The sequence below is a fragment of the Scyliorhinus torazame genome, chromosome 12 (genome assembly GCF_047496885.1).
Source record: "Scyliorhinus torazame isolate Kashiwa2021f chromosome 12, sScyTor2.1, whole genome shotgun sequence".
NCBI classification, from domain to species: Eukaryota; Metazoa; Chordata; class Chondrichthyes; order Carcharhiniformes; family Scyliorhinidae; genus Scyliorhinus; species Scyliorhinus torazame.
Genome location: NC_092718.1, coordinates 2,838,106 through 3,108,223, shown reverse-complemented (window position 1 = coordinate 3,108,223; position 270,118 = coordinate 2,838,106). Strand labels below are relative to the sequence as shown.

At 55.8% G+C, this 270,118-nt stretch overlaps 1 protein-coding gene across 1 annotated transcript; it reads right to left on the bottom strand.

The window, feature by feature from the left end:
- Window positions 1–48,614: 48,614 nt before the first annotated feature.
- On the bottom strand, window positions 48,615–255,347 carry hdc (histidine decarboxylase). Its single transcript, XM_072470285.1, has 12 exons — window positions 255,267–255,347; window positions 228,308–228,480; window positions 205,445–205,558; window positions 202,832–202,954; window positions 189,692–189,826; window positions 171,226–171,369; window positions 169,053–169,119; window positions 161,706–161,868; window positions 130,232–130,322; window positions 108,335–108,433; window positions 106,955–107,056; window positions 48,615–51,131 (listed from the first exon to the last, which is right to left on the bottom strand). Exons 1-12 carry the CDS (start codon window positions 255,334–255,336, stop codon window positions 50,667–50,669), a joined length of 1,746 nt encoding a protein of 581 aa, XP_072326386.1. The 5' UTR covers window positions 255,337–255,347; the 3' UTR covers window positions 48,615–50,666.
- Between the last annotated feature and the right edge of the window lie 14,771 nt (window positions 255,348–270,118).

Genomic DNA, 270,118 nt, shown 5'->3' with positions numbered 1-270,118 from the left:
GGGGTGGTGGGTCGCATGGTAGTAGGGGTTTACAAGGTCGGTACTGGGATTCCCTTAACACAGTGGCTATGCATCGATGTCAACTGTTAACTATTTACAATGCCGCTTTTACTGGGCCACTGAATTATTTACAGATCTTGCTTTGTCACGCAGATTCGATGAGTCGAGTGGGTGCCCTGGTCGTCCTTGCCGATCGTCTCAGCCCCGGTGGTGGTGCAGGCGCTGGCTCGGGCACTGTCGTCTCTGGGAGCGTTGCGATGTTTGTTCCTGTTTCACTACTCCTGGGCGGGCACGGGAGGAGGACCGATCCACCCGGGAAGGAAGCGGCTGTGGGGTGTGCCGGCGGGAGGGAGGGGGTGATTGGTGTTGGGGGGGTGTGGGGAGCTCTGGTGGGCGCAGGTCCCGCAGGGAGACCGTGTCCTGTCGGCCGTCGGGGTCCGCCACATTGGCATATTGAGGGTTCGCATGGAGAAGATGAACCCTCTCGACCAACGGGTCCGATTTGTGCGCCCGCACATGCTTTCGGAGCAGGATGGGTCCCGGGGCTGCCAGCCAGGTCAGAAGTGACGTTCCGGAGGAGGACTTCCGAGGGAAGACAAGGAGACGTTCGTGAGGCGTTTGATTAGTTGTGGTACACAGCAGCGACCGGATGGAGTGGAGGGCATCCGGGAGGACTTCCTGCCACCAGGAAACTGGGAGATTTCTGGACCGTAGGGCCAGTAGGACAGTCTTCCAGACCGTTCCGTTCTCCCGCTCTACCTGACCGTTCCCCCGGGGGTTGTAACTGGTCGTCCTGCTCGAGGCGATGCCCTTGCTGAGAAGGAATTGACGCAGTTCGTCGCTCATGAAGGAGGACCCCCCCATTGCTATGGATGTAGGCGGGGAAACCGAACAGTGTAAAGATGGTGCAGAGGGCTTTAATGACTGGCCGCGGTCATGTCCGGGCAGGGGATGGCGAAGGGGAAACGGGAGTACTCATCAACGACGTTTAGGAAGTATGCGTTGCGGTCGGTGGAGGGGAGGGGGCCTTTGAAGTCCAGACTGAGGCGTTCAAAGGGACTGGAAGCCTTTATCAGGTGCGTTCTATCTGGCCTGAAAAAGTGCAGCTTGCACTCTGCGCAGATTTTGCAGTTCCTGGTGGCGGTCCTGACCTCCTCGATGGAGTAGGGGAGGTTGCGGGTCTTCACAAAGTGGTAGAACCGAGTGACCCCCGGGTGGCAGAGGTCCTCGTGGAGGGCTTGGAGACGGTCCACTTGTGCGTTGGTACATGTGCCGCGGGATAGGGCATCGGACGGCTCGTTAAGCTTTCCGAGACGATACAAGATCTCATAATTATATGTGGAGAGTTCGATCCTCCACCGCAAGATCTTGTCGTTCTTGATCTTGCCCTGCTGTGCATTATCGAACATAAAGGCTACCGACCGTTGGTCAGTGAGGAGAGTGAATCTCATACCGGCCAGGTAATGCCTCCAATGTCGCACAGCTTCCACTATGGCTTGGGCTTCCTTTTCCACTGAGGGGTGGCGGATCTCTGAAGCATGGAGGGTTCGGGAGAAAAAGGCCACGGGTCTGCCCGCTTGGTTGAGGGTGGCCGCCAGAGCTACGTCGGATGCATCGCTCTCGACCTGGAAGGGGAGGGACTCGTCGATTGAGTGCATCGTGGCCTTTGTGATGTCCGCTTTGATGCGGCTGAAGGCCTGTCGGGCCTCTGTCGACAGGGGGAAGACAGTGGACTGAATTAGCGCACGGGCCTTGTCCGTCTAGTTGGGGACCCACTGGGCGTAATAAGAGAAAAAACCCAGGCAGCATTTCAGGGCTTTGGAACCGTGAGGAAGGGGGAACTCCATAAGGGGGTGCATGCGTTCGGGGTCTGGGCCTATCACTCCATTACGCACTACGTAGCCAAGGATGGCTAGACGGTCAGTGCTAAACACGCATTTTTCCTTGTTGTAGGTGAGGTTGAGGGCGTTAGCGGTCTGGAGGAATTTGCGGAGGTTGGCGTCGTGGTCCTGCTGGTAGTGGCCGCAGATGGTGACGTTGTTGAGGTACGGGAACGTGGCCCGCAAACCGTGCTGGTCAACCATTCGGTCCATCTCCCGTTGGAAGACCGAGACTCCGTTAGTGACGCTGAATGGAACCCTTAAAAAGTGGTAGAGCCGCCCGTCTGCTTCAAAGGCAGTGTACTTGCGGTCGCTCGGGCGGATGGGGAGCTGATGATATGCGGACTTAAGGTCCACGGTGGAGAAGATCTTGTACTGTGCAATCCGATTGACCATGTCGGATATGTGGGGGAGAGGGTACGCATCTAGCTGCGTGTACCTATTGATGGTTTGATAATAGTCTACAACCATCCTCTGCTTCTCCCTGGTCTTTACAACTACCACCTGGGCTCTCCAGGGACTATTGCTGGTCTGGATTATGCCTTCCTTCAGCAGCCGCTGGACTTCTGACCGGATAAATGTTCGGTCCTGGGCGCTGTACCGTCTGCTCCTAGTGGCGACGGGTTTGCAATCCGGGGTGAGGTTCACAAACAAGGAAGGCGGTTCAACCTTGAGGGTCGTGAGGCTGCAGATAGTGAGTGGGGGTATTGGGCCGCCGAATTGGAACGTTAAACTCTGAAGGTTACATTGAAAATCTAACCCTAGGAGAGTGGGAGCGCAGAGGTGGGGAAGGACATAAAGTCGGTAATTCTTAAACTCGCTCCCCTGCACCGTTAGGTTCGCGATGCAGAACCCTTTGATTTCTACGGAATGGGATCCCACTGCCAGAAAAATCTTTTGGGTACTCAGGTGAATTGAAAGAAAACAGCGTCTTACCGTATCCGGATGGATAAAACTTTCCGTGCTCCCAGAGTCGATCAGACATCGCGTTTCGGACCCGTTAACCAGCACCGTCGTCGTTGCCGTTTGGAGCATCCGGGGCCGCGACTGGTCCAGGGTCACCGAAGCCAGTCGCGGTTGCTGCATTGGGGCGTTTTCTTCAGGCCCCGTGGAGCGGTCCATGCTGGGGTCCTTGGCTGTCAGCCAAGATGGCGGCATCCACGGAACTCACGCGGTCGGGGGCGGACAAAATGGCCGGGCCCATGAGTTGCACATGGCCGGGGGGTCACAAGATGGCGGCACCCATCCCTCCCACATGGAGTCCGGGACCCAAAATGGCGGCGCCAGTTGGCCGCACATGGATCGTTGGGGGGGTTGAGTCTGTGGTCCCAGTTCTCCCCCGGAGATTGCGGCGACCCCCGGGGACTGGCACACCGCTGAATAGTGCCCTTTTTTACCGCAACCTTTACAGATGGCCGAGCAGGCCGGGCAGCGCTGCCGGGGGTGTTTCAACTGCCCGCAAAAATAGCAGCGGGGCCCCCCGGGTGGTCTGGTGCTCTGGCTGCGCAGGCTTGCGGGGGGATGGGGGTGCCGGAGAGTCGGTCACGGCGGGGGTCCACGGAGCCCAAGGGGCTGCCGCGCGGTCGGGGGCGTAAGCCAGGGCATTCTGCGAGGCCACATCGAGGGAGGCCGCAAGGGCCCGTGCCTCCATGTGCCCCAGTGAGTCTCTCTCCAGCAGTCGCTGGCGAATTTGGGATGAGGTCATACCTGCTACGAAAGCATCCCTGATTAGGAGTTCCATATGTTCGTTAGCCGTCACCGGTGGGCAGTTGCAGCTTCTTCCCAATATTAGCAGCGTGCTGTAGAACTCGTCCAGCGATTCCCCGGGGATTTGCCGTCTCATCACGAGTTGGTGGCGTGCGTAGACTTGGTTTACGGGCCGAATGTAGATTCCAGCATGGTGAGCGCCGTCGGGAAATTCTCCGCGTCTTCGATGAGTGTGTAGATCTCCGGACTCACCCTGGAATGCAGGACCTGCATTTTCTGGTCTTCTGTAGGTCTGCCGGGGGATGTTCGGAGGTATCCCTCAAAACACGCGAGCCAGCGTTTAAAAGTGGCCGCTGAGTTTGCTGCATGGGGGCTGATTCGCAGACACTCCGGGCGATCCGGAGCTCCATAGTCTTTTAAAGTGTGCGTAATAAATTGTAGCACAATCAATCACTCCCGAGGCGAGAAGAGATAAAGTCAATCAAAACCTTTATTACACAGACTTGTTCCCCAGCAGCTCGGTTACAGAATGCGGCTGCTGGGAGAACCTGGGTTCTTATACTCCGCCTTACTGGGTGGAGCCAGCAGGCAGCAGATCCAATCCGGATCCAGTGTCTGTCAACCAATAGCCTCTCGGCATCACTGGGTACCGTATCACGCCTAATACATACCACCACACCGTGTTTGTGAGTTTTATGGAGCAACGGAAGGAAATATCGGCTTTAATTTTGTAGAGAAACAACGATGGTGACCACAAGGTGAGGATAGCGATAGGGAATGGTGCACGGGCAGATGTCTGGAAGGAGTTTTTAAATCGATTTGGAGATATCCGTGTTTGTGAGTTTTATGGAGCAACGGAAGGAAATATCGGCTTTCTGAACTATGTGGGCAAAATCGGTGCATCAGGGCGAGTAACCGTCTTCTCCAGGGTAAGGAAAGCAATGTTACTGTACCTTTCTGGGTGTGAGAGAGAAAGAGGGATTGAGAACTGAATGTTATTTGGTCATCTTAGACTCGGCACGTGTACCTGGACGTGGAAACATGGTTTCAACTGGTTTAAATCGATGGTCCCGCTGTTGTATCCATTGTGGTTATGTAGAGGGCTGGACCACCAATCCAGGGGAGTCTCGTCACTCTCTGCTTGATGTAGTTTGACACAAACTCAGTTTAAAAATACTTTTATTTAAAAAAATCCAAGGACTTCCTGTAATTCCGGGGATAGGATGGGGGTGTGGGTCTAGGCAGGGTGCTGTTTCGTGGGATGGGTACAGGCTCGATGGGCTGAATGGCCTCCTCTGTGTCATAATCACTCTGAGATATATCAGTGTTCGCACTGGTTGTTGCCCTTTTACTTGTATCTATTCTCCGCTGACTGTGGCCTGTGGGTTAGAAAGTTCCGGATCCAGTCGCAGGAGCCAAGGCCGAGGCCACGGAGTTCGGAAATGGGTTTCGTGGAATGATGGTGTTGAAGGGGCTGGTTTAGCACAGGGCTAAAGAGCTGGCTTTTAAAGCAGACCAACGCAGGCCAGCAGCATGATTCAATTCCCCGAACAGGAGCCGGAATGTGGCGACTAGGGGTTTTTCACAGTAACTTCATCGAAGCCTACTCGTGACAATAAGCGATTTTCATTTTCATTTTCATTTCAAAGCTGAGCTGTAGTCGATAAATAGGAGTCTGACATAGGTGTCTTTGTTATCTCGGTGATCCAGGGTAGAGTGCAGGGCCATGGGGATGGCGTCTGCTGTGGACCTGTTGCAGCGGTAGGCGAACTGTAGTGGATCAAGGCAATCCGGGAGGCTGGAGTTGATTCGTGCCATGACTAACCTTTCGAAGCACTTCATGATGATGGATGTCAGAGCCACTGGACGATAGTCATTAAGGCCACGCTGCTTGACGTTTCTTTGGCACAGGGATGATGGTCGTCTTCTTGAAGCAGATACGGACCTCAAATTGTTGAAAAGAGAGTTTAAATATGTCTGTGAAAAAACCCCGCCAGCTGATCCGCGCAAGACCTGAGTGCCAGTAGCGGTGCAAGGGCCTGGTCCCGGTGCGAGGGCCCGGTCCCGGTGCGAGGGCCCGTTCCCGGTGCGAGACCCCGGCCCCGGTGCGAGGGCCCGGTCCCGGTGCGAGGGCCCGTTCCCGGTGCGAGAGCCTGGTCCCGGTGCGAGGGCCCGGCCCCGGTGCGAGGGCCCGTTCCCGATGCGAGGGCCCTGTCCCGGTGCGAGGGCCCGGTCCGCGTGCGAGGGCCTGGTCCTGGTGCGAGACCCCGGCCCCGGTGCGAGGGCCCGGCCCCGGTGCGAGGGCCCGGTCCCGGTGCGAGGGCCCTGTCCCGGTGCGAGGGCCCGGTCCGCGTGCGAGGGCCTGGTCCTGGTGCGAGACCCCGGCCCCGGTGCGAGACCCCGGCCCCGGTGCGAGGGCCCGGTCCCGGTGCGAGGGCCCGTTCCCGGTGCGAGAGCCTGGTCCCGGTGCGAGGGCCCGGCCCCGGTGCGAGGGCCCGTTCCCGGTGCGAGGGCCCGGCCCCGGGGCGAGAGCCTGGTCCCGGTGCGAGGGCCCGTTCCCGGTGCGACGGCCGTTCCCGGTGCGAGGGCCCGGCCCCGGTGCGAGGGCCCTGTCCCGGTGCGAGGGCCCGTTCCCGGTGCGACGGCCGTTCCCGGTGCGAGGGCCCGGTCCGCGTGCGAGGGCCCGGCCCCGGGGCGAGAGCCTGGTCCCGGTGCGAGGGCCCGTTCCCGGTGCGAGGGCCCGTTCCCGATGCGAGGGCCCGGCCCCGGTGCGAGGGCCCGTTCCCGGTGCGAGGGCCCTGTCCCGGTGCGAGGGCCCGTTCCCGGTGCGACGGCCGTTCCCGGTGCGAGGGCCTGGTCCCGGTGCGAGGGCCCGTTCCCGGTGCGAGAGCCTGGTCCCGGTGCGAGGGCCCTGGCCCGGTGCGAGGGCCCGGTCCCAGTGCGAGGGCCCGGTCCCGATGCGAGGGCCCGTTCCGGTGCGAGGGCCCTGTCCCGGTGCGAAGGCCCGTTCCCGGTGCGAGGGCCCGGTCCCGATGCGAGGGCCCGGTCCCGGTGCGAGGGCCCGGTCCCGGTGCGAGGGCCCGGCCCCGGTGCGAGGGCCCTGTCCCGGTGTGAAGGCCCATTCCCGGTGCGAGGGCCCGTTCCCGATGCGAGGGCCCGGCCCCGGTGCGAGGGCCCGGTCCCGGTGCGAGGGCCCGTTCCCGATGCGAGGGCCCGGTCCCGGTGCGAGGGCCCGGTCCCGGTGCGAGGGCCCGATCCCGGTGCGAGGGCCCGGTCCCGGTGCGAGGGCCCGGTCCCGGTGCGAGGGCCCGGTCCCGGTGCGAGGGCCCGGTCCCGATGCGAGGGCCCGGCCCCGGTGCGAGGGCCCGGTCCCGGTGCGAGGGCCCTGTCCCGGTGCGAGGGCCCGGTCCGCGTGCGAGGGCCTGGTCCTGGTGCGAGACCCCGGCCCCGGTGCGAGGGCCCGGTCCCGATGCAAGGGCCCGGCCCCGGTGCGAGGGCCCGTTCCCGGTGCGAGGGCCCGGTCCCGGTGCGAGGGCCCTGTCCCGGTGCGAGGGCCCGTTCCCGGTGCGAGGGCCCGGTCCCGATGCGAGGGACCGGCCCCGGTGCGAGGGCCCGTTCCCGGTGCGAGGGCCCGGTCCCGATGTGAGGGACCGGCCCCGGTGCGAGGGCCCGTTCCCGGTGCGAGGGCCCTGTCCCGGTGCGAGGGCCCGTTCCCGGTGCGACGGCCGTTCCCGGTGCGAGGGCCCGGCCCCGGTGCGAGGGCCCTGTCCCGGTGCGAGGGCCCGTTCCCGGTGCGACGGCCGTTCCCGGTGCGAGGGCCTGGTCCCGGTGCGAGGGCCCGTTCCCGGTGCGAGAGCCTGGTCCCGGTGCGAGGGCCCTGGCCCGGTGCGAGGGCCCGGTCCCAGTGCGAGGGCCCGGTCCCGATGCGAGGGCCCGGTCCCGGTGCGAGGGCCCTGTCCCGGTGCGAAGGCCCGTTCCCGGTGCGAGGGCCCGGTCCCGATGCGAGGGCCCGGTCCCGGTACGAGGGCCCGGTCCCGGTGCGAGGGCCCGTTCCCGGTGCGAGGGCCCGGTCCCGGTGCGAGGGCCCTGTCCCGGTGCGAGGGCCCGTTCCCGGTGCGAGGGCCCGGTCCCGATGCGAGGGACCGGCCCCGGTGCGAGGGCACGTTCCCGGTGCGAGGGCCCGGTCCCGATGTGAGGGACCGGCCCCGGTGCGAGGGCCCGGTCCCGGCGCGAGGGCCCTGTCCCGGTGCGAGGGCCCGGTCCCGATGCGAGGGCCCTGTCCCGGTGCGAGGGCCCTGTCCCGGTGCGAGGGCCCGGTCCCGGTGCGAGGGCCCTGTCCCGGTGCGAGGGCCCGGTCCCGGTGCGAGGGCCCGGTCCTGATGCGAGGGCCCTGTCCCGGTGCGAGGGCCCTGTCCCGGTGCGAGGGCCCGGTCCCGGTGCGAGGGCCCGTTCCCGGTGCGACGGCCGTTCCCGGTGCGAGGGCCCGGCCCCGGTGCGAGGGCCTGGTCCCGGTGCGACGGCCCGTTCCCGGTGCGACGGCCCTGTCCCGATGCGAGGGCCCTGTCCCGGTGCGAGGGCCCGTTCCCGGTGCGACGGCCGTTCCCGGTGCGAGGGCCTGGTCCCGGTGCGAGGGCCCGTTCCCGGTGCGAGAGCCTGGTCCCGGTGCGAGGGCCCTGGCCCGGTGCGAGGGCCCGGTCCCAGTGCGAGGGCCCGGTCCCGATGCGAGGGCCCGGTCCCGGTGCGAGGGCCCTGTCCCGGTGCGAAGGCCCGGTCCCGATGCGAGGGCCCGGTCCCGGTGCGAGGGCCCGGTCCCGGTGCGAGGGCCCGATCCCGGTGCGAGGGCCCGGTCCCGGTGCGAGGGCCCGGTCCCGATGCGAGGGCCCGGCCCCGGTGCGAGGGCCCGGTCCCGGTGCGAGGGCCCTGTCCCGGTGCGAGGGCCCGTTCCCGGTGCGACGGCCGTTCCCGGTGCGAGGGCCCGGCCCCGGTGCGAGGGCCTGGTCCCGGTGCGACGGCCCGTTCCCGGTGCGACGGCCCTGTCCCGATGCGAGGGCCCTGTCCCGGTGCGAGGGCCCGTTCCCGGTGCGACGGCCGTTCCCGGTGCGAGGGCCTGGTCCCGGTGCGAGGGCCCGTTCCCGGTGCGAGAGCCTGGTCCCGGTGCGAGGGCCCTGGCCCGGTGCGAGGGCCCGGTCCCAGTGCGAGGGCCCGGTCCCGATGCGAGGGCCCGGTCCCGGTGCGAGGGCCCTGTCCCGGTGCGAAGGCCCGGTCCCGATGCGAGGGCCCGGTCCCGGTGCGAGGGCCCGGTCCCGGTGCGAGGGCCCGATCCCGGTGCGAGGGCCCGGTCCCGGTGCGAGGGCCCGGTCCCGATGCGAGGGCCCGGCCCCGGTGCGAGGGCCCGGTCCCGGTGCGAGGGCCCTGTCCCGGTGCGAGGGCCCGGTCCGCGTGCGAGGGCCTGGTCCTGGTGCGAGACCCCGGCCCCGGTGCGAGGGCCCGGTCCCGATGCGAGGGCCCGGCCCCGGTGCGAGGGCCCGTTCCCGGTGCGAGGGCCCGGTCCCGGTGCGAGGGCCCTGTCCCGGTGCGAGGGCCCGTTCCCGGTGCGAGGGCCCGGTCCCGATGCGAGGGACCGGCCCCGGTGCGAGGGCCCGTTCCCGGTGCGAGGGCCCGGTCCCGATGTGAGGGACCGGCCCCGGTGCGAGGGCCCGTTCCCGGTGCGACGGCCGTTCCCGGTGCGAGGGCCCTGTCCCGGTGCGAGGGCCCGTTCCCGGTGCGAGGGCCCGTTCCCGGTGCGAGGGCCCGTTCCCGGTGCGAGGGCCCGGTCCGCGTGCGAGGGCCCGGCCCCGGGGCGAGATCCTGGTCCCAGTGCGATGCCCCGGTCCCTGTGCGCGGGCTTGGTCCGTGTGCGAGGGCTCGGTCCCGGTTCCGAGTGACCCCTACACAGTCCGTGTGACCCCTACAAAATCCGAGTGACCCCCTAAACAGTCCGAGTGACCCCTACAGAGTCCGAGTGACCCCCTAAACAGTCCGAGTGACCCCTACAGAGTCCGAGTGACCCCCTACACAGCCCGGGTGACCCCCTACACATTCCGAGTGACCCCCAATACAGTCCGAGTGACCCCCTACACAGTCCGAGTGACCCCCTACACAGTCCGAGAGAAGCTCACACAATCCGAGTGACCCCCCTACACAGTCCGAGTGACCCCCAACACAGTCCGAGTGACCACATACACAGTCTGAGAGACCCCCACACAATCCGAGTGACCCTCCTACACAGTCCGAGTGACCCCCCACACAGCCCGAGTGACCCCAAACACAGTCCGAGTGACCCCCTACAGAGACCAGAGTGACCCCTACACAGTCCAGAGTGACCCCCCTACAGAGTCTGATTGACCCCTACACAGTCCGAGTGACCCCTACACAGTCCGAGTGACCCCTACACAGTCCGAGTGACCACCCAACACAGTCCGAGTGACCCACTACACAGTCCGGGTGACCCCCAGGACAGTCCGTGTGACCCCCTACACAGTCCGAGTGACCCCCTACACAGTCCGAGTGACACCCAACACAGTCCGAGTGACCCCTACACAGTCCGAGTGACCCCCAACACAGTCCGAGTGACCCACTACACAGTCCGAGTGACCCCCCTACACAGTCCGGGTGACCCCCAGCACAGTCCGTGTGACCCCCTACACAGTCCGAGTGACCCCCTACACAGTCCGAGTGACACACAACACAGTCCGAGTGACCCCTACACAGTCCGAGTGACCCCCTACACAGTCCGAGTGCCCCCCTACACAGTCCGAGTGACCCCCCACACAGCCCGAGTGACCACCAACACAGTCCGAGTGACCCCCTACAGAGACCAGAGTGACCCCTACACAGTCCAGAGTGACCCCCCTACACAGTCCGAGTGACCCCTACACAGTCCAGAGTGACCCCTACACAGTCCAAGTGACCCCTACACACTCCGAGTGACCCCTACACACTCCGAGTGACCCCTACACACTCCGAGTGACCCCTACACACTCCGAGTGACCCCTACACAGTCCGAGTGACCGCTACACACTCCGAGTGACCGCTTACACAGTCCAGAGTGACCCCCCTACACAGTCTGATTGACCCCCTACACAGTCCAAGTGACCCCTACACAGTCCGAGTGACCCCCCTACACAGTCCGAGTGACCTCCTACACAGTCTGAGTGACCCCCTACACAGTCCGAGTGACCCCCTGACACAGGCCGAGTGACCCCACACAATCCGAGTGATCCCCTACACAGTCTGAGTGACCCCCTACACAGTCCGAGTGACCCCCTCCCTACACAGTCCGAGTGACCCCCTACACAGTCCGAGTGACCCCCAACACAGTCTGAGTGACCCCCTACACAGTCCGAGTGACCCCCCTACACAGTCCGAGAGACCCCCTACACAGCCCGAGTGACCCCCAACACAGTCCGAGTGACCCCCCCACAAAGCCCGAGTGACCCCCAACACAGTCCGAGTGACCCACTACACAGTCCGAGTGACCCCCTACAGAGACCAGAGTGACCCCTACACAGTCCAGAGTGACCCCCTACAGAGTCTGATTGACACCTACACAGTCCGAATGACCCCTACACAGTCCGAGTGACCACCCAACACAGTCCGAGTGACCCACTACACAGTCCGAGTGACCCCCTACACAGTCCGAGTGACCCCCCTACACAGTCCGAGTGACCCCCTACACAGTCCGAGTGACCCCTACACAGTCCGAGTGACCCCCAACACAGCCCGAGTGACCCCCAACACAGTCCGAGTGACCCCCCTACACAATCCAAGCGATCCCTACACAGTCCAGAGTGACCCCTACACAGTCCAAGTGACCCCTACACACTCCAAGTGACCCCTACACACTCTGAGTGACCCCTACACACTCCGTGTGACCCCTACACACTCCGAGTGACCCCTACACAGTCCGAGTGACCGCTACACACTCCGAGTGACCCCTTACACAGTCCAGAGTGACGCCTCTACACAGTCTGATTGACCCCCCACACAGTCCGAGTGACCCCTACACAGTCCGAGTGACACCCCTACACAGTCCGAGTGACCCCCCGACACAGGCCGAGTGACCCCCACACAATCTGAGTGATCCCCTACACAGTCGAAGTGACCCCCTACACAGTCCGAGTGACCCCCTACACAGTCCGAGTGAACCCCTACACAGTCCGAGTGACCCCCAACACAGTCTGAGTGACCGCCTACACAGTCCCAGTGACCCCCTACACATTCCGAGAGACCCCCTACACAGCCCGAGTGACCACCAACACAGTCCGAGTGACCCCCTACACAGTCCCAGTGACCCCCAACACAGTCCGAGTGACCCCCCCACACAGCCCGAGTGACCCCCAACACAGTCCGAGTGACACCCTACATAGTCCAAGTGACCCCCTACAGAGACCAGAGTGGCCCCCACACAATCCGAGTGACCCCTACACAGTCCAGAGTGACCCCTACACAGTCCGGAGTGAACCCGCTATACAGTCGAGAGTGACCCCCTACACAGTCCAAGTGACCCCCTACACAGTCCGAGTGACCCCCTACACAGTCCGAGTGACCCCCCTACACAGTCCGAGTGACCCGCTCCACAGTCCGAGTGACCGCCCTTCACAGTCCGAGTGACCCCCAACACAGTCTGAGTGACCCCCACACAATCCGAGTGACCCCCTACAGAGTCCGAGTGACCCCCCTACCCAGTCCGAGTGATGCCCTACACAGTCCGAGTGACCCCCCTACACAGTCCGAGTGACCCGCTCCACAGTCCGAGTGACCGCCCTACACAGTCCGAGTAACCCCCAACACAGTCTGAGTGACCCCCACACAATCCGAGTGACCCCCTACAGAGTCCGAGTGACCCCCCTACCCAGTCCGAGTGACCCCCTACACAGCCCGAGTGACCCCTACACAGTCCGGGTGACCCCCTACAGTGTCCGAGTGACCCCCCTACACTGTCCGAGTGACCCCCTACACAATCCGAGTGACCCCCCCCACACAGCCCGAGTGACCCCGAACACAGTCCGAGTGACCCCCTACACAGTCCGAGTGACCCCCTGCACAGTCCGAGAGACCCACTACACAGCCCGAGTGACCCCCAACACAGTCCGAGTGACCCCCAACATAGTCTGAGTGAACCCCCACACAGCCCGTGTGACCCCCAACACAGTCCGAGTGACCCCCTACACAGTCCGAGTGACCCCCTACAGAGACCAGAGTGACCCCCACACAATCCGAGTGACCCCTACACAGTCCAGAGTGACCCCTACACAGTCCGGAGTGACCCCCTACACAGTCCGAGTGACCCCTACACACTCCGAATGACCCCTACACACTCCGAGTGACCCCTACACAGTCCGAGTGACCCCTACACACTCCGAGTGACCCCTTACACAGTCCAGAGTGACCCCCCTACACAGTCTGGAGCGACCCCCTACACAGTCCGAGTGACCCCTACACAGTCCGAGTGACCACTACACAGTCCAGAGTGACCCCCCTACACAGTCCGGAGTGACCCCCCTACAGAGTCCGAGTGATCCCCTACACAGTCCGGAGCGACCCCCCTACACAGTCCGAGTGACCCCTACACACTCCGAGTGACCCCTACACAGTCCGAGTGACCCCCTACACAGTCCAGAGTGACCCCTACACAGTCCGAGCGACCCCCTACACAGTCCAGAGTGACCCCCCTACACAGTCCGGAGAGACCCCCCTACACAGTCCGAGTGACGCCCTAGAAATGCCGAGTGACCCCCACACAATCCGAGTGACCCCCTACACAGTCCGAGTGACCCCCCAACACAGGCCGAGTGACCCCCACACAATCCGAGTGACCCCCTACACAGTCCGAGCGACACATTGACAGTCCGAGTGACCCCTACACAGCCCGAGTGACCCCCTACACAGTCCGAGTGACCCCCCTACACAGTCCGAGTGACCCCCACACAATCCGAGTGACCCCTACACTGTCCGAGTGACCCCCTACACAGTCCAGAGTGACCCCTACACAGTCCGAGCGACCCCCTACACAGTCCAGAGTGACCCCCCTACACAGTCCGGAGTGACCCCCCTACACAGTCCGAGTGACGCCCTAGAAAGGCCGAGTGACCCCCACACAATCCGAGTGACCCCCTACACAGACTGAGTGACCCCCCAACACAGGCCGAGTGACCCCCACACAATCCGAGTGACCCCCTACACAGTCCGGGCGATCCCTTGACAGTCCGAGTGACCCCCTACACAGTCCGAGTGACCCCCCTACACAGTCCGAGTGACCCACTACACAGTCCGAGTGACCCCCCTACACAGTCCGAGTGACGCCCCGACACAGGCCGAGTGACCCCCACACAATCCGAGTGACCCCCTACACAGTCCGAGTGACCCCCTACACAGTCCGAGTGACCCCCAACACAGTCCGAGTGACCCCAACACAGTCTGAGTGACCCCCCTACACAGTCCGAGGGACCCCCCTACACAGTCCGAGTGACCCGCTCCACAGTCCGAGTGACCGCTCTACACAGTCCGAGTAACCCCCAACACAGTCTGAGTGACCCCCACACAATCCGAGTGACCCCCTACAGAGTCCGAGTGACCCCCCTACCCAGTCCGAGTGACCCCCTACACAGCCCGAGTGACCCCTACACAGTCCGGGTGACCCCCTACAGTGTCCGAGTGACCCCCCTACACTGTCCGAGTGACCCCCTACACAATCCGAGTGACCCCCCCCACACAGCCCGAGTGACCCCGAACACAGTCCGAGTGACCCCCTACACAGTCCGAGTGACCCCCTGCACAGTCCGAGAGACCCCCTACACAGCCCGAGTGACCCCCAACACAGTCCGAGTGACCCCCAACATAGTCTGAGTGAACCCCCACACAGCCCGTGTGACCCCCAACACAGTCCGAGTGACCCCCTACACAGTCCGAGTGACCCCCTACAGAGACCAGAGTGACCCCCACACAATCCGAGTGACCCCTACACAGTCCAGAGTGACCCCTACACAGTCCGGAGTGACCCCCTACACAGTCCGAGTGACCCCTACACACTCCGAATGACCCCTACACACTCCGAGTGACCCCTACACAGTCCGAGTGACCCCTACACACTCCGAGTGACCCCTTACACAGTCCAGAGTGACCCCCCTACACAGTCTGGAGCGACCCCCTACACAGTCCGAGTGACCCCTACACAGTCCGAGTGACCACTACACAGTCCAGAGTGACCCCCCTACACAGTCCGGAGTGACCCCCCTACAGAGTCCGAGTGATCCCCTACACAGTCCGGAGCGACCCCCCTACACAGTCCGAGTGACCCCTACACACTCCGAGTGACCCCTACACAGTCCGAGTGACCCCCTACACAGTCCAGAGTGACCCCTACACAGTCCGAGCGACCCCCTACACAGTCCAGAGTGACCCCCCTACACAGTCCGAGTGACGCCCTAGAAATGCCGAGTGACCCCCACACAATCCGAGTGACCCCCTACACAGTCCGAGTGACCCCCCAACACAGGCCGAGTGACCCCCACACAATCCGAGTGACCCCCTACACAGTCCGAGCGACACATTGACAGTCCGAGTGACCCCTACACAGCCCGAGTGACCCCCTACACAGTCCGAGTGACCCCCCTACACAGTCCGAGTGACCCCCACACAATCCGAGTGACCCCTACACTGTCCGAGTGACCCCCTACACAGTCCAGAGTGACCCCTACACAGTCCGAGCGACCCCCTACACAGTCCAGAGTGACCCCCCTACACAGTCCGGAGTGACCCCCCTACACAGTCCGAGTGACGCCCTAGAAAGGCCGAGTGACCCCCACACAATCCGAGTGACCCCCTACACAGACTGAGTGACCCCCCAACACAGGCCGAGTGACCCCCACACAATCCGAGTGACCCCCTACACAGTCCGGGCGATCCCTTGACAGTCCGAGTGACCCCCTACACAGTCCGAGTGACCCCCCTACACAGTCCGAGTGACCCACTACACAGTCCGAGTGACCCCCCTACACAGTCCGAGTGACGCCCCGACACAGGCCGAGTGACCCCCACACAATCCGAGTGACCCCCTACACAGTCCGAGTGACCCCCTACACAGTCCGAGTGACCCCCAACACAGTCCGAGTGACCCCAACACAGTCTGAGTGACCCCCCTACACAGTCCGAGGGACCCCCCTACACAGTACGAGTGACCCCCACACAATCCGAGTGATCCCCCCCACACAGCCCGAGTGACCCCCAACACAGTCCGAGTGACCCCCAACACAGTCCGAGTGACCCCCCACACAGCCCGAGTGACCCCCAACACAGTACGAGTGACCCCCTACAGAGACCAGAGTGACCCCTACACAGTCCAGAGTGACCCCCAACACAGTCTGATTGACCCCTACATAATCCGAGTGACCCCTACACAGTCCGAGTGACCCCCCTACACAGTCCGAGTGACCCCCCTACACAGTCCGAGTGACCCCCTACACAGTCCGAGTAACCCCCCTACACAGTCCGAGTGACACCCTACACAGACCGAGTGACCCCCTACACAGTCCGAGTGACCCCCAACACAGTCCGAGTGACCCCCACACAATCCGAGTGACCCCCCTACACAGCCCGAGTGGCCCCCAACAGAGTCCGAGTGACCCCCAACACAGTCCGAGTGACCCCCACACAGCCCGAGTGACCCCCTACACAGTCCGAGTGACCCCCTACAGAGACCAGAGTGACCCCTACACAGTCCAGAGTAACACCCAACACAGTCTGATTGACCCCTACATAATCCGAGTGACCCCTACACAGTCCGAGTGACCCCCCTACACAGTCCGAGTGACCCCCTACACAGTCCGAGTAACCCCTCTACACAGTCCGAGTGACCCCCTACACAGTCCGAGTGACCCCTACACAGTCCGAGTGACCCCCAACACAGTCCGAGTGACCCCCAACACAGTCTGATTGACCCCTACATAATCCGAGTGACCCCTACACAGTCCGAGTGACCCCCCTACACAGTCCGAGTGACCCACTACACAGTCCGAGTAACCCCTCTACACAGTCCGAGTGACCCCCTACACAGTCCGAGTGACCCCCTACACAGTCCGAGTGACCCCCAACACAGTCCGAGTGACCCCTACACAGTCCGAGTGACCCCCCTACACAGTCCGAGTGACCCCCTACAGAGACCAGAGTGACCCCCACACAATCCGAGTGACCCCTACACAGTCCAGAGTGACCCCTACACAGTCTGAGTGACCCCCTACACAGTCCGAGTGACCCCCAACACAGTCTGATTGACCCCCTACACAGTCCGAGTGACCCCTACACAGTCCGAGTGACCCCCAACACAGTCCGAGTGACCCCCAACACAGTCTGAGTGACCCCCTACACAGTCCGAGTGACCCCCATACACAGTCCGAATGATCCCCACACAATCCGTGTGACCCCCTACACAGTCCGAGTGACCCCCATACACAGTCCGAGTGACGCCCCTACACAATCCGAGTGACCCCCACACAATCCGATTGACCCCCAACACAGCCCGAGTGACCCACAACACAGCCCGAGTAACCCCCAACACAGTCCGAGTGACCCCCAACACAGTCCGAGTGACCCCCCCACACAGCCCGAGTGACCCCCAACACAGTCCGAGAGACCCGTACACAGCCCGAGTGACCCCCAACACAGTCCGAGTGACCCCCAACACAGTCCGAGTGACCCCCAACACAGTCCGAGTGACCCCCCCACACAGCCCGAGTGACCCCCTACAGAGACCAGAGTGGCCCCCACACAATCCGAGTGACCCCTACACAGTCCAGAGTGACTCCTGCACAGTCCGGAGTGAACCCGCTATACAGTCGAGAGTGACCCCCTACACAGTCCAAGTAACCCCCTACACAGTCCGAGTGACCCCCTACACAGTCCGAGTGACCCCCCTACACAGTCCGAGTGAACCGCTCCACAGTCCGAGTGACCGCCCTACACAGTCCGAGTGACCCCCAACACAGTCTGAGTGACCCCCACACAATCCGAGTGACCCCCTACAGAGTCCGAGTGCCCCCCTACCCAGTCCGAGTGACCCTCTACACAGTCCGAGTGACCCCCCGACACAGCCCGAGTGACCCCTACACAGTCCGAGTGACCCCCCTACAGAGTCCGAGTGACCCCCCTACACAGTCCGAGTGACCCCCCTACACAGTCCGAGTGACCCCCACACAATCCGAGTGACCCCTACACTGTCCGAGTGACCCCCTACACAGTCCAGAGTGACCCCTACACAGTCCGAGCGACCCCCTACACAGTCCAGAGTGACCCCCCTACACAGTCCGGAGTGACCCCCCTACACAGTCCGAGTGACGCCCTAGAAAGGCCGAGTGACCCCCACACAATCCGAGTGACCCCCTACACAGACTGAGTGACCCCCCAACACAGGCCGAGTGACCCCCACACAATCCGAGTGACCCCCTACACAGTCCGGGCGATCCCTTGACAGTCCGAGTGACCCCCTACACAGTCCGAGTGACCCCCCTACACAGTCCGAGTGACCCACTACACAGTCCGAGTGACCCCCCTACACAGTCCGAGTGACGCCCCGACACAGGCCGAGTGACCCCCACACAATCCGAGTGACCCCCTACACAGTCCGAGTGACCCCCTACACAGTCCGAGTGACCCCCAACACAGTCCGAGTGACCCCAACACAGTCTGAGTGACCCCCCTACACAGTCCGAGGGACCCCCCTACACAGTACGAGTGACCCCCACACAATCCGAGTGATCCCCCCCACACAGCCCGAGTGACCCCCAACACAGTCCGAGTGACCCCCAACACAGTCCGAGTGACCCCCCACACAGCCCGAGTGACCCCCAACACAGTACGAGTGACCCCCTACAGAGACCAGAGTGACCCCTACACAGTCCAGAGTGACCCCCAACACAGTCTGATTGACCCCTACATAATCCGAGTGACCCCTACACAGTCCGAGTGACCCCCCTACACAGTCCGAGTGACCCCCCTACACAGTCCGAGTGACCCCCTACACAGTCCGAGTAACCCCCCTACACAGTCCGAGTGACACCCTACACAGACCGAGTGACCCCCTACACAGTCCGAGTGACCCCCAACACAGTCCGAGTGACCCCCACACAATCCGAGTGACCCCCCTACACAGCCCGAGTGGCCCCCAACAGAGTCCGAGTGACCCCCAACACAGTCCGAGTGACCCCCACACAGCCCGAGTGACCCCCTACACAGTCCGAGTGACCCCCTACAGAGACCAGAGTGACCCCTACACAGTCCAGAGTAACACCCAACACAGTCTGATTGACCCCTACATAATCCGAGTGACCCCTACACAGTCCGAGTGACCCCCCTACACAGTCCGAGTGACCCCCTACACAGTCCGAGTAACCCCTCTACACAGTCCGAGTGACCCCCTACACAGTCCGAGTGACCCCTACACAGTCCGAGTGACCCCCAACACAGTCCGAGTGACCCCCAACACAGTCTGATTGACCCCTACATAATCCGAGTGACCCCTACACAGTCCGAGTGACCCCCCTACACAGTCCGAGTGACCCCCTACACAGTCCGAGTAACCCCTCTACACAGTCCGAGTGACCCCCTACACAGTCCGAGTGACCCCCTACACAGTCCGAGTGACCCCCAACACAGTCCGAGTGACCCCTACACAGTCCGAGTGACCCCCCTACACAGTCCGAGTGACCCCCTACAGAGACCAGAGTGACCCCCACACAATCCGAGTGACCCCTACACAGTCCAGAGTGACCCCTACACAGTCTGAGTGACCCCCTACACAGTCCGAGTGACCCCCAACACAGTCTGATTGACCCCCTACACAGTCCGAGTGACCCCTACACAGTCCGAGTGACCCCCAACACAGTCCGAGTGACCCCCAACACAGTCTGAGTGACCCCCTACACAGTCCGAGTGACCCCCATACACAGTCCGAATGATCCCCACACAATCCGTGTGACCCCCTACACAGTCCGAGTGACCCCCATACACAGTCCGAGTGACGCCCCTACACAATCCGAGTGACCCCCACACAATCCGATTGACCCCCAACACAGCCCGAGTGACCCACAACACAGCCCGAGTAACCCCCAACACAGTCCGAGTGACCCCCAACACAGTCCGAGTGACCCCCCCACACAGCCCGAGTGACCCCCAACACAGTCCGAGAGACCCGTACACAGCCCGAGTGACCCCCAACACAGTCCGAGTGACCCCCAACACAGTCCGAGTGACCCCCAACACAGTCCGAGTGACCCCCCCACACAGCCCGAGTGACCCCCTACAGAGACCAGAGTGGCCCCCACACAATCCGAGTGACCCCTACACAGTCCAGAGTGACTCCTGCACAGTCCGGAGTGAACCCGCTATACAGTCGAGAGTGACCCCCTACACAGTCCAAGTAACCCCCTACACAGTCCGAGTGACCCCCTACACAGTCCGAGTGACCCCCCTACACAGTCCGAGTGAACCGCTCCACAGTCCGAGTGACCGCCCTACACAGTCCGAGTGACCCCCAACACAGTCTGAGTGACCCCCACACAATCCGAGTGACCCCCTACAGAGTCCGAGTGCCCCCCTACCCAGTCCGAGTGACCCTCTACACAGTCCGAGTGACCCCCCTACACAGCCCGAGTGACCCCTACACAGTCCGAGTGACCCCCCTACAGAGTCCGAGTGACCCCCCTACACTGTCCGAGTGACCCCCTACACAATCCGAGTGACCCCCCCCACACAGCCCGAGTGACCCCGAACACAATCCGAGTGACCCCCTACACAGTCCGAGTGACCCCCTGCACAGTCCGAGAGACCCCCTACACACCCCGAGTGACCCCCAACACAGTCCGAGTGACCCCCAACATAGTCTGAGTGAACCCCCACACAGCTCGAGTGACCCCCAACACAGTCCGAGTGACCCCCTACAGAGACCAGAGTGACCCCCACACAATCCGAGTGACCCCTTACACAGTCTAGAGTGACCCCCCTACACAGTCTGGAGCGACCCCCCTACACAGTCCGAGTGACCCCTACACAGTCCGAGTGACCCCTACACAGTCCAGAGTGACCCCCCTACACAGTCCGGAGTGACCCCCCTACAGAGTCCGAGTGATCCCCTACACACTCCGAGTGACCCCTACACAGTCCGAGCGACCCCCTACACAGTCCAGAGTGACCCCCCTACACAGTCCAGAGTGACCCCCCTACACAGTCCGGAGCGACCCCCCTACACAGTCCGAGTGACCCCTACACACTCCGAGTGACCCCTACACAGTCCGAGTGACCCCCTACACAGTCCAGAGTGACCCCTACACAGTCCGAGCGACCCCCTACACAGTCCAGAGTGACCCCCCTACACAGTCCGGAGAGACCCCCCTACACAGACCGAGTGACGACCTAGAAATGCCGAGTGACCCCCACACAATCCGAGTGACCCCCTACACAGTCCGAGTGACCCCCCAACACAGGCCGAGTGACCCCACACACAATCCGAGTGACCCCCTACACAGTCCGAGCGACACATTGACAGTCCGAGTGACCCCCTACACAGCCCGAGTGACCCCCCTACACAGTCCGAGTGACCCGCTGCACAGTCCGAGTGACCCCTACACAGTCCGAGTGACCCCCCCTACACAGTCCGAGTGACCCCCTACACAGCCCGAGTGACCCCTATACAGTCCGAGTGACCCCCTACAGAGTCCGAGTGACCCCCCTACACTGTCCGAGTGACTCCCCTACACAATCCGAGTGACCCCCCCACACAGCCCGAGTGACCCCGAACACAGTCCGAGTGACCCCCTACACAGTCCGAGTGACCCCCTGCACAGTCCGAGAGACCCCCTACACAGTCCGAGTGACCCCCTACACAGCCCGAGTGACCCCTATACAGTCCGAGTGACCCCCTACAGAGTCCGAGTGACCGCCCTTCACAGTCCGAGTGACCCCCAACACAGTCTGAGTGACCCCCACACAATCCGAGTGACCCCCTACAGAGTCCGAGTGACCCCCCTACCCAGTCCGAGTGACCCCCTACACAGTCCGAGTGACCCCCCTACACAGTCCGAGTGACCCGCTCCACAGTCCGAGTGACCGCCCTACACAGTCCGAGTAACCCCCAACACAGTCTGAGTGACCCCCACACAATCCGAGTGACCCCCTACAGAGTCCGAGTGACCCCCCTACCCAGTCCGAGTGACCCCCTACACAGCCCGAGTGACCCCTACACAGTCCGGGTGACCCCCTACAGTGTCCGAGTGACCCCCCTACACTGTCCGAGTGACCCCGAACACAGTCCGAGTGACCCCCTACACAGTCCGAGTGACCCCCTGCACAGTCCGAGAGACCGCCTACACAGCCCGAGTGACCCCCAACACAGTCCGAGTGACCCCCAACATAGTCTGAGTGAACCCCCACACAGCCCGTGTGACCCCCAACACAGTCCGAGTGACCCCCTACACAGTCCGAGTGACCCCCTACAGAGACCAGAGTGACCCCCACACAATCCGAGTGACCCCTACACAGTCCAGAGTGACCCCTACACAGTCCGGAGTGACCCCCTACACAGTCCGAGTGACCCCTACACACTCCGAATGACCCCTACACACTCCGAGTGACCCCTACACAGTCCGAGTGACCCCTACACACTCCGAGTGACCCCTTACACAGTCCAGAGTGACCCCCCTACACAGTCTGGAGCGACCCCCTACACAGTCCGAGTGACCCCTACACAGTCCGAGTGACCACTACACAGTCCAGAGTGACCCCCCTACACAGTCCGGAGTGACCCCCCTACAGAGTCCGAGTGATCCCCTACACAGTCCGGAGCGACCCCCCTACACAGTCCGAGTGACCCCTACACACTCCGAGTGACCCCTACACAGTCCGAGTGACCCCCTACACAGTCCAGAGTGACCCCTACACAGTCCGAGCGACCCCCTACACAGTCCAGAGTGAACCCCCTACACAGTCCGGAGAGACCCCCCTACACAGTCCGAGTGACGCCCTAGAAATGCCGAGTGACCCCCACACAATCCGAGTGACCCCCTACACAGTCCGAGTGACCCCCCAACACAGGCCGAGTGACCCCCACACAATCCGAGTGACCCCCTACACAGTCCGAGCGACACATTGACAGTCCGAGTGACCCCTACACAGCCCGAGTGACCCCCTACACAGTCCGAGTGACCCCCCTACACAGTCCGAGTGACCCCCACACAATCCGAGTGACCCCTACACTGTCCGAGTGACCCCCTACACAGTCCAGAGTGACCCCTACACAGTCCGAGCGACCCCCTACACAGTCCAGAGTGACCCCCCTACACAGTCCGGAGTGACCCCCCTACACAGTCCGAGTGACGCCCTAGAAAGGCCGAGTGACCCCCACACAATCCGAGTGACCCCCTACACAGACTGAGTGACCCCCCAACACAGGCCGAGTGACCCCCACACAATCCGAGTGACCCCCTACACAGTCCGGGCGATCCCTTGACAGTCCGAGTGACCCCCTACACAGTCCGAGTGACCCCCCTACACAGTCCGAGTGACCCACTACACAGTCCGAGTGACCCCCCTACACAGTCCGAGTGACGCCCCGACACAGGCCGAGTGACCCCCACACAATCCGAGTGACCCCCTACACAGTCCGAGTGACCCCCTACACAGTCCGAGTGACCCCCAACACAGTCCGAGTGACCCCAACACAGTCTGAGTGACCCCCCTACACAGTCCGAGGGACCCCCCTACACAGTACGAGTGACCCCCACACAATCCGAGTGATCCCCCCCACACAGCCCGAGTGACCCCCAACACAGTCCGAGTGACCCCCAACACAGTCCGAGTGACCCCCCACACAGCCCGAGTGACCCCCAACACAGTACGAGTGACCCCCTACAGAGACCAGAGTGACCCCTACACAGTCCAGAGTGACCCCCAACACAGTCTGATTGACCCCTACATAATCCGAGTGACCCCTACACAGTCCGAGTGACCCCCCTACACAGTCCGAGTGACCCCCCTACACAGTCCGAGTGACCCCCTACACAGTCCGAGTAACCCCCCTACACAGTCCGAGTGACACCCTACACAGACCGAGTGACCCCCTACACAGTCCGAGTGACCCCCAACACAGTCCGAGTGACCCCCACACAATCCGAGTGACCCCCCTACACAGCCCGAGTGGCCCCCAACAGAGTCCGAGTGACCCCCAACACAGTCCGAGTGACCCCCACACAGCCCGAGTGACCCCCTACACAGTCCGAGTGACCCCCTACAGAGACCAGAGTGACCCCTACACAGTCCAGAGTAACACCCAACACAGTCTGATTGACCCCTACATAATCCGAGTGACCCCTACACAGTCCGAGTGACCCCCCTACACAGTCCGAGTGACCCCCTACACAGTCCGAGTAACCCCTCTACACAGTCCGAGTGACCCCCTACACAGTCCGAGTGACCCCTACACAGTCCGAGTGACCCCCAACACAGTCCGAGTGACCCCCAACACAGTCTGATTGACCCCTACATAATCCGAGTGACCCCTACACAGTCCGAGTGACCCCCCTACACAGTCCGAGTGACCCCCTACACAGTCCGAGTAACCCCTCTACACAGTCCGAGTGACCCCCTACACAGTCCGAGTGACCCCCTACACAGTCCGAGTGACCCCCAACACAGTCCGAGTGACCCCTACACAGTCCGAGTGACCCCCCTACACAGTCCGAGTGACCCCCTACAGAGACCAGAGTGACCCCCACACAATCCGAGTGACCCCTACACAGTCCAGAGTGACCCCTACACAGTCTGAGTGACCCCCTACACAGTCCGAGTGACCCCCAACACAGTCTGATTGACCCCCTACACAGTCCGAGTGACCCCTACACAATCCGAGTGACCCCCAACACAGTCCGAGTGACCCCCAACACAGTCTGAGTGACCCCCTACACAGTCCGAGTGACCCCCATACACAGTCCGAATGATCCCCACACAATCCGTGTGACCCCCTACACAGTCCGAGTGACCCCCATACACAGTCCGAGTGACGCCCCTACACAATCCGAGTGACCCCCACACAATCCGATTGACCCCCAACACAGCCCGAGTGACCCACAACACAGCCCGAGTAACCCCCAACACAGTCCGAGTGACCCCCAACACAGTCCGAGTGACCCCCCCACACAGCCCGAGTGACCCCCAACACAGTCCGAGAGACCCGTACTCAGCCCGAGTGACCCCCAACACAGTCCGAGTGACCCCCAACACAGTCCGAGTGACCCCCAACACAGTCCGAGTGACCCCCAACACAGTCCGAGTGACCCCCCCACACAGCCCGAGTGACCCCCTACAGAGACCAGAGTGGCCCCCACACAATCCGAGTGACCCCTACACAGTCCAGAGTGACTCCTGCACAGTCCGGAGTGAACCCGCTATACAGTCGAGAGTGACCCCCTACACAGTCCAAGTAACCCCCTACACAGTCCGAGTGACCCCCTACACAGTCCGAGTGACCCCCCTACACAGTCCGAGTGAACCGCTCCACAGTCCGAGTGACCGCCCTACACAGTCCGAGTGACCCCCAACACAGTCTGAGTGACCCCCACACAATCCGAGTGACCCCCTACAGAGTCCGAGTGCCCCCCTACCCAGTCCGAGTGACCCTCTACACAGTCCGAGTGACCCCCCTACACAGCCCGAGTGACCCCTACACAGTCCGAGTGACCCCCCTACAGAGTCCGAGTGACCCCCCTACACTGTCCGAGTGACCCCCTACACAATCCGAGTGACCCCCCCCACACAGCCCGAGTGACCCCGAACACAATCCGAGTGACCCCCTACACAGTCCGAGTGACCCCCTGCACAGTCCGAGAGACCCCCTACACACCCCGAGTGACCCCCAACACAGTCCGAGTGACCCCCAACATAGTCTGAGTGAACCCCCACACAGCTCGAGTGACCCCCAACACAGTCCGAGTGACCCCCTACAGAGACCAGAGTGACCCCCACACAATCCGAGTGACCCCTTACACAGTCTAGAGTGACCCCCCTACACAGTCTGGAGCGACCCCCCTACACAGTCCGAGTGACCCCTACACAGTCCGAGTGACCCCTACACAGTCCAGAGTGACCCCCCTACACAGTCCGGAGTGACCCCCCTACAGAGTCCGAGTGATCCCCTACACACTCCGAGTGACCCCTACACAGTCCGAGCGACCCCCTACACAGTCCAGAGTGACCCCCCTACACAGTCCAGAGTGACCCCCCTACACAGTCCGGAGCGACCCCCCTACACAGTCCGAGTGACCCCTACACACTCCGAGTGACCCCTACACAGTCCGAGTGACCCCCTACACAGTCCAGAGTGACCCCTACACAGTCCGAGCGACCCCCTACACAGTCCAGAGTGACCCCCCTACACAGTCCGGAGAGACCCCCCTACACAGACCGAGTGACGACCTAGAAATGCCGAGTGACCCCCACACAATCCGAGTGACCCCCTACACAGTCCGAGTGACCCCCCAACACAGGCCGAGTGACCCCACACACAATCCGAGTGACCCCCTACACAGTCCGAGCGACACATTGACAGTCCGAGTGACCCCCTACACAGCCCGAGTGACCCCCCTACACAGTCCGAGTGACCCGCTGCACAGTCCGAGTGACCCCTACACAGTCCGAGTGACCCCCCCTACACAGTCCGAGTGACCCCCTACACAGCCCGAGTGACCCCTATACAGTCCGAGTGACCCCCTACAGAGTCCGAGTGACCCCCCTACACTGTCCGAGTGACTCCCCTACACAATCCGAGTGACCCCCCCACACAGCCCGAGTGACCCCGAACACAGTCCGAGTGACCCCCTACACAGTCCGAGTGACCCCCTGCACAGTCCGAGAGACCCCCTACACAGTCCGAGTGACCCCCTACACAGCCCGAGTGACCCCTATACAGTCCGAGTGACCCCCTACAGAGTCCGAGTGACCCCCCTACACTGTCCGAGTGACCCCCCTACACAATCCGAGTGACCCCCCACACAGCCTGAGTGACCCCGAACACAGTCCGAGTGACCCCCTACACAGTCCGAGTGACCCCCTGCACAGTCCGAGAGACCCCCAACACAGCCCGAGTGACCCTCAACACAGTCCGAGTGACCTCCAACACAGTCTGAGTGACCCCCCACACAGCCCGAGTGACCCCCAACACAGTCCGAGTGACCCCCTACACAGTCCGAGTGACCCCCAACACAGTCCGAGTGACCTCCAACACAGTCTGAGTGACCCCCCATACAGCCCAAGTGACCCCCAACACAGTCCGAGTGACCCCCTACAGAGACCAGAGTGACCCCCACACAATCCGAGTGACCCCTACACAGTCCAGAGTGACCCCTACACAGTCCGGAGTGACCCCCTACACAGTCCGAGTGACCCCTACACACTCCGAGTGACCCCTACACACTCCGAGTGACCCCTTACATAGTCCAGAGTGACCCCCCTACACAGTCTGGAGCGACCCCCCTACACAGTCCGAGTGACCCCTACACAGTCCGAGTGACCCCTACAGAGTCCGAGTGACACCCTACACACTTCGAGTGACCCCTACACTGTCCGAGCGACCCCCTACACAGTCCAGAGTGACCCCCCTACACAGTCCAGAGTGACCCCCCTACACAGTCCGGAGTGAACCCCCTACGCAGTCCGAGTGACCCCTACACACTCCGAGTGACCCCTACACAGTCCAGAGTGACCCCTACACAGTCCGAGCGATGCCCTACACAGTCCAGAGTGACCCCCCTACACAGTCCGGAGTGACCCCCCTACACAGTCCGAGTGACGCCCTAGAAAGGCCGAGTGACCCCCACACTATCCGAGTGACCCCCTACACAGTCCGAGTGACCCCCCAACACAGGCCGAGTGACCCCCACACAATCCGAGTGACCCCCTACACAGTCCGAGCGACACCTTGACAGTCCAAGTGACCCCCTACACAGTCCGAGTGACCCCCTACACAGTCCGAGTGGCCCCCTACACAGTCCGAGTGACCCCCCGACAAAGGCCGAGTGACACCCACACAATCCGAGTGACCCCCTACACAGTCCGAGTGACCCCCTACACAGTCCGAGTGGCCCCCAACATAGTCCGAGTGACCTCCAACACAGTCTGAGTGACCCCCCTACACAGTCCGAGTGACCCCCCTACACAGTCCGAGTGAACCCCACACAATCCGAGTGACCCCCCACACAGCCCGAGTGACCCCTAACACAGTCCGAGTGACCCCTACTCAGTCCGAGTGACCCCCAACACAGTCCGAGTGACCCCCTACAGAGACCAGAGTGACCCCTACACAGTCCAGAGTGACCCCCCTACACAGTCTGATTGACCCCTACGCAGTCCGAGTGACCCCCTACACAGTCCAGAGTGACCCCTACACAGTCCGAGTGACCCCCTACACAGTCCGAGTGACCCCCAACACAGTCTGAGTGACCCCCTACACAGTCCGAGTGACCCCCTACACAGTCCGAGTGACCCCCAACACAGTCCGAGTGACCCCCAACACAGTCTGAGTGACCCCCTACACAGTCCGAGTGACCCCCCTACACAGTCCGAATGATCCCCACACAATCCGTGTGACCCCCTACACAGTCCGAGTGACCCCCCTACACAGTCCGAGTGACGCCCCTACACAGTCCGAGTGACCCCCACACAATCCGATTGACCCCCAACACAGCCCGAGTGACCCACAACAGAGCCCGAGTAACCCCCAACACAGTCCGAGTGACCCCCAACACAGTCCGAGTGACCCCCCACACAGCCCGAGTGACCCCCAACACAGTCCGAGAGACCCCTACACAGCCCGGGTGACCCCCTACACAGTCCGAGTGACCCCCAACACAGTCCGAGTGACGCCCCCCACACAGCCCGAGTGACCCCCAACATAGTCCGAGTGACCCCCTACCTAGTCCGAGTGACTTATACAGAGACCAGAGTGGCCCCCACACAATCCGAGTGACCCCTACACAGTCCAGAGTGACCCCTACACAGTCCGGAGTGAACCCGCTATACAGTCGAGAGTGACCCCCTACACAGTCCGAGTGACCTCCTACACAGTCCGAGTGACCCCCTACACAGTCCGAGTGACCCCCCTACACAGTCCGAGTGACCCGCTACACAGTCCGAGTGACCCCCCTACACAGTCCGAGTGACCCCCAACACAGTCTGAGTGACCCCCACACAATCCGAGTGACCCCCTACAGAGTCCGAGTTACCCCCCTACACTGTCCGAGTGACCCCCCTACACAATCCGAGTGACCCCCCCCACACAGCCCGAGTGACCCCGAACACAGTCCGAGTGACCCCCTACACAGTCCAAGTGACCCCCCGACACAGGCCGAGTGACCCCCAACACAGTCCGAGTGACCCCCCACACAGCCCGAGTGACCCCCAACACAGTCCGAGTGACCCCCTACAGAGACCAGAGTGACCCCCACACAATCCGAGTGACCCCTACACAGTCCAGAGTGAACGCTACACAGTCCGGAGTGACCCCCTATACAGTCCGAGTGACCCCTACACACTCCGAGTGACCCCTACACACTCCGAGTGACCCCTACACAGTCCGAGTGACCCCTACACACTCCGAGTGACCCCTTACACAGTCCAGAGTGACCCCCCTACACAGTCTGGAGCGACCCTGGGCGGAGAGATGGCAGATGGAGTTTAATCCGGACAAATGTGAGGTTATGCATTTTGGAAGGTCTAATGCAGGTAGGGAATATACAGTGAATGGTAGAACCCTCAAGAGTATTGAAAGTCAGAGAGATCTAGGAGTACAGGTCCACAGGTCATTGAAAGGGGCAACACAGGTGGAGAAGGTAGTCAAGAAGGCATACGGCATGCTTGCCTTCATTGGCCGGGGCATTGAGTATAAGAATTGGCAAGTCATGTTGCAGCTGTATAGAACCTTAGTTAGGCCACACTTGGAGTATAGTGTTCAATTCTGGTCGCCACACTACCAGAAGGATGTGGAGGCTTTAGAGAGGGTGCAGAAGAGATTTACCAGTATGTTGCCTGGTATGGAGGGCATAAGCTATGAGGAGCGGTTGAATAAACTCGGTTTGTTCTCACTGGAACGAAGGAGGTTGAGGGGCGACCTGATAGAGGTATACAAAATTATGAGGGGCATAGACAGAGTGGATAGTCAGAGGCTTTTCCCCAGGGTAGAGGGGTCAATTACTAGGGGGCATAGGTTTAAGGTGAGAGGGGCAAGGTTTAGAGTAGATGTACGAGGCAAGTTTTTTACGCAGAGGGTAGTGGGTACCTGGAACTCGCTACCGGAGGAGGTAGTGGAAGCAGGGACGATAGGGACATTTAAGGGGCATCTTGACAAATATATGAATAGGATGGGAATAGAAGGATACGGACCCAGGAAGTGTAGAAGATTGTAGTTTAGTCGGGCAGTATGGTCGGCACGGGCTTGGAGGGCCGAAGGGCCTGTTCCTGTGCTGTACATTTCTTTGTTCTTTGTTCTTTGTTCTTTGTTCTTTGACCCCCTTACACAGTCCGAGTGACCCCTACACAGTCCGAGTGACCCCTACACAGTCCAGAGCGACCCCCCTACACAGTCCGGAGTGACCCCCCTACAGAGTCCGAGTGACACCCTACACACTCTGAGTGACCCCTACACAGTCCGAGCGACCCCCTACACAGTCCAGAGTGACCCCCCTACACAGTCCAGAGTGACCCCCCTACACAGTCCGGAGTGACCCCCCTACACAGTCCGAGTGACCCCTACACACTCCGAGTGACCCCTACACAGTCCGAGTGACCCCCTACACAGTCCAGAGTGACCCCCTACACAGTCCGGAGTGACCCCCCTACACAGTCCGAGTGACCCCCTACACAGTCCGAGTGACCCCCCTACACAGTCCGAGTGACCCCCTACACAGTCCGAGTGACCCCCCGACACAGGCCGAGTGACCCCCACACAATCCGAGTGACCCCCTACACAGTCCGAGTGACCCCCTACACAGTCCAAGTGACCCCCAACACAGTCCGAGTGGCCTCCAACACAGTCTGAGTGACCCCCCTACACAGTCCGAGTGACCCCCCCTACACAGTCCGAGTGACCCCCACGCAATCCGAGTGAACCCCCACACAGCCCGAGTGACCCCCAACACAGTCCGAGTGACCCCCTACACAGTCCGAGAGACCCCCCTCCACAGCCCGAGTGACCCCCAACACAGTCCGAGTGACCCCCAACACAGTCCGAGTGACTCCCAACACAGCCCGAGTGACCCACAACACAGTCCGAGTGACCCCTACACACTCCGAGTGACCCCTACACACTCCGAGTGACCGCTACACAGTCCGAGTGACCCCTACACACTCCGTGTGACCCCTTACACAGTCCAGAGTGACCCCCCTACACAGTCTGGAGCGACCCCCTTTCACAGTCCGAGTGACCCCTACTCAGTCCGAGTGACCCCTACACAGTCCAGAGTGGCCCCCCTACACAGTCCGGAGTGACCCCCCTACAGAGTCCGAGTGACCCCCTACACACTCTGAGTGACCCCGACACAGTCCGAGCGACCCCCTACACAGTCCAGAGTGACCCCCCTACACAGTCCAGAGTGACCCCCCTACACAGTCCGGAGTGACCCCCCTACACAGTCCGAGTGACCCCTACACACTCCGAGTGACCCCTACACAGTCCGAGTGACCCCTACACAGTCCAGAGTGACCCCTACACAGTCCGAGCGACCCCCTACACAGTCCAGAGTGACCCCCCTACACAGTCCGAGTGACGCCCTAGAAAGGCCGAGTGACCCCCACACAATCCGAGTGACCCCCTACACAGTCCGAGTGACCCCGCAACACAGGCCGAGTGATCCCCACACAATCCGAGTGATCCCCTACACAGTCCGGGCGACCCCTTGACAGTCCGAGTGACCCCCTACACAGTCCGAGTGACCCCCCTACACAGTCCAAGTGACCCCCTACACAGTCCAAGTGACCCCCCGACACAGGCCGAGTGACCCCCACACAATCCGAGTGACCCCCTACACAGTCCGAGTAACCCCCAACACAGTCCGAGTGACCCCCAACACAGTCCGAGTGACCCCCCACACAGCCCGAGTGACCCCCAACACAGTCCGAGAGACCCCTACACAGCCCGGGTGACCCCCTACACAGTCCGAGTGACCCCCAACACAGTCCGAGTGACGCCCCCCACACAGCCCGAGTGACCCCCAACATAGTCCGAGTGACCCCCTACCTAGTCCGAGTGACTTATACAGAGACCAGAGTGGCCCCCACACAATCCGAGTGACCCCTACACAGTCCAGAGTGACCCCTACACAGTCCGGAGTGAACCCGCTATACAGTCGAGAGTGACCCCCTACACAGTCCGAGTGACCTCCTACACAGTCCGAGTGACCCCCTACACAGTCCGAGTGACCCCCCTACACAGTCCGAGTGACCCGCTACACAGTCCGAGTGACCCCCCTACACAGTCCGAGTGACCCCCAACACAGTCTGAGTGACCCCCACACAATCCGAGTGACCCCCTACAGAGTCCGAGTTACCCCCCTACACTGTCCGAGTGACCCCCCTACACAATCCGAGTGACCCCCCCCACACAGCCCGAGTGACCCCGAACACAGTCCGAGTGACCCCCTACACAGTCCAAGTGACCCCCCGACACAGGCCGAGTGACCCCCAACACAGTCCGAGTGACCCCCCACACAGCCCGAGTGACCCCCAACACAGTCCGAGTGACCCCCTACAGAGACCAGAGTGACCCCCACACAATCCGAGTGACCCCTACACAGTCCAGAGTGAACGCTACACAGTCCGGAGTGACCCCCTATACAGTCCGAGTGACCCCTACACACTCCGAGTGACCCCTACACACTCCGAGTGACCCCTACACAGTCCGAGTGACCCCTACACACTCCGAGTGACCCCTTACACAGTCCAGAGTGACCCCCCTACACAGTCTGGAGCGACCCTGGGCGGAGAGATGGCAGATGGAGTTTAATCCGGACAAATGTGAGGTTATGCATTTTGGAAGGTCTAATGCAGGTAGGGAATATACAGTGAATGGTAGAACCCTCAAGAGTATTGAAAGTCAGAGAGATCTAGGAGTACAGGTCCACAGGTCATTGAAAGGGGCAACACAGGTGGAGAAGGTAGTCAAGAAGGCATACGGCATGCTTGCCTTCATTGGCCGGGGCATTGAGTATAAGAATTGGCAAGTCATGTTGCAGCTGTATAGAACCTTAGTTAGGCCACACTTGGAGTATAGTGTTCAATTCTGGTCGCCACACTACCAGAAGGATGTGGAGGCTTTAGAGAGGGTGCAGAAGAGATTTACCAGTATGTTGCCTGGTATGGAGGGCATAAGCTATGAGGAGCGGTTGAATAAACTCGGTTTGTTCTCACTGGAACGAAGGAGGTTGAGGGGCGACCTGATAGAGGTATACAAAATTATGAGGGGCATAGACAGAGTGGATAGTCAGAGGCTTTTCCCCAGGGTAGAGGGGTCAATTACTAGGGGGCATAGGTTTAAGGTGAGAGGGGCAAGGTTTAGAGTAGATGTACGAGGCAAGTTTTTTACGCAGAGGGTAGTGGGTACCTGGAACTCGCTACCGGAGGAGGTAGTGGAAGCAGGGACGATAGGGACATTTAAGGGGCATCTTGACAAATATATGAATAGGATGGGAATAGAAGGATACGGACCCAGGAAGTGTAGAAGATTGTAGTTTAGTCGGGCAGTATGGTCGGCACGGGCTTGGAGGGCCGAAGGGCCTGTTCCTGTGCTGTACATTTCTTTGTTCTTTGTTCTTTGTTCTTTGTTCTTTGACCCCCTTACACAGTCCGAGTGACCCCTACACAGTCCGAGTGACCCCTACACAGTCCAGAGCGACCCCCCTACACAGTCCGGAGTGACCCCCCTACAGAGTCCGAGTGACACCCTACACACTCTGAGTGACCCCTACACAGTCCGAGCGACCCCCTACACAGTCCAGAGTGACCCCCCTACACAGTCCAGAGTGACCCCCCTACACAGTCCGGAGTGACCCCCCTACACAGTCCGAGTGACCCCTACACACTCCGAGTGACCCCTACACAGTCCGAGTGACCCCCTACACAGTCCAGAGTGACCCCCTACACAGTCCGGAGTGACCCCCCTACACAGTCCGAGTGACCCCCTACACAGTCCGAGTGACCCCCCTACACAGTCCGAGTGACCCCCTACACAGTCCGAGTGACCCCCCGACACAGGCCGAGTGACCCCCACACAATCCGAGTGACCCCCTACACAGTCCGAGTGACCCCCTACACAGTCCAAGTGACCCCCAACACAGTCCGAGTGGCCTCCAACACAGTCTGAGTGACCCCCCTACACAGTCCGAGTGACCCCCCCTACACAGTCCGAGTGACCCCCACGCAATCCGAGTGAACCCCCACACAGCCCGAGTGACCCCCAACACAGTCCGAGTGACCCCCTACACAGTCCGAGAGACCCCCCTCCACAGCCCGAGTGACCCCCAACACAGTCCGAGTGACCCCCAACACAGTCCGAGTGACTCCCAACACAGCCCGAGTGACCCACAACACAGTCCGAGTGACCCCTACACACTCCGAGTGACCCCTACACACTCCGAGTGACCGCTACACAGTCCGAGTGACCCCTACACACTCCGTGTGACCCCTTACACAGTCCAGAGTGACCCCCCTACACAGTCTGGAGCGACCCCCTTTCACAGTCCGAGTGACCCCTACTCAGTCCGAGTGACCCCTACACAGTCCAGAGTGGCCCCCCTACACAGTCCGGAGTGACCCCCCTACAGAGTCCGAGTGACCCCCTACACACTCTGAGTGACCCCGACACAGTCCGAGCGACCCCCTACACAGTCCAGAGTGACCCCCCTACACAGTCCAGAGTGACCCCCCTACACAGTCCGGAGTGACCCCCCTACACAGTCCGAGTGACCCCTACACACTCCGAGTGACCCCTACACAGTCCGAGTGACCCCTACACAGTCCAGAGTGACCCCTACACAGTCCGAGCGACCCCCTACACAGTCCAGAGTGACCCCCCTACACAGTCCGAGTGACGCCCTAGAAAGGCCGAGTGACCCCCACACAATCCGAGTGACCCCCTACACAGTCCGAGTGACCCCGCAACACAGGCCGAGTGATCCCCACACAATCCGAGTGATCCCCTACACAGTCCGGGCGACCCCTTGACAGTCCGAGTGACCCCCTACACAGTCCGAGTGACCCCCCTACACAGTCCAAGTGACCCCCTACACAGTCCAAGTGACCCCCCGACACAGGCCGAGTGACCCCCACACAATCCGAGTGACCCCCTACACAGTCCGAGTGACCCCCTACACAGTCCGAGTGACCCGCAACACAGTCCGAGTGACCTCCAACACAGTCTGAGTGGCCCCCCTACACAGTCCGAGAGACCCCCATACACAGCCCAAGTGACCCCCAACACAGTCCGAGTGACCCCCAACACAGTCCAAATGACCCCCCACACCAGCCCGAGTGACCCCCAACACAGTCCGAGTGACCCCCTACAGAGACCAGAGTGACCACTACACAGTCCAGAGTGACCTCCCTACACAGTCTGATTGACCCCTACACAGTCCGAGTGACTCCTACACAGTCCGAGTGACCCCCCTACACAGTCCGAGTGACCCCCCTACACAGTCCGAGTGACCCCCCTACACAGTCCGAGTGACCCCCTACACAGTCCGAGTGACCCCCTACACAGTCCGAGTGACCCCTACACACTCCGAGTGACCCCTACACAGTCCGAGTCACCCCTACACAGTCCAGAGTGACCCCTACACAGTCCGAGCGACCCCCTACACAGTCCAGAGTGACCCCCCTACACAGTCCGAGTGAAGCCCTAGAAAGGCCGAGTGACCCCTACACAATCCGAGTGACCCCCTACACAGTCCGAGTGACCCCCTACACAGTCCGAGTGACCCCCAACACTGTCCGAGTGACCCCCTACATAGTCCGAGTGACCCCCCTACACAGTCCGAGTGACCCCCCCCACACAGCCCAAGTGACCCCCAACACAGTCCGAGCGACCCCCTACAGAGACCAGAGTGACCCCTACACAGTCCAGAGTGACCCCTACACAATCCGAGTGACCCCTACACAGTCCAGAGTGACCCCTACACAGTCCGAGTGACCCCTACACACTCCGAGTGACCCCTACACACTCCGGGTGAACCCTACACACTCCGAGTGACCCCTACACACTCCGAGTGACCCCTACACAGTCCGAGTGACCCCTACACACTCCGAGTGACCCCTTACACAGTCCAGAGTGACCCCCCTACACAGTCTGACTGACCCCCTACACAGTCCGAGTGACCCCTACACAGTCCGAGTGACCCCCCTACACAGTCCGAGTGACACCCTACACAGTCCAAGTGATCCCCAACACAGTCCGAGTGACCCTCAACACAGTCTGAGTGACCCCCTACACACTCCGAGTGACCCCTACACACTCCGAGTGAACCCGACACACTCTGAGTGACCCCTACACACTCCGAGTGACCCCTACACAGTCTGAGTGACCCCTACACACTCCGAGTGACCCCTTACACAGTCCAGAGTGACCCCCCTACACAGTCCAGAGTGACCCCCCTACCCAGTCTGATTGACCCCTACACAGTCCGAGTGTCCCCTACACAGTCCGAGTGACCCCCTACACAGTCCGAGTGACCCCCCTACACAGTCCGAGTGACCCCCTACACAGTCCGAGTGACCCCCTACACAGTCCGAGTGACCCCCAACACAGTCCGAGTGACCACCTACACAGTCCGAGTGACCCCCCTACACAGTCCGAGTGACCCCCCCCACACAGCCCAAGTGACCCCAATACAGTCCGAGTGACCCCCTACAGAGACCAGAGTGACCCCTACACAGTCCAGAGTGACCCCCTGCACAATCCTAGTGACCCCTACACAGTCCAGAGTGTCCCCTACACAGTCCGAGTGACCCCTACACACTCCGAGTGAACCCTACACACTCCGAGTGACCCCTACACACTCCGAGTGACCCCTACACAGTCCGAGTGACCCCCTACCCAGTCCGAGTGACCCCCCTACACACTCCGAGTGACCCCCCCCACACAGCCCAAGTGACCCCAACACAGTCCGAGTGACCCCCTACACAGTCCGAGTGACCCCCTACACAGTCCGAGTGACCCCCAACACTGTCCGAGTGACCCCCTACACAGTCCGAGTGACCCCCCTGCACAGTCCGAGTGACCCCCCCCCCTCACAGCCCAAGTGACCCCCAACACAGTCCGAGTGACCCCCTACAGAGACCAGAGTGACCCCTACACAGTCCAGAGTGACCCCTACACAATCCGAGTGACCCCTACACAGTCCAGAGTGATCCCTACACAGTCCGAGTGCCCCCTACACACTCCGAGTGACCCCTACACACTCCGAGTGAACCCTACACACTCCGAGTGACCCCTACACACTCCGAGTGACCCCTACACAGTCCGAGTGACCCCTACACACTCCGAGTAACCCCTACACAGTCCGAGTGACCCCTACACACTCCGAGTGACCCCTTACACAGTCCAGAGTGACCCCCCTACACAGTCTGATTGACCCCCTACATAGTCCGAGTGACCCCTACACTGTTCGAGTGACCCCCCTACACATTCCGAGTGACACCCTACACAGTCCGAGTGACCCCCAACACAGTCCGAGTGACCCTCAACACCGTCTGAGTGACCCCCTACACACTCCGAGTGACCCCTACACACTCCGAGTGAACACTACACACTCTGAGTGACCCCTACACACTCCGAGTGACCCCTACACAGTCTGAGTGACCCCTACACACTCCGAGTGACCCCTTACACAGTCCAGAGTGACGCCCCTACACAGTCTGATTGACCCCCTACACAGTCCGAGTGACCCCTACACAGTCCGAGTGACCCCCCTACACAGTCCGAGTGACACCCTACACAGTCCGAGTGACCCCCAACACAGTCCGAGTGACCCCCAACACAGTCCGAGTGACCTCCAACACAGTCCGAGTGACCCCCTACACAGTCCGAGTGACCCCCTACACAGTCCGAGTGACCCCCAACACAGTCCGAGTGACCTCCAACACAGTCTGAGTGACCCCCCTACACAGTCCGAGTGACCCCCTCTACACAGTCCGAGTGACCCCCACACAATCCGAGTGACCCCACACACAGCCCGAGTGACCCCCAAAACAGTCCGAGTGACCGCCTACACAGTCCGAGAGACCCCCCTACACAGCCCGAGTGACCCCCAACACAGTCCGAGTGACCCCCAACACAGTCCGAGTGACCCCCCACACAGCCCGAGTGACCCCCAACACAGCCCGAGTGACCCCCTACAGAGACCAGAGTGTCCCCTACACAGTCCGAGTGACCCCCTACACAGTCCGAGTGACCCCCCTACACAGTCCGAGTGACCCCCTACACAGTCCGAGTGACCCCCTTCACAGTCCGAGTGACCCCCAACACAGTCCGAGTGACCCCCCCCACACAGCCCAAGTGACCCCAACACAGTCCGAGTGACCCCCTACAGAGACCAGAGTGACCCCTACACAGTCCAGAGTGACCCCCTGCACAATCCTAGTGACCCCTACACAGTCCAGAGTGTCCCCTACACACTCCGAGTGAACCCTACACACTCCGAGTGACCCCTACACACTCCGAGTGACCCCTACACAGTCCGAGTGACCCCCTACCCAGTCCGAGTGACCCCTACACACTCCGAGTGACCCCTGCACAGTCCAGAGTGACCCCTACACAGTCCGAGTGACCCCCTACACAGTCCGAGTGACCCGCTCCACAGTCCAAGTGACCCCCTGCACAGTCCGAGTGACCCCCCTACACAATCCGAGTGACCCCCCTACACAATCCGAGTGACCCACTACACAGTCCGGGTGACCCCCTCCACAGTCCAAGTGACCCCCTGCACAGTCCGAGTGACCCCCCTACACAATCCGAGTGACCCCCCTACACAATCCGAGTGACCCACTACACAGTCCGGGTGACCCCCCTACACAGTCCGAGTGACCCCCTACACAGTCCGAGTGACCCCCAACACAGTCCGAGTGACCCCCCACACAGCCCGAGTGACCCCCAACACAGCCCGAGTGACCCCCTACAGAGACCAGAGTGTCCCCTACACAGTCCGAGTGACCCCCTACACAGTCCGAGTGACCCCCCTACACAGTCCGAGTGACCCCCTACACAGTCCGAGTGACCCCCTTCACAGTCCGAGTGACCCCCTTCACAGTCCGAGTGACCCCCAACACAGTCCGAGTGACCCCCTACACAGTCCGAGTGACCCCCCCCCACACAGCCCAAGTGACCCCAACACAGTCCGAGTGACCCCCTACAGAGACCAGAGTGACCCCTACACAGTCCAGAGTGACCCCCTGCACAATCCTAGTGACCCCTACACAGTCCAGAGTGTCCCCTACACAGTCCGAGTGACCCCTACACACTCCGAGTGAACCCTACACACTCCGAGTGACCCCTACACACTCCGAGTGACCCCTACACAGTCCGAGTGACCCCCTACCCAGTCCGAGTGACCCCTACACACTCCGAGTGACCCCTGCACAGTCCAGAGTGACCCCTACACAGTCCGAGTGACCCCCTACACAGTCCGAGTGACCCCCTCCACAGTCCAAGTGACCCCCTGCACAGTCCGAGTGACCCCCCTACACAATCCGAGTGACCCCCCTACACAATCCGAGTGACCCACTACACAGTCCGGGTGACCCCCTCCACAGTCCAAGTGACCCCCTGCACAGTCCGAGTGACCCCCCTACACAATCCGAGTGACCCCCCTACACAATCCGAGTGACCCACTACACAGTCCGGGTGACCCCCCTACACAGTCCGAGTGACCCCCCTACACAGTCCGAGTGACCCCCTACACAGTCCGAGTGACCCCCTACACAGTCCGGGTGACCCACTACACAGTCCGGGTGACTCCCTACACAGTCCGAGTGACCCACTACACAGTCCGGGTGACCCCCTTCACAGCCCGAGTGACCCCCTACACAGTCCGAGTGACCCCCACACAGTCCGAGTGACCCCCTACACAGACCCCCTAAACTGGGAATATAAATCTATCAATCTGGGTATATCCATCTATCCTCCCTGTGACTTGGACAGTATTGAATTTGGGGCGAGATTCTGCGACCCCCCCGCCGGTCGGAGAATCGCCGGGGGCTGACGTGAATCCTGCCCCCCGCCGGTTGCCGAATTCTCCGGCACCGGATATTCGGCGGGGACGGGAATCGCGCCGCGCCGGTTGGCGTGCACCCCCCCACCCCCCGCGATTCTCCAGCCCGGATGGGCCGAAGTCCCGCTGCTAGAATGCCTGTCCCGCCGGCGTGGATTAAACTACCTCTCTTACCGGCGGCGCGGGCGGGCTCCGGGGTCCTGGGGGGGGCGCGGGGCGATCTGGCCCCGGGGGGTGCCCCCATGGTGGCCTGGCCCGCGATCGGGGCCCACCGATCCGCAAGCGGGCCTGTGCCGTGGGGGCACTCTTTTCCTTCCGCCTCCGCCACGGTCTCCACCATGGCGGAGGCGGAAGAGACTCCCTCCACTGCGCATGCGCGGGGATGCCGTGAGCGGCCGCTGACGCTCCCGCGCATGCGCCGCACGGCAAAGTCATTTCCGCGCCAGCTGGCGGGGCACCAAAGGCCTTTTCTGCCAGCTGGCGGGGCGGATATCAGTCCAGCGCGGGCCTCGCCCCTCAAGGTTAGGGCTCGGCCCCCCAAGATGCGGAGGATTCCGCACCTTTGGGGCGGCGCGATGCCGGACTGATTTGCGCCGTTTTTGGAGCCGGTCGGCGGACATCGCGCCAATACCGGAGAATTCCGCCTTTGATTTCAGTGCACAGAACACGAGGACATAAAGGGCAAGATTCTCCGGCCTCCCAACTGTGTGTTTCTCGGGGGCGGCGTTCACTGACGTCGGGAATCTCGGCTCCATCCGCTGTCACTGGGATATCCCGCTGTTGTCTCTCTATGCAGCCAGGATACACGCGGATGGGAGTGCGCCTCCGGACCCAGGGAACCCCCCACATCAGTGACAATCCCTCGCTGGCCAAGGTTAGCAACAGTCAAAGCTAGAATTGAGAATAATTGCCATTCTTGGCTAATGGAGGGAATGGGGAGATTGTGCTGCTGTCGGATTAATCCTCTGGGAAGCCAAGTGGGAAATTTACCGCCATGCCCTCTGGGAAGGCAGGGGGTGATTGTTTGATGAATACTGGCAGCGGAGTCCGGATGGCTGTTGGGCTGAGGTGATTCCACCTCTTTTCAATGTAGTGGTTGGAACCCAGAACGAGGGGCGGGATTCTCCAAACCCCCGCCGGGTCGGAGAATTGCCGGGGGCTGGCGTGAATCCCGCCCCCACCGTGTCCCGAAGTCTCCGCCACCAGAGATTCGGCGGGGGTGGGAATTGCCGGTCGGCGGGCCGTGATGGCCCGAAGTCCCGCTGCTGGAATGTCTGTCGTGCCAGCGTGGATTAAACCACCTGTTGAACGGCGGGACAAGGCGGCGTGGGCGGGCTCCGGGGTCCTGGGGGGGGGACGTGGGGCGATCTGGCCCCGGTGGGTGCCCCCACGGTGGCCTGGCCCGCGATCGGGGCCCACCGATCCGCAGGCGGGCCTGTGCCGTGGGGGCACTCTTTTCCTTCCGCCTTCGCCACGGTCTCCACCATGGCGGAGGCGGAAGAGACCCCCTCCACTGCGCATGCGCGGGGATGCTGTGAGCGGCCGCTGACGCTCCCGCGCATGCGCCGCCCGGCAATGTCATTTCCGCGCCAGCTGGCGGGGCACCAAAGGCCTTTCCCGCCAGCTGGCGGGGCGGAAATCAGTCCGTCGCGGGCCTAGCCCCTCAAGGTTAGGGCTCGGCCTCTCAAGATGCGGAGGATTCCGCACCTTTGGGGCGGCGCGATGCCGGACTGAATCCCGCCATTTTTGGCGCCGGTCGGCGGACATCGCGCCGATTACGGAGAATTCCGCCCCTGGAAAGGAATAATTTGATTAGAGATAGTCAACACGGTTTTGTGAAGGGTAGGTCGTGCCTCACAAACCTTATTGAGTTCTTTGAGAAGGTGACCAAACGGAACTTCCGGTTGCGGCAGGGATGAGCTAGCCGCACGTTTCGGCGGCTCCAGCTCCGATGGAACTTCGGGCTCTTTTAAGAGCCCCAACGGGGACTTTGACGGCCGAAAAAACCCGGTGCGAGGCGCGAGGGAAGGGAGTCCCCCCCCGAACGACGGAGGGAAAAACCGGCGGCGGCGGCTGCAGCCCGAAGAATCTGCAACCAGAGGGTCAGAGGGAGTGGAACAAAATGGCGGCGGAGAAACCACAGGTGACATGGGGGCCTGAGCAGGACGAGGTGGTGAGACGGTGCGTGGACCTGCTGAAGAAGGAGATAATGACCCCGTTGTTACAGGCAATTGAGGGGCTTAAGGAGACTTTAAAGGCCCAGGAGACTGAACTTTGCGTGGTGGAGCAGAAGGTGTCAGGTATTGAGGACGAGGTCCTGGGCCTGGCGGTCAAGACTCAGACGCACGAGGCACTTCATAAAAAGTGTGCTGACAGGATTGAGGCCCTTGAAAATGGAGCGCGAAGGAAGAACCTTAGGATACTAGGTCTCCCTGAGGGTGTGGAAGGAGTGGACTGTGGAGCGTACGCAAGTAAGATGCTGAGCTCACTGATGGGTGCTGAGGCCCCTGCGGGCCCCATGGAGGTGGAGTGGGCAAATCGGATCCCGGCGAGAAGACCAAAAGCGGGAGAACCACCGAGGGCGATAATCGTGCGATTCTACCGCCTTAAGGACAGAGAAGAGGTCCTGAGATGGGCTAAAAAGGTGCGGAGTAGCAGATGGGAGAATGCGGTGGTAAGGATCTATCAGGATTGGAGTGCGGAGGTGGCGAGAAGGAGGGCGAGCTTCAACCGAGCCAAAGAGGTTTTGCACAAAAGGAAGGTGAAGTTTGGGATGCTGCAGCCGGCAAGACTATGGGTCACGCATCAGGAGAGACACCATTATTTTGAGACGGCGGAGGAAGCATGGTCCTTCATCAATGAAGAGAAACTGGACCGGAACTGAGGGACTGATGCTGCAGGGAACTGTTATTGTTGTTATTATTGTTTTTGTTAATGGGATGGTGAAAGTTAATCGAGAAGTAAACAGGGAAGGGGGGGACACTGGGGAAATGTGGGCGCCGGTGAGGGGGGGAGAGGCGGGACATAGTCGGAGAATGGGGAAGGAGAGGGGGAGGGGAAAGGGAGCTGCGCCATAAGAGGCGGGTCAGGTAAAGGGATGTTCCCGCGCCAGAAAGAATAAGGCGGGAAAACAGGCGCAAGGCGGATGGGAGTTCCCTCACACCGAGGGGGTCGAGGAGTGAGCAGGAGTAGCCGGGGTCAGTTGAAGTCAGCTGACTTACGGAAGTGATATGGGGGGAGCAATCAAGCTAGATAGGGATCTAGCGGGGGTGGGGGGGGGGGGGGTGGGGGGGGGGGACAACTGGGTTGCTGCTGCGGAAATCCAAAAGGAAATGGCTAAAGAGAGGGTGGTCGGGGACGGAATGCGACGCTGGGGGAGCGAGCGGGAGCGCGGAGGCGGGATATGGGACTGGCCTAGAGAAGGTAATGGCTAGTCGACACGGGAGGGGGGCAGGTAGCCCCCCAGTGAGGCTGATCACGTGGAACGTGAGAGGCCTGAATGGACCGATAAAAAGGGCCCGAGCGCTCGCGCATTTGAAAGGACTAAGGGCAGACGTGGTTATGCTCCAAGAGACGCACCTAAAGGTGGCGGACCAAGTTAGGTTAAGGAAAGGATGGGTGGGACAGGTGTTCCACTCAGGACTGGACGCAAAGAACAGAGGGGTGGCCATTTTGGTGGGGAAACGGGTAGCATTTGAAGCAAAGAACATCGTAGCAGATAGTGGAGGTAGATATGTAATGGTGAGTGGCAGGCTGGAGGGAATGGAGGTCGTGTTGGTTAATGTGTATGCCCCAAATTGGGACGATGCGGGGTTCATGAGACGGATGCTGGGGCGTATTCCGGACCTGGAGGCAGGAAATTTGATTTTAGGAGGGGACTTCAATACGGTGCTGGGCCCGGGGCTAGATAGATCCAGCTCAAGGACTGGAAGAAGGCCGGCAGCGGCCAAGGTACTTAAGGGGTTTATGGACCAAATGGGGGGAGTGGATCCATGGCGATTTCTTAGACCCAGGGCTAGGGAGTATTCCTTCTTCTCCCACGTCCATAAAGTGTACTCCCGGATAGATTTTTTTGTTTTAGGAAGGTCGTTGATCTCTAGGGTGGAAGAAGCTGAATACTCAGCCATAGCGGTTTCGGATCATGCCCCACATTGGGTGGACCTGGAATTAGGAGAGGACAGGGAGCAGAGAACACTCTGGCGATTAGATGTGGGACTGATGGCGGATGAGGGAGTGTGTGCAAGAGTGAGGGGGTGTATCGAGAGATACCTGGAGGTCAATGACGACGGCGAGGTCCCTGTGGGAGTGGTCTGAGAAGCACTAAAAGCGGTGGTCAGAGGAGAGCTGATCTCTATTGGGGCCATAAAAGGAAAACAGAGGCCAAGGAAAGGGAAAGATTACTGGGGGAGATTTTAAGGGTGGACAGGGAATTTGCAGAGACCCCGGAGGAGGAGCTGTACAGGGAGAGGAGACGACTCCAGACCGAGTTTGACCTTCTGACCACCAGAAAGGTGGAGGTACTGTGGAGGAAGGCACAGGGGAGGAGGTATGAATATGGGGAAAAGGCTAGTCGCCTGTTGGCGCACCAACTGCGAAAGAGGGCAGCAGCGAGGGAGATCGGAGGAATTAGGGATGAAAGGGGAGACACTGTGCGAAGGGCAGGAAAGATAAATGAGGTGTTTAAGACCGTTTATGAAGAACTGTATAGGTCTCAGCCCCCAGAGGGAGAGGAGGGGATGCGGCAGTTCCTGGACCAGTTGAGGTTCCCGAAAGTGGAGGAGCAGGCGGTGGCAGGCCTGGGGGCACCGATTGAGGTGGACGAGGTTATTAAGGGACTGGGAAGCATGCAAGCAGGGAAGGCCCTGGGGCCGGACGGGTTCCCGGTTGAATTCTACAGAAAATATGTGGACTTGTTGGCCCCGTTGTTGGCGAGGATGTTCAATGAGGCCAGGGAAGGGGGGACACTACCCCCGACAATGTCGGAGGTGACGATATCGCTAATTTTGAAGAGGGACAAAGATCCGATGCAGTGTGGGTCCTATAGACCTATTTCACTATTGAACGTGGACGCCAAACTGCTAGCAAAGGTACTGGCATCGAGGATAGAGGACTGTGTCCCAGGGGTGGTGCACGAAGACCAGACAGGGTTCGTAAAAGGGAGACAATTGAATGTTAACGTGCGACGGCTATTAGGGGTGATAATGATGCCCTCAGTGGAGGGGGAGGCAGAGATAGTGGCGGCAATGGACGCAGAGAAGGCATTTGATAGGGTGGAGTGGGAGTATTTATGGGAAGTGTTAAGGAGGTTTGGGTTTGGGAATGGATTTATTCGCTGGGTTAGACCAGTTTATGGGGCACCAACGGCAAGCGTAGTTACAGGTCGACATAGATCGGAGTATTTCCGATTATATAGGGGAACAAGACAGGGATGCCCGCTGTCTCCATTGTTGTTTGCATTGGCAATTGAACCTCTGGCCATGGCGTTGAGAGACTCCAGGAAATGGAGAGGGGTGATTAGAGGGGGAGAAGAACACCGAGTCTCGTTATACGCGGATGACCTATTGTTATACGTGTCGGACCCAGCGGGGGGGATGACAGAGGTTATGCGAATCTTGAGGAGGTTCGGGGAATTTTCGGGGTATAGGTTAAACATGGGGAAGAGTGAATTATATGTGATACATCCAGGGGACCAGAGTAGAGAGATAGAAGGCTTACCGCTAAGGAAAGTGGAAAGAAACTTCCGATACTTGGGGATTCAGATCGCTAGGAGCTGGGGAACCTTGCACAGACTTAATCTGACACGGCTGGTAGAACAAATGGAGGAGGACTTTAAGAGGTGGGACATGCAGCCTTTATCGCTGGCGGGCAGGGTGCAAGCAATTAAGATGATGGTCCTCCCGAGGTTCTTATTTGTATTTCAATGTCTCCCTATTTTAATCACCAAGACCTTTTTTAATAAAATAGATAGGAGCATTACGAGCTTTGTGTGGGCAGGAAAAGTTCCGAGAGTAAGGAGGGGGTTCCTTCAGCGCAGTAGGGACAGAGGAGGACTGGCACTACCGAACTTGGGAGATTATTATTGGGCCGCCAATGTGGCAATGATACGTAGATGGATGATGGAGGGTGAGGGAGCGGCGTGGAAAAGGCTAGAGAGGTCCTGTAAAGGGACGAGTCTAGAGGCGCTGGTGACGGCGCCACTACCGTTCTCACCGATAAAGTACACCACGAACCCGGTGGTGGCGGCAACACTGAACATATGGGGACAGTGGAGGCGACAGAGAGGGGTGCGGGGAGCCCTGGTGGGGTCCCCTATCAGGAACAACCATAGGTTCGCCCCAGGAAGAATGGATGTAGGATTTCAGAGCTGGTACCAGTTGGGAATTAGGAAAGTGGGAGATTTATTCATAGATGGGACTTTTGCGAGCTTGGGAGCACTGGAGGAAAAGTATAAGTTACCCCAGGGGGAATTTCTTGAGATATATGCAGGTGAGGGCGTTTACTAGACAACAGGTGAGGGAATTTCCGCGGCTCCCGACACAGGGGATACAGGACAGGGTGCTTTCAGGGGTGTGGGTCGGAGAGGGCAAGGTGTCAGAGATTTATAGAGAGATGAGGGAAGAGGGGGAGGAGTCGGTGGGCGAACTAAAAAGAAAGTGGGAAGAAGAATTAGGGGAGGAGATAGAGGAGGGTATGTGGGCTGATGCCCTAAGCAGGGTAAATTCCTCTTCCTCATGCGCCAGGCTTCGCCTGATTCAATTTAAGGTGCTACATAGACCACACATAACGGGGGCAAGATTGAGCAGGTTCTTTGGAGTGGAGGACAAATGTGGGAGGTGTGGCGGGAGCCCAGCAAACCACGCACATATGTTTTGGGTGTGCCCGGCCCTGGAAGGGTATTGGAAGGGAGTGACGGGAGTGATTTCGCAGGTGGTGAAGGCCCGGGTCAAACCAGGCTGGGGGTTAGCTCTATTTGGAGTTGCGGAAGAGCCGGGAGTGCAGGAGGCGAAAGAGGCCGACGTTGTGGCCTTTGCGTCCCTAGTAGCCCGGCGCAGGATCCTACTCATGTGGAAGGAGGCGAAACCCCCCGGACTGGAGGCCTGGGTAAATGATATGGCGGGGTTCATTAAACTGGAGCAGATAAAGTTTGCCCTGAGAGGATCGGCTCAAGGGTTCACCAGGCGGTGGCAGCCATTTCTCGACTACCTAGGGGAACGTTAGAGGGAAGACAGATGACCAGCAGCAGCAACCCAGGGGAGGGGGGGGGAGGGGGGGTGGAGGCTTAGTTGAGTATAGGTCAATAGAGTACGAGGTTTTGTTACTTGTATATTATTATTATTATTATTATTGTTAAAAAGTTAAAACATTTCTGTTTTGTTATTGTTATCGTTTCGCTTGTTTTGTAAGCGGGAAAAATGTTGCTCAGGGAAAAAAAATTTCAATAAAATATATTTTTTTTTAAAAAGAGGTGACCAAACAGGTGGAGGAGGGTAAAGCAGTTGATGTGGTGTATATGGATTTCAGTAAAGTGTTTGATAAGGTTCCCCACGGTAGGCTATTGCAGAAAATACGGAGGCATGGGATTCAGGGTGATTTAGCAGTTTGGATCAGAAATTGGCTAGCTGGAAGAAGACAAAGGGTGGTGGTTGATGGGAAATGTTCCGACTGGAGTCCAGTTACTAGTGGTGTACCACAAGGATCTGTTTTGGGGCCACTGCTGTTTGTCATTTTTATAAATGACCTGGAGGAGGGCGTAGAAGGATGGGTGAGTAAATTTGCAGATGACACTAAAGTCGATGGAGTTGTGGACAGTGCGGAAGGATGTTACAAGTTACAGAGGGACATAGATAAGCTGCAGCACTGGGCTGAGAGGTGGCAAATGGAGTTTAATGCAGAAATGTGTGAGGTGATTCATTTTGGAAGGAATAATAGGAAGACTGAGTACTGGGCTAATGGTAAGATTCTTGGCAGTGTGGATGAGCAGAGAGATCTCGGTGTCCATGTACATAGATCCCTGAAAGTTGCCACCCAGGTTGAGAGGGTTGTTAAGAAGGCGTACGGTCTGTTAGCTTTTATTGGTAGAGGGATTGAGTTTCAGAGCCATGAGGTCATGTTGCAGCTGTACAAAACTCTGGTGTGGCCGCATTTGGAGTATTGCGTGCAACTCTGGTTGCCGCATTATAGGAAGGATGTGGAAGCATTGGAAAGGGTGCAGAGGAGATTTACCAGAATGTTGCCTGGTACGGAGGGAAGATCTTATGAGGAAAGGCTGAGGGACTTGGGGCTGTTTTCGTTAGAGAGAAGAAGGTTAAGAGGTGACTTAATTGAGGCATACAAGATGATCAGAGGATTGGATAGGGTGGACAGTGCGAGCCTTTTTCCTCGGATGGTGATGTGTAGCACGAGGGGACATAGCTGTAAATTGAGGGGAGATAGATATAGGACAGATGTCGGAGGTAGGTTCTTTACTCAGAGAGTAGTAAGGGCGTGGAATGCCCTGCCTGCAACAGTAGTGGACTCGCCAACACTAAGGGTATTCAAATGGTCATTGGATAGACATATGGACGATAAGGGAATAGTGTAGATGGGCTTTAGAGTGGTTTCACAGGTCGGCGCAACATCGAGGGCCGAAGGGCCTGTACTGCGCTGTAATGTTCTATGTTCTATAAGTTTATTAAATAAACTAACAGGCTGCAGCTTTCAGTTGACTGAAATTAAATTTTATTCTGATTTTTAAAACATGTTACTAAATGTAACTGTGAACCAAACTGACAAAATAAAAGTTTAATTGATGAAGTAAAGATTACAGCACTTTAACAATCAGAATTACAAAGAGTTCATTAAAAATGATTCTGAAATGTAGAGAAACCTGAACCTCATTATTATGAATGCGACAGTTCCAATAAAATCCACCCAGAGACAACAGAATGAAGCCATGAATTACTTAACAATAAAGCAGAAAGCCGGCTGGCTCTAAGAGATTTTTCCAACTTTTCTAGATGATATTTTGCAGTATTTTTCCTGGGAGAGCTAGGGACTGACTGCCTCTCTGCTCTCTGATGCCAAGGTAGCTTTGGTCTCAATGTTTTCTGGTCAGGGCTCAATGCCAGAAGTGAGCTCGAGGTTGCAGTTTCTTGAACAGCAGGTTTCCTGCTTGTCTTGCATTGCGAGGTAGCTGGGAGTATTGAGGGAGGGACTAATTTAGCTCTGGGTTTCAAATTGTAAAATCGTACAAATAGGAGATGCATTGGTGGTCATTTTCCAAAATTCTTTGGACTCTGGAATGGTTCCAACAGATTGGAGGGTAGAGAATGTAACCCCGCTATTCAAAAAGGGAGGCAGAGAGAAAACAGGGAACTATAGACCAGTGAGCCTAACGTCGGGAGTGGGAAGTTGCTGGAGTCCATTATCAAGGATTTCATAGCACAGCATTTGGAAAGCAGCGGTGTAATCAGACAGTCAGCATGAATTTACGCAAGGGAAATCATGCTTGACAAATCTATTGGAATTCTTTGAAGATGTAACTAGTCGAGTTGACCAGGGAGAACCGGTGGGTGTGGTTTGTTTAGACTTTCAGAAGGCCTTCGACAAGGTCTCACATAGCAGATTGATATGTAAAGTTAAAGTGCATTGGATTGTGGGTAGTGTCTTGAGATGGATAAAAACTGGTTCGCAGACAGGAGGCAAAATGTTGGAATAAATGGGTTGTTTTCTGATTGGCAGGCAGTGACCAGTGGGGTACCGCAGGGATCTGTGCCAGGACTCCAACTGCTCACATTATATATTCATGATTTGGACGAGGGAACAAAATGTATTGTCTCCAAATTTGCAGATGATACAAAGTTGGGTGGAGGGTGAACTGTGAGGAGGGTGAGCTGTGAGGAGGATGCAGAGATGCTTCAGCGGGATTTGGACAGGCTGAGTGAGTGGGTACACGCATGGCAGATGCAGTATAATGTGGATAAATGTGAGGTTATCTACCTCCGTAGCAAAAATAGGAAAGCAGATTATTATTTGATTGGGTGTAAATTGAGAGAGGCGGATACTCAGCGAGAGCTTGGTGTCCTCGTGCATCAGTCGCTGAAAGTAAGCGCGCAGGTACAGCCGGCAGGAAAGAAGGCAAATGGTATGTTGGCCTTCATAGCGAGAGGATTTGAGTCTAGGAATAGGGATGTTTTCATAATAAAATTAATATAGGGCATTGATGAGGCCACACCTGGAGTATTGTGGGCAGTTTTGGTGTCTCTATCTGAGGAAGGATGTTCTTGCTGTGGAGGGAGAGCAGCGAAGGTTTACCAGGCTGATTCCTGGGATGGCGGGACTGTCATATGAGGAGAGACTAAGTCGGTCAGGATTATATTCATTGGAGTTTAGAAGAGTGAGGGGGGATCTCATAGAAACTTACAAAATTCTAACAGGATTAAACAGGACAGATTCAGAAAGAATGTTCCTGATGGTGGGGGAGCCCAGAACTAGGGGTCGTAGTTTGAGGATAAGGGCTAAACCTTTTAGGACTGAGGTGAGGAGAAATTTCTTCACCCAGAGAGCGGTGAATCTGTGGAATTCGCTACCACAGAAAGTAGTTGAGGCCAAAACGTTGTGTAAGTTAAAGAAGCAAATTAGATTTAGCTCTTGGGGCTAAAGGAATCGAGGGATCTGGGGGGAAGGCGGGATCAGGGTATTGAACTTGATGATCAGCCATGATCATAATGAATGGAGGAGCAGACTCGAGGGGCCGAATGGCCTCCTCCTGTTTCTATTTTCGATGTATGTTTCTGTGTAAACCCTCAACATGAAATGTATCTTCAAAATGATCCACTGAATCCTCAGAGTTCGAGGGAGACCCCCGGCATCCAGCCTCACTTTGTGAAAGTGAAAGATCCGTCATAGCTTCAACTGGGAAACGTTGTTTATTTGGCCCAAGTTCAGAGATGCTGTTACCAGGAACCAGAATCTCAGCTTCAACACAATTACAGTTGGACAGGATTTTCTCTGCCACGCTGTTGAAGGGGCTGTTCTGCTTTTTTGAGCGATTGAGTAGAATTTTGGCTGCATTTTGCTGGATTATTTCCCAATCTCGCAGGATGTCCTCTTGCAGTGTGAACTGGGAGGTGACAGTGAAGCGAATGATGAACTCCTCACTGATGGTGGCCGGCACCAGGTACATGGTGCCGGATTGGTTGAGTTCTGCCAGGAGCTCTTCCGTCAAACTGTTTGTCCCCTGTTTATTTTAATGATGTGATTTTAGTTGAATAATCATTAATGAATTACATTTGACATTACACATTCAGGTTGCATTTTTGACATGATCTTTATGACTCAGCTCCCTTCACATCAATCCAGCTCACTTTAAACCATAAATTAATCTCCTTCCACATTGTCTGTTCCAAATCCATAATCATCAAGAGAAAGAACATCAAACCTCACTTTACCAATATAACATTTTATTCAATTCCTCACACATTATCTGTTACGGTGGCCTCGAAGGACATGGGGGAATCATCAATAGATCTCCCACAGGCTTCGTGGAGTTTGAACTTCCCCATTGAGCAGATGGGAGTTCGCCCAATGGGAAACAAGCAGCGGGAGTTTAAAACCTCCTGCTTCAACCCAGGCTGGTGTTCTGTTGGCCCTTGGACTTGTGGCCTGTAAACCGCAGTAAATAAAAAGGAATGATAAAGTAAAGTCGCCATAGTCCCAGATGACCAGAGGCTGCTTTCCCCTTTAAGGGGGAGAGCTGACTGGTGGCGATTTAACCTGAGGGTCACCACACCTCAGGCGAGGGGCAAGGTTGAGAGGCTGGGGTCTTCAAAAGGGTTTGCTGTCGGAAGTCTGACCTAGACAAGGTTATTACATTGGTGATGAGGAGTAACAAGTTTTTTTCTCCGAGCAACCTTCATTGTCGCGAAGAAGTGGCTTCTCCGGTAAATAAAAAGCCTCTCTTCGGCGAACTGGAACCCTGTGATGTAGGGGCAGAAGACTGGCCCAATACACAGAGCACCTTCTTCCAGGCGAATAATATTGAGGGAGATGAGAAACAGAAAGTAATATTACTGACAGCGTGCAGGGCTCCAACATTCAGTGTGATAACAGTCTGACCTATCCAGATGCCCCTAACTCGAAGACTTTTCGCAAGTTTGTAGAAACCACTGTAACCCAAAGCTCTGTTATACTCCAGACATACCGCTTTAACGCGGCTTTAACAATGCTTTAACACGGCTTTGACATGGCAGGGAGAATCTTAAGGGAACACGGAACTAGGTTCTTGGTCAGATTATGAAAATTGGCAGAACATTTGTGATTTCGGACCATCCCTGGTTGAAATGTTATGAGACAGACTGGTATGCGGAATAAACAACTTGTCAAACCCCAAAAAATTATTGGCAGAACCCAGCCTGGATTTTTAAAAAACTATCGATATCACTCTAACACTGGAAAATGCAGGAAAAGCGGCTCAGGAGCTATAAATGGGTGTCAGACAACAATGTCCACCGGTTAGGGGGAGGGGACCTGGTGTAAGAGTGACCATTCCTCAACTGAGGGTGTTTGTGCAAGTTCGATGTTAGATTGTCCATTACAGTCTCAGCGCTGAGCTCGCATCACCCGGTGGTTAAGGAAATCCAGTGACTGCCCAAGAATGTTAGGAACGTGTTCAGGAAGTTTGCAGATGTCAGACGATGGGCTGTTGCGATCACTGCCAAAGGGCACATCCAAGACACAGTTTCGGAATAGGACAAATGTGTGCTGTCCGGGGAGGAAGGCAAGCCCAGTACTGGCCAGCAGCCTGCAGGTTTACCCACTCCCAGAAACTAAACCACATCAATACAACCAAGGTGACCCTTGGGCAGCACGGTAGCACAGTGGTTAGCACTGTGGTTTCACAGCGCCAGGGTCCCAGGTTCGATTCCCCGCTGGGTCGGTGTGCGGAGTCTGCACGTTCTCCCCGTGTCCATAAGACCATAAGACATAGGAGCGGAAGTAAGGCCATTCGGCCCATCGAGTCCACTCCACCATTCAATCATGGCTGATTTCAACTCCATTTACCCGCTCTCTCTCCATAGCCCTTAATTACTCGAGAAATCAAGAATTTATCAACTTCTGTCTTAAAGACACTCAACGTCCCGGCCTCCACCGCCCTCTGTGGCAATGAATTCCACAGACCCACCACTCTCTGGCTGAAGAAATTTCTCCTCATCTCTGTTCTAAAATGACTCCCTTTTATTCTAAGGCTGTGCCCCCAGGTCCTAGTCTCCCCTGCTAATGGAAACAACTTCCCTACAACCACCCTATCTAAGCCATTCATTATCTTGTAAGTTTCTATTAGATCTCCCCTCAACCTTCTAAACTCCAATGAATATAATCCCAGGATCCTCAGACGTTCATCGTATGTTAGGCCTACCATTCCTGGGATCATCCGTGTGAATCTCCGCTGGACCCGCTCCAGTGCCAGTATGTCCTTCCTGAGGTGTGGGGCCCAAAATTGCTCACAGTATTCTAAATGGGGCCTAACTAATGCTTTATAAAGCTTCAGAAGTACATCCCTGCTTTTATATTCCAAGCCTCTTGAGATGAATGACAACATTGCATTTGCTTTCTTAATTACGGACTCAACCTGCAAGTTTACCTTTCGAGAATCCTGGACGAGGACTCCCAATTCCCTTTGCACTTCAGCATTATGAATTTTGTCACCGTTTAGAAAATAGTCCATGCCTCTATTCTTTTTTCCAAAGTGCAAGACCTTGCACTTGCCCACGTTGAATTTCATCAGCCATTTCTTGGACCACTCTCCTAAACCGTCTAAATCTTTCTGCAGTCTCCCCACCTCCTCAATACTACCTGCCCCTCCACCTATCTTTGTATCATCGGCAACTTAGCCAGAATGCCCTCAGTCCCGTCATCTAGATCGTTAATATATAAAGAGAACAGCTGTGGGCCCAACACTGAACCCTGCGGGACACCACTCGTCACCGGTTGCCATTCCGAAAAAGAACCTTTTATCCCAACTCTCTGCCTTCTGCCTGACAGCCAATCGTCAATCCATGTTAGTACCTTGCCTCGAATACCATGGGCCCTTATTTTACTCAGCAGTCTCCCGTGAGGCACCTTATCAAAGGCCTTTTGGAAGTCAAGATAGATAACATCCATTGGCTCTCCTTGGTCTAACCTATTTGTTATCTCTTCAAAGAACTCTAACAGGTTTGTCAGGCACGACCTCCCCTTACTAAATCCATGCTGACTTGTCCTAATCCGACCCTGCACTTCCAAGAATTTAGAAATCTCATCCTTAACAATGGATTCTAGAATCTTGCCAACAACCGAGGTTAGGCTAATTGGCCTATAATTTTCCATCTTTTTCCTTGTTCCCTTCTTGAACAGTGGGGTTACAACAGCGATTTTCCAATCCTCTGGGACTTTCCCTGACTCCAGTGACTTTTGAAAGATCATAACTAACGCCTCCACTATTTCTTCAGCTATCTCCTTTAGAACTCTAGGATGTAGCCAATCTGGGCCCGGGGATTTATCAATTTTCAGACCTCTTAGTTTCTCTCGCACTTTCTCCTTTGTGATGGCTACCATATTCAACTCTGCCCCCTGACTCTCCGGAATTGTTGGGATATTACTCATGTCTTCTCCTGTGAAGACTGACGCAAAGTACTTATTCAGTTCCTCGGCTATTTCCATGTCTCCCATCACAAAATTACCAGCGTCATTTTGGAGCGGCCCAATGTCAACTTTTGCCTCCCGTTTGTTTTTAATGTATTTTAATGAAACTTTTACTATCATTCCTAATGTTACTGGCTAGCCTACCTACAAATGTGATCCTCTCTTTCCTTATCTCTCTCTTTGTTATCCTCTGTTTGTTTTTGTAGTCTTCCCAATCTTCTGACTTCCCACTACTCTTTGCCACATTATAGGCTTTCTCTTTTGCTTTGATGCATTCCCTAACTTCCTTTGTCAGCCATGGCTGCCTAATCCCACCTCTGATAACCTTTCTTTTCTTAGGGATGAACCTCTGTACTGTGTCCTCAATTACTCCCAGAAATTCCTGCAATTGATGTTCTACTGTCTTTCCCACTAGGCTCTGCTCCCAGTCGATTTTCGTCAGTTCCTCCCTCATGCCCCTGTAGTTACCTTTATTTAACTGTAACACCTTTACATCTGATTCTACCTTCTTTCTTTCAAATTGGAGATTGAATTCGACCATATTATGATCACTGCCTCCTAAGTGCTCCCTTACTTTAAGATCTTTAATCAAGTCTGGCTCATTACATAACACTAAGTCCAGAATGGCCTGTTCCCTCGTGGGCTCCATCACAAGCTGTTCCAAAAAGCCCTCCTGTAAACAGTCAATGAATTCCCTTTCCTTGGGTCCACTGGCAGTATTACTTTCCCAGTCCACCTGCATATTAAAGTCCCCCATGATCACTGTGACCTTGCCTTTCTGACATGCACTTTCTATTTCGTGGTGCATTTTGTGCCTCTGGTCCTGACCACTGTTAGGAGGCCTGTACATAACTCCCATTATGGTTTTTTTGCCTTTGTGGTTCCTCAACTCTACCCACACAGACTCCACATCATCTGACCCTATGTCATTTAGTGCTATTGATTTAATTTAATTCCTAATTAACAAGGCAACCCCGCCCCCTCTGCCCACCTCTCTGTCTTTTCGATAGGTTGTGAATCCCTGGATGTTTAAATGCCAGTCCTGAACCCCCTGCAACCATGTCTCTGTGATGCCTACCACATCATACCTGCCAGTCACAATCTGGGCCACAAGCTCATCTACCTTGTTCCGTACACTGCGCGCATTTAAATATAGCACCTTTAATTCTCTATTGACCGTCCCTTTTTGTTTTCTTAGTGTGGTGGACCTTGGTTTACTGAGCCTTTCCATACACTGTCATATTTTATGGGATGGGGACAATCGTAACCACTCTTGAGTTTTGTCTGTTCGTGTTTTTTTATATTCCTAAGCAGCTACGCTCCCCGCTGATTACTTCACCTCTTGGTTCCCTGACTTTCCCTTCCCCCCCAATCTCTAGTTTAAAGTCCTATTGACCACCCTATTTACTCTTTTCGCCAGAACACTGGTCCCAGCTCGGTTCAGGTGGAGACCATCCCAACGGTATAGGTCCCCCCTGTCCCAAAACTGATGCCAGTGTCTGCGTGGGTTTCCTCCCTGAGATACCCTCAATTACAACTCGAGAGAGGAGATTGGTAATACAAAGGCTTTAATTAGCAGAGAACCAGACAGCTGCCGAGAAGTGTGCTCCCTGCACGCTGCCCACTGAACATAACCTTATATACGGCTCCCTGGGGGCGGAGCCGGAGGCGGAGTCCCCCAGGGTTCCAAGCCCTGTCTTAAAGGGATCATTACATTAAGGGTACAGTTATCATTCATCACACTCCCACAGTCCAAAGACATGCAGATTAGGTGGATTGGCCATGATAAATTGCCCTTAGTGACCAAAAAGGTTAGGAGGGGTTATTGGGTTACAGGTGCAGACTCGATGGGTCGAATGGCCTCCTTCTGCACTGTATGTTCTATATTAATCCAAATAATGGTGGAACTGCTGGAAACTGGTGCTCAACCCTTGAGCTTAGAGCATATAAAGACCAGACCAGTCACCGACATGGGGAATCATTCTGAATAGAGGGCATCACAATGGTTTTGGTGACTTACAGGCAGCGATCAGCCCGACTCCCACTCATCCTTATGTGGGGCAAGGGCCAGGCCTAATGGGGGAGAATAGCACCAGGGAATCCGGGTGAGAATCCCTCCCGAAGCCTAAATCTGACGTTGGTTTAAGAATCTCCACCCCCTCGAAACCGGCGTCGTTGCATTGTACGCTGCTGAAACGATGTTGGTGCGTCTTTGGAAGGCACTCCCCCCATGCTCCGCCCCGATGGGCTGAGTTCCCGACCGCGCGGTTAACGTGTCCATTGCCACCACACTCTGCCGGGCGCTGTGCTGCTGGCCAGAGGGGCCTCCGCGTGGGCTGGGGGTGTAGTGGGGGGTGACCAGGGCGTGTTCTGGGGGTGTCCTGGGGGGGCAGTATTTGCCAGGTCGGGTCCACGTACGGCCGGCGCCATGTTGTACGCCGCGACCGGGAGTTTCGCAGACTGGGCCGCACGGTTCGCGGACTGGGCCGCACGGTTCGCAGACTGGGCCGCACGGTTCGCAGAGTGGGCCGCACGGTTCGCGGAGAGGGCCGCACGGTTCGCGGAGCGGGCCGCACGGTTCGCAGACTGGGCCGCACGGTTCGCGGAGTGGGCCGCACGGTTCGCGGAGTGGGCCGCACGGTTCGCAGACTGGGCCGCACGGTTCGCGGAGTGGGCCGCACGGTTCGCAGACTGGGCCGCACGGTTCGCAGAGTGGGCCGCACGGTTCGCGGAGAGGGCCGCACGGTTCGCGCAGCGGGCCGCACGGTTCGCAGACTGGGCCGCACGGTTCGCGGAGTGGGCCGCACGGTTCGCGGAGTGGGCCGCACGGTTCGCAGACTGGGCCGCACGGTTCGCGGACTGGGCCGCACGGTTCGCGGAGTGGGCCGCACGGTTCGCAGACTGGGCCGCACGGTTCGCGGAGTGGGCCGCACGGTTCGCGGAGTGGGCCGCACGGTTCGCAGAGTGGGCCGCACGGTTCGCGGAGTGGGCCGCACGGTTCGCGGAGTGGGCCGCACGGTTCGCAGAGTGGGCCGCACGGTTCGCAGACTGGGCCGCACGGTTCGCGGACTGGGCCGCACGGTTCGCGGAGTGGGCCGCACGGTTCGCAGACTGGGCCGCACGGTTCGCGGAGTGGGCCGCACGGTTCGCGGAGTGGGCCGCACGGTTCGCTGAGTGGGCCGCACGGTTCGCAGACTGGGCCGCACGGTTCGCGGAGTGGGCCGCACGGTTCGCAGACTGGGCCGCACGGTTCGCGGAGTGGGCCGCACGGTTCTCAGAGTGGGCCGCACGGTTCGCGGAGTGGGCCGCACGGTTCGCGGAGTGGGCCGCACGGTTCGCTGACTGGGCCGCACGGTTCGCAGACTGGGCCGCACGGTTCGCAGACTGGGCCGCACGGTTCGCGGAGTGGGCCGCACGGTTCGCGGAGTGGGCCGCACGGTTCGCGGACTGGGCCGCACGGTTCGCAGACTGGGCCGCACGGTTCGCAGACTGGGCCGCACGGTTCGCTGAGTGGGCCGCACGGTTCGCGGAGTGGGCCGCACGGTTCGCGGAGTGGGCCGCACGGTTCGCTGACTGTGCCGCACGGTTCGCAGACTGGGCCGCACGGTTCGCAGACTGGGCCGCACGGTTCGCAGACTGGGCCGCACGGTTCGCGGAGTGGGCCGCACGGTTCGCTGACTGGGCCGCACGGTTCGCTGAGTGGGCCGCACGGTTCGCAGAGTGGGCCGCACGGTTCGCAGACTGGGCCGCACGGTTCGCAGAGTGGGCCGCACGGTTCGCAGACTGGGCCGCACGGTTCGCAGAGTAGGCCGCACGGTTCGCAGACTGGGCCGCACGGTTCGCAGACTGGGCCGCACGGTTCGCGGACTGGGCCGCACGGTTCGCGGAGTGGGCCGCACGGTTCGCGGAGTGGGCCGCACGGTTCGCAGACTGGGCCGCACGGTTCGCGGAGTGGGCCGCACGGTTCGCAGACTGGGCCGCACGGTTCGCAGACTGGGCCGCACGGTTCGCGGAGTGGGCCGCACGGTTCGCAGACTGGGCCGCACGGTTCGCGGAGTGGGCCGCACGGTTCGCAGACTGGGCCGCACGGTTCGCAGAGTGGGCCGCACGGCTCGCTGACTGGGCCGCACGGTTCGCAGACTGGGCCGCACGGTTCGCAGACTGGGCCGCACGGTTCGCGGAGTGGGCCGCACGGTTCGCGGAGTGGGCCGCACGGTTCGCTGACTGGGCCGCACGGTTCGCAGACTGGGCCGCACGGTTCGCAGACTGGGCCGCACGGTTCGCGGAGTGGGCCGCACGGTTCGCAGACTGGGCCGCACGGTTCGCAGACTGGGCCGCACGGTTCGCAGACTGGGCCGCACGGTTCGCGGAGTGGGCCGCACGGTTCGCGGAGTGGGCCGCACGGTTCGCGGAGTGGGCCGCACGGTTCGCTGACTGTGCCGCACGGTTCGCAGACTGGGCCGCACGGTTCGCAGACTGGGCCGCACGTTTCGCAGAGTGGGCCGCACGGTTCGCAGAGTGGGCCGTACGGTTCGCAGACTGGGCCGCACGGTTCTGAGAGTGGGCCACACGGTTCGCAGACTGGGCCGCACGGTTCGCAGAGTGGGCCGCACGGTTCTCAGAGTGGGCCGCACGGTTCGCAGACTGGGCCGCACGGTTCTCAGAGTGGGCAGCACGGTTCGCAGAGTGGGCCGCACGGTTCTCAGAGTGGGCAGCACGGTTCGCAGAGTGGGCCGCACGGTTCTCAGAGTGGGCCGCACGGTTCGCAGACTGGGCCGCACGGTTCGCAGACTGGGCCGCACGGTTCGCAGAGTGGGCCGCACGGTTCGCAGAGTGGGCCGCACGGTTCGCTGAGCGGGCCGCACGGTTCGCAGACTGGGCCGCACGGTTCGCGGAGTAGGCCGCACGGTTCTCAGAGTGGGCCGCACGGTTCGCAGACTGGGCCGCACGGTTCGCTGAGTGGGCCGCACGGTTCGCAGAGTGGGCCGCACGGTTCGCAGAGTGGGCCGCACGGTTCGCAGACTGGGCCGCACGGTTCGCAGAGTGGGCCGCACGGTTCGCAGACTGGGCCGCACGGTTCGCAGAGTGGGCCGCACGGTTCGCAGACTGGGCCGCACGGTTCGCAGAGTGGGCCGCACGGTTCGCAGAGTGGGCCGCACGGTTCGCAGACTGGGCCGCACGGTTCGCAGAGTGGGCCGCACGGTTCGCAGAGTGGGCCGCACGGTTCGCAGACTGGGCCGCACGGTTCGCAGACTGGGCCGCACGGTTCGCAGAGTGGGCCGCACGGTTCGCAGAGTGGGCCGCACGGTTCGCAGACTGGGCCGCACGGTTCTGAGAGTGGGCCGCACGGTTCGCAGACTGGGCCGCACGGTTCGCAGAGTGGGCCGCACGGTTCGCAGACTGGGCCGCACGGTTCGCAGACTGGGCCGCACGGTTCGCAGACTGGGCAGCACGGTTCGCAGAGTGGGCCGCACGGTTCTCAGAGTGGGCCGCACGGTTCGCAGACTGGGCCGCACGGTTCGCAGACTGGGCCGCACGGTTCGCAGAGTGGGCCGCACGGTTCGCAGAGTGGGCCGCACGGTTCGCTGAGTGGGCCGCACGGTTCGCAGACTGGGCCGCACGGTTCGCGGAGTAGGCCGCACGGTTCTCAGAGTGGGCCGCACGGTTCGCAGACTGGGCCGCACGGTTCGCTGAGTGGGCCGCACGGTTCGCAGAGTGGGCCGCACGGTTCGCAGACTGGGCCGCACGGTTCGCAGAGTGGGCCGCACGGTTCGCAGACTGGGCCGCACGGTTCGCAGAGTGGGCCGCACGGTTCGCAGACTGGGCCGCACGGTTCGCGGTGTGGGCCGCACGGTTCGCAGACTGGGCCGCACGGTTCGCAGACTGGGCCGCACGGTTCGCGGAGTGGGCCGCACGGTTCGCAGACTGGGCCGCACGGTTCGCGGAGTGGGCCGCACGATTCGCAGACTGGGCCGCACGGTTCGCGGAGTGGGCCGCACGGTTCGCTGACTGGGCCGCACGGTTCGCAGACTGGGCCGCACGGTTCGCAGACTGGGCCGCACGGTTCGCAGACTGGGCCGCACGGTTCGCGGAGTGGGCCGCACGGTTCGCGGAGAGGGCCGCACGGTTCGCAGAGTGGGCCGCACGGTTCGCTGACTGGGCCGCACGGTTCGCTGACTGGGCCGCACGGTTCGCAGACTGGGCCGCACGGTTCGCGGAGTGGGCCGCACGGTTCGCAGACTGGGCCGCACGGGTCGCAGAGTGGGCCGCACGGTTCGCGGAGTAGGCCGCACGTTTCGCGGTGTGGGCCGCACGGTTCGCAGAGTGGGCCGCACGGTTCGCGGAGTAGGCCGCACGTTTCGCGGTGTGGGCAGCACGGTTCGCCGACCGGGCCGCACGGTTCGCAGACTGGGCCGCACGGTTCGCGGAGTGGGCCGCACGTTTCGCAGAGTGGGCCGCACGGTTCGCAGACTGGGCCGCACGGTTCGCGGAGTGGGCCGCACGGTTCGCAGACTGGGCCGCACGGTTCGCGGAGTGGGCCGCACGGTTCGCGGAGAGGGCCGCACGGTTCGCAGAGTGGGCCGCACGGTTCGCTGACTGGGCCGCACGGTTCGCTGACTGGGCCGCACGGTTCGCAGACTGGGCCGCACGGTTCGCGGAGTGGGCCGCACGGTTCGCGGACTGGGCCGCACGGGTCGCAGAGTGGGCCGCACGGTTCGCGGAGTAGGCCGCACGTTTCGCGGTGTGGGCCGCACGGTTCGCAGAGTGGGCCGCACGGTTCGCGGAGTAGGCCGCACGTTTCGCGGTGTGGGCAGCACGGTTCGCCGACCGGGCCGCACGGTTCGCAGACCGGGCCGCACGGTTCGCAAACTGGGCCGCACGGTTCGCGGAGTGGGCCGCACGGTTCGCGGAGAGGGCCGCACGGTTCGCGGAGTGGGCCGCACGGTTCGCGGAGTGGGCAGCACGGTTCGCGGAGTGGGCCGCACGGTTCGCGGAGTGGGCCGCACGGTTCGCGGAGTGGGCCGCACGGTTCGCGGAGTGGGCCGCACGGTTCGCGGAGTGGGCCGCACGGTTCGCGGACTGGGTCGCACGGTTCGCAGAGTGGGCCGCACGGTTTGCAGAGTGGGCCGCACGGTTCGCAGACTGGGCCGCACGGTTCGCTGACTGGGCCGCACGGTTCGCAGAGTGGGCCGCACGTTTCGCAGAGTGGGCCACACGGTTCGCAGACTGGGCCGCACGGTTCGCGGAGTGGGCCGCACGGTTCGCAGACTGGGCCGCACGGTTCGCAGAGTGGGCCGCACGGTTCGCAGACTGGGCCGCACGGTTCTCAGAGTGGGCCGCACGGTTCGCAGAGTGGGCCGCACGGTTCGCAGACTGGGCCGCACGGTTCGCAGACTGGGCCGCACGGTTCTCAGAGTGGACCGCACGGTTCGCAGAGTGGGCCGCACGGTTCGCAGACTGGGCCGCACGGTTCTCAGAGTGGGCCGCACGGTTCGCAGAGTGCGCCGCACGGTTCTCAGAGTGGGCCGCACGGTTCGCGGAGTAGGCCGCACGTTTCGCGGTGTGGGCCGCACGGTTCGCAGAGTGGGCCGCACGGTTCGCGGAGTAGGCCGCACGTTTCGCGGTGTGGGCAGCACGGTTCGCCGACCGGGCCGCACGGTTCGCAGACCGGGCCGCACGGTTCGCAAACTGGGCCGCACGGTTCGCGGAGTGGGCCGCACGGTTCGCGGAGAGGGCCGCACGGTTCGCGGAGTGGGCCGCACGGTTCGCGGAGTGGGCAGCACGGTTCGCGGAGTGGGCCGCACGGTTCGCGGAGTGGGCCGCACGGTTCGCGGAGTGGGCCGCACGGTTCGCGGAGTGGGCCGCACGGTTCGCGGAGTGGGCCGCACGGTTCGCGGACTGGGTCGCACGGTTCGCAGAGTGGGCCGCACGGTTCGCAGAGTGGGCCGCACGGTTCGCAGACTGGGCCGCACGGTTCGCTGACTGGGCCGCACGGTTCGCAGAGTGGGCCGCACGTTTCGCAGAGTGGGCCACACGGTTCGCAGACTGGGCCGCACGGTTCGCGGAGTGGGCCGCACGGTTCGCAGACTGGGCCGCACGGTTCGCAGAGTGGGCCGCACGGTTCGCAGACTGGGCCGCACGGTTCTCAGAGTGGGCCGCACGGTTCGCAGAGTGGGCCGCACGGTTCGCAGACTGGGCCGCACGGTTCGCAGACTGGGCCGCACGGTTCTCAGAGTGGACCGCACGGTTCGCAGAGTGGGCCGCACGGTTCGCAGACTGGGCCGCACGGTTCTCAGAGTGGACCGCACGGTTCGCAGAGTGCGCCGCACGGTTCTCAGAGTGGACCGCACGGTTCGCAGACTGGGCCGCACGGTTCTCAGAGTGGACCGCACGGTTCGCAGAGTGGGCCGCACGGTTCGCAGACTGGGCCGCACGGTTCGCAGACTGGGCCGCACGGTTCGCGGAGTGGGCCGCACGGTTCGCAGACTGGGCCGCACGGTTCGCAGACTGGGCCGCACGGTTCGCAGACTGGGCCGCACGGTTCGCGGAGTGGGCCGCACGGTTCTCAGAGTGGGCCGCACGGTTCGCAGAGTAGGCCGCACGGTTCGCAGACTGGGCCGCACGGTTCGCAGACTGGGCCGCACGGTTCGCAGACTGGGCCGCACGGTTCGCGGAGTGGGCCGCACGGTTCTCGGAGTGGGCCGCACGGTTCGCAGAGTGGGCCGCACGGTTCGCAGACTGGGCCGCACGGTTCGCAGACTGGGCCGCACGGTTCGCAGACTGGGCCGCACGGTTCGCGGAGTGGGCCGCACGGTTCGCGGACTGGGCCGCACGGTTCGCTGAGTGGGCCGCACGGTTCGCAGAGTGGGCCGCACGGTTCGCAGAGTGGGCCGCACGGTTCGCGGAGTGGGCCGCACGGTTCGCGGACTGGGCCGCACGGTTCGCGGAGTGGGCCGCACGGTTCGCGGAGTGGGCCGCACGGTTCGCGGACTGGGCCGCACGGTTCGCGGACTGGGCCGCACGGTTCGCTGAGTGGGCCGCACGGTTCGCAGAGTGGGCCGCACGGTTCGCGGAGTGGGCCGCACGGTTCGCAGACTGGGCCGCACGGTTCGCAGACTGGGCCGCACGGTTCGCGGACTGGGCCGCACGGTTCGCTGAGTGGGCCGCACGGTTCGCGGAGTGGGCCGCACGGTTCGCGGACCGGGCAGCACGGTTCGCGGAGTGGGCCGCACGGTTCGCAGAGTGGGCCGCACGGTTCGCAGAGTGGGCCGCACGGTTCGCAGAGTGGGCCGCACGGTTCGCAGACTGGGCAGCACGGTTCGCAGAGAGGGCCGCACGGTTCGCGGAGCGGGCCGCACGGTTCGCGGAGTGGGCCGCACGGTTCGCGGAGTGGGCCGCACGGTTCGCTGAGTGGGCCGCACGGTTCGCGGAGTGGGCAGCACGGTTCGCAGAGTGGGCCGCACGGTTCGCGGAGTGGGCAGCACGGTTCGCAGAGTGGGCCGCACGGTTCGCGGAGTGGGCCGCACGGTTCGCGGAGTGGGCCGCACGGTTCGCTGACTGGGCCGCACGGTTCGCAGAGTGGGCCGCACGGTTCGCAGACTGGGCCGCACGGTTCGCAGAGTGGGCAGCACGGTTCGCGGAGTGGGCCGCACGGTTCGCAGACTGGGCCGCACGGTTCGCAGACTGGGCCGCACGGTTCGCAGACTGGGCCGCACGGTTCGCAGAGTGGGCAGCACGGTTCGCAGAGTGGGCCGCACGGTTCGCAGACTGGGCCGCACGGTTCGCAGAGTGGGCCGCACGGTTCGCAGAGTGGGCCGCACGGTTCTCAGAGTGGGCCGCACGGTTCGCAGACTGGGCCGCACGGTTCGCAGACTGGGCCGCACGGTTCGCAGATTGGGCCGCACGGTTCTCAGAGTGGGCCGCACGGTTCGCAGACTGGGCCGCACGGTTCGCTGACTGGGCCGCACGGTTCGCAGAGTGGGCCGCACGTTTCGCAGAGTGGGCCACACGGTTCGCAGACTGGGCCGCACGGTTCGCGGAGTGGGCCGCACGGTTCGCAGACTGGGCCGCACGGTTCGCAGAGTGGGCCGCACGGTTCGCAGACTGGGCCGCACGGTTCTCAGAGTGGACCGCACGGTTCGCAGACTGGGCCGCACGGTTCTCAGAGTGGACCGCACGGTTCGCAGAGTGGGCCGCACGGTTCGCAGACTGGGCCGCACGGTTCGCAGACTGGGCCGCACGGTTCGCGGAGTGGGCCGCACGGTTCGCAGACTGGGCCGCACGGTTCGCTGACTGGGCCGCACGGTTCGCAGAGTGGGCCGCACGTTTCGCAGATTGGGCCACACGGTTCGCAGACTGGGCCGCACGGTTCGCGGAGTGGGCCGCACGGTTCGCAGACTGGGCCGCACGGTTCGCAGAGTGGGCCGCACGGTTCGCAGACTGGGCCGCACGGTTCTCAGAGTGGACCGCACGGTTCGCAGACTGGGCCGCACGGTTCTCAGAGTGGACCGCACGGTTCGCAGAGTGGGCCGCACGGTTCGCAGACTGGGCCGCACGGTTCGCAGACTGGGCCGCACGGTTCGCGGAGTGGGCCGCACGGTTCGCAGACTGGGCCGCACGGTTCGCAGACTGGGCCGCACGGTTCGCAGACTGGGCCGCACGGTTCGCAGACTGGGCCGCACGGTTCGCGGAGTGGGCCGCACGGTTCTCAGAGTGGGCCGCACGGTTCGCAGAGTAGGCCGCACGGTTCGCAGACTGGGCCGCACGGTTCGCAGACTGGGCCGCACGGTTCGCAGACTGGGCCGCACGGTTCGCGGAGTGGGCCGCACGGTTCTCGGAGTGGGCCGCACGGTTCGCAGACTGGGCCGCACGGTTCGCAGACAGGGCCGCACGGTTCGCAGACTGGGCCGCACGGTTCGCAGACTGGGCCGCACGGTTCGCAGACTGGGCCGCACGGTTCGCAGACTGGGCCGCACGGTTCGCGGAGTGGGCCGCACGGTTCTCAGAGTGGGCAGCACGGTTCGCAGAGTAGGCCGCACGGTTCGCAGACTGGGCCGCACGGTTCGCAGACTGGGCCGCACGGTTCGCAGACTGGGCCGCACGGTTCGCGGAGTGGGCCGCACGGTTCTCGGAGTGGGCCGCACGGTTCGCGGAATGGGCCGCACGGTTCGCGGAGTGGGCCGCACGGTTCGCGGAGTGGGCAGCACGGTTCGCAGACTGGGCCGCACGGTTCTCAGAGTGGGCCGCACGGTTCGCAGACTGGGCCGCACGGTTCGCAGAGTGGGCCGCACGGTTCGCAGAGTGGGCCGCACGGTTCTCAGAGTGGGCCGCACGGTTCGCGGAGTGGGCAGCACGGTTCGCAGACTGGGCCGCACGGTTCGCAGACTGGGCCGCACGGTTCTCAGAGTGGGCCGCACGGTTCGCAGACTGGGCCGCACGGTTCGCAGAGTGGGCCGCACGGTTCGCAGACTGGGCCGCACGGTTCGCAGACTGGGCCGCACGGTTCGCAGACTGGGCCGCACGGTTCGCAGAGTGGGCCGCACGGTTCTCAGAGTGGGCCGCACGGTTCGCAGACTGGGCCGCACGGTTCGCAGACTGGGCCGCACGGTTCGCAGATTGGGCCGCACGGTTCTCAGAGTGGGCCGCACGGTTCGCAGACTGGGCCGCACGGTTCGCTGACTGGGCCGCACGGTTCGCAGAGTGGGCCGCACGTTTCGCAGAGTGGGCCGCACGGTTCGCAGACTGGGCCGCACGGTTCGCAGACTGGGCCGCACGGTTCGCAGACTGGGCGGCACGGTTCGCAGACTGGGCCGCACGGTTCTCAGAGTGGGCCGCACGGTTCGCAGAGTGGGCAGCACGGTTCGCGGAGTGGGCCGCACGGTTCGCGGACTGGGCCGCACGGTTCGCGGAGTGGGCCGCACGGTTCGCAGAGTGGGCAGCACGGTTCGCGGAGTGGGCCGCACGGTTCGCGGACTGGGCCGCACGGTTCGCGGAGTGGGCCGCACGGTTCGCAGAGTGGGCCGCACGGTTCGCAGACTGGGCCGCACGGTTCGCGGAGTGGGCCGCACGGTTCGCGGAGTGGGCCGCACGGTTCGCGGAGTGGGCAGCACGGTTCGCAGACTGGGCCGCACGGTTCTCAGAGTGGGCCGCACGGTTCGCAGACTGGGCCGCACGGTTCGCAGTGTGGGCCGCACGGTTCGCAGAGTGGGCCGCACGGTTCTCAGAGTGGGCCGCACGGTTCGCGGAGTGGGCAGCACGGTTCGCAGACTGGGCCGCACGGTTCGCAGACCGGGCCGCACGGTTCTCAGAGTGGGCCGCACGGTTCGCAGACTGGGCCGCACGGTTCGCAGAGTGGGCCGCACGGTTCGCAGACTGGGCCGCACGGTTCGCAGACTGGGCCGCACGGTTCGCAGACTGGGCCGCACGGTTCGCAGAGTGGGCCGCACGGTTCTCAGAGTGGGCCGCACGGTTCGCAGACTGGGCCGCACGGTTCGCAGACTGGGCCGCACGGTTCGCAGATTGGGCCGCACGGTTCTCAGAGTGGGCCGCACGGTTCGCAGACTGGGCCGCACGGTTCGCTGACTGGGCCGCACGGTTCGCAGAGTGGGCCGCACGTTTCGCAGAGTGGGCCACACGGTTCGCAGACTGGGCCGCACGGTTCGCGGAGTGGGCCGCACGGTTCGCTGACTGGGCCGCACGGTTCGCAGAGTGGGCCGCACGGTTCGCAGACTGGGCCGCACGGTTCTCAGAGTGGACCGCACGGTTCGCAGACTGGGCCGCACGGTTCTCAGAGTGGACCGCACGGTTCGCAGAGTGGGCCGCACGGTTCGCAGACTGGGCCGCACGGTTCGCAGACTGGGCCGCACGGTTCGCGGAGTGGGCCGCACGGTTCGCAGACTGGGCCGCACGGTTCGCTGACTGGGCCGCACGGTTCGCAGAGTGGGCCGCACGTTTCGCAGATTGGGCCACACGGTTCGCAGACTGGGCCGCACGGTTCGCGGAGTGGGCCGCACGGTTCGCAGACTGGGCCGCACGGTTCGCAGAGTGGGCCGCACGGTTCGCAGACTGGGCCGCACGGTTCTCAGAGTGGACCGCACGGTTCGCAGACTGGGCCGCACGGTTCTCAGAGTGGACCGCACGGTTCGCAGAGTGGGCCGCACGGTTCGCAGACTGGGCCGCACGGTTCGCAGACTGGGCCGCAGGGTTCGCGGAGTGGGCCGCACGGTTCGCAGACTGGGCCGCACGGTTCGCAGACTGGGCCGCACGGTTCGCAGACTGGGCCGCACGGTTCGCAGACTGGGCCGCACGGTTCGCGGAGTGGGCCACACGGTTCTCAGAGTGGGCCGCACGGTTCGCAGAGTAGGCCGCACGGTTCGCAGACTGGGCCGCACGGTTCGCAGACTGGGCCGCACGGTTCGCAGACTGGGCCGCACGGTTCGCGGAGTGGGCCGCACGGTTCTCGGAGTGGGCCGCACGGTTCGCAGACTGGGCCGCACGGTTCGCAGACAGGGCCGCACGGTTCGCAGACTGGGCCGCACGGTTCGCAGACTGGGCCGCACGGTTCGCAGACTGGGCCGCACGGTTCGCAGACTGGGCCGCACGGTTCGCGGAGTGGGCCGCACGGTTCTCAGAGTGGGCAGCACGGTTCGCAGAGTAGGCCGCACGGTTCGCAGACTGGGCCGCACGGTTCGCAGACTGGGCCGCACGGTTCGCAGACTGGGCCGCACGGTTCGCGGAGTGGGCCGCACGGTTCTCGGAGTGGGCCGCACGGTTCGCGGAATGGGCCGCACGGTTCGCGGAGTGGGCCGCACGGTTCGCGGAGTGGGCAGCACGGTTCGCAGACTGGGCCGCACGGTTCTCAGAGTGGGCCGCACGGTTCGCAGACTGGGCCGCACGGTTCGCAGAGTGGGCCGCACGGTTCGCAGAGTGGGCCGCACGGTTCTCAGAGTGGGCCGCACGGTTCGCGGAGTGGGCAGCACGGTTCGCAGACTGGGCCGCACGGTTCGCAGACTGGGCCGCACGGTTCTCAGAGTGGGCCGCACGGTTCGCAGACTGGGCCGCACGGTTCGCAGAGCGGGCCGCACGGTTCGCAGACTGGGCCGCACGGTTCGCAGACTGGGCCGCACGGTTCGCAGAGTGGGCCGCACGGTTCTCAGAGTGGGCCGCACGGTTCGCAGACTGGGCCGCACGGTTCGCAGACTGGGCCGCACGGTTCGCAGATTGGGCCGCACGGTTCTCAGAGTGGGCCGCACGGTTCGCAGACTGGGCCGCACGGTTCGCTGACTGGGCCGCACGGTTCGCAGAGTGGGCCGCACGTTTCGCAGAGTGGGCCACACGGTTCGCAGACTGGGCCGCACGGTTCGCGGAGTGGGCCGCACGGTTCGCAGACTGGGCCGCACGGTTCGCAGAGTGGGCCGCACGGTTCGCAGACTGGGCCGCACGGTTCTCAGAGTGGACCGCACGGTTCGCAGACTGGGCCGCACGGTTCTCAGAGTGGACCGCACGGTTCGCAGAGTGGGCCGCACGGTTCGCAGACTGGGCCGCACGGTTCGCAGACTGGGCCGCACGGTTCGCGGAGTGGGCCGCACGGTTCGCAGACTGGGCCGCACGGTTCGCAGACTGGGCCGCACGGTTCGCAGACTGGGCCGCACGGTTCGCAGACTGGGCCGCACGGTTCGCGGAGTGGGCCGCACGGTTCTCAGAGTGGGCCGCACGGTTCGCAGAGTAGGCCGCACGGTTCGCAGACTGGGCCGCACGGTTCGCAGACTGGGCCGCACGGTTCGCAGACTGGGCCGCACGGTTCGCGGAGTGGGCCGCACGGTTCGCAGACTGGGCCGCACGGTTCGCAGACAGGGCCGCACGGTTCGCAGACTGGGCCGCACGGTTCGCAGACTGGGCCGCACGGTTCGCAGACTGGGCCGCACGGTTCGCAGACTGGGCCGCACGGTTCGCGGAGTGGGCCGCACGGTTCTCAGAGTGGGCAGCACGGTTCGCAGAGTAGGCCGCACGGTTCGCAGACTGGGCCGCACGGTTCGCAGACTGGGCCGCACGGTTCGCAGACTGGGCCGCACGGTTCGCGGAGTGGGCCGCACGGTTCTCGGAGTGGGCCGCACGGTTCGCAGACTGGGCCGCACGGTTCGCAGACTGGGCCGCACGGTTCGCAGACTGGGCCGCACGGTTCGCAGACTGGGCCGCACGGTTCGCAGACTGGGCCGCACGGTTCGCAGACTGGGCCGCACGGTTCGCAGACTGGGCCGCACGGTTCGCGGAGTGGGCCGCACGGTTCTCAGAGTGGGCCGCACGGTTCGCTGAGTGGGCCGCACGGTTCGCAGACTGGGCCGCACGGTTCGCAGACTGGGCCGCACGGTTCGCGGAGTGGGCCGCACGGTTCTCAGAGTGGGCCGCACGGTTCGCAGAGTAGGCCGCACGGTTCGCAGACTGGGCCGCACGGTTCGCAGACTGGGCCGCACGGTTCGCAGACTGGGCCGCACGGTTCGCGGAGTGGGCCGCACGGTTCTCAGAGTGGGCCGCACGGTTCGCAGAGTGGGCCGCACGGTTCGCAGACTGGGCCGCACGGTTCGCAGACTGGGCCGCACGGTTCGCAGACTGGGCCGCACGGTTCGCGGAGTGGGCCGCACGGTTCGCAGACTGGGCCGCACGGTTCGCGGAGTGGGCCGCACGGTTCGCAGACTGGGCCGCACGGTTCGCAGACTGGGCCGCACGGTTCGCGGAGTGGGCCGCACGGTTCGCAGGCTGGGCCGCACGGTTCGCAGACTGGGCCGCACGGTTCGCAGACTGGGCCGCACGGTTCGCGGAGTGGGCCGCACGGTTCGCAGAGTGGGCCGCACGGTTCGCGGAGTGGGCCGCACGGTTCGCGGACTGGGCCGCACGGTTCGCGGAGTGGGCCGCACGGTTCGCGGAGTGGGCCGCACGGTTCGCGGACTGGGCCGCACGGTTCGCTGAGTGGGCCGCACGGTTCGCGGACTGGGCCGCACGGTTCGCTGACTGGGCCGCACGGTTCGCTGACTGGGCCGCACGGTTCGCAGACTGGGCCGCACGGTTCGCAGAGTGGGCCGCACGGTTCGCGGAGTGGGCCGCACGGTTCGCAGACTGGGCCGCACGGTTCGCGGAGTGGGCAGCACGGTTCGCTGACTGGGCCGCACGGTTCGCAGACTGGGCCGCACGGTTCGCTGAGTGGGCCGCAAGGTTCGCAGAGTGGGCCGCAAGGTTCGCAGACTGGGCCGCACGGTTCGCGGACTGGGCCGCACGGTTCGCAGAGTGGGCCGCACGGTTCGCGGAGTGGGCCGCACGGTTCGCGGAGTGGGCAGCACGGTTCGCGGAGTGGGGCGCACGGTTCGCGGAGTGGGCAGCACGGTTCGCGGAGTGGGCCGCACGGTTCGCGGAGTGGGCCGCACGGTTCGCGGAGTGGGCCGCACGGTTCGCGGAGTGGGCCGCACGGTTCGCGGAGCGGGCCGCACGGTTCGCGGAGTGGGCAGCACGGTTCGCAGACGGTTCGCGGAGTGGGCCGCACGGTTCGCGGAGTCGGCCGCAGGGTTCGCAGAGTGGGCCGCACGGTTCGCAGACTGGGCCGCACGGTTCGCGGACTGGGCCGCACGGTTCGCGGAGTGGGCTGCAGTGTTCGCGGATTGGGCCGCACGGTTCGCGGACTGGGCCGCACGGTTCGCGGAGTGGGCCGCACGGTTCGCGGAGTGGGCCGCACGGTTCGCGGAGTGGGCCGCACGGTTCGCGGAGTGGGCCGCACGGTTCGTGGAGTGGGCCGCACGGTTCCCGGACTGGGCCGCACGGTTCGAGGAGTGGGCCGCACGGTTCGCGGAGTGGGCCGCACGGTTCGCGGAGTGGGCCGCACGGTTCGCGGAGTGGGCCGCACGGTTCGCGGACTGGGCCGCACGGTTCGCAGAGTGGGCCGCACGGTTCGCGGAGTGGGCCGCACGGTTCGCGGACTGGGCCGCACGGTTCGCGGAGTGGGCCGCACGGTTCGCGGAGTGGGCCGCACGGTTCGCGGACTGGGCCGCACGGTTCGCTGAGTGGGCCGCACGGTTCGCAGAGTGGGCCGCACGGTTCGCGGAGTGGGCCGCACGGTTCGCGGAGTGGGCCGCACGGTTCGCGGAGTGGGCCGCACGGTTCGCTGACTGGGCCGCACGGTTCGCAGACTGGGCCGCACGGTTCGCGGAGTGGGCCGCACGGTTCGCGGAGTGGGCCGCACGGTTCGCGGAGTGGGCCGCACGGTTCGCTGAGTGGGCCGCACGGTTCGCAGAGTGGGCCGCACGGTTCGCGGAGTGGGCCGCACGGTTCGCGGAGTGGGCCGCACGGTTCGCGGAGTGGGCCGCACGGTTCGCGGAGTGGGCCGCACGGTTCGCTGAGTGGGCCGCACGGTTCGCGGAGTGGGCCGCACGGTTCGCGGAGTGGGCCGCACGGTTCGCTGAGTGGGCCGCACGGTTCGCGGAGTGGGCCGCACGGTTCGCGGAGTGGGCCGCACGGTTCGCGGACTGGGCCGCACGGTTCGCGGAGTGGGCCGCACGGTTCGCGGAGTGGGCCGCACGGTTCGCGGACTGGGCCGCACGGTTCGCTGAGTGGGCCGCACGGTTCGCAGAGTGGGCCGCACGGTTCGCGGACTGGGCCGCACGGTTCGCGGACTGAGCCGCACGGTTCGCAGAGTGGGCCGCACGGTTCGCGGACTGAGCCGCACGGTTCGCAGAGTGGGCCGCACGGTTCGCAGAGTGGGCCGCACGGTTCGCGGAGTGGGCCGCACGGTTCGCGGAGTGGGCCGCACGGTTCGCGGAGTGGGCCGCACGGTTCGCGGACTGGGCAGCACGGTTCGCAGAGTGGGCCGCACGGTTCGCAGAGTGGGCCGCACGGTTCGCAGAGTGGGCCGCACGGTTCGCAGAGTGGGCCGCACGGTTCGCAGACTGGGCAGCACGGTTCGCAGAGTGGGCCGCACGGTTCGCGGAGTGGGCCGCACGGTTCGCGGAGTGGGCAGCACGGTTCGCGGAGTGGGCCGCACGGTTCGCGGAGTGGGCAGCACGGTTCGCGGAGTGGGCCGCACGGTTCGCGGAGTGGGCAGCACGGTTCGCTGACTGGGCCGCACGGTTCGCAGACTGGGCCGCACGGTTCGCAGAGTGGGCCGCACGGTTCGCGGAGTGGGCCGCACGGTTCGCGGAGTGGGCCGCACGGTTCGCAGACTGGGCCGCACGGTTCGCAGACTGGGCCGCACGGTTCGCTGAGTGGGCCGCACGGTTCGCGGAGTGGGCAGCACGGTTCGCAGAGTGGGCCGCACGGTTCGCGGAGTGGGCAGCACGGTTCGCAGAGTGGGCCGCACGGTTCGCGGAGTGGGCCGCACGGTTCGCAGACTGGGCCGCACGGTTCGCAGACTGGGCCGCACGGTTCGCTGAGTGGGCCGCACGGTTCGCGGAGTGGGCAGCACGGTTCGCAGAGTGGGCCGCACGGTTCGCGGAGTGGGCAGCACGGTTCGCAGAGTGGGCCGCACGGTTCGCGGAGTGGGCCGCACGGTTCGCAGACTGGGCCGCACGGTACGCTGACTGGGCCGCACGGTTCGCAGAGTGGGCCGCACGGTTCGCAGACTGGGCCGCACGGTTCGCAGAGTGGGCAGCACGGTTCGCGGAGTGGGCCGCACGGTTCGCAGACTGGGCCGCACGGTTCGCAGACTGGGCCGCACGGTTCGCAGACTGGGCCGCACGGTTCGCAGAGTGGGCAGCACGGTTCGCTGACTGGGCCGCACGGTTCGCAGACTGGGCCGCACGGTTCGCAGACTGGGCGGCACGGTTCGCAGACTGGGCCGCACGATTCTCAGAGTGGGCCGCACGGTTCGCAGAGTGGGCAGCACGGTTCGCGGAGTGGGCCGCACGGTTCGCGGACTGGGCCGCACGGTTCGCGGAGTGGGCCGCACGGTTCGCGGAGTGGGCCGCACGGTTCGCGGAGTGGGCCGCACGGTTCGCGGAGTGGGCCGCACGGTTCGCGGAGTGGGCCGCACGGTTCTCAGAGTGGGCAGCACGGTTCGCAGACTGGGCCGCACGGTTCTCAGAGTGGGCCGCACGGTTCGCAGACTGGGCCGCACGGTTCGCAGAGTGGGCCGCACGGTTCTCAGAGTGGGCCGCACGGTTCGCAGACTGGGCCGCACGGTTCGCAGACTGGGCCGCACGGTTCGCAGACTGGGCCGCACGGTTCTCAGAGTGGGCCGCACGGTTCGCAGACTGGGCCGCACGGTTCGCAGACTGGGCCGCACGGTTCGCAGACTGGGCCGCACGGTTCGCAGACTGGGCCGCACGGTTCGCAGACTGGGCCGCACGGTTCGCAGAGTGGGCCGCACGGTTCGCAGAGTGGGCCGCACGGTTCTCAGAGTGGGCCGCACGGTTCGCAGACTGGGCCGCACGGTTCGCAGACTGGGCCGCACGGTTCGCAGACTGGGCCGCACGGTTCTCAGACTGGGCCGCACGGTTCGCAGACTGGGCCGCACGGTTCGCAGACTGGGCCGCTCGGTTCGCAGACTGGGCCGCTCGGTTCGCAGACTGGGCCGCACGGTTCTCAGACTGGGCCGCACGGTTCGCAGAGTGGGCCGCACGGTTCGCAGAGTGGGCCGCACGGTTCGCAGAGTGGGCCGCACGGTTCGCAGAGTGGGCCGCACGGTTCGCAGACCGGGCCGCACGGTTCGCCGACCGGGCCGCACGGTTCGCAGACTGGGCCGCACGGTTCTCAGACTGGGCCGCACGGTTCGCGGAGTGGGCCGCACGGTTCTCAGACTGGGCCGCACGGTTCGCAGAGTGGGCCGCACGGTTCGCAGAGTGGGCCGCACGGTTCGCAGAGTGGGCCGCACGGTTCGCAGACTGGGCCGCACGGTTCTCAGAGTGGGCCGCACGGTTCGCGGAGTGGGCCGCACGGTTCGCGGACTGGGCCGCACGGTTCTCAGACTGGGCCGCACGGTTCGCAGACTGGGCCGCACGGTTCGCAGACTGGGCCGCTCGGTTCGCAGACTGGGCCGCTCGGTTCGCAGACTGGGCCGCACGGTTCTCAGAGTGTGCCGCACGGTTCGCAGACTGGGCCGCACGGTTCGCAGACTGGGCCGCACGGTTCGCGGAGTGGGCCGCACGGTTCGCGGAGTGGGCCGCACGGTTCGCGGAGTGGGCCGCACGGTTCGCGGAGTGGGCCGCACGGTTCGCAGACTGGGCCGCACGGTTCGCGGAGTGGGCCGCACGGTTCGCGGAGTGGGCCGCACGGTTCGCAGACTGGGCCGCACGGTTCGCGGAGAGGGCCGCACGGTTCGCTGAGTGGGCCGCACGGTTCGCAGAGTGGGCCGCACGGTTCTCGGAGTGGGCCGCACGGTTCTCAGACTGGGCCGCTCGGTTCGCAGACTGGGCCGCTCGGTTCGCAGACTGGGCCGCACGGTTCTCAGAGTGGGCCGCACGGTTCGCGGAGTGGGCCGCACGGTTCTCAGAGTGGGCCGCACGGTTCGCGGAGTGGGCCGCACGGTTCTCAGAGTGGGCCGCACGGTTCGCAGAGTGGGCCGCACGGTTCGCAGACTGGGCCGCACGGTTCGCGGAGTGGGCCGCACGGTTCGCGGAGTGGGCCGCACGGTTCTCATACTGGGCCGCACGGTTCTCAGAGTGGGCCGCACGGTTCGCAGAGTGGGCCGCACGGTTCGCAGACTGGGCCGCACGGTTCGCAGACTGGGCCGCACGGTTCGCGGAGTGGGCCGCACGGTTCGCGGAGTGGGCCGCACGGTTCGCGGAGTGGGCCGCACGGTTCGCGGAGAGGGCCGCACGGTTCGCTGAGTGGGCCGCACGGTTCGCAGAGTGGGCCGCACGTTTCGCAGACTGGGCCGCACGGTTCGCGGAGAGGGCCGCACGGTTCGCTGAGTGGGCCGCACGGTTCGCAGACTGGGCCGCACGGTTCGCGGAGAGGGCCGCACGGTTCGCTGAGTGGGCCGCACGGTTCGCAGAGTGGGCCGCACGGTTCGCAGACTGGGCCGCACGGTTCGCGGAGAGGGCCGCACGGTTCGCTGAGTGGGCCGCACGGTTCGCAGACTGGGCCGCACGGTTCTCAGAGTGGGCCGCACGGTTCGCAGACTGGGCCGCACGGTTCGCAGACTGGGCCGCACGGTTCGCAGACTGGGCCGCACGGTTCGCAGACTGGGCCGCACGGTTCGCAGACTGGGCCGCACGGTTCGCGGAGTGGGCCGCACGGTTCGCGGAGTGGGCCGCACGGTTCTCAGAGTGGGCAGCACGGTTCGCAGACTGGGCCGCACGGTTCTCAGAGTGGGCCGCACGGTTCGCAGACTGGGCCGCACGGTTCGCAGAGTGGGCCGCACGGTTCTCAGAGTGGGCCGCACGGTTCGCAGACTGGGCCGCACGGTTCGCAGACTGGGCCGCACGGTTCGCAGACTGGGCCGCACGGTTCTCAGAGTGGGCCGCACGGTTCGCAGACTGGGCCGCACGGTTCGCAGACTGGGCCGCACGGTTCGCAGACTGGGCCGCACGGTTCGCAGACTGGGCCGCACGGTTCGCAGAGTGGGCCGCACGGTTCGCAGAGTGGGCCGCACGGTTCTCAGAGTGGGCCGCACGGTTCGCAGACTGGGCCGCACGGTTCGCAGACTGGGCCGCACGGTTCGCAGACTGGGCCGCACGGTTCTCAGACTGGGCCGCACGGTTCGCAGACTGGGCCGCACGGTTCGCAGACTGGGCCGCTCGGTTCGCAGACTGGGCCGCTCGGTTCGCAGACTGGGCCGCACGGTTCTCAGACTGGGCCGCACGGTTCGCAGAGTGGGCCGCACGGTTCGCAGAGTGGGCCGCACGGTTCGCAGAGTGGGCCGCACGGTTCGCAGACTGGGCCGCACGGTTCGCAGACCGGACCGCACGGTTCGCCGACCGGGCCGCACGGTTCGCAGACTGGGCCGCACGGTTCTCAGACTGGGCCGCACGGTTCTCAGACTGGGCCGCACGGTTCGCGGAGTGGGCCGCACGGTTCTCAGACTGGGCCGCACGGTTCGCAGAGTGGGCCGCACGGTTCGCAGAGTGGGCCGCACGGTTCGCAGAGTGGGCCGCACGGTTCGCAGACTGGGCCGCACGGTTCTCAGAGTGGGCCGCACGGTTCGCGGAGTGGGCCGCACGGTTCGCGGACTGGGCCGCACGGTTCTCAGACTGGGCCGCACGGTTCGCAGACTGGGCCGCACGGTTCGCAGACTGGGCCGCTCGGTTCGCAGACTGGGCCGCTCGGTTCGCAGACTGGGCCACACGGTTCTCAGAGTGTGCCGCACGGTTCGCAGACTGGGCCGCACGGTTCGCAGACTGGGCCGCACGGTTCGCGGAGTGGGCCGCACGGTTCGCGGAGTGGGCCGCACGGTTCGCGGAGTGGGCCGCACGGTTCGCGGAGTGGGCCGCACGGTTCGCAGACTGGGCCGCACGGTTCGCGGAGTGGGCCGCACGGTTCGCGGAGTGGGCCGCACGGTTCGCCGACTGGGCCGCACGGTTCGCGGAGAGGGCCGCACGGTTCGCTGAGTGGGCCGCACGGTTCGCAGAGTGGGCCGCACGGTTCTCGGAGTGGGCCGCACGGTTCTCAGACTGGGCCGCTCGGTTCGCAGACTGGGCCGCTCGGTTCGCAGACTGGGCCGCACGGTTCTCAGAGTGGGCCGCACGGTTCGCGGAGTGGGCCGCACGGTTCTCAGAGTGGGCCGCACGGTTCGCGGAGTGGGCCGCACGGTTCTCAGAGTGGGCCGCACGGTTCGCAGAGTGGGCCGCACGGTTCGCAGACTGGGCCGCACGGTTCGCGGAGTGGGCCGCACGGTTCGCGGAGTGGGCCGCACGGTTCTCATACTGGGCCGCACGGTTCTCAGAGTGGGCCGCACGGTTCGCAGAGTGGGCCGCACGGTTCGCAGACTGGGCCGCACGGTTCGCAGACTGGGCCGCACGGTTCGCGGAGTGGGCCGCACGGTTCGCGGAGTGGGCCGCACGGTTCGCGGAGTGGGCCGCACGGTTCGCGGAGAGGGCCGCACGGTTCGCTGAGTGGGCCGCACGGTTCGCAGAGTGGGCCGCACGGTTCGCAGACTGGGCCGCACGGTTCGCGGAGAGGGCCGCACGGTTCGCTGAGTGGGCCGCACGGTTCGCAGACTGGGCCGCACGGTTCGCGGAGAGGGCCGCACGGTTCGCTGAGTGGGCCGCACGGTTCGCAGAGTGGGCCGCACGGTTCGCAGACTGGGCCGCACGGTTCGCGGAGAGGGCCGCACGGTTCGCTGAGTGGGCCGCACGGTTCGCAGAGTGGGCCGCACGGTTCGCAGAGTGGGCCGCACGGTTCGCGGAGTGGGCCGCACGGTTCGCGGAGTGGGCCGCACGGTTCGCGGAGTGGGCCGCACGGTTCGCGGAGTGGGCCGCACGGTTCGCAGAGTGGGCCGCACGGTTCGCGGAGTGGGCCACACGGTTCGCAGAGTGGGCCGCACGGTTCGCGGAGTGGGCCACACGGTTCGCGGAGTGGGCAGCACGGTTCACGGAGTGGGCCGCACGGTTCGCAGACTGGGCCGCACGGTTCGCAGAGTGGGCCGCACGGTTCGCGGACTGGGCCGCACGGTTAGCAGACTGGGCCGCACGGTTCGCAGACTGGGCCGCACGGTTCGCTGAGTGGGCCGCACGGTTCGCGGAGTGGGCAGCACGGTTCGCAGAGTGGGCCGCACGGTTCGCGGAGTGGGCAGCACGGTTCGCAGAGTGGGCCGCACGGTTCGCGGAGTGGGCCGCACGGTTCGCAGACTGGGCCGCACGGTACGCTGACTGGGCCGCACGGTTCGCAGAGTGGGCCGCACGGTTCGCAGACTGGGCCGCACGGTTCGCAGAGTGGGCAGCACGGTTCGCGGAGTGGGCCGCACGGTTCGCAGACTGGGCCGCACGGTTCGCAGACTGGGCCGCACGGTTCGCAGACTGGGCCGCACGGTTCGCAGAGTGGGCAGCACGGTTCGCTGACTGGGCCGCACGGTTCGCAGACTGGGCCGCACGGTTCGCAGACTGGGCGGCACGGTTCGCAGACTGGGCCGCACGATTCTCAGAGTGGGCCGCACGGTTCGCAGAGTGGGCAGCACGGTTCGCGGAGTGGGCCGCACGGTTCGCGGACTGGGCCGCACGGTTCGCGGAGTGGGCCGCACGGTTCGCGGAGTGGGCAGCACGGTTCGCAGAGTGGGCCGCACGGTTCGCGGACTGGGCCGCACGGTTCGCGGAGTGGGCCGCACGGTTCGCGGAGTGGGCCGCACGGTTCGCGGAGTGGGCCGCACGGTTCGCGGAGTGGGCCGCACGGTTCGCGGAGTGGGCCGCACGGTTCTCAGAGTGGGCAGCACGGTTCGCAGACTGGGCCGCACGGTTCTCAGAGTGGGCCGCACGGTTCGCAGACTGGGCCGCACGGTTCGCAGAGTGGGCCGCACGGTTCTCAGAGTGGGCCGCACGGTTCGCAGACTGGGCCGCACGGTTCGCAGACTGGGCCGCACGGTTCGCAGACTGGGACGCACGGTTCTCAGAGTGGGCCGCACGGTTCGCAGACTGGGCCGCACGGTTCGCAGACTGGGCCGCACGGTTCGCAGACTGGGCCGCACGGTTCGCAGACTGGGCCGCACGGTTCGCAGACTGGGCCGCACGGTTCGCGGAGTGGGCCGCACGGTTCGCGGAGTGGGCCGCACGGTTCTCAGAGTGGGCAGCACGGTTCGCAGACTGGGCCGCACGGTTCTCAGAGTGGGCCGCACGGTTCGCAGACTGGGCCGCACGGTTCGCAGAGTGGGCCGCACGGTTCTCAGAGTGGGCCGCACGGTTCGCAGACTGGGCCGCACGGTTCGCAGACTGGGCCGCACGGTTCGCAGACTGGGCCGCACGGTTCTCAGAGTGGGCCGCACGGTTCGCAGACTGGGCCGCACGGTTCGCAGACTGGGCCGCACGGTTCGCAGACTGGGCCGCACGGTTCGCAGACTGGGCCGCACGGTTCGCAGACTGGGCCGCACGGTTCGCAGAGTGGGCCGCACGGTTCGCAGAGTGGGCCGCACGGTTCTCAGAGTGGGCCGCACGGTTCGCAGACTGGGCCGCACGGTTCGCAGACTGGGCCGCACGGTTCGCAGACTGGGCCGCACGGTTCTCAGACTGGGCCGCACGGTTCGCAGACTGGGCCGCACGGTTCGCAGACTGGGCCGCTCGGTTCGCAGACTGGGCCGCTCGGTTCGCAGACTGGGCCGCACGGTTCTCAGACTGGGCCGCACGGTTCGCAGAGTGGGCCGCACGGTTCGCAGAGTGGGCCGCACGGTTCGCAGAGTGGGCCGCACGGTTCGCAGAGTGGGCCGCACGGTTCGCAGACCGGGCCGCACGGTTCGCCGACCGGGCCGCACGGTTCGCAGACTGGGCCGCACGGTTCTCAGACTGGGCCGCACGGTTCGCGGAGTGGGCCGCACGGTTCTCAGACTGGGCCGCACGGTTCGCAGAGTGGGCCGCACGGTTCGCAGAGTGGGCCGCACGGTTCGCAGAGTGGGCCGCACGGTTCGCAGGCTGGGCCGCACGGTTCTCAGAGTGGGCCGCACGGTTCGCGGAGTGGGCCGCACGGTTCGCGGACTGGGCCGCACGGTTCTCAGACTGGGCCGCACGGTTCGCAGACTGGGCCGCACGGTTCGCAGACTGGGCCGCTCGGTTCGCAGACTGGGCCGCTCGGTTCGCAGACTGGGCCGCACGGTTCTCAGAGTGTGCCGCACGGTTCGCAGACTGGGCCGCACGGTTCGCAGACTGGGCCGCACGGTTCGCGGAGTGGGCCGCACGGTTCGCGGAGTGGGCCGCACGGTTCGCGGAGTGGGCCGCACGGTTCGCGGAGTGGGCCGCACGGTTCGCAGACTGGGCCGCACGGTTCGCGGAGTGGGCCGCACGGTTCGCGGAGTGGGCCGCACGGTTCGCAGACTGGGCCGCACGGTTCGCGGAGAGGGCCGCACGGTTCGCTGAGTGGGCCGCACGGTTCGCAGAGTGGGCCGCACGGTTCTCGGAGTGGGCCGCACGGTTCTCAGACTGGGCCGCTCGGTTCGCAGACTGGGCCGCTCGGTTCGCAGACTGGGCCGCACGGTTCTCAGAGTGGGCCGCACGGTTCGCGGAGTGGGCCGCACGGTTCTCAGAGTGGGCCGCACGGTTCGCAGAGTGGGCCGCACGGTTCGCAGACTGGGCCGCACGGTTCGCGGAGTGGGCCGCACGGTTCGCGGAGTGGGCCGCACGGTTCTCATACTGGGCCGCACGGTTCTCAGAGTGGGCCGCACGGTTCGCAGAGTGGGCCGCACGGTTCGCAGACTGGGCCGCACGGTTCGCAGACTGGGCCGCACGGTTCGCGGAGTGGGCCGCACGGTTCGCGGAGTGGGCCGCACGGTTCGCGGAGTGGGCCGCACGGTTCGCGGAGAGGGCCGCACGGTTCGCTGAGTGGGCCGCACGGTTCGCAGAGTGGGCCGCACGGTTCGCAGACTGGGCCGCACGGTTCGCGGAGAGGGCCGCACGGTTCGCTGAGTGGGCCGCACGGTTCGCAGACTGGGCCGCACGGTTCGCGGAGAGGGCCGCACGGTTCGCTGAGTGGGCCGCACGGTTCGCAGAGTGGGCCGCACGGTTCGCAGACTGGGCCGCACGGTTCGCGGAGAGGGCCGCACGGTTCGCTGAGTGGGCCGCACGGTTCGCAGACTGGGCCGCACGGTTCTCAGAGTGGGCCGCACGGTTCGCAGACTGGGCCGCACGGTTCGCAGACTGGGCCGCACGGTTCGCAGACTGGGCCGCACGGTTCGCAGACTGGGCCGCACGGTTCGCAGACTGGGCCGCACGGTTCGCGGAGTGGGCCGCACGGTTCGCGGAGTGGGCCGCACGGTTCTCAGAGTGGGCAGCACGGTTCGCAGACTGGGCCGCACGGTTCTCAGAGTGGGCCGCACGGTTCGCAGACTGGGCCGCACGGTTCGCAGAGTGGGCCGCACGGTTCTCAGAGTGGGCCGCACGGTTCGCAGACTGGGCCGCACGGTTCGCAGACTGGGCCGCACGGTTCGCAGACTGGGCCGCACGGTTCTCAGAGTGGGCCGCACGGTTCGCAGACTGGGCCGCACGGTTCGCAGACTGGGCCGCACGGTTCGCAGACTGGGCCGCACGGTTCGCAGACTGGGCCGCACGGTTCGCAGACTGGGCCGCACGGTTCGCAGAGTGGGCCGCACGGTTCGCAGAGTGGGCCGCACGGTTCTCAGAGTGGGCCGCACGGTTCGCAGACTGGGCCGCACGGTTCGCAGACTGGGCCGCACGGTTCGCAGACTGGGCCGCACGGTTCTCAGACTGGGCCGCACGGTTCGCAGACTGGGCCGCACGGTTCGCAGACTGGGCCGCTCGGTTCGCAGACTGGGCCGCTCGGTTCGCAGACTGGGCCGCACGGTTCTCAGACTGGGCCGCACGGTTCGCAGAGTGGGCCGCACGGTTCGCAGAGTGGGCCGCACGGTTCGCAGAGTGGGCCGCACGGTTCGCAGACTGGGCCGCACGGTTCGCAGACCGGACCGCACGGTTCGCCGACCGGGCCGCACGGTTCGCAGACTGGGCCGCACGGTTCTCAGACTGGGCCGCACGGTTCGCGGAGTGGGCCGCACGGTTCTCAGACTGGGCCGCACGGTTCGCAGAGTGGGCCGCACGGTTCGCAGAGTGGGCCGCACGGTTCGCAGAGTGGGCCGCACGGTTCGCAGACTGGGCCGCACGGTTCTCAGAGTGGGCCGCACGGTTCGCGGAGTGGGCCGCACGGTTCGCGGACTGGGCCGCACGGTTCTCAGACTGGGCCGCACGGTTCGCAGACTGGGCCGCACGGTTCGCAGACTGGGCCGCTCGGTTCGCAGACTGGGCCGCTCGGTTCGCAGACTGGGCCGCACGGTTCTCAGAGTGTGCCGCACGGTTCGCAGACTGGGCCGCACGGTTCGCAGACTGGGCCGCACGGTTCGCGGAGTGGGCCGCACGGTTCGCGGAGTGGGCCGCACGGTTCGCGGAGTGGGCCGCACGGTTCGCGGAGTGGGCCGCACGGTTCGCAGACTGGGCCGCACGGTTCGCGGAGTGGGCCGCACGGTTCGCGGAGTGGGCCGCACGGTTCGCAGACTGGGCCGCACGGTTCGCGGAGAGGGCCGCACGGTTCGCTGAGTGGGCCGCACGGTTCGCAGAGTGGGCCGCACGGTTCTCGGAGTGGGCCGCACGGTTCTCAGACTGGGCCGCTCGGTTCGCAGACTGGGCCGCTCGGTTCGCAGACTGGGCCGCACGGTTCTCAGAGTGGGCCGCACGGTTCGCGGAGTGGGCCGCACGGTTCTCAGAGTGGGCCGCACGGTTCGCGGAGTGGGCCGCACGGTTCTCAGAGTGGGCCGCACGGTTCGCAGAGTGGGCCGCACGGTTCGCAGACTGGGCCGCACGGTTCGCGGAGTGGGCCGCACGGTTCGCGGAGTGGGCCGCACGGTTCTCATACTGGGCCGCACGGTTCTCAGAGTGGGCCGCACGGTTCGCAGAGTGGGCCGCACGGTTCGCAGACTGGGCCGCACGGTTCGCAGACTGGGCCGCACGGTTCGCAGACTGGGCCGCACGGTTCGCGGAGTGGGCCGCACGGTTCGCGGAGTGGGCCGCACGGTTCGCGGAGTGGGCCGCACGGTTCGCGGAGAGGGCCGCACGGTTCGCTGAGTGGGCCGCACGGTTCGCAGAGTGGGCCGCACGGTTCGCAGACTGGGCCGCACGGTTCGCGGAGAGGGCCGCACGGTTCGCTGAGTGGGCCGCACGGTTCGCAGACTGGGCCGCACGGTTCGCGGAGAGGGCCGCACGGTTCGCTGAGTGGGCCGCACGGTTCGCAGAGTGGGCCGCACGGTTCGCAGACTGGGCCGCACGGTTCGCGGAGAGGGCCGCACGGTTCGCTGAGTGGGCCGCACGGTTCGCAGAGTGGGCCGCACGGTTCGCAGAGTGGGCCGCACGGTTCGCGGAGTGGGCCGCACGGTTCGCGGAGTGGGCCGCACGGTTCGCGGAGTGGGCCGCACGGTTCGCGGAGTGGGCCGCACGGTTCGCAGAGTGGGCCGCACGGTTCGCGGAGTGGGCCACACGGTTCGCAGAGTGGGCCGCACGGTTCGCGGAGTGGGCCACACGGTTCGCGGAGTGGGCAGCACGGTTCACGGAGTGGGCCGCACGGTTCGCAGACTGGGCCGCACGGTTCGCAGAGTGGGCCGCACGGTTCGCAGACTGGGCCGCACGGTTCGCAGAGTGGGCCGCACGGTTCGCAGAGTGGGCCGCACGGTTCTCAGAGTGGGCCGCACGGTTCGCAGACTGGGCCGCACGGTTCGCAGACTGGGCCGCACGGTTCGCAGACTGGGCCGCACGGTTCTCAGACTGGGCCGCACGGTTCGCAGACTGGGCCGCACGGTTCGCAGACTGGGCCGCTCGGTTCGCAGACTGGGCCGCTCGGTTCGCAGACTGGGCCGCACGGTTCTCAGACTGGGCCGCACGGTTCGCAGAGTGGGCCGCACGGTTCGCAGAGTGGGCCGCACGGTTCGCAGAGTGGGCCGCACGGTTCGCAGACTGGGCCGCACGGTTCGCAGACCGGACCGCACGGTTCGCCGACCGGGCCGCACGGTTCGCAGACTGGGCCGCACGGTTCTCAGACTGGGCCGCACGGTTCGCGGAGTGGGCCGCACGGTTCTCAGACTGGGCCGCACGGTTCGCAGAGTGGGCCGCACGGTTCGCAGAGTGGGCCGCACGGTTCGCAGAGTGGGCCGCACGGTTCGCAGACTGGGCCGCACGGTTCTCAGAGTGGGCCGCACGGTTCGCGGAGTGGGCCGCACGGTTCGCGGACTGGGCCGCACGGTTCTCAGACTGGGCCGCACGGTTCGCAGACTGGGCCGCACGGTTCGCAGACTGGGCCGCTCGGTTCGCAGACTGGGCCGCTCGGTTCGCAGACTGGGCCACACGGTTCTCAGAGTGTGCCGCACGGTTCGCAGACTGGGCCGCACGGTTCGCAGACTGGGCCGCACGGTTCGCGGAGTGGGCCGCACGGTTCGCGGAGTGGGCCGCACGGTTCGCGGAGTGGGCCGCACGGTTCGCGGAGTGGGCCGCACGGTTCGCAGACTGGGCCGCACGGTTCGCGGAGTGGGCCGCACGGTTCGCGGAGTGGGCCGCACGGTTCGCCGACTGGGCCGCACGGTTCGCGGAGAGGGCCGCACGGTTCGCTGAGTGGGCCGCACGGTTCGCAGAGTGGGCCGCACGGTTCTCGGAGTGGGCCGCACGGTTCTCAGACTGGGCCGCTCGGTTCGCAGACTGGGCCGCTCGGTTCGCAGACTGGGCCGCACGGTTCTCAGAGTGGGCCGCACGGTTCGCGGAGTGGGCCGCACGGTTCTCAGAGTGGGCCGCACGGTTCGCGGAGTGGGCCGCACGGTTCTCAGAGTGGGCCGCACGGTTCGCAGAGTGGGCCGCACGGTTCGCAGACTGGGCCGCACGGTTCGCGGAGTGGGCCGCACGGTTCGCGGAGTGGGCCGCACGGTTCTCATACTGGGCCGCACGGTTCTCAGAGTGGGCCGCACGGTTCGCAGAGTGGGCCGCACGGTTCGCAGACTGGGCCGCACGGTTCGCAGACTGGGCCGCACGGTTCGCGGAGTGGGCCGCACGGTTCGCGGAGTGGGCCGCACGGTTCGCGGAGTGGGCCGCACGGTTCGCGGAGAGGGCCGCACGGTTCGCTGAGTGGGCCGCACGGTTCGCAGAGTGGGCCGCACGGTTCGCAGACTGGGCCGCACGGTTCGCGGAGAGGGCCGCACGGTTCGCTGAGTGGGCCGCACGGTTCGCAGACTGGGCCGCACGGTTCGCGGAGAGGGCCGCACGGTTCGCTGAGTGGGCCGCACGGTTCGCAGAGTGGGCCGCACGGTTCGCAGACTGGGCCGCACGGTTCGCGGAGAGGGCCGCACGGTTCGCTGAGTAGGCCGCACGGTTCGCAGAGTGGGCCGCACGGTTCGCAGAGTGGGCCGCACGGTTCGCGGAGTGGGCCGCACGGTTCGCGGAGTGGGCCGCACGGTTCGCGGAGTGGGCCGCACGGTTCGCGGAGTGGGCCGCACGGTTCGCAGAGTGGGCCGCACGGTTCGCGGAGTGGGCCACACGGTTCGCAGAGTGGGCCGCACGGTTCGCGGAGTGGGCCACACGGTTCGCGGAGTGGGCAGCACGGTTCACGGAGTGGGCCGCACGGTTCGCAGACTGGGCCGCACGGTTCGCAGAGTGGGCCGCACGGTTCGCGGACTGGGCCGCACGGTTAGCAGACTGGGCCGCACGGTTCGCAGACTGGGCCGCACGGTTCGCTGAGTGGGCCGCACGGTTCGCGGAGTGGGCAGCACGGTTCGCAGAGTGGGCCGCACGGTTCGCGGAGTGGGCAGCACGGTTCGCAGAGTGGGCCGCACGGTTCGCGGAGTGGGCCGCACGGTTCGCAGACTGGGCCGCACGGTTCGCAGAGTGGGCAGCACGGTTCGCGGAGTGGGCCGCACGGTTCGCAGACTGGGCCGCACGGTTCGCAGACTGGGCCGCACGGTTCGCAGACTGGGCCGCACGGTTCGCAGAGTGGGCAGCACGGTTCGCTGACTGGGCCGCACGGTTCGCAGACTGGGCCGCACGGTTCGCAGACTGGGCGGCACGGTTCGCAGACTGGGCCGCACGATTCTCAGAGTGGGCCGCACGGTTCGCAGAGTGGGCAGCACGGTTCGCGGAGTGGGCCGCACGGTTCGCGGACTGGGCCGCACGGTTCGCGGAGTGGGCCGCACGGTTCGCGGAGTGGGCAGCACGGTTCGCAGAGTGGGCCGCACGGTTCGCGGACTGGGCCGCACGGTTCGCGGAGTGGGCCGCACGGTTCGCGGAGTGGGCCGCACGGTTCGCGGAGTGGGCCGCACGGTTCAGGGAGTGGGCCGCACGGTTCGCGGAGTGGGCCGCACGGTTCTCAGAGTGGGCAGCACGGTTCGCAGACTGGGCCGCACGGTTCTCAGAGTGGGCCGCACGGTTCGCAGACTGGGCCGCACGGTTCGCAGAGTGGGCCGCACGGTTCTCAGAGTGGGCCGCACGGTTCGCAGACTGGGCCGCACGGTTCGCAGACTGGGCCGCACGGTTCGCAGACTGGGACGCACGGTTCTCAGAGTGGGCCGCACGGTTCGCAGACTGGGCCGCACGGTTCGCAGACTGGGCCGCACGGTTCGCAGACTGGGCCGCACGGTTCGCAGACTGGGCCGCACGGTTCGCAGACTGGGCCGCACGGTTCGCGGAGTGGGCCGCACGGTTCGCGGAGCGGGCCGCACGGTTCTCAGAGTGGGCAGCACGGTTCGCAGACTGGGCCGCACGGTTCTCAGAGTGGGCCGCACGGTTCGCAGACTGGGCCGCACGGTTCGCAGAGTGGGCCGCACGGTTCTCAGAGTGGGCCGCACGGTTCGCAGACTGGGCCGCACGGTTCGCAGACTGGGCCGCACGGTTCGCAGACTGGGCCGCACGGTTCTCAGAGTGGGCCGCACGGTTCGCAGACTGGGCCGCACGGTTCGCAGACTGGGCCGCACGGTTCGCAGACTGGGCCGCACGGTTCGCAGACTGGGCCGCACGGTTCGCAGACTGGGCCGCACGGTTCGCAGAGTGGGCCGCACGGTTCGCAGAGTGGGCCGCACGGTTCTCAGAGTGGGCCGCACGGTTCGCAGACTGGGCCGCACGGTTCGCAGACTGGGCCGCACGGTTCGCAGACTGGGCCGCACGGTTCTCAGACTGGGCCGCACGGTTCGCAGACTGGGCCGCACGGTTCGCAGACTGGGCCGCTCGGTTCGCAGACTGGGCCGCTCGGTTCGCAGACTGGGCCGCACGGTTCTCAGACTGGGCCGCACGGTTCGCAGAGTGGGCCGCACGGTTCGCAGAGTGGGCCGCACGGTTCGCAGAGTGGGCCGCACGGTTCGCAGAGTGGGCCGCACGGTTCGCAGACCGGGCCGCACGGTTCGCCGACCGGGCCGCACGGTTCGCAGACTGGGCCGCACGGTTCTCAGACTGGGCCGCACGGTTCGCGGAGTGGGCCGCACGGTTCTCAGACTGGGCCGCACGGTTCGCAGAGTGGGCCGCACGGTTCGCAGAGTGGGCCGCACGGTTCGCAGAGTGGGCCGCACGGTTCGCAGGCTGGGCCGCACGGTTCTCAGAGTGGGCCGCACGGTTCGCGGAGTGGGCCGCACGGTTCGCGGACTGGGCCGCACGGTTCTCAGACTGGGCCGCACGGTTCGCAGACTGGGCCGCACGGTTCGCAGACTGGGCCGCTCGGTTCGCAGACTGGGCCGCTCGGTTCGCAGACTGGGCCGCACGGTTCTCAGAGTGTGCCGCACGGTTCGCAGACTGGGCCGCACGGTTCGCAGACTGGGCCGCACGGTTCGCGGAGTGGGCCGCACGGTTCGCGGAGTGGGCCGCACGGTTCGCGGAGTGGGCCGCACGGTTCGCGGAGTGGGCCGCACGGTTCGCAGACTGGGCCGCACGGTTCGCGGAGTGGGCCGCACGGTTCGCGGAGTGGGCCGCACGGTTCGCAGACTGGGCCGCACGGTTCGCGGAGAGGGCCGCACGGTTCGCTGAGTGGGCCGCACGGTTCGCAGAGTGGGCCGCACGGTTCTCGGAGTGGGCCGCACGGTTCTCAGACTGGGCCGCTCGGTTCGCAGACTGGGCCGCTCGGTTCGCAGACTGGGCCGCACGGTTCTCAGAGTGGGCCGCACGGTTCGCGGAGTGGGCCGCACGGTTCTCAGAGTGGGCCGCACGGTTCGCAGAGTGGGCCGCACGGTTCGCAGACTGGGCCGCACGGTTCGCGGAGTGGGCCGCACGGTTCGCGGAGTGGGCCGCACGGTTCTCATACTGGGCCGCACGGTTCTCAGAGTGGGCCGCACGGTTCGCAGAGTGGGCCGCACGGTTCGCAGACTGGGCCGCACGGTTCGCAGACTGGGCCGCACGGTTCGCGGAGTGGGCCGCACGGTTCGCGGAGTGGGCCGCACGGTTCGCGGAGTGGGCCGCACGGTTCGCGGAGAGGGCCGCACGGTTCGCTGAGTGGGCCGCACGGTTCGCAGAGTGGGCCGCACGGTTCGCAGACTGGGCCGCACGGTTCGCGGAGAGGGCCGCACGGTTCGCTGAGTGGGCCGCACGGTTCGCAGACTGGGCCGCACGGTTCGCGGAGAGGGCCGCACGGTTCGCTGAGTGGGCCGCACGGTTCGCAGAGTGGGCCGCACGGTTCGCAGACTGGGCCGCACGGTTCGCGGAGAGGGCCGCACGGTTCGCTGAGTGGGCCGCACGGTTCGCAGACTGGGCCGCACGGTTCTCAGAGTGGGCCGCACGGTTCGCAGACTGGGCCGCACGGTTCGCAGACTGGGCCGCACGGTTCGCAGACTGGGCCGCACGGTTCGCAGACTGGGCCGCACGGTTCGCAGACTGGGCCGCACGGTTCGCGGAGTGGGCCGCACGGTTCGCGGAGTGGGCCGCACGGTTCTCAGAGTGGGCAGCACGGTTCGCAGACTGGGCCGCACGGTTCTCAGAGTGGGCCGCACGGTTCGCAGACTGGGCCGCACGGTTCGCAGAGTGGGCCGCACGGTTCTCAGAGTGGGCCGCACGGTTCGCAGACTGGGCCGCACGGTTCGCAGACTGGGCCGCACGGTTCGCAGACTGGGCCGCACGGTTCTCAGAGTGGGCCGCACGGTTCGCAGACTGGGCCGCACGGTTCGCAGACTGGGCCGCACGGTTCGCAGACTGGGCCGCACGGTTCGCAGACTGGGCCGCACGGTTCGCAGACTGGGCCGCACGGTTCGCAGAGTGGGCCGCACGGTTCGCAGAGTGGGCCGCACGGTTCTCAGAGTGGGCCGCACGGTTCGCAGACTGGGCCGCACGGTTCGCAGACTGGGCCGCACGGTTCGCAGACTGGGCCGCACGGTTCTCAGACTGGGCCGCACGGTTCGCAGACTGGGCCGCACGGTTCGCAGACTGGGCCGCTCGGTTCGCAGACTGGGCCGCTCGGTTCGCAGACTGGGCCGCACGGTTCTCAGACTGGGCCGCACGGTTCGCAGAGTGGGCCGCACGGTTCGCAGAGTGGGCCGCACGGTTCGCAGAGTGGGCCGCACGGTTCGCAGACTGGGCCGCACGGTTCGCAGACCGGACCGCACGGTTCGCCGACCGGGCCGCACGGTTCGCAGACTGGGCCGCACGGTTCTCAGACTGGGCCGCACGGTTCGCGGAGTGGGCCGCACGGTTCTCAGACTGGGCCGCACGGTTCGCAGAGTGGGCCGCACGGTTCGCAGAGTGGGCCGCACGGTTCGCAGAGTGGGCCGCACGGTTCGCAGACTGGGCCGCACGGTTCTCAGAGTGGGCCGCACGGTTCGCGGAGTGGGCCGCACGGTTCGCGGACTGGGCCGCACGGTTCTCAGACTGGGCCGCACGGTTCGCAGACTGGGCCGCACGGTTCGCAGACTGGGCCGCTCGGTTCGCAGACTGGGCCGCTCGGTTCGCAGACTGGGCCGCACGGTTCTCAGAGTGTGCCGCACGGTTCGCAGACTGGGCCGCACGGTTCGCAGACTGGGCCGCACGGTTCGCGGAGTGGGCCGCACGGTTCGCGGAGTGGGCCGCACGGTTCGCGGAGTGGGCCGCACGGTTCGCGGAGTGGGCCGCACGGTTCGCAGACTGGGCCGCACGGTTCGCGGAGTGGGCCGCACGGTTCGCGGAGTGGGCCGCACGGTTCGCAGACTGGGCCGCACGGTTCGCGGAGAGGGCCGCACGGTTCGCTGAGTGGGCCGCACGGTTCGCAGAGTGGGCCGCACGGTTCTCGGAGTGGGCCGCACGGTTCTCAGACTGGGCCGCTCGGTTCGCAGACTGGGCCTCTCGGTTCGCAGACTGGGCCGCACGGTTCTCAGAGTGGGCCGCACGGTTCGCGGAGTGGGCCGCACGGTTCTCAGAGTGGGCCGCACGGTTCGCGGAGTGGGCCGCACGGTTCTCAGAGTGGGCCGCACGGTTCGCAGAGTGGGCCGCACGGTTCGCAGACTGGGCCGCACGGTTCGCGGAGTGGGCCGCACGGTTCGCGGAGTGGGCCGCACGGTTCTCATACTGGGCCGCACGGTTCTCAGAGTGGGCCGCACGGTTCGCAGAGTGGGCCGCACGGTTCGCAGACTGGGCCGCACGGTTCGCAGACTGGGCCGCACGGTTCGCGGAGTGGGCCGCACGGTTCGCGGAGTGGGCCGCACGGTTCGCGGAGTGGGCCGCACGGTTCGCGGAGAGGGCCGCACGGTTCGCTGAGTGGGCCGCACGGTTCGCAGAGTGGGCCGCACGGTTCGCAGACTGGGCCGCACGGTTCGCAGAGTGCGCTGCACCTGTAGGCCCATCCTTAAACCGGAGAAAGCACTCCGTCTCCATGGAAATTATAAACTCATGGTCAATCGGGTTTCCAAGCTGGACACCCAAGAGCTGGGCCTCAGCACTGGGGATATCCCCGTGACCAGAGGGTGAGTTTGTCCATCGGGGAGGGTACCTGAGCTCAGTCTCTCTGAAGTTCCTGAAATGGGTCTGGGGTCTGGGGCAGTGATTTTAAAACTTTATTGCCCGGGACCCATTTTTACCAACCGGCCATCCTTCGTGACCCAAGCCGGCCACGTTTGCGACCCAAATTTTCGCTTACCTTTCATGTGAGCGGTGAGCCTGTCCAGTCCTCACCATCTCACTTCCTTTGTTATTCAATGTTACATCTCCGCTGAAGACATCAGCTGACGGGTTTAAGATCTTAATGCATCCATTGAAAAAAATCAAGACGTTTGTCCTTGAACTCACCACGCCTTTGAAATTTTGAGGGTTTTAATCTTTCATTTGGCAGTACTTCCCTGCAGTAAACACACATGAGCTTTGCGTCCTGATTTGCAGAGAAACAATTAATAACCCACACCTCAAGTACTCATCTTTCTGCAGTTTTGTTCCTGATATTTTCAGCTTCTTCTCCACGGGTTGTTGACCAGCGGCCCTGGAGCTCACACCAGCACTGCTGGCAGCTGCAAAATGGAGGAATTGCAGGGGGGTGGGGAGGAGCAAACTGATTGTCGATCTCTCACCTTCGCCAATTCCTTATGGATGTAACAATATGGCTGGTGCAGTTTTGTTTTAAATTTAGAGAACCCAACTATTTTTTTTTCCAATTAAGGGGCAATTTTAGCGTGGCTGTGATGAATGGTTACTGTACCCTTAACACCATATAGGTGATGCCCCTTTAAGGCCGGGTTTGGAACCCCGTGGGACTCCGGCTCCGCCCACCAGGGAGCCGTATATAAGGTGACACCCTGTAGGCGGCACTCAGTGACCACACATCTCTGTAGCTGGTTAGTTCTCTGCTTATTAAAGCCTTCATTTACCATTCCACACTCTCGTGTCGTTATAGAGGGTGCTACAGTTTAATAAGCAGACTCCGTTAGGATGGACTCCGGTTTCAAGCTCAACCTGGAAGCAGGGACACCGGAGGCCAAAGAAATTTTTACATACTGTTTCCACTGCTTCGAGGCCTACCTGGAATCCTCGGCAGCTCCCATCGAAGGGCCTCGCAAGCTGCACCTACTCCACGCCCGGTTGAGCCATAGAATCTCCGCCATGATCGAGAAGGCGACTACATACGACGAGGCGATCGAAATCCTGCGAAAGCGTTTCGTCAAACCCATAAATGAGGTACATGCACGGCACCTGCTCTCGACCTGCCGGCAGCGCTCAGGGGAATCACTGGGCGAGTACGTGGAAAAGCTCACCGCGCTCGCCACGAACTGCAACCAGCAGGATGTGACGGGGGAAGTCCACATGAACCTGCACATCCGAGACGCCTTTGTGTCCGGCAGCCGTTCAACCTATATCAGGCAGCTACTCCTCGAAAATGGAGCTAAAGACCTTCAGGACCCGGTAACGCTCGCCACCTCACTGGAAGTGGCCCGCCACAACCTAGGCACGTACCCCGCGGACCCTGTGAGACCCCCTCGGACATCCCCAGACACGGCCACGCTACGGACCTGCGCCGCACGGCGACCCGCCCAGACCGCGGGCACACCGTGCTATTTCTGTGGGCAGGGCCAGCACCCACGCCCACGCTGCCCAGCCCGCTCCGCCACCTGCAGCGACTGCGGAAAGAAGGGGCATTTCGCGAGGGTCTGCCTGGCCAGGCCCAAGGCCCAGAAACAAAAAGCTCACCAGGCCCGAAAACTGAGCTCACAAGCCCGCAGGCCCCGTAACGTGGCTGCGCAACGGCTGGACACGCCCCTTTCTGACACGTCATCGGCCTCGTGCGAGTCATGGGGCGGCCATCTTGGCAGTGCCCATCGTCTAAACCCGCCACGTGCAACCGACGGCGGCGGCTATTTTGTGAATCCAACTCGGCTGAGGACTCAGACTACCCGCGAGTGGGAGCGATCACCCTCGACCAATCGCGGCCAAAGCACCTGCAGAACTCCATGATGCAGGTCCAGGTCAACGGGCGCGACACTGCATGTCCCTTCAACTCCTGCACTGGGCGGCAGTCCTCCTGCACTGGGCGGCAGTCCTCCTGCACTGGACGGCAGTCTCCTGCACTGGACGGCAGTCCTCCTGCACTGGACCGCAGTCCTCCTGCACTGGGCGGCAGCCTCCTGCACTGGGCGGCAGTCTCCTGCACTGGACGGCAGTCTCCTGCACTGGACGGCAGTCTCCTGCACTGGGCGGCAGTCTCCTGCACTGGACGGCAGTCTCCTGCACTGGACGGCAGTCCTCCTGCACTGGACGGCAGTCTCCTGCACTGGACGGCAGTCCTCCTGCACTGGACGGCAGTCTCCTGCACTGGGCGGCAGTCCTCCTGCACTGGGCGGCAGTCCACCTGCACTGGACGGCAGTCTCCTGCACTGGACGGCAGTCTCCTGCACTGGACGGCAGTCTCCTGCACTGGACGGCAGTCTCCTGCACTGGACGGCAGTCTCCTGCACTGGACGGCAGTCTCCTGCACTGGACGGCAGTCTCCTGCACTGGACGGCAGTCTCCTGCACTGGACGGCAGTCTCCTGCACTGGACGGCAGTCTCCTGCACTGGACGGCAGTCTCCTGCACTGGACGGCAGTCCTCCTGCACTGGACGGCAGTCTCCTGCACTGGACGGCAGTCCTCCTGCACTGGACGGCAGTCCTCCTGCACTGGACGGCAGTCTCCTGCACTGGGCGGCAGTCTCCTGCACTGGACGGCAGTCCTCCTGCACTGGACGGCAGTCTCCTGCACTGGACGGCAGTCTCCTGCACTGGACGGCAGTCCTCCTGCACTGGGCGGCAGTCTCCTGCACTGGGCGGCAGTCCTCCGGCACTGGGCGGCAGTCTCCTGCACTGGACGGCAGTCCTCCTGCACTGGACGGCAGTCTCCTGCACTGGACGGCAGTCTCCTGCACTGGACGGCAGTCCTCCTGCACTGGGCGGCAGTCTCCTGCACTGGGCGGCAGTCCTCCGGCACTGGACGGCAGTCCTCCTGCACTGGACGGCAGTCTCCTGCACTGGGCGGCAGTCTCCTGCACTGGGCGGCAGTCCTCCTGCACTGGGCGGCAGTCTCCTGCACTGGGCGGCAGTCCTCCTGCACTGGGCGGCAGTCCTCCTGCACTGGACGGCAGTCCTCCTGCACTGGGCGGCAGTCCTCCTGCACTGGACGGCAGTCCTCCTGCACTGGGCGGCAGTCCTCCTGCACTGGACGGCAGTCCTCCTGCACTGGACGGCAGTCCTCCTGCACTGGGCGGCAGTCCTCCTGCACTGGACGGCAGTCCTCCTGCACTGGGCGGCAGTCCTCCTGCACTGGGCGGCAGTCCTCCTGCACTGGACGGCAGTCCTCCTGCACTGGACGGCAGTCTCCTGCACTGGACGGCAGTCTCCTGCACTGGACGGCAGTCCTCCTGCACTGGACGGCAGTCCTCCTGCACTGGGCGGCAGTCCTCCTGCACTGGGCGGCAGTCTCCTGCACTGGACGGCAGTCTCCTGCACTGGGCGGCAGTCCTCCTGCTCTGGGCGGCAGTCTCCTGCAGTGGAAGGCAGTCCTTCTGCACTGGACGGCAGTCTCCTGCACTGGGCGGCAGTCTCCTGCACTGGACGGCAGTCCTCCTGCACTGGACGGCAGTCCTCCTGCACTGGACGGCAGTCTCCTGCACTGGACGGCAGTCCTCCTGCACTGGGCGGCAGTCTCCTGCACTGGACGGCAGTCCTCCTGCACTGGACGGCAGTCTCCTGCACTGGGCGGCAGTCCTCCTGCTCTGGACGGCAGTCCTCCTGCACTGGACGGCAGTCCTCCTGCACTGGACGGCAGTCCACCTGCACTGGACGGCAGTCCTCCTGCACTGGACGGCAGTCCACCTGCACTGGACGGCAGTCCTCCTGCACTGGACGGCAGTCCTCCTGCACTGGACGGCAGTCCACCTGGCCAGGCTGCCTGCACTGACCGTCGGTGCCAGTGCCTCCCAAATGGCATTGGTGATCCTGTGGCTGATCCACTGACTGCCTTGGGGGGACAGGGTATTCCCGTCTCGCCTCCGCGGCGTCCAGCAAACTGGCCAGGTCTGTCTCCACGAAGCGTGGAGCGGGTCTATGTGGTGGCAGGGCTGTGCGCTGACCGGAGTGTATTCTGAGGGAGTGTTTAGCCATTTAGTCACCCACAAACAAGACAGAATCAAGTTGGCCAAAAGGAAACTAGGTTTATTGCGAAGTAACTATATTTACAAACTACATCGGATCCCATTCGGGTCAGTGCGCTCGGGTCCAAACCCGGCCCACTTTACACAGATCTCACTCATGAATGTCCTCGAGCCCCCTCTCCCCCTTAGCGGGGCAGCTGCTATCCGGCGAGACTCACCGGGAGACTGACTGCCCCAACCCCGTAGGTCTCGTGCGGGTTATAACATCCCTCCACCCTCCCCCAATGTCCGAAGACTCTAATGACGACTGCAGAGTAGGAGGAGGCTGGAATCTCTCTGCCCGTGGCTGTGCTTCCTGCCTGTGCGGGGCTGCACCAGGCCGTGTAATTCTGTTGGGCAATTGGTGCTTCCATTTAGAATGTCGTTGTGGATCCCACCGACAGAGAATCCAGCCCAGGATCTCTGCACCATAACAGACGGTCGCGCCATTCAGATTACCAATTGTTTGAATATTTATGTGTCCAGAACTGGGGATTATGTGAGGCCTTTCATCACTCCATAAGCATGAGCTCCACAGGCGATCAGCATTATCACCGTCTGTCGGTCAACAGCTGTGATAGTGTTCACCCTGAAAAAGTAACCCATGCGTTCTTTGTTTTTAAAAATTTGTTCATGGGGCGTGGGTTTTGCCAGCTGTGCCAACATTTATTGTCCCATCTCTAATTGCCCTTGAGGAACAGTTAAGAGTCAACCACATTGCGTCATTTAAGATGTATCTGGAGTCACACGTAGGCCAGACCGGGTAAGGACGGCAGATTTCCTTCCCTAAAGGGCACTAGTGACCCAGATGGTTTTTTACGACAATCGACAATGATTTCATGGTCATCGTTCGACTTTTCATTCCAGATTTTTTTGATTGAGTGGTGAGATTCGAACACGTCCAATCTTCCAAACAAAGGTGATTTTGTAATAGGAATAAATGGGGGGCTGTCAGAGAATACAGCAGAATATAGATAGATTGGAGAGTTGGGCAGAGAATGGCAGATGGTGTTCAATCCAGGCAAATGTCAGGTGATGCATTTTGGAAGATCCAATTCAAGAGTGAACTATACGGTAAATAAAAAAGCCCTGGGGAAAATTGATGTACAGAGAGATCTGGGAGTTCAGGTCCATTGTACCCTGAAGGTGGCATCGCAGGTCGATAGAGTGGTCAAGAAGGCATACTTGCCTTCATCGGATGGGGTATTGAGTACAAGAGTCGGCAGGTCATGTTACAGTTGTTTGAGACTTTGGTTAGGCCACATTTGGAGTACTGCGTGCAGTTCTGGTCGCCACATTACCAGAAGGATGTGGATGCTTTGGAGAAAGTGCAGAGGAGGTTCACCAGGATGTTGTCTGGTACGGAGGGCACGAGCTATGAAGAGAGGTTGAGCAGATTAGGATTATTTTCATTAGAAAGACGGAGGTTGAGAGGGGACCTGATTGAGGTCTACAAAATCATGAGAGGTATGGACAGGGTGGATAGCAACAAGCTTTTTCCAAGAGTGGGGGTGTCAATTACAAGGGGTCACGAGTTCAAGGTGAGAGGGGAAAAGTTTAATGGAGATATGCGTGGAAAGTTCTTTACGCAGAGGGTGGTGGGTGCCTGGAACGCATTGCCGGCGGAGGTGGTAGAGGCGGGCACGATAGCGTCATTTAAGATGTATCTAGACAGATATATGAACGGGCGGGGAACAGAGGGATACAGATCCTTAGAAAATAGGCGACAGTTTTAGATAGAGGATCTGGATCGGCGCAGGCTGGGAGGGCCGAAGGGCCTGTTTCTGTGCTGTAATTTTTCTTTGTTCTTTGTCTGCAATCTCAGTCCAGCATTGAAAAGGAGGTGGCTGTTCCTCCCATGGGGTAGCAGTGTTGACAGTAATCCAGTTTTATCCTCATCGCCAGATATGTAGGCCAAAATGAGTCCGAACCGAGATCCCAGCCGTGTCTGTGCTCTCCATTCCCAGCCGTGTCCGTGCTCTCCATTCCCAGCCGTGTCCGTGCTCTCCATTCCCAGCCGTGTCCGTGCTCTCCATTCCCAGCCGTGTCCGTGCTCTCCATTCCCAGCCGTGTCCGTGCTCTCCATTCCCAGCCGTGTCTGTGCTCTCCATTCCCAGCGGCTCTGTCAGTTCCATATCTGGCTGACTTTATACATATCTCAGTCATGAAAGTCCTTGGGCACCCCATTCATATTCGACAGGACTCAGAGACTGTAGGTCTCGTGCGGGTCATAACAGGGCAGCTCCCCCCTGTTAGCGGGAGCTGCCGGGCGAGGTCTATGTGAATGAGCTGGTGGGACAGTTCTTTCTGCCATGAAGCTTGTCGGGGGTCAGTTCCGGCACTTTGTGCCGTTAAATACGGGTCACGGTCTCGCTGGCCCGGCTGTCAGGAAGCACCCAGGAAGTCGCAACTAGTGGGATTAGGGCTCTCCAGAAGTCTTCTATGGACTCACCAGGGAGCTGAGAGCGAGTGGCGAGTGCGTGCCTGGCGAAGAGCGTGTTCGTCCGCTGGGTGTAATTTTCTTTAAGTAGCGCCATGGCTTTGGCGTAGTTCGGCGCGTCCTGGATCAGCGGAAAGGCGTTGGAGCTCAACCTCGAGTACATTATCTGTATTTTCTGAGCCTCCGGAACAGGGTCTGGTGCAGACCTGATGTACGTCTCGAAACAAGCTAGCCAGTGTTGAAAGTCCTTTTTGGTGTCGCTTGATTGCGGATCCAGGTGCAGGCGGTCCGGTTTGATTCGGAGGTCCATCTTCTGAAAATCTTAGAGCAATAAATTGATGCACGATCAATTGGACAAAGACGAGATGGTTTCTCCAATTGATGGTGCAGGAGGGAGGGTTTCAAGATTTCTGGATAATTGGGGCTCATTCTGGGGTCGGTGGGACCTCTACAAACGGGATGGTCTACACCTGGACCAGTGGGGTACCAATATCCTGGGGGGGGGGAAATTTGCTAATGCTCTTCGGGAGGGTTTAAACTAGTTCAGCAGGGGCTTGGGAACCTGAATTGTAGCTCCAGTATACAGGAGGTTGAGAGTAGTGAGGTCATGAGTAAGGTTTCAAAGTTGCAGGAGTGTACCGGCAGGCAGGAAGGTGGTTTAAAGTGTGTCTTCTTCAATGCCAGGAGCATCCGGAATAAGGTGGGTGAACTTGCGGCATGGGTTGGTACCTGGGACTTCGATGTTGCAGCCATTTCGGAGACATGGATAGAGCAGGGACAGGAATGGTTGTTGCAGGTGCCGGGGTTTAGATATTTCAGTAAGCTCAGGGAAGGTAGTAAAAGAGGGGGAGGGGTGGCATTGTTAGTCAAGGACAGTATTACGGTGGCAGAAAGGACGTTTGATGAGGACTCATCTACTGAGGTAGTATGGGCTGAGGTTAGAAACAGGAAAGGAGGGTCACCCTGTTAGGGGTTTTCTATAGGCCTCCAAAAAGTTCCAGAGATGTAGAGGAAAGGATTGCAAAGATGTTTCTGGATAGGAGCGAAAGCAACAGGGTAGTGGTTATGGGGGCCTTTAACTTTCAAATATTGACTGGGAACGTTATAGTTTGAGTATTTTAGATGGGTCCGATTTTGTCCAATGTGTGCAGGAGGGTTTCCTGACACAGTATGTAGATAGGCCAATGAGAGGTGAGGCCATATTGGATTTGGTACCAGGGCAGGTGTTAGATTTGGAGGTAGGTGAGCACTTTGGTGATAGTGACCACAATTCAATTACGCTTTCTTTGGTGATGGAAAGGGATAGGTATATACCGCAGGGCAAGAGTTATATCTGGGGAAAAGGCAATTATGATGCGATGAGGCAAGACTTAGGATGCATCGGATGGAGAGGAAAACTACAGGAGATGGGCACAATGGAAATGTGGAGCTTGTTCAAGGAACAGCTACTGCGATAAGTATGTATCTGTCAGGCAGGGAGGAAGTGGTCGAGCGAGAAAACCGTGATTTACTAAAGCAGTCGAAGCACGTGTCAAAAGGAAGAAGGAGGCTTATGTAAAGATGAGACATGAAGGTTCAGTTAGGGCGCTCAAGAGTTACAAGTTAGCTAGGAAGGACCTAAAGAGAGAGCTAAGAAGAGCCAGGAGGGGACATGAGAAGTCTTTGGCAGGTAGGATCAAGGATAACCCTAAAGCTTTCTATAGATATGTCAGGAATAAAAGAATGACTAGGAGGAGAGTAGGGCCAGTCAAGGACAGTAGTGGGAAGTTGTGCTTGGAGTCCGAGGAGATTGGAGAGGTGCTAAATGAATATTTTTCGTCAGTATTCACACAGGAAAAAGACAATGTTGTCGAGGAGAATACTGAGATTCAGGCTACTAGACTAGAAGGGCTTGAGGTTCATAAGGAGGAGGTGTTAGCAATTCTGGAAAGTGTGAAAATAGATAAGTCCCCTGGCCGGATGGGATTTATCCTAGGATTCTCTGGGAAACTAGGGAGGAGGTTGCTGAGCCTTTGGCTTTGATCTTTAAGTCATCTTTGTCTACAGGAATAGTGCCAGAAGACTGGAGGATAGCAAATGTTGTCCCCCTTGTTCAAGAAGGGGAGTAGAGACAACCCCGGTAACTATAGACCAGTGAGCCTTACTTCTGTTGTGGGCAAAATCTTGGAAAGGTTTATAAGAGATAGGATGTATAATCATCTGGAAAGGAATAATTTGATTAGAGATAGTCAACACAATTTTGTGAAGGGTAGGTCGTGCCTCACAAACCTTATTGAGTTCTTTGAGAAGGTGACCAAACAGGTGGATGAGGGTAAAGCAGTTGATGTGGTGTGTATGGATTTCAGTAAAGCGTTTGATAAGGTTCCCCACGGTAGGCTACTGCAGAAAATACAGAGGCATGGGATTCAGGGTGATTTAGCAGTATGGATCAGAAATTGGCTAGCTGGAAGAAGACAAAGGATGGTGGTTGATGGGAAATGTTCAGACTGGAGTCCAGTTACTAGTGGTGTACCATAAGGATCTGTTTTGGGGCCACTGCTGTTTGTCATTTTTACAAATGACCTGGAGGAGGGCGGAGGAGGATGGGTGAGTAAATTTGCAGATGTCACTAAAGTCGGTGGAGTTGTGGACAGTGTGGAAGAATGTTACAAGTTACAGAGGGACATAGATAAGCTGCAGCGCTGGGCTGAGAGGTGGCAAATGGAGTTTAATGTAGAAAAGTGTGAGGTGATTCATTTTGGAAGGAATAACAGGTAGACGGAGTACTGGGCTAATGGTAAGATTCTTGGCAGTGTGGATGAGCAGAGAGATCTCGGTGTCCATGTACATAGATCCCTGAAAGTTGCCACTCTGGTTGAGAGGGTTGTTAAGAAGGCGTATGGTGTGTTAGCTTTTATTGGTAGAGGGATTGAGTTTCAGAGCCATGAGGTCATTTTGCAGCTGTACAAAACTCTGGTGCGGCCGCATTTGGAGTATTGCGTGCAATTCTGGTCACCGCATTATAGGAAGGATGTGGAAGCATTGGAAAGGGTGCAGAGGAGATTTACCAGAATGTTGCCTGGTATGGAGGGAAGATCTTATGAGGGAAGGCTGAGGGACTTGAGGCTGTTTTCGTTAGAGAGAAGTTTAAGAGGTGACTTAATTGAGGCATACAAGATGATCAGAGGATTAGATAGGGTGGACAGTGAGAGCCTTTTTCCTCGGATGGTGATGTCTCGCACGAGGGGACATACAGATGTCAGAGGTAGGTTCTTTACTCAGAGAATAGTAAGGGCGTGGAATGCCCTGCCTGCAACAGTAGTGGACTCGCCAACACTAAGGGCATTCAAATGGTCATTGGACAGACATATGGACAGTACGAAGTCTTACAACACCAGGTTAAAGTCCAACAGGTTTGTTTCGATGTCACTAGCTTTCGGAGCACTGCTCCTTCCTCAGGTGAATGAAGAGGTATGTTCCAGAAACACATATATAGACAGATTCAAAGATGCCAAACAATGCTTGGAATGCGAGCAGTAGCAGGTGATTAAATCTTTACAGATCCAGAGATGGGGTAACCCCAGGTTAAAGTGGTGTGAATTGTATCAAGCCAGGACAGTTGGTAGGATTTCGCAGGCCAGATGGTGGGGGATGAATGTAATGCGACATGAATCCCAGGTCCCGGTTGAGGCCGCACTCATGTGTGCGGAACTTGGCTATAAGTTTCTGCTCGGCGATTCTGCGTTGTCGCGCGTTCTGAAGGCCGCCTTGGAGAACGCTTACCCGGAGATCAGAGGCTGAATGCCCTTGACTGCTGAAGTGTTCCCCGACTGGAAGGGAACATTCCTGCCTGGTGATTGTTGCGCGATGGCCGTTCATTCGTTGTCGCAGCGTCTGCATGGTCTCGCCAATGTACCACGCTTCGGGATATCCTTTCCTGCAGCGTATGAGGTAGACAACATTGGCCGAGTCGCACGAGTATGTACCGCGTACCTGGTGGGTTGTGTTCTCACGTGTAATAGTGGTATCCATGTCGATGATCTGGCACGTCTTGCAGAGATTGCCATGGCAGGGTTGTGTGGTGTCGTGGTCACTGTTCTGAAGACTGGGTAGTTTGCTGCAAACAATGGTTTGTTTGAGGTTGCGCGGTTGTTTGAAGGCAAGTAGTGGGGGTGTGGGGATGACCTTGGCAAGATGTTCATCGTCATCAATGACGTGTTGAAGGCTGTGAAGAAGATGACGTAGTTTCTCCGCTCCGGGGAAGTACTGGACGACGAAGGGTATTCTGTCGGTTGTGTCCCATGTTTGTCTTCTGAGGAGGTCGGTCCGGTTTTTCGCTGTGGCGCGTTGGAACTGTCGCTCGATGAGTCGAGTGCCATATCCCGTTCGTACGAGGGCATCTTTCAACGTCTGTAGATGTCTGTTACGCTCCTCCTCGTCTGAGCAGATCCTGTGTATACGGAGCGCTTGTCCATAGGGGATGGCTTCTTTAATGTGTTTCGGGTGGAAGCTGGAGAAGTGGAGCATCATGAGGTTATCCGTGGGTTTGCGGTAAAGCGAAGTGCTGAGGTGACCGTCCTTGATGGAGACGAGTGTGTCCAAGAATGCAACTGATTTTGGAGAGTAGTCCATGGTGAGTCTGATGGTTGGATGGAACTTATTAATGTCATCGTGTAGTCGTTTCAGTGATTCTTCGCCGTGGGTCCAAAGGAAAAAAATGTCATCGATGTATCTGGTGTATAACGTCGGTTGAAGATCCTGTGCGGTGAGTAGGTCCTGTTCAAACTTGTGCATGAAGATGTTGGCGTATTGGGGTGCGAATTTGGTCCCCATGGCTGTTCTGTGCGTCTGGATGAAGAACTTGTTGTCGAAGGTGAAGACGTTGTGATCCAGAATGAAGCGGATGAGTTGCAGAATTGCGTCTGGAGATTGGCAGTTGTCGGTGTTGAGTACTGAGGCTGTTGCAGCAATGCCGTCGTCATGGGGGATGCTGGTGTAGAGTGCCGAGACGTCCATTGTGACGAGGAATGTTCCTGGTTCAACTGGTCCAGGGGTGCTGAGTTTCTGTAGGACGTCCGTCGTGTCGCGACAGAAGCTGGGTGTACCTTGTACGATGTGTTTCAAGATGCCCTCGATGTAGCCAGAGAGGTTCTCACACAGGGACATATGGACGATAAGGGAATAGTGTAGATGGGCTTTAGAGTGGTTTCACAGGTCGGCGCAACATCGAGGGCCGAAGGGCCTGTACTGCGTTGTGATGTTCTATGTTCTATGGATCGGCGCAGGCTTGGAGGGCCGAAGGGCCTGTTCCTGTGCTGTAATTTTTCTTTGTTCTTTCTTTGTTCTTTGAGAGTTGAATACGACTGAGACTTTATTGCTCTAAGATGTGTGGCCTCCCACAGCAGCTGGCAAAATGGCTGCTGCACAGAGGACACGCATATTTATACTCCGCCTACTGGTCGGAGCCAGCAGGCAGGGACTACCGCAGTACCTGTAGTACAGGTCCTACCGTACATCACCTAATATAGGTGCAACAGTGGTTTACCACAGTCGCGTCCGATACAGCACTTAGAACATCTCCCCTTAAACCGCGCCCTGTGCCTCAAATTGAAGAACTGTGCGCCAGGTTGGCAGGTGGCCAGGCGCTCACTAAGTTAGATAGGCCTGGTTCATATCTTCAACTTGAATGAGACACTGTTCCAATATACACGCACAAGGGCCTGTATGAGTCTTTATGAGTTTTCGTCAGTGTGTGTCATATTACAAGGGATCATGGAGAGCATGCTCCCAGGGTTACCCAAAGTGGTGTCGCACTTGGATGATGTCCAAGTCACGGGGACCTCAGAACTGACAAACCCGAGACAAAGTCTTGCGAAGAGTCTTGGCAGTTGGGGTACACCCGAAATGGGGGAAATATGTTTCTCATGAAAATGAAGTGACGCACTTGGGTTCTTGGCTTCACATCCAGCTGAGGACAAGGTCCAGGCCTCAAGGAGGCACCGACTCCGAAAACACCAGAGCTAAAACCTTTCCTGGAGTTAGTAAATTATTGCAGGAAACTTATCCCAAATTTGACCTCCTCCTGATCCCCTTACGTAACTTGGCAGCATAATCAAAGACCCCTCCCACCCGGCTCACTCACTCTTCCAACTTCTTCCATCGGGCAGGAGATACAGAAGTCTGAGAACACGCACGGACAGACTCAAAAACAGCTTCTTCCCCACTGTCACCAGACTCCTAAATGACCCTCTTATGGACTGACCTCATTAACACTACACCCTGTATGCTTCACTCGATGCCGGTGCTTATGTAGTTACATTGTATACCTTGTGTTGCCCTATTATGTATTTTCTTCTATTTTCTTCTCATGTACTTAATGATCTGTTGAGCTGCTCGCAGAAAAATACTTTTCACTGTCCCTCGGTACACGTGACAATAAACAAAATCCAAATCCAAATCCCTTCTACAGAAGTTCCAAAGATGGTTTTAGCAGGCAACATCGGTGGAGGTTTTCAATAAAGTTAAACAACACCTGCTGCATTCCAACTTCTTGGCCCACTTTGACCCTAAGGAGGAACTAGTTTTGACATTTAACACGGTTGTGGCATCCATACAGACCAAATTGGCATGATTTTTATTTGACTGCAGGATCACTCCTTACACAACAAGAGGAGGTGGTGTAACAACAACAACAATCTCTCCCTCAATGTCAGCAAAACTAAAGAGCTGGTAATTGACTTCAGGAAGCAAAGTACTGTTCACACCCCTGTCAGCATCAATGGGGCCGAGGTGGAGCTGGTTAGCAGCTTCAAATTCCATCGGGTACACATCACCAAAAATCTGTCCTGGTCCACCCACATCGACGCTACCACCAAGAAAGCACAACAGCGCCTATACTTCCTCAGGGGAAAGCGGGCAGCATAATCAAAGACCCCTCCTACCCGGCTTACTCACTCTTCCTTCGGGCAGGAGATACAAAAGTCTGAGAACACGCACAGATTCAAAAACAACTTATTTCCCGCTGCTACCAGACTCCTTCACGACCCTCTTATGAACTGATCTGATTAATCCTACACCCTGTATGCTTCACCCGATGCCGGGTTTATGTAGTTACATTGTGGACCTTGTGTTGCCCTATTATGTCATTTCTTTTCTTTTCATGTACAAAATGATCTGTTGAGCTGCTCGCAGAAAAATACTTTTCACTGTACCTCGGACACGTGACAATAAACAAATCCAATCCAATCAAATCCATCATCTTTGAAGGACTTCCATACGTGAATTCTGGAATACTTTGATCAGATCACCACTTAACATTCTAACTCTAGTGAAAACAGGTCTAATTTGTGAAATCTCTCCTCGTAACTCAACCCGTGTAATCCAGGTATAATTTTTGTAAACCTGCGTTGCTCTCCCTCCAAGGCTAAAATATCCTTCCTGATGTGGTGCCCAGAACTGCTGACAGTGACTCTGAGTGGGGTCTAACCAGGGGTTTGTAAAACTGCAGCATAACCCGTGTCTTTATTCTCCAATCCTCTGGATATAAAGGCCAGCATTCCATCAGCCTTTTTGATTATTTTCTGCACTTGTTCTTGGTATTTTAATTGCAGGGGGAGTAAGGGGGAGCAGCGGGGAGGGGGGGTGTTACTATCTTAGGGTGACAGCCCGCAAAATGCAAAAGCATTTGATTGCATGGGCAGCAGATTATTGGGATCGACTGACTAGTTAAAAAGCTCAATTGACCCTAATTGTTTATTTATTTATTTTTTAAAAAACATTTTATTAAGGCATTTATGGTTTTATAACAACAGAAGATACAGATACAAATGTAAACATCGTTCAGTGCGTAACACATCCCTCCATCTCCCACTGTTCCTGCTTAATCTAGACAAAAAAATAGTCTAATCCCCCCTACCCCCCGTTCTCCCTAAGCCCCCCCCCCCCCCCCCCCCTCTTATTGCCTCTGCTGACAGTTTAATTTTCTCCGAAGAAGTCGATAAACGGCTGCCACCTCCGGACGAACCCTAACGTTGATCCTCTCAGGGCAAACTTAATTTTCTCAAGCCTGAGAAAACCAGCCATGTCGCTAACCCATACCCCTGATTTCGGGGGCTTGGAGTCCCTCCACGTGAATAAGATCCGTCTCCGGGCTACCAAGCAGGCACAGGCCAAAAGATTCCGGGGTCTTCCGACGCTCCAAAAAATCCCCACCTCTGGACTCGGCGGCGCGCTCGTTTTTAGTACCGTGGACATGACATCCGCAAATCCCTGCCAGAATCCCGAGCTTCGGGCATGCCCAAAACATGTGGACATGATTTGCGGGCCCTCCTGCACACCTCACACATGTGTCCTCTACCCCAAAAAACCTGCTCATCCGGGCCATGTGAGCCCAGTGAACCACCTTGAATTGTATCAGGCTGAGCCTGGCACATGATGAGGACGTGTTAACTCTGCTCAAGGCCTCCTTCCACAGACCTGCCTTTAACCCCAACTCATCTTCCCATTTAAGTTTTATCTCACCTATCTGGGTTTCCTCCCACTCCATAAGTTCTTGATAGATTTCCGATAACTTCCCCTCCCCCTCCCCCACCCCAGTTCCGGAAACTATCTTGTGATGTGTCCCCTACATCAGTAGAAGCGGAAAGGTCGAAACCTGCCTTTGTACAAAATCCCTTACCCGTAGAAAACAAAACCCATTCCGTCCCGGCAATTCAAACTCCACTTCCAGATCATCCAAGCAGGGAAAGCTCCCATTAGCAAATAGATCTCCCAGCCTCTCAATCCCTGCTCTCTATCACCTCTGAAACCCCCCATCCAACCTCCCCGGGGCAAACCGGTGATTACCACAAATTGGAGCCCTCACCGACACTCCCATATGCTTCTGTCACTGTCCCCAAACTCAGGGCCGCCACTACCACCAGGCCTGTGGAGTACCGGGCCAGCGAGAATGGCCCCTAATTAGTTATTTAGGATATGCCTGGCAGGGGGGCTGCCAATTCTGGTGCCCACCCACACCTCATTATGGGGAGTGAGCTAGCGGGTGGCCTGTTTATTGTGCCAGATTTCTGAAAAGACACCAGATGGGTCCCCATCAAGTAAAGCCCCTGGTATCAATTACATTTTCACTCGCTGTACATCGCCAGGTCTGTCCTCGTGTCAATTACCTCGCAACAACCAATTTAAACCATGTGGAAAATGCACAGCCAATTGCCTGGATTAGAATCCTTTCCTGGCGTCGCGAGATGGTGTTCTACATTCTGTGGTTAAACCGCTGTGATAATTTCCTCACCTTCAAACGGAAGGTCACCAGTCCAAGATGTCTCTTTGCTGGGACTTCAAAATTACAATCACTTCGAACCAAGGACTCGAAAAACTTGGCCATCTCTGTCCCCTGTCCAATAAAACGTGCGCCAATCGAAGTTAGAGTTAAACAAGGCAATAAATAGCTGAAATGAGTTTACATTTGGAGGTGAAGGTGCTGGACATAAATCTCCAGCGTTAAGGACAGCGAACCCATGAATTTGGAAAGAGGAATGGAAGACACATTTAAAGAAAACAGTAGAATTTTAAAGAGGGTGCAGGTCACACAGTGAAGGTGACACGACAAGTTGAGAAAGCCTTTGTAAAAATATTTGATCCTGGGCTTTATGAATAGAGTTGTTGTTAAAAGCAAGGAAGTGAGAACAGCACGGTGACGCAGTGGTTAGCACTGATCCCCGAGGGTGGCACGGTGACGCAGTGGTTAGCACTGATCCCCGAGGGTGGCACGGTGACGCAGTGGTTAGCACTGATCCCCGAGGGTGGCACGGTGACGCAGTGGTTAGCACTGATCCCCGAGGGTGGCACGGTGATGCAGTGGTTAGCACTGATCCCCGAGGGTGGCACGGTGACACAGTGGTTAGCACTGCTGCCTCACGGTGCCGAGGACTGCGGTTTGATCCTGGCCCTGGGTCACTGTCCGTGTGGAGTTTGCACAATCTCCCCGTGTCTGTGTGTGTTTCACCCCCATGATCCAAAGATGTGCAGGGTAGTGGATTGGCCACGTTAAATTGCCCCTTAATTGGAAAAAAAGGAATTGGGTACTCCAAATTTAAAAAAAAAAGGTATGCTTAACCTTTAAAACATTATTTAGGCCTCAGCCATTGTGTGAAATTGGAGTATCATTCTTTAGTCCTGAGAGAGGGTCCAGAAAAGATTTCCTTGAATGACAACTGGGAAGAGAGACTTCAATGATCGAGAGGCACTGGAGAAGCCGGGAGGTTACCAGGAGGGTTGTTAGGGATGTCAAACATTCGGAACAGTTTGATATAGAGTGAATAAACAGACAGTTTCCAGTACTGGAGGGGGTGATAATGCAGAAAATCAGCTTTATGATGCAGAGGTTTTATAGATTTGAGTTTTTCTGATCTGTCTGAAAGGGTAACATTCAGTTGGGTGGAACGTGCAGGAGATTTGTTGAAGTGCAGCTTTTTTTGAAACGTTGCACCTTTGCACAGTTTAGAGAAAACTTTGCTTTGAAGGTGGATTTGACTCCAGGCCAGACTACTGGCGTGAAATGGGTTTTGATGTAAAATTATCTTTAGTCAATTGCAGTTCTGCTGGTTAATAATTGAACCTCTGCTTGTCAGACAGAAACTAGGCCAGAAACTGGCCTGGAGCAAATACTTACATGTCTGATGTGTGCCTGCAGTCCCTCCACACCGAAAGAGCGAATAACAAACCAGAGTTTTAAAGATCGAAACCTGCGGCTCAAAGGTATTTGCCAGTTCTGTGGGGAGAGAGATAATCCTTTCCTCAATAAAGTCACCTTCAAATAAATCCCTGCACTAAATCGCTGAAACGAAATTTCGCAAATTCTTTTTTTTTTTAGAAAACATTTTATTGAGGCATTTATAATTTTAATATTTCAACATATTAACATTCTAAATAACAGAGCGGTCCGACACACCCCACAGTAAAAACCACACAGTAACACACCCAGCTCCTCCCCGCCCTAACTCCTAGCTACCGATACCTTAGATTCCCCGCCCCTATTCTTCACTTTCATGCCTTCCCTGTCCCCCCCCATTCTCCGCCCTCCTGCTGACGGTCAGTTTTCCTTACACAAGTCGATGAAAGGCTGCCACCTCCGAGCGAATTCCTGTAATGAACCCCTTAAGGCAAACTGTAGTACCCTCAATAACGACACGAGAGTGTGGAATGGTAAATGAAGGCTTTAATAAGCAGAGAACTAACCAGCTACAGAGATGTGTGGTCACTGAGTGCCGCCTACAGGGCGCCACCTTATATACGGCTCCCTGGTGGGCGGAGTCCCCCAGGGTTCCAAACCCGGTCTTAAAGGGGCATCACCTACATGGTGTTAAGGGTACAGTAACCATTCATCACACAAACTTAATCATTTCTAGCCTGAGAAACCCGCCATGTCGCTGACCCACACACCCAACTTTGGAGGCTCCGAGTTCCTCCATCCCAGCAAAATCCGTCTCCAGGCCACCAGGGAGGCAAAGGCCAAAATGTTGGCCTTTCTCCCCCACTGGGCTCCCAGATCTTCCGACACTCCAAATATTGCCACCTCTGGACTCGGAGTCAGCCTCCCTTCCAGGGCCTCTGACATGACATCTGAGAATCCCTGCCAGAATCCCCTCAACCCGTTTTTGACATCACCTTATCCTGTAGTTCCCTTAGGGGGAGGCGAGAAAAGCTTGGAACCTGCCCCCGGACAAAGTCCACCTGTAGGTACCGAAACCCGTTCCCATCCGGCAACTCAAACTCCTCCTCTAAAGCCTCCGGGCTCGGGAAACCCTCCTCAATGAAGAGATCCCCAAATCTCTCAATCCCTGCCCGCTGGAACCTCCCAGCCCCCCGCTGCCACCTCCCAGTCCCCATCCAGCCCACCCCGCTGCCACCTCATAAAGCCCCCATCCAGCCCCCCCACTGCCACCGTCATAAAGCCCCCATCCACCACCCCCCGCTGCCACCTCCCAGTCCCCATCCAGCCCACCCCGCTGCCACCTCATAAAGCCCCCATCCAGCCCCCCCACTGCCACCTCAAAGCCCCCATCCACCCCCACCGCTGCCACCTCCTAAAGCCCCCATCCAGCCCCCCCCGCTGCCACCTCCTAAAGCCCCCATCCAGCCCCCCCCCGCTGCCACCTCCTAAAGCCCCCATCCAGCCCCCCCCGCTGCCACCTCATAAAGCCCCCATCCAGCCCCCCCGCTGCCACCTCCGAAAGCCCCCGTCCAGCCCCCCCCCCGCTGCCACCTCCTAAAGCCCCCATCCACCCCCGCCGCTGCCACCTCCTAAAGCCCCCATCCAGCCCCCCCCCGCTGCCACCTCCTAAAGCCCCCATCCAGCCCCCCCCGCTGCCACCTCCTAAAGCCCCCATCCAGCCCCCCCCCGCTGCCACCTCCTAAAGCCCCCACCCAGCCCCCCCCGCTGCCACCTCCTAAAGCCCCCATCCAGCCCCCCCCCGCTGCCACCTCCTAAAGCCCCCACCCAGCCCCCCCCGCTGCCACCTCCTAAAGCCCCCATCCAGCCCCCCCCCCGCTGCCACCTCCTAAAGCCCCCACCCAGCCCCCCCCGCTGCCACCTCCTAAAGCCCCCATCCAGCCCCCCCCCGCTGCCACCTCATAAAGCCCCCATCCAGCCCCCCCGCTGCCACCTCCGAAAGCCCCCGTCCAGCCCCCCCCCCGCTGCCACCTCCTAGTCCCCATCCAGCCCCCCACCGCTGCCACCTTCCAGTCCCGCGCTGCCACCTCCAAAAGCCCCCGTCCAGCCACCCCCCCTGCCACCTCCTAAAGCCCCCATCCACCCCCCCCCGCTGCCACCTCCCAGTCCCCATCCACCACCCCCCGCTGCCACCTCCTAAAGCCCCCATCCAGCCCCCCCCGCTGCCACCTCCTAAAGCCCCCATCCAGCCCCCCCCGCTGCCACCTCAAAGCCCCCATCCACCCCCACCGCTGCCACCTCCTAAAGCCCCCATCCAGCCCCCCCCGCTGCCACCTCAAAGCCCCCATCCACCCCCACCGCTGCCACCTCCTAAAGCCCCCACCCAGCCCCCCCCGCTGCCACCTCCTAAAGCCCCCATCCACCCCCACCGCTGCCACCTCCTAAAGCCCCCACCCAGCCCCCCCCGCTGCCACCTCCTAAAGCCCCCATCCACCCCCACCGCTGCCACCTCCTAAAGCCCCCACCCAGCCCCCCCCGCTGCCACCTCCTAAAGCCCCCACCCAGCCCCCCCCGCTGCCACCTCCTAAAGCCCCCATCCAGCCCCCCCCCGCTGCCACCTCCTAAAGCCCCCATCCAGCCCCCCCCCGCTGCCACCTCCTAAAGCCCCCATCCAGCCCCCCCCGCTGCCACCTCCTAAAGCCCCCACCCAGCCCCCCCCGCTGCCACCTCCTAAAGCCCCCACCCAGCCCCCCCCGCTGCCACCTCCTAAAGCCCCCATCCAGCCCCCCCCCGCTGCCACCTCCTAAAGCCCCCATCCAGCCCCCCCCCGCTGCCACCTCCTAAAGCCCCCATCCAGCCCCCCCCCGCTGCCACCTCCTAAAGCCCCCATCCAGCCCCCCCCGCTGCCACCTCCTAAAGCCCCCACCCAGCCCCCCCCGCTGCCACCTCCTAAAGCCCCCATCCACCCCCACCGCTGCCACCTCCTAAAGCCCCCACCCAGCCCCCCCCGCTGCCACCTCCTAAAGCCCCCATCCACCCCCACCGCTGCCACCTCCTAAAGCCCCCACCCAGCCCCCCCCGCTGCCACCTCCTAAAGCCCCCACCCAGCCCCCCCCGCTGCCACCTCCTAAAGCCCCCATCCAGCCCCCCCCCGCTGCCACCTCCTAAAGCCCCCATCCAGCCCCCCCCCGCTGCCACCTCATAAAGCCCCCATCCACCCCCCCCGCTGCCACCTCCTAAAGCCCCCATCCAGCCCCCCCCGCTGCCACCTCCTAAAGCCCCCATCCAGCCCCCCCCCCGCTGCCACCTCCTAAAGCCCCCATCCACCCCCCCCGCTGCCACCTCCTAAAGCCCCCACCCAGCCCCCCCCGCTGCCACCTCCTAAAGCCCCCATCCAGCCCCCCCCCGCTGCCACCTCCTAAAGCCCCCATCCAGCCCCCCCCGCTGCCACCTCCTAAAGCCCCCACCCAGCCCCCCCCGCTGCCACCTCCTAAAGCCCCCACCCAGCCCCCCCCGCTGCCACCTCCTAAAGCCCCCACCCAGCCCCCCCCCGCTGCCACCTCCTAAAGCCCCCATCCAGCCTCCACCGCTGCCACCTCCTAAAGCCCCCATCCACCCCCCCCGCTGCCACCTCCTAAAGCCCCCATCCAGCCCCCCCCGCTGCCACCTCCTAAAGCCCCCACCCAGCCCCCCCCGCTGCCACCTCCTAAAGCCCCCATCCATCCCCCCCGCTGCCACCTCCTAAAGCCCCCATCCAGCCCCCCCCCGCTGCCACCTCCTAAAGCCCCCATCCAGCCCCCCCCCGCTGCCACCTCCTAAAGCCCCCATCCACCCCCCCCCGCCCCCCCGCTGCCAGAGGAGCCATTAACAGAGCCTCCAGACTCATGCCCTAACAAGATGCCGCTTCTACCCCCTCCCACACCGACCCCTCCCCCACTACCCATTTCCTAACCAGTGAATTGTTAGCCGCCCAGTATTAGTTAATTAAGTTTGGAAGCTCCAAGCCTCCATCCCCGCGCCCCCGCTCAAGAAGGACCTTCTTCACCCCCGGGGCTTTCCCCGCCCATATAAAACCCCAGATCACCGCATTCACTTTCCTAAACAATCCTTGGGGATGAAGATTGGGAGACACTGAAACACAAACAGCAATCTCGGGAGGACTGTCATTTTCACAGTCTGTACCCTCCCCGCCAGTGACAGCGGGAGCACGGCCCACCTGCGGAGGTCCCCTTTCATTTGCTCAATCACCCTGCCCAAATTTAGTTTATGAAGGTGACCCCAATCCCTTGCCACCTGGATCCTCAGGTACCTAAAACTCCCTCCCACCCCTTTGAACGGCATCTCCCTCAGTCTCCTCTCCTGCCCCCTGACCTCGCTCTTGCTCATGTTTAATTTGTAGCCTGAGAACCGGCCAAGTTCCTCCAGTATTCCCATAATTCCTGCAATCCCCCCCAGTGGGTCTGTTATATACAGCAGCAAATTGTCCGCATAGAGCGAGACCCTATGTTCCACACTCACTATCCCCCGCCAAATGTTCGATGCCCTCAGCGCCATTGCCAAAGGCGCTATGGCCAGGGCAAACAGTAGTGGGGAGAGTGGGCACCCTGCCTTGTCCCCCTGCACAGACTAAAATACTCCGACCGAACCCGGTTGGTCCTTACATTCGCCACCGGTGCCTGATATAGCAACCGGACCCAATCCACGAATCCCTGCCCGAACCCCAACCTCCTCCACTCCACCCGATCAAAGGCCTTTTCTGTGTCCATGGCCACCACCACCTTGACCTCGCGCCCCTCCTCTGGCATCATTATTACATTTAGGAGCCGCCTAATGTTGGACGGCAGGTGTCGGCCCTTCACAATTCCCGTCTGGTCCTCCCCTATTACCCCCAGAACGCAATCCTCTACATGTGTGACCAGGATCTTTGCCGGCAATTTTGCATCCACATTAAACAGGGAGATCGGCCGATACGACCCACAGCTCTCCGGATCCTTATCCTGCTTCAAAATAAGGGAAATCGATGCCTGTGATAACGTTGGGGGGGGGGGGCACTCCCAGCTCCTTGAACTCATTAAAAACCTTAACCGGGAGCGGCCCCAGCAACCCAGAAAACTTTTTATAAAACACAACCGGGTATCAGTCTGGTCCTGGGGCTTTACCCGATTGCATCGCCCCCAACCCGTCTATAACCTCCCCAAGCCCAATAGGGGCTCCCAAATCCCCCACCAACTCCTCGTCTATCGTCAGGAACTCCAGCCCCCCCCCCCCACCCCCGAGGAATCACTTCATCCCCTCCTCCCCGGCTGGGGGTCCCGATTTGTACAAACTACTGTAAAACTCCCCTGCCCCCTCTCCTCTCCTGCCCCCTTACCTCGCTCTTGCTCATGTTTAATTTGTAGCCTGAGAACCGGCTAAGTTCCTCCAGTATTCCCATAATTCCTGCAATCCCCCCCAGTGGGTCTGTTATATACAGCAGCAAATTGTCCGCATAGAGCGAGACCCTATGTTCCACACTCACTATCCCCCGCCAAATGTTCGATGCCCTCAGCGCCATTGCCAAAGGCTCTATGGCATCCCTCACCCGCTCGCACACCTCCTCCTCCGCTAACATCCCCACATCCACCTTCCACTGTGGCCGCTGGGACTTTCCTTTGCTCACCTGCAAGGCCACCCAGTGCGGGGCGTGGTCTGACACCACAGTCCACACAGTGCGGGGCCTGGTCTGACACCACAGTCCACACAGTGCGGGGCCTGGTCTGACACCACTGTTGCTGAATATTCAGCATTCACCTCAGCCAGCAACGTTTTGTCCATGACAAATAAGTCTCTCCAGGAATACACCTTATGTGCACATGGGAGTAGAATGAAAACTCCTTACTCCTCGGCCTCCCAAATCTCCACGGATGCACCCCCCTGCCCCCCCCCCCCCCCCCATGCGCTTCATGAACCCACACAGCTCCTTTGCCATAGCTGATACCTTCCCAGACCTGGGACTCGACCGCTCCAGCCTCGGATCCAGGACCATGTTAAAGTCTCCCCACCTAATCTGTCAATGCGAGTCCAGGTCCAAAATCTTCCCGACCACCCTCCTAACAAAACTCAACATCATCCCAGTTCGGGGCATATATATTCTCCAATACCACGGCCAATCCCTCCAGCTTCCCACTAAGCAGAATGAATCTATCCCCCCCCCCCCCGGGTCCGCCTCCATCTTCCCCACCTAGAATGCACCCATTTATTGACCAGGATTGCCACCCTGATCACTATCAATTACGACGAGACGAGAGTAGAGAGTAATCAAGGCTTTATTAAGCAGAGATGTGTGGGCTCCTGCAGCTGCTGCCGAAATGGCTGCAGCTCGGTGAGCATACACATTTATACTCCACCTACTGGGCGGAGCCAGCAGGCAGGGATCTACCCCTGTACCTGTATTACAGGAGCCTTACCATATTACATCTCATATGTGATATATACAACAGTGGTGACTACCACCCCCCCCCCCTTATTTTAAAGTCTAATCCTAAGTGGAACACCTGCCCAACCCATCCCTTCCTCAGCCTGATCTGGTCCCCCATCTTCAGATGTGTCTCCTGCAACATGGCCACATCCGCCTTCAGTTGCCTCAAGTGTGTGAACACACGGGCCCTTTTGACCAGCGCATTCAGTTCACGAACGTTCCACGTGACCAGCCTAGTCAGGGGGGGGCACCCCGCAGCCCCTCCCCTGCCAATCAACCATAACCTCTCGCCAGGCCAGTCCTTGGCCCATCTCCCGCACCTCTCCTGGCCCGCCCCCAGGCAACCGCCACCATTAACCCTCCTCTTCCATCACCTTGAAAGTCCCCTCCCTGTCAGCAGTCAAGTCCCCCCCCCCACCTCTCCTCCCATTTCCCCCCCCCCTACATCGGTCTTCAGCTCACCCCCCACTTTGCTTCCGTGAACTAGCCCTCCCAGCTAGCCTGGCAGCCCCCGCCCCTGGCACCCAGCATCTTACCCCTCGCTGATTCCCCTTCCCCCCGATCTTAGTGCAATCAAAACAAAGGCAAGAAGCAAAAACAAACAAACAATCCCTCCCAAGGTCCAAGCACAAAGGCCCACCCCTTAACAAAGTACTAACCTAACCCCAACAAAACCGAAAAAACAAAAAGAAACAGAACCTCCGAAATAAGTCCGAACATCGCAAATCAGAAGTTAGCAGTTTTACAAAACATAGCTCAGTTCCCCGCAGTCAAAGTTCAAGGTACTCCTTCTCCCATCAGTTTATTCAGAACTGTGTCAGGCGAACATTCAGACGAGGGTGCCAGTAACCACAGAAACATCAGAACTTAATTTATGTCTTTCATTAGAATTTAACCTTTAATTTGTGCCAAATTCAATTTATTTATCCTCTGAACTTAAACCTGTTCCTGCCTTCCTTTCCCTCTCTCTGTCTGATCTTCCACGGAAAATGTTTCTCCATTCACGATTAATGCTGGTATCAGGCACCTTGTGGCTTGGTAATGACTCAATGCAGAGCTGGAAATATTTTTTCACAATAATGAATATTCTGATTGGATTAATTGTTGACTTGTCCACCATAAAATCGCGACACAACTTGTGTCACATTGATCAGTTACAGACACTGTGTTGACACAAAAACAGAAAATGCTGTAAATAATCAGCACATTAGGCAGTACAGAGTTAATGTTTCAGTTTAATGACCATAATCGTTGGGGACTTCAACTCCCTGATATCGATTGGAAAGTGACCACTGCGAGGAACACAGAGGGTGCAAAATTCTTGAACTGATCTGGGAATATTGCCTTCATTATCTGGGAATCCGGGTGGCCCACGATTGGGCCACACTCCATAAATTACATTAATACTAGTCTGACTGTCCTTGACATCAGGGAAGCATTTGACCGAGTGTGGCATCAAGGAGCCCGAGCTAAACTGGAGTCAGTGGGAATCAGGGGGGAAACTCTCTGCGTTGGAGTCAGACCCGGCACAAAGGAAGACGGTTGTGGTGGTTGGAGGTCAATCATCTCAGCTCCAGGACATCACTGCAGGAGTTCCTCAGTGTAATATACTAGGTTCAACCATCTTCAGCTGTTTCATCAATGACCTCCCTTCCATCAATAGGTCAGAAGTGGGGATGTTTGCGGATGACTGCACAATGTTCAGCACCATTCGCCACTCCTCAGATAATGAAGCCGTCCATGTCCAAATGCAACAAGACCTGGACAATATCCAGGCTCGGGGCTGACAAGTGGCAAGTTACATTCACGCCACACAAGTGCCAGGCAATGACCATCTCCTACAAGAGAGGATCTAACCTTCGCCCCTTGACATTCAATGGCGTTACCATCGCTGAATCCCCCACAATCAACAACTGGGGGTTACCATTGACCAGAAACTGAACTGGACCCAGCCACATTGATACTGTGGCTACCAGGGCAGGTCAAAGGCTAGGAATTCTACAGCGAGTAACTCAACTCCTGATCCCCAAAGCCTGTCCACCAGCCACAAGGCACAAGTCAGGAGTGTGATGGAAAACTCTCCACTTGCCTGGATGAGCGCAGCTTCAACAACACTCGGGAAGCTCGACGCCATCCAGGACAAAGCAGCCCACTTGATTGGCACCCCTTCCACAAACATCCACTCTCTCCATCATCGATGAACAGTGGCAGCCGTGTGTACCATCTACAAGATGCACTGCAGAAACTCACCAAGGTTCCTTAGACAGCACCTTCCAAACCCACAACCACCACCATCTAGAAGGACAAGAGCAGCAGATACCTGGGAACCCCAATACCTGGAGGTTCCCCTCCAAGTCACTCACCACCCTGACTTGGAAACATATCGCCGTTCCTTCACTGTCGCTGGGTCAAAATCCTGGAACTCCTTTCCGAACAGCACAGTGGGTGTACCTACACCTCAGAGACTGCAGCGGTTCAAGAAGGCAGCTCACCGCCACCTTCTCAAGGGCAATTAGGGATGGGCTGACCTACCCAGTGATGCCCACAATCTGTATATGAATTTAAAAATGATGAATGGGGTTAAATCTGATTTGCGGAAGTGGGATAGCCACCCCATGTCCTTGGCAGGCAGAGTGCATACGGTTAAAATGAATGTCCTCCCGAGGTTTTTATTTCTTTTCCAGTGTCTCTCCGATTTTCTCCCTAAATCTTTCTTTGTCAGAGTCAACAAATTGATAGCTTCCTTCATTTGGGCAGCAAAGACCCCAAGGATTCGCAGGGTGTTCTTCAGAGATGAGACAGTCGGGTGGCCTAGATTTACCCATTTTGTTATTTTATTACTGGGCGGCTAATGTTGAAAAGTACTCGGGGGGGGGGGGGGCTCAAGGAGCCAAAGTCCATAAGGGAGCAGACTGAGACGAGCGCTTGTCGTGGTTCTAGCCTGGGGGCTTTGGTAACTGTCTCGCTTCCGTTTTCTCGGCAAAATTTACCTCGAGTGGAACATAGGAACAGACAGTGCAAAAGGAGGCCATTCGGCCCATCGAGTCTGCACCGACCCATTTAAGCCCTCACTTCCACCCTATCCCCGTAACCCAATAACCCCTCCTAACCTTTTTTGGTCACTAAGGGCAATTTATCATGGTCAATCCATCTAACCTACACGTCTTTGGACTGTGGGAGGAAACCGGAGCACCCGGAGGAAACCCACGCACACACGGGGAGGATGTGCAGACTCCGCACAGACAGTGACCCAGCGGGGAATCGAACCTGGGACCCTGGCGTTGTGAAGCCACAGTGCTACCCACTTGTGCTACCATGCTGCCCCTAAAGTGGTCTGGTAGTGGTGTCCACGCTGAGGATTTGGAGGCAGTTTAAACAACATTTCAAGCTCAGCTCCATGTCGTTGTTAGTCCCTAATTGTAGAGTCATAAAGTCATAGAGGTTCATCGCATAGAAACAGGTGCTTCGATCCAACTTGTCCACGCCTCCCAGTTTTTACCACTAAGCTAGTCCCAATTGCCCACATTTGCCCCATATCCCTCTATGCCCACCCTGCCCATATAACTGTCTAAAAGCTTTTTAAAAGACAAAAATGCTTTTTAAAAGACAAAATTGTACCCGCCTCTACTACTGCCTCTGGCAGCTCGTTCCAGACACTCACCACCCTCTGTGAAATAATTGCCCCTCTGGACCCTTTTATATCTCTCCCCTCTTACCGTAAACCTATGCCCTCTAGTTTTACGGTAGCATGGTGGTTCGCACTGTTGCTTCACAGTGCTTCTCGATTCCCGGCTTGGGTCACTGTCTGTGCAGAGTCTGCACGTTCTCCCCATGTCTGCGTGAGTTTCCTCCGGGTGCTCCGGTTTCCTCCCACAAGTCCTGAAAGACGTGTTGTTAGGTGAATTGGACATTCTGAATTCTCCCTCTGTGTACCGCAACAGGCGCCGAATGTGGCGACGAGGGGATTTTCACAGTAACTTCATTGCAGCATTACTGTAAGCCTACTTGTGACAATAATAAAGATTATAATTATTATTCTCTTTAGAATCCCCTGGGCACGATTCTCCACTCCCGCGCCAAAGTGCCCACACCATCGTGAACGTCGTCAAGGTTCACGATGGCGCGAAACGGCCCCGATCCCGACCGATTCAGGCTAGGATCAGGGCCGCGAGAAACTCGGGGGGCGTGTCGCGAAGGCCGAGTCGTCACCGCGTGGCGCCCGAATGACGCGGCGCTGCGTCATAAATGGCGCGATCCGTGCACAGAGGACCCGGAGAAGAGAGGAGATGAGGAGATGGCTGAGCCCCGAAGAGCCGCACCGAGGTTCCGGGACACGGACCTGGACACCCTGGTGGATGAGGTGGAACAGAGAAGGGACACCCTCTGCCCAAGACGTGGGCATCGCCAGCCATCCAGCGCGGTGAGGCGCGGCTGACGGGAGGTGGGCACCACAGTCAGTGCTGTGGGGCAGACCCCCCGGATGGGGGAGCAGTGCCGCAAGAAGCTGCACAACCTAAGGGTAAGTGCCATGAGGGTGCCCCCAGGCCCCCCCCCCGGCACGGTGGGGGAAGTGGAGTGGGGGGGGGGGGGGAGTAGGTCAGGGGGTGTTGGGGGGATATCAGGGGCGGTGTTGGGGGGGTCAGTGGGGGTTGGGGGGGTCAGTGGAGGTTGGGAGTGTTGGGGGGATTGGGGCATCAGGGGCGGTGTTGGGGGGGTCAGTGGGGGTTAGGAGTGTTGGGGGGATTGGGGCATCAGGGCCGGTGGTGTGCAATCTTCCACACCTCGCCAGCTGGGCTGCATGGGATCCCTGTGTGCCCTGGTGGCGCTGCAGATACGCAGCCAGCCTAACACCTGGTCACTGTCTGCGCCCAACAGTCACTTCACACCGTACTGCTCACCGGTCTGCCCCTCGCCTGTGCCCATCAGCCACACGCACCCTGCGGCCGTGTCCTCGTCACCGTCCTGCCGTATCAGTGCGGCTGACATGTGGCATCCGCAGATGGACGATACCATCCACGCTCTCCCTCACCCCCCCACCTGCACACTCTCCCTCACCCCCCCCTCCCACCTGCACACTCTCCCTCACCCCCCGTCCCACCTGCACACTCTCCCACGCCCCCCCCCTTTGGCCGCAGCATTCTCGGGGAAGCCGCCCCGGTCTCCGGGCGCTGCGCTGCAGTCCGCTCACCTCCTCCCTGCTCAGCCTCAGCCAGCACGACTGGCTGTCCACTTTGAAAAGCAGGTGTGAACGGCGACGGCGTGAACTGGGGTCGCGCCGTCGGGACTTCGGCCCATCCGGGCCTGAGAATAGCAGGGGTGCCGGAGAATCGCCATTTTGGGTGTCTCGGGCGATTCTGTGGCCTGCGCCGCGCGGAACTCGACGGGGCCGTTCTCGCCGCTTGGGAGAATCGCGGGAGGGCGTCGGACTGGCGTCGCAGGAAATTTTGGCGGCCCAGGCGATTCTCCCAACCGGCGCGGGAGTGGAGACTCGCGCCCCCAAACTTTGGGAAAATATGTTGACTAGGAATCATCTTTTTGTGCCAGCGGGTTTAGACTTGAGGTTCGAGTCATGGGGGGAGGAGGATCTGGCGAGGTTTGGAGACCTGTTTGTGCAGGATAGGTGGTTGGATAAATTTCAACTCCCAAGGTCTAAGTTATTAAGGTATTTCCAGGTTTGCGATTTCTTGCATCAGGAGATCTGCTCATTTCCCTTGGCACCTTCGCCCTCCCTCTTGAATAGTGTCATGAGAATGTCACTTTAAGAATTGTTTGGCTGCTCAGGTCACTGCAGTATTGTCAGAGTGTGGGTGAAGCTCAGCTCTGGCTCTACTTTTTAGTTTCACTTTGAGAAAAGCTTGGGTGTGTCTGTCTTTTTGGTTTCATTTTCAGTGTTGGAGCTGAAGCCAGACAAAGCAGGTGCACTGATGTTCTCTCTGCCATGAAAAGACTATCTCTTGATCATTTGGTGAATTCAGAATTGTAAATGTTCCCAGGAATGACTTTAACCTGATGTGCTTCTGTTAAAGGTTATGTTTTTTGTAAGTCTTCTGGATGTTAAAGGTTGTGGGTCAGGTGAACTACATGATACACTTTGGGGTTCTCTAAACCCTGGCCCATAACAAATTGGGGGCTCGTCCGGGATAACAGTCTATCTATTGGATTGGCTTAGTGAACTTAAAGACAGTGAGGGGTGAGCATATTGTGGGTGCTTTTCAGGTGCGGTATTTTAGTTTAAGTAGGGAGTGCATTGTGGACAATGCTCTTTCAGAGGCGCAGAAGTCATTGGGGGTGGAGACAGTCACACGCAGTACCTTACGAACAGAGACTAAAAGCAGACTGTTAGATTTGGCAAAAACATTGCAGTTAACATTACCTGACAAAAAAACGAAAAGATGAGGTAATTTTGGCGGTGGCTAAACATTTAAATTTGCCTGAGATACAGTTTGACTCATTGGAAATGGCAAAAATTCAGTTACAAATTAAACAAATGGAACATGAGAAAGAATTAAAGCAGCTTGAATACAGAAGAGAGAGAGAGAGAGAGAGGAAAAAGAAAGAGAAAGGGAGATACAGATCAGGGAAAAAGATAAAGAGAGTTTGAACTTCAGAAAATGGCCATGAAACATGACAGTCAGTTAAAATTGGCAAGCGTAAAGGAAACGTACAGCTTGATGATAGTGATGAGGATAGTGAGGAAGAGCATCATAGTCGAAGGCTTGGTGGGGATCTATTTAAATATGTTTTGCTTTTAAAAAATACTTTTCCATTTCTGCTGTACCACACCTGTAGAGTGGGCCGTGTGCTCCCCATACCACAATCTAGTAAAAGTTGTGGGTCAGGTGAACTCCATGATACACTTTGGGGTTCTCTAAACCCTGGCCCATAACAATAGGATCTTATCACTGGCCAAGGTGGGCGAGGAAACAGTTTCAGACATTCGCGGCCAAATCCTGTTGACGGAGCAGGTTCTGTTGGATGAGATGAAGAGGGAGTGGGAGGGTGACCTGGGTCCGGATTTTGATGGGGGGGAGGGGGAGGCTCTTCACAAGGTCAACTCCACCTCCTCCTGTGCGAGGCTCAGCCTGATTCAATTGAAGGTGGTGCACAGAGCACATCTGACCAGGGCACAGATGAGTGTTTTTTTCTCGGGGGTGGAGGATAGGATTGGTGCGAACTAAGTTCACAGAAGGGCGCTGAATCATACCCACATGTTCCGGTCGTGTCCTAAACTTGTAAACTCCTGGGTCTCCTTTAACACCATGTCAGGGATTCTTGATATCGAGCTGGAGGTTTATCCGCTGGGGGCCATTTTGGGGGTATCAGACTTACCGGTGCTGCAGATCGGGGTGACGGCCGATGTCCTCTTTGCCTTGTTGATAGTCCGGAGGAGAGTTCTGCTGTGGTGGAGATCCCCCACTCCATCTAGTGCCTCGGCCTGGTTGGGTGAGTTAATGAAGTTCCTAAGGGGTGAATTCTCCACCTCCCCAGCCGGGTGTTCCTTGGCGTCGCACTGTCGCCGACAGCGAGATTCTCCTTTCCCGCCGCTGACCAATGGGATTTCCCATTGTAGCCCCATGCCATCAGCAAACCTGCAGGCGGGGCTGTGCTGCCGACGGAGAATTCACCCCACATCTAGAGGAGGTCAAATGCACATTAGAGGGTCTACTCGAGATGGCAGACACTCATTTCCTTTTTCAGAGAGTTGGTCAGCTTTCGGGGGGTTATTAGGTTTTGCGAATGTGCCACTAATGTTGAAGGATTAGGTGCATAGAACATACAGTGCAGAAGGAGGTCATTCGGCCCATCAAGTCTGCACCGACACACTTAAGCCCTCACTTCCATCCTATCCCTGTAACCCAATAACCCCTGCTAACATTTTTGGTCACTAAGGGCAATTTAGCATGGCCAATCCACCTAACCTGCACGTCTTTGGACAGTGGGAGGAAACCGGAGGAAACTCACGGGGAGAAGGTGCAGACTCCGCACAGACAGTGACCCAGCGGGGAATCAAACCTGGGACCCCGGCACTGTGAAGCCACAATGCTAACCACTGTGCTCCATGCTGCCCCCAAGGTTAGGTTTAGTGGGGTTGAAAATTCCAGATTGTGCTATTGTGTTGTTCCTTTACGTATCTGTTGTTTAGTGTGGATTTATTTTGTAATAATAAAATATTTCTGCAATAAAAGCATTTAAAAAAAAGATGGGACAGCAAAGCCGACTAAACAAAAATCACTAAGGTGGGAAAAATTAGAGAACGCGAGAAAGCTAGCCAGAAATATAAAAACAGACAGTAAGAATTTTTATAAATATTTAAAAATGAAAACAGTTAATAAACTGAGTGTTGGTGCTACAGAAAGTGAGCCTGCCGAATTGACAATGGAAAACAAGGAGATGGCGGATGAATTGAGGAGGTATTTTACATCAGTCTTCACTGATACAAGTAACATTCCAGGAAATGGAAGGGAGGGAGCAACTCAGGAAAATTACAGTCACCAGAGAAGTGATACTGAGGAAACATCTGGAGCTGCAGGTTGATAAGAGCCCAGGTCCTGATGGACGTCATCCTAGGGCCTTAAAAGATGTGTCCAGTGAGACAGTTGATGCAATGGTTTTCATCTTCCCCAAACTCCCTAGATTAGAGGAGGGTCCCGTTAGATTGTACAATAGCAGATGTAACTCTTTTATTAAAAAGGGAGAGAAACAGAAGGAAGGAAACTACAGACCGGTTGCTGAACATCAGTTGTGGGGAAAATATTAGAAGCTATTATCAAATAAGTTACAGCAGGACACTTGGATGAGCTGAAGGTGACTAGGCAGAGTCAACATGGTTTTGGGAAAGGAGAATCATGTTTAACCAATTTATTGCAGTTCTTTAAGGAGTAGCCTGTACTGTGGATAAAGGGGAACTGGTGGATGTGCTGTACTTAGATTTCCAGAAGGCATTTGATAAAGTGGCACATTAGAGATTATTGTGAAAAATAAAAGCTCATGTTTTAGGGGAGAACATATTGGCATGGATAGGAAATTGGCTAGCTAATACGAAGCAGAGAGTAGGTATAAATGGGTATTTTTCAGGTTGGCAAAATGTAACAAGTTCTGTGCCACAGGGATCAGCGGTGGGACTTCATTTGTTTACAATTTATATAAATTACTTGGATGAAGGGATTAAAGGGATGGTTTCTAAATTTACTATTAACACAAAGATTGTTTGGAAAAGTAGTGAAGAAGGTGTAAGGAGGCGACAAAAATATAGGTAGGTTCCAGTGTCAAGCGGGTGCTTGACTTGGGGGTTTGGGATCACGGGGTTGCTGGGGGGGGGGAATGGAATGCTGCTTGGCTGACAGAAAAGGTGCCAACTTGGAGGAACAGAGGGGGGGCCTCCAATGGGAGGGCTCTAATAAGCGGGGGACGCGGGCTCGTGGCTGGCCGAAAAAGGGAGATAGCTAGTCAGCAGGGGGGGGTCAGCCCCCCCATCCAGGCTGATCACGTGGAATGTGCAGGGCCTGAATGGGCCGGTCAAGAGGGCTCGCGTGTTCTTGCACCTAAAGGGGTTAAAAGGCAGACGTAGCCATGCTACAGGAGACTCACCTAAAACGTGCGGACCAAACAAGATTGAGAAAAGGGTGGGCGGGCCAGGTGTTCCATTCAGGGCTGGATTCAAAGACCAGAGGAGCAGCAATCCTGGTCAGCAAACGGGTGGCTTTTGAGGCAGGGAATATTGTGGCTGACAAGGGGGCAGATACATAATGGTTAGCGGGAAGCTGCAGGGGACTCAGGTGGTGCTAGTGAACATTTACGCCCCGAACTGGGACAACGTGGAATTTATGAGACGCAGGTTGGTTAAATTTCCAGACTTAGACTCACACAATCTGATTATGGGGGGTTACGTTAACACAGTTATAGACCCTGTACTGGACCGGTCAAACCCCAGGTTGGGAAAGCGACCAGCAGCGGCTAAAGAACTGAGGGGATTCATGGAACAGGTTGGGGGGGGGGGTAGACCCGTGGAGATTCGCCCGACCGAGGGCGAAGGTGTTCTCTTTCATTTCCCATGTCCACAAAGTCTACTCCCGTATAGATTTCTTTGTGATGAGCAGGGCGTTGATCTCTAGGGTGGAGGGGACAGAATACTCGGCCATTGCAGTCTCCGATCATGCGCCACACTGGGTGGATTTGCGGCTTGAGGAGGAGAGAGGTCAGCCCCCACTATGGAGGCGAGATGTGGGGCTGCTGGCAGATGACGAGGTTTGTGGGTGGATAAGGAGGAACATCAAAAAGTACCTGGAAACTAATGATACGGGGGAGGTAGCGGCGTCCACGGTGTGGGAGGCCCTGAAGGCAGTTATCAGAGGGGAGTTGATCTCTACCAGGTCCCACAGAGAGAAGAAAGAAAGAGTGGAGAGAGAAAGGCTAGTCGGGGAGATACTCAGAGTAGACAGGAGCTACACGGAGACCCCCGAGACGGGGCTACTGAAAGAGTGCCGGAGGTTGCAGGCGGAATTCGACCTGCTGACCACTGGGAAGGCGGTAGCACAGCTGAGGAAGGCCAAAGGGGCTGTCTACGAATACGGAGAGAAAGCGAGTAGAATGCTGGCGCACCAACTTCGCAAGAGGGAGGCGGCCAGGGAAATTGGGGAAGTACGGGTTAAGGAGGGCAACACGGTCATAGGCCCAGAGGGGGTGAACAAAGTCTTGAGGGCGTTTAACAGTAAATTGTATGAGTCAGAGCCCCCGTCAGGGGGGGGGGGGGGGGGGGTGTTGAAGCAATTCATGGACCAACTGAGGCTCCCAAAGGTGGAACAGGATCTGGTGGAGGGACTGGGGGCCCCGACAGAGCTGGAAGAGATGGTAAAGGCTTTAGGGAACATGCAGTCGGGCAAGGCCCCAGGGCCGGACGGCTACCCTGTAGAATTCTACAAGAAATCTTCGGAACTGCTGTGCCCACTCCTACTAAGGACCTTTAACGAGGCTAAAGAGAGAGGGACCCTCCCCCCAACAATGTCACAGGCTTCGATTTCACTCATCCTCAAACGAGAGAAAGATCCGCTAGAGTGTGGATCTTGTAGACCAATATCGCTCCTGAACGTAGACGGCAAACTGCTGGCCAAGATCTTAGCTGCTAGGATTGAGGACTGTGTCCCTGGGGTCATAGGGGAGGATCAGACAGGCTTCGTCAAGGGCAGGCAATTGAACTCCAATGTACGGAGGCTCCTAAACATCATCATGATGCCCTCAGAGGGAGGGGAGGCAGACGTGGTGGCGGCAATGGACGTGGAGAAAGCCTTTGACCGTGTGGAATGGGAATACCTGCGGGAAGCGCTAAGAAGGTTCGGATTCAGTGAGGGGTTCATAGGTTGGGTCCAGCTACTCTACCAGGCCCCCGTGGCAAGTGTGTGCACGAACATTTTGAGGTCGGAATACTTTAGGCTCCACCAGGGGACGAGGCAGGGGTGCCCCCTCTCCCCGTTATTATTCGCCCTTACGATAGAGCCTCTGGCTACAGTGCTGCGGACTTCAAAGAACTGGCGGGGGCTGGTTCGGAGGGGGGGGGGGGGGGGAGCATCGGGTCTCGCTTTATGCGGATGATCTGCTCCTGTATATTTCAGATCCACTAGAAAGGATGGCGGAGGTCATGCAGATTCTGAGGGATTTTGGCAATTTCTCGGATACACACTGAATGAGAAGAAAAGCGAGATGTTGGTGATCCAAGCTAAGGGGCAGGGAAAGGGACTGGGAGAGCTTCCGCTGAAGCTGGTCGTGAAGAGCTTTCGGTACCTAGGGATACAGGTGGCTCGAAAGTGGGATGCCCTCCACAAGCTTAATCTATCGCGGCTGGTAGAGCAGATGGAGGGGGACTTCAAAAGATGGGACATGCTCCCGCTATCTTTAGCGGGGAGGATGCAGACCGTGAAAATGACGGTTCTCCCCAGATTTCTGTTAGTCTTCCAGTGCCTTCCCATCTTCATCCCTAAGTCCTTCTTTAAGCGAGTGAACAAGATCATCTCGGGATTTGTATGGGCAAATAAGACCCCGTGAGTATAGAGACTGTATCCAGAGTGCAGTCAGGGAGGGGGTGGGATGGTGCTGCCAAACCTTTGCAGCTACTATTGGGCGGCTAACATAGCCATGCTTAGGGAATGGGTATTGGGGGAGGGGTCGACGTGGAAGCGGTTAGAGGCGGCATCATGCAAAGGTACCAGCCTAGGGGCACTCGTAACGGCACCTCTGCCGTTCTCGCCGGCCCGCTACTCCTCCAGTCCGGTGGTGGTGACGGCATTAAAGATCTGGGGGCAGTGGAGGAGACACAGGGGGGTGGAGGGAGCCTCAGTCTGGTCCCGATATGTAATAATCACAGATTTGTCCCAGGCAAGATAGACGGAGGGTTTCAAAGCTGGCATAGGGCAGGCATTAAAAGGATGGGGCACCTGTTCATAGACGGGACCTTTGCCAGCCTGAAAGCGCTGGAGGAGAAATTCAGTTTGCCCCCTGGAAACGCTTTCAGGTACCTTCAGGTACGCGCCTTTCTGAAAAAACAGGTGGTATCATTCCCGCTGCTACCCCCACGCAGGATACAGGATAGGGTGGTCTCCGGCACCTGGGTAGGGGAGGGGATCTACCGGGAACTTCAGGAGGCGGAGCAAGACCCAGTAGAGGAGCTTAAGGGCAAGTGGGAGGAGGAGCTAGGCGGGGAGCTGGATGCGGGCCTGTGGGCTGATGCCCTAAACAGGGTCAATTCCTCTTTATCATGTGCCAGGCTTAGCTTAATCCAGTTTAAGGTGGTCCACCGGGCACACATGACGACAACCAGGATGAGCAAGCTCTTTGGGGTTGAGGATAAATGTGCGAGGTGTGCGGGAAGCCCTGCAGATCATGTCCACATGTTCTGGGCATGCCCGGCTCTTAAGGGATTCTGGCAGGGATTTGCTAAGGCAATGTCCAAGATCTTAGACACGCGGGTGGTGCCGAGTCCAGAGATAGCGATCTTTGGTGTGTCAGACGACCCAGGAGCTCAGGAAGCGAAAGAGGCTGACGTCCTGGCCTTTGCCTCCCTGGTAGCCCAGAGACGGATCCTTTTAATGTGGAGGGGGGGGCCGACAATGGGAAACCCAATGAGAGTCCCGGGGCAGAAATGTGGCGGGGCGGAGAATCCCGCTCAGAATCTAAATGGTGAGAGGTTGCAGAGCTCTGAGATGTAGAGGGATCCGGGTGTCCTAGTGCATGAATCACAAAAGGCTGGCATACAGGTATAGCGAGTAAGTAGGAAAGTTAATAGAATGTTATTGTGAGGAACATTAATCACAAAAGTGGGGAGGGTATGCTTCAGTTACACAGGGCATCAGCAAGACTACACTTGCGTATTGTGTACAGCAGTGTTTTTCAAACTTTTTTCCCCAGGATCCACATTTGTCAACCGGTCGAACTTCACGACCCACGCCAGCCGACCTTCATGACCCTCCCCATCTTTGCTTACCTTTAATGCAAAAGGGGAGCCTGCTTGGTCCTCATGATCTCACTCCAATCAACTTCAAAGGAGGACTGGGCAACGTGCAGATCAGGTGCAGACTTCAACCGCTTCCTTTGTGCCGTCTTCATCTTTGTGAGAACGGAAAATCCAACCTCATGTGGGTCGATGTGAAGGGCAATAGCAACAAAATGCTTGTTTTACTCAGCACTGGATACTCCTTGGTGATGCTACTCCAGAATGCTGACTGCCTCGTGGGATTTTGCGTGTGCTTTTAATGTGCTGTCACAGGTCAGGTACAGCAGTTTAGTCTCTTCATTTGGAGTCAGCTGTAAATTAATCACTGACCCTGGGGTTTCAACCTCAAAGGAGTTTTCCACCCACCACTTCTCTTTCAAAATCTGAAACTTCTCTTCACTGTCAGTACTTCCCTGTATAACACACAGACATCTTTATTTGCATTGACACAATTGGCAGAACCATAACCTCGAGAAATCATCTTTATACTGCTTTGTTGCTGAGTTAAGTTTCTTCTTTGTAGATTGTTAACCAGAGGCCTTGGAGCTCTGGTACAGAGCTAACACTTGCACTGCTCTGTCCTGCCTTGGACTCTCCTAAGCAGCTTTCTCCAGCAGATTCAGATGAGAGACCCTGGTCAGTAGGTATTCTGTCTATGTGTGATGTGGAGATGCCGGCGTTGGACTGAGTGAGCACAGTAAGAAGTCTTACAACACCAGGTTAAAGTCCAACAGGTTTATTTGGAATCACGAGCTTTCGGAGCGTAGCTCCTTCCTCAGGTAAGAGAAGAGGTGGTTACACAAACGTTTGTATTTTAGATTTCCACAAGGTTTGGATTGTGCCAATAGCTTTTTGCTATTATTGCCCAGGTTTTGTCTTTGTGATCTTCCAGAAACATCCACAGATCCTGCCCCTGCCCCGATTAACCGCACAACTGGAATCTCAGCAACATTGTTGACCCAGACTGAGATCCCTTTACCACACCGGCATTGATCATAAACAAAGGAAAGTACAGCACAGGAACAGGCCCTTCGGCCCTCCAAACCTGTGCCAACCATGCTGCCCGACTAAACTACAATCTTCTACACTTCCGGGGTCCGTATCCCTCTATTCCCACCCTATTCATGTATTTGTCAAGATGCCCCTTAAATGTCACTATCGTCCCTGCTTCCACCACCTCCTCCGGCAGCGAGTTCCAGGCACCCACTACCCTCTGCGTAAAAAACTTGCCTCATACATCTACTCTAAACCTTTCACCTCGCACCTTAAACCTATGCCCTCTAGTTATTGACCCCTCTACCCTCGGAAAAAGTCTCTGACTATCCACTCTGTCTATGCCCCTCATAATTTTGTAGACCTCTATCAAGTCGCCCCTCAACCTCCTTCGACCCAGTGAGAACAAACCGAGTTTATTCAACCTCACCTCATAGCTAATGCCCTCCATACCAGGCAACATCCTGGTAAATCTCTTCTGCACCCTCTCTAAAGCTTCCACATCCTTTTGGTAGTGTGGCGACCAGAATTGAACATTATACTCCAAGTGTGGCCTAACTAAGGTTCTATACAGCTGCAACGTGATTTGCCAATTTTTATACTCAATGCCCCGGCCAATGAAGGCAAGCATGCCGTATGCCTTCTTGACTACCTTCTCCACCTGTGTTGCCCCTTTCAGTGACCTGTGGACCTGACCTCCTAGATCTCTGTGACTTTCAATACTCTTGAGGGTTCTACCATTCACTGTATATTCCCTACCTGCATTAGACTTTCCAAAATGCATTACCTCATATTTGTCCGGATTAAACTCCATCTGCCATCTCTCCGCCCAAATCTCCAAACAATCTAAATCCTGCTGTATCCTCTGACTGTCCTCATCGCTATCCGCAATTCCACCAACCTTTGTGTCGCCTGCAAACTTACTAATCAAAATTCTGATGAGATTTTTTAAAAAGCAAAATCTTACCATGAAGTCAATGACTGCTCCTGAGTTGGCATGTCGGAGATACACAGGGTTCACACTCAATGTTTGCTGGAGTTTCCACTTATCTTTCACCCTTTGAAAAAAGGAAATCCTGTCAGATAAATTGCAAAACATCCCTGGGAACTGAGCGAGGTGCAGATACAATAAACTGAATCAGGTTAAAGGACTGAATGGGGTCAGGCTGGAGGGTGCAGACATTCCTCAGTTTCAAAATCTTAGGAGGCGATTTCCGTCCACGCTGAGCCGGAAAAACAACTCACCGCCACGCAGCGTGGCCGGTGAAAGCCAGGAGACCCCGCTCCCGGGATCTACCCGGCTCACAATGCCTCGCAGGATTCAACACAATCCCGGGAGGCGTTCACGGGGAGTCCCGCTCACAATGGGTGGGATCAGTTTTGAGCAAATCTGCATATTAGAGCGAGACAGTTACCTTCACTCTAATGTGCAGATTCCCGAGGTACCCGAGGCTTTGGGATTCAATCCCTTTGCCTCGGGGACTTCGGGCGAATGCCGTTTGGTATTGGTCTCCACACACGGGGGCTGGATGGGACGGCGCTCGTGGGGGGTCTCCAAGGGGCACTGCTGGTGCCACCCGGGTGCCAACCTGGCACTGCCAAGGTGCCCAGATGGCACTGTAAGGGGCACTGTCAGGTTGGGCCAGGGTTGCCCACCGGGGGCGGGGTTGCTGGAGATCCTCCCATGGTGTGTTTGGGCTGGGGGGGTGGTTTGTGGGCTTCAGAGATCGGGACGCCTTTTTATCTCTCGCTACAATGGGGTGTTCAGCCAGCAGAGCTCCGTGTTGTCAAACACAGGGTTCACAGGGCTAGGTGCTGCCTCGGCGCACGTTCCATGCTCAGGCCCCTTATTCAAAGCGAGTTGTGTTGAATAGCCACGTGTTTCTTGGCATTGCGAGCGCCGGGGAACACACAGCTAAACGCACTCGCTCGTTGTTCAAGTTCCTCCTCTGGCTCTTTGAAGGGTCAGCAGCTGATTTGTCCGCCCACCCTCAGCTGGCTGGTTCGAAAGTCCCGGCACCATGTTTAAATACCAGTCCAGCGCACTCCTATCTCTCTCTCCTACCCACCACATCTGGAGTTTTGTGCATCCCCTTGCAGCAAATGATGTGGTGTCGCTCTGACCCTCTTTGTGAGCTTGTTGTGTTCTGCTATCTTGCTGTTGCAATGATGCTCACAGAACTGCTGATGAGTTACTCAGAATGCTGATTTATTAGTTAACACGTGGAAAAATAACTTACAGAATGCTGTACGGACTAGGTTGCTCTGGAACTACCCGATAGGCGACTGTCCTTGTGTACGCCTTACTGCCAACTGGCGAGTCTGCCACATCACGTGGTCAGGCTCTGACGCCACCAGCTGGTTGGAGGTTGCGTTGCTAACTGCATACAATCTTATTCTCAGAGATATCATCACAGGGTCTATCTTCCCTCCTCTCAGTCTTCCCTCTGCTTCCCATTATTCCTCTTCATCCATCACTTTGCTCCTCTACTCTATCATTGACCCCGCCATCCCTGTCTTTGTCCCGGCAGTGTGGTGACCAGTGCATCAGGAGCAGTGCAGCACGATGGACACATTGCAGGGTCTCTTGCCCGCTGAGGGCTGCCTTGTGCACAGCGATCTTGAGCAGTCGTGTTCAGACCAACGTAATTTCACACTGCATGATGCAAGATTGGAAAGCCGGATTGGCTGCGGCACGCAGCAGTTTTAATGAGAATTGATGAAATGTAAATGGTATTCATTAACATAAAATTTACAGTGCAGAAGGAGGCCATTCGGCCCATCGAGACTGCACCGGCTCTTGGAAAGAGCACCCCACCCAAGGTCAACACCTCCACCCGATCCACACAACCCAGCAACCCCACCCAACACTAAGGGCAATTTTGGGCACTGAGGGCAATTTAGCATGGCCAATCCACCTAACCTGCACATCTTTGGACTGTGGGAGGAAACCGGAGCACCCGGAGGAAACCCACGCACACACGGGGAGAACGTGTAGACTCCTCACAGACAGTGACCCAAGCCGGAATCGAACCTGGGACCCTGGAGCTGTGAAGCAATTGTGCTATCCACAATGCTACCGTGCTGCCCCTGATCGGCAGCAGCAGTGATTGGGAAGACCATCCCAACGCTGGGAGAATTGCAACATGATTCCACACCAGCGGCTTTTTGGCTACTGTCAGATTCTCCATTTCCACACCAGGGACGGAACGGGAAAATTCAGTCTGTAAATCCAGTTCAATTAAATTGTTTCAAGAAATGAATGCTCATCGTTGAGTATATTGAAGACAGATGTTGGTAGATTCGAGGATACTACAAGAATTAATGGACATAATGATGCCATGAGAAGGTGATACGAACATAGGAGCAGAAGGAGGCCATTCGGCCCCTCTAGTCTGCTCCATCATTCTACAAGACCATGGCTGATCGGATTGTGGCCTCTACTCCACACTCTGCCCACCCCCACGACAACCAATGGCTCCCTTATTGGTGGAGAATCGACCTACCTCAGGCTTCAAAATATTCAGTGACCCTGCCTCCACCTTCTCTGGCAAAGAGATTCTAAAGATTCATTTCCCTCAGAGAGAAAACAGATCTTCTCATCTCCATCTTTGTCACGTGTACCGAGGTACAGTGAAAAATATTGTTCCGGGTACAGATCACTTCACACATGGAACCGTAGAACATACATGAGGGTACATAATGAAAATACATAAACATAGACAGCGGGTGAAGTATACAGTATATGGTGCTACAAACGTAGAGAAGATGAGTAGGAAGATCAGTTTAGACCCTAAGGGGGTCATTCAGAGTCTGGTAACAGTGGGGAAGAAGCTGTTTTTGAATCTGTCAGTGCTTGTTCTCAGACTTGCTCCGGTTTCCTCCCACAGGTCCCAAAAGACGTGCTGTTAGGTAATTTGGACAGTCCGGTGAATTGAGAAGTTGTCAGGTTGTATGGCACAGCCGGTGAGGCGGGGGTGAGCCATGTCTCTGTGAAACAGAGCGCACAGCAGTCTCTTACTTCCCTCTGAGAGGTTAGTCGGGTGTCGTTCATCCAGCTTGTTTCCGATCGCTTGGACGTTTGCCAGGAGTGTGCTGGGGAGAGGGGTCTTGAAACCGCCGCATTTCCCTCGCTTCCTCGGTCAGCAGCTGCGGCTGGATGGTCTGACCTAGTGGAAGGTAAGTGGTTGCTTTTGGAGGGGTCATTGGTCCTACGATAAACCCCTCATTCCAGGAATCAGCCTGAAATGGGAGTTCCTGGGCGGTATTCTCCGGGGCCTCCGCGGTTCTCCACCTCCACTGGGGCGAATTACCAACGGCACGGTTCACTTGTGCTTTTACAAATTGAGACGCAGGTGCCGTGGCTGATGGGGGAGAGAGAGACATCTTTCTCGTACCCGACTGACCACCCACCTTGACCCCTGGTTCTGCCCCCATTCCCGCACCCCAGCCGGATAGGCGTCATCAGCCTTGATTGCAACAGATAACCCCTGTTATCGCAATCATAGAATTTCCAAACTTTAGCAATTATCACTGGGCGGCGAATATAGCCATGATTAGGTAGTGGATGGTCGGGGGGGTGGGGGGGGGGTTGGTAACGGCGCCCCTGCCGTTCCCGCTGGCACAGTTCTCCACCAGCCCTGTGGTGGTAGCGGCCCTGAGAGTCTGGGGGCAATGGAGGAGACATGTGGGAGCAGAGGGAGCATTGGTCTGGTCCCCAATTTGCAATAATCGCCGGTTTGCCCCGGGGAGGTTAGATGGAGGATTCCGGAGATGGCAGAGAGCAGGGATCGAGAGGATGGGAGATATGTTTATAGAGGGGAGCTTTCCTAACCTGAGGGAACTGGAGGTGAAATTTGAATTGACGGGAGGGAATGAGTTTAGGTATCTGCAGGCGCAAGAATTCCTACACAGGCAGGTCTCAACCTTCCCACTCCTATCGCCAAGGATGATACAGGACAGGGTAGTTTCCAGAGTGTGGGTGGGAGAAGAGAGAGTGTCGGGCATTTATGAGGAGCTTATGGGGGTCAGAGGAAACACAGATCGAGGAGCTGAAACACAAATGGGTAGAGGAGTTGGGAGGATAGAGAAGGGTCTCTGGGCGGATGCGTTGAGTAGAGTCAACGCGTCCACAACATGTTCATACTTGTGACAATAAGAGATTATTATTATTATTATGTGCCAGGCTCAGCCTGATACAATTCAAGGTCGTTCACCGGGCTCACATGACAGTGGCCCGGATGAGCAGGTTCTTTGGAGTGAAAGACAGGTGCGCAAGGTGTGCGGGAGGACAAGCGAACCATGTTCACATGTTCTGGACATGCCCGGAGCTTAGAAGATTCTGGCAGGGGTTTGCGGATGTCATGTCCAAAGTGTTGAAAACAAGGGTGGCACCGAGTCCAGAGGTGGCGATTTTCGGAGTGTCGGAAGACCCGGGAATCCAGGAGGAGAAAGAGGCAGACGTTCTTTTGCTTTTGACAAGGTGCCACACTAAAGATTGCTGCATAAGATAAAGATGCATGGCATTAAGGGTAAAGTAATAGTATGGATAGAGGATTGGTTGATTAATAGAAAGCAAAGAGTGGGGATTAATGGGTGTTTCTCTGGTTGGCAATCAGTAGCTAGTGGTGTCCCTCAGGGATCAGTGTTGGGCCCACAACTGTTCACAATTGACATAGATGATTTGGAGTTGGAGACTAAGGGCAATGTGTCCAAGTTTGCAGACGACACTAAGATGAGTGATAAAGCAAAAAGTGCAGAGGGATTTGGATAGGCTAAGTGAATGGGCTAGGGTCTGGCAGATGGAATACAATGTTGACAAATGTGAGGTTATCCATTTTGGTAGGAATAACAGCAAAAGGGATTATTATTTAAATGATAAAATGTTAAAACATGCCACTGTGCAGAGAGACCTGGGTGTGCTAGTGCACGAGTCGCAAAAAGGTGGTTTACAGGTGCAACAGGTGATTAAGAAGGCGAATGGAATTTTGTCCTTCATTGCTAGAGGGATGGAGTTTAAGACTAGGGAGATTATGCTGCAATTGTATAAGGTGTTAGTGAGGCCACACCTGGAGTATTGTGTTCAGTTTTGGTCTCCTTACCTGAGAAAGGACGTACTGGCACTGGAGGGTGTGCAGAGGAGATTCACTAGGTTAATCCCAGAGCTGAAGGGGTTGGATTACGAGGAGAGGTTGAGTAGACTGGGACTGTACTCGTTGGAATTTAGAAGGATGCGGCGCGGGGGGTGGGGGGTGGGGGGGGGGTCTTATAGAAACATATAAAATTATGAAGGGAATAGATAGGAAAGATGTGGGCAGGTTGTTTCCACTGGCGGGTGAAAGCAGAACTAGGGGGCATAGCCTCAAAATAAGGGGAAGTAGATTAAGGACGAACTTCTTCACCCAAAGGGTTGTGAATCTATGGAATTCCTTGCCCAGTGAAGCAGTTGAGGCTCTTTCATTAAATGTTTTTAAGGTAAAGATAGATAGTTTTTTGAAGAATAAAAGGAATAAGGGTTAAAGATCAGCCATGATCTCATTGAATGGCGGAGCAGGCTCGGGGAGCCAGGTGGCCGACTCCTGCTCCTAGTTCTTATTTTCTGATGTTCTGGCCTTTGCCTCCCTGGTACCCCGGAGACGGATACTATTAGCTTGGAGGGACTCAAAGCCCCCGAAGTCGGAGACCTGGCTATCGGACATGGCTAGCTTTCTCTGTCTGGAGAAAATCAAGTTCGCCTTGAGAGGGTCACTGTTAGGGTTCACCCGGAGGTGGCAACCGTTCGTCGATTTCTTTGGGGAAAATTAACCGTCAGCAGAAAGGGGAGGGGCTGTGGGGGTAGTGTAGTGTAGAGTAGGAGGCTAGAAAAGGTGGGACTTGTGAGGGAGGAAGACGCCTTTTGCACTATGTTCATAATTGTATGTACACTGTTTCTTCTGTTACTGTTATAAAATCATAAATACCTCAATCAAATGTTTCTATAAAAAGAAATCATGGAATTTACAGTGCAGAAGGAGGCGATTCGGCCCATCGAGTCCGCACCGGCAATTGGAAAGAGCACCTCACTTAAGCCCATACCTCCACCCTATCCCCGTAACCCAGTAACCCCACCTAACCCCTTTGGACAGGAAGGGCAATTTAGCATGGCCAATCCACCTAACCTGCACACCTTTGGACTGTAGGAGGAAACCGGAGCAGCCGGAGGAAACCCACACAGACACGGGGAGAACGTGCAGACTCCGTACAGGCAGTGATCCAAGCCGGGAATCGAACCTGGGACACTGGAGCTGTGAAGCAACTGTGCTAACCACTGTGCTATCATGCAGTTGACAGTATTCCAGATGTGGCCTCACCAACAACCTTTACAACTGTAGAAAAATGTCTCTACTTCTATATCCAATTCCCCTTGCTATAAACAATACCATTCCATTTGTCTTCCTAATCACTTGCTGTATCTGAATACTAACTTTTCCTGATTCCTGTACCAGGACACCCAGATCCCGCTGCACCTCATCCAGCAGAGGGCAGTAGAGCAGAGCTGCTGATTGGCTGTTGCGGGGAAATTTGCATACCTCCGTGTTGGTCACCCTAACTTGAAGATGTACCTGAGCAAGATACCCTAGCTGTTCACGTGAAGACAAGCATCCAGCAGAGGGCAGTGACGTCACAGCCTGCAGGTCAGGGATTGGCTGGTAGCTGGTAAGTAGTTTTTCTATTATTTTCCCTCAGGTGTTATCGTGCAGGGCACAGGAGGTTGCTGGATGAGTGCTTGCTGAGAAGGGGAGTGAAAACAGGTAAGCTCTTTCTTTCTTTTTCTTTTTTTTATCTAGAGGGGATGGCAGGGAAGGTAGTGCAATGTTCCTCCTGCAGAATGTGTGAGGTGAGGGACGCCGTCAGTGTCCCTGCTGATTTCACCTGTGGGAAGTGCACCCATCTCCAGCTCCTCCAAAACCACGTTAGGGAACTGGAGTTGGAGCAACTTCGGATCATTCGGGAGGCAGAGGTGGTCATAGATAGAAGCTTCAGGGATGCCGTTACTCCGAAGAATAAAGATAGATGGGTGACGGTGAGAGGGGCTGGGAGGAAGCAGTCAGTACAGGGATCCCCTGTGGTCATTCCCCTCAGTAACAAGTATACCGCTTTGCATACTGTTGGGGGAGGGGGACTTACCAGGGGTAAGCCAAAGGGGTACAGGTCTCTGGCACAGAGTCTGTCCCTGTTGCTCAGAAGGGAAGGGGGGAGAGGAGTAGAGCATTAGTCATTGGAGACTCCATAGTTAGGGGGATAGATAGGAGATTCTGTGGGAACGAGAGAGACTCGCGGTTGGTGTGTTGCCTCCCAGGTGCCAGGGTGCGTGATGTCTCGGATCGTGTTTTCGGGATCCTTAAGGGGGAGGGGGAGCAGCCCCAAGTCGTGGTCCACATAGGTACCAACGACATAGGTAGGAAAAGGGATAGGGATGTAAGGCAGGAATTCAGGGAGCTAGGGTGGAAACTTAGATCCAGGACAAACAGAGTTATTATCTCTGGGTTGTTACCCATGCCACATGATAGCGAGACGAGGAATAGGGAGAGAGAGGAGTTGAACATGTGGCTACAGGGATGGTGCAGGAGGGAGGGTTTCAGATTTCTGGATAATTGGGGCTCATTCTGGGGTCGGTGGGACCTCTACAAACGGGAAGGTCTACACCCAGACCAGAGGGGTACCAATATCCTGGGGGGGGGGGGGGGGGGGAATTTGCTCATGCTCTTCGGGGGGGGGGGGTTAAACTAGCTCAGCAGGGGCTTGGGAACCTGAATTGTAGCTCCAGTATACAGGAGGTTGAGAGTAGTGAGGTCATGAGTAGGGTTTCAAAGTTGCAGGAGTGTACCGGCAGGCAGGAAGGTGGGTTAAAGTGTGTCTTCTTCAATGCCAGGAGCATCAGAAATAAGGTGGGTGAACTTGCAGCATGGGTTGGTACCTGGGACTTTGATATTGTGGCCATTTCGGAGACATGGATAGAGCAGGGACAGGATGGTTGTTGCAGGTGCCAGGGTTTAGATATTTCAGTAAGCTCAGGGAAGGTGGTAAAAGAGGGGGAGGGGTGGCATTGTTAGTCAAGGACAGTATTACGGTGGCAGAAAGGACGTTTGATGAGGACTCGTCTACTGAGATAGTATGGGCGGAGGTTAGAAACAGGAAAGGAGAGGTTACCCTGTTAGGGGTTTTCTATAGGCCTCCGAAAAGTTCAAGAGATGTAGAGGAAAGGATTGCAAAGATGATTCTGGATAGGAGCGAAAGCAACAGGGTAGTTGTTATGGGGGACTTTAACTTTCCAAATATTGACTGGAAACGCTATAGTTAGAGTACATTAGATGGGTCCGTTTTTGTCCAATATGTGCAGGAGGGGTTCCTGACACAGTATGTAGATAGGCCAACGAGAGGCGAGGCCATATTGGATTTGGTACTGGGTAATGAACCAGGACAGGTGTTAGATTTGGAAGTAGGTGAGCACTTTGGTGATAGTGACCACAATTCGATTACGTTTATTTAGTGATGGAAAGGGATAGGTATATACCGTAGGGCAAAAGTTATATCTGGGGGAATGGCAATTATGATGCGATGAGGCAAGACTTAGGATGCATCGGATGGAGAGGAAAACTGCAGGGGATGGGCACAATGGAAATGTGGAGCTTGTTCAAGGAACAGCTACTGCGTGTCCTTGATAAGTATGTACCTGTCAGGCAGGGAGGAAGTGGTCGAGCAAGGGAACCGTGGTTTACTAAAGCAGTCAAAACACTTGTCAAGAGGAAGAACAACAAAGAACAAAGAACAAAGAAATGTACAGCACAGGAACAGGCCCTTCGGCCCTCCAAGCCCGTGCCGACCATACTGCCCGACTAAACTACAATCTTCTACACTTCCTGGGTCCGTATCCTTCTATTCCCATCCTATTCATATATTTGTCAAGATGCCCCTTAAATGTCCCTATCGTCCCTGCCTCCACTACCTCCTCCGGTAGTGAGTTCCAGGCACCCACTACCCTCTGCGTAAAAAACTTGCCTCGTACATCTACTCTAAACTTTGCCCCTCTCACCTTAAACCTATGCCCCCTAGTAATTGACCCCTCTACCCTGGGGAAAAGCCTCTGACTATCCACTCTGTCTATGCCCCTCATAATTTTGTATACCTCTATCAGGTCGCCCCTCAACCTCCTTCGTTCCAGTGAGAACAAACCGAGTTTATTCAATCGCTCCTCATAGCTTATGCCCTCCATACCAGGCAACATTCTGGTAAATCTCTTCTGCACCCTCTCTAAAGCCTCCACATCCTTCTGGTAGTGTGGCGACCAGAATTGAACACTATACTCCAAGTGTGGCCTAACTAAGGTTCTATACAGCTGCAACATGACTTGCCAATTCTTATACTCAATGCCCCGGCCAATGAAGGCAAGCATGCTGTATGCCTTCTTGACTACCTTCTCCACCTGTGTAGCCCCTTTCAGTGATCTGTGGACCTGTACTCCTAGATCTCTTTGACTTTCAATACTCTTGAGGGTTCTACCATTCACTGTATATTCCCTACCTGCATTAGCCCTTCCAAAATGCATTACCTCACATTTGTCCAGGTTAAACTCCATCTGCCATCTCTCCGCCCAAGTCTCCAGACAATCTAAATCCTGCTGTATCCTCAGACAGTCCTCATCGCTATCCGCAATTCCACCAACCTTTGTGTCGTCTGCAAACTTACTAATCAGACCAGTTACATTTTCCTCCAAATCATTTATATATACTACAAAGAGCAAAGGTCCCAGCACTGATCCCTGTGGAACACCACTGGTCACAGCCCTCCAATTAGAAAAGCATCCCTCCATTGCTACCCTCTGCCTTCTATGGCCTAGCCAGTTCTGTATCCACCTTGCCAGTTCACCCCTGATCCCGTGTGACTTCACCTTTTGTACTAGTCTACCATGAGGGACCTTGTCAAAGGCCTTACTGAAGTCCATATAGACAACATCTACTGCCCTACCTGCATCAATCATCTTAGTGACCTCCTCGAAAAACTCTATCAAGTTAGTGAGACACGACCTCCCCTTCACAAAACCGTGCTGCCTCTCACTAATACGTCCATTTGCTTCCAAATGGGAGTAGATCCTGTCTCGAAGAATTCTCTCCAGTAATTTCCCTACCACTGAAGTAAGGCTCACCGGCCTGTAGTTCCCGGGATTATCCCTGCCACCCTTCTTAAACAGAGGAACAACATTGGCTATTCTCCAGTCCTCCGGGACATCCCCTGAAGACAGCGAGGATCCAAAGATTTCTGTCAAGGCCTCAGCAATTTCCTCTCCAGCCTCCTTCAGTATTCTGGGGTAGATCCCATCCGGCCCTGGGGACTTATCTACCTTAATATTTTTTAAGACACCCAACACCTCGTCTTTTTGGATCACAATGTGACCCAGGCTATCTACACCCCCTTCTCCAGACTCAACATCTACCAATTCCTTCTCTTTGGTGAATACTGATGCAAAGTATTCATTTAGTACCTCGCCCATTTCCTCTGGCTCCACACATAGATTCCCTTGCCTATCCTTCAGTGGGCCAACCCTTTCCCTGGCTACCCTCTTGCTTTTTATGTAAGTGTAAAAAGCCTTGGGATTTTCCTTAACCCTATTTGCCAATGACTTTTCATGACCCCTTCTAGCCCTCCTGACTCCCTGCTTAAGTTCCTTCCTACTTTCCTTATATGCCACACAGGCTTCGTCTGTTCCCAGCCTTTTAGCCCTGACAAATGCCTCCTTTTTCTTTTTGACGAGGCCTACAATATCATTCGTCATCCAAGGTTCCCGAAAATTGCCGTATTTGTCTTTCTTCCTCACAGGAACATGCCTGTCCTGTATTCCTATCAACTGACACTTGAAAGCCTCCCACATGTCAGATGTTGATTTGCCCTCAAACATCCGCCCCCAATCTATGCTCTTCAGTTCCCGCCTAATATTGTTATAATTAGCCTTCCCCCAATTTAGCACATTCATCCTCGGACCACTCTTATCCTTGTCCACCAGTACTTTAAAACTTACTGAATTGTGGTCACTGTTACCGAAATGCTCCCCTACTGAAACATCTACCACCTGGCCGGGCTCATTCCCCAATACCAGGTCCAGTACCGCCTCTTCCCTAGTTGGACTGTTTACATATTGTTTTAAGAAGCCCTCCTGGATGCTCCTTACAAACTCTGCCCCGTCTAAGCCCCTGGCACTAAGTGAGTCCCAGTCAATATTGGGGAAGTTGAAGTCTCCCATCACCACAACCCTGTTGTTTTTACTCTTTTCCAAAATCTGTCTACCTATCTGCTCCTCTATCTCCCGCTGGCTGTTGGGAGGCCTGTAGTATACCCCCAACATTGTGACTGCACCCTTCTTATTCCTGATCTCTACCCATATAGCCTCACTGCCCTCTGAGGTGTCCTCTCGCTGTATAGCTGTGATACTCTCCTGAACAAGTAGCGCAACTCCGCCTCCCCTTTTACATCCCCCTCTATCCCGCCTGAAACATCTAAATCCTGGAACGTTTAGCTGCCAATCCTGCCCTTCCCTCAGCCAGGTCTCTGTAATGGCAACAACATCATAGTTCCAAGTACTAATCCAAGCTCTAAGTTCATCTGCCTTACCCGTAATGCTCCTTGCATTAAAACATATGCACTTCAGGCCACCAGACCCGCTGTGTTCAGCAACTTCTCCCCGTCTGCTCTGCCTCAGAGCCACACTGTCCATATTCCCTAGTTCTCCCTCAACGCTCTCACCTTCTGACCTATTGCTCCCGTGCCCACCCCCCTGCCATACTAGTTTAAACCCTCCCGTGTGACACTAGCAAATCTCGCGGCCAGGATATTTATGCCTCTCCGGTTTAGATGCAACCCGTCCATCTTATACAGGTCACACCTGCCCCGGAAGAGCTCCCAGTGGTCCAGATAACCGAAACCCTCCCTCCTACACCAGCTGTTTAGCCACGTGTTTGTCTGCTCTATCTTCCTATTTCTAGCCTCACTGGCACGTGGCACAGGGAGTAATCCCGAGATTACAACCCTCGAGGTCCTGTCTTTTAACTTTCTGCCTAGCTCCCTGAACTCCTGCTGCAGGACCTCATGCCTCTTCCTGCCTATGTCGTTAGTACCAATATGTACAACGACCTCTACCTGTTTGCCCTCCCCCTTCAGGATTCCCTCTACCCGTTCGGAGACATCCTGGACCCTGGCACCAGGGAGGCAACATACCATCCTGGAGTCTCTTTCACGTCCACAGAAGCGCCTATCTGTTCCCCTGACTATAGAGTCCCCTATAACTATTACTCTTCTGCGCTTTGACCCTCCCTTCTGAACATCAGAGCCAGCCGTGGTGCCACTGCTCTGGCTGCTGCTGTTTTCCCCTGATAGGCTATCCCCCCCGACAGTATCCAAAGGGGTATACCTGTTCGAGAGGGGGACAACCACAGGGGATTCCTGCACTGACTGCCTGCCCTTTCTGGTGGTCACCCATTTCTCTGCCTGCACCTTGGGTGTGACCACACTTACATAACTGCGATCTATGACGCTTTCCGCCACCTGCATGCTCCTAAGTGCATCCAATTGCTGCTCCAACCGAACCATGCGGTCTGTGAGGAGCTGCAGTTGGGTGCACTTTCTGCAGATGAAGCCATCCAGGACGCTGGAAGCCTCCCGGACCTGCCACATCTCACAGTCAGAGCACAGCACCCCTCTAACTGACATTGCGTCAATTAATTAAAATTAAAATTTGTCTTTTTTTTTATAAATACTTTTTTTTTTTAAATTACAAAGTTACTGTCAACTATCTGTTTCCTAGCACTAGATTTCTAATAGAAATGCGATAGCTAACTATAATATCCTCCGATCTCTGGCTTAGATATCCTCTAAATTATAATTAAGTTATTATGTTTAATTAGTTCCCAAATAGTCAAAAAAATTTAGGTTAGAATCCCAACCAGCCACTCAGGTCACCGCTTTTCTGTGTCCCCCCCGACACACACAATTTGAAAAAAGGTATAAAAGTAAAAATCACTTGCTTACCTTCTGAGATGTTCTCAGGTTCTCTCGCTGACAGAGACTGCTCCTCCACCTCCAATCCTTGGCCTGCACAATGCTAATAATATATAATATAATATGGCACTTACCTTCCACCAATGGGTCTTATTATTAGGTTAGAGGAGGAGGGTGGGTGGGAGACACTACACGTGTAGTGTCTCGGGTTTCCTCTCCACCAGAATTTATTGGGGGGGGGGGGGACTTGCCAGAGGTCGAACTTCCGGTTCCCGCCGAAATCCAAAGGGCTGCTCCTGTAAAGGTAAGTGCTTTTAAACTCACTACTCACCTCCCAGAAGGCCCCTGCGCACCGCTGCCGCCGAAATCCAAAGGGCTGCTCCTGTAAAGGTAAGTGCTTTTAAACTCACTACTCACCTCCCAGAAGGCCCCTGCGCACCGCTGCCGCCGAAATCCAAAGGGCTGCTCCTGTAAAGGTAAGTGCTTTTAAACTCACTACTCACCTCCAAGAAGGCCCCTGCGCACCGCTGCCGCCGAAATCCAAAGGGCTGCTCCTGTAAAGGTAAGTGCTTTTAAACTCACTACTCACCTCCAAGAAGGCCCCTGCGCACCGCTGCCGCCGAAATCCAAAGGGCTGCTCCTGTAAAGGTAAGTGCTTTTAAACTCACTACTCACCTCCAAGAAGGCCCCTGCGCACCGCTGCCGCCGAAATCCAAAGGGCTGCTCCTGTAAAGGTAAGTGCTTTTAAACTCACTACTCACCTCCAAGAAGGCCCCTGCGCACCGCTGCCGCCGAAATCCAATGGGCTGCTCCTGTAAAGGTAAGAGCTTTTAAACTAACTACTCACCTCCCAGAAGGCCCCTGCGCACCGCTGCCGCCGAAATCCAAAGGGCTGCTCCTGTAAAGGTAAGGTTTTTAAATACACTACTCACCTCCAAGAAGGCCCCTGCGCACCGCTGCCGCCGAAATCCAATGGGCTGCTCCTGTAAAGGTAAGAGCTTTTAAACTAACTACTCACCTCCCAGAAGGCCCCTGCGCACCGCTGCCGCCGAAATCCAAAGGAGGCTCATGTAAAGATGAGACATGAAGGTTCAGTTAGGGAGCTCGAGAGTTACAAGTTAGCTAGGAAGGACCTAAAGAGAGAGCTAAGAAGAGCCAGGAGGGGACATGAGAAGTCTTTGGCAGGTAGGATCAAGGATAACCCTAAAGCTTTCTATAGATATATCAGGAATAAAAGAATGACTAGGGTAAGAGTAGGGCCAGTCAAGGACAGTAATGGGAAGTTGTGCTTGGAGTCCGAGGAGATAGGAGAGGTGCTAAATGAATATTTTTCGTCAGTATTCATACAGGAAAAAGACAATGTTGTTGAGGAGAATACTGAGATTCAGGCTACTAGACTAGAAGGGCTTGAGGTTCAGAAGGAGGAGGTGTCAGCAATTCTGGAAAGTGTGAAAATAGATAAGTCCCCTGGGCCGGATGGGATTTATCCTAGGATTGTCTGGGAAGCTAGGGAGGAGATTGCTGAGCCTTTGGCTTTGATCTCTAAGTCATCTTTGTCTACAGGAATAGTGCCAGAAGACTGGAGGATAGCAAATGTTGTCCCCTTGTTCAAGAAGGGGAGAAGAGACAACCCTGGTAACAATAGACCAGTGAGCCTTACTTCTGTTGTGGGCATTCTGCAGGAGGATCATTGCACTACCTTCCCTGCCATCCCCTCTAGATAAAAAAAAGAAAAAGAAAGAGCTTACCTGTTTTCACTCCCCTTCTCAGCAAGCACTCACTCAGCAACCTCTGCACCCTGCACGATAACACCCGAGGGAAAATAAAAGGGGAAAACTACTTACCAGTCACCAGCCAATCCCTTACCTGCAGGCTGTGATGTCACGGTTCAACTTCTTTCTACTTCTACCTGCCCTCGAGCCTTCCTCTTGATCTTTACAGCGGTTGGGTTTTTTTGGTTAGAGGAGGGGGTAGGGAGGGAAACACTGAAGAAATGTTTCGGGTTTGAGTGTCACTTGACAACAGCTCCTCCACAAACTACTGTCAAGTTAGGGTGACCACAACGGAGGTATGCAAATCTCCCTCGCAACAGCCAATCAGCAGCTCCGCTCTACTGCCCTCTGATGGATCATGGATTCTTATTTTGTGAAGTAATCTTAGATGTGGCACCTTTTAAATGCCTTCAAGAAATCTAGTACACCGCATCCACAGGGTCCCCTTTATTCACATTTGTTACTTCAATAAATTAATCAAATATGATTTCCCTTTCACAAAAAATCATGTTGACTCTGCCTGATTGTATTGAGATTTAGGTATCCTGGTGTAACAACCCAGCTAGAACCTCCTTAACAATAGATCCAGCAATTTCCCAGTTAGCTAACTGGCCTGTAGTTTCCTGCTTTCTGTCTCCCTCCCATCTTGATTAGAGGAGGCACATTCACTACTTTCTAATCTGATTGGACCTTTCCAGAATCTGGGGAGTTTTGGAAAATTAAAACCACTGTAGCCACTATCTCAGCAGTTACTATCTCAGCAGCCACTGTCTCAGCAGCCACTGTCTCAGCAGTTACTATCTCAGCAGCCACTGTCTCAGCAGCCACTGTCTCAGCAGTTACTATCTCAGCAGCCACTATCTCAGCAGCCACTGTCTCAGCAGCCACTATCTCAGCAGCCACTATCTCAGCAGCCACTATCTCAGCAGCCACTATCTCAGCAGCCACTATCTCTGCAGTTACTGTCTCAGCAGTTACTATCTCAGCAGCCACTATCTCAGCAGCCACTATCTCAGCAGCCACTATCTCAGCAGCCACTATCTCAGCAGCCACTATCTCAGCAGCCACTATCTCAGCAGCCACTATCTCTGCAGTTACTGTCTCAGCAGTTACTATCTCAGCAGTTACTATCTCAGCAGTTACTATCTCAGCGGTTACTATCTCAGCAGCCACTGTCTCAGCAGCCACTATCTCAGCAGTTACTATCTCAGCAGCCACTGTCTCAGCAGTTACTGTCTCAGCAGCCACTGTCTCAGCAGCCACTATCTCAGCAGCCACTATCTCAGCAGCCACTATCTCAGCAGCCACTATCTCAGCAGTTACTGTCTCAGCAGTTACTATCTCAGCAGCCACTATCTCAGCAGTTACTGTCTCAGCAGTTACTGTCTCAGCAGCCACTGTCTCAGCAGCCACTATCTCAGCAGCCACTATCTCAGCAGCCACTATCTCAGCAGCCAATGTCTCAGCAGCCACTGTCTCAGCAGTTACTGTCTCAGCAGCCACTATCTCAGCAGCCACTATCTCAGCAGCCACTATCTCAGCAGTTACTGTCTCAGCAGCCACTATCTCAGCAGTTACTGTCTCAGCAGCCACTATCTCAGCAGCCACTGTCTCAGCAGCACTGTCTCAGCAGCCACTGTCTCAGCAGCCACTATCTCAGCAGTTACTATCTCAGCAGTTACTATCTCAGCAGTCACTATCTCAGCAGCCACTGTCTCAGCAGTTACTGTCTCAGCAGTTACTGTCTCAGCAGCCACTATCTCAGCAGCCACTGTCTCAGCAGTTACTGTCTCAGCAGTTACTGTCTCAGCAGCCACTGTCTCAGCAGCCACTATCTCAGCAGTTACTGTCTCAGCAGTTACTATCTCAGCAGCCACTATCTCAGCAGCCACTGTCTCAGCAGCCACTGTCTCAGCAGCCACTATCTCAGCAGCCACTGTCTCAGCAGCCACTGTCTCAGCAGCCACTATCTCAGCAGCCACTATCTCAGCAGCCACTATCTCAGCAGCCACTATCTCAGCAGCCACTATCTCAGCAGCCACTATCTCAGCAGTTACTGTCTCAGCAGCCACTATCTCAGCAGCCACTATCTCAGCAGCCACTATCTCAGCAGTTACTGTCTCAGCAGCCACTGTCTCAGCAGCCACTATCTCAGCAGCCACTATCTCAGCAGTTACTGTCTCAGCAGCCACTGTCTCAGCAGCCACTGTCTCAGCAGCCACTGTCTCAGCAGCCACTGTCTCAGCAGTTACTGTCTCAGCAGCCACTATCTCAGCAGCCACTATCTCAGCAGCCACTGTCTCAGCAGCCACTATCTCAGCAGCCACTATCTCAGCAGCCACTATCTCAGCAGCCACTATCTCAGCAGCCACTATCTCAGCAGCCACTATCTCAGCAGCCACTATCTCAGCAGCCACTATCTCAGCAGCCACTATCTCAGCAGCCACTATCTCAGCAGCCACTGTCTCAGCAGCCACTATCTCAGCAGCCACTATCTCAGCAGCCACTATCTCAGCAGCCACTATCTCAGCAGCCACTATCTCAGCAGTTACTATCTCAGCAGTTACTGTCTCAGCAGCCACTATCTCAGCAGCCACTGTCTCAGCAGCCACTGTCTCAGCAGCCACTGTCTCAGCAGCCACTATCTCAGCAGTTACTATCTCAGCAGCCACTGTCTCAGCAGCCACTGTCTCAGCAGCCACTATCTCAGCAGCCACTATCTCAGCAGTTACTGTCTCAGCAGCCACTATCTCAGCAGCCACTGTCTCAGCAGCCACTGTCTCAGCAGCCACTGTCTCAGCAGCCACTATCTCAGCAGCCACTATCTCAGCAGCCACTATCTCAGCAGTTACTGTCTCAGCAGTTACTATCTCAGCAGCCACTGTCTCAGCAGCCACTGTCTCAGCAGCCACTATCTCAGCAGCCACTATCTCAGCAGTTACTGTCTCAGCAGCCACTGTCTCAGCAGCCACTATCTCAGCAGCCACTATCTCAGCAGTTACTGTCTCAGCAGCCACTATCTCAGCAGCCACTATCTCAGCAGCCACTGTCTCAGCAGCCACTGTCTCAGCAGCCACTGTCTCAGCAGCCACTATCTCAGCAGCCACTATCTCAGCAGTTACTGTCTCAGCAGTTACTATCTCAGCAGCCACTATCTCAGCAGCCACTGTCTCAGCAGTTACTATCTCAGCAGTTACTGTCTCAGCAGCCACTGTCTCAGCAGCCACTATCTCAGCAGCCACTATCTCAGCAGCCACTATCTCAGCAGTTACTGTCTCAGCAGCCACTATCTCAGCAGCCACTATCTCAGCAGCCACTATCTCAGCAGCCACTATCTCAGCAGCCACTATCTCAGCAGCCACTAATTCAGCAGCCACTATCTCAGCAGCCACTATCTCAGCAGCCACTATCTCACAGCCACTATCTCAGCAGTTACTATCTCAGCAGCCACTATCTCAGCAGCCACTGTCTCAGCAGTTACTGTCTCAGCAGCCACTATCTCAGCAGCCACTATCTCAGCAGCCACTGTCTCAGCAGTTACTGTCTCAGCAGTTACTATCTCAGCAGCCACTATCTCAGCAGCCACTGTCTCAGCAGCCACTGTCTCAGCAGCCACTGTCTCATCAGTTACTGTCTCAGCAGCCACTATCTCAGCAGCCACTATCTCAGCAGCCACTATCTCAGCAGCCACTATCTCAGCAGCCACAGTCTCAGCAGTTACTGTCTCAGCAGCCACTGTCTCAGCAGCCACTATCTCAGCAGCCACTATCTCAGCAGCCACTGTCTCAGCAGCCACTATCTCAGCAGCCACTATCTCAGCAGCCACTATCTCAGCAGTTACTGTCTCAGCAGCCACTATCTCAGCAGCCACTATCTCAGCAGCCACTATCTCAGCAGCCACTATCTCAGCAGCCACTATCTCAGCAGCCACTATCTCAGCAGCCACTATCTCAGCAGCCACTATCTCAGCAGCCACTATCTCAGCAGCCACTGTCTCAGCAGTTACTGTCTCAGCAGCCACTATCTCAGCAGCCACTGTCTCAGCAGCCACTGTCTCAGCAGCCACTGTCTCAGCAGCCACTATCTCAGCAGCCACTATCTCAGCAGTTACTGTCTCAGCAGCCACTATCTCAGCAGCCACTATCTCAGCAGCCACTATCTCAGCAGCCACTATCTCAGCAGCCACTATCTCAGCAGCCACTATCTCAGCAGCCACTGTCTCAGCATTTACTGTCTCAGCAGCCACTATCTCAGCAGCCACTATCTCATCAGCCACTATCTCAGCAGCCACTGTCTCAGCAGCCACTGTCTCAGCAGCCACTATCTCAGCAGCCACTATCTCAGCAGCCACTATCTCAGCAGCCACTATCTCAGCAGCCACTATCTCAGCAGCCACTATCTCAGCAGCCGCTATCTCAGCAGCCACTGTCTCAGCAGCCACTATCTCAGCAGCCACTATCTCAGCAGCCACTGTCTCAGCAGCCACTATCTCAGCAGCCACTATCTCAGCAGCCACTATCTCAGCAGCCACTATCTCAGCAGTTACTATCTCAGCCGCCACTGTCTCAGCAGCCACTATCTCAGCAGCCACTATCTCAGCAGCCACTGTCTCAGCAGCCACTGTCTCAGCAGCCACTGTCTCAGCAGCCACTATCTCAGCAGCCACTGTCTCAGCAGCCACTATCTCAGCAGCCACTATCTCAGCAGCCACTATCTCAGCAGCCACTGTCTCAGCAGCCACTGTCTCAGCAGCCACTGTCTCAGCAGCCACTATCTCAGCAGCCACTATCTCAGCAGCCACTATCTCAGCAGCCACTATCTCAGCAGCCACTGTCTCAGCAGCCACTATCTCAGCAGCCACTATCTCAGCAGCCACTGTCTCAGCAGCCACTGTCTCAGCAGCCACTGTCTCAGCAGCCACTATCTCAGCAGCCACTATCTCAGCAGCCACTGTCTCAGCAGCCACTGTCTCAGCAGCCACTGTCTCAGCAGCCACTATCTCAGCAGCCACTGTCTCAGCAGCCACTATCTCAGCAGCCACTATCTCAGCAGCCACTATCTCAGCAGCCACTATCTCAGCAGCCACTATCTCAGCAGCCACTATCTCAGCAGCCACTGTCTCAGCAGCCACTGTCTCAGCAGCCACTGTCTCAGCAGCCACTGTCTCAGCAGCCACTGTCTCAGCAGCCACTATCTCAGCAGCCACTATCTCAGCAGCCACTATCTCAGCAGCCACTATCTCAGCAGCCACTGTCTCAGCAGCCACTGTCTCAGCAGCCACTATCTCAGCAGCCACTATCTCAGCAGCCACTATCTCAGCAGCCACTATCTCAGCAGCCACTATCTCAGCAGCCACTATCTCAGCAGCCACTGTCTCAGCAGTTACTGTCTCAGCAGCCACTATCTCAGCAGCCACTGTCTCAGCAGCCACTGTCTCAGCAGTTACTGTCTCAGCAGCCACTGTCTCAGCAGCCACTGTCTCAGCAGCCACTGTCTCAGCAGTTACTGTCTCAGCAGTTACTATCTCAGCAGCCACTATCTCAGCAGCCACTATCTCAGCAGCCACTGTCTCAGCAGCCACTGTCTCAGCAGCCACTGTCTCAGCAGCCACTGTCTCAGCAGCCACTGTCTCAGCAGTTACTGTCTCAGCAGCCACTGTCTCAGCAGCCACTATCTCAGCAGCCACTATCTCAGCAGCCACTATCTCAGCAGTTACTGTCTCAGCAGCCACTATCTCAGCAGCCACTATCTCAGCAGCCACTGTCTCAGCAGTTACTGTCTCAGCAGCCACTGTCTCAGCAGCCACTGTCTCAGCAGCCACTATCTCAGCAGCCACTATCTCAGCAGTTACTGTCTCAGCAGCCACTATCTCAGCAGCCACTATCTCAGCAGCCACTGTCTCAGCAGCCACTATCTCAGCAGCCACTGTCTCAGCAGCCACTGTCTCAGCAGCCACTATCTCAGCAGCCACTATCTCAGCAGTTACTGTCTCAGCAGTTACTGTCTCAGCAGCCACTATCTCAGCAGCCACTGTCTCAGCAGTTACTGTCTCAGCAGCCACTATCTCAGCAGCCACTATCTCAGCAGCCACTGTCTCAGCAGCCACTGTCTCAGCAGCCACTATCTCAGCAGTTACTGTCTCAGCAGCCACTATCTCAGCAGCCACTGTCTCAGCAGTTACTGTCTCAGCAGCCACTGTCTCAGCAGCCACTGTCTCAGCAGCCACTGTCTCAGCAGCCACTATCTCAGCAGTTACTGTCTCAGCAGCCACTATCTCAGCAGTTACTGTCTCAGCAGTTACTGTCTCAGCAGCCACTATCTCAGCAGTTACTATCTCAGCAGCCACTGTCTCAGCAGCCACTATCTCAGCAGCCACTGTCTCAGCAGTTACTGTCTCAGCAGCCACTGTCTCAGCAGTTACTATCTCAGCAGCCACTGTCTCAGCAGCCACTATCTCAGCAGCCACTATCTCAGCAGCCACTATCTCAGCAGCCACTATCTCAGCAGCCACTATCTCAGCAGCCACTATCTCAGCAGCCACTATCTCAGCAGCCACTATCTCAGCAGCCACTATCTCAGCAGCCACTATCTCAGCAGCCACTATCTCAGCAGTTACTATCTCAGCAGCCACTATCTCAGCAGCCACTATCTCAGCAGCCACTATCTCAGCAGCCACTATCTCAGCAGCCACTATCTCAGCAGCCACTATCTCAGCAGCCACTATCTCAGCAGCCACTATCTCAGCAGCCACTATCTCAGCAGCCACTATCTCAGCAGCCACTATCTCAGCAGCCACTATCTCAGCAGCCACTATCTCAGCAGCCACTATCTCAGCAGCCACTATCTCAGCAGCCACTATCTCAGCAGCCACTATCTCAGCAGCCACTATCTCAGCAGTTACTATCTCAGCAGCCACTATCTCAGCAGCCACTATCTCAGCAGCCACTATCTCAGCAGCCACTGTCTCAGCAGCCACTGTCTCAGCAGCCACTGTCTCAGCAGTTACTATCTCAGCAGCCACTGTCTCAGCAGCCACTGTCTCAGCAGCCACTGTCTCAGCAGCCACTATCTCAGCAGCCACTGTCTCAGCAGTTACTGTCTCAGCAGTTACTGTCTCAGCAGCCACTGTCTCAGCAGCCACTGTCTCAGCAGCCACTGTCTCAGCAGCCACTATCTCAGCAGCCACTATCTCAGCAGCCACTGTCTCAGCAGTTACTGTCTCAGCAGTTACTGTCTCAGCAGTTACTGTCTCAGCAGTTACTGTCTCAGCAGCCACTATCACAGCAGCCACTATCTCAGCAGCCATTGTCTCAGCAGTTACTGTCTCAGCAGCCACTATCTCAGCAGCCACTGTCTCAGCAGTTACTATCTCAGCAGCCACTGTCTCAGCAGCCACTGTCTCAGCAGCCACTGTCTCAGCAGCCACTGTCTCAGCAGCCACTGTCTCAGCAGCCACTGTCTCAGCAGCCACTGTCTCAGCAGCCACTATCTCAGCAGCCACTGTCTCAGCAGCCACTATCTCAGCAGTTACTATCTCAGCAGTTACTATCTCATCAGCCACTGTCTCAGCAGCCATTGTCTCAGCAGCCACTATCTCAGCAGCCACTATCTCAGCAGCCACTATCTCAGCAGCCACTATCTCAGCAGCCACTGTCTCAGCAGTTACTGTCTCAGCAGCCACTATCTCAGCAGCCACTGTCTCAGCAGTTACTGTCTCAGCAGCCACTGTCTCAGCAGCCACTATCTCAGCAGTTACTGTCTCAGCAGCCACTATCTCAGCAGCCACTATCTCAGCAGCCACTATCTCAGCAGCCACTATCTCAGCAGCCACTGTCTCAGCAGCCACTGTCTCAGCAGTTACTGTCTCAGCAGTTACTAGCTCAGCAGCCACTAGCTCAGCAGCCACTATCTCAGCAGCCACTATCTCAGCAGCCACTATCTCAGCAGTTACTGTCTCAGCAGCCACTATCTCAGCAGCCACTGTCTCAGCAGTTACTGTCTCAGCAGTTACTGTCTCAGCAGCCACTGTCTCAGCAGTTACTGTCTCAGCAGCCACTGTCTCAGCAGCCACTGTCTCAGCAGTTACTGTCTCAGCAGCCACTATCTCAGCAGCCACTATCTCAGCAGCCACTATCTCAGCAGCCACTATCTCAGCAGCCACTATCTCAGCAGCCACTATCTCAGCAGCCACTATCTCAGCAGCCACTATCTCAGCAGTTACTGTCTCAGCAGTTACTGTCTCAGCAGTTACTGTCTCAGCAGTTACTGTCTCAGCAGCCACTATCTCAGCAGCCACTGTCTCAGCAGTTACTGTCTCAGCAGCCACTATCTCAGCAGCCACTATCTCAGCAGCCACTATCTCAGCAGCCACTATCTCAGCAGTCACTATCTCAGCAGTCACTATCTCAGCAGCCACTGTCTCAGCAGCCACTATCTCAGCAGTTACTGTCTCAGCAGCCACTATCTCAGCAGCCACTATCTCAGCAGTTACTGTCTCAGCAGCCACTATCTCAGCAGCCACTGTCTCAGCAGCCACTATCTCAGCAGCCACTATCTCAGCAGCCACTATCTCAGCAGTTACTATCTCAGCAGTTACTATCTCAGCAGCCACTGTCTCAGCAGTTACTATCTCAGCAGCCACTATCTCAGCAGCCACTATCTCAGCAGCCACTATCTCAGCAGCCACTGTCTCAGCAGCCACTGTCTCAGCAGTTACTATCTCAGCAGTTACTGTCTCAGCAGTTACTATCTCAGCAGCCACTGTCTCAGCAGCCACTGTCTCAGCAGCCACTATCTCAGCAGCCACTATCTCAGCAGCCACTATCTCAGCAGTTACTGTCTCAGCAGCCACTATCTCAGCAGCTACTGTCTCAGCAGCCACTGTCTCAGCAGTTTCTGTCTCAGCAGTTACTGTCTCAGCAGCCACTATCTCAGCAGTTACTGTCTCAGCAGCCACTGTCTCAGCAGTTACTGTCTCAGCAGCCACTATCTCAGCAGCCACTATCTCAGCAGCCACTATCTCAGCAGCTACTGTCTCAGCAGTTACTATCTCAGCAGTTACTGTCTCAGCAGTTACTGTCTCAGCAGCCACTGTCTCAGCAGCCACTATCTCAGCAGCCACTGTCTCAGCAGCCACTGTCTCAGCAGCCACTGTCTCAGCAGCCACTATCTCAGCAGCCACTATCTCAGCAGCCACTATCTCAGCAGTTACTGTCTCAGCAGCCACTATCTCAGCAGCCACTATCTCAGCAGCCACTGTCTCAGCAGCCACTATCTCAGCAGCCACTATCTCAGCAGCCACTATCTCAGCAGCCACTATCTCAGCAGCCACTGTCTCAGCAGTTACTGTCTCAGCAGTTACTGTCTCAGCAGCCACTATCTCAGCAGCCACTGTCTCAGCAGCCACTGTCTCAGCAGTTACTGTCTCAGCAGCCACTGTCTCAGCAGCCACTATCTCAGCAGTTACTGTCTCAGCAGCCACTGTCTCAGCAGTTACTATCTCAGCAGCCACTGTCTCAGCAGCCACTATCTCAGCAGCCACTATCTCAGCAGCCACTATCTCAGCAGCCACTATCTCAGCAGTTACTATCTCAGCAGTTACTGTCTCAGCAGCCACTATCTCAGCAGCCACTGTCTCAGCAGCCACTGTCTCAGCAGCCACTGTGTCAGCAGCCACTGTGTCAGCAGCCACTATCTCAGCAGTTACTATCTCAGCAGCCACTGTCTCAGCAGCCACTGTCTCAGCAGCCACTATCTCAGCAGCCACTATCTCAGCAGTTACTGTCTCAGCAGCCACTATCTCAGCAGCCACTGTCTCAGCAGCCACTGTCTCAGCAGCCACTATCTCAGCAGCCACTATCTCAGCAGCCACTATCTCAGCAGTTACTGTCTCAGCAGTTACTATCTCAGCAGCCACTGTCTCAGCAGCCACTGTCTCAGCAGCCACTATCTCAGCAGCCACTATCTCAGCAGTTACTGTCTCAGCAGCCACTGTCTCAGCAGCCACTATCTCAGCAGCCACTATCTCAGCAGTTACTGTCTCAGCAGCCACTATCTCAGCAGCCACTATCTCAGCAGCCACTATCTCAGCAGCCACTGTCTCAGCAGCCACTGTCTCAGCAGCCACTATCTCAGCAGCCACTATCTCAGCAGCCACTATCTCAGCAGCCACTATCTCAGCAGTTACTATCTCAGCAGCCATTATCTCAGCAGCCACTATCTCAGCAGTTACTGTCTCAGCAGCCACTGTCTCAGCAGCCACTATCTCAGCAGCCACTATCTCAGCAGCCACTGTCTCAGCAGTTACTGTCTCAGCAGCCACTATCTCAGCAGCCACTATCTCAGCAGCCACTATCTCAGCAGCCACTATCTCAGCAGCCACTATCTCAGCAGCCACTATCTCAGCAGCCACTATCTCAGCAGCCACTATCTCAGCAGCCACTATCTCACAGCCACTATCTCAGCAGTTACTATCTCAGCAGCCACTATCTCAGCAGCCACTGTCTCAGCAGTTACTGTCTCAGCAGCCACTATCTCAGCAGCCACTATCTCAGCAGCCACTATCTCAGCAGCCACTATCTCAGCAGCCACTATCTCAGCAGCCACTATCTCAGCAGCCACTGTCTCAGCAGTTACTGTCTCAGCAGCCACTATCTCAGCAGCCACTGTCTCAGCAGCCACTGTCTCAGCAGCCACTGTCTCAGCAGCCACTATCTCAGCAGTTACTGTCTCAGCAGCCACTATCTCAGCAGCCACTATCTCAGCAGCCACTATCTCAGCAGCCACTATCTCAGCAGCCACTATCTCAGCAGCCACTGTCTCAGCAGTTACTGTCTCAGCAGCCACTATCTCAGCATCCACTATCTCAGCAGCCACTGTCTCAGCAGCCACTGTCTCAGCAGCCACTGTCTCAGCAGCCACTATCTCAGCAGCCACTATCTCAGCAGCCACTATCTCAGCAGCCACTATCTCAGCAGCCACTATCTCAGCAGCCACTATCTCAGCAGCCACTATCTCAGCAGCCACTATCTCAGCAGCCGCTATCTCAGCAGCCACTGTCTCAGCAGCCACTATCTCAGCAGCCACTGTCTCAGCAGCCACTATCTCAGCAGCCACTATCTCAGCAGCCACTGTCTCAGCAGCCACTGTCTCAGCAGCCACTGTCTCAGCAGCCACTATCTCAGCAGCCACTATCTCAGCAGCCACTATCTCAGCAGCCACTGTCTCAGCAGCCACTGTCTCAGCAGCCACTGTCTCAGCAGCCACTGTCTCAGCAGCCACTATCTCAGCAGCCACTATCTCAGCAGCCACTATCTCAGCAGCCACTATCTCAGCAGCCACTATCTCAGCAGCCACTGTCTCAGCAGCCACTGTCTCAGCAGCCACTGTCTCAGCAGCCACTGTCTCAGCAGCCACTGTCTCAGCAGCCACTGTCTCAGCAGCCACTATCTCAGCAGCCACTATCTCAGCAGCCACTATCTCAGCAGTTACTGTCTCAGCAGCCACTATCTCAGCAGCCACTATCTCAGCAGCCACTATCTCAGCAGCCACTGTCTCAGCAGCCACTATCTCAGCAGCCACTATCTCAGCAGCCACTATCTCAGCAGCCACTATCTCAGCAGCCACTATCTCAGCAGCCACTATCTCAGCAGCCACTGTCTCAGCAGTTACTGTCTCAGCAGTTACTGTCTCAGCACCCACTGTCTCAGCAGCCACTGTCTCAGCAGCCACTGTCTCAGCAGTTACTGTCTCAGCAGCCACTATCTCAGCAGCCACTATCTCAGCAGCCACTATCTCAGCAGCCACTATCTCAGCAGCCACTGTCTCAGCAGCCACTGTCTCAGCAGCCACTGTCTCAGCAGCCACTGTCTCAGCAGCCACTGTCTCAGCAGTTACTGTCTCAGCAGCCACTGTCTCAGCAGCCACTATCTCAGCAGCCACTATCTCAGCAGTTACTGTCTCAGCAGCCACTATCTCAGCAGCCACTATCTCAGCAGCCACTGTCTCAGCAGTTACTGTCTCAGCAGCCACTGTCTCAGCAGCCACTATCTCAGCAGCCACTGTCTCAGCAGCCACTGTCTCAGCAGCCACTATCTCAGCAGCCACTATCTTAGCAGTTACTGTCTCAGCAGTTACTGTCTCAGCAGCCACTATCTCAGCAGCCACTGTCTCAGCAGTTACTGTCTCAGCAGCCACTATCTCAGCAGCCACTATCTCAGCAGCCACTGTCTCAGCAGCCACTGTCTCAGCAGCCACTATCTCAGCAGTTACTGTCTCAGCAGCCACTATCTCAGCAGCCACTGTCTCAGCAGTTACTGTCTCAGCAGCCACTGTCTCAGCAGCCACTGTCTCAGCAGCCACTGTCTCAGCAGCCACTATCTCAGCAGTTACTGTCTCAGCAGCCACTGTCTCAGCAGTTACTGTCTCAGCAGTTACTGTCTCAGCAGCCACTATCTCAGCAGTTACTGTCTCAGCAGCCACTGTCTCAGCAGCCACTATCTCAGCAGCCACTATCTCAGCAGCCACTGTCTCAGCAGCCACTGTCTCAGCAGCCACTGTCTCAGCAGCCACTGTCTCAGCAGCCACTGTCTCAGCAGCCACTATCTCAGCAGCCACTATCTCAGCAGCCACTATCTCAGCAGTTACTGTCTCAGCAGCCACTATCTCAGCAGCCACTATCTCAGCAGCCACTGTCTCAGCAGCCACTATCTCAGCAGCCACTATCTCAGCAGCCACTATCTCAGCAGCCACTATCTCAGCAGCCACTGTCTCAGCAGTTACTGTCTCAGCAGTTACTGTCTCAGCACCCACTGTCTCAGCAGCCACTGTCTCAGCAGTTACTGTCTCAGCAGCCACTATCTCAGCAGCCACTATCTCAGCAGCCACTATCTCAGCAGCCACTGTCTCAGCAGCCACTGTCTCAGCAGCCACTGTCTCAGCAGCCACTGTCTCAGCAGCCACTGTCTCAGCAGTTACTGTCTCAGCAGCCACTGTCTCAGCAGCCACTATCTCAGCAGCCACTATCTCAGCAGTTACTGTCTCAGCAGCCACTATCTCAGCAGCCACTATCTCAGCAGCCACTATCTCAGCAGCCACTGTCTCAGCAGTTACTGTCTCAGCAGCCACTGTCTCAGCAGCCACTATCTCAGCAGCCACTGTCTCAGCAGCCACTGTCTCAGCAGCCACTATCTCAGCAGCCACTATCTCAGCAGTTACTGTCTCAGCAGCCACTATCTCAGCAGCCACTGTCTCAGCAGTTACTGTCTCAGCAGCCACTATCTCAGCAGCCACTATCTCAGCAGCCACTGTCTCAGCAGCCACTGTCTCAGCAGCCACTATCTCAGCAGTTACTGTCTCAGCAGCCACTATCTCAGCAGCCACTGTCTCAGCAGTTACTGTCTCAGCAGCCACTGTCTCAGCAGCCACTGTCTCAGCAGCCACTGTCTCAGCAGCCACTATCTCAGCAGTTACTGTCTCAGCAGCCACTGTCTCAGCAGTTACTGTCTCAGCAGTTACTGTCTCAGCAGCCACTATCTCAGCAGTTACTGTCTCAGCAGCCACTGTCTCAGCAGCCACTGTCTCAGCAGCCACTGTCTCAGCAGCCACTATCTCAGCAGCCACTATCTCAGCAGTTACTGTCTCAGCAGCCACTATCTCAGCAGCCACTATCTCAGCAGTTACTGTCTCAGCAGCCACTGTCTCAGCAGCCACTGTCTCAGCAGCCACTATCTCAGCAGCCACTGTCTCAGCAGTTACTATCTCAGCAGTTACTGTCTCAGCAGCCACTGTCTCAGCAGCCACTGTCTCAGCAGTTACTGTCTCAGCAGTTACTGTCTCAGCAGCCACTATCTCAGCAGTTACTATCTCAGCAGCCACTGTCTCAGCAGCCACTATCTCAGCAGCCACTGTCTCAGCAGCCACTGTCTCAGCAGCCACTGTCTCAGCAGCCACTATCTCAGCAGCCACTATCTCAGCAGCCACTATCTCAGCAGCCACTATCTCAGCAGCCACTATCTCAGCAGCCACTATCTCAGCAGCCACTATCTCAGCAGCCACTATCTCAGCAGCCACTATCTCAGCAGCCACTATCTCAGCAGCCACTATCTCAGCAGCCACTATCTCAGCAGCCACTATCTCAGCAGCCACTATCTCAGCAGCCACTATCTCAGCAGCCACTATCTCAGCAGCCACTATCTCAGCAGCCACTATCTCAGCAGTTACTATCTCAGCAGTTACTATCTCAGCAGCCACTATCTCAGCAGCCACTATCTCAGCAGCCACTATCTCAGCAGCCACTATCTCAGCAGCCACTGTCTCAGCAGCCACTGTCTCAGCAGCCACTGTCTCAGCAGCCACTGTCTCAGCAGTTACTATCTCAGCAGCCACTGTCTCAGCAGCCACTGTCTCAGCAGCCACTATCTCAGCAGCCACTGTCTCAGCAGTTACTGTCTCAGCAGTTACTGTCTCAGCAGCCACTGTCTCAGCAGCCACTGTCTCAGCAGCCACTATCTCAGCAGCCACTATCTCAGCAGCCACTATCTCAGCAGTTACTGTCTCAGCAGTTACTGTCTCAGCAGTTACTGTCTCAGCAGCCACTGTCTCAGCAGCCACTATCTCAGCAGCCACTATCTCAGCAGCCACTGTCTCAGCAGTTACTGTCTCAGCAGTTACTGTCTCAGCAGTTACTGTCTCAGCAGTTACTGTCTCAGCAGCCACTGTCTCAGCAGCCACTGTCTCAGCAGCCACTGTCTCAGCAGCCACTATCTCAGCAGTTACTGTCTCAGCAGCCACTGTCTCAGCAGTTACTGTCTCAGCAGCCACTATCTCAGCAGTTACTGTCTCAGCAGCCACTGTCTCAGCAGCCACTGTCTCAGCAGCCACTGTCTCAGCAGCCACTATCTCAGCAGCCACTATCTCAGCAGTTACTGTCTCAGCAGCCACTATCTCAGCAGCCACTATCTCAGCAGTTACTGTCTCAGCAGCCACTGTCTCAGCAGCCACTGTCTCAGCAGCCACTGTCTCAGCAGCCACTATCTCAGCAGCCACTGTCTCAGCAGTTACTATCTCAGCAGTTACTGTCTCAGCAGCCACTGTCTCAGCAGCCACTGTCTCAGCAGTTACTGTCTCAGCAGTTACTGTCTCAGCAGCCACTATCTCAGCAGTTACTATCTCAGCAGCCACTGTCTCAGCAGCCACTATCTCAGCAGCCACTGTCTCAGCAGCCACTGTCTCAGCAGCCACTATCTCAGCAGCCACTATCTCAGCAGCCACTATCTCAGCAGCCACTATCTCAGCAGCCACTATCTCAGCAGCCACTATCTCAGCAGCCACTATCTCAGCAGCCACTATCTCAGCAGCCACTATCTCAGCAGCCACTATCTCAGCAGCCACTATCTCAGCAGCCACTATCTCAGCAGTTACTATCTCAGCAGCCACTATCTCAGCAGCCACTATCTCAGCAGCCACTATCTCAGCAGCCACTATCTCAGCAGCCACTGTCTCAGCAGCCACTGTCTCAGCAGTTACTATCTCAGCAGCCACTGTCTCAGCAGCCACTGTCTCAGCAGCCACTATCTCAGCAGCCACTGTCTCAGCAGTTACTGTCTCAGCAGTTACTGTCTCAGCAGCCACTGTCTCAGCAGCCACTGTCTCAGCAGCCACTATCTCAGCAGCCACTATCTCAGCAGCCACTATCTCAGCAGCCACTGTCTCAGCAGTTACTGTCTCAGCAGTTACTGTCTCAGCAGCCACTGTCTCAGCAGCCACTATCTCAGCAGCCACTATCTCAGCAGCCACTATCTCAGCAGTTACTGTCTCAGCAGCCACTATCTCAGCAGCCACTGTCTCAGCAGCCACTATCTCAGCAGCCACTATCTCAGCAGCCACTGTCTCAGCAGTTACTGTCTCAGCAGTTACTGTCTCAGCAGTTACTGTCTCAGCAGCCACTATCTCAGCAGCCACTGTCTCAGCAGTTACTGTCTCAGCAGCCACTATCTCAGCAGCCACTATCTCAGCAGTTACTGTCTCAGCAGCCACTATCTCAGCAGCCACTATCTCAGCAGTTACTATCTCAGCAGCCACTATCTCAGCAGCCACTGTCTCAGCAGCCACTATCTCAGCAGCCACTATCTCAGCAGCCACTATCTCAGCAGCCACTATCTCAGCAGCCACTATCTCAGCAGCCACTGTCTCAGCAGTTACTGTCTCAGCAGTTACTGTCTCAGCAGCCACTATCTCAGCAGCCACTGTCTCAGCAGTTACTATCTCAGCAGCCAGTGTCTCAGCAGCCACTGTCTCAGCAGCCACTATCTCAGCAGCCACTGTCTCAGCAGTTACTGTCTCAGCAGTTACTATCTCAGCAGTTACTATCTCAGCAGCCACTATCTCAGCAGTTACTATCTCAGCAGTTACTATCTCAGCAGTTACTATCTCTGCAGCCACTGTCTCAGCAGTTACTATCTCTGCAGCCACTTCTTTCATCCGAGGGTGAAGTTCATCAGGACCTGGCGACTTGTCAGTTTTTAGTTCTAATAATTTTCTCAGTAACTTTCCCTGGTGATTGAAATGACCAATCAAAAATCTATGTAACACAGCACTGAATGAAGAATATTATTGAGATGGAATCTCGGTCTGAGTCACACTCACCAGAACGCTGTGCAGTCAAAGTGGACCATCATCCACTTCGAAGGATTAAAGGCAAAGGAATCGGAATATTCAACACCCTGCAGGAAATGTCGGAATTCAGGACACAAGAAGGCAGTTCCTGCGTAAGCTGCATCAATGTGAAGCCACATTCCCTCACTGGCACCTGGATAGTTAAAGCCACGGCAATAAAATAGTTTAGATCCATTCAGAAACCATCCAAAGTGTGTTGTACAACACCCAGAGTTCACTGCATTTTGTATTTCAGCCACCATCGAGTGTTCACTGAAGTGCTCAGGACTCTGGACAATGAACTTGTGAAGTCACCTTGATGTCTGACTATCAGACATTTCATATTCGAAAAACTCAAAATGTTCGGAACTCAAATAAACATCTCGAGCAAGAGCTTTGGTTAGAATTCACTCTTTTCACACACGTTTACATTTCTTTCTACCCATTAGGTCTAAACTCAGGATTCAGAGTCTTTCTCTGTTAAAATTCACCTGTCTTTCTAACTCTGAAAATAGCCGGATTTTAAAAAGTTATTTTTGGAATATTTACTCTCTGCAAAACAATGATTGAGCTCTTTGTGGTTAATGAAGACTGTGGTGTGAGGTTTGCTGGCCAACTCATTGTTAAATTTACAGTTAACCGGAGTGATACGGGGCAGAATTTTACACCCCCCCCGGGAAGGCAGACTGGGGGAGAGCATAAATTTAAACGGACAGGATTCCTTCCCGGACCCACCCACCCAAAACCCTGGCATAATTTCACGCTCGGGCAGGCAGGGCCCTTTACCATCTAATCTCACCCGCCCTCAATGTTTAGGCTGGTGGGAGCAGAGAGGCTGGGAAGTGACATTTACACTTTTCCCTATCTTGGGCAGGAAGGGGAGGGGGTGCCTCATTCTGAAGGCTCCCTCAGAATTGGGACACCATCCTCGCCAGGATGTTGGAGCTCTAGGACCCCCTTCCCCAACTCCGTGATCCCCCGCCTCCTGTTCCCAGGACCACTGGGACTTACCATTTTGAAGGTGCCAGGACCTAGCTGCACACAGAGCGCTGCAGTACCGCTTCTGGCCTCTGCAGTGCTGTGCCTGACTGGCTTCAAGAGTTGTTGGTCAATCTGATTGGTCAAGAGCTCTCCCGGGAGGGGGAAGAGACATCCTTCCAAGGGCAGATAGAAGTCCTGTCAACACTCAAGTTTTAACATTAAATGGCAATGGGAGATAGAGAGTTGGCGGCTGTATGTTAGGCCCTGATTTTAGTTGTCAATTGCTCGCCATCCTGAACATTCCACCACCATGTCTCTGTGAATATTAAGTCAGGGTCATTGTTCAAACACCAGGATTCAGGAGGGAGTGGTCAGAAGGTCACCTGGCTGGGTGGTAATGGTAGAGTGAGGGATGTCTCAGACCATGAGGCTGCGGATTGTGGTTGATACAATTCTGCTGCTGCTGATGGCCCACAGCGCCTCATGGATGCCCAGTCAGAGACTTCCGGGTGCGGCGATGACCAGCTGAGTCGCACGTTTCGGCAGCTCCCGGTGAAACGGACTTTTGGGCTCTTGATAGGAGCCCCAACGGCAATTTTGACGGCTAAAAACACTGTGCGGTAAACCAGAAGGGAATCCCCCCTGGATACGGATGAAAAAAGGAGGAGAAAGTGGCCGGATTGCAGTGGATCCTTGAGAACAGCGGCAAGGAAGGCAAGCAAAAACCAAGATGGCGTCGGAAGGTGGCAGTTTAACATGGGGCCCTGAACAACAAGAGTTCTTGAAATGCTGTGTGGAAGAGATCAAAAAGGAAATGAAGAAAGAGCTGTTGGCCCCGATACTACAGGCGATCGAAGGGCTAAAGGAGGAACAAAAGACCCAGGAACGGGAGCTTCGGGTCGTGAAGGCAAAGGCAGCCGAGAATGAGGACGACATACAGGGCCTGGTGGTGAAGACGGAGACGCAGGAGGCACATCAGAAACGATGTGTGGAAAGGTTGGAGGCACTGGAAAACAACGCAAGGAGGAACAACCTGAGGATTCTTGGTCTTCCTGAAGGTGTGGAGGCAGCGGACGTCGGGGCATATGTGAGCACGATGCTGCACTCGTTAATGGGAGCGGAGGCCCCGGCAGGTCCGTTGGAGGTGGAGGGAGCATACCGAGTGATGGCGCGAGGACCGAGAGCAGGAGAAATTCCCAGAGCCATAGTGGTGAGATTCCTCCGTTTTAAGGATAGAGAAATGGTCCTTAGATGGGCGAAGAAAACTCGGAGCAGTAAATGGGAGAACGCGGTGATCCGCGTTTATCAAGACTGGAGTGCGGAGGTGGCGAGAAGGAGGGCGAGCTTTAATCGGGCCAAGGCGGTGCTTCATAAAAAGAAGATAAAATTTGGAATGCTGCAACCGGCAAGACTGTGGGTCACATATCGAGGGAGGCACCACTACTTTGAGACGGCGGATGAAGCGTGGACTTTTATTGTGGAAGAAAAACTGGAATGAGCGGGTTATTAAAAAGAACGTTCGAACAAAGTGGTGGGGCGAATGTGGGGGGCAAAGAGGGGTTTTATGTACTAATCCTGCGATGTGGTAACTTTTCTCTCTCCCACAGGCGGTGATCGGGGGAGGAGGGGAGGTGGAGGAGATGGGGCGTTGGCCATTGGGGGCGGGGCCAAGGGAGAAGCGCGGGCTTGGTTCCCGCGCTATGATAATCATGGCGGGAATAGAGAAGCAGGAAGGAGGGGGCGTCGCACGGTGCGAGCCGAGGTCACGGGGGGAAGCCGAGGTCAGCCAGAGTTTGCTGACTCAATGATAATGGGGAGGTCCAGGTGGGAGTGGTCTGGGAGGCGTTGAAGGCGGTGGTTAGAGGGGAGCTGATATCAATAAGGGCACATAAAAGGAAGCAGGAGAGTAAGGAACGGGAGCGGTTGCTGCAAGAACTTTTGAGGGTGGACAGACAATATGCGGAAGCACCGGAGGAGGGACTGTACAGGGAAAGGCAAAGGCTACATGTAGAATTTGACTTGCTGACTACAGGCACTGCAGAGGCACAATGGAGGAAGGCACAGGGTGTACAGTACGAATATGGGGAGAAGGCGAGCAGGTTGCTGGCACACCAATTGAGGAAAAGGGGAGCAGCGAGGGAAATAGGGGGAGTGAGGGATGAGGAAGGAGAGATGGAGCGGGGAGCGGAGAGAGTGAATGGAGTGTTCAAGACATTTTATAAAAAATTATATGAAGCTCAACCCCCGGATGGGAGGGAGAGAATGATGGGCTTCTTGGATCGGCTGGAATTTCCCAAGGTGGAAGAGCAGGAAAGGGTGGGACTGGGAGCACAGATCGAGGTAGAAGAAGTGGTGAAAGGAATTAGGAGCATGCAGGCGGGAAAGGCCCCGGGACCGGATGGATTCCCAGTCGAATTCTATAGAAAATATGTGGACTTGCTCGCCCCGGTACTGACGAGGACCTTTAATGAGGCAAAGGAAAGGGGACAACTGCCCCCGACTATGTCTGAAGCAACGATATCGCTTCTCCTAAAGAAGGAAAAGGACCCGCTACAATGTGGGTCCTATAGACCCATTTCCCTCCTAAATGTAGATGCCAAGGTCCTGGCCAAGGTAATGGCAATGAGAATAGAGGAATGTGTCCCGGGGGTGGTCCACGAGGACCAAACTGGGTTTGTGAAGGGGAGACAGCTGAACACGAATATACGGAGGTTGTTAGGGGTAATGATGATGGCCCCACCAGAGGGAGAAATGGAGATAGTAGTGGCGATGGATGCCGAGAAAGCATTTGATAGAGTGGAGTGGGATTATTTGTGGGAGGTGTTGAGGAGATTTGGTTTTGGAGAGGGGTATGTTAGATGGGTGCAGCTGTTGTATAGGGCCCCAGTGGCGAGCGTGGTCACGAATGGACGGGGATCTGCATATTTTCGGCTCCATAGAGGGACAAGGCAGGGATGCCCTCTGTCCCCATTATTGTTTGCACTGGCGATTGAGCCCCTGGCGATAGCGTTGAGGGGTTCCAAGAAGTGGAGGGGAGTACTTAGGGGAGGAGAAGAACACCGGGTATCTTTGTATGCGGACGATTTGCTACTATATGTGGCGGACCCGGCGGAGGGGATGCCAGAAATAATGCGGATACTTGGGGAGTTTGGGGATTTTTCAGGGTATAAATTGAACATGGGGAAAAGTGAGTTGTTTGTGGTGCATCCAGGGGAGCAGAGTAGAGAAATAGAGGACCTACCGTTGAGGAAGGTAACAAGGGACTTTCGTTACCTGGGGATCCAGATAGCTAAGAATTGGGGCACATTGCATAGGTTAAATTTAACGCGGTTGGTGGAACAGATGGAGGAGGATTTCAAGAGATGGGATATGGTATCCCTGTCACTGGCAGGGAGGGTGCAGGCGGTTAAGATAGTGGTCCTCCCGAGATTCCTCTTTGTGTTTCAGTGCCTCCCGGTGGTGATTACGAAGGCTTTTTTTAAAAGGATTGAAAAGAGCATCATGGGTTTTGTGTGGGCCGGGAAGACCCCGAGAGTGAGGAAGGGATTCTTACAGCGTAGCAGGGATAGGGGGGGGCTGGCACTACCGAGCCTAAGTGAGTATTATTGGGCCGCTAATATTTCAATGGTGAGTAAGTGGATGGGAGAGGAGGAGGGAGCGGCGTGGAAGAGATTAGAGAGGGCGTCCTGTAGGGGGACTAGCCTACAGGCTATGGTGACAGCCCCATTGCCATTCTCACCGAGGAACTACACCACAAGCCCGGTGGTGGTGGCTACACTGAAGATTTGGGGACAGTGGAGACGGCATAGGGGAAAGACTGGAGCCTTGGGGGGGTCCCCGATAAGAAACAATCATAGGTTTGCCCTGGGGGGGGAATGGATGGGGGATATGGAATGTGGCAAAGAGCAGGAATAACGCAACTGAAAGATCTGTTTGTGGATGGGAAGTTCGCGAGTCTGGGAGCGCTGACCGAGAAATATGGGTTGCCCCAAGGGAATGCATTCAGGTATATGCAACTGAGGGCTTTTGCGAGGCAACAGGTGAGGGAATTCCCGCAGCTCCCGACACAAGAGGTGCAGGACAGAGTGATCTCAAAGACATGGGTGGGGGATGGTAAGGTGTCAGGTATATATAGGGAAATGAGGGACGAAGGGGAGAAGACTATGGTAGATGAACTAAAAGGGAAATGGGAAGAAGAGCTGGGGGAGGAGATCGAGGAGGGGCTGTGGGCAGATGCCCTAAGCAGGGTAAACTCGTCGTCCTCGTGTGCCAGGCTAAGCCTGATTCAGTTTAAGGTATTACACAGGGCACATATGACTGGAGCACGGCTCAGTAAATTTTTTGGGGTGGAGGATAGGTGTGCGAGGTGCTCAAGAAGCCCAGCGAATCATACCCATATGTTTTGGTCATGCCCAGCACTACAGGGGTTTTGGATGGGGGTGACAAAGGTGCTTTCAAAAGTAGTAGGAGTCCGGGTCGAACCAAGCTGGGGGTTGGCTATATTTGGGGTTGCACAAGAGCCGGGAGTGCAGGAGGCGAGAGAGGCCGATGTTTTGGCCTTTGCGTCCCTAGTAGCCCGGCGCAGGATATTGCTAATGTGGAAAGAAGCCAAGCCCCCGGGGGTGGAGACCTGGATAAATGACATGGCGGGGTTTATAAAGCTAGAGCGGATTAAGTTCGTCCTGAGGGGGTCGGCTCAAGGGTTCACCAGGCGGTGGCAACCGTTCGTCGAATACCTCGCAGAAAGATAGACGGAATGGGAAAAAGAAGGCAGCAGCAGCAGCCCAGGATCGGGGGGGGGGGGGGGGGTGGGGAGGAACCAGAAGGACTCTCAGGGTTGTTAATATATACTGTATAGTATGTATAGGTCGTTGCTACAGATAATTATATATTGGACTGTTAAATTATATTTTTGGAGAGTGTTACTTGTGACAAGGCAGTTGCCAATTAGGGCTAGTTTTCATTTTTGTTATTTATTATTTATTCATTTTTTGTTTATAAAATAGGTCATTGTTATTTGTGTTGTTATAATATTGTGTAAAGGATGCACAATGTACTGTGTTGGTTGACTAAAAATTTTCAATAAAATATTTAATTTTTAAAAAATGGATGCCCAGTCTGGAGTTGGTAGATCTGTTCAAAGTCTATCCCATTTAGCTCGGTGCTAGTGCCACACAACACGATGGAGGGTGTCCTCAATGTGAAGACAGGACTTTGTCTGCACAAGGACTGTGCGGTGGTCACTCTGACCGATACTGTCAGGGACAGATACATCTGCAGCAGGCCGGCTGGTGAGGATGAGGTCAAGTATGTTTTTCCCTCTTGTTGGTTCCCTCACCACCTGCTGCGGACTCAGTATAGATTTCACAGAATTTACACTGCAGAAGGAGGCCGTTTGGCCCACCAAATCTGCACCAGCCCTTGGAAAGAGCACCCTACTTAAGCCCACACCTGCACACTATCCCTGTAACCCAGTAAGCCCACCTAACCTTTATTTGGACACGAAGGGCAATTTAGCACGGCCAATCCGCCAAACCCACGCAGACACGGGGAGAACGTGCAGACTCCACAGACAGTGACCCAAGCCGGGAATTGAACCTGGGACCCTGGAGCTGTGAGGCAACAGTGCTAACCGTTGTGTCACCATGCCACCCATATAGCAGCTACTTCCTTTAGGACCCGGCCTGCTCAGTCTGTGGTGGTATCACCGAGCCACTCTTGATGATGGACATTGAAGTCCCCACCAAGAGCATGTTCTGCGCCCTTGCTGCCCTCAGTGCTTCCTCCAAGTGGTGTTCAACATGGAGGAGTAACTGATTCATCAGCTGATGGTGGACGGTACGTGGTAATCAGCAGGAGGTTTCCTTGCCCATGTTTAACCTGAAGCTCTGAGACTTCATGGGGCCCAGAGTCGATGTTGAGGACTCCCAGGGCAACTCCCTCCCGACTGTATCCCACTGTGCCGGCCCCTCTGCTGGGTCTGTCCTGCCGGTGAGACAGGACATACCCCGGAATGGTGAGAGTGGTGTCTGGGACAGTGTCTGTCAGGTGTGATTCTGTGAGTGTGACTATGTCAGGCTGTTGCTTAACCAGTCTGTGAGACAGCTTTCTGGCACAAGCCCCCAGATGTTAGTGAGGACTTTGCAGGGTCGGCAGGGCTGGGTTTGCTGTTGTCGATTCCGGTGCCTGGGTCGATGCCGGGTGGTCCGTCCGGTTTCATTCCTTTGTTTTCTTTCTGACGGTTTTGATACAGCCGAGTGTCTGGCTCGGCCATTTCACAGTCAACCACATTGCTGTGGATCTGGACTGTCCCAGGACACAGGCAGTATTCCAACAGAAATAACAATAGCTACTTACAAAGTGGTCCAAGCTCCGTCAAGCAATCAAAGGCGCACACAGCAGTGGTACCAAGTGTGGCACAGAGCTGAAAAACAAGAAAAGGATGGCATTAGGCAAGGAAAACTCCAAACTATAAACAAAGGTGCTGCGAGGGTATTTAAAGAAAAGCAGTGAACCATGAAGAGTGGAATACGCAATTTATTTCTTGTTGGTGTTTCCAGGACACAGCAGAGGAACTTTCTCTCGGAAAATCCCAGGCATTCTTTAATGTCTGTCCAAATCTGGTCTAATTACTGGGCCCTCTGTGCAGTGTCTCATCTGTACATGTTTGTCACATTATTACAAGTGAACTAAATGGGAACAAAGTCCCCTATTGAGCGGGTTTGCCGGGTGTTTCCGGTGCTCGCTGTGCCGAGAAACACCTGGCTATTCAACCCGACTGGCGTTGTACAAGGGGCCTGAATGGGGAACACGCAGCCAAGGCCACATGGCCCCTTTTTGTACAACGGGGAGCTCCGCTCGCCCCAGTGTAGAGACACATCAGGACCCATTTTTAAATCCCATTCTCCAAGGCCCCTGAAGCAATTCCCCCCCCCCCCGGCAAGACCTAAACACACTACGGGAGGGGCCCTCACCACACACCCACCATCATGGCAGGGCTCTATCGCACATGCACAAAACTGCCAACCTGGCAGTGCCCCTACCGCTTGCATTGCCACCAGGGCACATTGGCAGTGCCAGGCTGGCACCCAGGTGGCAGTGCCAGGGTGCCCCAGTGGCACCAGCAGTGCTAGGCCACCACCCTGCCCAAAGGCCATGCAGCTGGGGGTCCCTGATCCCACGGGAGACCCCCACGAGTGTCATTCCATCTGGTCCCCATCTGTTGGGGACCAATGCTGAACGGCGCTTGCCCGAAGTCCCCGAGGCAAAGGGGATGAATCCCAAAGCCTCAGGTACCTCGGGAATCTGCACATCAGTGTGAGGCTAGCTGTCTCGCTCCAATATGCAGATTTGCCAAAAGTGATCCCGCCCATTCACATCGCAACATCTAGCGAGATCCCATTAGATGTTGCAAAGCATTGTGAGCAGGGTCAATCCCGGGAGCGGAATCTCCCGGCTTCTATCAGATGCACTGCGCCGCGGCGAGCTGCTTTTAGAGCGCAGCTTGGCCACTGGATCCCAGCCAAACACTTGGTTTAGATGCTCTAATCCAGAGCCAGGAATTCTGCCAAAAACCAAAGCTACCACCCCAGTGATGCCCGGCACTCCTCCCAGCAGCTTTCTCTCGACACAATCATAGCTTCAAATTTATTATTTTCAAAAGATATTTTGCAAACATGTCAAAGAGTCATCCAGACTGGAAGCGTTAGCTCCGCTTTTTCTCCACATTCGCTCTCAGACCTGCTGAGATTGTCCAGTATTTTCTGCTTTTGTTTCAGATTCCAGCACCCGCAGTAATCGGCTTTTAATTTTTTTCAGTATTTGATAAACCTCAACTTTTAGTCACTAAACACTAACAAAATAACAATCGAAAATTCTGAAAATATTTAACAGGGCCAGACCATTATGGAAAGAGAAACAGAATTTACATTTCAGATCTGTGATCTTTCATCATGAACAATATTTAGGGCATGTCTTTGAGGCTAAAAAGTACAGAATCATCGAATTTACAGTGCAGAAGGAGGCCATTCGGCCCATCAAGTCTGCACCAGCTCTTGGAAAGAGCACCTTACCCAAGCCCACCCTCCCACCCTATCCCCATAATCCAGTAACCCCACCCAACACTAAAGGCAATTTTGGACACTAAGGGCAATTTATCATGGCCAATCCACCTAACCAGCACATCTTTGGACTGTGGGAGGAAACCGGAGCACCCGGAGGAAACCCACGCACACACGGGGAGAACGTGCAGACTCCGCACAGACAGTGACCCAGCGGGGAATCGAACCTGGGACCCTGGAGCTGTGAAGCAATTGTGCTAACCACTGTGCTACCGTATGCTTCTAACTAGGCAAAGATTTACTCAAAATGATGAAGACCATGACAAGATGTTAATGGGTGTCAGTTCTGACAGTTTTATTCCAGGTTAGAGAGGAGAGAGATTGTAGAAGAATAATCAATATCCTCAGACTCCACTGATAAAAGGACATTCAGAGACAGAATGAAAATCTTTGTCCATTTTAAGACTTACAAAGAATGGAACTAGTCCTAATCTTTGATCTTCTTCCAGAGCTTGGCTTAGAGTCTCGCCTCGCAGACAGAAATCCTCATCGGTCTCAAGGAATCGGATTTTCACGAAAGTGATCAGCCCAGCTTTCTCGATCGAGGAATGAGCCTGAAAAATAACATTCATAACAAGCAGGAGCTGGGGTAAGCCCTTCAGTTCTTTGTGTCTGTTCCACTATCCAACTGGATCATGGAGTGAATTCTCCGATCCCCCTGCCTATAATGGGATATCCCAGGAACCGGTAGCAGAATGGGACATCGCTGAGAATTCACCCCCGCCACTGATATCCTGCAACACCATTTTCTCACATCAGCCCCCATCCCTTGATGTTTTTAAGATGTAGAAATCTATCTCAGTCTTGAACATGCTCAATAACTCCGCCCCCACAGCCCGCTGGGACAGAGAATTCTAAAGATTCACCATCCTCTGAATGAAGAAATTCCTCCACATCCCAGTCCTAAATGGCCTTTTATTCTGAGCCAGTCCACTGATTCTAACCCCCCCCCCAAGCCCCAAACAACGGAAATATCCTTCCTGCACCTACCCTGTTCAGCCTGGGTAGTAATTTTTTATGTTTGAATGAGATCACTTCTCATTCTTCCGAACTGGAGAGACTAAAGGCCCAGTCTAGTTAATCTTTCCTCAGAGGACAATCCTTCCATTCCAAGAATTAATTTAGTGAACTCTCTCTGTGGCAAGTATATCTTCCTTTTGGTAAGGAGATCAAAACTGTCCACAGTGTTACAGTGGTTAGTACTGTGGCTTCACAACACCAGGGTCCCAGGTTCGATTCCCCGCTGGGTCACTGTCTGTGCAGAGTCTGCACGTTCTCCCCATGTCTGCAATTCAATCCTCTCGTGATAACGACCATCGTACAAAACAGTGATGCTAAGGTAGGGACGGCATCAAACAGCTACTTTGAGATGTATATAACAAGGATGCAACAGTAATCATGGTGACAGTTGAGGATCCAACTAGTGAACTTGCTATCCTAGATTTGGTATTCTGCAATGAGAATGGGTTCCAAAGAGGTGCAGGTTAGATGGATAGGTGGATTGGCCATGCCAACTTGCCCTTAGGTTAGATGTGGTTGTAGAGTTATGGGGTTAGGGTGGAGATGTGGGGTTAAGTGGGGTGCTCTTTCCAAGAGCCGGTGCAGACTCGATGGGCTGAATGGCCTCCTTCTGCACTGTAAGTTCTATGATTCTATAATCAATCTTATTCTGTGGGTTCCTTTAGGGAACAGAGACCATAACATGATAGAATTCTTGGAAAGTGAAGAAGTCTAACCTGAAACTAGAGTCCTCAGTCTAAGAAAACTATGATGGTATGAAGCGTGAGTTTGCTCAGATAGATTGGGGAACTTTATTAAAAGGTATGACTGAGGATAGGCAATGGCTAATATGTAATGAATGAATGTAGAAGTACACAGTTGGGGGAGGCAGTGGCGTAATGGTATTGTCACTAGACTAATAATCCAGAGACCAGGGTAATGATCTGGGGACCCGGGTTCCAATCCCACTGCGGCAGGTGATGGGATTTAAACTCAATAAAACATCTGGAATTAAAAGTCTAACGATGACCATGAAACCATTGTCGATTGTCGTAAAAACCCACCTGGTTCACTGATGTCCTTTGGGGAAGGAAATCTGCCGTCCTTACCCGGTCTGGCCTACATGTGACTCCAAACCCACAGCAATAAGGTTGACTCTTAACTGTCCACTCAAGGGCAAATAGAAATGTGCAATAAATGCAGGCACAGCCTGTGCCACCCATGACCCATGAACCAAAAAATAATAAATCCTTTCTGGTGCAAAAACACAAAAATGGTACAAAAGAAATTAAGGATAGTTTTAGATCCAAAGAGGAGTCCTACAAAGTAGCAAGCCTGAGGATTGGGAGATGTTCAGTATTCAGCAAAGGAGGATAAAGAGATGAAGAGGAAAAGAGGAGGGTGGGAGTAAACTTGCAGGTAACATAGAAGTGGACTGTAAAAGCTTCTGTGAGTATAGAAAAAGATTAGTGAAGGTGAATGTAGGTCCCTTACAGTCCAAAAGAGGAGAATTTATAATAGAGAACAAGAACATGGCAGAGGACTTCCGGGTGCGGCGATGACCAGCTGAGTCGCACATTTCAGCAGCTCCCTGTGAAACGGACTTTTGGGCTCTTGATAGGAGCCCCAACGGCAATTTTGACGGCTAAAAACACTGTGCGGTAAACCAGAAGGGAATCCCCCCTGGATACGGATGGAAAAAGGAGAGGGAAGTGGCCAGATTGCAGTGGATCCTTTAGAACAGCGGCAAGGAAGGCAAGCAAAAACCAAGATGGCGTCGGAAGTTGGCAGTTTAACATGGGGCCCTGAACAACAAGAGTTCTTGAAATGCTGTGTGGAAGAGATCAAAAAGGAAATGAAGAAAGAGCTGTTGGCCCCGATACTACAGGCGATCGAAGGGCTAAAGGAGGAACAAAAGACCCAGGAGCGGGAGCTTCGGGTCGTGAAGGCAAAGGCAGCCGAGAATGAGGACGACATACAGGGCCTGGTGGTGAAGACGGAGACGCAGGAGGCACATCAGAAACGATGTGTGGAAAGGTTGGAGGCACTGGAAAACAACGCAAGGAGGAACAACCTGAGGATTCTTGGTCTTCCTGAAGGTGTGGAGGGAGCGGACGTCGGGGCATATGTGAGCACGATGCTGCACTCGTTAATGGGAGCGGAGGCCCCGGCAGGTCCGTTGGAGGTGGAGGGAGCATACCGAGTGATGGCGCGAGGACCGAGAGCAGGAGAAATTCCCAGAGCCATAGTGGTGAGATTCCTCCGTTTTAAGGATAGAGAAATGGTCCTTAGATGGGCGAAGAAAACTCGGAGTAGTAAATGGGAGAACGCGGTGATCCGCGTTTATCAAGACTGGAGTGCGGAGGTGGCGAGAAGGAGGGCGAGCTTTAATCGGGCCAAGGCGGTGCTTCATAAAAAGAAGATAAAATTTGGAATGCTGCAACCGGCAAGACTGTGGGTCACATATCGAGAGAGGCACCACTACTTTGAGACGGCGGATGAAGCGTGGACTTTTATTGTGGAAGAAAAACTGGAATGAGCGGGTTATTAAAAAGAACGTTCGAACAAAGTAGTGGGGCGAATGTGGGGGGCAAAGAGGGGTTTTATGTACTAATCCTGCGATGCGGTAACTTTTCTCTCTCCCACAGGTGGTGATGGGGGGAGGAGGGGAGGTGGAGGAGATGGGGCGTTGGGCATTGGGGGCGGGGCCAAGGGAGAAGCGCGGGCTTGGTTCCCGCGCTATGATAATCATGGCGGGAATAGAGAAGCAGGAAGGAGGGGGCGTCGCACGGTGCGAGCCGAGGTCACGGGGGGAAGCCGAGGTCAGCCAGAGTTTGCTGACTTCTGGGAGCAACATGGGGGGAGTAATTACGCTAGCGGGGGATCTAGCGGGGGGGGTGGGAGGGGGGAATTACTGGGTTGCTGCTGCTGGGGAGAGGGGGGAGCTGGTATGGGAGAGGATGGGCGGGGGGGCACCGCCTGGGGGAGATACAGCTGCGTGGGAACCGGGTGAGGAGCTGGAAAAAGGTGATGGCTAATCGACAAGGGGGGGGGGGGGGGTAGGAAGCCCCCCAACTCGGCTGATCACGTGGAACGTGAGAGGGCTGAACGGGCTGATAAAGAGGGCACGGGTACTCGCACACCTTAACCACATCTGCCTTAAGTTTCTTATGTTACAGGAAACACACCTGAAACTGATAGACCAGGTTAGCCTACGCAAAGGATGGGTGGGGCAGGTGTTCCATTCGGGGCTAGATGCGAAAAACAGGGGGGCGGCTATATTAGTGGGGAAGCGGGTAATGTTCGAGGCAAAGACCATAGTGGCGGATAACGGGGGCAGATACGTGATGGTGAGTGGCAAACTACAGGGGGAGACGGTGGTTTTGGTAAACGTATATGCCCCAAACTGGGATGATGCCAATTTTATGAGGCGGATGCTAGGACGCATTCCGGACCTAGAGATGGGAAAGCTGATAATGGGGGGAGATTTTAATACGGTGTTGGAACCAGGGCTGGATAGGTCGAAGTCCAGGACTGGAAGGAGGCCGGCAGCAGCCAAGGTACTTAAAGATTTTATGGAGCAGATGGGAGGTGTAGACCCGTGGAGATTTAGCAGACCTAGGAGTAAGGAGTTCTCGTTTTTCTCCTATGTCCATAAAGTCTACTCGCGAATAGACTTTTTTGTGCTGGGTAGGGCATTGATCCCGAAGGTGAGGGGAACGGAGTATACGGCTATAGCCATTTCGGATCACGCCCCACACTGGGTGGACTTGGAGATGGGGGAGGAAACAGGAGGGCGCCCACCCTGGAGAATGGACATGGGACTAATGGCAGATGAGGGGGTGTGTCTAAGGGTGAGGGGGTGCATTGAAAAGTACTTGGAACTCAATGATAATGGGGAGGTCCAGGTGGGAGTGGTCTGGGAGGCGTTGAAGGCGGTGGTTAGAGGGGAGCTGATATCAATAAGGGCACATAAAGGGAAGCAGGAGAGTAAGGAACGGGAGCGGTTGCTGCAAGAACTTTTGAGGGTGGACAGACAATATGCGGAAGCACCGGAGGAGGGACTGTACAGGGAAAGGCAAAGGCTACATGTAGAATTTGACTTGCTGACTACAGGCACTGCAGAGGCACAATGGAGGAAGGCACAGGGTGTACAGTACGAATATGGGGAGAAGGCAAGCAGGTTGCTGGCACACCAATTGAGGAAAAGGGGAGCAGCGAGGGAAATAGGGGGAGTGAGGGATGAGGAAGGAGAGATGGAGCGGGGAGCGGAGAGAGTGAATGGAGTGTTCAAGACATTTTATAAAAAATTATATGAAGCTCAACCCCCGGATGGGAGGGAGAGAATGATGGGCTTCTTGGATCGGCTGGAATTTCCCAAGGTGGAAGAGCAGGAAAGGGTGGGACTGGGAGCACAGATCGAGGTAGAAGAAGTGGTGAAAGGAATTAGGAGCATGCAGGCGGGAAAGGCCCCGGGACCGGATGGATTCCCAGTCGAATTCTATAGAAAATATGTGGACTTGCTCGCCCCGGTACTGACGAGGACCTTTAATGAGGCAAAGGAAAGGGGACAACTGCCCCCGACTATGTCTGAAGCAACGATATCGCTTCTCTTAAAGAAGGAAAAGGACCCGCTACAATGTGGGTCCTATAGACCCATTTCCCTCCTAAATGTAGATGCCAAGGTCCTGGCCAAGGTAATGGCAATGAGAATAGAGGAATGTGTCCCGGGGGTGGTCCACGAGGACCAAACTGGGTTTGTGAAGGGGAGACAGCTGAACACGAATATACGGAGGTTGTTAGGGGTAATGATGATGGCCCCACCAGAGGGGGAAACGGAGATAGTAGTGGCGATGGATGCCGAGAAAGCATTTGATAGAGTGGAGTGGGATTATTTGTGGGAGGTGTTGAGGAGATTTGGTTTTGGAGAGGGGTATGTTAGATGGGTGCAGCTGTTGTATAGGGCCCCAGTGGCGAGCGTGGTCACGAATGGACGGGGATCTGCATATTTTCGGCTCCATAGAGGGACAAGGCAGGGATGCCCTCTGTCCCCATTATTGTTTGCACTGGCGATTGAGCCCCTGGCGATAGCGTTGAGGGGTTCCAAGAAGTGGAGGGGAGTACTTAGGGGAGGAGAAGAACACCGGGTATCTTTGTATGCGGACGATTTGCTACTATATGTGGCGGACCCGGCGGAGGGGATGCCAGAAATAATGCAGTTACTTGGGGAGTTTGGGGATTTTTCAGGGTATAAATTGAACATGGGGAAAAGTGAGTTGTTTGTGGTGCATCCAGGGGAGCAGAGTAGAGAAATAGAGGACCTACCGTTGAGGAAGGTAACAAGGGACTTTCGTTACCTGGGGATCCAGATAGCTAAGAATTGGGGCACATTGCATAGGTTAAATTTAACGCGGTTGGTGGAACAGATGGAGGAGGATTTCAAGAGATGGGATATGGTATCCCTGTCACTGGCAGGGAGGGTGCAGGCGGTTAAGATGGTGGTCCTCCCGAGATTCCTCTTTGTGTTTCAGTGCCTCCCGGTGGTGATTACGAAGGCTTTTTTTAAAAGGATTGAAAAGAGCATCATGGGTTTTGTGTGGGCCGGGAAGACCCCGAGAGTGAGGAAGGGATTCTTACAGCGTAGCAGGGATAGGGGGGGGCTGGCACTACCGAGCCTAAGTGAGTATTATTGGGCCGCTAATATTTCAATGGTGAGTAAGTGGATGGGAGAGGAGGAGGGAGCGGCGTGGAAGAGATTAGAGAGGGCGTCCTGTAGGGGGACTAGCCTACAGGCTATGGTGACAGCCCCATTGCCGTTCTCACCGAGGAACTACACCACAAGCCCGGTGGTGGTGGCTACACTGAAGATTTGGGGACAGTGGAGACGGCATAGGGGAAAGACTGGAGCCTTGGGGGGGTCCCCGATAAGAAACAACCATAGGTTTGCCCCAGGGGGAATGGATGGGGGATATGGAATGTGGCAAAGAGCAGGAATAACGCAACTGAAAGATCTGTTTGTGGATGGGAAATTCGCGAGTCTGGGAGCGCTGACCAAGAAATATGGGTTGCCCCAAGGGAATGCATTCAGGTATATGCAACTGAGGGCTTTTGCGAGGCAACAGGTGAGGGAATTCCCGCAGCTCCCGACACAAGAGGTGCAGGACAGAGTGATCTCAAAGACATGGGTGGGGGATGGTAAGGTGTCAGACATATATAGGGAAATGAGGGACGAAGGGGAGACTATGGTAGATGAACTAAAAGGGAAATGGGAAGAAGAGCTGGGGGAGGAGATCGAGGAGGGGCTGTGGGCAGATGCCCTAAGCAGGGTAAACTCGTCGTCCTCGTGTGCCAGGCTAAGCCTGATTCAGTTTAAGGTATTACACAGGGCACATATGACTGGAGCACGGCTCAGTAAATTTTTTGGGGTGGAGGATAGGTGTGCGAGGTGCTCGAGAATCCCAGCGAATCATACCCATATGTTTTGGTCATGCCCGGCACTACAGGGGTTTTGGATGGGGGTGACAAAGGTGCTTTCAAAAGTAGTAGGAGTCCGGGTCGAACCAAGCTGGGGGTTGGCTATATTTGGGGTTGCACAAGAGCCGGGAGTGCAGGAGGCGAAAGAGGCCGATGTTTTGGCCTTTGCGTCCCTAGTAGCCCGGCGCAGGATATTGCTAATGTGGAAAGAAGCCAAGCCCCCGGGGGTGGAGACCTGGATAAATGACATGGCGGGGTTTATAAAGCTAGAGCGGATTAAGTTCGTCCTAAGGGGGTCGGCTCAAGGGTTCACCAGGCGGTGGCAACCGTTCGTCGAATACCTCGCAGAAAGATAGACGGAATGGGAAAAAGAAGGCAGCAGCAGCAGCCCAGGATCGGGGGGGGGGGGGGGGGGGGGGAGGAGGAACCAGAAGGACTCTCAGGGTTGTTAATATATACTGTATAGTATGTATAGGTCGTTGCTACAGATAATTATATATTGGACTGTTAAATTATATTTTTGGAGAGTGTTACTTGTGACAAGGCAGTTGCCAATTAGGGTTAGTTTTCATTTTTGTTATTTATTATTTATTCATTTTTTGTTTATAAAATAGGTCATTGTTATTTGTGTTGTTATAATATTGTGTAAAGGACGCACAATGTACTGTGTTGGTTGACCAAAAATTTTCAATAAAATATTTATTAAAAAAAAAAGAACATGGCCGAGCAATTAAACAACTGTCTTCACTGAGGAAGACGCAATTAAGTTTCCAGAACTGCTAGGGAACTAACGCTCTAGTGAGAAAGAGGAATTGAAGGAAATTAGTATTCATAAAAAGTGTTGGAGAAATTAATGTGACTGAAAGTCGTTAAATCGCCAGGGCCTAATAATCTTCACCTCAGGATAGTGAAGGAGAGGCCATGGAAATAGTTGATGCGTTGGTTGTCATTTTCCAGAATTCTGTAGATTTCTGTAGATTCTGGAACAGTCCCGGCAGATTGGTGGGTGGTAAATGTAACCCCGATATTTAAAAAAGGAGGGAGGGAGAAAACAGGGAATTACAGGCCGGTTAGCCCAATATCAACAGCAGTGAAAATATTACAGTCTGTTACAAAGAATGTGACAATAGCACAATTGGAAAATATCAACAGCACAAGTGGCTGGGGGAGCAGGGAGGCGAGCGGGTGGTGAAGATCAAGGAGAAATGGGAAGCGGAGTTGGGAATGGAGATCAATTGGGGAGTATGGTGTGAGGCACTGCGAAGGGTAAACGGGACCTCCTCTTGTGCAAGGATGAGCCTGATACAGTTTAAGGTGGTGCACAGGGTGCATATGACTCGAGCGAGAATGAGTGGGTTCTTTCAGGGAGTAGCAGATGAGTGTAAGAGGTGTGGGCGGGGGCCAGCGAATCACACGCACATGTTTTGGGGTTGTGAAAAATTGGGAAGATTCTGGGCGGGAGTGTTCACGGTCTTAGCCAGGATAGTGGAGGAGGGAGTGGACCCGGACCCTTTGGTGGCGATATTTGGGGTTTCAGAGAAGTCGGAGCTCATGGAGAGGAGGAAGGTCGATGTCGTGGCCTTCGCCTCTCTGATTGCACAGCGGCAAATTTTACTGGAGTGGCGGTCGAATCATCACCGGGGGTAGCAGCTTGGTTGGGTGACCTGTACGACTTTCTGCTGTTGGAGAAGATAAAATATGAGTTATGGGGCTCTTCTGAGGGGATTGAGGAAAGGTGGGGGATGTTTGTGACCGTATTTGAGGAGCTGTTCGTCGCAGGTGGGGGAGGGGGAGAGTAAAAATGGGGGAAATTTTATACAGACTGTATAGTTGATTGCTGGGAAGTATGTTTCCCGGGGTGTTTATTTGCTGTAACCTGTTTTGATCCATGTTTGTAATAAAATACATTTGAAAAAAGAAAATATCAACGGGAATGGACAAAGTTAACATGGGTTTATGAAATGGAAATCATGTTTGACAAACCTACTGGAGCCTTTTGAGGATGTAACCGGTAGAATAGATATGGGTGAACCAGTGGATGTGGTGTATTTGGATTTTGAGAAAGCTTTTGATAAAGTTCCACATAAGAGGCTCGTGTGCAAAATTAAAGCGCATGGGACTGGGGGTAATATATTAGTATGGATTGAGAATTGGTTAGCAGACAGGAAATGGAAAGTAAGAATGAAATGAAAATCACTTATTGTCACAAGTAGGCTTCAAATGAAGTTACTGTGAAAAGCCCCTAGTCGCCACATTCCGGCGCCTGTTCAGGGAGGCTGGTACGGGGATTGAACCGTGCTGCTGGCCTTGTTCTGCTTTACAAGTCAGCTGGTTAGCCCACTGTGCTAAACCACTAGGAATAAATGAGTCTTTTCCAAACTGGCAGGCGGTGACTAGTGTGGTCCCACAGGGATCAGTGATTGGGCCCCAACTATTCACAATACACATCAATGATTTGGATGAGGGGACCAAATGTAATATTTTCAACTGATGATTTGAAAATAGATGAGAATGTGAGCGATGAGGAGGATGTTAAGACGTGTCAAGGTGATTTAGACAAGTTGAGTGAGTGGAAGAATACAAGGCAGGTGCAGTATAATGTGGATGAATGTTATAAAATCCCTACAGTGCAGAAGGAGGCCATTTGGCCCTTCGAGTCTACACTGATCCTCTGAAAGAGCATTCTATTTAAGCCCACACCCCGCCCTATCCCCATAACCCCACATAATTGTTTGGACACTAAGGGCAATTTATCATGGCCAATCCACCTAACCTGCACATCTTTGGACTTGTGGGAGGAAACCGGAGCACCCGGAGGAAACCCACGCACACACGGGGAGAACGTGCAGAATCCGCACAGACAGTGACCCAAGGTCGGAATCGAACCCGGGACCCTGGAGCTGTGAGGCAGCAGTGCTAACCACTGTGCCGCCTGTCAGTGGGTATAGGGAGAGGGTGCGGGTATGCTGTTGAGATAGAGGATCAACTGTGATCATATTGCCTCGCCCAGAATCAGGTACCTATCCCTGCACTGCCCCACAGCAACAGGTGAGGTCAAGATGTGGGATCCAAATTGGAAAAATCCCTGGAATCCTGAATCGCAGGTACTGGGCAGGAAGTAACAAAACTTCACAGAAGTGAGTCTCTGATTAGTCTGGGTTTACTCTGTCTTTACCTCTGCTGATGAGGTGAAGCTCTGCAGAGTTTAAACAGATTCAGGAGGAGGAAGACAGCAGACACTGCACAACCTGCCAGTCCCGCACCCAACCTGCCAGCCCCGCGCCCAACCTGCCAGCCCTGCACCCAACATGCCAGTCCCGAGCCCAAACTGCCAGTCCGGAGCCCAACCTGCCAGTCCGGAGCCCAACCTGCCAGCCCCGAGCCCAACCTGCCAGCCCCGACCCCAAGCTGCCAGTCCCGAGCCCAACCTGCCAGTCCCGAGCCCAACCTGCCAGTCCCGAGCACAACCTGCCAGTCCCGAGCACAACCTGCCAGTCCCGAGCCCAACCTGCCAGTCCCGAGCCCAACCTGCCAGTCCCGAGCCCAACCTGCCAGTCCCGAGCCCAACCTGCCAGTCCCGAGCCCAACCTGCCAGTCCCGAACCCAACCTGCCAGTCCCGAGCCCAACCTGCCTGTCCCGAGCCCAACCTGCCTGTCCCGAGCCCAACCTGCCAGTCCCGAGCCCAAACTGCCAGTCCCGAGCCCAAACTGCCAGTCCCGAGCCCAACCTGCCAGTCCCGAGCCCAACCTGCCAGTCCCGAGCCCAACCTGCCAGTTTTGAACCCAAGCTGCCAATACCGAGCCCAACCTGCCAATAGCGAGCCCAACCTGACAGTCCAGTGCCCAACCTGCCCATCCCGCACCCAACCTGCCAGCCCCGAGACAGCCTGCCAGCCCCGAGCCCAACCTGCCAGCCCCGAGCCCAACCAGCCAACCCCGAGCTAACCTGCCAGTCCCGCACCCAACCTGCCAGTCCCGCACCCAACCTGCCAGTCCCGCACCCAACCTGCCAGTCCCGCACCCAACCTGCCAGTCCCGCACCCAACCTGCCAGTCCCGCACCCAACCTGCCAGTCCCGAGCCAAACCTGCCAGTCCCGAGCCAAACCTGCCAGTCCCGAGCCCAACCTGCCAGTCCCGAGCCCAACCTGCCAGTCCCGAGCCCAACCTGCCAGTCCCGAGCCCAACCTGCCAGTCCCGAGCCCAACCTGCCAGTCCCGAGCCCAATATGCCAGTCACGAACCCAACCTGCCAGTCCCGAGCCCAACCCGCCAGTCCCGAGCCCAACCCGCCAGTCCCGCACCCAACCCGCCAGTCCCGAGCCCAACCTGCCAGTCCCGAACCCAACCTGCCAGTCCCGAACCCAACCTGCCAGTCCCGAGCCCAACCTGGCTGTCCCGCGCCCAACCTGCCAGTCCCGAGCCCAACCTGCCAGTCTCGAGCCCAACCTGCCAGTCCCGAACCCAACCTGCCAGTCCCGAGCCCAACCTGCCTGTCCCGAGCCCAAACTGCCAGTCCCGAGCCCAACCTGCCAGTCCCGAGCCCAACCTGCCAGTTTTGAACCCAAGCTGCCAATACCGAGCCCAACCTGCCAATAGCGAGCCCAACCTGCCAGTCCCGTGCCCAACCTGCCGATCCCGCACCCAACCTGCCAGCCCCGAGACAGCCTGCCAGCCCCGAGCCCAACCTGCCAGCCCCGAGCCCAACCAGCCAGCCCCGAGCTAACCTGCCAGTCCCACGCCCAACCTGCCAGTCCCGCGCCCAACCTGCCAGTCCCGCGCCCAACCTGCCAGCCCCGAGCCCAACCTGCCAGCCCCGAGCCCAACCTGCCAGCCCCGAACCCAACCTGTCAGCCCCGAGCCCAACCTGTCAGCCCCGAGCCCAACCTGCCAGTCCCGCACCCAGCCTGCCAGCCCCGCACCCAGCCTGCCAGCCCCGCACCCAGCCTGCCAGCCCCGCACCCAACCTGCCAGTCCCGAGCCCAACCTGCCAGTCCCGAGCCCAACCTGCCAGTCCCGAGCCCAACCTGCCAGTCCCGAGCCCAACCTGCCAGTCCCGAGCCCAACCTGCCAGTCCCGAACCCAACCTGCCAGTCCCGAGCCCAACCTGCCAGTCCCGAGCACAACCTGCCAGTCCCGAGCCCAAACTGCCAGTCCCGAGCCCAACCTGCCAGTCCCGAGCCCAACCTGCCAGTTTTGAACCCAAGCTGCCAATACCGAGCCCAACCTGCCAATAGTGAGCCCAACCTGACAGTCCCGTGACCAACCTGCCCATCCCGCACCCAACCTGCCAGCCCCGAGACAGCCTGCCAGCCCCGAGCCCAACCTGCCAGCCCCGAGCCCAACCAGCCAGCCCCGAGCTAACCTGCCAGTCCCACACCCAACCTGCCAGTCCCGCACCCAACCTGCCAGTCCCGCACCCAACCTGCCAGTCCCGCACCCAACCTGCCAGTCCCGAGCCAAACCTGCCAGTCCCGAGCCAAACCTGCCAGACCCGAGCCCAACCTGCCAGTCCCGAGCCCAACCTGCCAGTCCCGAGCCCAACCTGCCAGTCCCGAGCCCAACCTGCCAGTCCCGCATCCAACCTGCCAGTCCCGAGCCCAACCTGCCAGTCCCGAGCCCAACCTGCCAGTCCCGAGCCCAACGTGCCAGTCCCACGCCCAATCACCCAGTCCCGCGCTCAACCTGCCAGTCCCGAACCCAATCTGACAGCCCCGAGCCCAACCTGTCAGCCCCGAGCCCAACCTGCCAGCCCCGAGCCCAACCTGCCAGTCCCGCACCCAACCTGCCAGTCCCGAGCGCAACCTGCCAGTCTCGATCATAATCTGCCAGTCCCGAGCCCAACCTGTCAGCCCCGAGCCCAAACTGCCAGCCCCGAACCCAAACTGCCAATCCCGAGCCCAAACTGCCAGCCCCGAGCCCAAACTGCCAGCCCCGAGCCCAAACTGCCAGCCCCGAGCCCAACCTCCCACTCCCGAGCCCAACCTCCCACTCCCGAGCCCAACCTCCCACTCCCGAGCCCAACCTCCCACTCCCGAGCCCAACCTCCCACTCCCGAGCCCAACCTCCCACTCCCGAGCCCAACCTCCCACTCCCGAGCCCAACCTCCCAGTCCCGAGCCCAACCTCCCAGTCCCGAGCCCAACCTCCCAGTCCCGAGCCCAACCTCCCAGTCCCGAGCCCAACCTCCCAGTCCCGAGCCCAACCTCCCAGTCCCGAGCCCAACCTCCCAGTCCCGAGCCCAACCTGCCAGTCCCGAGCCCAACCTGCCAGTTTCGAACACAACCTGCCAATACCGAGCCCAACCTGCCAGTCCCGCACCCAGCCTGCCAGTTCTCGAGCCGAACCTGCCAGTCCCGTGCCCAACCTGCCAGTCCCGAGCCCAACCTGCCAGTCCCGAGCCCAACCTGCCAGGCCCGAGCCCAACCTGCCAGGCCCGAGCCCAACCTGCCAGTCCCGCACCCAACCTGCCAGTCCATAGCCCTACCTGCCAGTCCCGGACTCAACCTGCCTGTCCCGAGCCCAACCTGCCAGTCCCGAGCCCAACCTGCCAGTCCCGAGCCCAACCTACCAGTCCCACACCCAACCTGCCAGTCCCGCGCCCAACCTGCCAGTCCCGGGCCCAACCTTACCAGTCACGGGCCCAACCTGCCAGTCCCGGACCCAACCTGCCAGTCCCGAGCCCAACCTGCCAGTCCCGAGCCCAACCTGCCAGTCCCGAGCCCAACCTGCCAGTCCCGAGCCCAACCTGCCAGTCCCGAGCCCAACCTGCCAGTCCCGAGCCCAACCTGCCAGTCCCGAGCCCAACCTGCCAGTCCCGAGCCCAACCTGCCAGTCCCGAGCCCAACCTGCCAGTCCCGAGCCCAACCTGCCAGTCCCGAGCCCAACATGCCAGTCCTGAGCCCAACATGCCAGTCCTGAGCCCAACCTGCCAGTCCAGAGCCCAACCTGCCAGTCCAGAGCCCAACCTGCCAGTCCTGTGCCTAACCTGCCAGTCCCGCACACAACCTACCAGTCCCGCACCCAACCTGCCAGTCCTGAGCCCAACCTGCCAGCACCGAGCCCAACCTGCCAGCACCGAGCCCAACCTGCCAGCACCGAGCCCAACCTGCCAGCACCGAGCCCAACCTGCCAGTCCAGAGCCCAACCTGCCAGTCCTGTGCCTAACCTGCCAGTCCCGCACACAACCTACCAGTCCCGCACCCAACCTGCCAGTCCTGAGCCCAACCTGCCAGCACCGAGCCCAACCTGCCAGCACCGAGCCCAACCTGCCAGCACCGAGCCCAACCTGCCAGCACCGAGCCCAACCTGCCAGTCCCGAGCCCAACCTGCCAGTCCCGAGCCCAACCTGCCAGTCCCGCACCCAACCTGCCAGTCCCGCACCCAACCTGCCAGTCCCGAGCCCAACCTGCCAGTCCCGAGCCCAACCTGCCAGTCCCGAGCCCAACCTGCCAGTCCCGAGCCCAACCTGCCAGTCCCGAGCCCAACCTGCCAGTCCCGAGCCCAACCTGCCAGTCCCGAGCCCAACATGCCAGTCCTGAGCCCAACATGCCAGTCCTGAGCCCAACATACCAGTCCAGAGCCCAACCTGCCAGTCCCGAGCCCAACCTGCCAGTCCCGAGCCCAACCTGCCAGTCCCGAGCCCAACATGCCAGTCCTGAGCCCAACATGCCAGTCCTGAGCCCAACATACCAGTCCAGAGCCCAACCTGCCAGTCCCGAGCCCAACTGCCAGTCCCGAGCCCAACCTGCCAGTCCCGAGCCCAACCTGCCAGTCCCGAGCCCAACCTGCCAGTCCCGAGCCCAACCTGCCAGTCCCGAGCCCAACCTGCCAGTCCCGAGCCCAACACGCCAGTCCTGAGCCCAACCTGCCAGTCCCGCACACAACCTGCCAGTCCTGAGCCCAACCTGCTAATCCCGAGCCCAACCTGCCAGTCCCGAGCCCAACCTGCCAGTTTCAAACCCAACCTGCCAGTCCCGAGCCCAACCTGCCAGTCCCGAGCCCAACCTGCCAGTCCAGAGCCCAACCTGCCAGTCCTGGACACAACCTGCCAGTCCCGAGCCCAACCTGCCAGTCCCGTGCCCAACCTGCCAGTCCCACACCCAACCTGCCAGTCCCGAGCCCAACCTGCCAGTCGCGGGCCCAACCTTACCAGTCACGAGCCCAACCTGCCAGTCCCGAGCCCAACCTGCCAGTCCCGAGCCCAACCTGCCAGTCCCGGACCCAAACTGCCAGTCACGAGCCCAACCTGCCAGTGCCGAGCACAACCTGCCAGTGCCGAGCCCAACCTGCCAGTGCCGAGCCCAACCTGCCAGTCCCGAGCCCAACCTGCCAGTCCCGCGCCCAACCTGCCAGTCCCGCGCCCAACCTGCCAGTCCCGAGCCCAACCTGCCAGTTTCGAACCCAGCCTGCCAGTCCCGAGCCCAGCCTGCCAGTCCCGAGCCCAACCTGCCAGTCCCGAGCCCAACCTGCCAGTCCCGAGCCCAACCTGCCAGTGCCGAGCCCAACCTGCCAGTGCCGAGCCCAACCTGCCAGTGCCGAGCTCAACCTGCCAGTGCCGAGCCCAACCTGCCAGTGCCGAGCCCAACCTGCCAGTCCCAAACCCAACCTGCCAGTCCAGAGCCCAACCTGCCAGTCCCGCACACAACCTACCAGTCCCGCACCCAACCTGCCAGTCCCGAGCCCAACCTGCCAGTCCCGCACACAACCTGCCAGTCCCGAGCCCAACATGCCAGTCCCGAGCCCAACCTGCCAGTTTCGAACCCAACCTGCCAGTCCCGCACCCAACCTGCCAGTTTCGAACCCAACCTGCCAGTCCCGAGCCCAACCTGCCAGTCCCGAGCCCAACCTGCCAGTCCCGAGCCCAACCTGCCAGTTTCGAACCCAACCTGCCAGTCCCGCACCCAACCTGCCAGTTTCGAACCCAACCTGCCAGTCCCGAGCCCAACCTGCCAGTCCCGCACACAACCTACCAGTCCCGCACCCAACCTGCCAGTCCCGAGCCCAACCTGCCAGTCCCGCACACAACCTGCCAGTCCCGAGCCCAACATGCCAGTCCCGAGCCCAACCTGCCAGTCCCGAGCCCAACCTGCCAGTTTCGAACCCAACCTGCCAGTCCCGCACCCAACCTGCCAGTTTCGAACCCAACCTGCCAATCCCGAGCCCAACCTGCCAGTCCCGAGCCCAACCTGCCAGTCCCGAGCCCAACCTGCCAGTCCCGAGCCCAACCTGCCAGTCCCGAGCCCAACCTGCCAGTCCCGAGCCCAACCTGCCAGTCCCACACCCAACCTGCCAGTCCCGAGCCCAACCTGCCAGTCCCGAGCCCAACCTGCCAGTCCCGAGCCCAGCCTGCCAGTCCCGAGCCCAACCTGCCAGTCCCGAGCCCAACCTGCCAGTCCCGAGCCCAACCTGCCAGTCCCGAGCTGGAGTTTGAACTGGAAATGCTTCAGCCGCCACTGGAACTGATGGAGGAACAGCTCCACCTACTGGAGGACAGTATTGCAGCGACGAGGCAGCCTCGCCTGGGCAGAGCCTCTCCCTGCCCCACTCACCTGGTCAAAGGCCCCTCTGCCACCGCCCCGCCCCCCCCCCCCCCCACACCCCCACTCCCACTTTAGAACATAGAACATTACAGCGCAGTACAGGCCCTTCGGCCTTCGATGTTGCGCCGACCTGTGAAACCACTCTAAAGCCCATCTACACTATTCCCTTATCGTCCATATGTCTATCCAATGACCATTTGAATGCCCTTAGTGTTGGCGAGTCCACTACTGTTGCAGGCAGGGCATTCCACGCCCTTACTACTCTCTGAGTAAAGAACCTACCTCTGACATCTGTCTTATATCTATCTCCCCTCAATTTAAAGCTATGTCCCCTCGTGCTGGACATCACCATCCGAGGAAAAGGCTCTCACCGTCCACCCTATCCAATCCTCTGATCATCTTGTATGTCTCAATTAAGTCACCTCTTAACCTTCTTCTCTCTAACGAAAACAGCCTCAAGTCCCTCAGCCTTTCCTCATAAGATCTTCCCTCCATACAGGCAACATTCTGGTAAATCTCCTCTGCACCCTTTCCAATGCTTCCACATCCTTCCTATAATGCAGCGACCAGAATTGCACGCAATACTCCAAATGCGGCCGCACCAGAGTGTTGTATGGCTGCAACATGACCTCATGGCTCCGAAACTCAATCCCTCTACCAATAAAAGCTAACACACCATACGCGTTCTTAACAACCCTCTCAACCTGAGTGGCAACTTTCGGGGATCTATGTACATGGACACCGAGATCTCTCTGCTCATCCACACTGCCAAGAATATTACCATTAGCCCAGTACTCTGTCTTCCTGTAATTCCTTCCAAAATGTATCACCTCACACTTTTCTACATTAAACTCCATTTGCCACCTCTCAGCCCAGCGCTGCAGCTTATCTATGTCCCTCTGTAACTTGTAACATCCTTCCGCACTGTCCACAACTCCACCAACTTTAGTGTCATCTGCAAATTTACTCACCCATCCTTCTACGCCCTCCTCCAGGTCATTTATAAAAATGACAAACAGCAGTGGCCCCAAAACAGATCCTTGTGGTACACCACTAGTAACTGGACTCCAGTCTGAACATTTCCCATCAACCACCACCCTTTGTCTTCTTCCAGCTAGCCAATTTCTGATCCAAACTGCTAAATCACCCTGAATCCCATGCCTCCGTATTTTCTGCAGTAGCCTACCGTGGGGAACCTTATCAAACACTTTACTGAAATCCATATACACCACATCAACTGCTTTACCCTCGCCCACCTGTTTGGTCACCTTCTCAAAGAACTCAATAAGGTTTGTGAGGCACGACCTACCCTTCACAAAACCGTGTTGACTATCTCTAATCAAATTATTCCTTTCCAGATGATTATACATCCTATCTCTTATAAACCTTTCCAAGATTTTGCCCACAACAGAAGTAAGGCTCACTGGTCTATAGTTACTGGGGTTGTCTCTACTTCCTTTCTTGAACAAGGGGATAACATTTGCTATCCTCCAGTCGTCTGGTACTATTCCTGCAGACAAAGATGACTTAAAGATCAAAGCCAAAGGCTCAGCAATCTCCTCCCTAGCTTCCCAGAGAATCCTCGGAGAAATCCCATCCGGCCCAGGGGACTTAGCTATTTTCACACTTTCCAGAATTGCTAACACCTCCTCCTTATGAACCTCAAGCCCTTCTAGTCTAGTAGCCTGAATGTCAGTATTCTCCTCGACAACATTGTCTTTTTCCTGTGTGAATACTGACGAAAATATTCATTTAGCACCTCTCCAATCTCCTCGGACTCCAAGCACAACTTTCCACTACTGTCCTTGACTGGCCCTACTCTTTGTCAAAGGGCCCATTACCCCCCCACCACCCCTCCCCCTCACCTGGTCAGAAGCGTAAGCAACAAGTTGAGAGTTGATGACAGAATCGTCCAGTTTGCAATCAGTCGATTTCATCTCCATGATCTTGGATTTTCTTGCCGTTAACAATGCGATTAACGTAGATTCACTGACTGTACTCTGTAACATTACAATATCCAGGTCAAAACGTTCCGTCTAAATGGATATTTAGAACTGGATTCCAATAATTAGGTTTCAGGGAGCGATGAAATTCAGGATACTAAATTTGCTTTCTCTCAGTTTTGACATATTACTCTTTATAGAAAATCAAAATTATCACTGATCCAATTACAAACAATTTAGGATCATTATTGAAATGGACCAGATTTTGCAGTGAATCTTTCCAGAGAGTGTGCATGTATAGCGCCTCTGTGTAAAATGTAACAAATTCCTTCCTCACCAAACTGGATTGTTTAGTTACAGTCCATCAATCAGCTGTCAAAGAGACTGTTCTGCCCATGATTTAAGAGTGGCACCCAGTGACGGGCCTGGGCTCAGGGCACGGAGACCCAAGAGGTGGCAGGTCTCGGATTGAGACTGGATATGGTGCAGGCACCAGAGCTCAGATCCACAAAGTGGAGACAACAAGTTACTAAGCTTTGCTTTCTTTGCAAATATTATCATAATCCAAATGACGAGGAATCTCGTACGACTGAGGTCAGAGTTTGAGGTGAATTGTGGAGTGTGGAGCTGTGAGAGATTTGAATGCTCAAACCTGATAATTATCAGAATGAGAATTTTTTAAATCCCCCTAGAGTATTTGAACAGGACGAAGTGTTGTACTGACAATAACCCAAACCCTAACCCTCCTTAACCCAGTACCCATAACCCTAACCCTAACCCCAACCCTCCTCAACCCAATACCCCTAACCCTAACCCTCCATAACCCAATAACCATAACCGTAACCCTACTTAACCCACTACCCCTAACCCTAACCCTCCTTAACCCAGTACCCATAACCCTAACCCCAACCCACCTCAACCCAAGACCCCTAACCCTAACCCTCCTTAACCCAATAACCCTAACCGTAACCCTACTTAACCCACTACCCCTAACCCTAACCCTCCTTAACCCAGTACCCATAACCCTAACTCCAACCTACCTCAACCCAATACCCCTAACCCTAACCCTCCTTAACCCAATAACCCTAACCGTAACCCTACTTAACCCAATACCCCTAATCCTAACACTCCTTAACCCAATACCCCTAATCCTAACCCTAACCTTCCTTAACCCAATACCCCTAATCCTAACCCTCCTTAACCCAATACCCCTAACCCTAATGCTAACCCTAGCCCTAATACCACTAACACTAACCCCAACCCTCCTTAACCCAATACCCCTAACCCTAACCCTAATACCCCTAACCCTAACCCTCCTTAACCCAATACCCCTAACACTAACCCTAACTCTCCTTAACCCAATACCCCTAACCCTCCTTAACCCAATACCCTTAATCCTAACCCTCCTTAACCCAATACCCCTAACCCTAACCCTCTTTAACCTAATACCCCCAACACTAACCCTAACCCTCCTTAACACAATACCCCTAACCCTAACCCTCCTTAACCCAATACCCCTAATCCTAACTCTTCTTAACCCAATACCCCTAACACTAACCCTAACCCTCCTTAACCCAATACCCCTAACACTAACCCTCCTTAACCCAATAATACTAACACTAACCCTCCTTAACCCAATACCCCTAACACTAACCCTCACCCTCCTTAACCCAGTTCCCCTAACACTAACCCTAACCCTCCTTAACCCAGTACCCATAACCCTAACCCTAACCCCAACCCTCCTCAACCCAATACCCCTAACCCTAACCCTCCTTAACCCAATACCCCTAATCCTAACCCTCCTTAACCCAATACCCCTAATCCTAACCCTCCTTAACCCAATACCCCTAATCCGAACCCTAACCCTCCTTAACCCAATACCCCTAACCCTAACCCTCCTTAACCCAATACCCCTAATCCTAACCCTCCTTAACCCAATACCCCTAATCCTAACCTTCCTTAACCCAATACCCCTAACACTAACCCTAACCCATCTTAACCCAATACCCCTAACCCTCCTTAACCCAATACCCCTAATCCTAACCCTCCTTAACCCAATACCCCTCACACTAACCCTAACCCTCCTTAACCCAATACCCCTAATCCTAACCCTCCTTAGCCCTAATACCCCTAACACTAACTCCAACCCTCCTTAACCCAATACCCCTAACCCTAACCCGAATACCCCTAACCCTAACCCTCCTTAACACAATACCCCTAACACTAACCCTCCTTAACCCAATACCCCTAATCCAAACCCTCCTTAACCCAATACCCCTAACACTAACTCTAACCCTCCTTAACCCAATACCCCTAACACTAACCCTCCTTAACCCAATACCCCTAACACTAACCCTAACCCTCCTTAACCCAGTACCCCTAACACTAACCCTAACCATTAGCAGAAAATACGGAGGCATGGGATTCAGGGTGATTTAGCAGTTTGGATCAGAAATTGGCTAGCTGGAAGAAGATAAAGGGTGGTGGTTGATGGGAAATGGTCAGCCTGGAGTCCAGTTACTAGTGGTGTACCACAAGGATCTGTTTTGGGGCCACTGCTGTTTGCCATTTTTATAAATGACCTGGAGGAGAGCGTAGAAGGATGGGTGAGTAAATTTTACAGATGGCACTAAAGTCGGTGGAGTTGCGGACAGTGAGGAAGGATGTTACAAGCTACAGAGGGACATAGATAAGCTGCAGCACTGGACTGAGAGGTGGCAAATGGAGTTTAATGCAGAAAAGTGTGAGGTGATTCATTTTGGAAGGAATAACAGGATGACAGAGTACTGGGCTAATGGTAAGATTCTTGGCAGTGTGGAGGAGCAGAGAGATCTCGGTGTCCATGTACATACATCCCTGAAAGTTGCCACCCAGGTTGAGAGGGTTGTTAAGAAGGCGTACGGTGTGTTAGCTTTTATTGGTAGAGCGATTGAGTTTCGGAGCCATGAGGTCAAGACGCAGTTGTACAAAACTCTGGTGCGGCCACATTTGGATTTTTTTGCGTGCAATTCTGGTTGCCGCATTATAGGAAGGATGTGGAAGCATTGGAAAGGGTGCAGAGGAGATTTACCAGAATGTTGCCTGGTATGGAGGGAAGATCTTATGAGGGAAGGCTGAGGGACTTGAGGCTGTTTTCGTCAGAGAGGAGAAGGTTAAGAGGTGACTTAATTGAGGCATACAAGATGATCAGAGGATTAGATAGGGGGGACAGTGAGAGTCTTTTTCCTCGGATGGTGATGTCTAGCACGAGGGGACATAGCTTAAATTGAGGGGAGATAGATATAGGACAGATGTCAGAGGTAAGTTCTTTACTCAGAGAGTAGTAAGGGCGTGGAATGCCCTGCCTGCAACAGTAGTGGACTCGCCAACACTAAGGGCATTCAAATGGTCATTGGATAGACATATGGACGATAAGGGAATAATGTAGATGGGCTTTAGAGTTGTTTCACAGGTCAGCGCAACATTGAGGGCCGAAGGGCCTGTACTGCGCTGTAATGTTCTATGTTCTATCCTTAACCCAATAGCCCTATTCCCCAATACCCCTAACCTTAACCCTCCTTAACGCAATACCCCTAATCCTAACCCTAACCTTCCTAACTCAATACCCCTAACCCTAACCCGAACTCTAACCTGAACCTTAACCATCCTTAACCCAATACCCCTAACCATAACCATCCTTAACCCAGTACCCCTAACCTAACCCGAATCTTAACCCTAACCATGCTTAACCCATTATCCTTAACCCTCATAAACTTACAACAACCCAAACCCAATTTTGTTTTAATTCATTTACGGGACGTGGGTGTCGCTGGTTAGACCAGCATTTATTGCCCATCCCTAGTTGCCCTTCAGAGGGTGGTGGTGAGCTGCCTTCTTGAACCGCTGCTGTCCTGGAGGTGTAGGTATGCCCACTGTGCTGTTAGGGAGGGAGTTCCAGGATGTTGCCCCAGCGACCATAAGACATAGGAGCAGAATTAGGCCACTCGGCCAATCGAGTCTGCAAACGTAGCAACAGTGCCTTCAGTTCCTTCTTCCAGATCATTAATGTATATTGTGAAAAGTTGTGGTCCCAGCACCGACCCCTAAGCGACAGGGAAGGAATGGTGATATATTTCCAAGTCAGGGTGGTGAGTGACTCGGAGGGGAACCTCCAGGTGTTGGGGTCCCCAGGTATCTGCTGCTCTTGTCCTTCTAGATGGTAGAGGTTGTGGGTTTGGAAGGTGCTGTCTCAGGAACCTTGGTGAGTTACTGCAGTGAACCTTGTAGATGGTACACACGGCTGCCACTGTGCGTCGGTGGTGGAGGGTTTGAATGTTTAATGTTGGCAAAAAGTTGGTTGCAACAGGTGATTAAGAAAGCAAATGGAATTTTGTCCTTCACTGCTTAAGGCTAGGGAGGTTATGCTGCAATTGTATAAGGTGTTAGTGAGGCCACACCTGGAGTATGGTGTTCAGTTTTAGTCTCCTTACCTGAGAAAGGACGTACTGGCACTGGAGGGGGTGCAGAGGAGATTCACTAAATTAATCCCAGAGCTAAAGGGGTTGGATTACGAGGAGAGGTTTAGTAGACTGGGACTGTACTCGTTGGAATTTAGAAGGATGAGGGGGGATCTTATAGAAACATATAAGATTATGAAGGGAAAAGATAGGAAAGATGTGGGCAGGTTGTTTCCACTGGCGGGTGAAAGCAGAACTAGGGGGCATAGCCTCAAAATAAGGGGAAGTAGATTTAGGACTGAGTTTAGGAGGAACTTCTTCACCCAAAGGGTTGTGAATCTATGGAATTCCTTGCCCAGTGACGCAGTAGAGGCTCCTTTATTAAATGTTTTTAAGATAAAGATAGATAGTTTTTTGAAGAATAAAGGGAGTAAGGGTTATGGTGTTCGGGCCGGAAAGTGGAGCTGAGTCCACAAAAGATCAGCCATGATCTCATTGAATGGCGGAGCAGGCTCGAGGGGCCAGATGGCCTACTCCTGCTCCTAGTTCTTATGTTCTTAAAGGATTACTTAGTGTTGTATTCTTTGGAGGTTATCTTTGAATTCATGGTTACTAAGATGTTCACTGTTTGTTTTAAAAAGGTTAACTTGAGTTCATAGAATAAACATTGTTTTGTTTTAAAAAATACTGGTCCACTTCTGCTGTACCACACCTGTAGAGTGGGCCGTGTGCTGTGGGTCAGGTGAACTCCATGATACACTTTGAGATTCTCTAAACCCTGGCCCATAACAATTGGGGTCTCAAGGGGGATAAAAGTCTATCTATTGGATTGGCTTAGTGAACTTAAAGACAGTGAGGGGTGAGCATATTGTAGTTGCTTTTCAGGTGCGGTATTTTAGTTTAAGTGGGGAGTGTGTTGTGGACAATGGCTCTTTCAGAGGCTCGGAAGTTTTTGGGGATGGAGACGGTCACACACAGTACCTTACGGACAGAGACTAAAAGCAGACTGTCAGATTTGGCAAAAACATTTCAGTTAACATTACATGACAAAATGCGAAAAGATGAGGTAATTATGGTGGTGGTTAAGCATTTAAAGTTGCCTGAGATACAGTTTGACACATTGGAAATGGCAAAAATGCAGTTACAAATTAAACAAATGGAACATGAGAAAGAATTAAAGCAGCTTGAATATGAAAGAGATATACAGGAAAAAGAAAAGGAGAGGGAAGAAAGGAGGAAAGATAGAATAGCCCTAGCAGAACAAAAAGAAGAAGAAAGGGAGATACAGATCAGGGAAAAAGATAAAGAGAGAGAGTTTGAACTTCAGAAAATGGCCATGAAACATGACAGTCAGTTAAAATTAGCAGACGTAAAGGGAAACATACAGTTGGATGATAGTGATGGGGATAGTGAGAAAGAGCATCATAGTCGTTGGCATGGTGGGGATCTATTTAAATATGTCCAAGCATTGCCAAGGTTTGACGAGAAGGAGGTAGAAGCCTTTTTCATTTCATTTGAGAAGGTAGCTAAACAAATGAAATGGCCACAGTGAGTATTACTGATTCAAACAAAGCTGGTAGGTAGGGCTAGTGAAGTGTTTGCATCACTACCGGAGGAAGTACTGGGACGTATGAGGAGGTGAAAAAATCCATCTTAGGTGCATATGAACTAGTGCCTGAAGCTTACAGACAAAGGTTTAGAAATTTAAGGATAGAATTTGGTCAAACATACATGGAGTTTGAAAGGCTCAGAGTAATTTTGATAGGTGGATAAGGGCTTTGAAAATAGACCAAACGTATGAAGCTCTCAGAGAAATTATACTTTTGGAGGAGTTTAAAAATTCAATTCCTGATGTAGTGAGAACTCATGTGGAAGAACAGAGGGTTAAAACTGCGAGATTAGCAGCCGAAATGGCAGATGATTATGAATTAGTTCATAAACCAAAGCTTGGTTTCCAACCAGTTTCAGCCTGTCAGGGATAGAAACTGGGGATAGAGTGTGGGCGGAGCTGAGCTCTGGTTCTGCTTTTTAGTTTCACTTAGTTTCATAAAAGGAAGGGGGAGCAATCAAGCGGGGCTGCTTTGTCCTGGATGGTGTGGAGCTTCTCGAGTGTTGTTGGAGCTGCACTCATCCAGGCAAGTGGAGAATATTCCATCACACTCCGGACATGAGCCTTGTAGATGGTGGACAGGCTTTGGGGGGTCAGGAGGTGAGTTACTCGCCGCAGGATTCCCAGCCTTTGACCTGCTCTGGTAGCCACAGTAATAATGTGACTGGGTCCAGTTCAGTTTCTGATCAATGTTAACCCCCAGGATGTTGATTGTGGGGGTTCAGCGATGGTAATGCCGTTCAACGTCAAAGGCGGTGGTTAGATCCTCTCTTGTAGGAGATGGTCATTTCCTGGTACTTGTGTGGTGTGAATGTAACTTGACACTTGTCAGCCCAAGCCTGGATATTGTCCGGGTCTCGCTGCATTTGGACAGGGACTGCTTCATTATCTGAGGAGTTGGGAATGGTGCTGAACATTGTGCAGTCATCCGCAAACATCCCCACTTCTGACCTTATGATGGAAGGGAGGTCATTGATGAAGCAGCTGAAGATGGTTGGGGCCGAGGACACGACCCTGAGGAACTCCTGCAGTGATGTCCTGGAGCTGAGATGATTGACCTCCAACCGTCACAACCATCTTCCTTTGTGCCGGGTCTGACTCCAACCAGCGGAGAGTTTTCCCTGATTTCCACTGAAGTTAGGGCTCCTTGATGCCACACTCAGTCAAATGCAGTCTTGGTGTCAAGGCCAGTCACTCTCACCTCACCTCTGGCATTCAGCTCTTTTGTTCATGTTTGAACCAAGGCTGTATTGAGGTCAGGAGCAGCATGACCCTGGCAGAACCCAAACTGAGCACCCGTGAGCAGATTATTGGTTAGCACTGTTGCTTCACAACGCCAGGGTCCCAGGTTGGATTCCCGGCTTGGGTCACTGTCTGTGTGGAGTCTGCATGTTCTCCCAGTGTCTGTGTGGGTTTCCTCCGGGTGCTCCGGTTTCCTCCCACAAGGCCCGAAAGACGTGCTGTTAGGTGAATTGGATATTCTGAATTCTCCCTTTGTGTACCTGAACAGGTGCCGGAATGTGGCGATTGGCAGAAGGCAGAGTGGGGATAAAGGGGTCTTTTTCAGAATGGCAGCCGGTGACTAGTGGTGTGCCTCAGGGGTCTGTGCTGGGACCACAACTTTTCACAATATACATTAATGATCTGGACGAAATAACTGAAAGCACTGTTATTACGTTTGTAGATGATATAAAGATCTGTAGAGGGACAGGTAGTATTGAGGAAGCAAGGGGGCTGCAGAAGGACTTGGACAAGCTAGGAGAGTGGGCAAAGAAGTGGCAGATGGAATACAATGTGGAAAAGTGTGAGCTTATGCACTTTGGAAGGAGAAATGGAGGCATAGACTATTTTCTAAATGGGGAAATGCTTAGGAAATCAGAAGCACAAAGGGACTTGGGAATCCTTGTTCACGATTCTCTTAAGGTTAACGTGCAGGTTCAGTTGGCAGTTAAGAAGGCAAATGCAATGTTAGCATTCATGTCAAGAAGGCTAGAATACAAGACCAGGGATGTACTTCTGAGGCTGTATAAGGCTCTGGTCTGACCCCATTTGGAGTATTGTGAGCAGTTTTGGGCCCCGTATCTAAGGAAGGATGTTAGGGTTAGGGTCTTGGAAAGGGTCCAGAGGAGGTTCACAAGAATGATCCCTGGAATGAAGAACTTGTCGTGTGAGGAACAGTTGCGGACTCTGGGTCTGTCCTTGTTGGAGTTTAGAAGGATGAGGGAGGATCTTATTGAAACTTACAGGATACTGCGAGGCCTGGATAGAGTGGACGTGGAGAGGATGTTTCCACTTGTAGGAAAAACTAGAAGCAGAGGACACCATCTCAGACTAAAGGGATGATCCTTTAAAACAGAGATGAGGAGGAATTTCTTCAGCCAGAGGGTGGTGAATCTGTGGAACTCTTTGCCGCAGAAGGCTGTGGAGGCCAAATCACTGAGTGTCTTTAAGGCAGAGATCGACAGGTTCTTGATTAATAAGGGGATCAGGGGTTATGGGGAGAAGGCAGGAGAATGGAGATGAGAAAATATCAGCCATGATTGAATGGCGGAGCAGACTCGATGGGCTGAGTGGCCTAATTCTGCTCCTGCGTCTTATGGATTCGGGGATTTTCAGAGTAACTTCATTGCATTGTTAATGTAAGCCTTCTTGTGACAAAGATTATTATTGCTGAGTAAGTGCCGCTTGATAGCTCTGTTGATGACTACTTCCATCACTTTGGTGATGATGGGGAGTAGGCGGACAGGGCGGTAATTGGCTGGGTTGGATTTGTCCTGTTTCTTGTGTACAGGACACACCTGGACAATTTTCCACATTGCTGGGTAGATGCCAGTGTTGTAGCTGTACTGGAACAGCGGCAAGTTCTGTAACACGAGTCTTCAGTACTATTGCCGGGATATTGCCAGGGCCCATAGCGTTTGCAGTATCCAGTGTCTTCAGCCGTTTCTTGATATCAAATAGAGTGAATTGTATTGGCTGAAGACTGACATCTGTGATGCTGGGGACCTCCGGAGGAGACCGAGACGGATCATCCACTCGGCACTTCTGACTGAAGATTGTTGCGAATGCCTCAGCCTTGTCCTTTGCACAGATGTGCTGGGCTCCTCCATCATTGAGGATGGGGATATTTGTGGAGCCTCCTCCTCCTGTGAGTTGTTTAATTGTTCACCACCATTCACGGGTGGATGTGGCAGGATACAGAGTTTAGATCTGACGTGTTTGTTGTGGAATCGCTTCGCTCTGTCTGTTACTTGCGGTTTATGCTGTTTGACACACAAGTAGTCCTGAGTTGTAGCTTCTCCAGGTTGACACCTCATTTTTCGGTCTGCCTGGTGTTGTTCCTGACACGCTCTCCTGCACTCTTCATTGAACCAGGGTTGGTCCCCTGGCTGGGTGGTAATGGGGGAGTGGGGGATGTCCCGGGCCAGGAGGTAGCAGATTGAGGTTGATACAATTCTGCTGCTGCTGATGGTCCACAGCACCTCATGGATGCCCAGTCTGGAGTTGCTAGCTCTGTTCAAAGTCTATCCCATTTAGCTCGGTGGTAGTGCCACACAACACGATGGAGGGTGTCCTCAATGTGAAGACGGGACTTTGTCTCCACAAGGACTGTGCGGTGGTCACTTCTACCAATACTGTCAGGGACAGATACATCTGCAGCAGGCAGGTTGGGGAGGATGAGGTCAAGTATGTTTTTCCCTCTTGTTGGTTCCCTCACCACCTGCTGCAGTCCCAGTCTCGCAGCGATGCCCTTTAGGACCCGGCCAGCTCGGTCTGTGGTGGTATCACCGAGCCACTCTTGATGATGGACATTGAAGTCCCCCCACCCAGAGTATATTCTGTGCCCTTGCTGCCCTCAGTGCTTCCTCCAAGTGGTGTTCAACATGGAGGAGTAACTGATTCATCAGCTGATGGTGGACGGTACGTGGTAATCAGCAGGAGGCTTCCCTGCCCATGTTTAACCTGAAGCTCTGAGACTTCATGGGGCCCAGAGTCGATGTTGAGGACTCCCAGGGCAACTCCCTCCCGACTGTATCCCACTGTGCCGGCCCCTCTGCTGGGTCTGTCCTGCCGGTGAGACAGGACATACCCCGGAATGGTGAGAGTGGTGTCTGGGACAGTGTCTGTCAGGTGTGATTCTGTGAGTGTGACAATGTCAGGCTGTTGCTTAACCAGTCTGTGAGAAGCGCTGCCAACTTTGGCACAAGCTCCCAGTAAGGAGGACTTTGCAGAGTCGGCAGGGCTGGGTTTGCCGTTGTCGTTTCCGATGCCTGGTTTGTTGCCGAGTGGTCCATCTGGTTTCATTCCTCTTTTGTGTTTACCTAGCGGTTGAACACAACTGAGTGGCTTGCTCGGCCATTTCAGAGTGAAGCACATTGCTGTGGGTCTGGAGTCACTTGTAAGCCAGACCAGGTAAGGACAGCAGATTTCCTTCCCTGAAGGACATTAGTGAGCCAGATGGGTATTTCCGACAATGGAGATGGTTTCATGGTCATCATTAGATTTTTAATTCCAGATATTTTATTGAGTTTAAATTCCATCTGCCATGATGGGATTTGAACCTGGGTCCCCAGGGCTTGACTCTGCATCTCTGGATTACTAATCCAGTGACAATATCATTACACCACCACCTCCCCAAATATCTCTAATGCTAATGATCCATAATCCTAAAGGATTTACAATAACCCTAACCCTAACCCTAATAACCCGAATCCTCATAGAATCATAGAATTTACAGTGTAGAAGGAGGCCATTTGGCCCATTGAGTCTGCACCAGCCCTTACAAAGAGCACCCCGCTCAAGCCCACGTCTCTACCCTATCCCTGTAACCCAGTAACCGCCACTGAACCTGTTTTTGGACACTAAGGGCAATTTATCATGGCCAATTCACCTAACCTGCACATCTTTGGACTGTGGGAGGAAACCGGAGCACCCGGAGGAAACCCACGCAGACACGGGGAGAATGTGCAGACTCCGCACAGACAGCGACCCAAGCCGGAATCGAACCTGGGACCCTGGAGCTGTGAAGCAACTTGTGCTAACCACAATGCTACCGTGCTGTCCCTAATTTACATACAATAACCCTAACCCTAACGATCCCTAACCCGAAAGATCCTAAACCCAATACCCCATAACCATAATACCCCAAATCCTAACCTCAATAACCCCTAATATTAATAACCATAACACTAATAACCCTAACCTTAATGATCCTAGCCCTAAGACCTTTAACGCTAACATGTACTTTTAATAACCTTAACAATGCTTACCCTTACCCTAATAAACCTAACCATAACCGTAATGATTCTAACCCTAGTCCTAATAGTGCTAACGATCCAAACCCTAAGGATACAAACCTGAATAAGCCTAACCCAACGATCCAAACCCCAATCCTGATGTTCCTAACCCTAACCCCAACTATCCAGACCTAATGATCTTAACCAAAATGACCAAAACCCCAATGATCCAAACCCTAAGCCCAATCCTAATGATCCTAACCCTAAAGCTGTATTGTCCATAAGACCACAAGACATAGGAGCAGAATTAGGCCACTCGGCCCATCGAGTCTGCTCCGCCATTCAATCATGGCTGATATTTTCTCATCCCCATTCTCCTGCCTTCTCCCCGTAACTCCTGATCCCCTTATTGATCAAGAACCTATCTATCTCGGTCTCACAGGGGCTGGTTTAGCACAGTGGGCTAAACAGCTGGCTTGTAATGCAGAATAAGGCCAGCAGCACGAGTTCAATTCCCATACCGGCCTCCCCGAACAGGTGCCGGAATGTGGCGACTAGGGGCTTTTCATAGTAACTTCATTGAAGCCTATTTGTGACAATAAGCGGTTATTATTATTATTATTATTAAAGACACTCAGCGATTTGGCCTCCACAGCCTTCTGCGGCAAAGAGTTCCACAGATTCACCACCCTCTGGCTGAAGAAATTCCTCCTCATCTCTGTTTTAAAGGATCGTCCCTTCAGTCTGAGATTGTGTCCTCTGCTTCTAGTTTTTCCTACAAGTGGAAACATCCACGTCCACTCTATCCAGGCCTCGCAGTATCCTGTAAGTTTCAATAAGATCCCCCCTCAAACTTCTAAACTCCAGCAGGTTAGCATTGTGTATCACAATTGCTTCACAGCTCCAGGGTCCCAGGTTCGATTCCGGCTTGGGTCACTGTCTGTGCGGAGTCTGCACGTCCTCCCAGTGTCTGCGTGGATTTCCTCCATTTGCGAAGCCTTTCCCCATTTAGAAAATAGTCTATGCCTCCATTTCATAGAATTTACAGTGCAGAAGGAGGCCATTCGGCCCATCGAGTCTGCACTGGCTCTTGGAAAGAGCCCCCTACCCAAGGTCAACACCTCCACCCTATCCCCATAACCCAGTAACCCCCACCCTACACTAAGGGCAATTCTGGGCACTAAGGGCAATTTTACCATGGCCAATCCACCGAACCCGCACGGACGGTGACCCGGAGCCAGGATTGAACCCGGGACCTTGGCGTCGTGAGGCAGCAGTGCTGACCACTGCGCCACTTGCCGCCCCCCCCCCCCCACCCTCACAAAACCCCAGCTGAAATATTGGGCTGGATTCTCTGTCCCGCCGCACCACATTTCTGGTTCACCGCGCCGGCGGGATTCCCCGTCACGCCGGCCGGTCAGTGGGGTTTCCCAGTGTGAGGCAGCCCCACGCCGGCGGGATTCCCCGTCACGCCGGCGGGATTCCCCGTCACGCCTGCTGGTCAGTGGGGTTTCCCAGTGTGAGGCAGCCCCACGCCGGCGGGATTCCCCGTCATGCCGGCCGGTCAGTGGGGTTTCCCAGTGTGAGGCAGCCCCACGCCGGCGGGATTCTCCGTCATGCCGGCTGGTCAGTGGGGTTTCCCAGTGTGAGGCAGCCCCACGCCGGCGGGAAACCCCCGGGCGCTGGCAAAACGGAGCATCCCGGCGGCGGAGAATCCAGCCCATTAGAGAGGTGCCAAAGTAGTGCTGCCTGAAAAGATTGTGTAAATGTCGCTCTGTACCTGCAGAACTCCACCACCTTGGCTCTCTGGGTGATGGTGCAAGTAGTAATCAGGAAGACCCAACATTCGTGCCAACCAATCCATCACGTTCATCTCCAATTCGGTACAGGCTGGGCTTGAAGCCTGGAATGGAGAACATTCAGTGAGAAACCCCAAGGACCATCAGCTACCTGCAAGTCAAACACTTTCTACAAGATGTTGAGGGCCTGGAGGGGAGGAAGGAGGGTTTAAGCAGGGGAATATCAGCAATGAGGAGCTTTGGTTATATGGAGAGTTTCAGAAGCTGCTATTCTCCTCCTTGGAGCTGGGAAGGCTAAAGGGAGATTTACTCGAGCTGTTCCACCACAAAGGCTTTTGAATGAGTAAATAAGGAGAAGTTATTTCTTCTGGAAGGTGGGTCAATAACCAGGACCAAGATTTAAAATAACGAGCAACATAACTAGAGGAAATGGTGGAGAATTTTCTCAGTGTGTTTTTTGTTCTTTCACGGGATGTAGGGATCGCTGGCTAGGCCGGCTTTTATTGCCCGTTCATAGTTGCCCTTCAGAAGGTGGGGGTGAGCTGCCGTCTTGGACCGCTGCAGTCCCTGAGGTGTAGGTACACCCACTGTGCTGCTAGGGAGGGAATTGCAGAAATTTGACCCAACGACAGTGAAGGAACGGCGATATATTTCCAAGTCAGGATGGTGAGTGACTTGGGAGGGGAACCTCCAGGTAGTGGTTTTAATAAGGAAATGGGGAGTTCACACCGAGTTAAATTTTTAAAAAGTTTTATCTACAGCACAATATATACACAATCCGGTAGATCCCGACCGGGTTAACAAAGAACAAACAAAGACCAAAGAACAATACAGCACAGGAACAGGCCCTTCGGCCCTCCAACCCTGCGCTGATCACGTGTGCTATCTAGACCAACCACCTGTATCCTTCTATACCCCGTCTGTTCATGTGTCTATCCAGATAAGTATTGAAGGTCGCTAACGTATCTGCCTCAACCACCTCACTTGGCCGTGCATTCCAGGCCACCACCACCCTCTGTGTAAAAAACCTTCCCCCTCACCTTGAACTTGTGCCCCCTTGTAATTGTCATTTCCGCCCTGGGAAAAAGCCTCCAACTGTTCACCCTATCTATACCCCTCATTTTATAAACTTCTATCAGGCCGCCCCTCAGCCTCCGTCTCTCTGGGGAGAACAATCCCAGTTTATTCAATCTCCCCTCATAGCTAATACCCTCCATACCAGGCAACATCCTGGTAAACCTTTTCTGTACTCTCTCCAAAGCCTCCACGTCCTTCTGGTAGTGCGGTGACCAGAATTGGACACAGTATTCCAAATGTGGCCTAACCAACGTTCTATATAACTGTAACGTACTTTGAGCTTTTATACTCGATACCCCGTCCTATGAAGGCAAGCATGCCATACGCTTTCTTTACCACCATTTCCACCTGTGCTGCCACTTTTAAGGATCTGTGGACCTGCACGCCCAGATCTCTGTGTCTCTGCTCCTGATGGTTCTGCCATTTATTTTATAGCTCCCACCTGAATTGGATCTACCAAAATGCACCACCTCGCATTTGTCCGGGTTAAACTCCATCTGCCATTTCTCTGCCCAATTTTGCAGCCTATCTTTCTGGTGGGAACCTTACTGAATGACCTTTCATATAGAGGTTAATACAGATCCCCCACCCCATCCTGTATGCCCCCTACGGGCTATTACAGTGGGAATTCCAGGTATCTGCTACCCTTGTCCTTCTAGATGTTAGGGGTTGGTTTAGCACAGTGGGCTAAACAGCTGGCTTGTAACGCAGAACAAGACCAGCAGCCTGGGTTCAATTCCCGTACCAGCCTCACCGAACAGGCGCCGGAATGTGGCGACTAGGGGCTTTTCACAGTAACTTAATTGAAGCCTACTTGTGACAATAAGTGATTATTATTAGTGCTCGTGGATTTGGAAGGTGCTGTCTAAGGAACCTTGGTAAGTTACTGCGGTGCATCTTGTAGACGGTGCACACGGCTGCCACTGTTTGCCGGTGGTAGAGGGAGTGAATGTTTGTAGAAGGGGGGAGCAATCAAGCGGGGCTGCTTTGTCCTGGGTGGTGTCGCGCTTCTGGAGTATTGGAGCTGCGCCCATCCAGGGAAGAGGAGGGTATCCCACCCAAGCTGGTCTGCAGTGCACCATCTAACTTACTGGGATATGGGGAACATGTTCAAAGAGGACGATGGGTCCAATGGCTGGAAGAATCTATGAGTCTGCAGTAACAAAGTGATTTTCCCTATCAGAATCCCACAATTGATGATCAGGATTTTCAGGTTATCCGGTTGACTGACTTGAGAAGATTCTGAGATCTTGACAGTAACGTTGCTCATGTTTGTTTTTCGGAGAATGAAGGGAGAAGCACTGAGTTCAAAGACAATAAGGAGAGTGAATCTGTGAAAAATGTGCCGTTCTAGAAAATCTGTCAACCAACAGTTTCCCTTTCAATCAGAGCCAGTAAAACGCCCCTTATTAACTGGGACGATTAGAAACTCATCGAACATCCACATATTCTCAATGTCAATCTCCCAGTGTCTGGCCATTCATTTTAACTGAAAAATCCAATGGTTCATTTCTTACCCAAGTGAATGCCAAACAGTTCATAGCGTCTGCCAACATGCCCCCAAGTAGAGATGGCCATGAACTGAGAGCGGGATAATATGCATGCATGTGAGGGCTCTGCCAGTGAACAACCTGCAGGAACATACAAAAAACACGTTTCAAACATGTAAAACTGCTCAGAGCTCACACCCTGAAAAGCAAGAGTCCATTCTGCAATTTACACAGTTACAATGGACGACCCGGGTAGGAGGAGGGCCAACAATAAAAACATAACAATCACGGAAGGTCAGTTCAGTTCATTTCTGGCCAGGTACATCGTGAGACCGAAAAACTTACCTTAAAAGAAAAGATAAATTTTCTCATAGAAGGGATTTTAAAATAGTTTCTTTTTAAATTTTGGGGTATTTTAGGCAAATATTCGCAACTCTTCCAGGAGTGACTGGATCTCTCTTATCCATAACAATCATCAAAATATAATTTAAGCAATTTGTTATTCAGAGAAACACATTGTAGCACCATCGATCACACACGAGGCGAGACGTAGAGAACTTCAATCGAGGCTTTATTGAGCAGACTTGTTCAGACTTGTTCCCCAGCAGCTCAGTCACAGAATGCAGCTGAGGGGAGTAAACCGGGTTCTTATACCCCGCCTATCTGGGTGGAGCCCAGTAGGCGGCAGATCCAATCGGGACCCAGCATCTGTCCTCCAATAGCTCCTCAGCATTCATGGTGTACCGTATTACCCCTAATACATACCACCACATTCTCCCCTTGTTAAAAAAGAACCCGGCGGGGTGGTGGGTGGTATGGTGGTCGGGGTTTACAGGGTCGGTACCTTAACCATTGAACTATATACAATAATGCCGCTTTACTGGGCCACTGGATTATTCACATTTTACCCGATTAGCAGCGCTAACTATTTACAACAATGCCGCTTTACTGGGCCACTTAATTATATACATCTTAAGTCGATTCGATGAGTTGAGATGGTGCTCTGGTCGCCCTCTCCGATCGTCGCAGCCCGGGTGGTGGTGGTGGTGCTGGCTCGGGTCCGGTCGACTCTGGGAGCATCGCGCTGTCCCTCTGTTTCCTTACTCCTGGACGGGCCTGGGAGGAGAACCGATCCCCCCGGGAAGGGGGTGGCTGTGGGGTGCACCGGCGGGCGCCAGGTCCCACAGAGAGACCGTATCCTGTCGGCCGTCTGGGTACGCCCTAGGCGTACTGCGGGTTTGCGTGGAGTAGATGTACCTTTTCCACCAGCGGGTCTGATTTGTGCACCCGCACATGTTTCCGGGGCAGGATGGGTCCCGGGGCTGCCAGCCAGGTCGGAAGTGACGTTCCAGAAACGGACTTCCTAGGGAAGACAAGGAGGCGCTCGTGCGGCGTTTGGTTCGTGGTGGTGCACAGCAGGGACCGGATAGAATGAAGGGCATCCGGGAGGACTTCCTGCCAGCGGGAAGTTGGGAGATTCCTAGAACGTAGGGCCAGTAGGACGGTCTTCCAGACCATTCCGTTCTCCCTCTCTACCTGCCCGTTCCCCTGGGGGTTGTAGCTGGTCGTCCTGCTTGAGGCTATGCCCTTACTGAGCAGGAATTGACGCAGCTCGTCACTCAGGAAGGAGGACCCCCTGTCGCTATGGATGTAGGCGGGGAAACCGAACAGGGTAAAGATGGTGCAGAGGGCTTTAATGACCGTGGCCGCGGTCATGTCGGGGCAGGGGATGGCGAAGGGGAAACAGGAGTATTCGTCAACGACGTTAAGAAAGTACGTGTTGCGATCGGTGGAGGGGAGGGGGCCTTTGAAATCCAGACTGAGGCGTTTAAAGGGACGGGAAGCCTTTATCAGGTGCGCTCTATCTGGCCTGAAAAAATGCGGTTTGCATTCTGCGCAGATTTGGCAGTTCCTGGTGACTGTACGGACGTCCTCGACGGAGTACGGGAGGTTGCGGGCCTTTATAAAGTGGTAGAAGCGAGTGACCCCAGGTTGGCAGAGATCCTTGTGGAGGGCTTGGAGATGGTCCACTTGTGCGTTGGCACATGTGCCGCGGGATAGGGCATCGGACGGCTCGTTCAGCTTTCCGGGACGGTACAAGATCTCATAATTGTAGGTGGACAGTTCAATCCTCCACCGCAGGATCTTGTCGTTTTTTATCTTGCCCCGCTGTGCATTATCGAACATGAAGGCTACCGACCGTTGGTCAGTGAGGAGAGTGAATCTCCTACCGGCCAGGTAATGCCTCCATTGTCGCACAGCTTCCACTATGGCTTGGGCTTCCTATTCCACTGAGGAGTGGCGAATTTCTGAAGCGTGGAGGGTCCGGGAGAAAAAGGCCACAGGTCTGCCCGCTTGGTTGAGAGTGGCCGCCAGAGCTACGTTGGATACGTCGCTCTCGACTTGGAAGGGGAGGGACCCGTCGATGGCGCGCATCGTGGCCTTTGCGATATCAGCTTTGATGCGGCTGAAGGCCTGGCGGGCCTCTGTTGACAGGGGAAAAGTAGTGGACTGGATTAGTGGGCGGGCCTTGTCTGCGTACTGGGGGACCCACTGGGCGTAATAAGAAAAGAAGCCCAGGCAGCGTTTCAGGGCTTTGGCACAGTGGGGGAGAGGGAACTCCATGAGGGGGCGCATGCGTTCAGGGTCGGGGCCTATCACTCCATTACGCACTACGTAGCCCAAGATGGCTAGACAGTCGGTGCAAAACACGCATTTTTTCCTCGTTGTAGGTGAGGTTGAGGGCATTAGCGGTCTGTAGGAATTTGCGGAGGTTGGCGTCGTGGTCCTGCTGGTCGTGGCCACAGATGGTGACGTTGTCGAGGTACGGGAACGTGGCCCGTAAACCGTGCTGGTCGACCATTCGGTCCATCTCCCGTTGGAAGACCGAGACTCCATTCGTGACGCCGAATGGAACCCTTAAGAAGTGGTATAGCCGCCCGTCTGCTTCGAAGGCAGTGTACTTGCGGTCACCGGGGCGAATGGGGAGCTGGTGGTAGGCGGACTTAAGGTCCACGGTGGAGAAGACCTTGTACTGTGCAATCCGATTGACCATGTCGGATATGCGGGGAGAGGGTACGCATCTAGCTGCGTGTACCTGTTGATGGTCTGACTGTAATCTACGACCATCCTCTGCTTCTCCCCTGTCTTCACTACTACCACCTGAGCTCTCCAGGGACTATTGCTGGCCTGGATTATGCCTTCCTTCAGCAGCCGCTGGACTTCGGACCTGATAAACGTCCAGTCCTGGGCGCTGTACCGTCTGCTCCTAGTGGCGACGGGTTTGCAATCCGGGGTGAGGTTCGCAAACAAGGAGGGCGGTTCGACCTTGAGTGTTGCGAGGCCGCAGATAGTCAGTGGAGGTATTGGGCCGCCAAATTTAAATGTTAAGCTCTGGAGGTTGCATTGGAAGTCCAACCCCAGGAGTGTGGGAGCGCAGAGGTGGGGAAGGACACCCAGCCGGTAATTTTTGAACTCTCTCCCCTGCACCGTTAGGTTTGCGATGCAGAACCCTTTGATTGCAACGGAGTGGGACCCCGCCGCCAGGAAAACTTTTTGGATGCTTGGCCGAATTACCAGGGAACAGCGTCTTACCGTGTCCGGGTGAATAAAACTCTCCGTGCTCCCCGAGTCGATCAAACACGCCGTCTCGTGCCCGTTCACCAGCACCTTTGTCGTTGTCGTCTGGAGCATCCGGGGCCGCGACTGGTCGAGGGTCACCGATGCCAAACGTGGTTGGTGCATCAGATCGTTGTCTTCAGGCAGTGTGGAGCCGTCCACGCTGGGGTCCTTGCCTGTCAGCCAAGATGGCGGCGTTCATGGATCGCACGCTGCCGGGGGTGGACAAAATGGCCGCTCCCATGGGTTGCACGCAGCCGGGGGTGGACAAAATGGCCACTCCCATGGATCGCACGCAGCCCGTGGGTAGGAAGATGGCGGTGCCCGTCCCCCCCTCGTGGTGTCCGGGGTCCAAAATGGCGGCACCCGTTGGCCGCCCATGGGTCGCTGAGGGGGTTGAGCCCTTGGTCCCGTTTGTTCCCCGGAGATAGCGGCGACCCCACGGGACTGGCACACCGCTGCGTAGTGCCCCTTTTTACCGCAGCTTTTGCAGGTGGCCGAGCGGGCCGGGCAGCGCTGGCGGGGGTGTTTCGCCTGCCCGCAAAAGTAGCAGCGGGGCCCCCCCGGGTGGTCTGGGATTCTGGCTGCGCACACTTGCGGAGGGGTGGGGGGTGCCGGGGGTTCGGTCGTGGCAGGGGTCACGGAGCCCAAGGGGCTGCAGCGCGGTCGGGGGCATAGGCGCGGGCGTTTTGGGAGGCCACGTCGAGGGAGGCTGCAAGGGCCCGTACCTCTGTGAGTCCGAGAGAGACTTTCTCGAAAAGTCTCTGGCGAATTTGCGACGATGCCAAACCTGCTACGTAAGCGTCTCTGATCAGGAGGTCTGTATGTTCATTCGCCGTTACCGCTGGGCAGTCGCAGTTTCGTCCCAGGATCGTCACCGCATTGAAGAATTCGTCCAGCGATTCCCCGGGGATTTGTCGTCTCGTCGCGAGCTGGTAGCGTGCGTAGACCTGGTTGACGGGCCTAATGTAGATCTCCTTCAGCAAGTTGATCGCCGCTGGGAATTCTTCCGCGCCCTCGATGAGTGAGTAGATTTCGGGACTCACCCTGGAATGCAGGACCTGCATCTTCTGGTCTTCTGTTGGTCTGCCGGGGGACGTTCGGAGGTAACCCTCAAAGCACGCCAGCCAGTGCTTAAATGCCGATGTTGCGTTAGCTGCTTGGGGGCCGATTCGCAGGCACTCCAGGGCGATCCGGAGCTCCATATTCCTTTTTAAGTCTGCTCAATAAATTGTAGCACCATCGATCACACACGAGACGAGACGTAGAGAACTTCAATCGAGGCTTTATTGAGCAGACTTGTTCAGACTTGTTCCCCAGCAGCTCAGTCACAGAATGCAGCTGCGGGGAGTAAACCGGGTTCTTATACCCCGCCTATCTGGGTGGAGCCCAGTAGGCGGCAGATCCAATCGGGACCCAGCATCTGTCCTCCAATAGCTCCTCGGCATTCATGGTGTACCGTATTACCCCTAATACATACCACCACACACGTTTAAAATGCAGGGACAAAATGGAGGGAATAAAGTTGCTGTGGAAGTGTAGGGTTGACTAAATTCTCGGGAATTAGTTCTACACTTCTTGTCCGTTAGGTAGCTTCGTGGATGTTTTCGATGAAGGAGTTTAATTGTCAGTAATTTCCAGTGATGGTCCAAGGATAAATTTTGTTTTTTGGGTTTTATTTGAAAATCTTTTCATTGGCTTTTCTCATATTTATAAATAGTTGTGTATATACATGACATTTTTCTTGCCCGCGCTAATTTACTTTATTTTACAGAGAGGTTGGTTTTGTCCTTCATTTAACTAACTCTATGTACAATTTATAAACATAGAACGTACAGTACGGAAGGAGGCTATCTGGCCCATCGAGTCTGCACCGACCCACTTAAGCCCTCACTTTCACCCTATCCCCGTGATGCACAATCAATGACCACTAAAGCGAGGTTGTAGTCCAACTGAAGGCTTTAATAAGCTACATGTTTCCCCCAGCAGCTCAGGTACAGAATGAAGGCTGCTGGGGCGGCACGGGCTCTTATACCCCGCCTAGCAGGGCGGAGCTACCATACATCCTAACCAATAGAAAGCATACAGTTTCCACCAATGGTGCTTTAGCCTATCAGGTACCGTAATACCTCTACTACCACATTCACCCCCTGTTAAAAAGGAGTCCGGCGGGGGTGGTGGCCTGATACTACAAACATGGTAACGTGGTAGAATTAGTCATGGAGGTACCGGAATACCTCCGTACAGAGTTTTGTAACTATTTACAATTCTAACAACTATTTACAATTGATGATTTAAATTTACAGTTTACAATTTAAAACGAAGCAATCAGTCGATCGGGGGCCCTGGTCGTCCTCTGTGATCGTCGGAGCTTCGGTGGTGACTCCGGTGGAGGCTCGGGCGTCTGTGACTCCAGGAGCGTGGCTTCGATCTCCATAGCAGCTTTGACACCCCTAGACGGCACTTGTGGGGAAAACGGTTGACCTGGGAAGGGAGCACCTGCGCGGTGCGTCGATGGGTTGGGGGGGGGGGGGGGGGGGGGGCCTAGACTGGGCCGGCGGAAGGACCAATCCCCCGGTAAGGTGCCCTGGTGGAGGAGAGGGTAGGACTGGTGGCTGGGGTGTGCGTGGGGCACCGGCGGGTGCCAGGTCTCGTAGGGATACGTCACGTAGGCGTACTGGGTGTTAGCGTGGAGAAGATGGACCCTCTCGAACAACAGGTCCGACTTGTGCGCCCGCACGTGTTTTCGGAGCAGGATGAGTCCGGGTGCTGCCAGCCAGGTCGGGAGCGAGGTCCCAGAGGAAGACTTTCACGTTCAATCACGTTCAGGAAGTACGTGTTGCGGTTGGTGGAGGGGAGGGGGCCTTTGAAGTCCATGCTGAGGCATTCAAAGGGACAGGAAGCCTTTATCAGGTGCGCTTTCTCTGGCCGGTAGAAGTGTGGTTTGCACTCCGCGCAGATTTGGTAATTCCTGGTGGCTGTCCTAACCTCCTCGATGGAGTAGGGCAGGTTGCGGGTCTTGATAAAGTGGAAAACGCGAGTGACCCCCGGGTGGCAGAGGTCCTCGTGGAGGGCTCGGAGGCGGTCCACTTGTGCGGTGGCACATGTGCCGCGGGACAGGGCATCAGGAGGCTCGTTTAGCTTCCCGAGACGATACAAGATCTCGTAGTTGTTGGTGGAGAGTTCGATCCTCCACCGCAAGATCTTATCATTTTTTATCTTGCCCCGATGTGCATTATCGAACATGAAAGCAACCGACCGTTGGTCAGTGAGGAGAGTGAATCTCCTGCCGGCTAGGTAATGCCTCCAATGTCGCACAGCTTCTACTATGGCCTGGGCCTCCTTTTCGACTGAGGAGTGGCGGATTTTGGAAGCATGGAGGGTAGGTGAGAAGGCAGCCACGGGTCTGCCCGCTTGGTTGAGGGTGGCCGCCAGAGCTACGTCAGACGCGTCGCTCTTGACCTGGAAGGGGAGGGACTCGTCGATGGCGTGCATCGTGGCCTTTGCAATGTCTGTTTTGATGCGGCTGAAGGCCTGGATGGCCTCTATCGACAGGGGAAATACTGTGGATTGGATCAGGGGACGGGCCTTGTCCGCATAGTTGGGGACCCACTGGGCGTAGTAACTGAAAAACCCTCGCCAGCGCTTCAGGGCCTTGGAGCATTGAGGGAGGGGGAACTCCATAAGGGGGCGCATGCGCTTAGGGTCGGGACCTATAACTCCATTTCGCACGACATAGCCGAGGATGGCTAGGCGGTCGGTGCTAAATACGCATTTATTCTAGTTGTATGTAAGGTTAAGGATTTTTGCGGTCTGGAGGAATTTTCGGAGGTTGGTGTCGTGGTCCAGCTGGTCGTGGCCACAGATGGTGACATTATCGAGATACGGGAATGTTGCCCGTAAACCGTACCGGTTAACCATTCGGCCCATCTCGCGCTGGAAGACCGAGACCCCGTTGGTGACGCCGAAGGGAACCCTTAAGTGATAGAGCCGCCCATCTGCCTCGAAAGCAGTGTATTTGCGGTCACTAGTGCGGATGGGGAGCTGGTGGTAGGCGGACTTAAGATCCACCATGGAGAAGACTTTGTATTGCGCGATCCTGTTTACCAGGTCGGATATGCGGGGGAGAGGGTAAGTGTCCAGCTGCGTAAACCTGTTGATGGTCTGACTGTAGTCAATGACCATCCTATGCTTCCCCGGTCTTTACCACCACTACTTGAGCTCTCCAGGGAATGTTGCTGGCATCAATGACCCCTTCCCTCAGTAGCCTTTGGACCTCTGACCTAATAAAGATCCGATCCTGGGCACTGTACCGTCTGCTCCTGGTGGCGACGAGTTTGCAATCCAGGGTGAGGTTCGCAAACAGGGAAGGCGGATCGAACTTGAGGGTCGCGAGGCCGCAGACAGTGAGGAGGGGTATAGGGCGGCCGAATTTGAAGGTTAGACTTGAGGTTACACTGGAAGTCTAAACCTAGGAGTGTAGCCGCGCAGAGGTGGGGAAGGTCGTAGAGACAGAAATGTTTGAACTCCCTTCCCTGGACTGTGAGGTTTGCTGCACAAAACCCCTTTATCGCTACTGAGTGGGAACCGGAGGCCAGGGAGATTTTTTGATTAATGGGGTGGACGAGGAGAGAACAGCACCTTACCGTGTCGGGGTGTATGAAGCTCTCCGTGCTCCCAGAGTCGATTAAGCAGGACGTCTCGTGCCCGTTGATTAGTACTGCTGTTGTAGCAGTTGAGTGTTCGAGGCCGGGACTGATCCAGGGTCACCGAGGCTAATCTCAGCATTTGAGAGTTCTCTTCAGGCAGTGTGTGGTCAGCCGAGCTGGGGTCCTGGGGGTTCATCAAAGATGGCGGCTCCCATTGGTCGCACATGGCTTGGGGGGCACAAAATGGCGGTGCCCATCCCTCTAACGTGGCATCCCCAGGACAAGATGGCGGCGCCCGGGGGCCGCATGTGGCCCTGGAGTAGGAAGATGGCGGCGACCGCTGGCCGCACGGGGACCATGGAGAGGTTTGTGGTGGCGGTCCGCATTCACCACCGGAGACCGCAGCGACCGACGGGCCTGGCATACCCCCACAAAATGGCCCTTTTTGCCGCATCCCTTGCAGGTGGATGCGCGGGCCGGGCAGCGCTGCCGGGGGCGCTTGGCCTGTCCGCAAAGGTAGCAGCGGGGCCCCCCGGGATTGCCAGGCCGCCTTGCAGCACAAGCTTGTGGGGGGATGGGGAATGTCTCTGGGTCGGCTGCGGAGGGGCTCCACGCTGCCCAGGGGGCTGCCGCACGGTCGGGAACGTAAGCGCGGGCGTTTCTGGAGGCCACATCCAGGAAGCCTGCAAGGGCCCGTGCCTCCTTGAGAGCTAGAGTGTCTTTTTCTAGCAATCACTGGCGGATTTGGGAAGACAGCATACCTGCCACGAAAGCGTCCCAGATCAAGAGTTCTGTGTGGTCGTTCGCCGAAACCTGCGGGCAGCTGCAGTTTCTCCCCAACACCAGGAGCGCACGGTAGAATTCTTCCAGCGATTCCCCAGGGCTTTGTCGCCTCATTGCTCGCAGATGTCGAGCGTAGACCTGGTTTACCGGGCGAATATAATGTCCTTTTAGCAGCTCTATGGCTGCATCAAAGTCTTCCGCGTCCTCGATGAGGGTGTAAATTTCCGGGCTCATCCTCGAGTGCAGGACTTGCAGTTTCTGCTCTCCCGTGGGTGTGTTTCCGGCTGTCCTGAGATACCCTTTAAAGCACGCCAGCCAGTGCTTGAAGATTGCCGCTGAGTTCGCCGCGTGGGGCCTGAGTTGCAGACACTCCGGCTTGATTTGGAGCTCCATCCTTTTTTTAAAAACTAGCTTATTAAATTGATGCACGATCAATGACCACTAAAGCGAGGTTTTAGTCCAACTGAAGGCTTTAATAAGCTAGATGTTTCCCCCACCAGCTCAGATACAGAAAGAAGGCTGCTGGGGCGGCACGGGCTCTTATACCCCGCCTTGCAGGGCGGAGCTACCATACATCCTAACCAATAGAAAGCATCCAGTTTCCACCAATGGTGCTCCAGCATACCAGGTACCGTAATACCTCTACTACCACACCCTGTATCTCCCAACCCTTTTGGACACTAAGGGCAATTGATCATGGCCAAACCACCTAACTTGCACATCTTTGGACTGTCGGAGGAAACCGGAGCTCCCGGTTTGTTGCCCGATGGATCGGTCTGATACTCCCTTCCTCGCCCCCCTCCCCAGCCCCCCATTGGTTTCAGCACCCTTCCTCTTCTCTTGTGGTTTCCCCACCTTCCTTCCGCACCCATCGCCCCCTTCCCCCCCTACCCTTCCCGGGTTGCGCAGTCGTTTGGTTCCTCATTGTTGGCCTCGAACAGGTTTTGGAACAGGCCGACGCACTGCCCCCAAGTATACTGCCAGCCGAGCAGGATTCTCCGACGTGCGTTTAGGGAAGCGAAAGCGAGGGCGTTGGCCCCCTTCCCCATGTGTAACTCTGGCTGCTCCGATACCCCGAAGATTGCCACTATTGGGCATGGCTTCACCCTCACCCCCACAACCTTGGACATTGCCTCGGAGAAGGCCGTCCAGGACCCAGCAAGCTTGGGGCAAGCCCAAAACATGTGGGTGTGGTTGGCCGGGCCCCTCTGGCACCGCTCACATTTGTCCTCCACCTCCGGGAAGAACCTGCTCATTCGGGTTCTGGTCAGGTGCGCTCTGTGCACCACTTTGAGCTGCATTAGGCTCAGCCTTGCGCAGGAGGAGGTGGAGTTCACCCTGCTCAGTGCTTCGCTCCAGAGTCCCCATCCTACCTCTGTCCCCAGTTCGTCCTCCCATTTTTGTCTGGTCCCGTCCAGTGGAGTCCGGGCTCCGTCCAGTAGCTGTCCGTATATTTTCCCACAGAGCCCCCCTTCTCGCTGCTTGTGCCTATCAGGTCCTCTAGTAGTGTGCTTTCTGGGGCCCCAGGGTACCCCACTGTCTCTTTGCGGAGGAAGTATTTTATTTGGAGGTGTCCCATTTCCTGTCCTTTTGCTAGTTTCCACTTCCTCGTCAGTTCGTCTAGTGTCGCCAGTCTGTGCCCTACGTAGAAGTCCCTGACCGTCAATTTGCCCCCGTCCCACCTCCATCTTTTGAAGGTGGTATCTAGCATGGCTGGGGGGAGTCTGTGATTGCCGCAGATGGGGGCCATGAGGGACATTTTGGCTATCCCGAAGTGCTGTCTCAACTGGGTCCACGTTCTCAGTGTGGCCGCTACCACTGGGCCCGTTGTGTACCTTGTTGAGGGGGATGGGAGTGCTGCTGTGGCCAGGGCCCGGAGGGTTGTTCCTTTACAGGATGCTTCCTCCACTTGTACCCAATCTGTGTCGGGTTCTTGTACTCATCCCCTCACTCTCTCTGCCGTTGCTGCCCAGTGGTGGTATTGTAGGTTCGGTAGAGCCAGGCCCCCTCTGACTTTCCCTCTTTGCAGTGTCGGTTTGGGAATTCTCGGGTTCTTGCCCCCCCCCCACACAAATGCCATGATTAGACCGTCTATGTTTTGGAAAAAGGCCTTGGGGATGAAGATCGGGATGGATCGAAACAGGAAGAGGAACCTTGGCAGTACGATCACCTTGATCGTCTGCACTCTCCCCGCCAGGGAGAGTGGGAGTGAGCCCCACCGTTGAAGGTCTCTTCTTACTTCCTCCACCAGGCTGGTCAGGTTCCACTTGTGGATGTGTCCAGTCTCTGGCTGTCTGGATCCCCAGGTAGCGGAACCTGTTCTGGGTCGTTTTGAACGGGAGCCCCTCCAGCTCTGCCCCTCACCCTTTTGGGTTCACTGGGAATGCCTCGCTTTTGCCCAGGTTAAGTTTGTAGCCCGAGAAGGTTCCAAACTCTTTCAGCATTTGCAGTATTGCCGTCAGTCCCTCCTGTGGCTTCGAGACATAGAGGAGCAGGTCACCTGCATAGAGTGAGACTCTGTGCTCTCTGTCTCCTCTCCAGATTCCCTTCCAGCTTTTCGTGTCCCGCAGGGCTATCGCCAGGGGTTCGATGGCTAGCGCGAACATGAGTGGGGACAGGGGGCAGCCGTGTCTTGTTCCTCTCTGTAGCTGGAAGTATTCAGAGCTGGTGGTGTTAGTTCGGACGCTCGCTTTGGGAGCGTTGTACAGGAGCCTCACCCAGGCGGTGAATCCCGCTCCTAGCCCAAACCGTTCCAGTACCTCGAGGAGGTATTTCCATTCGACTCGGTCGAAGGCCTTTTCTGCGTCCAGGGAGACGATCATCTCTGGTGTTCTCTCCCCAGAGGGGGTCATTATTACGTTCAGCAGCCGCCTGATGTTCGCTGTGAGCTGCCTACCCGTGACAAAGCCGGTTTGGTCCTCTGCGACCACCTCTGGTACACAGGCCTCCAGCCTTTTGGCCAGGACCTTTGCGAGTATTTTCACATCCACGTTCAGCAGTGAAATGGGTCTGTATGATCCACATTCCGTCAGGTCTTTATCTTTTTTAGGTATCAAGTGAGATTGTGGCCTGCGCTAGCGTTGGGGGCAGGGTGCCCCTTGACAGTGAGTCCGCGAACATGTCCCTTAGGTGTGGGGCCAGGACTGTTTGTAGAAGTCCGCCGGGAACCCATCGGGTCCCGATGCCTTCCCCGCCTGCATGGAGCTGATGCTCTCCATGATTTCTCCCAGGTCTATTGGTGCTCCAAGCTCCCCCCTTCTGTCTCCCCCACAACTGGTAGTTCCAGTCTGTCTAGGAGCTGTTTCATTCCCGCGTCCCGGTTGGGGGGCTCGGAGGTGTACAGTCCCCGGTAGAAGGTCTCGAATGCCTGATTGACCTCCTTTGGCTCTGTTACCAATCTGCCTCTGCTATCCTTTATCTGCGCTATTTCCCTTGTGGCTGCCTGCTTTCTCAGCTGGTGAGCCAATAGGCGGCCAGCCTAGTCTCCGTGTTCGTAGAAGGTCCCCCGTGTCTCACGGAGTTGGTACACTGCTTCCCTAGTGGATAGCAGGTTAAAGTCCATTTGCAGCTTTTTCCTCTCCGCCTGCAGCCCTACGGTCGGGGCCTCGGAGTATTTTCTATCAACTTCCAGAATGGAGTCCACTAGCTGTTGCCTGGCCACCCTCTCTTCCCCATCTCTACTTGCCTTGTAGGCTATGATCTCTCCTCTAATCACAGCCTTCAATGCCTCCCAAAACATGGAGGGTGAGACATAGAACATAGAAAATACAGCACAGAACAGGCCCTTCGGCCCACGATGTTGTGCCGAACCTTTGTCCTAGATTAATCATAGATTATCATTGAATTTACAGTGCAGAAGGAGGCCATTCGGCCCTTTGAGTCTGCACCGGCTCTTGGAAAGAGCACCCTACCCAAACTCAACACCTCCACCCAACACCAAGGGCAATTTTGGACATTAAGGGCAATTTATCATTGGCCAATTCACCTAACCTGCACATCTTTGGACTGTGGGAGGAAACCGGAGCACCCGGAGGAAACCCACGCAGACACGAGGAGGACGTGCAGACTCCGCACAGACAGTGACCCAAGCCGGAATCGAACCTGGGACCCTGGAGCTGTGAGCATTGTGCTATCCACAATGCTACCGTGCTGCCCTCAAGAACAAATAAATCTACACTATATCATTTTACCGTAATCCATGTACCTATCCAACAGCTGCTTGAAGGTCCCTAATGTTTCCGACTCAACTACTTCCACAGGCAGTGCATTCCATGCCCCCACTACTCTCTGGGTAAAGAACCTACCTCTGATATCCCTCCTATATCTTCCACCTTTCACCTTAAATTTATGTCCCCTTGTAATGGTTTGTTCCACCCGGGGAAAAAGTCTCTGACTGTCTACTCTATCTATTCCCCTGATCATCTTATAAACCTCTATCAAGTCGCCCCTCATCCTTCTCCGTTCTAATGAGAAAAGGCCTAGCACCCTCAACCTTTCCTCCATTCCAGGCAACATCCTGGTAAATCTCCTTTGCACCTTTTCCAAAGCTTCCACATCCTTCCTAAAATGAGGCGACCAGAACTGTACACAATACTCCAAATGTGGCCTTACCAAAGTTTTGTACAGCTGCATCATCACCTCACGGCTCTTAAATTCAATCCCTCTGTTAATGAACGCAAGCACACCATAGGCCTTCTTCACAGCTCTATCCACTTGAGTGGCAACTTTCAAAGATGAATGAACATAGACCCCAAGATCTCTCTGCTCCTCCACATTGCCAAGAACTCTACCGTTAACCGTATATTCCGCATTCATATTTGTCCTTCCAAAATGGACAACCTCACACTTTTCAGGGTTAAACTCCATCTGCCACTTCTCAGCCCAGCTCTGCATCCTATCTATGTCTCTTTGCAGCCGACAACAGCCCTCCTCACTATCCACAACTCCACCAATCTTCGTATCGTCTGCAAATTTACTGACCCACCCTTCAACTCCCTCATCCAAGTCATTAATGAAAATCACAAACAGCAGAGGACCCAGAACTGATCCCTGCGGTACGCCACTGGTAACTGGGATCCAGGCTGAATATTTACCATCCACCACCACTCTCTGACTTCTATCGGTTAGCCAGTTCGTTATCCAACTGGCCAAATTTCCCACTATCCCATGCCTCCTTACTTTCTACATACACCTCCCAGTTGCCTACGTAGTCGCCTATGGACTGCAATAGGAGGCCTCGTCAGCCAGGAGGTCCGTGTCCAGCCTCCATGTGGGGCGCTGGGCACAGCCTGTCTCCAACCTCACATCCATATAATGTGGAGTGTGGTCGGAGATAATGATCGCGGAGTAGTCCGTTCCCGTGATCTCTGGAAGCACCGATTTCCCCGCTGTACGGAGGTATTACGGTACCTCCCTAACTAATTCTACCACGTTACCATATTTGTAGTATCAGGCCACCAGCCCCGCCAGACTCTTTTTTAACAGGGGGTGAATGTGGTAGTCTGTGTAGAGGTATTACGGTACCTGGTAATGCTGGAACACCATTGGTAGATATTGTATGCTTCTACTGGTCAAGCTGTATGGTAGCTCCGCCCTGCTAGACAGGGTATAAGAGCCTGAGCCGCCCCAGCAGCCTTCATTCTGTACCTGAGCTGCTGGGGGAAACATCTAGCTTATTAAAGCCTTCAGTTGGACTACAACCTCGCTTTACTGGTCATTGATCGTGCATCAATTTAATAAGCTAGATTTAAAAGGATGGAGCTCCGAATCAAGCCGGAGTGTCTGCAACTCAGCCCCCATGCGGCGAACTCAGTGGCAATCTTCAAGCACTGGCTGGCGTGCTTTAAAGGGTATCTCAGGACGGCCGAAAACACACCCACAGGAGAGCAGAAACAGGGTGCACTCGAGGGTGAGCCCGGAAATTTACACCCTCATCGAGGACGCGGAAGACTTCGATGCGGCAATAGAGCTGCGAAAAGGACATTATATCGCCCAGTAAACCAGGTCTACGCCCGACATCTGCGAGCAACAAGGCGGCAAATCCCTGGGGAAAATCGCTGGACGAATTCTACCGTGCGCTCCTGTTGTTGGGGCGAAACTGCAGCTGCCCGCAAGTTTCGGCGAGCGACCACACAGAACTCTTGATCAGGGACGCTTTTGTGGCAGGTATGCGGTCCTCCCAGATCCGCCAGCAATTGCTGGAAAAAGACATCCTCGGCCTCAAGGAGGCACGGGCCCTTGCCGGCTCCCTGGACGTGGCCTCCAGAAACGCCCGCGCTTACATTCCCGACCACGCGGCAGCCCCCTGGGCAGCGTGGAACCCCTCCGCAGCCGACCCAGAGACATTCTCCATCCCCCCACAAGCTTGTGCTGCAAGGCGGCCTGGCAATCCCGGGGGGCCCCACTGCGACTTTTGCGAGCAGGCCAAGCACCCCCGCCAGCGCTGCCCGGCCCGCGCATCCACCTGCAAGGGATGCGGTAAAAAGGGCCATTATGCCAGGCCCATGCGGTCGCCGCGGTCTCCGGGGCCGAATTCGGACCGCCACCACAAACATCTCCACGGTCCCCGTGCGGCCAGCGGGCGCCGCCATCTTACTCCAGGGCCACGTGCAGCCCCCGGGCGCCGCCATCTTGTCCCGGGGACGCCATGTTAGATGGATGGGCGCCGTCATTTTGTGCACCCCGGCCATGTGCGACCAATGGGAGCCGACATCTTGGATGGACTCCCAGGACCCCAGCTCGGCTGACCGCACACCGCCCGAAGAGAACACTCAACTGCTGAGATTAGCCTCGGAGACTCTGGATCAGTCCCGGCCTCGAACACTCTCAACTGTTACAACGACTGTACTTATCAACGGGCACGAGACGTCCTGCTTAAATCGACTCTGGGAGCACGGAGAGCTTCATACACCCCGACACGGTAAGGCGCTGTTCTCTCCCCGTCCACCCCGTTAATCAAAAACTCTCCCTGGCCTCCGGTTCCCACTCAGTAGAGATAAAGGGGTTTTGTGCAGCAAACCTCACAGTCCAGGGAAGGGAGTTTAAAAATTACCAGCTCTACGTCCTTCCCCACCTCTGTGCATCCACACTCCTAGGGTTAGACTTCCAGCGTAATCTCCAAAGTCTAACTTTTAAATTCGGCGGCCCTATACCCCACCTCACTATCTGCGGCCTCGCGACCCTCAAGTTCGATCCGCCTTCCCTGTTTGCGAACCTCACCCCAGATTGCAAACCCGTCGCCACCAGGAGCAGACGGTACAGTGCCCAGGATCGGATCTTTATTAGGTCAGAGGTCCAAAGGCTACTGAGGGAAGGGGTCATTGAAGCTAGCAACAGTCCCTGGAGAGCTCAAGTAGTGGTGGTAAAGACCAGGGAGAAGCATAGGATGGTCATTGACTACAGTCAGACCATCAACAGGTTTACGCAGCTGGACGCGTACCGTCTCCTCCGCATATCCGACCTGGTAAACAGGATTGCGCATTACAAGGTATTCTCCACGGTGGACCTTAAGTGCGCCTACCACCAGCTCCCCATCCGCACTCGTGACCGCAAATACACTGCCTTCGAGGCAGATGTGCGGCTCTATCACTTCTTAAGGATTCCCTTCGGTGTCACCTTCGGTCTCGGTCTTCCAGCGCGGGATGGGCCGAATGGTTGACCCGTATGGTTTACGGGCAACATTCCCGTATCTCGATAATGTCACCATCTGCGGCCACGACCAGCTGGACCACGACACCAACCTCCGAAAATTCCTCCAGACCGCAAAGATCCTTAACCTTACATACAACTAGAATAAATGCGTATTTAGCACCGACCGCCTAGCCATCCTCGGCTATGTCGTGCGAAATGGAGTTATAGGTCCCGACCCTAAGCGCATGCGCCCCCTTATGGAGTTCCCCCTCCCTCACTGCTCCAAGGCCCTGAAGCGCTGGCGAGGGTTTTTCAGTTACTACGCCCAGTGGGTCCCCAACTATGCGGACAAGGCCCGTCCCCTGATCCAATCCACAGTATTTCCCCTGTCGATAGAGGCCCGCCAGGCCTTCAGCCGCATCAAAACGGATATTGCAAAGGCCACGATGCGCGCCATCGATGAGTCCCTCCCCTTCCAGGTCGAGAGCGACGCGTCTTACGTAGCTCTGGCGGCCACCCTCAACCAAGCGGGCAGACCCGTGGCCTTATTCTCACGTACCCTCCACGCCTCCGAAATCCACCATTCCTCAGTCGAAAAGGAGGCCCAGGCCATAGTAGAAGCTGTGCAACATTGGAGGCATTACCTGGCTGGCAGGAGATTCACTCTCCTCACTGACCAACGGTCGGTGGCATTCATGTTCGATAATGCACAGCGGGGCAAGATAAAAAACGACAAGATCTTGCGGTGGAGGATCGAACTCTCCACCTATAACTACGAGATCTTGTATCGTCCCGGGAAGCTAAACGAGCCTCCTGACGCCCTGTCCCGCGGCACATGTGCACAAGTGGACCGCCTCCGAGCCCTCCACGAGGACCTCTGCCACCCGGGGGTCACTCGCTTTTTCCACTTTATCAAGACCCGCAACCTGCCCTACTCCATCGAGGAGGTCAGGACAGCCACCAGGAACTGCCAAATCTGCACGGAGTGCAAACCGCACTTCTACCGGCCAGAGAAAGCGCACCTGATAAAGGCTTCCCGTCCCTTTGAACGCCTCAGCATGGACTTCAAAGGCCCCCTCCCCTCCACCAACCGCAACACATACTTCCTGAACGTGATTGACGAGTACTCCCGGTTCCCATTCGCCATCCCCTGCCCAGACATGACCGCAACCACCGTCATCAAGGCCCTCCATAGCATCTTTGCACTGTTCGGGTTCCCCACGTACATACACAGTGATAGGGGGTCCTCCTTTATGAGCGACGAACTGCGTCACTTCCTGTCAGCAAGGGCATCGCCTCGAGCAGGACGACCAGTTACAACCCCCGGGGTAACGGACAGGTAGTGAGGGAGAACGGAACGGTCTGGAAGACTGTCCTACTGGTCCTACGATCCAGGAATCTCCCAGTCTCCCGCTGGCAAGAAGTCCTCCCGGATGCCCTCCACTCCATCCGATCACTGCTTTGTACCACCACCAACCAGACACCTCACAAACGTCTCCTGGTCTTCCCCAGGAAGTCCTCCTCTGGGACCTCACTCCCGACCTGGCTGGCAGCTCCCGGACCCATCCTGCTGTGAAAACTATTGCAGGCGCACAAGTCGGACCCATTGTTCGAGAGGGTCCATCTTCTCCACGCTAACCCCCAGCACGCCTACGTGACGTATCCCGACGGCTGCCAGGATACGGTCTCCTTAAATTGTAAATTTAAATCATAAATTGTAAATAGTTAATAGAATTGTAAATAGTTACAAAACACTCTCCGGAGGTATTACGGTACCTCCATAACTAATTCTACCACATTACCATGTTTGTAGTATCAGGCCACCACCCCCGCCGAACTCTTTTTTAACAGGGGGTGAATGTGGTAGTCTGTGTAGAGGTATTACGGTACCTGGTAATGCTGGAACACCACTGGTAGATATTGTATGCTTCCTACTGGTCAAGCTGTATGGTAGCTCCGCCCTGCTAGGCGGGGTATAAGAGCCCGTGCCGTCCCAGCAGCCTTCATTCTGTACCTGAGCTGCTGGGGGAAACATCTAGCTTACTAAAGCCTTCAGTTGGACTACAACCTCGCTTTAGTGGTCATTGATCGTGCATCAATTTAATAAGCTAGATTTAAAAGGAGGGAGCTCCGAATCAAGCCGGAGTGTCTGCAACTCAGCCCCCACGCGGCGAACTCAGTGGGAATCTTCAAGCACTGGCTGGCGTGTTTTAAAGGATAGATCAGAACGGCCGAAAACACACCCACAGGAGAGCAGAAACAGGGTGCACTCGAGGGTGAGCCTGGAAATTTGATTGTGCATCAATTTTGTGCACCTGCGAAAAGAATGCGAACTCCTTTTCTCCCGGGTGCAGGAACCTCCATGAGTCCACCGCCCCCATCTGTTCCATGAAGGCCCCTAGCTCCCTAGCCATGCCAGGCGTTTTCCCCGTTCTGGGGTTTGGTCGGTCGGTCAGTGGGTCCAGCACGCAGTTAAAGTCACCCCCCATGATCAGTCGGTGTGCGTCAAGGTCGGGGTCTTCTTTATGAATTCGGTGTCATCCCAGTTGGGAGCGTACACATTTACCAGTATGACCGGTGCCCCTTCCAGGACACCGCTGACCATGACGTGCCGTCCCCCTGGGTCCGTAACTGTCTTGGTTTCCGTAAACCTCATCCTCTTGCTAATTAATATTGCTACCCCCCTAGCCCTCGTCCCGTAGCATGAATGGTATGTCTGTCCCACCCAGCCCTTCCTTACCAGCAGTCGGTCCTTCTCCCTCAGGTGCGTCTCTTGTAGGTAGATTATGTCTGCTTTTAGGCTTCTTAGGTGGGCGAAGACTCTGGATCTTTTCACTGGGCCGTTGAGTCCCCTTACGTTCCAGGTAACAATCCTGGTGGGGGGTTTCTGACTCCCCCCCCACCCCCGGTCCTGTGGAATCACCCATACTTACCTGGTGGACGCCCCCCTGCACTCCGGGGTTTCCCTTTGCTAGGGGCCGTCCGAAATGGCCAGGGTCACCGCTCTCACCATGGGATTGGGCACCAGCACTCTGGGGTTTCCCTTTGTCCAGGGGGCACCCAATGTGGCCGCCAGCTCTGTGTACGCCACGTGGGTGCACCCCTGCACTCCAGGGTCTCCCTTCGCCCTGATGCCCTCCCGAGTGCTCCAGGCCTGTGTCTGTACTGCTTCACTATCTCACCCTTCTCTTTGCTTCTCTTTTGTTATGTGCTCTCCCCTCGACTCCTCTCCCCCTCCCGACTCCTCTCCTCCCCATAGCCCCCGTCCCTCTGTCCCCCCCCCCCCTTTTCCTCCTTGTGCCAGGTGCTCCCTCTCCCCCGAGAGGTGCGCCACGGTCCTCCTTCCTTCCTGCCCTCCAGTGCTGGCCCTCCTCGCTAGTACGGTAGCCTTCCTCCCAGTATTCGCCCAGTTCTGGCCCTGTTTAACCTTCCTCCTACTGGCCCTGGTCTCGTCCTCCTGTTTGCTTTCCTCACCCTCATTTCCCTCGCTCCATCCCCCCCCCCCCCCCTATTGCATTGAGAGAGGAGACAAGCCCTGAAACGAGGCAGCACAGTCCCGCGCAAGGCATAACACACATGTGCACAGTTCATGATCCCATTGTCCTGGTTTGCGGACTGTCCTCTGCTCTTTGTTCTGGTCTTCACTTCCTTTTCCGTCCCCATGTCTTTCATTGCGGGTGCGTGTGCTCCTCCCCCAGTTTGTTCGCTCTAACAAACTCATCAGCCGCCGCTGGGGTGTTAAAATACAGCTCTTTCCCCTCAAATGTTACCCAGAGTTTGGCCGGGAATAACATCTCAAATGTTGCCTTGCTTTTGTGCAGTGCTGATTTTGCCTTGTTGAACTCGGTCCGCCCCATTGTCCTGATGCACCCTCATGGTCTTCCCTTCCCACGTGCTCGGTTTCGTTTGCCGGGCCCACTTTAGGATTTTCTCCTGGTCCTGGAACCGGTGCAACTTCGCAATGATTGCTCTGGGCTGGTCCCCAGCTTTGGGCTTGGGTCAGAGCGACCTGTGCGCCCGGTCTATTTCCGGTGGGTTTGGGAACACCTCCTTTGCCACTAGCTTGCCCATCATTTGGGTGATGTAGCCTGTTGGGTCTCTGTAGTGATCTGTACATCCATCTACACATACACCAGGGGCTGCAGACAGATGTAACAGCCACAGCATCACTAGAGGGCAGCATCAGAGACGGGTATAAAGGGTCCAGCCCAAGGGAGGATCCGCCTCTTTCAGAAACACAGGGCTAGTGAGCAGCAGCAGACAGAGACAGCTCAGCACAGGCAGCTTACCTTAGCTTCACTGGTCATACCTCGCGACTGTATTATATCTAGTTAAGCTCTGGAAACAGAACAAACCCACTGAATAAAGTATTTGTGTTAACTGGAAGTCTACAATCTTTATTCAGACTTGGAGAATAACAGTCTCTGCCCTCTATCCCTCTATCCCTTCCGGCAGACCCACTATTTTAATGTTCTGCCATCTGGACCTATTTTCCTGGTCCTCCACTTTACCTCTTAGCTCCCTTGGGCCGTTACTAACCTTTTGAACTCGGCTTCTAGGGTTATCACCCTGTCGCTCTGGTCCGAGGTGGCCCTCTCCAACTCCAGAATCGTTTTTTCCTGTGCCGCCACTTTCCTTCCCAGGCCTTCGATGTTCTGCTGCATTTTGTGCGTCGTCTCCGCCAGCGCCTCCTTCATCATTGCGTGGAGCTCCAACCAGAGCGCCTCCTTGATGCTGGTCGCTGCGTCCTGCTCCCGCTCTGCTGTTTGGTCCGCCTGAACCTCCGTCTCGTGGGGCGGCCTGCCTGCTCGTCCGCCGCTCCTGCGCCTTCCCCTAGCTGTTGCTGCTGCTCGTGTCTCGCTGTCCCTTCACTTGGGCGTTTTTCTTTCCTCCAGTCATCGGTCTCTCTCTTTCCCCGCTTCTGTTCCTTACCCTGGGGTTGCTCTCCCTTCCCCCGCTACTCTGCTCTCGCTCGACCTGCCTCAAACTTCCTTTTTTATTTGTTGGGGGGGGGGGGGGGTTTGTTGTGGTTGGCTCCCTTCCTTTCTTTCTTTCCTTTTCTCTTTATTTTTTTCCCCCCCTTCTCCTTCGCCTCCTCCCTTCCCTTCCCTCTCACTGGGTCAGCGGGGTTCGCTGGTCTGGAGTCCCTCTTTGTCTCGCTGCTCACCACGTGGTCACTGCAGGTCCGTGGTGGGAGGGGAGTCTCTCTCTCTTGGTCGCTGGCTCTGCTCCAGACGCTTGAGTCTCTAGCTTCGCAGTCCGGGTTGCTGCTCCTCTTCTGCCGCGGCACTCTCCTGCTGTGGGGGGGGGGGGGGGGGGGGCTCGGTCGGGCAAGCTCACGCTCTTAGGCGCAAGTTCTGTTTGGGGAATGGGATGCGACTCTCCTGAGCCGCTTCGGAGTCTCCGGCTCCTCTCACACACTTTTCTTTCCCCTCGGGCCTCTGTTTACCGTCGGTCAGTCCCTTGCGGCTTTTCCCTTCCTGCTCGTACCTTCGGGGGAGCACTGCGTGGGTTCTAAATACAAAAATACCCCCGGGACTAAACAAACTAACAAAAAAAAAAAAAAAAAAAGTTTAGTCCTTTAGCGGGAGCTGCCCTGTGCAGAGCTCGACCAGAAGTCCCCTGAAATTTTGTTTTAATGTCATGTCTAAATTTGTACCATTAAAATGTCATCTGTGTTAATGCCTGTATAAATTATGATTACAAATGTCCTTTGTAAAATTCCGATCTCCTTTGAAAGGAGAAGTTGTTGAAATGAGGTCATTGGTGTTTGACAGTTAAACCTTCACATTAACGGACTTTGCTATGTTGCTCGGACAAGTGTGAGATTATTGTAAACCAGGTCAGTCTAGAATTTAGGCTAAACCGATAGAGACACAGCTGGACACAGATCCCCAGAATGTAACCACAAGCTACAGTCTGGGGAATGTTATTCCATGTTTCTGTAGCATTCATTAACGCTAGTTTGATTGTCGAAGGACGAAAACCACAAGATTTCTGTCATTGCAAATAACACAAAATTTAAAAGCTGAAAATCCCAAAACGGACTAGAAAAAGCGAAAGGCTAAAAAGATGAACTCCAACATTCACAAGCAGATCATTTGTCGCGGCAATAGCTTGGGCAATAGTGATCTGCATCTCAGTCATCAGTTTACAGCCCAGGCTTGGGGCGTGACCTCCGGGAGGGGTGGTGGTGGAGACATGTCCCTACCCCGGGCATGATGATCCTTTCAACATCCTCAAAGATGCTGTCCCAGCTCTCACCCTCCTGGGGAGCACTGGCTGGCAGGAGGTTCCTCATGTATCCAGGTTTCACATCAGGATAAACACAGCGTTCCCTCAGAGTACTCAAGTACTTGGCGATATAATCCACCAGTTCCTTCCCTAGGGGAGACAAATAGAGCAATAAATAGAGTTAATATTGATACTCCGTGACAGGCAGAGGAGAAAACCTGGAAACAAAGGTCAGCTGCAAACAAGAAATCGAACATCAGGCAGATCTCTGCAATTCCAATAACACATGGAGTTGCAGAAAGGTCGCAGGGGGCGCATGGCGGGCAGGGGGCGCATGGCGGGCAGGGGGCGCATGGCGGGCAGGGGGCGCATGGCGGGCAGGGGGCGCATGGCGGGCAGGGGGCGCATGGCGGGCAGGGGGCGCATGGCGGGCAAGTGACAGAGGACATGTTTCATAAGATATTGGAGCAGAATTCGGCCAATCGAATCTGCTCCACCATTCTATCATGACTAATGGGCAGCACGGTAGCACAGCGGTTAGCTCAGTTGCTTCACAGCGCCAGGGTCCCAGGTTCAATTCCCGGCCTGGGTCACTGTCTGTGCGGAGTCTGCACGTTCTCCCAGTGTCTGCGTGGGTTTCCTCCGGATGCTCCGGTTTCCTCCCACAGTCCAAAGACGTGCAGGTTAGGTGGATTGGCTGTGATAAATTGCCCTTAGTGTCCAAAAAAGGTTAGGGGAGATTACAGGGATAGAGTGGAGGTGTGGGGATAGGGTGGAGGTATGGGATTAGGTAGGGTGCTCTTTCCAAGGGCCGGTGCAGACTCGATGGGCCAAATGGCCTCCTTCTGCACTGTAAATTCTATGACTGATATGTTCCTCATATGCTACCTACAACGTTACAATCCAAGAGCTGGATTACAAAAGCAGCCAGAGCATCTCCTCCCTAGAACACATGACCGAGGAGCGGGAGTCGGCAATTTAGTCTCCCAGGCCTAACATCCTCAATGTGATCATGGCTGATCCCATCCTGGCCTTAACCCCACTATCCTGCCCATTCTCCATAACCCTTCAACCCATTACCAATTAAAAATCATCGCTCCTCGGCCTTTTGGCTAAGATGAGCGTGAGGTCATGTGTAATGACTGGATCTGGTATGTCTCTCTTGTGGAGACTGTGAATTGGATTCAATTTGAATTGTTTTTTGGAGCAGGCAAGGAGCTGGATTAGGGGTTTGCCCCTGTCCACACTCTGAGCCCTGGCTTTGTAACTCTGATAAAGTCATTTTTAAAAATCTGTCCAACACCTCCTTAATTTTACTCACTATCCCAGCAGCTATCGCACTCGGGGGTAGCGAATTCCACAGATTCACAACTTTTTGGGAGAAATAGTTTCTCCTCAAATCCATTTTAAATTTGCTACCTCTTATTCTAAGATTGTGACCGCTCGTTTTAGACTGCCGCACAAGAGGAAGCATCCGCTCCATGTCTACTTTTTTTAATAATAATCTTTATTAGTGTCACAAGTAGGCTTACATTAACACTGCAATGAAGCTACTGTGAAAATCCCAAAATCCCCTCGCCACCACACTCCGGCGCTTGTCCGGGGACACTGAGGGAGAATTCAGAATGCCCAATTCACCTAACATGTGGGACTTGTGGGAGGAAACTAGAGCACCTGGAGGAAACCCACGCAGACACGGGGAGAATGTGCAGACTCCGCACAGACAGTGACTCAAGCGGGGGAATCGAACCTGGGACACTGGAGCTGTGCAGCAACAGTGCTAACCACTGTGCTACCATGCCACCCTATATCCGTACCTTTTAGCATCTTGTATACCTCAATTTGATTTGATTTATTGTCATATGTACCGAAGTGCAGTGAAAAGTATTTTTCTGCGGCCGAGGGAATGTACACAGTACGTACACAGTAGACAAAAGAATAATCAACAGAGAACATTGACAAATAGTGATTGGTTACAGTGCGGAACAAGGGGCCAAACAAAGCAAATACATGGGCAAGAGCAGCATAGGGCATCGTGAATAGTGTTCTTACAGGGAACAGATCAGTCCGAGGGGGAGTCGTTGAGGAGTCTTGTAGCTGTGGGGAAGAAGCTGTTCCTATGTCTGGATGTGCGAGTCTTCAGACTTCTGTACCTTCTGCCTGATGGAAGGGTCTGGAAGAGGGCAATGCCTGGGTGGGAGGGGTCTCTGACAATGCTGTCTGCCTTCCTGAGGCAGCGGGAGGTGTAGACAGAATCAATGTGGGGGGGTGGCAAGTTGGGTGTGATGCGTTGGGCTGAGTTGACCACACTCAGCAGTTTCTTGCGATCTTGGACTGAGCAGTTGCCATACCAGCGTGATGCAGCCGGATAGGATGCTCTCTATCGCACATCTGGAGAAGTTTGCGAGAGTCGATGCAGACATGCCTAATTTCTTTAGCTTCCGTAGGAAGTAGAGACGTTGTTGGGCTTTCTTGACTGTTGTATCAACGTGAGTGGACCAGGACAGACTCTTGGTGATGGTGACCCCCAGGAACTTAAAGCTATCGACCATCTCCACTTCAGAGCCATTGATGTAGACGGGGAGGGTGTGTCGTGCTGCGCTTCCTGAAGTCGATGATCAGTTCCTTGGTCTTTCCAACATTTAGAAAGAGGCTGTTTTCGGTACACCATGCAACCAAGTGATCTATCTCCCTCCTGTAGTCTGATTCGTCGCTGTTTGCGATACGACCCACCACAGTCGTATCATCTGCAATTAGATCTCCACTCGAGAGAGTATCGGCCTAAACTGCTCAATCTCTCCTCATACGACAAACCCCTCATCCCTGGAATCAACCTAGTGAACCTCCTCTGAACTGCCTCCAATGTCACTACATCTTTCCTCTAATAAGGGACCAAAACTGTGCACAATCACTGCTTGTACAGTAGCAACAACACTTCCTTACCTTTATACTCAATTCCTTTAGCTATAAATCCCAACATTCCATTTGCTTTCTTTATTACCTGTGATACCTGCACGCTCGTTTTCTGTGACTGATGCACGCGAACACCCAGATCCCTCTGCATCGGAGCTTCCCGAAGTCTCTCCCCATTTAGATAACAAGTTGTCTTTCCATTTTTCCGACCAAAATGCATGACCTCACACTTATCCACGTTAAACTCCATCTGCCACATTTTGGCCCACTCTCCTAACCTATCTATATCCATTTGTAAGGTTCTTATTCCCTCATTGCAACTTACTGTCCCACCTATTTTTGTGTCATCTGCGAATTTGGCTATAGATCCTTCTATCCCTGTATCCGAGTCGTTAAGATAGATTGTAAATAGCTGGGGCCCCAAGGACTGAACCCTGTTGCACCCCCACTAGTTACATCTTGTCTTCCAGAAATAGACCCATTTATCCCCACTCCTGTCCATCAGCCAGTTTTCTATCCAAGCTAATAAGTTACCCCTAATCCCATGTGATCTCATCTTGTGAATTAACCTTCTGTGCGGCACCTTATCAAATGCCTTCCGGAAGCCCAGATATACTACATCTACAGCATCCCCATTATCCACTTTGCTTGTTACATCTTCGAAGAATTCTAGCTAATTACTCAAACATGATTTGCCATTCACAAAACCATGCTGACTGTGATGGATAGCACTTTGACTTTCCAAATGTCCCGATATTACATCCTTGATAATGGATTCTAACAATTTTCCAACAACAGATGTTAAACTTACTGGTCTGTAATTTCCCACATTCTGCCTCCCTCCCTTTTTGAATAAAGGGCGTTACGTTAGCATTTTTCCAATCCACTGGAACCTTTCCCGTGTCCAGGGAATTTTGGAATATTATAACCAATGGATCCACTATCACAAAGAACAAAGAAATGTACAGCACAGGAACAGGCCCTTCGGCCCTCCAAGCCCGTGCCGACCATGCTGCCCGACTAAACTACAATCTTCTACACTTCCTGGGTCCGTATCCCTCTATTGATTGGATTTCGGCGGCAGCGGTGCGCAGGGGCCTTCTTGGAGGTGAGTAGTGAGTTTAAAAACCTTACCTTTACAGGAGCAGCCCTTTGGATTTCGGCGGCAGCGGTGCGCAGGGGCCTTCTGGGAGGTGAGTAGTTAGTTTAAAAGCTCTTACCTTTACAGGAGCAGCCCATTGGATTTCGGCGGCAGCGGTGCGCAGGGGCCTTCTTGGAGGTGAGTAGTGAGTTTAAAAACCTTACCTTTACAGGAGCAGCCCTTTGGATTTCGGCGGCAGCGGTGCGCAGGGGCCTTCTGGGAGGTGAGTAGTTAGTTTAAAAGCTCTTACCTTTACAGGAGCAGCCCATTGGATTTCGGCGGCAGCGGTGCGCAGGGGCCTTCTTGGAGGTGAGTAGTGAGTTTAAAAACCTTACCTTTACAGGAGCAGCCCTTTGGATTTCGGCGGCAGCGGTGCGCAGGGGCCTTCTGGGAGGTGAGTAGTTAGTTTAAAAGCTCTTACCTTTACAGGAGCAGCCCTTTGGATTTCGGCGGGAACCGGAAGTTCGACCTCTGGCAAGTCCCCCCCCCCCCCCCCCAATAAATTCTGGTGGAGAGGAAACCCGAGACACTACACGTGTAGTGTCTCCCACCCACCCTCCTCCTCTAACCTAATAATAAGACCCATTGGTGTAAGGTAAGTGCCATATTATATTATATATTATTAGCATTGTGCAGGCCAAGGATTGGAGGTGGAGGAGCAGTCTCTGTCAGCGAGAGAACCTGAGAACATCTCAGAAGGTAAGCAAGTGATTTTTACTTTTATACCTTTTTTCAAATTGTGTGTGTCGGGGGGGGACAGAAAAGCTGTGACCTGAGTGGCTGGTTGGGATTCTAACCTAAATTTTTTTGACTATTTGGGAACTAATTAAACATAATAACTTAATTATAATTTAGAGGATATCTAAGCCAGAGATCGGAGGATATTATAGTTAGCTATTGCATTTCTATTAGAAATCTAGTGCTAGGAAACAGATAGTTGACAGTAACTTTGTAATTTAAAAAAAAAAAAGACAAATTTTAATTTTAATTAATTGACGCAATGTCAGTTAGAGGGGTGCTGTGCTCTGACTGTGAGATGTGGCAGGTCCGGGAGGCTTCCAGCGTCCTGGATGGCTTCATCTGCAGAAAGTGCACCCAACTGCAGCTCCTCACAGACCGCATGGTTCGGTTGGAGCAGCAATTGGATGCACTTAGGAGCATGCAGGTGGCGGAAAGCGTCATAGATCACAGTTATGTAAGTGTGGTCACACCCAAGGTGCAGGCAGAGAAATGGGTGACCACCAGAAAGGGCAGGCAGTCAGTGCAGGAATCCCCTGTGGTTGTCCCCCTCTCGAACAGATATACCCCTTTGGATACTGTCGGGGGGGATAGCCTATCAGGGGAAAACAGCAGCAGCCAGAGCAGTGGCACCACGGCTGGCTCTGATGTTCAGAAGGGAGGGTCAAAGCGCAGAAGAGTAATAGTTATAGGGGACTCTATAGTCAGGGGAACAGATAGGCGCTTCTGTGGACGTGAAAGAGACTCCAGGATGGTATGTTGCCTCCCTGGTGCCAGGGTCCAGGATGTCTCCGAACGGGTAGAGGGAATCCTGAAGGGGGAGGGCAAACAGGTAGAGGTCGTTGTACATATTGGTACTAACGACATAGGCAGGAAGAGGCATGAGGTCCTGCAGCAGGAGTTCAGGGAGCTAGGCAGAAAGTTAAAAGACAGGACCTCGAGGGTTGTAATCTCGGGATTACTCCCTGTGCCACGTGCCAGTGAGGCTAGAAATAGGAAGATAGAGCAGACAAACACGTGGCTAAACAGCTGGTGTAGGAGGGAGGGTTTCGGTTATCTGGACCACTGGGAGCTCTTCCGGGGCAGGTGTGACCTGTATAAGATGGACGGGTTGCATCTAAACCGGAGAGGCATAAATATCCTGGCCGCGAGATTTGCTAGTGTCACACGGGAGGGTTTAAACTAGTATGGCAGGGGGGTGGGCACGGGAGCAATAGGTCAGAAGGTGAGAGCGTTGAGGGAGAACTAGGGAATATGGACAGTGTGGCTCTGAGGCAGAGCAGACGGGGAGAAGTTGCTGAACACAGCGGGTCTGGTGGCCTGAAGTGCATATGTTTTAATGCAAGGAGCATTACGGGTAAGGCAGATGAACTTAGAGCTTGGATTACTACTTGGAACTATGATGTTGTTGCCATTACAGAGACCTGGTTGAGGGAAGGGCAGGATTGGCAGCTAAACGTTCCAGGATTTAGATGTTTCAGGCGGGATAGAGGGGGATGTAAAAGGGGAGGCGGAGTTGCGCTACTTGTTCAGGAGAGTATCACAGCTATACAGCGAGAGGACACCTCAGAGGGCAGTGAGGCTATATGGGTAGAGATCAGGAATAAGAAGGGTGCAGTCACAATGTTGGGGGTATACTACAGGCCTCCCAACAGCCAGCGGGAGATAGAGGAGCAGATAGGTAGACAGATTTTGGAAAAGAGTAAAAACAACAGGGTTGTGGTGATGGGAGACTTCAACTTCCCCAATATTGACTGGGACTCACTTAGTGCCAGGGGCTTAGACGGGGCAGAGTTTGTAAGGAGCATCCAGGAGGGCTTCTTAAAACAATATGTAAACAGTCCAACTAGGGAAGAGGCGGTACTGGACCTGGTATTGGGGAATGAGCCCGGCCAGGTGGTAGATGTTTCAGTAGGGGAGCATTTCGGTAACAGTGACCACAATTCAGTAAGTTTTAAAGTACTGGTGGACAAGGATAAGAGTGGTCCGAGGATGAATGTGCTAAATTGGGGGAAGGCTAATTATAACAATATTAGGCGGGAACTGAAGAGCATAGATTGGGGGCGGATGTTTGAGGGCAAATCAACATCTGACATGTGGGAGGCTTTCAAGTGTCAGTTGATAGGAATACAGGACAGGCATGTTCCTGTGAGGAAGAAAGACAAATACGGCAATTTTCGGGAACCTTGGATGACGAATGATATTGTAGGCCTCGTCAAAAAGAAAAAGGAGGCATTTGTCAGGGCTAAAAGGCTGGGAACAGACGAAGCCTGTGTGGCATATAAGGAAAGTAGGAAGGAACTTAAGCAGGGAGTCAGGAGGGCTAGAAGGGGTCATGAAAAGTCATTGGCAAATAGGGTTAAGGAAAATCCCAAGGCTTTTTACACTTACATAAAAAGCAAGAGGGTAGCCAGGGAAAGGGTTGGCCCACTGAAGGATAGGCAAGGGAATCTATGTGTGGAGCCAGAGGAAATGGGCGAGGTACTAAATGAATACTTTGCATCAGTATTCACCAAAGAGAAGGAATTGGTAGATGTTGAGTCTGGAGAAGGGGGTGTAGATAGCCTGGGTCACATTGTGATCCAAAAAGACGAGGTGTTGGGTGTCTTAAAAAATATTAAGGTAGATAAGTCCCCAGGGCCGGATGGGATCTACCCCAGAATACTGAAGGAGGCTGGAGAGGAAATTGCTGAGGCCTTGACAGAAATCTTTGGATCCTCGCTGTCTTCAGGGGATGTCCCGGAGGACTGGAGAATAGCCAATGTTGTTCCTCTGTTTAAGAAGGGTGGCAGGGATAATCCCGGGAACTACAGGCCGGTGAGCCTTACTTCAGTGGTAGGGAAATTACTGGAGAGAATTCTTCGAGACAGGATCTACTCCCATTTGGAAGCAAATGGACGTATTAGTGAGAGGCAGCACGGTTTTGTGAAGGGGAGGTCGTGTCTCACTAACTTGATAGAGTTTTTCGAGGAGGTCACTAAGATGATTGATGCAGGTAGGGCAGTAGATGTTGTCTATATGGACTTCAGTAAGGCCTTTGACAAGGTCCCTCATGGTAGACTAGTACAAAAGGTGAAGTCACACGGGATCAGGGGTGAACTGGCAAGGTGGATACAGAACTGGCTAGGCCATAGAAGGCAGAGGGTAGCAATGGAGGGATGCTTTTCTAATTGGAGGGCTGTGACCAGTGGTGTTCCACAGGGATCAGTGCTGGGACCTTTGCTCTTTGTAGTATATATAAATGATTTGGAGGAAAATGTAACTGGTCTGATTAGTAAGTTTGCAGACGACACAAAGGTTGGTGGAATTGCGGATAGCGATGAGGACTGTCTGAGGATACAGCAGGATTTAGATTGTCTGGAGACTTGGGCGGAGAGATGGCAGATGGAGTTTAACCTGGACAAATGTGAGGTAATGCATTTTGGAAGGGCTAATGCAGGTAGGGAATATACAGTGAATGGTAGAACCCTCAAGAGTATTGAAAGTCAAAGAGATCTAGGAGTACAGGTCCACAGATCACTGAAAGGGGCTACACAGGTGGAGAAGGTAGTCAAGAAGGCATACGGCATGCTTGCCTTCATTGGCCGGGGCATTGAGTATAAGAATTGGCAAGTCATGTTGCAGCTGTATAGAACCTTAGTTAGGCCACACTTGGAGTATAGTGTTCAATTCTGGTCGCCACACTACCAGAAGGATGTGGAGGCTTTAGAGAGGGTGCAGAAGAGATTTACCAGAATGTTGCCTGGTATGGAGGGCATAAGCTATGAGGAGCGATTGAATAAACTCGGTTTGTTCTCACTGGAACGAAGGAGGTTGAGGGGCGACCTGATAGAGGTATACAAAATTATGAGGGGCATAGACAGAGTGGATAGTCAGAGGCTTTTCCCCAGGGTAGAGGGGTCAATTACTAGGGGGCATAGGTTTAAGGTGAGAGGGGCAAAGTTTAGAGTAGATGTACGAGGCAAGTTTTTTACGCAGAGGGTAGTGGGTGCCTGGAACTCACTATCGGAGGAGGTAGTGGAGGCAGGGACGATAGGGACATTTAAGGGGCATCTTGACAAATATATGAATAGGATGGGAATAGAAGGATACGGACCCAGGAAGTGTAGAAGATTGTAGTTTAGTCGGGCAGTATGGTCGGCACGGGCTTGGAGGGCCGAAGGGACTGTTCCTGTGCTGTACATTTCTTTGTTCTTTGTTGTTCTATTCCCATCCTATTCATGTATTTGTCAAGATGCCCCTTAAATGTCACTATCGTCCCTGCTTCCACCACCTCCTCCGGTAGCGAGTTCCAGGCACCCACTACCCTCGGTGTAAAAAACTTGCCTCGTACATCTACTCTAAACCTTGCCCCTCTCACCTTAAACCTATGCCCCCTAGTAATTGACCCCTCTACCCTGGGGAAAAGCCTCTGACTATCCACTCTGTCTATGCCCCTCATAATTTTGTAGACCTCTATCAGGTCGCCCCTCAACTTCCTTCGTTCCAGTGAGAACAAATTGAGTTTATTCAACCGCTCCTCAAAGCTAATGCCCTCCATATCAGGCAACATTCTGGTAAATCTCTTCTGCACCCTCTCTAACGCCTCCACATCCTTCTGGTAGTGTGGCGACCAGAATTGAACACTATACTCCAAGCGTGGCCTAACTAAGGTTCTATACAGCTGCAACATGACTTGCCAATTCTTATACTCAATGCCCCGGCCAATGAAGGCAAGCATGCCGTATGCCTTCTTGACTACCTTCTCCACCTGTGTTGCCCCTTTCAGTGACCTGTGGACCTGTACACCTAGATCTCTCGGACTGTGAATACTCTTGAGGGTTCTACCATTCACTGTATATTCCCTACCTGCATTAGACCTTCCAAAATGCATTACCTCACATTTGTCCAGATTAAACTCCATCTGCCATCTCTCTGCCTAAGTCTCCAAACGATCTAAATCCTGCTGTATCCTCTGACAGTCCTCATCGCTATCCGCAATTCCGCCAACCTTTGTGCCGTCCGCAAACTTACAAATCAGACCAGATACATTTTCCTCCAAATCATTTAAATATACTACAAAGAGCAAAGGTCCCAGCACTGATCCCTGTGGAACACCACTGTCACAGCCCTCCAATCAGAAAAGTACCCTTCCATTGCTACTCTCTGCCTTCTATGACCTAGCCAGTTCTGTATCCATCTTGCCAGCTCACCCCTGACCCCTTCACCTTTTGTACTAGTCTACCATAAGGGACCTTGTCAAAGGCCTTCCTGAAGTCCATATAGACAACATCTACTGCCCTACCTGCGTCTATCATTTTTGTTACCACCTCGAAAAACTCTATCAAGTTAGTGAGATGCGACCTCCCCTTCACAAAACTGTGCTGCCTCTCGCTAACATAGAACATAACAGCGCAGTACAGGCCCTTCTGCCCTCGATGTTGTGCCGACCTGTGAAACCACTCTAAAGCCCATCTACACTATTCCCTTATCGTCCATATGTCTATCCAATGACCATTTGAATGTCCTTAGTGTTGGCGAGTCCACTACTGTTGCAGGCAGGGCATTCCACACCCTTACTACTCTCTGAGTAAAGAACCTACCTCTGACATCTGTCCTATATCTATCTCCCCTCAATTTAAGCTATGTCCCCTCGTGCTAGACATCACCATCCGAGGAAAAAGGCTCTCACTGTCCACCCGATCCAATTCTCTGATCATCTTGTATGCCTCAATTAAGTCACCTCTTAACCTTCTTCTCTCTAACGAAAACAGCCTCAAGTCCCTCAGCCTTTCCTCACGAGATCTTCCCTCCATACCAGGCAACATTCTGGTAAATCTCCTCTGCACCCTTTCCAATGCTTCCACATCTTTCCTATAATGCGGCGACCAGAATTGCACGCAATACTCCAAATGTGGCCGCACCAGAGTGTTGTACAGCTGCAACATGACCTCATGGCTCCGAAACTCAATCTCTCTACCAATAAAAGCTAACACACCGTACGCCTTCTTAACAACCCTCTCAACCTGGGTGGCAACTTTCAGGGATCTATGTACATGGACACCGAGATCTCTCTGCTCAAGTTAGAGTGACCACAATGGACGTATGCAAATTTCCCCCGCAACAGCCAATCAGCATCTCCACTCTACTGCCCTCTGCTGGATCAAAATATGACCCCTTGCTCCCAAAGGTGAGTAGATCTTCGGAGAATTCTCTCCAGTAATTTCCCTACCACTGACGTAAGGCTCACCGGCCTGTAGTTCCATGGATTATCCTTGCTACCCTTTTTAAACAAAGGAACAACATTGGCTATTCTCCAGTCCTCCAGGACATCACCTGAAGACAGTGAGGATCCAAAGATTTCTATCAAGGCCTCAGCAATTTCCTCTCTAGCCTCCTTCAGTATTCTGGGGTAGATCCCATCAGGCCCTGGGGACTTATCTACCTTAATATTTTTCAAGACGCCCAACACCTCGTCTTTTTGGATCTCAATGTGACCCCAGCTATCTACACACCCTTCTCCAGACTCAACATCTCTGCTGCCACTGTTGGGAATTTGTACTGGATATTGTATGAGCTAGATATGGAATTCAGAATCATAGGTTTTAGTGAAATGATAAAGCAGATTTAGGTGAGTAGTGAAATGGGTATGTAACCTATGTAACCTAATGTAATTTAGAGTAACCTCGTGTGACCTAACGTAATCAAACATAGAATAGATGACCTAATGTAATCAAGTATAGTTGATATGATCAAAGCAGAAGACCCAGAAAAGTAGTATAGCAGTCACTAATTAACGAAGGCAAACAATAGTCACTTGGGGGAACAATGAATACTGCTCAGTGGCTCACTTTAGTAGTTGACCATAATAAAAAAGAGAGAATAAAGTGAGCAGGTGTTTCCACACATTCGGCCTAAGTCAGCTAAACCACGATTGTTGCACAAGTAGAGAAGTGTAGATAAGGGCAAGAGTTATAACCACCATGGTTTAAGAGACAAAGAGAGGAAAAAGGAAGCGACCAATCTTGAATAAGACAGATAAAAGTCAACTAAAAACAATGGTGGCCAAAGCAAGGTCCGGCTGTAAAGTAAGATAAGAAAGATAAGAATCTCGAGATACGGAGCTGAAATGTACATAAAAAGACTGTAAGCCTGAGGGCTCATCGGATTGTTCCGGACATCCCGATTTTATTCTCTTGTGCTAGGTGAATAAAGTCTACTGCTTGGAAGATTGCTGCTCAGACTCTCTGTTTTAATCGGTGTGAACGAATTGTCGTCCTGGGGAACCACGACACCACTTCCTTTAACACCCTAGGATGTCGGCCATCCGGCCCTGGGGACCTGTCTGCCCTCAATCCCAAGAGTTTGTTGAGTACCGTGCTACCCATTGATGCCGATAGTTCAAAGTTCCACCCTTTCTATTACCTCTGAATTGCCCGTTGCTATAGGAATGGCACTAGTGTCCTCCACCGTGGAAACAGAGGCAAAGTATTGATTTAGCATCTCTGCCATTTCTGTTAACTCACCAGTTTCATCTTCCAAGAGGTCAACATTCACCTTAGCGACTCCCTTCCCTTTTATGTACCTGTTGAATCCGGTTTGATATTTTATGCTAGTTTTCATTTGTAATTTACCTGAGCTCTTTCAATTACTTTTTACCATCCCTTTGTGGATGTTTGAAAGTTTCCCAATCTTACAGCGTGCCACTGGCCTTTGCAATAAGATATACCTTAGCTTTTGGCTTTATAATGTCCTTATGTCCCTTGTTTAGCCACGGATGCTTTTTCCCCACTTCCCATCTTTCTTCCTCACAGGGATATATTTTTGTGAGGAATTGAGTATCTCCTTAAACAACTGCCAGTGCTCCTCAGTTGTCCTGTGTTTCAGCCTTCCTGCCCAGTCTGGACGACCCAATCTGACCTCAAGCCTATGTCATTTCCTTTGTTTAATTCCAGAACACTAGTGTGGGACTTCACTTCCTCACCCCCAGACTGAATTTTGAATTCTACCATACTACGGTCACTACTCCAGAGTGGAACCTTAACTAGGAGGTCGTTAATTAATCCCTCCCAATTAGACAATACCAAATCCAGGATAGCCTGCTCCCTGGCGGGGTCCCCATCATTCTGTTCCAGGAAACAATTGCTTTTTTTTTTAAATTTAGAGTACCAAATTATATATTTCTCCAATTAAGGGGCAATAAGCAATTATTATTATTATTATCTTCGAGAATTCCTTGGTGCATAAAGATATTCACCTGTTCTGCAGCACAGTGGTTAGCACTGTTTCTTCACAGCTCCAGGGACCCGGGTTTGATTCCCGGCTTGGGTCACTGTCTGTGCGGAGTCTGCACGTTCTCCCCGTGTCTGCGTGGGTTTCCTCCGGGTGCTCCGGTTTCCTCCCACAAGTCCCGAAAGACGTGCTTGTTCGGGGAATTCTCCCTCAGTGTACCCGGACAGGCACCGGACATTATTATTGTGACAATGAGAAAGATTATTTTTAAAAAGACATTCACCTGGTCCGTCCCTCACTTTTATTTTCGGGTCTCCATCCACCACATCGCTAACCTCAGCTCTTACATCCTCCTTTAAATTGGGATTTCTAGTTTCCCCTGCAACTCAGGGTCAGTGCTGAAAGAGTGCTGCACTGTCAGAGGGTCAGTACTGAGGGAGTGCTGCACTGTCAGAGGGTCAGTACTGTGGGAGTGCTGCACTGTCAGAGGGTCAGTACTGAGGGAGTGCCGCACTGTCAGAGGGTCAGTACTGAGGGAGTGCCGCACTGTCAGAGGGTCAGTACTGAGGGAGTGCCGCACTGTCAGAGGGTCAGTACTGAGGGAGTGCCGCACTGTCAGAGGGTCAGTACTGAGGGAGTGCCGCACTGTCAGAGGGTCAGTACTGAGGGAGTGCCGCACTGTCAGAGGGTCAGTACTGAGGGAGTGCCGCACTGTCAGAGGGTCAGTACTGAGGGAGTGCCGCACTGTCAGAGGGTCAGTACTGAGGGAGTGCCGCACTGTCAGAGGGTCAGTACTGAGGGAGTGCCGCACTGTCAGAGGGTCAGTACTGAGGGAGTGCCGCACTGTCAGAGGGTCAGTACTGAGGGAGTGCCGCACTGTCAGAGGGTCAGTACTGAGGGAGTGCCGCACTGTCAGAGGGTCAGTACTGAGGGAGTGCCGCACTGTCAGAGGGTCAGTACTGAGGGAGTGCCGCACTGTCAGAGGGTCAGTACTGAGGGAGTGCCGCACTGTCAGAGGGTCAGTACTGAGGGAATGCCGCACTGTCACAGGGTCAGTACTGAGGGAGTGCCGCACTGTCACAGGGTCAGTACTGAGGGAGTGCCGCACTGTCACAGGGTCAGTACTGAGGGAGTGCCGCACTGTCAAAGGGTCAGTACTGAGGGAGTGCCGCACTGTCACAGGGTCAGTACTGAGGGAGTGCCGCACTGTCACAGGGTCAGTACTGAGTGCCGCACTGTCACAGGGTCAGTACTGAGGGAGTGCCGCACTGTCACAGGGTCAGTACTGAGGGAGTGCCGCACTGTCAGAGGGTCAGTACTGAGGGAGTGCCGCACTGTCAGAGGGTCAGTACTGAGGGAGTGCCGCACTGTCAGAGGGTCAGTACTGAGGGAGTGCCGCACTGTCAGAGGGTCAGTACTGAGGGAGTGCCGCACTGTCAGAGGGTCAGTACTGAGGGAGTGCCGCACTGTCAGAGGGTCAGTACTGAGGGAGTGCCGCACTGTCAGAGGGTCAGTACTGAGGGAGTGCCGCACTGTCAGAGGGTCAGTACTGAGGGAGTGCCGCACTGTCAGAGGGTCAGTACTGAGGGAGTGCCGCACTGTCAGAGGGTCAGTACTGAGGGAGTGCCGCACTGTCAGAGGGTCAGTACTGAGGGAGTGCCGCACTGTCAGAGGGTCAGTACTGAGGGAGTGCCGCACTGTCAGAGGGTCAGTACTGAGGGAGTGCCGCACTGTCAGAGGGTCAGTACTGAGGGAGTGCCGCACTGTCAGAGGGTCAGTACTGAGGGAGTGCCGCACTGTCAGAGGGTCAGTACTGAGGGAGTGCCGCACTGTCAGAGGGTCAGTACTGAGGGAGTGCCGCACTGTCACAGGGTCAGTACTGAGGGAGTGCCGCACTGTCACAGGGTCAGTACTGAGGGAGTGCCGCACTGTCAGAGGGTCAGTACTGAGGGAGTGCCGCACTGTCAGAGGGTCAGTACTGAGGGAGTGCCGCACTGTCAGAGGGTCAGTACTGAGGGAGTGCCGCACTGTCAGAGGGTCAGTACTGAGGGAGTGCCGCACTGTCAGAGGGTCAGTACTGAGGGAGTGCCGCACTGTCAGAGGGTCAGTACTGAGGGAGTGCCGCACTGTCAGAGGGTCAGTACTGAGGGAGTGCCGCACTGTCAGAGGGTCAGTACTGAGGGAGTGCCGCACTGTCACAGGGTCAGTACTGAGGGAGTGCCGCACTGTCAGAGGGTCAGTACTGAGGGAGTGCCGCACTGTCACAGGGTCAGTACTGAGGGAGTGCCGCACTGTCACAGGGTCAGTACTGAGGGAGTGCCGCACTGTCACAGGGTCAGTACTGAGGGAGTGCCGCACTGTCACAGGGTCAGTACTGAGGGAGTGCCGCACTGTCACAGGGTCAGTACTGAGGGAGTGCCGCACTGTCACAGGGTCAGTACTGAGGGAGTGCCGCACTGTCACAGGGTCAGTACTGAGGGAGTGCCGCAATGTCACAGGGTCAGTACTGAGGGAGTGCCGCACTGTCACAGGGTCAGTACTGAGGGAGTGCCGCACTGTCACAGGGTCAGTACTGAGGGAGTGCCGCACTGTCAGAGGGTCAGGACTGAGGGAGTGCCGCACTGTCAGAGGGTCAGGACTGAGGGAGTGCCGCACTGTCAGAGGGTCAGGACTGTGGGTGCGCCGCACTGTCAGAGGGTCAGGACTGTGGGAGTGCCGCACTGTCACAGGGTCAGTACTGAGGGAGTGCCGCACTGTCAGAGGGTCAGTACTGAAGGAGTGCCGCACTGTCAGAGGGTCAGTACTGAAGGAGTGCCGCACTGTCAGAGGGTCAATACTGAAGGAGTGCCGCACTGTCAGAGGGTCAGTACTGAGGGAGTGCCGCACTGTCAGCGGGTCAGTACTGAGGGAGTGCCGCACTGTCAGCGGGTCAGTACTGAGGGAGTGCTGCACTGTCAGAGGGTCAGTACTGAAGGAGAGCCGCATTGTCAGAGGGTCAGTACTGAAGGAGAGCCGCATTGTCAGACGGTCAGTACTGAGGGAGTGCCGCACTGTCACAGGGTCAGTACTGAGGGAGTGCCGCAATGTCACAGGGTCAGTACTGAGGGAGTGCCGCACTGTCACAGGGTCAGTACTGAAGGAGTGCCGCACTGTCACAGGGTCAGTACTGAGGGAGTGCCGCACTGTCAGAGGGTCAGGACTGAGGGAGTGCCGCACTGTCAGAGGGTCAGGACTGAGGGAGTGCCGCACTGTCAGAGGGTCAGGACTGTGGGTGCGCCGCACTGTCAGAGGGTCAGGACTGTGGGAGTGCCGCACTGTCACAGGGTCAGTACTGAAGGAGTGCCGCACTGTCAGAGGGTCAGTACTGAAGGAGTGCCGCACTGTCAGAGGGTCAGTACTGAAGGAGTGCCGCACTGTCAGAGGGTCAATACTGAAGGAGTGCCGCACTGTCAGAGGGTCAGTACTGAGGGAGTGCCGCACTGTCAGCGGGTCAGTACTGAGGGAGTGCCGCACTGTCAGCGGGTCAGTACTGAGGGAGTGCTGCACTGTCAGAGGGTCAGTACTGAAGGAGAGCCGCATTGTCAGAGGGTCAGTACTGAAGGAGAGCCGCATTGTCAGACGGTCAGTACTGAGGGAGTGCTGCACTGTCAGAGGGTCAGTACTGAGGGAGTGCCGCATTGTCAGCGGGTCAGTACAGAGGGAGTGCCGCACTGTCAGAGGGTCAGTACTGAGGGAGTGCCGCACTGTCAGAGGGTCAGTACTGAGGGAGTGCCGCACTGTCAGAGGGTCAGTACTGAGGGAGTGCCGCACTGTCAGAGGGTCAGTACTGAGGGAGTGCCGCACTGTCAGAGGGTCAGTACTGAGGGAGTGCCGCACTGTCAGAGGGTCAGTACTGAGGGAGTGCCGCACTGTCAGAGGGTCAGTACTGAGGGAGTGCCGCACTGTCAGAGGGTCAGTACTGAGGGAGTGCCGCACTGTCACAGGGTCAGTACTGAGGGAGTGCCGCACTGTCAGAGGGTCAGTACTGAGGGAGTGCCGCACTGTCAGAGGGTCAGTACTGAGGGAGTGCCGCACTGTCAGAGGGTCAGTACTGAGGGAGTGCCAGACTGTCAGAAGGTCAGTACTGAGGGAGTGCTGCACTGTCAGAGGGTCAGTACTGAGGGAGTGCTGCACTGTCAGAGGGTCAGTACTGAGGGAGTGCTGCACTGTCAGAGGGTCAGTACTGAGGGAGTGCCAGACTGTCAGAAGGTCAGTACTGAGGGAGTGCCGCACTGTCACAGTGTCAGTACTGAGGGAGTGCCGCACTGTCAGAGGGTCAGTACTGAAGGAGTGCCGCACTGTCAGAGGGTCAGTACTGAAGGAGTGCCGCACTGTCAGAGGGTCAGTACTGAGGGAGTGCCGCATTGTCAGCGGGTCAGTACTGAGGGAGTGCCGCACTGTCAGAGGGTCAGTACTGAAGGAGAGCCGCATTGTCAGAGGGTCAGTACTGAAGGAGAGCCGCATTGTCAGACGGTCAGTACTGAGGGAGTGCTGCACTGTCAGAGGGTCAGTACTGAGGGAGTGCCGCATTGTCAGCGGGTCAGTACGGAGGGAGTGCCGCACTGTCAGAGGGTCAGTACTGAGGGAGTGCCGCACTGTCAGAGGGTCAGTACTGAGGGAGTGCCGCACTGTCAGAGGGTCAGTACTGAGGGAGTGCCGCACTGTCAGAGGGTCAGTACTGAGGGAGTGCCGCACTGTCAGAGGGTCAGTACTGAGGGAGTGCCGCACTGTCAGAGGGTCAGTACTGAGGGAGTGCCGCACTGTCAGAGGGTCAGTACTGAGGGAGTGCCGCACTGTCAGAGGGTCAGTACTGAGGGAGTGCCGCACTGTCAGAGCGTCAGTACTGAGGGAGTGCCGCACTGTCAGAGGGTCAGTACTGAGGGAGTGCCGCACTGTCAGAGGGTCAGTACTGAGGGAGTGCCAGACTGTCAGAAGGTCAGTACTGAGGGAGTGCTGCACTGTCAGAGGGTCAGTACTGAGGGAGTGCTGCACTGTCAGAGGGTCAGTACTGAGGGAGTGCTGCACTGTCAGAGGGTCAGTACTGAGGGAGTGCCAGACTGTCAGAAGGTCAGTACTGAGGGAGTGCTGCACTGTCAGAGGGTCTGTACTGAGGGAGTGCTGCACTGTCAGAGGGTCAGTACTGAGGGAGTGCTGCACTGTCAGAGGGTCAGTACTGAGGGAGTGCTGCACTGTCAGATGGTCAGTACTGAGGGAGTGCCGCACTGTCAGGGGGTCAGTACTGAGACTTCCGGGTGCGGCTATGCAGAGCTAGGTCGCATATTCGGTAGCTCCCGCTTGGAATGGACTTTTGGGCTCTTTTACAGGGCCCCCACGGCATTGGTTTGACATTTCCCGGTGTGGGAAGAAGACTGCAACATTCCCCGGACAGTGTCCCCCAGGAGTGTTATGTCTTTTGGCTGCCAGACCCGGCAGAAACAGTAAAGGATTTGGCTTTGGCTGCAGGTTGAGACAAGGGCCTCTTCCAGAATGCAGGCGGGGGAAGGGCAAGCTTAAAGCTGCAATCTGACTTGACTCTATCAAAGGTGAATTCTAGCAGCAGAGGGAACAACTGTGAAAGGATCTACCAAGGCCATTGAAGAGGCAGGGACGAGGCTTCCAGTGGCGGCCATGGAGGAGTAGGTCGCGCATTTGGCAGCTCCCGTCTGGAACCGACTCTCAGACCTTTTTCAGGAGTTTCCATAGACTTTTTAAATGGACCAGAAGTGTAACGGCCAAAGGAGCGGCACTGGAGCAACGGGAGAAGCGAGGGAAAGAAAACAAAATGGCAGCGGCCAGGGACAAAGGGGAGCTGCAGGAGTTCATCAAGCGCTGCTTCGAGGAGCAGCGCGAGGAGATGCGCAAGGAGATGTTGGCGCCTATGCTTTCGGCAATTGAAGGACCCGGGATCACCCAGAAGGTCCACGAAGCTAAGATCCAGGAGGTACAGAAAAGAGTCAGTCAGAACGAGGACGAGCTCGTGGGCCTGGCGGTGAGAGTGGAGCAGAACGAGGCGCTACACAAGAGGTGGGCGGGAAGATTCGAAGACCTGGAGAACAGGTCGAGGAGAAAGAATCTGCGAATCCTGGGTCTCCCTGAGGGAGTGGAGGGGGCTGATGCCGGGGCATACGCGAGCACGATGCTCGAGGCGATGATGGGCACAAAGGCCGCTGGAGTTGGACGGGGCACATCGGGTGCTGGCGAAGAAGCCCCAGGCAAATGAGCCGCCAAGGGCGATGGTGGTGAGATTTCACCGGTTCACGGACAGAGAGAGGGTCCTGAAATGGGCCAAGAAGGAGCGGAGCAGCAAGTGGGACAATGCAGAGATCCGAATATACCCGGACTGGAGCACGGAGGTTGCAAAGCGGAGAGCGGGTTTCAACCGGGCCAAAGCGGCGTTGTACCGGAAAGAAGTGAAATTCGGAATGCTGCAGCCAGCGCGACTGTGGGTCACATACAAGGGCCAACACTATTACTTTGAAACGCCTGAGGAGGCGTGGACCTATGTACAAGCCAAAAAGTTGGACTCTAACTGAGGGTTTGTGAGGGTGGGGGGGATGTTTGAGGGTTGATGTGTGATGGTTGTTGTGTATAGGGGGTCAGTCACACGCAGGAAATGTTACATGGGCTGGGGGAGAGAGACAAGGCACAGGAGCTGCGCCAGAGGGGGCGGAGCGGGCTTTGGAAAGCGCGGGGTGTTTTCCCGCGCATGGGAAGAAAGGCGGGAAGGGGAACGAAGGAATGCATATGGATTGCTAGACTCCCACGCGGGGAGGTCAATGGGGCAGCGGGGGAAGCCGGGGTCAGCTGACTTACGGGAGTGACATGGGGGAGCACAAAAGCTAGACAGGGGTCTAACGGGGGGAGGGGAGGGGGGGAAAAAGGGTTGCTGCTGCACTGGCCGAAAGGGAATGGGACACAGAAGAGGTGGTCGGGACGGGGATCCCCCCTCTGGGGGACTGGAGGGTGAGGGAGGCGTGGACACGGGACTGGCCCAGAAAAGGAGATGGCTAGTCGGCGGGGCGTGGGGGGGGGGGGGGGTGAGAGCCCCTCCAATCCGGCTGATAACGTGGAATGTGAGGGGCCTGAATGGGCCGGTGAAGAGGGCTCGAGTGTTCGCGCACTTAAAGGGACTGAAGGCAGACGTGGCCATGCTCCAAGAGACACACCTGAAGGTGGCGGACCAGGTCAGGCTAAGAAAGGGATGGGTAGGACAGGTATTCCACTCGGACTGGACGCGAAGAATAGAGGGGTGGCAATATTGGTGGGAAAGCGGGTGTCATTTGAGGCCAAGACTATTGTAGCGGACAATGGAGGGCGATATGTAATGGTGAGCGGTAGGTTGCAAGGGACGCGGGTGGTGTTGGTAAACGTATACGCCCCGAACTGGGATGATGCAGGATTCATGAAGCGCATGTTGAGGCGCATTCCAGACCTGGAGATAGGAGGCCTGATAATGGGAGGGGACTTCAATACAGTGTTGGATCCAGCACTAGACCGCTCCAAATCAAGGACTGGAAAGAGGCCGGTGGCGGCCAAGGTACTTAGGGGGTTTATGGATCAGATGGGGGGTGTGGACCCATGGCGGTTTGCAAGGCCGCAAGTCAGGGAATTTTCTTTCTTCTCCCATGTACACAAAGCCTACTCCCGGATAGATTTCTTTGTTCTGGGTAGGGCGCTCATCCCGAGGGTGGAGGGGACGGAGTATTCGGCCATAGCCGTTTCGGACCATGCCCCACACTGGGTGGAACTGGAGCTGGGAGAGGAGAGGGACCAACGCCCGTTGTGGCGGTTGGATGTGGGACTGCTGGCGGACGAGGTGGTGTGTGGGAAGGTGAGGGGGTGTATCGAAAGGTACTTGGAGGCCAACGATAACAGGGAGGTGCGGGTGGGGGTGGGATGGGAGGATGGGAGGCGTTGAATGCGGTGATCAGGGGAGAGTTAATTTCCATTAGGGCTCATAGGGGGAAGACAGAGGGTATGGAAAGGGAGAGGTTAGTGGGGGAGATTTTGAGAGTGGACAGGAGATACGCAGAGGCCCCAGAGGAAAGATTACTTGGGGAAAGACGACGGCTCCAGACGGAGTTTGACCTGTTGACCACAGGGAAGGCGGAGGCACAGTGGAGGAAAGCGCAGGGGGCGACCTACGAGTATGGGGAAAAGGCTAGTCGGATGCTGGCACACCAGCTCCGTAAGAGGATGGCAGCGAGGGAAATAGGGGGAGTCAAAGATGGAAGGGGAGCCACGGTTCGGAGTGCGACGAAAATAAACGAGGTATTCAAGGCCTTTTATGAAGAGCTGTACAGATCCCAGCCCCCAGAGGGGGAAGAGGGGATGAGACGATTCCTAGATCAGCTGAGATTCCCGAGGGTGGAGGAGCAAGAGGTGGCTGGTTTGGGGGCACCAATTGGGTTGGAGGAGCTGAGCAAGGGTTTGGGGAGCATGCAGGCGGGGAAGGCCCCGGGACCGGACGGATTCCCGGTGGAGTTCTACAGGAAGTACGCAGACCTGTTGGCCCCGCTACTGGTGAGGACCTTTAATGAGGCAAGAGAGGAGGGGACCCTGCCCCCGACAATGTCGGAAGCGACAATTTCTTTGATCCTAAAGCGGGACAAGGACCCACTGCAATGTGGATCGTACAGGCCGATCTCGCTCCTCAATGTGGATGCAAAGTTTCTGGCAAAAGTGCTGGCCACGAGGATCGAGGACTGTGTCCCGGGGGTAATCCACGAGGACCAGACGGGATTTGTAAAGGGCAGGCAACTAAACACCAATGTGCGGCGGCTCTTAAACGTGATAATGATGCCATCGGAGGAGGGAGAGGCGGAGATAGTGACAGCTATGGACGCGGAGAAGGCCTTTGACCGAGTAGAGTGGGAGTACCTCTGGGAGGTGCTGCGCAGGTTTGGGTTCGGGGTAGGGTTTATCAATTGGGTTAAGCTCCTTTACAGAGCCCCGATGGTAAGTGTAGTGACGAACTGGCGGAGGTCGGAGTACATTCGACTGTACTGAGGGACGAGGCAGGGGTGCCCCCTGTCCCCCCCCTGTTGTTCGCATTGGCGATCGAACCATTGGCCATGTCATTGAGGGAGTCTAATAAATGGAAGGGGGTGGTCCGAGGGGGACAAGGACATTGGGTGTCGCTATATGCGGATGACCTGTCGCTGTATGTGGCGGATCCAATGGAGGGGACAGTGGAGGTCATGCAGACTCTAAGGGAGTTTGGGGAGTTTTTGGGCTATAAGCTCAATGTAGGGAAGAGTGAGCTCTTTGTATTACAGATGGGGGACCAAGAAAGAGAGATAGGGGACCTACCGCTGAGGAGGGCGGAGGGGAGCTTTCTGTATCTGGGGTTCCAGATAGCCAGGAGTTTGGGGACCCTACATAAACTGAATCTGACGAGGTTGGTGGAGAAAATGGAGGAGGATTTCAAAAGATGGGACATGTTACCGCTCTCGCTAGCGGGTAGAGTGCAGTCGGTCAAAATGGTGGTCCTTCCGAGGTTTCTGTTTGTGTTTCAGTGCCTTCCCATCGTGATCACGAAGGCCTTTTTTTAAGAGAGTAGGCAGGAGTATTATGGGGTTTGTGTGGGCGAATAAGAGCCCGAGTGTAAGGAGAGGGTTCCTGGAACGCAGTAGGGACCGAGGAGGGTTGGCGCTGCCAAACCTGGGGAGCTACTACTGGGCAGCAAATGTGGCGATGATCCGCAAGTGGGTTATGGAGGGAGAGGGGGCGGCATGGAAGAGGATGGAGATGGCGTCCTGTAAAGGAACGAGCCTGGGGGCGTTGGTGACGGCACTGCTGCCGCTCTCGCCGACAAAGTATACCACGAGCCCAGTGGTGGCGGCAATGCTAAGGATCTGGGGCCAGTGGAGACGGCACCGGGGTGCAATGGGAGCATCGGTGTGGTCCCCGATCAGGGGTAACCACCGGTTTGTCCCGGGGAAGATGGACGGGGGGTTCCAGAGCTGGCATCGGGCAGGGATTGGAAGAATGGGGGACCTGTTCATCGATGGGACGTTTGCGAGCCTAGGGGCACTGGAGGAGAAGTTTGAGTTACCCCCGGGAAATTTCTTTAGATACATGCAGGTGAGGGCTTTCGTGAGGCGACAGGTGAGGGAATTCCCGTTGCTCCCGGCAGAAGAGGTTCAAGATAGGGTGATCTCGGGGGTATGGGACGGGGAGGGCAAGGTGTCGGAAATACACCAGGAGTTGAAAGAAGAGGGGGAAGCGCTGGTAGAAGAGTTGAAGGGTAAATGGGAGGAGGAGATCGAGGAAGGTCTGTGGGCTGATGCCCTGGATGGGGTTGATTCCTCCTCCTCGTGTGCCTGGCTCAGCCTGGTGCAGTTTGGGGTGGTCCGCGGAGCGCACTTGGCGGGGGTGGGGTTGAGCGGGTTCTTTGGGGTGGAGGACGGATGTGGAGGGTGCTTGGGGAGCCCGGCGAACCATGTCCATGTGTTTTGGTTGTGCCCGGCACTGGAGGGGTTCTGGAGGGGAGTGGCGGGAGCAGTGTCTCGGGTGGTGGGGGTCCGGGTCGAGCCGGGCTGGGGGCTAGCAATATTTGGAGTGGTGGATGAGCCGGGAGTGCAGGAGGCCGGCATTCTGGCCTTTGCGTCCCTGGTGGCCCGGCGAGGGATCTTGCTGGTGTGGAGGGAGGCGGGGCCCCCCAGTCTGGATGGATGATGTGGCTGGGTTCATGAAGTTGGAAAGGATTAAGTTCGCCTTGAGAGGGTCTGCGCAGGGGTTTTACAGGCGGTGGCAACCGTTCCTAGACTATCTCGCGGAGCGTTAGAGGAAGGTCGGTCAGCAGCAGCAACCTTGGAGGGGGGGACATCCTGGGAGGGGGGGGGGGGGGGGGGGGAGAAGAGGGGGGACTGCCTGGGAGGGTGGATGAGCAAGAGATAACATGAAGGGTTGGGGAAACTGGCACGTACGGGTGAGGGCCAGTGTACAAAGCAGTGTAAATATATCATTTTGCCATGTAGATATCTTGCTCTGCGCGATTTCTCATTTTTTTTTGTTACCGGGGGGGGGGGGGTGTTATTGTTTGTAAGGGAGAAAAATTGTGTTAAAAAACTTTAATAAATATATATAATTTTTTTAAATGGTCAGTACTGAGGATGTGCCGCACTGTCAGAGGGTCAGTACTGAGGGAGTGCCGCACTGTCAGAGGGTCAGTACTGAGGGAGTGCCGCACTGTCAAAGGGTCAGTACTGAGGGAGTGCCGCACTGTCAGAGGGTCAGTACTGAGGGAGTGATGCACTGTCAAAGGGTCAGTACTGAGGGAGTGCTGCACTGTCAGAGGGTCAGTACTGAGGGAGTGCCGCACTGTCAGAGGCTCAGTACTGAGGGAGTGCCGCACTGTCAGAGGGTCAGTACTGAGGGAGTGATGCACTGTCAAAGGGTCAGTACTGAGGATGTGCCGCACTGTCAGAGGGTCAGTACTGAGGGAGTGCCGCACTGTCAGAGGCTCAGTACTGAGGGAGTGCCGCACTGTCAAAGGGTCAGTACTGAGGGAGTGCTGCACTGTCAGAGGGTCAGTACTGAGGGAGTGCTGCACTGTCAGAGGGTCAGTACTGAGGGAGTGCTGCACTGTCAGAGGGTCAGTACTGAGGGAGTGCTGCACTGTCAAAGGGTCAGTACTGAGGGAGTGCCGCACTGTCAGAGCGTCAGTACTGAGGGAGTGCAGCACTGTCAGAGGGTCAGTACTGAGGGAGTGCCGCACTGTGGGAGGGTCAGTACTGAGGGAGTGCTGCACTGTCAGTGGGTCAGTACTGAGGATGTGCCGCACTGTCAGAGGGTCAGTACTGAGGGAGTGCCGCACTGTCAGAGGGTCAGTACTGAGGGAGCGCCGCACTGTCAGTGGGTCAGTACTGAGGGAGTGCCGCACTGTCAGAGGGTCAGTACTGAGGGAGTGCCGCACTGTCAGAGGGTCAGTACTGAGGGAGCGCCGCACTGTCAGAGGGTCAGTACTGAGGGAGTGCCGCACTGTCAGAGGGTCAGTACTGAGGGAGTGCCGCACTGTCAGTGGGTCAGTACTGAGGGAGTGCCGCACTGTCAGTGGGTCAGTACTGAGGGAGTGCCACACTGTCAGAGGGTCAGTACTGAGGGAGTGCTGCACTGTCAGAGGGTCAGTACTGAGGGAGTGCTGCACTGTCAGAGCGTCAGTACTGAGGGAGTGCCGCACTGTCAGAGGGTCAGTACTGAGGGAGCGCCGCACTGTCAGAGCGCCAGTACTGAGGGAGTGCTGCACTGTCAGAGGGTCAGTACTGAGGGAGTGCCGCACTGTCAGAGGGTCAGTACTGAGGGAGTGCCGCACTGTCAGAGGGTCAGGACTGAGGGAGTGCTGCACTGTCAGAGGGTCAGTACTGAGGGAGTGCCGCACTGTCAGAGGGTCAGTACTGAGGGAGTGCCGCACTGTCAGAGGGTCAGTACTGAGGGAGTGCCGCACTGTCAGAGGGTCAGTACTGAGGGAGTGCCGCACTGTCAGGGGGTCAGTACTGAGGGAGTGATGCACTGTCGGAGGGTCAGTACTGAGGGAGAGCTGCACTGTCAGAGGGTCAGTACTGAGGGAGTGCTGCACTGTCAGAGGGTCAGTACTGAGGGAGCGCCGCACTGTCAGAGGGTCAGTACTGAGGGAGTGCCGCACTGTCAGAGGGTCAGTACTGAGGGAGTGCTGCACTGTCAGAGGGTCAGTACTGAGGGAGTGCCGCACTGTCAGTGGGTGTTCAGTTAGTCCATTGAGATGTCTGACCACACACACACCACAAGGTTATTTCTGTTTTTTCCAATTGTTGCTGAGAATAAATGGATCCAACAGTTCAGCAAATTGAAAAGTGATTTCTTGTTTCTGAAGTACGTTGGGATGTTTCAGAAAGTTGTTGCATAAAAAGGACTTATTTCATTTTTGTTATAAATTTGTTGTTGCGATGACTTTAAAAATGGAAGAGGAGTAGATGGACAAGAGAACAGCAACATGGGCAACAATCACACATACACAAAACACGTAATATAATAATAATCTTTGTTAGTGTCACAAGTCGGCTTACATTAACACTGCAATGAAGTTACTGTGAAAAGCCCCTAGTCACCACATTCCAGCGCCTGTTCGGGTACACAGAGGGAGAATTCAGAATGTCCAATTCACCTAACAGCAGGTCTTTCGGGATTTGTGGGAGGAAACCGGAGCACCCGGAGGAAACCCACGCAGACACGGGGAGAACGTGCAGACTCCGCACAGACAGTGACCCAAGCCGGGAATCGAACCCGGGACCCTGGAGCTGTGAAGCAACAGTGCTAACTTCAATGCTACCGTGCTGCCCTTGTATTCACACAAACACACATTCACACACCACATTCACACACACACACACATGTGACATTCACAGACTCACATACCCAACAATAATGAGAAAATGAATTTTCATCAATTTTACACCTGCCTGGATCAAAGATTTACACAGTTGGAAATGCATTCTGTAAAAAGCAACACCACCAGGAGAACCCCACTCCCCAGGAGACCCCCACTCCCCAGGAGACCCACCAGGAGACCCCCACTCCCCAGGAGACCCACCAGGAGACCCCCACTCCCCAGGAGACCCCCACTCCCCAGGAGACCCACCAGGAGACCCCCACTCCCCAGGAGACCCCCACTCCCCAGGAGACCCACCAGGAGACCCCCACTCCCCAGGAGACCCACCAGGAGACCCCCACTCCCCAGGAGACCCACCAGGAGACCCCCACTCCCCAGGAGACCCACCAAGAGACCCCCACTCCCCAGGAGACCCACCAGGAGACCCCCACTCCCCAGGAGACCCACCAAGAGACCCCCACTCCCCAGGAGACCCCCACTCCCCAGGAGACCCCCACTCCCGGGCGGAATTCCCGCCGCACTCACCGCGCCGCTGATATTCCGCTCTCTCCATCTCCGCTCGGCGGATCCGCTCCTTCCAGCGCCCGCTGGACATTTAAACCCCGTCACCGCCCCGCCCACTGCGGCCCCGCCCACTGCACCGGACCCGCCCACTGCCCCGGCCCCGCCCACTGCCCCAGGACCCACCCACTGTCCCGGTCCCGCCCACTGCGGTCCTGCCCAATTCCCGGCCCCGCCCACTGCCCCAGGACCCGCCCACTGCCCAGGCCCCGCCCACTGCCGAGACCCCGCCCCCCTGCCCCAGGCCCCGCACACTGCCCCAGGCCCCGCCCACTGCCCCAGGACCCGCCCACTGCACTGGCCCCGCCCTCTGTCTATTCACAGTAAGGATTCCTGCACCAGGAAAGGGCGGGATTCTCCGAGATGGAGTGTTGGGCGCGGGCACTATCGATTCTGGCCCCGACAGGGCCGGGGCTGGAGAGGCCAGACCCCATCGGAGGCCCCCCCCCGGGTGAAGGAGACCCCTCCCCTCCCACAGGCCGCCCCCCGCCCCTACGCGCAGACTTCCCGTCGGCTGCGAGCAGGTGTGAACTGTACCGGCGGGACTCTGCCGTTTGTCCGCGGCCGCTCGGCCCATCAAGGCTGGAGAATCGGCGGCCCGGCCCGCGACCAGCGCCACGCCAAACCTGCCGGCACAAATGGCGCCGATTCTCCACTCGTCAGAGAATCGCCTGCCGGCGTTGGACCGGCACCGCGGGAAAAAATGGCGCGAACGGCGATTGTCCCATACGGCGCGGCATGGGAGAATCCCGCCCCAGGTTTGTTTGGAATCCCAAGCTTTGGGAGCACTGCTCCTTCCTCAGGTGAGTCTGAAAGCTCGGGATACCAAACAAACCTGGACTTTAACCTAGTGCAGGAATCCTTACTGTGCCCACCCCAGCCCAACGCCGGCATCTCCACGTCGTGGCAGAGGCAGGGGTTTGAAGATTCAGGAGTTTCGGGATTGATGTTATTGGGGCGAGGGGGGGTGCCAGCATTGATTCCCCTTCCCAAAATCCCGATGGGAATCCCAGAGCAAAGTGGAGCTGGGAACAGGATGTGATTTGCAGTGATCTTGTTAAATGGCAGAGCAGGCTCAAGGGTGGATTGGCTCCTATTCCATACCTTCTCATGATCAAAATTATTGGGATCATGGGATGTAAGTGTGCGAGCGTCCGTGTTTTCACAAACTCTGCCTCTCCTCATCTTTCAAATCTTTTTCTATCCTTGTGCACACCTCTTTTTTCGGCTTTCATGGCTTTTACCGTGGACCAAGATTGGTTGGCCAATGTTTCAGCATTTTGTATCAAAACAATATGCTTTAATCCTCGATGACTGGTGATGGCTAGCGAGAGTTCGGGTGGAGCCCTGCCTTTGGTGGCACATCAATTTCAAGAGTTGTGAGGTGTCTTTCTGGAGGTGGTGGAGGTGTACGCGGAGACAGAGCACCGACTCTGCTGGAGGCCGGCCTCCACACAGTTGTGTTCCTGTTGCATGGCTGGCCATCTGTGATATGGTACAAATTAAGTAATGGCATGATGGGAAAACTGGTCAATGGGAAGACTGGTCAAAAGGTTTGAGACAATACCAGATAGACTGAAACTACTCATTCCCACTCCCCAGGCCCAGGTAAAGAATGCTCCCCAAACCATTTTCAGACTAGTCTGGCCGTAGGCCGACTCTGCATAACTTGAAGTCTGAAAAGATCAGCGAAGGTCGAGCCATTCCAAAACCCCGGACCTCAGCAACTCCCAATAAAACTAACTCGTCATAACCCAGGGCCGTAGGAATTTAAAACAAGATAAGTTCAGGAAGAAACAAGTCTATTCTGACCTTTCAATGTTCCCTCCGAGGACTAAATAATGGTATGAGTGATATGACCAAACATGGTCTGGTCTTTGCTTCCGTTTGTATTTCCGATCAAACTCCTGGCCATACTGTTGTCACATAATCTTGATAAAGATAATGTATAAATATTGACCTAATTCTCTGCGAAAGTGCGGAACTTGTGACAGACGGAGCAGTTTTGTTGACTGTTCTCTGACTTCAAGTTTCAGCCATTACTGCAGGCAGCTGTTTTCAAAAATAAAGCTTGTTATTCTGTCTTAACGAGTGTGTTGAATTTTTCTCTCACAGAAGCGAAAATATTGACTTTCACACATCCATCCTGGGGAATTCGGGTGAGGGTGACGGGGAACCGATGGGGAGCCCGGTTGTGTCTACATATCCACTGAGATTGAGAGGTTTCCAGCCAAGTTTGAGGCAGATCTGAATACCCTTTATTTGGTTGTAAGTGATGGTCCAGTGGGCTGGTCCTCCCTGGAGGTATTCTTTCTTCCCTCTGTTCTCCAGTTGGGGTGTGTGGTGTTGGTCCTGTGTATTGAATGGTTTGAGGGGGGAGGAGAGGTGTCCTGTATGGTACCCAACTGGCTTAGCTTCAGAGGGGTGCAGGGCCTGGGGTGTTACTGAGCCCTTGGAGCCGGAGATCTCTGTTATTGAAAATGTGGAAAGATTTGATTAGAGACAGTAAACACGGTTTGGTGAAGGGTAAGTCGTGCCTCACAAACCTTATTGAGTTCTTTGAGAAGGTGACCAAACAGGTGGATGAGGGTAAAGCAGTTGATGTGGTGTATATGGATTTCAGTAAAGCGTTTGATAAGGTTCCCCACGGTAGGCTACTGCAGAAAATACAGAGGCATGGGATTCAGGGTGATTTAGCAGTTTGGATCAGAAATTGGCTAGCTGGAAGAAGACAAAGGATGGTGGTTGATGGGAAATGTTCAGACTGGAGTCCAGTTACTAGTGGTGTACCACAAGGATCTGTTTTGGGGCCACTGCTGTTTGTGATAGCGAGGCCAGGACTAGGGAGAGAGTGTAGTTGAACACGTGGCTGCAGGAATGGTGTAGGAGGGAGGGCTTCGGGTATTTGGATAATTGGAGCGCATTCTGGGGAAGGTGGGACCTGTACAAGCAGGATGGGTTGCATCTGAACCAGAGGGGCACCAATATCCTGGGAGGGAGGTTTTCTAGTAATCTTCGGGAGGGTTTAAACTAATTTGGCAGGGGAATGAGAACCGGATTTGTAGTCCAGCAACTAAAGTGGCCGATGTTCAGGACGCCAAAGCGTGTAATGAGGCAGTGGGGAAGGGAACACTGACAAAGGAGAGTACTTGCAGGCATGGAGATGGGTTGAAGTGTGTATACTTCAACGCAAGAAGCATCAGGAATAAGGTGGGTGAACTTAAGGCATGGATCGGTACTTGGGACTACGATGTGGTGGCCATCACGGAAACCTGGATAGAAGAGGGGCAGAAATGGTTGTTGGAGGTCCCTGGTTACAGATGTTTCAATAAGATTAGGGAGGGTGGTAAAAGAGGTGGGGGGTGGCATTGTTAATTAGAGATAGTATAACAGCTGCAGAAAGGCAGTTCGAGGAGTATCACCCTATTGAGGTAGTATGGGTGGAAGTCAGAAATAGGAAAGCAGCAGTCACCTTGTTGGGAGTTTTCTATAAGCCCCCCAATAGTAGCAGAGATGTGGAGGAACAGATTGGGAAACAGATTTTGGAAAGGTGCAGAAGTCACAGGGTAGTAGTCATGGGTGACTTCAAATTCCCAAACATAGAGTGGAAACTCTTTAGATCAAATAGTTTGGATGGGGTGGTGTTTGTGCAGTGTGTCCAGGAAGTTTTTCTAACACAGTATGTAGATTGTCCGACGAGAGGGGAGGCAATATTAATTTTGGTACCTGGTAATGAACCAGGGCAAGTGATAGATTTGTTAGTGGGGGAGCATTTTGGAGGTAGTGACCACAATTCTGTGACTTTCACTTTAGTAATGGAGAGGGATAGGTACGTGCAACAGGGCAAGGTTTACAATTGGGGGAAGGGTAAATACGATGTTGTCAGACAAGAATTGAAGTGCATAAGTTGGGAACATAGGTTGTCAGGGAAGGACACAAGTGAAATGTGGAACTTGTTCAAGGAACAGGTACTACGTGTCCTTGATATGTATGTCCCTGTCAGGCAGGGAAGAGATGGTCGAGTGAAGGAACCATGGTTGACAAGAGAGGTTGAATGTCTTGTTAAGAGGAAGAAGGAAACTTATGTAAGGCTGAGGAAACAAGGTTCAGACAGGGCATTGGAGGGATACAAGATAGCCAGGAGGGAACTGAAGAAAGGGATTAGGAGAGCTAAGAGAGGGCATGAAAAATCTATGGCGGGTAGGATCAAGGAAAACCCCAAGGCCTTGTACACATATGTGAGAAATATGAGAATGACTAGAGCGAGGGTAGGTCCGATCAAGGACAGTAGCGGGAGATTGTGTATTGAGTCTGAAGAGATAGGAGAGGTCTTGAACGAGTACTATTCTTCAATATTTACAAATGAGAGGGGCCATATTGTTGGAGAGGACAGTGTGAAACAGACTGGTAAGCTCGAGGAAATACTTGTTAGGAAGGAAGATGTGTTGGGCATTTTGAAAAACTTGAGGATAGACAAGTCCCCCGGGCCTGACGGGATATAACCAAGGATTGTATGGGAAGCAAGAGATGAAATTGCAGAGCCGTTGGCAATGGTCTTTTCGTCCTCACTGTCAACAGGGGTGGTACCAGGGGATTGGAGAGTGGCGAATGTTGTGCCCTTGTTCAAAAAAGGGACGAGGGATAACCCTGGGAATTACAGGCCAGTTAGTCTTACTTCGGTGGTAGGCAAAGTAATGGAAAGAGTACTGAGGGATAGGATTTCTGAGCATCTGGAAAGACACTGCTTGATTATGGATAGTCAGCACGGATTTGTGAGGGGTAGGTCTTGCCTTACAAGTCTTATTGAATTCTTTGAGGAGGTGACCAAGCATGTGGATGAAGGTAAAGCAGTGGATGTAGTGTACATGGATTTTAGTAAGGCATTTGATAAGGTTCCCCATGGTAGGCTTATGCAGAAAGTAAGGAGGCATGGGATAGTGGGAAATTTGGCCAGTTGGATAACGAACTGGCTAACCGATAGAAGTCAGAGAGTAGTGGTGGATGGCAAATATTCAGCCTGGATCCCAGTTACCAGTGGCATACCGCAGGGATCAGTTCTGGGTCCTCTGCTGTTTGTGATTTTCATTAATGACTTGGATAAGGCAGTTGAAGGGTGGGTCAGTAAATTTGCAGACGATACGAAGATTGGTGGAGTTGTGGATAGTGAGGGGGGCTGTTGTCGGCTGCAAAGAGACATAGATAGGATGCAGAGCCGGGCTGAGAAGTGGCAGATGGAGTTTAACCCTGAAAAGTGTGAGGTTGTCCATTTTGGAAGGACAAATATGAATGCGGAATACAGGGTTAACGGTAGAGTTCTTGGCAATGTGGAGGAGCAGAGAGATCTTGGGGTCTATGTTCATACATCTTTGAAAGTTGCCACTCAAGTGGATAGAGCTGTGAAGAAGGCCTATGGTGTGCTCGCGTTCATTAACAGAGGGATTGAATTTAAGAGCCGTGAGGTGATGACGCAGCTGTACAAAACCTTAATAAGGCCACATTTGGAGTACTGTGTACAGTTCTGGTCGCCTCATTTTAGGAAGGATGTGGAAGCTTTGGAAAAGGTGCAAAGGAGATTTACCAGGATGTTGCCTGGAATGAAGAGTAGGTCTTACGAGGAAAGGTTGAGGGTGCTAGGCCTTTTCTCATTAGAACGGAGAAAGATGAGGGGCGACTTGATAGAGGTTTATAAGATGATCAGGGGAATAGATAGAAAGTCAGAGACTTTTTCCCCGGGTGGAACAAACCATTACAAGGGGACATGAATTTAAGGTGAATGGTGGAAGATATAGGAGGGATATCAGAGGTAGGTTCTTTACCCAGAGAGTAGTGGGGGCATGGAATGCACTGCCTGTGGAAGTAGTTGAGTCGGAAACATTAGGGACCTTCAAGCAGCTATTGGATAGGTACATGGATTACGGTAGAATGATATAGTGTAGATTAATTTGTTCTTAAGGGCAGCGCGGTAGCATTGTGAATAGCACAATTGCTTCACAGCTCCAGGGTCCCAGGTTCGATTCTGGCTTGGGTCACTCCCCGTGTGTGCGTGGGTTTCCTCCGGGTGCTCCGGTTTCCTCCCGCGGACCAAGGATGTGCATGTTGGGTGGATTGGCCATTAGACCATAAGACCATAAGACATAGGAGTGGAAGTAAGGCCATTCGGCCCATCGAGTCCACTCCACCATTCAATCATGGATGATTTCAACTCCATTTACCCGCTCTCTCTCCATAGGCCTTAATTCCTCGAGAAATCAAGAATTTATCAACTTCTGTCTTAAAGACACTCAACGTCCCGGCCTCCACCGCCCTCTGTGGCAATGAATTCCACAGACCCACCACTCTCTAGCTGAAGAAATTTCTCCTCATCTCTGTTCTAAAGTGACTCCCTTTTATTCTCAGGCTGTGCCCCCGGGTCCTAGTCTCCCCTGCTAATGGAAACAACCTCCCTACATCCACCCTATCTAAGCCATTCATTATCTTGTAAGTTTCTATTAGATCTCCCCTAAACCTCCTAAACTCCAATGAATATAATCCAGGGATCCTCAGACGTTCATCGTATGTTAGGCCTACCATTCCTGGGATCATCCGTGTGAATCTCCGCTGGACCCGCTCCAGTGCCAGTATGTCCTTCCTGAGGTGTGAGGCCCAAAATTGCTCACAGTATTCTAAATGGGGCCTAACTAATGCTTTATAAAGCTTCAGAAGTACATCCCTGCTTTTATATTCCAAGCCTCTTGAGATGAATGACAACATTGCATTTGCTTTCTTAATTACGGACTCAACCTGCAAGTTTACCTTTAGAGAATCCTGGACTAGGACTCCCAAGTCCCTTTGCACTTCAGCATTATGAATTTTGTCACCGTTTAGAAAATAGTCCACGCCTCTATTCTTTTTTCCAAAGTGCAAGACCTCGCACTTGCCCACGTTGAATTTCATCAGCCATTTCTTGGACCACTCTCCTAAACTGTCTAAATCTTTCTGAAGCCTCCCCACCTCCTCCATACTACCTGCCCCTCCACCTAGCTTTGTATCATCGGCAAACTTAGCCAGAATGCCCTCAGTCCCGTTATCTAGATTGTTAATATATAAAGAGAACAGCTGTGGTCCCAACACTGAACCCTGCGGGACACCACTCATCACCGGTTGCCATTCCGAAAAAGAACCTTTTATCCCAACTCTCTGCCTTCTGCCTGACAGCCAATCGTCAATCCATGTTAGTACCTTGCCTCGAATACCATGGGCCCTTATTTTACTCAGCAGTCTCCCGTGAGGCACCTTATCAAAGGCCTTTTGGAAGTCAAGATAGATAACATCCATTGGCTCTCCTTGGTCTAACCTATTTGTTATCTCTTCAAAGAACTCTAACAGGTTTGTCAGGCACGACCTCCCCTTACTAAATCCATGCTGACTTGTCCTAATCCGACCCTGCACTTCCAAGAATTTAGAAATCTCATCCTTAACAATGGATTCTAGAATCTTGCCAACAACCGAGGTCAGGCTAATTGGCCTATAATTTTCCATCTTTTTCCTTGTTCCCTTCTTGAACAGTGGGGTTACAACAGCGATTTTCCAATCCTCTGGTACTTTCCCTGACTCCAGTGACTGTTGAAACATCATCACCAACGCCTCCACTATTTCTTCAGCTATCTCCTTTAGAACTCTAGGATGTAGCCCATCTGGGCCCGGAGATTTGTCAATTTTTAGACCTCTTAGTTTCTCTAGCACTTTCTCCTTTGTGATGGCTACCATATTCAACTCTGTCCCCTGACTTTCTGGAATTGTTGGGATATTACTCATGTCTTCTACTGTGAAGACTGACGCAAAGTACTTATTCAGTTCCTCGGCTATTTCCATGTCTCCCATCACAAAATTACCAGCGTCATTTTGGAGCGGCCCAATGTCAACTTTTGCCTCCCGTTTGCTTTTAATGTATTTAAAGAAACTTTTACTATCATTCCTAATGTTACTGGCTAGCCTACCTTCAAATTTGATCCTCTCTTTCCTTATCTCTCTCTTTGTTATCCTCTGTTTGTTTTTGTAGCCTTCCCAATCTTCTGACTTCCCACTACTCTTTGCCACATTATAGGCTTTCTCTTTTGCTTTGATGCATTCCCTAACTTCCTTTGTCAGCCATGGCTGCCTAATCCCCCCTCTGATAACCTTTCTTTTCTTTGGGATGAACCTCTGTACTCTGTCCTCAATTACACCCAGAAACTCCTGCCATTGCTGTTCTACTGTCTTTCACACTAGGGTCTGCTCCCAGTCGATTTTCGTCAGTTCCTCCCTCATGCCCCTGTAGTTACCTTTATTTAACTGTAACACCTTTACATCTGATTCTACCTTCTTTCTTTCAAATTGGAGATTCAATTCGACCATATTATGATCACTGCCTCCTAAGTGCTCCCTTACTTTAAGATCTTTAATCAAGTCTGGCTCATTACATAACACTAAGTCCAGAATGGCCTGTTCCCTCGTGGGCTCCATCACAAGCTGTTCCAAAAAGCCCTCCTGTAAACATTCAATGAATTCCCTTTCCTTGGGTCCACTGGCAGTATTATTTACCCAGTCCACCTGCATATTAAAGTCCCCCATGATCACTGTGACCTTGCCTTTCTGACATGCACTTTCTATTTCGTGGTGCATCTTGTGCCCCTGGTCCTGACCACTGTTAGGAGGCCTGTACATAACTCCCATTATGTTTCTTTTGCCTTTGTGGTTCCTCAACTCTACCCACACAGACTCCACATCATCTGACCCTATGTCGTTTTGTGCTATTGATTTAATTTCATTCCTAATTAACAAGGCAACCCCGCCCCCTCTGCCCACCTCTCTGTCTTTTCGATAGATTGTGAATCCCTGGATGTTTAAATGCCAGTCCTGAACCCCCTGCAACCACGTCTCCGTGATGCCTACCACATCACACCTGCCAGTCACAATCTGGGCCACAATCTCATCAACCTTGTTCCGTACACTGCGCGCATTTAAATATAGCACCTTTAATTCTCTATTGACCGTCCCTTTTTGTTTTCTTAGTGTGATGGACCTTGGTTTACTGAGCCTTTCCATACACTGTGTCATATTTTGTGGGATGGGGACTATTGTAACCTCTCCTGAGTTCTGTCTTTTCGTGCTTTTTTGTATTCCTAAGCAGCTACGCTTCCCACTGATTACTTCACCTCTTGGTTCCCTGACTTTCCCTTCCCCCCCAATCTTTAGTTTAAAGTCCTATTGACCACCCTATTTACTCTTTTCGCCAGAACACTGGTCCCATCTCGGTTCAGGTGGAGACCATCCCAACGGTATAGGTCCCCCCTGTCCCAAAACTGATGCCAGTGTCCCATGAAAAGGAACCCCTCATTCCCACACCACTCTTTCAGCCACGTGTTAACTTCCCTTATTCTTGCCTCCCTATGCCAATTTGCACGTGGCTCAGGCAGTAATCCGGAGATTATGACCCTTGAGGACCTGTTTTTTAATTTGAATCCTAGCTCTTTATAATCTCTAAACTGGTCCTCTTTCCTAGACTTGCCTATGTTGTTGGTACCGACATGGACCACAACAACTGGATCCTCCCCCTCCCTCTCCAGTATCCTTTCAAGCCGGTCAGGGATGTCCCGCACCCTAGCACCGGGCAGGCAACATACCATGCGGGACTCTTTATCCTGCTCACAAAGGATACTATCTATCCCCCTGATAATAGAATCCCCTACAACTACAACTTGCCTATTTACTCCCTCCCCTTGAAAGGCCTGCTGAACCATGGTGCCTTGGTCAGCTGACTCATCCTTCCTGCAACCCTGTTCGCCATCCACACAGGGAGCAAGTGCCTCGTACCTGTTGGACAGAGTCAAGGGCTGAGGCTCCTGAGTTCCTGACTGCTGGTTCCCTTTACCTGCCTGACTTGCAGTCACACCCTGCTGTCCCTGGCCACTAGCAGGATTTAAACTACTTACTCTGACAGGTGTGACTGCCTCCTGAAACACAGTGTCCAGGTAAGTCTCCCCCTCCCAGATGTGCCTCAGTGTTTGAAGCTCAGACTCCAGCTCATCAACTCTGAGCCGGAGCTCTTCGAGCAGCCAACACTTACTGCAGATGTGGTCGCTGCAGCTCGCAATGGGATCTGCCAGCTCCCACATCAAGCAGCTCAAGCCATGATAAATTGCCCTTATTGTCCAAAATTGCCCTTAGTGTTGGGTGGGATTACTGGGTTATAGGGATAGGGTGGAGGTGTTGACCTTGGGTAGGGTGCTCTTTCCAAGAGCGGGTGCAGACCCACTGGGCCGAATGGCTTACTTCCACACTATAAATTCTATGATAACCTATGATTAATCTAGAACAAAGGTTCGGCACAACATCGTGGGCCAAAGGGCCTGTTCTGTGCTGTATTTTTCTATGTTCTATGTTCTAAATGACCTGGAGGAGGGCGTAGAAGGATGGGTGAGTAAATTTGCAGATGACACTAAAGTCGGTGGAGTTGTGGACAGTGCGGACATAGAACATAGAAAATACAGCACAGAACAGGCCCTTCGGCCCACGATGTTGTGCCGAACCTTTGTCCTAGGTTAATCATAGATTATCATTGAATTTACAGTGCAGAAGGAGGCCATTCGGCCCTTTGAGTCTGCACCGGCACTTGGAAAGAGCCCCCTACCCAAATTCAACACCTCCACCCAACACCAAAGGCAATTTTGGACATTAAAGGCAATTTAGCATGGCCAATCCACCTAACCTGCACATCTTTGGACTGTGGGAGGAAACCGGAGCACCCGGAGGAAACCCACGCAGACACGGGGAGGACGTGCAGACTCCGCACAGACAATGACCCAAGCCGGAATCGAACCTGGGACCCTGGAGCCGTGAAGCAATTGTGCTAACCACAATGCTGCCGTGCTGCCCTTAAGAACAAATAAATCTACACTATATCATTTTACCGTAATCCATGTACCTATCCAATAGCTGCTTGAAGGTCCCTAATGTTTCTGACTCAACTACTTCCACAGGCAGTGCATTCCATGCCCCCACTACTCTCTGGGTAAAGAACCTACCTCTGATATCCCTCTTATATCTTCCACCTTTCACCTTAAATTTATGTCCCCTCGTAATGGTTTGTTCCACCCGGGAAAAAAGTCTCTGACTGTCTACTCTATCTATTCCCCTGATCATCTTATAAACCTCTATCAAGTCGCCCCTCATCCTTCTCCGTTCTAATGTGAAAAGGCCTAGCACCCTCAACCTTTCCTCGTAAGACCTACTCTCCATTCCAGGCAACATCCTTGTAAATCTCCTTTGCACCTTTTCCAAAGCTTCCACATCCTTCCTAAAATGAGGCGACCAGAACTGTACACAGTACTCCAAATGTGGCCTTACCAAAGTTTTGTACAGCTGCATCATCACCTCACGGCTCTTAAATTCAATCCCTCTGTTAATGAACGCGAGCACACCATAGGCCTTCTTCACAGCTCTATCCACTTGAGTGGCAACTTTCAAAGATGAATGAACATAGACCCCAAGATCTCTCTGCTCCTCCACATTGCCAAGAACTCTACCGTTAACCCTGTATTCCGCATTCATATTTGTCCTTCCAAAATGGACAACCTCACACTTTTCAGGGTTAAACTCCATCTGCCACTTCTCAGCCCAGCTCTGCATCCTATCTATGTCTCTTTGCAGCCGACAACAGCCCTCCTTACTATCCACAACTCCACCAATCTTCGTATCGTCTGCAAATTTACTGACCCACCCTTCAACTCCCTCATCCAAGTCATTAATGAAAATCACAAACAGCAGAGGACCCAGAACTGATCCCTGCGGTACGCCACTGGTAACTGGGAGCCAGGCTGAATATTTGCCATCCACCACTACTCTCTGACTTCTATCGGTTAGCCAGTTCGTTATCCAACTGGCCAAATTTCCCACTATCCCATGCCTCCTTACTTTCTGCATAAGCCTACCATGGGGAACCTTATCAAATGCCTTACTAAAATCCATGTACACTACATCCACTGCTTTACCTTCATCCACATGCTTGGTCACCTCCTCAAAGAATTCAATAAGACTTGAAAGGCAAGACCTACCCCTCACAAATCCGTGCTGACTATCCCTAATCAAGCAGTGTCTTTCCAGATGCTCAGAAACCCTATCCTTCAGTACCCTTTCCATTACTTTGCCTACCACCGAAGTAAGACTAACTGGCCTGTAATTCCCAGGGTTATCCCTAGTCCCTTTTTTGAACAGGGGCACGACATTCGCCACTCTCCAATCCCCTGGTACCACCCCTGTTGACAGTGAGGACGAAAAGATCATTGCCAACGGCTCTGCAATTTCATCTCTTGCTTCCCATAGAATCCTTGGATATGTCCCGTCAGGCCCGGGGGACTTGTCTATCCTCAAGTTTTTCAAAATGCCCAACACATCTTCCTTCCTAACAAGTATTTCCTCGAGCTTACCAATCTGTTTCACACTGTCCTCTCCAACAATATCGCCCCTCTCATTTGTAAATACAGAAGAAAAGTACTCGTTCAAGACCTCTCCTATCTCTTCAGACTCAATACACAATCTCCCGCTACTGTCCTTGATCGGACCTACCCTCGCTCTAGTCATTCTCATATTTCTCACATATGTGTAAAAGGCCTTGGGGTTTTCCTTGATCCTACCCACCAAAGATTGTTCATGCCCTCTCTTAGCTCTCCTAATCCCTTTCTTCAGTTCCCTCCTGGCTATCTTGTATCCCTCCAACGCCCTGTCTGAACCTTGTTTCCTCAGCCTTACGTAAGTCTCCTTTTTCCTCTTAACAAGACATTCAACCTCTCTTGTCAACCATGGTTCCCTCACTCGACCATCTCTTCCCTGCCTGACAGGGACATACATATCAAGGACACGTAGTACCTGTTCCTTGAACAAGTTCCACATTTCACTTGTGTCCTTCCTTGACAGCCTATGTTCCCAACTTATGCACTTCAATTCTTGTCTGACAACATCGTATTTACCCTTCCCCCAATTGTAAACCTTGCCCTGTTGCACGCACCTATCCCTCTCCATTACTAAAGTGAAAGTCAGAATTGTGGTCACTATCTCCAAAATGCTCCCCCACTAACAAATCTATCACTTGCCCTGGTTCATTACCAAGTACTAAATCCAATATTGTCCTTCCTCTGGTCGGACAATCTACATACTGTGTTAGAAAAGCTTCCTGGACACACTGCACAAACACCACCCCATCCAAACTATTTGATCTAAAGAGTTTCCACTCAATATTTGGGAAGTAAAAGTCACCCATGACTACTACCCTGTGACTTCTGCACCTTTCCAAAATCTGTTTCCCAATCTGTTCCTCCACAGCTCTGCTACTATTGGGGGGCCTATAGAAAACTCCTAACAAGGTGACTGCTCCTTTCCCATTTCTGACTTCAACCCACACTACCTCAGTAGGGTAATACTCCTTGAACTGCCTTTCTGCAGCTGTTATACTATCTCTAATTAACAATGCCACCCCCCCCCCCCCCCCACCTCTTTTACCACCCTCCCTAATCTTATTGAAACATCTATAACGGAAGGATGTTACAAGTTACAGAGGGACATAGATAAGCTGCAGTGCTGGGCTGAGAGGTGGCAAATGGAGTTTAATGCAGAAAAGTGTGAGGTGATTCATTTTGGAAGGAATAACAGGAAGACACAGTACTGGGCTAATGGTAAGATTCTTGGCAATGTGGATGAGCAGAGGGATCTCGGTGTCCATGTACATAGATCCCTGAAAATTGCCACACAGGTTGAGAGGGTTGTTAAGAAAGTGTACAGTGTTTTAGCTTTTATTGGTAGAGGGATTGAGTTTCGGAGCCATGAGGTCATGTTGCAGCTGTACAAAACTCTGGTGCGGCTACATTTGGAGTATTGCGTGCAATTCTGGTCGCCGCATTATAAGAAGGATGTGGAAGCATTGGAAAGGGTGCTGCAGAGGAGATTTACCAGAATGTTGCCTGGTATGGAGGGAAGATCGTATGAGGAAAGGCTGAGGGACTTGAGGCTGTTTTCGTTAGAGAGAAGAAGGTTAAGAGATGACTTAATTGAGGCATACAAGATGATCAGAGGATTGGATAGAGTGGACAGTGAGAGCCTTTTTCCTCGGATGGTGATGTCTAGCATGAGGAGACATAGCTTTAAATTGAGGGGAGATAGATATAAGACAGATGTCAGAGGTAGGTTCTTTACTCAGAGAGTAGTAAGGGTGTGGAATGCCCTGCCTGCAACAGTAGTGGACTCGCCAACACTAAGGACATTCAAATGGTCATTGGATAGACATATGGACGATAAGGGAATAGTGTAGATGGGCTTTAGAGTGGTTTCACAGGTCGGCGCAACATCGAGGGCCGAAGGGCCTGTACTGCGCTGTAATGTTCTATGTTCTATGTTCTATATGACATTTGAAACATGGAAGTCTGGCAATATCTGGTCTGAGAGAAACATGAGAGAATACAGGGCAAGATCCCACAAAGGGTTAACAGCAGCTGCCAGGAGAGGATTATAAAATGCACATTCTTTCTCCCAAGCAGACTTAGCAAACACACAGGATTTTTGCATGAAGCTAAAAACAATGGCTCACACCTTCATTGAAAGTAACTATCTTAGTAAGCATCTGGAAAAGCATGGACGAGAGTTTCAGTTGAGCTAGGTGATAAATGTAAACCTTTCAAGTTATAACCAAGTGGATTTTTAGCATACAGCTAAAAGCAATGATTCACACCCTCATTGAAATTAACTATCTTAGTAAGCAGCTGGAAAGGAAAGGCTGAGTTTTAGTTGAATTTAGGGACACTTCTAGGTGG

Coding starts and splice junctions, on each gene's coding strand:
- hdc (XM_072470285.1), bottom strand. CDS start 255,336: ATGTCCAGCGGGCGCTGGAAGGAGCGGATCCGCCGAGCGGAGATGGAG. Junction 205,559..228,307: donor AAAGGATCATCATGCCCGGG/GTAGGGACATGT, acceptor ATGTTCCTGCAG/GTTGTTCACTGGCAGAGCCC. Junction 51,132..106,954: donor TGGTGACCTTCCGTTTGAAG/GTGAGGAAATTA, acceptor TAAAATAAACAG/GGGACAAACAGTTTGACGGA.